The 288,358-nt window shown below is 42.1% G+C and overlaps 4 protein-coding genes across 10 annotated transcripts in view; 3 read left to right on the plus strand and 1 right to left on the minus strand.

The window, feature by feature from the left end:
- Positions 1–34,868: 34,868 nt before the first annotated feature.
- On the plus strand, positions 34,869–82,308 carry LOC128686973 (microtubule-associated proteins 1A/1B light chain 3C). 3 transcript variants are annotated; one of them, XM_053774301.2, is made up of 5 exons: positions 34,888–35,145; positions 57,385–57,440; positions 73,471–73,577; positions 77,813–77,968; positions 78,773–78,912. In XM_053774301.2, the coding sequence occupies exons 1-5, from the start codon at positions 35,007–35,009 to the stop codon at positions 78,774–78,776; spliced, it is 462 nt and encodes a 153-aa protein (XP_053630276.1). In that variant the 5' UTR covers positions 34,888–35,006; the 3' UTR covers positions 78,777–78,912. The 3 variants fall into 3 exon arrangements, with proteins under 3 accessions (XP_053630277.2, XP_053630276.1, XP_053630278.1); XM_053774303.2 differs by lacking the exon at positions 34,888–35,145 and adding an exon at positions 39,363–39,999 and having other exon boundaries at positions 78,773–82,308; XM_053774302.2 differs by lacking the exon at positions 78,773–78,912 and having other exon boundaries at positions 34,869–35,145; positions 77,797–77,933.
- Positions 82,309–109,098: 26,790 nt separating this feature from the next.
- On the minus strand, positions 109,099–174,734 carry LOC128687071 (protein MEMO1). Its single transcript, XM_070082652.1, has 8 exons — positions 174,575–174,734; positions 163,122–163,203; positions 160,293–160,361; positions 128,332–128,444; positions 124,223–124,334; positions 122,755–122,860; positions 118,233–118,451; positions 109,099–109,379 (listed from the first exon to the last, which is right to left on the minus strand). The coding sequence occupies exons 1-8, from the start codon at positions 174,621–174,623 to the stop codon at positions 109,242–109,244; spliced, it is 888 nt and encodes a 295-aa protein (XP_069938753.1). The 5' UTR covers positions 174,624–174,734; the 3' UTR covers positions 109,099–109,241.
- A 23,664-nt stretch (positions 174,735–198,398) lies between these two features.
- Positions 198,399–230,753, plus strand: LOC128686974 (uncharacterized). The gene is made up of 8 exons (XM_053774304.2): positions 198,399–198,427; positions 198,599–198,685; positions 201,358–201,382; positions 204,438–204,531; positions 206,560–206,648; positions 213,978–214,116; positions 217,540–217,715; positions 230,138–230,753. The coding sequence occupies exons 2-8, from the start codon at positions 198,618–198,620 to the stop codon at positions 230,183–230,185; spliced, it is 639 nt and encodes a 212-aa protein (XP_053630279.1). The 5' UTR covers positions 198,399–198,427; positions 198,599–198,617; the 3' UTR covers positions 230,186–230,753.
- A 39,996-nt stretch (positions 230,754–270,749) lies between these two features.
- Positions 270,750–288,358, plus strand: part of Med (Smad/Smad4 homolog Medea) — a gene marked incomplete at its 3' end in the record, with an annotated part of 37,959 nt that continues 20,350 nt past the window's right edge. Inside the window, 6 exon segments of one of the 5 annotated variants that reach the window (XM_070082654.1) lie at positions 270,750–271,001; positions 276,844–276,972; positions 277,478–277,582; positions 280,707–280,881; positions 283,006–283,202; positions 284,221–284,256. In XM_070082654.1, coding sequence (XP_069938755.1) covers positions 276,844–276,972; positions 277,478–277,582; positions 280,707–280,881; positions 283,006–283,202; positions 284,221–284,256 — 642 coding nt within the window. In that variant the 5' untranslated portion in view covers positions 270,750–271,001. 5 annotated transcript variants of the gene reach the window in all.

The raw sequence follows: 288,358 nt of genomic DNA on the forward strand, positions 1-288,358 counted from the left end.
GTTGTTGTTCCCCTGAGGTAGTTCACTTGTTGTTGTTCCCCTGATGTAGTTCACTTGTTGTTGTTCCCCTGAGGTAGTTCACTTGTTGTTCCCCTGAGGTAGTTCACTTGTTGTTGTTGTTCCCCTGAGGTAGTTCACTTGTTGTTGTTGTTCCCCTGAGGTAGTTCACTTGTCGTTGTTCCCCTGAGGTAGTTCACTTGTTGTTGTTCCCCTGAGGTAGTTCACTTGTTGTTGTTCCCCTGAGGTAGTTCACTTGTTGTTGTTCCCCTGATGTAGTTCACTTGTTGTTGTTCCCCTGAGGTAGTTCACTTGTTGTTGTTGTTGTTCCCCTGAGGTAGTTCACTTGTTGTTGTTCCCCTGAGGTAGTTCACTTGTTGTTGTTCCCCTGAGGTAGTTCACTTGTTGTTGTTCCCCTGAGGTAGTTCATTTGTCGTTGTTCCCCTGAGGTAGTTCACTTGTTGTTGTTCCCCTGAGGTAGTTCACTTGTTGTTGTTCCCCTGAGGTAGTTCACTTGTTGTTGTTCCCCTGAGGTAGTTCACTTGTTGTTGTTCCCCTGAGGTAGTTCACTTGTTGTTGTTCCCCTGAGGTAGTTCACTTGTTGTTGTTCCCCTGAGGTAGTTCATTTGTCGTTGTTCCCCTGAGGTACTTCATTTGTTGTTGTTGTTGTTGTTCCCCTGAGGTAGTTCATTTGTTGTTGTTGTTGTTCCCCTGAGGTAGTTCATTTGTTGTTTTTGTTCCCCTGAGGTAGTTCACTTGTCGTTGTTCCCCTGAGGTAGTTCACATGTTGTTGTTCCCCTGAGGTAGTTCACTTGTCGTTGTTCCCCTGAGGTAGTTCACATGTTGTTGTTCCCCTGAGGTACTTCATTTGTTGTTGTTGTTGTTGTTGCTCTCCTGAGGTAGTTCATTTGTTGTTGTTGTCGTTGTTCCCCTGAGGTAGTTCACATGTTGTTGTTCCCCTGAGGTAGTTCATTTGTCGTTGTTCCGCTGAGGTACTTCATTTGTTGTTGTTCTCCTGAGGTAGTTCATTTGTTGTTGTTGTTGTTCCCCTTAGGTAGTTCATTTGTTGTTGTTTTTGTTCCCCTGAGGTAGTTCACTTGTACGTAGTTGCTGTTGTTCCTCTTAGGTAGTTCACCTGTTGTTATTGTTCCCCTGAGGTAGTTCACTTGTTATTGTTCCCCTGAGGTAGTTCACTTGTTGCTGTTGTTCCCCTGAGGTAGTTCACCTGTTGTTATTGTTCCCCTGAGGTAGTTCACTTGTTGTTGTTCCCCTGAGGTAGTTCACTTGTTGTTCTCCTGAGGCAGCTCAGTTGTTGTTGTTCCCCTGGGATAGTTCACTTGTTGCTGTTGTTCCCCTGGGGTAGTTCACTTGTTGTTCTTCCCGAGGTAGTTCACTTGTTGTTCTTCCCCTGAGGTAGTTCACTTGTTGTTCTTCCCCTGAGGTAGTTCACTTGTTGTTCTTCCCCTGAGGTAGTTCAAGTGCTGTTCTTAACCTGAGGTAGTTCACGTGTTTCTCTTCCCCTGAGGTAGTTCACGTGTTTCTCTTCCCCTGAGGTAGTTCACGTGTTTCTCTTCCCCTGAGGTAGTTCACGTGTTGCTCTTCCCCTGAGGTAGTTCACGTGTTGCTCTTCCCCTGAGGTAGTTCACGTGTTGCTCTTCCCCTGAGGCAGTTCACGTGTTGCTCTTCCCCTGAGGTAGTTCACGTGTTTCTCTTCCCCTGAGGTAGTTCACATGTTGCTCTTCCCCTGAGGTAGTTCACGTGTTGCTCTTCCCCTGAGGTAGTTCACGTGTTGCTCTTCCCCTGAGGCAGTTCACGTGTTGCTCCTCCCCTGAGGTAGTTCACGTGTTTCTCTTCCCCTGAGGTAGTTCACATGTTGCTCTTCCCCTGAGGTAGTTCACGTGTTTCTCTTCCCCTGAGGTAGTTCAGGTGTTTCTCTTCCCCTGAGATAGTTCACGTGTTGCTCTTCCCCTGAGGTAGTTCACGTGTTGCTCCTCTCCTGAGGCAGTTCACGTGTTTCTCTTCCCTGAGGTAGTTCACGTGTTTCTCTTCCCCTGAGGTAGTTCACGTGTTTCTCTTCCCCTGAGGTAGTTCACGTGTTGCTCTTCCCCTGAGGTAGTTCACGTGTTGCTCTTCCCCTGAGGCAGTTCACGTGTTTCTCATCCCCTGAGGTAGTTCACGTGTTGCTCTTCCCCTGAGGTAGTTCACGTGTTTCTCTTCCCCTGAGGTAGTTCAAGTGTTGCTCTTCCCCTGAGGTAGTTCAAGTGTTGCTCCTCCCCTGAGGTAGTTCAAGTGTTGCTCCTCCCCTGAGGTAGTACACGTGTTGCTCTTCCCCTGAGGTAGTGTGTATATATATGTGTGTATGTGTGCTGTCATGTGCGTTCTGTTGCACGTGTGTGTACAGAAGGTTCTATTTCTGGTAAGTTTAAAGCCGGCTCCAGCATAACCACTCTCTCTCTCTGTCTGTCTGTCTCTCTCTCTGTCTCTCTCTCTCTGTCTTTCTCTCGCTCTCTCTCTCTCTCTCTCTCTCTCTGTCTCTCTCTCTCTGTCTCTCTCTCTGTCTGTCTGTGTCTGTCTCTCTCTCTCTCTCTCTGTCTCTCTCTATCTCTCTCTTTGTCTGTCTCTCTCTCCCTCTCTCTCTGTCTGTCTGTCTCTCTCTCTGTCTCTCTCTCTCTGTCTTTCTCTCGCTCTCTCTCTCTCTCTCTCTGTCTCTCTCTCTCTCTGTCTCTCTCTCTGTCTGTCTGTGTCTGTCTCTCTCTCTCTCTCTGTCTCTCTCTATCTCTCTCTTTGTCTGTCTCTCTCTCCCTCTCTCTCTGTCTGTCTGTCTCTCTCTCTCTCCAGCTTTTTATTCCATATTAAAAATCACGTCATTACACCCACTCTCTACACACACGACAAAAACAATAAATTATATATATATATATATATATATATATATATATATATATATATATATATATATATATATATATATATATATATATATATATATATATGAGTGAGAGAGACATATGTATTACTAGGTAAGAGAAAATACCAACACTTCGACCAGACGGTCTCCACAAACTTGACTCCGTCTCAGAGTGGTCTTCCAGACCAATAACCAGACTAAACGCGCATTATTGATTCCCGAAGAAGGATATTTCCCTGGGATTATTAAATCCCGTGGGTTAATAACCCAGGATAAGGTAAGAAAGCCAAGCCACTAGTGTGGCTTATTTACAATGAGGGGGCTTACATCCTTTCCCCAGGATGCTGCCCACGGAAGTTTACTGACGCTCAGGTACCTACTTACTGCTAGGTGAATGGGAACATCAGGCGCAAGGTGACTAACACGCAGGTATTTACTGCTAGGTGAACAGTGACAGCAGGTGTAATGTGACTAACACCCAGGTACCTACTTACTGCTAGGTGAACAGTGACAGTAAGCGCCCCCTCTCCCCACCCAGCCATCGAACCTGGGTCCTCTCGATTGTGAGCTGAACAAACTTCAACATGAGGCAGGAGAGATGAACAGACATGAACTTTCGTGTATTGATTGACGAAGACAGAACAGATATGTACATGGTGTTATACGTTATGTATAACCAAGCTTCAGAGTTCTGCCTCTCATACATTATATATATATATATATATATATATATATATATATATATATATATATATATATATATATATATATATATATATATATATATATATATATATATATATATATATATATATATATATATATTATATATATATATATATATATATATATATACATTACACTCAGTATGTATACTCTGAGAAATACACCACTGGATGTATATATTCTGTAGTAATATAAATTACTATATACACATTAACAAGGCCACGAATATATCTCAACCTACAGTTCTGTAATGCTTAGTGAGTTGAATTTGGAATGTTACACCAGTCCAGGATATTATCATTACTTGAGTCAATTATAATAATTAATGACCAGAGTAAACTACAATAATAATAATAATAATAATAATAATAATAATAATAATAATAATAATAATAATAATAATTTCTATTGTATAAGTTAATTAAAGCCTAATGAACATGAGGCTGTATCTAGGAGTATTATTATTATTATTATAATTATTATTATTATTATTATTATTATTATTATTATTATTATTATTATAATTATTATTATTATTATTATTATTATAATTATTATTATTATTATTATTATTATTATTATTATCATTATTATTATTATTATTATTATTATTATTATCATTATTATTATTATTATTATTATTATTATTATTATTATTATTATTATTATTATTATTATTATTATTATTACCATTATAATTAGTGCAAAGGGTTCACAGCTCTTGATAAATGTAAGGTAATCAGGCTTGCTTCACTGAAGGTAACTGTAACTCCTACTTCTGGGATCAAGATCCCTTCATCATCATCAAGGCACTGTCCTGGAAGCCTCACATGATCAGGAAAATCTTCCCGGCTGAATATCCAGGGAAAATGTTAATAAATCCATTAATCCGTCGTTATGTATGGGATTACCGTCTTTAAAGGCAGTAAGCTTGGGGGATTTGGGTTTATTCTTGCCCCAGCTCTGTGTGTGTGTGTGTGTGTGTGTGTGTGTGTGTGTGTGTGTGTGTGTGTGTGTGTGTGTGTGTGTGTGTGTGTGTGTGTGTACTCACCTAGTTGAGGTTGCAGGGGTCGAGTCCAAGCTCCTGGCCCCGCCTCTTCACTGGTCTCTACTAGGTCACTCTCCCTGAACCATGAGCTTTATCATACCTCTGCTTAAAGCTATGTATGGATCCTGCCTCCACTACATCGCTTCCCAAACTATTCCACTTCCTGACTACTCTGTGGCTGAAGAAATACTTCCTAACATCCCTTTGATTCATCTGTGTCTTTAGCTTCCAACTGTGTCCCCGTGTTGCTGTATCCAGTCTCTGGAACATCCTGTCTTTGTCCACCTTGTCAATTCCTCTCAGTATTTTGAATGTCGTTATCATGTCTCCCCTATCTCCTGTCCTCCAGTGTCGTCAGGTCGATTTCCCTTAACCTCTCCTCGTAGGACATATCCCTTAGCTCTGGGACTAGTCTTGTTGCAAACCTTTGCACTTTCTCTAGTTTCTTTACGTGCTTGGCTAGGTGTGGGTTCCAAACTGGTGCCGCATACTCCAATATGGGCCTAACGTACACGGTGTACAGGGTCCTGAATGATTCCTTATTAAGATGTCGGAATGCTGTTCTGAGGTTTGCTAAGCGCCCATATGCTGCAGCAGTTATTTGGTTTATGTGCGCTTCAGGAGATGTGCCTGGTGTTATACTCACCCCAAGATCTTTTTTCCTTGAGTGAGGTTTGTAGTTTCTGGCCCCCTAGACTGTACTCCGTCTGCGGTCTTCTTTGCCCTTCCCCAATCTTCATGACTTTGCACTTGGTGGGGTTGAACTCCAGGAGCCAATTGCTGGACCAGGTCTGCAGCCTGTCCAGATCCCTTTGTAGTTCTGCCTGGTCTTCGATCGAATGAAGTCTTCTCAACAACTTCACGTCATCTGCATACAGAGACACTTCGAAGTCTATTCATTCCGTCATGTCGTTCACAAATACCAGAAACAGCACTTGTCCTAGGACTGACCCCTGTGGGACCCCGCTGGTCACAGGCGCCCACTCTGACACCTCGCCAAGTACCGTGACTCGCTGCTGTCTTCCTGACAAGTATTCACTGATCCATTGTAGTGCCTTCCCTGTTATCCCTGCTTGGTCCTCCAGTTTTTGCACTAATCTCTTGTGTGGAACTGTGTCAAACGCCTCCTCGCAGTCCAAGAAAATGCAATCCACCCACCCCTCTCTCTCTTGTCTTACTGCTGTCACCTTGTCATAGAACTCCAGTAGGTTTGTGACACAGGATTTTCCGCCCCTGAAACCATGTTGGCTGCTGTTGATGAGATCATTCCTTTCTAGGTGTTCCACCACTCTTCTCCTGATAATCTTCTCCATGACTTTGCATATTATACATGTCAGTGACACTGGTCTGTAGTTTAGTGCTTCATGTCTGCCTCCTTTTTTAAAGATTGGGACTACATTTGCTGTCTTCCATGCCTCAGGCAATCTCCCTGTTTCGATAGATGTATTCAATATTGTTGTTAGGGGTACACATAGCGCCACTGCTCCCTCTCTCAGGACCCATGGAGAGATGTTATCCTGCCCTATTGCCTTTGAGGTATTTAGCTCACTCAGAAGCCTCTTCCCTTCTTCCTCGGTTGTGTGTACTGTGTCCAGCACTTGGTGGTGTACCTTACCTCTCCGTCTTTCTGGAGCCCCTTCTGTCTTCTGTGTGAACACTTCTTTGAATCTCTTGTTGAGTTCCTCACATACTTCACGGTCATTTCTTGTTGTCTCCTCCTTCCTTCCTTAGCCTGATTACCTGGTCCTTGACTGTTGTTTTCCTCCGGATGTGGCTGTATAACAGCTTCGGGTCAGATTTGGCTTTCGCTGCTATGTTGTTTTCATACTGTCGTTGGGCCTCCCTTCTTACCTGCGCATATTCATTTCTGGCTCTACGACTGCTCTCCGTATTCTTCTATATTTCTTCCATTCCCTAGCACACTTGGTTTTTGCCTCCCTGCACCTTTGTGTGAACCATGGGCTCATCCTGGCTTTTTCATTATTCATGTTACCCATGGGTACAAACCTCTCCTCAGCCTCCTCGCACATTGTTGTTACATGTGTGTGTGTATGTGTGTGTGTTGTTGTTTCCAGCGCCCTGAAAACCCCTTAGCTCCCCAGAAACTCTTCTTCAGCACCCTGGAAATCCTTCTTCAGAACCCTGGTGGCCTGGTGGTTAACGCTCTCGCTTCACACGGTGAGGGCCTGGGTTCGATTCCCAGCCAGAGTAGAAACATTGGACGTGTTTCTTTCCACCTGTTGTCTATGTTCCCCAGCAGTAAAATGGGTACCTGGGTGTTAGTCGACTGGTGTGGGTCGCATCCTGGGACACTGACCTAAGGAGGCCTGGTCACAGACCGGGCCGCGGGGGCGTTGACCCCCGGAACTCTCTCCAGATAAACTCCAGATAAACTCCTTTTCAGCACCCTGGAAATCCCTTAGCACCTTGTAAACCCCTCGGCACCCTGGAAACCCCTCTTCAGCATCCTGGAAACCCCTTAGCACCCTGGAAACCCCTCAGCACCCTGTAAACCCCTCTTCAGCACCCTGGAAACCCCTCAGCACCTTGGAAACCCCTCAGCACCCTGTAAACCTCTCTTCAGCACCCTGGAAACCTCTCAGCACCATAACCACAAAGCATTGCATAGAAGTGAATACACAGGCGCTGGAAATCTGCATAAAATATGTCTCTGAGGAAGAAGATAAGAGAAGCAAGGATAATAACTGTACCCAAACACACCAAGAAGAAGAAGATGAAGAAGATGATGAAGATGAAGGTGAAGATGAAGAAGATCGACCTGCATCACCGTCTCTAACACAACCTACCCATCATTCTCCACCTGACTCTCCACACTATATATACTCACGTACTCTTTGCTCAGATAGATCTATTTGTGACTTGATAAAGCCCACTGTGTGGGCGAAACGTAGTCAATAAAGGATCGCACTATATTGTATTTGTGTCTATTTTTCCACAGAGCTGATAGGCTTCTTTCATGTGTAGAGATTTCTGATTGCCAAGACTCACAAGGCTTTGGTCACACGCAGGAGCAGGATCAGGCGCTGCATCACCCAGAGGAAACAGAAACACAAATACAACGTAATGATATCCATTATTGACAATGTTTTACCCACGCAATGGAGTTCTTTTTCAAGTCACTCTGTCAATAATGATCTCAATACACTCTATTTATTCCTCTCTTCTCATCATGTAATTGTTGTGCTGTGGTTACCTACAGTATAATGAACACTTGTCAGTGCTCAGTAATAGCCCACAGGGAGACAAAAACACAGGAGAATGATTGATCTATATATACTTCGACCCCCTTCTGGGATCCTCTTCAGCTGAAGAGGATTCCAGAAGGGAATCGAAGTATACATGTGGATTATTACTAAGCATGTTATGTTATTTTTCTCCGCTTACACCACATACTTGATAAGTACAAGGATCATTTTCACTACCCAAATATTAAGTCAACACTTTTGTATATCGAACTGCCTCTGTCCTTTTTCGGACCATGATACTGCCTTTTCCAAATATTCCTAAAGTTAATAATGGTACGTATCTTCCTCCGAATTCGTCAGTAGGCCTATTTTTTTGCGTCGTCAGCGAATTTATCCATGCATCATTTTGATTCCCACGTCAACGTTATTAATGTAAACGAAGAAGAACAAGGAGGCCAGAAACTTACCCTTGTGGGCGCCACTTGTAACTTTTAAGCTACGAAAAAAGTTAATGGTTGAGAAAATGGATTTTGGTTCACCAAGAACCTTATGAGGAGGTTTCGAGCCGTTCTAATAGACCAAAACATCGTCATAAGGTTGCTGTCCTAAGTGCTGGTTTTTGGTGAGTTTCAACCACGATGTTGCGGTAGTGCTGACACAGCCAGTACAAATTATCTAGACCTTAGTATCATAAATGTAAGAAACAAGAGTTATCAAGAGATCAGAGTAAAACTGTTACTTAATGTCCAGCAAGAAGCGGGGAAAATAAATCCATATACTCTAGACACTGATTAGCAATAATAATACTGGTAATTATAATAGTGGTAATAATAATAAAAACAATAATAATAACAGTAGAGAATCAAAGATGAACATAGAGATCCATATGCAGAAGAAAAACTTAGAACTTACGACACAAAGTCGTAGCTCCAGAAACAAGGTTAAAGAGCAGAGATGGCAGCATGTGCGGGGAGCCTTGATGTATTGTTGTAATAACTGAGACGTGGGTTAATTCGAAGAGTCGGGACGTGCGTGCCGAATACCTCCTCCAGGGGTGTAAGTTGACAGAAATAACAAGAAAGAATAGTTTTGGTGGGGAGTGTTGCGACGCTGAAAGTCCACGCTAATTCATTCATTACTCTCTAGTTATCCTATTCTCTTCTTCAGGAACCTCAGAGCATGCTGCTTCTAGATTCCTTCTCACCAGGGACTTCATCAAGCTTCCTGGCGGGCGAAACTTAGCATAGATAAAATATCCAAAGCTCTGTATATGTCCATTTAGATAAAAATCTTATTTTTTTTCTCTTGGTTCACCTCAAATCAGTAAATTTGTTAGGCAATAAGAGCCTCATGTCAAACCGTACCGCGACTCATTAAATTTGTTAGGTAAGACCAGCCTCATGTTGAACAGTATTGCGACTCATTCTGTGGTCATCAAGACCGATTCTATACACAAATAACCCGCATATAGAAGAGAGAAGCTTAGGACGACGTTTCGGTCCGACTTGGACTATTTACATGTCACACTGGTCCAAGCCAGACCGAAACGTCGTCCTAAGCTTTTCTCTATGTGCGGGTTATTTGTGTTTCGTTCCAGTCACGGTATTGTGCCTCGTTCTTCTTTAAGGGACATTCTACTTGTATCTATTATAGTTAATAACTTGCTTTTTCGTAGATAGTAATCACATTAGATACTTTTCCTGTAACAGATACGATATTCAGTCCCTCAATCTTGATTGATGGATTGAATACATTGACTCCAGGCTGAGGGACTGATTACCTCAGACTCCTTCTCATCTTCCACCTTTCTCTGCATTAGACTGAAGAAGCCACTGGCTGGAGAAACGTTTCCAGAATAAAGATACCTAAATGTTACACAAGTGTCTCATTTGTCACATTATCCAATGTTATGTACCTGATTGAAACTTGTCGGCTTTATCTTTGATTCCTATACACATTTAATTTCATAACCTATTTAGCTTTTACTATCCCCTTTTGACCTCTTAAAATGAATATATTGGATCATTGATTGACCTCCTCTCTATTGATGCACTCAAATTCTTTTCTTCTCCACGAAAGTTTTTTTTTTAGCCTCCTATTCATTCATTTAAATTTTTTTTAGTTGGGGGGAGGAACTAATATCTCTGTGGGGAATGTATGTTTTCTGTGGCAGCTTGTATAATATTTAGAAATATGTCACGGTGGCAGTTCTCTTCGTTAATATTAAGATACAGTCATTGGTACCTTATTGTACACTGGCCAAGCGTTCCCCGAGTATAGTGACTCATCAGCAGAGCGAAAATCTGGGAACTCAACTATATTATCCCTATTGCTTAAAATTATGAATTTATTATCACTTCTGTCAAGCTTTTCTATGATCTATAGATTATTTACGAGGGTTTCCTTGTTTGCAAGATCAGGGACCTTCACTACATTATTACTTTTATAAAAATTATTAATTTATGATCACTTCTGTCAAGCTTTCCTATAATCTACGTACTGATTATTTACGAAGGTCTCCTTGTCTGCCTGAAGCAGGTCCCGCAGGCTATTACCTCTACTGGTTTCTTGCGTAAACTGATTTAGAACACAATCCTGCACACCATCTAGGAAGTCTCTGAACTCTACATTCCCAGAGTTCCAATCAACTTGGCTGAAATTAAAATCTAAACAGGATTACCACATTTTCTCCAGCCTTGAAGCCTCAACGATGTCGACTCAGGGTGGTCAGCCTTGAAAAAAAACAAGGAACGGATGAGGCTTGAAACCAGTCGAGTGAGTCACAGTGGTAGCCCATACAAACCACCTTATAGTGTATAGAAATATACCCGGTAGGATGACTCTTATTGTAGCCAGCTGGACCAGTGGCTTACGCACTGGCTTGGAGTTTTACGACTCACTCGCCGTGGGCTCAAACCCCACCAGTTCGTGTTTTGCTTGCAATAGTGTTATTACGATTTCGTGAGTCATGGTGGTCAGCCTTGGCTAGTTTCTAGTACCATGTTCCATTCTTTTCCAACGAACACCCATGCCTCTTATGCTTCTCCCCGTTGGCCAAAATAAATGGGATTCAATCCCAAGGACTGGGCCGCGGGGACGTTGACCAAGGGAACTTACGCCAGGTATACCCCAGGTATGCATATCATTTCTACCATAGATAAGGCCCGGGTTGTCAACAGATGCTGCTGCAATATAATTTATTCGTCGGGAGTTTGCAATATAACATATAACATAATTTTTTTTTATATCCTAGAATTCCATCCGGTCAGATTCTGTCTCTTGTGCAACATTTGGGAATCTTTACTGGGGAAACGTTTCGCCAGCCAGTGGCCTCTTCAGTCTAATATAGAGAAGAACTGTGGAAAATGAGGAGGAACCACTGGTTGGCAAAACATTCCCTCGATAAAGATTCCCAAACGTTACACAAGGGCCTCATTCATCAACTTGTCGGTTTTCTAAACCCTTTACATCACATTCTTCAGTCTAATACAGAGGTGACAAACTGGAGGCAGCTGAAGCAGTGAAGAGAGAAAAGATAGGGTGATCAGTCAGTCTTGAAGAAGTAGGGCTTATGAGAGGAGGGGAGGGGAGTTCAGCCGGTACATTGGTCCGGGGCCCGGCTGTGAATCCTGCATGATGGAATAACCTCATCCTGCATGATGCAATACAACAGGGAAACATAGCGTTTGTTTCCACTGCATACCTGTCATATAGAATAAGGTAACAGCACACTGCTGACGTATCCAAATTTGATGAATTAAAAAAAATAAAGTTATTTCTGTCAATGTGCAACAATTTCAACCCCCGAATGTGGCACACTAGGCGTCCCGACCTTTCAAATTAAAGCACTTCACTGGTATCGTAACATCATCGACGTTAGTGAGAAAGACTTAATTGCAGTAAGGAACTTGACTGAGACGTTTCACCTGTGAACAAGCTTCCTCAGTCAACAAGTTCACACAGAACATGACTCGGGCATTTACAAGGGATGTACACAAGCCTAGCCAGGCGGGTTAGGTCAATGTGTGAGGTGACTCGCGAGATGGTAGCAATGAAGGAAGCCTAGTCATCCTTCCCATGGCCTTTCTGTAAGATAAATTGGGCTGCAACACTGAAAGCTCCTTGATCTTGTTGGGTTATAATTTGTGACAGGATGGGTATGGGGTGCATAATAAACATATTAAACTAACTTAAACTAACAGACATCAGAGTTGTTTTGTCTATTTTATCATGACCAGCTGAGCGTTTTTTCAGGGCATTGAGTGTGCTGTCTGGTCCCCTGTGAACCTACTAAGCACGCTGAAGTGTATCTTCGAAGGATACATAGTGTATTATGGAAGGACATTAGTGTGTTTTGGAAGGACATCTAGTGTATATTGGAAGGGCATCTAGTGTATTTTGGAAGGACATCTAGTGTATATTGGATGGACACTGATGTATTTGGAAGGACATCTAGTGTATATTGGATGGACATTGGTGTATTTTGAAAGGATGCCTAGTGTATTTTGGAAGATCATCTAGTGTATTTTGGAAGGACATCTAATGTATACTGGATGGACACCTAGTGTATCTTGAAAGGACACACAGTGTATCTTGGAAGGACATCCAGTGAATCTTGGAGGGACACCCAGTATATCTTGGAAGGACGTCCACCTGGTCACACAGGATATACACACCGAGAGGTGTATTTCTCTCAGTATACACATGCTGAGTTTATTTTCACCACCATTCATGGGATTAAAATATTCTTGCCTAGTGGTAGAAAATTTACAAGTAGCCTTAATGACCCTAGTGTAGTCGATAGGCTTCAAACTCCAGCAGCCAACCGGACATAACAGAAGTGAACAGAACACAACGCAGATGCCTGGACGCTGCACCATTCCATACATAATACACTTTTCAGTGCTCACACCTAACAGACCTGACTACTTCCCTGACTGGTTTGTGTACATCTGTCTACCGAGTCTGTCCAAGGGCGAAACGTGCCCATGATTGATGTTTCGTGCGCATGCTACCACTTTTCAACCATTTCTAAGATTACGTATCTGTAAAATTTGGCAAGTTTCTATATTATCGTAGCTCCACTACAGTAAAGTGTAAATTCTTACCTTTAGTGACTATGTGCTTGCTGGAGGACTCACACCTGGTGTCCAGACCTGGAGGTGCTCACACCTAGTGTTTAGATCTGGAGGTGCTCAGACCTGAAGGTGCTTACACCTGGCGCTCAGATCTAAAGTGCTCACACCTGGTGTTCAGATCTAAAGGTGATCACACCTGGTATTGACCTGAAGGTGCTTACACCTGGTTAGACCAAGAGGTCCTCACCTATTGTTCAGACCTAGAAGTGCTCATATCTGGTGTTCAGACCTGGGGGTACTTACACCTGGTGTTTAGACCTGGAGGTGTTCACACCTGGTGTTCAGACCTGGAAGTGCTCACACCTGGAAGTGCTCACACCTGGTGTTCAGACCTGGAGGTGCTCACACCTGGTGTTCAGACCTGTAAATGCTCACACCTGGTGTTCAGACCTGGAAGTGCTCACACCTGGAGGTGCTTACACCTGGTGTTCAGACCTGGAAGTGCTCACACCTGGAGGTGCTTACACCTGGTGTTCAGACCTGGAAGTGCTCACACCTGATGTTCAGACCTGAAAGTGCTCACACCTGGTGTTCAGACCTGGAGGTGCTTACACCTGGTGTTCAGACCTGGAAGTGCTCACACCTGGTGTTGACCTGGAGGTGCTTACACCTGGTGTTCAGACTTGGAAGTGCTCACACCTGGTGTTGACCTGGAGGTGCTTACACCTGGTGTTCAAACCTGGAAGTGCTCACACCTGGTGTTGACCAGGTGCTTACACCTGGTGTTCAGACCTGAAGGTGCTTACACCTGGTGCTCAGTTCGTACACCTGGAGGCACTCACAGTATTCAGTTCGTACGCGTGGAAGTGCTCACGCCTAGTGCTCAGTTTTTAGTGTATAACTTAATGATCCAGGTGGACTCAACACTTCGGTCTGAGTGTCACAACGTTTCGCTCATTAAGTCTTAAACATTTTCAACGTTGTTATATCCTATTTAGAAGTTTCTACATTGGTTAAATTTTAGGATTAATTACAAAATAGGCCTTTTATAGCACAAATTGTCAACTGGGCGTTAGTTACAAAGGTGTGAGATGTAGTTATTATTGCCGATGCTTGAGTTAATGGTGAGCAAGCCAGTAGAAGTTGTCAAGTTGGGGGGGGGTCGGGGTGCGGGCGCCAGCGAGACAGCTTCCCTCTACCACGTCTGGAGTCACTCTGTCTTCTCAGCTGATGCTGCCCGCTGCTACATCCCCCTGCCTTCCAGTACAACACTTTATCCCCTCGGGGAGGACCCGACAGGTAGCCCCCCACCCGCTGCCACCCGCACGAACATTTATTGATAAATTGACCACCCGTATAATCACACACTTCCCGACATGATGTAATTTACACTAATTACACACCAGACCACATGTAATACAGAAATGGTATTCCACATCAGAATAAAGGAATAATAAGAGGATTATCAGATTTAATCAACTCCCGCCAACACCGTCGCTTCACCTGTTGCACGCTGCCGGCAGAGAATTCAAAATTTTACCTCAAAAATATCCTAAATATATCCTGAATGGTGGTCGGGGAGCAGGATGGTAAGTATACACTTGTTTATCATGTGTGTGATGCCAGGGAGGCGCAAGCCAGGGTAAATACTAGGATACTGGAAAGGTAAACCCGGAGGGAGGGTCTCCTGTGATGTAACCTATTTTAGTGTGGTGATGGAGAAGGAGAAAGGTTGGTCTGCCTGATGGACTGTGGCACTGGGAAGGAGGGAGGGAGGTATGAAAGGAGAGAGGAACGTATGAAAGGAGAGAGGAACGTATGAAAGGAGGAGGTGTGTAAGGAAGGAGTGAGGAACCAGAACCTACAACATATACAGTCTATCAAGAGTAGAGCATTATTTCATTGGTGAGCACTAAACTCACAAGGGCCACACAGTGCTAAGTTAAATCATCCCTTATCATATTATAATAACATGTATTAATGCGCCCATAACATCTTTCATTTTTTAAATCACATTACAATACTTCATTATTTTAGGTGAATTGAGTATATAAAATTTGACTTTCATGGACTTAGCGTAGAACACAACCTATTTTTCCCCCAAGTTATTCACTCCATCTGTCGCATTTTCATTTATAACTTTTTTTTTCTGGAACGTATCTCTAGTGAAATGTGGTTGTCAACTATCTACTTATCTACCTACCTATCTACCTAGCACTGACACCTGCCTTGCCTCAGAGAATCCAGCTTCAAATCTCGATCAAAATCTTTATTAAAACTGACTTTACGTCAGACTTCAAATCCGCATTGAATCCAACTTCAAATCCGTCTTCAAATCCGTCTACAAATACGTCTACAAATCCGTCTACAAATCCGTCTTCAAATCTATCTTCAAATCCGTCTACAAATCCATCTCATGAACGAATTTACACACAACATTAAATCTATCTAACCTAACTTTAAATCCGTCTTTAAATCCGTCTACAAATCCAGATAGAACTTGACACACAAGGTTCCTTGATCCTCCTGTGTATTGTGTCGTGAAATAAGTTTAGCTCTCACGAGAGTGTAAACTTTGTATCCCTGAGATGTGTCAGCACAGCTGTGTCAGCAGTGAGGATACACAGCTGTGTCAGCAGTGAGGATACACAGCTGTGTCAGCAGTGAGGATACACAGCTGTGTCAGCAGTGAGGATACACAGCTGTGTCAGCAGTGAGGATACACAGCTGTGTCAGCAGTGAGGATACACAGCTGTGGCAGCAGTGAGGATACACAGCTGTGTCAGCAGTGAGGATACACAGCTGTGTCAGCAGTGAGGATACACAGCTGTGTCAGCAGTGAGGATACACAGCTGTGTCAGCAGTGAGGATACACAGTTGTGTCAGCAGTGAGGATACACAGCTGTGTCAGCAGTGAGGATACACAGCTGTGTCAGCAGTGAGGATACACAGCTGTGTCAGCAGTGAGGATACACAGCTGTGTCAGCAGTGAGGATACATAGCTGTGTCAGCAGTGAGGATACACAGCTGTGTCAGCAGTGAGGATACACAGTTGTGTCAGCAGTGAGGATACACAGCTGAGATGTGTCAGCAGTGAGGATACACAGTTGTGTCAGCAGTGAGGATACACAGCTGAGATGTGTCAGCAGTGAGTATACACAGCTGAGATATGTCAGCAGTGAGGATACACAGCTGAGATGTGTCACCATTAGGACTCACAACTGAGATGTGTCACAATTAGGACTCACAACTGAGATGTGTCCCCATTAGGACTCACAAATGAGACGTGTCACCACTGGGACTCACAACTGAGATGTCACCATTTGGACTCACAACTGAGATGTGTCACCACTGATATTCACAACTGAGATGTGTCGCCACTAGGACTCACAACTGAAATGTGTCGCCACTGGGACTCACAACTGAGATGTGTCGCCACTAGGACTCACAACTGAAATGTGTCGCCACTGGGACTCACAACTGAGATGTGTCACCATTGGGACTCACAACAGAGATGTGTCACCACTGGGACTCACAACTGAGATGTGTCACCATTGGGACTCACAACTGAGATGTGTCACCATTGGGACTCACAACTGAGATGTGTCACCATTGGGACTCACAACAGAGATGTGTCACCATTGGAACTCACAACTGAGATGTGTCACCATTGGGACTCAAAACTGAGATGTGTCACCATTGGGACTCACAACAGAGATGTGTCACCATTGGAACTCACAACTGAGATGTGTCACCATTGGGACTCACAACTGAGATGTGTCACCATTGGGACTCACAACTGAGATGTGTCACCATTGGGACTCAAAACTGAGATGTGTCACCATTGGGACTCACAACAGAGATGTGTCACCATTGGAACTCAAAACTGAGATGTGTCACCATTGGGACTCACAACTGAGATGTGTCACCATTGGGACTCACAACTGAGATGTGTCACCATTGGGACTCAAAACTGAGATGTGTCACCATTGGGACTCACAACTGAGATGTGTCACCATTGGAACTCACAACTGAGATGTGTCACCATTGGGACTCACAACTGAGATGTGTCACCATTGGGACTCAAAACTGAGATGTGTCAAGATTGGGACTCAAAACTGAGATGTGTCACCATTGGGACTCACAACAGAGATGTGTCACCATTGGAACTCACAACTGAGATGTGTCACCATTGGGACTCACAACTGAGATGTGTCACCATTGGGACTCACAACTGAGATGTGTCACCATTGGGACTCAAAACTGAGATGTGTCACCATTGGGACTCACAACTGAGACTCACATTACTCAGTGTTTGTTTTAATCTCGGGAAAATCTCATATGGATTACGCCTACAATTTTTTCTAATATAAACGTGTATGTGTGTGTACTCACCTAGTTGAGGTTGCGGGGGTCGAGTCCGAGCTCCTGGCCCCGCCTCTTCACCGATCGCTACTAGGTCACTCTCCCTGAGCCGTGAGCTTTATCATACCTCTGCTTAAAGCTATGTATGGATCCTGCCTCCACTACATCGCTTCCCAAACTATTCCACTTACTGACTACTCTGCGGCTGAAGAAATACTTCCTAACATCCCTGTGATTCATCTGCGTCTTCAACTTCCAACTGTGTCCCCTTGTTACTGTGTCCAATCTCTGGAACATCCTGTCTTTGTACACCTTGTCAATTCCTCTCAGTATTTTGTATGTCGTTATCATGTCCCCCCTATCTCTCCTGTCCTCCAGTGTCGTCAGGTTGATTTCCCTTAACCTCTCCTCGTAGGACATACCTCTTAGCTCTGGGACTAGTCTTGTGGCAAACCTTTGCACTTTCTCTAGTTTCTTTACGTGCTTGGCTAGGTGTGGGTTCCAAACTGGTGCCACATACTCCAATATGGGCCTAACGTACACGGTGTACAGGGTCCTGAATGATTCCTTATTAAGATGTCGGAATGCTGTTCTGAGGTTTGTTAGGCGCCCATATGCTGCAGCAGTTATTTGGTTGATGTGCGCTTCAGGAGATGTGCCTGGTGTTATACTCACCCAAAGATCTTTTTCCTTGAGTGAGGTTTGTAGTCTCTGGCCCTCTAGACTGTACTCCGTCTGCGGTCTTCTTTGCCCTTTCCCAATCTTCATGACTTTGCACTTGGTGGGATTGAACTCCAGGAGCCAATTGCTGGACCAGGTCTGCAGCCTGTCCAGATCCCTTTGTAGTTCTGCCTGGTCTTCGATCGAGTGAATTCTTCTAATCAACTTCACGTCATCTGCAAACAGGGACACCTCAGAGTCTATTCCTTCCGTCATGTCGTTCACAAATACCAGAAACAGCACTGGTCCTAGGACTGACCCCTGTGGGACCCCGCTGGTCACAGGTGCCCACTCTGACACCTCGCCACGTACCATGACTCGCTGCTGTCTTCCTGACAAGTATTCCCTGATCCACTGTAGTGCTTTCCCTGTTATCCCTGCTTGGTCCTCCAGTTTTTGCATCAATCTCTTGTGTGAAACTCTGTCAAACGCCTTCTTGCAGTCCAAGAATATGCAATCCACCCACCCCTCTCTCTCTTGTCTTACTGCTGTCACCATGTCATAGAACTCCAGTAGGTTTGTGACACAGGATTTCCCGTCCCTGAAACCATGTTGGCTGCTGTTGATGAGATCGTTCCTTTCTAGGTGTTCCACCACTCTTCTCCTGTGTGTGTGTGTGTGTGTGTGTGTGTGTGTGTGTGTGTGTGTGTGTGTGTGTGTGTGTGTGTGTGTGTGTGTGTGTGTATGTATGTATGTATGTATGTATGTATGTATGTATGTGTGTGTGTGTGTGTGTGTGTGTGTGTGTGTGTGTGTGTGTGTGTGTGTGTGTGTGTGTGTATGTATGTATGTATGTATGTGTGTGTGTGTACTCACCCCCGGGGATATACACTCCTGTGTGTACTCACCTAATTGTGGTTGCAGGGGTCGAGACTCAGCTCCTGGCCCCGCCTCTTCACTGATCGCTACTGGGTCCTCTCTCTCTCTGCTTCCTGAGCTTTGTCATACCTCTTCTTAAAACTATGTATGGTTCCTGCCTCCACTACTTCACTTGCTAGGCTATTCCACTTGCTGACAACTCTATGACTGAAGAAATACTTCCTAACGTCCCTGTGATTCGTCTGAGTCTTCAGCTTCCAGTTGTGACCCCTTGTCCCTGTGTCCCCTCTCTGGAACATCCTATCTCTGTCCACCTTGTCTATTCCCCGCAGTATCTTGTATGTCGTTATCATGTCTCCCCTGACCCTTCTGTCCTCCAGTGTCGTCAGTCCGATTTCCCTTAACCTTTCCTCGTACGACATTCCCTTGAGCTCTGGGACTAGCCTTGTTGCAAACCTTTGTACTTTCTCTAACTTCTTGACGTGCTTGACCAGGTGTGGGTTCCAGACTGGTGCTGCATACTCCAGTATGGGCCTAACATACACAGTGTACAGTGTCTTGAACGATTCCTTATTAAGGTATCGGAATGCTATTCTCAGGTTTGCCAGGCGCCCGTATGCTGCAGCAGTTATTTGGTTGATGTGTGCCTCCGGTGATGTGCTCGGTGTTATGGTCACCCCAAGGTCTTTCTCCCTGAGTGAGGTCTGTAGTCTTTGTCCACCTAGCCTATACTCTGTCTGCGGTCTTCTTTGCCCCTCCCCAATCTTCATGACTTTGCATTTGGCTGGATTGAATTCGAGAAACCAGTTACTGGACCACATGTCCAGCCTCTCCAAGTCTCTTTGCAGTCCTGCCTCATCCTCGTCCGATTTAATTCTTCTCATCAACTTCACGTCATCTGCGAACAGGGACACTTCAGAGTCTATTCCTTCCATCATGTCGTTCACATATATCAAAAATAGCACTGGTCCTAGAACTGACCCCTGTGGGACCCCGCTCGTAACAGGCGCCCACTCTGATACCTCTTCACGTACCATGACTCGTTGCTGCCTCCCTGTCAGGTATTCCCTTATCCATTGCAGTGCCCTCCCTTTTACATGCGCCTGATCCTCCAGCTTCTGCACTAATCTCTTGTGGGGAACTGTGTCAAAGGCCTTCCTGCAGTCTAGGAAAACGCAATCTACCCACCCATCTCTCTCGTGTCTTACTTCTGTTACCTTGTCATAAAGCTCCAGGAGGTTTGTGATACAGGATTTGCCTTCCATGAACCCATGCTGGTTTTCATTTATAATCTTGTTCCTTTCCAGGTGTTCGACCACTCTCCTCCTGATAATCTTCTACATGACTTTGCACACAATACATGTCAGAGACACAGGTCTGTAGTTTAGTGCCTCGTTTCTGTTTCCTTTCTTAAATATGGGGACTACATTAGCTGTCTTCCATTTCTCAGGTAGTTGCCCAGTTTCAAGGGATGTGTTGAAGATTGTGGTTAGAGGCACGCACAGCATCTCTGCTCCTTCTCTAAGGACCCATGGGGAGATGTTGTCCGGTCCCATCGCCTTTGAGGTGTCAAGGTCACTTAAGAGCTTCTTCACCTCCTCCTCAGTTGTTCGTATGTCATCCAACACTTGTTGGTATATTCCCTCTTGATGTTCCCTTCTGTGCTGTCTTCCCACAGCCCTTCCTGTCTCTACTGTAAAAACTTCCTTAAATCTCCTGTTCAGCTCCTCACATACCTCCTGATCATTGCTTGTGAGTTCTCCACCTTCTGTCCTTAATCTGATCACCTGGTCTTTGACTGTTGTCTTCCTCCTGATGTGGCTATACAACAGTTTCGGGTCAGTCTTGATTCTCGATGCTATGTCATTTTCATACTGTCGCTGGGCCTCCCTCCTTACCTGTGCATACTCATTCCTGGCTCTGCGACTGATCTCCCTATTTTCGTGTGTTCTCTGCCTTCTGTACTTTTTCCATTCTCTATTGCACTTTGTTTTTGCCTCCTTACACCGTCGGGTAAACCAGGGGCTCGTTCTGGTCTTCCCGTTGTTACTGTTGCCCTTGGGAATAAACTTTTCCACTGCCTACTTGCATTTTGTTGTTACATATTCCATCATTTCATTTACTGGCTTTCCTGCCAGTTCTCTGTCCCACTGGACCTCCCGCAGGAAGTTCTTCAACCTTATGTAGTCCCCTCTTTTATAGTCAGGCTTTTCCCATTCAACTCCTGTTACTCTCTCCACTTGCAGCTCTACTATGTATTCAAAGCACAGAACCACGTGGTTGCTAGCTCCTAGGGGACTCTCATACTTGTCCTCAATGTCTGAGCTGCCCAGGGTGAACACAAGGTCCAATCTTGCTGGTTCATCCTCCCCTCTCACTCTGGTAGTGCCCTTAACATGTTGGTGCATGAGATTTTCCAGCACCACGTCCAACATCCTGGCTCTCCATGTTTCGGGACCCCCATGTGGCTCCAGGTTTTCCCAGTCGATCTCCCTGTGGTTGAAATCCCCCATAACCAGCAACTTTGCTCTGCTGGAATGAGCTCTTCTTGCCACCTCAGCAAGTGTGTCCACCATTGCTCTGTTTCTCTCTTCATATTCCTCTCTTGGCCTCCTGCAGTTCTGTGGTGGATTATACATCACTGCAATGACTACTTTGTGTTCCCCAGACTGAAGTGTACCTGCTATGTAGTCTCTTTCTCCCGTCTCATCTATGCCTTCCATTTTCTCGAATTTCCATCTGTTTTTTACGAGCAGAGCAACCCCACCTCCCCCCCTGCCCCTTCTATCTTTCCTCATGATCTGGTATCCTGGTGGGAAGATTGCATCTGTTATTGTCTCCATGAGTTTTGTTTCTGTAACTGCTATGATGTCTGGGGACTTCTCATTGATTCTTTCTTGCCATTCCTCATGTTTGTTCGTTAATCCATCTGCATTTGTGTACCAAACCTTCAACTTCTGTTCTAATACTGTAACTGTGGTGCGGGGGGTGGAAACAGAGGGATCGGTGTGTGATGGTTGGTTTGGATTGTTCAGTTGCCTTGGGGGTGCCGTGGCTGGAGTCCTTCTGCAGGTGTTTCTGGGGGGTGTGCTTGTCCTTACATTTGATTCTGGGTTATTCTGCTGTCCTTTTTCATTTCCTCCCATTTCTCCTTTCATTTTTGAACGCTCTCTTTCATCGTCTTCCTTTCGTCCTGTGTTCTGTCTCGATCGAGGTACACACTCCGGAACTCCTGCTTGCCTCTCAGCCGTGCTTTCTCCTGCAGGATCATGGTTCGGGTTGATTCTGCCTTGAAAATTACTTTGAGAGGCCGATTCCTTTTCTTTGTGAACCACCCAATTCTCCGAAAATTTGCCACCTGGGTCATATCCCCCTCGCCTATCACCTTCATGATATCTTCAATCGCTTTTTTCTCCTCCTGCTTTCTTTCATCATAAGTTTCCCCTTTAGCTTCGTCTAGCCCATAGACAAACACGGATCTCTCCCTTTCCACCTCCCACTGTGACTCCCATTGCATCCTCTGATGTGTTTTAGTTTCTTCCCGTGGAGTGTTCCTTCCTTCAGTCCCTTCCCTAGTTATGGCCCCTATGCTTCTTGATTTGTCCTTCCTGCTCACCTGTTCCTGGCCCCCACAGGTATCTGGTAAGGTCCTTGCACATGTCCTAGTTCCTTCAATGTCTTCCAACCTCTCATTCTGTCCTAGTGTGCTCCCTGCCTTTGTTTTGGCCCCATGTGGGTTTGACAGGACCTCTGCATACAGTTTAGTATATGTGTATATGTGTACTCACCTATTTGTGGTTGCAGGGGTCGAGTCCTAGCTCCTGGCCCCGCCTCTTCACCGGTTGCTACTAGGCCCTCTCTCTCCCCGCTCCATGAGCTTTATCAAACCTCGTCTTAAAACTGTATGGTTCCTGCCTCCACTACGTCATTTTCTAGGCTATTCCACTGCCTTACAACTCTATGACTGAAGAAATACTTCCTACTATCTCTCTGACTCATTTGTGTCTTCAACTTCCAATTGTGGCCTCTTGTTTCTGTGTCCCCTCCCTGGAACATCCTGTCTTTGTCCACCTTGTCTATTCCACGCAGTATTTTATATGTCGTTATCATGTCTCCCCTGACCCTCCTGTCCTCCAGTGTCGTCAGGCCAATTTCCCTTAATCTTTCTTCATAGGACATTCCCCTTAGCTCTGGAACTAACCTTGTCGCAAACCTTTGTACTATCTCTAGTTTCTTGACGTGCTTTATCAAGTGCGGGTTCCAAACAGGTGCTGCATACTCCAGTATGGGCCTGACATACACGGTGTACAGTGTCTTGAATGATTCCTTACTAAGATATCGGAATGCTGTTCTCAGGTTTGCCAGGCGCCCATATGCTGCAGCAGTTATCTGATTGATGTGTGCTTCCGGAGACATGCTCGGTGTTATACTCACCCCAAGATCTTTCTCCTTGAGTGAGGTTTGCAGTCTTTGGCCACCTAGCCTATACTCTGTCTGTGGTCTTCTGTGCCCTTCCCCTATCTTCATGACTTTGCATTTGGCAGGATTAAATTCGAGAAGCCATTTGCTGGACCAGGTGTCCAGTCTGTCCAGGTCTCTTTGAAGTCCTGCCTGGTCCTCATCAGATTTAATTCTCCTCATTAACTTCACATCATCTGCAAACAGGGACACTTCTGAGTCTAACCCTTCCGTCATGTCGTTCACATATACCAAAAATAGCACTGGTCCTAGGACCGACCCCTGTGGGACCCCGCTCGTCACAGGTGCCCACTGTGATACATCATTACGTACCATGACTCGTTGTTGCCTCCCTGTCAGGTATTCTCTGATCCATTGCAGTGCCCTTCCTGTTATATGCGCCTGATGCTCTAGCTTCTGCACTAATCTCTTGTGAGGAACTGTGTCAAAGGCCTTCTTGCAGTCCAAGAAGATGCAATCAACCCACCCCTCTCTCTCGTGTCTTACTTCTGTTATTTTATCATAAAACTCCAGAAGGTTTGTGACACAGGATTTGCCTTCCGTGAATCCGTGCTGGTTGGCATTTATACTCCTGTTCCGTTCCAGGTGCTGCACCACTCTCCTCCTGATAATCTTCTCCATAATTTTGCATACTATACACGTCAATGACGCAGGTCTATAGTTTAGTGCCTCTTTTCTGTCTCCTTTTTTGAAAATGGGAACTACATTTGCCGTCTTCCATACCTCAGGTAGTTGCCCAGTTTCCAGGGATGTGTTGAAGATTGTGTTAAGTGGCATGCACAACATATCTGCTCCCTCTCTAAGGACCCACGGGGAGATGTTGTCCGGTCCCATTGCCTTTGAGGTATCGATGTCCCTTAGCAGTTTCTTCACCTCCTCCTCATCTGTATGTATGTCGTCCAACACTTGTTGGTGTATTCCTTGCTGGTGTCCCCATCTGGTCTGTCCCCCCAGAGTCCTTCCTGTCTCTACTGTAAATACTTCCTTAAATCTCGTGTTGAGCTCCTCACATACCTCTTGATCGTTTCTTGTGAGTTCTCCACCTTCTTTCCTCAGCCTTATCACCTGGTCCTTGACTGTTGTCTTCCTCCTAATGTGGCTATACAGCAGTTTCGGGTCAGATTTGACTTTCGATGCTATGTCGTTTTCATACTGTCGCTGGGCCTCCCTCCTTATCTGTGCATACTCGTTTCTGGCTCTTCTACTAATCTCCTTGTTTTCCTGGGTCCTATGCCTCCTGTACCTTTTCCATTCTCTGTTGCACTTACTTTTTGCCTCCCTACACCTTCGGGTAAACCAAGGACTCGTTTTGGTCTTCCTATTATTTCTGTTTCCCTTGGGAACAAAACTTTCCTCTGCCTCCTTGCACTTTGTTGCCACATATTCCATCATCTCGTTTACTGATTTTCCTACCATTTCTCTGTCCCACTGAACCTCCTGCAGGAAGTTTCTCATACCTGTGTAGTCCCCCCTTTTATAGTTTGGCCTGTCCCCTTCAGTTCCTGTTACCTTCTCCACTTGTAACTCTACTATATAGTCAAAACTCAGAACCACATGATCGCTAGCTCCAAGGGACCTCTCGTAAGTGATGTCCTCAATGTCTGAACTGCTCAGGGTGAACACAAGATCCAGTCTTGCTGGCTCATCCTCCCCTCTCTCTCTGGTTGTGTCCCTGACATGTTGATGCATGAGGTTTTCAAGTACCACATCCATCATCTTGGCTCTCCATGTTTCGGGACCCCCATGTGGCTCCAGGTTTTCCCAGTCGATCTCCCTGTGGTTGAAATCGCCCATTACCAGTAACTTTGCTCTGCTCGAGTGAGCTCTTCTTGCCACCTCAGCCAGTGTGTCCACCATCACCCTGTTGTTTTCTTCGTACTCCTCTCTTGGCCTCCTGCAGTTCTGTGGTGGGTTATACATCACTCCAATGACTACTTTATGTTCTCCGGACTGAATTGTACCTACAATGTAGTCTCTTTCTCCAATCATGTCCATGCCTTCCATTTCCTGTGTGTGTGTGTATGTGTGTGTGTGCGTGTGCGTGTGTACATTCATACATGCATACATGGATACAATGAGGCTATACACAATATTGTTGGTAAGTGTTGAAGTGCATATATTGAGTGTATGTGTCACAGGTGTTAAGACACAGGTATTGAGTGTATGTGTTACAGGTGTCAAGACACAGGTATTGAGTGTATGTGTCACAGGTGTTAAGACAGGTATTGAGTGTATGTGTCACAGGTGTTAAGACACAGGTATTGAGTGTATGTGTTACAGGTGTTAAGACACAGGTATTGAGTGTATGTGTCACAGGTGTTAAGACAGGTATTGAGTGTATGTGTTACAGGTGTTAAGACAGGTATTGAGAGTATGTGTCACAGGTGTTAAGACACAAGTATTGAGACAGAGGTAGAGTACATCTCTCACAGGTATTTAGTGTATGTGTCACAGGTATCATAATCGTACCTGGTATTTTCATCGTGTCAAAGTGTACCTGGTGTATAGCTCAGTCATAACCCCTGATGAAACACTGGCTGTAAGGGTCATTGTGACAGTTATTAACCCGTCATCTTGAACCTTAGTGTAGAAGACAGCAGCTCCAGGCTGATCAGAGATTACTTACCAGTTACGAAATTAATTTTATCGGAATTTTAAAATGATATAACCTGAAGGAGGGAGGAATAAGGAAGGGAGGGAAGGAGGGAGGAATAAGGAAGGGAGGGAAGGAGGGAGGGATAGGGAGAGATGAATAAATGGAGTTACTGCATAAAACCATTGTTTATTCTTTATAAATCCCTCAATTACTACATTAAACCAGTGTTTGGGTTTATAAACCCCGTCGACGGATGTGTCGCGCGGGTGTGTCGTGTGGGTGTATCGTGCAAGTGTGTCGAGCGGGTGTGTGAACACTGGGTGATGGCTGAGGTGGGGGGTATTGATTACCTAAGTTGTGAAAGTGACGAAGTCTCCCGCCTATGTTGCTATCATCAGTGCTTCAGGGCTCCACCATCACCATAACACCAGGTCAGACACTATCATCAGTGCTTCAGGGCTCCACCATCACCATAACACCAGGTCAGACACTATCATCAGTGCTTCAGGGCTCCACCATCACCATAACACCAGGTCAGACACTATCATCAGTGCTTCAGGGCTCCACCATCACCATAACACCAGGTCAGATGCTATCATCAGTGCTTCAGGGCTCCACCATCACCATAACACCAGGTCAGACACTATCATCAGTGCTTCAGGGCTCCACCATCACCATAACACCGGGTCAGACACTATCATCAGTGCTTCAGGGCTCCACCATCACCATAACACCAGGTCAGACACTATCATCAGTGCTTCAGGGCTCCACCATCACCATAACACCAGGTCAGACACTATCATCACTGCTTCAGGGCTCCACCATCACCATAACACTAGGTCAGACACTATCATCACTGCTTCAGGGCTCCACCATCACCATAACACCAGGTCAGACACTACCATCACTGCTTCAGGGCTCCACCATCACCATAACACTAGGTCAGACACTATCATCACTGCTTCAGGGCTCCACCATCACCATAACACCAGGTCAGACACTATCATCACTGCTTCAGGGCTCCACCATCACCATAACACCAGGTCAGACACTATCATCAGTGCTTCAGGGCTCCACCATCACCATAACACCAGGTCAGACACTATCATCAGTGCTTCAAGGCTCCACCATCACCATAACACCAGGTCAGACACTATCATCAGTGCTTCAGGGCTCCACCATCACCATAACACCAGGTCAGACACTATCATCACTGCTTCAGGGCTCCACCATCACCATAACACCAGGCCAGATGCTATCATCAGTGCTTCAGGGCTCCACCATCACCATAACACCAGGTCAGACACTATCATCAGTGCTTCAGGGCTCCACCATCACCATAACACCAGGTCAGACACTATCATCAGTGCTTCAGGGCTCCACCATCACCATAACACCAGGTCAGACACTATCATCAGTGCTTCAGGGCTCCACCATCACCATGACACCAGGTCAGACACTATTATCAGTGCTTCAGGGCTCCACCATCACCATAACACCAGGTCAGACACTATCACCACTGCTTCAGGGTTCCACCATCACCATAACACCAGGTCAGACACTATCATCACTGCTTCAGGGCTCCACCATCACCATAACACCAGGTCAGACACTATCATCAGTGCTTCAGGACTCCACCATCACCATAACACCAGGTCAGGCACTATCATCAGTGCTTCAGGGCTCCACCATCACCATAACACCAGGTCAGACACTATCATCAGTGCTTCAGGGCTCCACCATCACCATAACACCAGGTCAGACACTATCATCACTGCTTCAGGGCTCCACCATCACCATAACACCAGGTCAGACACTATCACTAGTGCTTCAGGGCTCCACCATCACCATAACACCAGATCAGACACTATCATCAGTGCTTCAGGGCTCCACCATCACCATAACACCAGGTCAGACACTATTATCAGTGCTTCATTGTTCCACCATCACCATAACACCAGGTCAGACACTATTATCAGTGCTTCATTGTTCCACCATCACCACAACACCAGGTCAGACACTATCATCAGTGCTTCAAGGCTCCACCATCACCACAACACCAGGTCAGACACTATCATCACTGCTTCAAGGCTCCACCATCACCACAACACCAGGTCAGACACTATCATCAGTGCTTCAAGGCTCCACCATCACCATAACACCAGGTCAGACACTATCATCACTGCTTCAAGGCTCCACCATCACCATAACACCAGGTCAGATGCTATCATCAGTGCTTCAAGGCTCCACCATCACCACAACACCAGGTCAGACACTATCATCACTGCTTCAAGGCTCCACCATCACCATAACACCAGGTCAGACACTATCATCACTGCTTCAAGGCTCCACCATCACCATAACACCAGGTCAGACACTATCATCAGTGCTTCAAGGCTCCACCATCACCATAACACCAGGTCAGACATAGTATTGACCTACACAATGCTCAAAGGACTTGTTAAAGTGGTCACGGAATTACAGTTTAAGTTTATTTAGGTACAGGTACACATAAATACAGTTACACAAATTATCGTACATAGTTACATATGTGTAAATTACCCACCATGATAACCCAAAAAAGTCAAAGTGACTTATTACCACTGTGGTTCTTGTGATATTTTGTTTAAACCTTATGTTAAAACAGGTAGTATTGTATGGTAGTACAGTTTATGGTGGTACAGTGCATGTTGGTACAGCGTATGGTGGTACAGTGTATGGTAGTACAGTGTATGGTGGTACAGTGCATGTTGGTACAATGTACGGTGATACAGTGTACACTGTTACATTGTATGGTAGTGCAGAGTATAGTGGTACAGTGTATGGTTGTACAGTGTACTGTGGTACAGTGTACGGTGGATGCTGTCAGGGTAATCGCTATTAAGTCTACCCATTATCTGTAGTGACGTCATCTTATCTCATTATACTAGGTCCCTCGATCCTCTGTACCACCATACACTGTACCACCATACACTGTAGCTGTACCACCATAAATTGTACTACCATACACTGTACCACGATCCCTTTGTGCAGTAGCCGCTAGATTACGTTCCTTGCATATTTTTTTCAGTGTTAGGAATCAAAATCAATATGGTAAAGTAAGTTCATTTAGGTACAGGTACACATAAGTACAATTATTAAACATAGTGTCTCAGACCGAGTCGCGGGGGCGTTGACCCCCGAAAACCTCTCCAGGTCTCCAGGTCTCCAGGTGTAAATTATTTTGGATAACCCGAAAAAGGTCAAAGTGACTAGGGGAAGTGAAGACAGTTTTATAGTACCTTGAGTAGGTGGTCGGGTGGCCGTGTGAAGCTCTCGTTTCACACTGTGAGGGTCCGGGTTCGATTCCCAGCGAGGGTAGAAACATTGAGCGTGTTTCTTTACATCGGTTGTCTATGTTCACCCATCAGTAAATGGGTACCTGGGTGTTAGTGGACTGGTGTGGGTCGCATCCTGGGACAAAACTGATCTAATTTGCGGGAAATGCTCTGCATAACAAGCGGCTTTCTATATAGTAGTATGTCACTGATGTCAGCTATGGTCTGTATACCTTGTACATGTACTGGTAGTAAATAAAGATATTATTATTATTATTATTATTATTATTATTATTATTATTATTATTATTATTATTATTGTACAGAAGTAGAGGAGTGGACCAGAATACCTGAACATGTCAAGTCCAGTCTTAGTATGAACCAGTACAGGAAGAGAGCTACACAACGGAAGAAGAGGGATTTATAGAATAATTAGTTATTAAGTTTAGTTAGGTACATGTCCGCATAAGCATAATTATCATACATAGTAGCATATGTGTAATAAGATATTACAAGGAATCTCAACGGAATTAAAACACTTAATCTGACTTTACTGGGTTATCCTGGCGGATAATTCACCCATATGTTACTATATAAGACAACTATAATCACTCAAAACTTGTATAAATGCACTTACGTGTTTCTTATCTTACCTTCTGTACCCAAATAAGCTTATAACAGTTACCCCTTATAAAGTTACACGTACTATTTTCTATGATTTTGAGGAATTTACGTTTTCTTTTAAAATTGTGGAGAAACTTTACTTTTCCTGGATGGTTTTCCTGTCACACTCCATCACACAGGATGATTTTCATACATAAGGTGATATAATTACCAACTTAAGCTCAGAAACCAGAATATCCTCAAGCGTTCTTATTATTTTTATTATTATTTGCAGGGAAGCGCTAAAACATAATAATAATAATAATAATAATAATAATAATAATAATAATAATAATAATAATAATAATAATAATAATAATAATAATAATAATAATAATAATAATAATATTTATTTCTAACAGTACATGTACAACGTATACAGACCATAGCTGACATCAATGACATACTATATAGAAAGCCCCTGATTATGCAGAGCATTTCCCTCAACTTAGGTTAATTTTGTCCCCAGGATGCGACCCACAAGACCTAAGCGGACAATAACCAAGTCTTTAAATGGGCCTCAGAAACAACACAAAGTTCATGGAAGATAAATCTCAATTACTCCGCTATGGAAAACTCCAAGAAATAAAAACTGGATCGGAGTATAAAGCAAATTCCAGCCACACAATAGAGCGAAAAACTAATGCGAAGGACCTGGGAGTGATAATGTCAGAGAATCTCACGTTCAAAGATCACAACAATGTATCTACCACATCTGCTAGGAAAATTAGAATGGATAATGAGAACCTTCAAAACTAGGGACGCCAAGCCAGTGATGATTCTCTTCAAATCGCTTGTTCTCTCTACGCTGGAATATTGCTGTACACTAACGGCCCCTTTCAAGGCAGCTGAAATTGATGACCTGGAGAATATACAGAGAACTTTCATTCCACCTGTAAGTACAATAAAGCACCTTTGACCTGTGCTCTTTTGGAATGCAGGCTAGAAAGATACATGATAATATACACCCGGAAAATCTTAGAAGGACTAGTCACAAATCTACACACGGAAATCACTCCCTACGAAAGGAAAAGACTCGGCAAGAGATGAAACATTCCCCAATGAGAAGCCGTGAGTACGCTAAGAGATAGCACAGTAAGTGCCAGAGGCCCAAGACTGTTCAATTGCCTCCCATCATACATAAAGGGAATTACCAACAGACCCCTGGCTATCTTCAAGAAGGCGCTGGACAGGCACCTAAAGTCAGTACCTGTCCAGGCGGGCTGTGGCTCGTACGTCGATTTGCGTGCAGCCAGCAGTAACAGTCTGGTTGATCAGGCCCTGATCTACCACGAGGCCTGGTCGTGAACCGGGTCGCTGGGCCATTGACCCCAGAAACATCCTCCAGGTATACACACCAGTCGACTAACACCCAGGTACCTACTTACTGCTAGGTGAACATGGAGAGCAGGTCTCTTAAGGAAACACGCTCCAGTTTTTCCACCCGTACTGGGGATCGAACCACGGACCTCATTGTGTGAGATGAGTGTGTAGGCCTCACGCTTTGACGGATCACAACAGTGTTACTAACTAGGAGGAAAATGATAGGCCCGGTGGCCTGGTGGCTAAAGCTCCCGCTTCATACACGGAGGGCCCGGGTTCGATTCCCGGCGGGTGGAAACATTTCGACACGTTTCCTTACACCTGTTGTCCTGTTCACCTAGCAGCAAATAGGTACCTGGGTGTTAGTCGACTGGTGTGGGTCGCATCCTGGGGGACAAGATTAAGGACCCCAATGGAAATAAGTTAGACAGTCCTCGATGACGCACTGACTTTCTTGGGTTATCCTGGGTGACTAATCCTCCGGGGTTAAAAATCCGAACGAAATCTTATCTTATCTCTTATCTAGAACCTTCAAAACAAGAGATGCAAAACCAATGGTGGTCCTCTCCACTTGGCTGGAATATTGCTGTACACTAACAGCCCCAGAGGCAGGCGAAACTGCAGATCTAGAGAGTGTACAGTTATTACAACCAAAACTAAATGCTAGACCCACAAGGATTATACAGCACTGTAGAGAATGTACAGAGAACTTTCACTGCATGTGTAAGTTCAGTTCAGCACCTTTATTTCTGGAAACGCTGGAAGTCCCTTGACCTGTACCCCGTGGCGGACCTACATTTTTGTGGCCCTGAAGCTTGAACTGTTATGGGGGCTCCTTCGCAATCCCATCTCATACTGGAGACCCAAACATTTTAAGCAATATAGACTAAAGTTGTTTCTTGATCCGCTCCGGGTTTAGGGGCCCTAAAGTTTAGGCTTCATTAGTTTTATAATAGGTCCTCCCCTGCCTGTACCCCTTGGAACAAAAGCGGGAAAGAGACATCATAATTTATACCTGGACAATCTTAGAGAGACTGGATTCAAATCTGCACATAGAAATCACTTCCTAGGAAAGCAAATTGTTCGGCAGGAGATGCAACGCAGTAAGTATAAGGGACCCAAGACTTCATCAGCCTCCCATCATAAATAAGGGGAATTACCAACAAACTCCTGATCAGCCGGGCTGTGGTTTGTACGTTGGACTGCGAGCGGCTAGCAATAACAGCCTGGTTGATCAGGCCTTGATTCATCTGAGGACTGGTCATGGACAGGGCCGCGGGGGCGTTGACCCCCGTAACACTCCGTAATAGCTTGACAAAGCTCCTGGAGAGTGAAACGTTGCCACAATTAAATGTCACATTAGTTGCATCTGTGGCCATTTACCTAACATTTTGTCAGTAATTCTGTCATTTTTACTAATCATAATCATGTTTGATCCAAGGAAGGGGAGGATAGCTCCAATACCTTGGATTAAGGGCCCACCACCAGCATCAAGGCGAACCCCCCTCCAGGCTTTGAAGGGAGACTATAATGTACACTGGGACCAGTTGCTAGGTGCCTCAGGGCGCCAGGGGTGGACCTGGGGTTGGTTGGGGGAATTGGGGTAGGGGGAAGTTGGCATGGACCACTTGAGTGGGTTAGTGGGGGGATGGGTAGTAGGTGTTGAGATGAGATGGGGGTGCATGACCTGACCCGCCCCGGGGTGTGTCCTGCCCCGTGGTGGGGGGAAGTGTCCTTCCCCGGGGTGCCACCCCCTCTTCATCGCGTTACATATGTTATTACACTCACCGGGAAGACCTGAACCCGTATGGGTCATTCACTCCCAAGGCTGTGTAGAGGCTGCAGCCTCCAGCCTAGTGCCAGTCTCACAGGGCGCTACTCAACATCCACTTATCATTCCCCCTTCCTTAGCACCCCCTTTCCCATGGGTGACCCCCTTAGAATTTAGCGCTCCCCAGTGAATATACCAACAATAACAGCCTCACGGATTATATCAGGAAACCAGCGCCAAACCCGTATGTGTCGCAGAAGCTCTCTCTGATCATGGCGTGCGATTCCCGTAGATTTTTTTCCTTCGCCTTCTCGTGGCTAGGCTTTAACCACATTATTTTTTTTAATAATAATAATAATAATATTTATTTCTACAAGTACATGTACAAGGTATACAGTCTATAGCTGACATCAATGACATACTACTATATAGAAAGTCCCTTGTTATGCAGAGCATTTCCCGCAAATTAGGTCAATTTTGTCCCCAGGATGCGACCCACACCAGTCCACTAACACCCAGGTACCTGTTTTACTGATGGATGAACAGTGACAAGAGGTGTTTTAAGGAAACACGTCCTAATCTTTCCACCCGTACCGGGGATCGACCCCCGGACCTCAGTGTGTGAGCGTTAAGACCGTAGGGTTAATGCAGCTCATGGTGGGAAGGGGAGTTAGTTTAAGTTTAATATGTTTATTATGCACCCCATACCCATCCTGTGGGCGGTAGTCAAAAGATTACAGAGGTACATAATTGGTCCAGGGACTGGGCCTCAAAGTTTTGATAGCTGAGCAAGTTACAGAGGCAATGAATTCACAATTTACAAAGGTAATGAACTCACAATTTACAAAGGTAATGAACTCCAGGTAGGTCTAGTCACAATCATGACAAGTTACAAAGGTATTTACAGATTACAGAGGTACACAATGGGTCCAGGGACCGGGCTCCAAAGTTTTGATGGCTGAACTAGGTACAAGGTAATGAACTCACAAGTGGGGAAGGGGAGGCAATCAGGTTCGTTACAAGGAAACGGAGGCTACTGTCCAATTTTATTGTATCAAGAGCCCGTCATCGGCATCAAGGTCTTAATGAGTATATACTAGGATACTTCTATGTATATAGCTTATAGCTTATGTTTCCTTAAGGCGTCTGCTGCCCCTGTTCACCTATCAATATAACAGGTACCTGAGTGTTAGTCGACTGGTGTGGGTCGCATCCTGGGGATAAACTTGCCCTAGTACAGCATAACAAGGGGCTTTCTATATAGTAGTATATCACTGATGTTAGTTAGGCCTGTATACCTTGTACATGTATTTGTCGAAATAAATATTATTATTAACAAATCTGAGTGTATATACACAGAGCTACACACCACGGGGAGTATATACCATTATCCGATCTGCACACTTTTGGGTGTCTGTGTGCCCAGTGCTTGGCATGGGTGGACACAGCATAGCAACAAGCACAGGGTGGGTGCATGCAGGTGGTGGGTGACGGGGGTGGGTGACGGGGGTGGGTGACAGGGGTGGGTGACGGGGGTGGGTGACAGGGGTGGGTGACGATGGTGGGTCAGCCTTACACAGCCAGTAAGAACACGTGCATATATACACTTCCACCAATGAAGCTTCAGATATTGTGGGCGGAGCTGCTTTACAGTTCACTCCTTGGGGGAGGATAGGGAGGGGTGGGGTCTTTACTGCCAAATGGCATTGGGGGAACAATGTATACTACCAATATTAGCTATTTCTCTCTCCCTCGATCATCCTGAATCCATCAGATGGATTTAATACATCGTTTCTGTGAGTACCATTTACCAGGATAGTTAGCGTGGTAGTGGAACAAGGTCAGTTACCAGCCATGGTAACTACAGTTGGGGGATGGTGCAGTGATGAAAATGAAACGAAGTTCACACCAGATCAAGGCACCTAGGTGCACTGAGTGCTCACAGTAGGTGCTGAGTATACTGGTACAGCTGGTGGGAGACACAGGCATCATGAGGCCACAGACAAACATGACAACGTGTAATTGTGTGTTCTGTTGCAAGACGTCCTCAGTGGGGGACAAGCTAGACAATTGGTCCATAAACACACACACGTCAGACTACAGACCCTTCAAGCAAATTAAAACATTTGGTAAGTCATGTTTGTTACTGTCATGCAGGGCCGGATTAAGGCATAGGCTGTAACCCAGGATCCTCAGCCAGCCGGTTATACTATACCATCTTTTCCCACCATATATACACTGAGAGGTGTATTTCTCTCAGCGTATATACAACTGAGAGTAATTTAAACTCTATTTTAGGTAGTAAAATATTCTTGTCTGATGGTGGAAAGATTACGTAACAACATTACGCTAGTGTAGTCGATAGGCTTTCAACTCAATTAACCAACCAGCCTCTCCATTCATTGTCAGGCTAAGTAAGGAAGTTTATTCAGGCATACACAAATAGTTACATATATGCTATGTATGATAATCTTTGTAGAGCACCTAGGATAACCCAAAAAAGTCAGGCTGGATCCACTGGCATTATATCCCTCTCAAAAAGAGGGGTGTCTTGATGCTTGTTAAAGGCTTTTAATCCAAGGAATCAGAGGTATCCCTTTCCTCTCTTCGAACCTGATTCTTTATCCATTCCCTAGGCCCTGCAAGATTCACTTGCAGTCTTGCAAGATTCACTTGCAGGGAGTCTTGCAAAGTTACAACTCTTACTATTGTCTAATGGTAGGAATTAATTTTTTATCATGGTTTAAACCTTTTGTGATTTAAGTCTCCCGTTCACTGTGCATTTACTTGTTTCTCAGTAGCGCTTTGTGTATCCCTGCTAGTTGTTCGCGTGTATTCCTGTTACTTGCAGGTTGTTTGCGTGTATCCCTGCTAATTACGCTACAGCATCAATACAACAGTTAGTCTTAAGATAGTTTTACTTATGTTCCTACATAGTTACTTTCAACTATTTACTGCAGCTTCTCCCATCTTCAAGATCTCGTGTTTAGAATGTAAATACAAGTATTTGTTCTCAAATTCTACTTTCTAAAATCTATTACCACAAGACACGAGTTATAATATTTATCTCACTACCTCCACACGACGCATCGATTGTTTAAAACTATTAATTTCCTCTCATATTAATATATTACAAAGGATCCCAGTGTAAATAAGTTACACCGTCTCACTTTTTGGGTTATCTTAGTCACCTAGTGGGTACTTTACACACATGTTATTGTAAATACGAACAAGTGGTATTTAATTAATAACACTGCGACTAGCCGAGGATTCGAACCCGTGTTTTAGCCTGCCTTATGGTGAGCGAGAGAGGCGGGCTAAAACATGGGTTCGAATCCTCGGCTAGTCGCAGTGTTGTTGATTAAATACCACTTGTTCGTCGTTACAATAACATGTGTGTAAATTGTCCAGTACGATAATCATGGTGTAAATGACCCAGTGACTTGCTTCCATTTGTGTTCCTCCTACTGTATCGTCTACCTGGAAGGTGTTGGGGGGGGGTCAACGCCCCCTCGACCCAGTCCTTGACCAAGCCAGATAATTTGGTACAGGAACTGTTCAAATATTAACCTATTGCTAGTATTTTTACTAGCAAAATACTTTTTTTAAACACAAGGACACCAATGGAAATAAATCACTTTGACATTTTTGGGTTATCATGGAGGATAATTCACACATGTTAAACTATGCATGATAACTGCACTCATGTACCTAAATAAACTTACTTAGGGGCAAAGTTTCTCCAGTGGTGCCACTGAGACTGCCTCAGCAGCCAGCTGATTCAAGAGTGTCCATCTATACTTTCTGGTGCTTCTATGTAGATATTTGTTTATCTTCAAGCTTCTCATGGTTTTATTGGTCTGTCTCAACAATAACGCTAATACCTCAATTGGTCATGAGATAACATTGTAACTTACACGAGAGGCAATAAATAAATTTATATTAAGAGTGAGCGGCAACTATTTTCTGGGTATTTTTGGGCAGCCGGTGAACGGGGCACTGCTTTCACCCCCACGATGCTCGCCACAAACTTGTCTATATTGGCAGTTTTAAGGCAGGTGAAGCAAACGTCATTAAATCTGCAGGGATTGGTAACATCTCCATATTACGAACGTTCAACTCAGCCTGAAGTACCCAGGTTCTAGGTTAGGGCTGGGTTGTCTACACTGTGTCCTAATTTAGCATGTTCGTTGAAAACATCGTAGCATTAGTTTCCATGTGATAACTTATGAATGCCTTTCCCGACTCCGTATCTTAAACACTAATATTTAACCGCACTATAAACTTATGCCGCACTTGGCACTATCCCTTTCGCATGCGTTGACGTAGAGGGGCAGGGGCACTGGGATCGCACAGCGACACATTAATGTACTTAAAAATATTTGTTAAAATGTAAACAGTTTTTGATGGCTCGGTGATGAATTAGTAATGACGTTATCAGGACCTGTCATCCCTCTATCACTAGTGTACTCTCCTGTGGCTTTACCCGGTCGAATTATGAGACGGGAAATGTACTTAACGACCTGTTTAGAAACTATTTTTCGAATGCACTTGTCGATAAACACATGGCCTGTTTTGTGTGTATTCGCCTATGGAGGAGCTGGGATAGTCCTAGCTCCTGTTCCCGCTTCGCAACTTGCCATTTTTTTTCTCTCCTATCCATGTTGGTTCCACCTCTTCCTCTAGGTTTTTACTTCCTGACCACTCTGAGACTATAAAAATGCTTCCTGACACCATATGATTCGCCTATTTACTTCTCGCCTCTCAAACAGCCTGTCCTGGTCTACACTACTAATTCCTGAATATTTTGTACATCTCTGGTCCTTCTTTCCTCCATTGCCGTCAAATTTAATTCCATTAGCTTATCCTCGTAGCTCGTACCCTAGTTACACTCTGCACTTTCTCATTTCTTGACAAGCTTTCTCGGGCGTGGGTTCCATGCTGGTGATCTATACTTAGGCCTGAGATTCCTGTACGCTACTTCGATTTACCAGACCAGCATTGGCTGTATTGTTGATTAGGTTGATGCAAGCCTCAGGCGATATGCTAGGCACTTAACTTTCTTTGTGTGATGTCTACAGCCTTTCTCCTGGCTCCAGAGTCAATACTCAGCGTCCAGTTTTCTGGCCCCTTCACCAATCTTTAAAACCTTGCATCTGCTGGGGTTCAATTTAAGCAACCGCCTATCTAATCAATCTTGAAGGTTGTCTAGATTCGTTTGTTGACTCCATATCCTTTCCTGTTTGTACTGTCATTAGGCATGTCGTGTGTATGGAGAGGGAGGGCAGAGGGCAGAAGATAGCTTGGACAGTGTGAGAGGCAGGAAGTCCCAGACAGCGTGTGTAGTAAGATGCAGGAAGCACCAGACAGCGTGTGTAGTAAGATGCAGGAAGCACCAGACAGCGTGTGTAGTAAGATGCAGGAAGCACCAGACAGCGTGTGTAGTAAGATGCAGGAAGCCCCAGACAGCGTGTGTAGTAAGATGCAGGAAGCCCCAGACAGCGTGTGTAGTAAGATGCAGGAAGCCCCAGACAGCGTGTGTAGTGAGATGTAGGAAGCCCCCAGACAGCGTGTGTAGTGAGATGCAGGAAGCCCCAGACAGCGTGTGTAGTGAGATGCAGGAAGCCCCAGACAGCGTGTGTAGTGAGATGCAGAAAGCCTCAGACAGCGTGTGTAGTGAGATGCAGGAAGCCCCAGACAGCGTGTGTAGTGAGATGCAGGAAGCCCCAGACAGCGTGTGTAGTGAGATGCAGGAAGCCCCAGACAGCGTGTGTAGTGAGATGCAGGAAGCCCCAGACAGCGTGTGTAGTAAGATGCAGGAAGCCCCAGACAGCGTGTGTAGTGAGATGTAGAAAGCCCCAGACAGCGTGTGTAGTGAGATGCAGGAAGCCCCAGACAGCGTGTGTAGTGTAGTTTGAGAGGCAGAAAGCACCAGACAGCGTGTGTAGTGTAGTGAGAGGCAGGAAGCACCAGACAGCGTGTGTAGTGTAGTTTGAGAGGCAGGAAGCACCAGACAGCGTGTGTAGTGTAGTTTGAGAGGCAGGAAGCACCAGACAGCGTGTGTAGTGTAGTGAGAGGCAGGAAGCACAAGACTGTAGCTACACGACCTTGCTGTGTGGTTTTGGCAAGTACCACATTTCTTCGTCCATTTCCCTTCCTTCGTCTCTTCTCCTCCCCTCCTGTGTGTTCTCAAAGTAACGCTCGTGTTGCTCTCTGCACTACAGCGTCAGTGTGTCGCCACTCTGACCTGCAACACACCACACAACAGCTATTTAATTATTGCTTCCTCAATTCCATGTGTTGCAGTGTCATATTGCTATCGTAAACGGTTGCTTCATGAAGGGTGTGATCACTGGTTAATGGTTCAGTGTGACGTGTGAGTGAGACAAGGTGTTGCATACTGATGCAATGTGTACAGAGTGATATACGTACACGTGTACGACCCCGTCGCCAGGCACAGGGTACGTACACACGCGCACACTCACGTGGCTGTGTAGGCGCCAGAAAACCTCCATCCATTCAGTCATGTACACACACTGGTCTGAGATACACGTCTGTGTTAACTGCAGGAACTGTGGCAGCCAAGGTGGTGCTCCTGTCACCACTCACATCACCTCGTGTTGGTGCTTGATGTGTTGAGTTTTAGCTCCTGGGCCCCACCACCTGTTTTCCACCTCGCCTTGTGAACATCTGTTACTGTTTAACAAACTGTTTACTTGTATATAAAGCTTGTACACCTCTAAAAGTGAGATTCCTTAATTGGTGTACGAGTACTTGGCCAAGCAAGGCGTGTCTACTTGATCGAGTAAGCTGTTGCTGCTTGCTGAAGCAGCTGTGTGTGGGAAATTCAAGAGAATATTCTTGATCAATGGTGTGTAGAGCCTCACATAATTAACACCTCCATACACTGAGGGTGTTGAGGTACACCTGGCCGTCATCTGTGGCAGCATCCAACATGAAACTCTACGAGATGAAGTCTGCAGGTATGTAGTGTATTGGAGTGTTAGCAACCAGGAGGACCTGGGTTCAATCCCCGGGCAAGGTGAGTTGTATCTCCTAACACTTCCTGCACCTGTTCACCTAGTAAATAGGTACTTGGAAAGTACCTGATTTGTGTAATTATGTACCTAAATAAACTTATCATGGGACCTATACTTGAGACTGCAGAATTACAAATATAGCCTAATATACAAGAAAAATACTAGTGTGTTATCGCCAGTTAGTTTTATTCAATAAACTGATACCAAAACTTTAAATTCTTGAATACAACAGCACTGAACTAAAATACAACAGCACTGAACTAAAATACAACACAACCAGAACTCTCCCCCCCCCAAAAAAAAAATCCAGAAATGTGGGTATTCCCTCAAATTCACTATTATCCCCCAAAACATCCCTGCTCCCTTGAACTACCTAACTATCCATCCACCTGTGGTATCCTGCATGGGATAAACAGCTAATCTCCTAAAACCTGTTGTTACTAAGAAAAACAAATCCTCCTAAATACTCATTCAGGCTCCAGACGATACGCCTTATTAGTTAAAATTGATTTCACACTTTCTACTGTACTCGCCTAGATGTGGTTACATGGGTCGAGTCACGGCTCTTGTGCACGATATGTCTAGAGGACTCGACTCCAGTCATTAACCCAAAACTGAAATTATATCTGGCAGCTGCAATACACTGAAGTCTCTGGACATTATCGTGTACACTTCAACCTGTTCCAAAAAATAGGCGATTGAAAGTCCCAAAAATTTGGAACAACCTGAAATATACGAAAAAAAATCTCCATTTAATCAGGCTTTAACACCGTTAAAAAAGGATGATTAAATTTTACGTTATGTTATATCCATAAATTATCTGTAATTTCAATAATTTGGTGTCGCCTCAATCACGTCCAAAAAAAAATACAGATCATCGAACTGATATAAATTCTGTGATATATTTGTACTTCCGAAATTTTTTTCCGCAATCTCTTGTGCCCGAAATAAATTACACAAGTTTATTCAGGTATACACAGTTACAAAAATTATCATACATAGCAGCATATATATATAAATTACAACCCAAAAAAGTCCGTGACTTATTTCCATATGGGTCCTTTTTACCTTGTAAAGCTGTACCGATACTCAAAATATTTTGCATATTATTCTATGCTTAGATTGCTGCAGCGCTGCGACCCTAGTGGGTTTAGCGCTTCATTTTATATATCTAAATTATAATATGTAGGCCTAGTTAATAATTTACCGGAAATACCTTGCATAATTAGTGGCTTTCTTCTGTATCAGCGCTGTATACCCCTTGTGGTTTAGCGCTTCTTTTTGATTATAATAATTCTTCTGTATCAAATTGTGTGTATTGTAACTCCTGTGTAGCCCAAAAGCAATGAAGAATTGTTACTAAGTACCTACTTATTGCCACGTACCTGCAGTATTGTTACTAGGTACCTACTTATTGCCACGTACCTGCAGTATTGTTACTAGGTACCTACTTATTGCCAAGTACCAGCAGTATTGTTACTAGGTACCTACTTATTGCCACGTACCTGCAGTATTGTTACTAGGTACCTACTTATTGCCACGTACCAGCAGTATTGTTACTGGGTACCTACTTATTGCCACGTACCTGCAGTATTGTTACTAGGTACCTACTTATTGCCACGTACCAGCAGTATTGTTACTAGGTACCTACTTATTGCCAAGTACCAGCAGTATTGTTACTAGGTACCTACTTATTGCCACGTACCTGCAGTATTGTTACTAGGTACCTACTTATTGCCACGTACCTGCAGTATTGTTACTAGGTACCTACTTATTGCCACGTACCAGCAGTATTGTTACTAGGTACCTACTTATTGCCACGTACCAGCAGTATTGTTACTAGGTACCTACTTATTGCCACGTACCTGCAGTATTGTTACTAGGTACCTACTTATTGCCACGTACCTGCAGTATTGTTACTAGGTACCTACTTATTGCCACGTACCTGCAGTATTGTTACTAGGTACCTACTTATTGCCACGTACCTGCAGTATTGTTACTAGGTACCTACTTATTGCCACGTACCTGCAGTATTGTTACTAGGTACCTACTTATTGCCACGTACCTGCAGTATTGTTACTAGGTACCTACTTATTGCCACGTACCAGCAGTATTGTTACTAGGTACCTACTTATTGCCACGTACCTGCAGTATTGTTACTAGGTACCTACTTATTGCCAAGTACCTGCAGTATTGTTACTAGGTACCTACTTATTGCCAAGTACCAGCAGTATTGTTACTAGGTACCTACTTACTGCCAAGTACCAGCAGTATTGTTACTAGGTACCTACTTATTGCCAAGTACCAGCAGTATTGTTACTAGGTACCTACTTATTGCCAAGTACCAGCAGTATTGTTACTAGGTACCTACTTATTGCCACGTACCTGCAGTGTTTACTAGGTACCTACTTATTGCCACGTACCAGCAGTATTGTTACTATGTACCTACTTATTGCCAAGTACCAGCAGTATTGTTACTAGGTACGTACTTATTACCACGTACCAGCAGTATTGTTACTAGGTACGTACTTATTGCCACGTACCTGCAGTATTGTTACTAGGTACCTACTTATTGCCAAGTACCAGCAGTATTGTTACTAGGTACCTACTTATTGTCACGTACCTGCAGTATTGTTACTAGGTACCTATTTATTGCCACGTACCTGCAGTATTGTTACTAGGTACCTACTTATTGCCAAGTACCAGCAGTATTGTTACTAGGTACCTACTTATTGTCACGTACCTGCAGTATTGTTACTAGGTACCTATTTATTGCCACGTACCTGCAGTATTGTTACTAGGTACCTACTTATTGCCACGTACCTGCAGTATTTACTAGGTACCTACTTACTGCCACGTACCTGCAGTATTGTTACTAGGTACCTACTTATTGCCAAGTACCAGCAGTATTGTTACTAGGTACCTACTTATTGCCAAGTACCAGCAGTATTGTTACTAGGTACCTACTTATTACCACGTACCAGCAGTATTGTTACTAGGTACGTACTTATTGCCACGTACCTGCAGTATTGTTACTAGGTACCTACTTATTGCCAAGTACCAGCAGTATTGTTACTAGGTACCTACTTATTGCCACGTACCTGCAGTATTGTTACTAGGTACCTACTTATTGCCAAGTACCAGCAGTGTTGTTACTAGGTACCTACTTATTGCCACGTACCAGCAGTGTTACTAGGTACCTACTTATTGCCACGTACCTGCAGTATTGTTACTAGGTACCTACTTATTGCCAAGTACCAGCAGTATTGTTACTAGGTACCTACTTATTGCCACGTACCTCCAGTATTGCTACTAGGTACCTACTTATTGCCACGTACCAGCAGTATTGCTACTAGGTACCTACTTATTGCCAAGTACCAGCAGTATTGTTACTAGGTACCTACTTAATGCCACATACCTGCAGTATTGCTACTAGCCTGGAGTTTACATGGAGAGAGTTTATTGCCACGTACCTGCAGTATTGCTACTAGGTACCTACTTATTGCCAAGTACCAGCAGTATTGTTATTAGGTACCTACTTATTGCCAAGTACCAGCAGTATTGTTACTAGGTACCTACTTATTGCCACGTACCTGCAGTATTATTACTAGGTACCTACTTATTGCCACGTACCAGCAGTATTGTTACTAGGTACCTACTTATTGCCAAGTACCAGCAGTGTTGTTACTAGGTACCTACTTATTGCCACGTACCTGCAGTATTGTTACTAGGTACCTACTTATTGCCAAGTACCAGCAGTATTGTTACTAGGTACCTACTTATTGCCACGTACCTGCAGTATTGTTACTAGGTACCTACTTATTGCCACGTACCTGCAGTATTGTTACTAGGTACCTACTTATTGCCACGTACCTGCAGTATTGTTACTAGGTACCTACTTATTACCACGTACCTGCAGTATTGTTACTAGGTACCTACTTATTGCCACGTACCAGCAGTATTGTTACTAGGTACCTACTTATTGCCACGTACCTGCAGTATTGTTACTAGGTACCTGCTTATTGCCACGTACCTGCAGTATTGTTACTAGGTACCTGCTTATTGCCACGTACCTGCAGTATTGTTACTAGGTACCTACTTATTGCCACGTACCTGCAGTATTGTTACTAGGTACCTACTTATTGCCACGTACCTGCAGTATTGTTACTAGGTACCTACTTATTGCCACGTACCTGCAGTAATGTTACTAGGTACCTACTTATTGCCAAGTACCAGCAGTATTGTTACTAGGTACCTACTTATTGTCACATACCTGCAGTATTGTTACTAGGTACCTACTTATTGCCACGTACCTGCAGTATTGTTACTAGGTACCTACTTATTGCCAAGTACCAGCAGTATTGTTACTAGGTACCTACTTAATGCCACGTACCTGCAGTATTGTTACTAGGTACCTACTTATTGCCAAGTACCAGCATTATTACTAGGTACCTACTTATTGCCACGTACCTGCAGTATTGTTACTAGGTACCTACTTATTGCCAAGTACCAGCAGTATTGTTACTAGGTACCTACTTATTGCCACGTACCCGCAGTATTGTTACTAGGTACCTACTTATTGCCACGTACCTGCAGTATTGTTACTAGGTACCTGCTTATTGCCACGTACCTGCAGTATTGTTACTAGGTACCTGCTTATTGCCACGTACCTGCAGTATTGTTACTAGGTACCTACTTACTGCCACGTACCTGCAGTATTGTTACTAGGTACCTACTTATTGCCACGTACCTGCAGTATTGTTACTAGGTACCTACTTATTGCCACGTACCTGCAGTATTGTTAGTAGGTACCTACTTATTGCCAAGTACCAGCAGTATTGTTACTAGGTACCTACTTATTGTCACGTACCAGCAGTATTGTTACTAGGTACCTACTTATTGCCAAGTACCAGCAGTATTGTTACTAGGTACCTACTTATTGCCAAGTACCAGCAGTATTGTTACTAGGTACCTATTTATTGCCAAGTACCAGCAGTATTGTTACTAGGTACTTATTTATTGGCAAGTACCAGCAGTATTGTTACAAGGTACCTACTTACTGCCAACCTCTTTCTAGGTAACGTAGGTACCGATTTTAATGTCTAGGTTCATGAATATTTTAATAAATATTTGTGGGGTTACAGAAAACGTGACGATCGGAATTTATTCACAAAATATATTAAAATATATTTAGTTTAAGCAATAAAATCTCGTGGTATTAAGCTTTGGTTATTCAACTTGACAACTGAGGCTAAAATATTCCGTTATATTCTTGTGATTTCTTTGTCTTGAACATGTTCCATCGTGTACCTGAGACCTGTCTCAAACTTGTATATACCTCTGGGTATTAATACCCTTCAAGAAGAGTCAATACGAGGAGAGACGTAGCCTGTACTTCTAGGGATTGATAGGATATGTTTACTCTGATAGGATTATCATTACTTTTTCAACAAGGTTACTGGAGAGAATAGAAGGGCAGTGGGGGGGGGGGATGTTGTCTACCAAGTATGCATTTTTACCCCACAGGGAATTCACCCACTTGGGGCTTGTTGGAAAAATTCCGAGTGGGCGACCCGGAATATATTTTCTCAGCTTAATGACCTACATGGAGACAAACTCCAATTAATTAGTCTGCATATTTCGATCCCCTTCTGGGATCCTCTTCAGCATATCTGCTGAAGATCTGTACGTGGTTTTCAGTTACCCGGGAACTGGACGTGGTTTTCAGTTACCCAGGAACTGGACGTGGTTTTCAGTTACCCGGGAACTGGACGTGGTTTTCAGTTACCCGGGAACTGGACGTGGTTTTCAGTTACCCAGGATCTGTACGTGGTTTTCAGTTACCCAGGATCTGTACGTGGTTTTCAGTTACCCAGGATCTGTACGTGGTTTTCAGTTACCCAGGATCTGTACGTGGTTTTCAGTTACCCAGGATCTGTACGTGGTTTTCAGTTACCCAGGAACTGGACGTGGTTTTCAGTTACCCAGGAACTGGACGTGGTTTTCAGTTACCCAGGAACTGGACGTGGTTTTCAGTTACCCAGGAACTGGACGTGGTTTTCAGTTACCCAGGAACTGGACGTGGTTTTCAGTTACCCAGGAACTGGACGTGGTTTTCAGTTACCCAGGAACTGGACGTGGTTTTCAGTTACCCAGGAACTGGACGTGGTTTTCAGTTACCCAGGAACTGGACGTGGTTTTCAGTTACCCAGGAACTGGACGTGGTTTTCAGTTACCCAGGAACTGGACGTGGTTTTCAGTTACCCAGGAACTGGACGTGGTTTTCAGTTACCCAGGAACTGGACGTGGTTTTCAGTTACCCAGGAACTGGACGTGGTTTTCAGTTACCCAGGAACTGGACGTGGTTTTCAGTTACCCAGGAACTGGACGTGGTTTTCAGTTACCCAGGAACTGGACGTGGTTTTCAGTTACCCAGGAACTGGACGTGGTTTTCAGTTACCCAGGAACTGGACGTGGTTTTCAGTTACCCGGGAACTGGACGTGGTTTTCAGTTACCCGGGAACTGGACGTGGTTTTCAGTTACCCGGGAACTGGACGTGGTTTTCAGTTACCCGGGAACTGGACGTGGTTTTCAGTTACCCGGGAACTGGGCGTGGTTTTCAGTTACCCGGGAACTGGGCGTGGTTTTCAGTTACCCGGGAACTGGGCGTGGTTTTCAGTTACCCGGGAACTGGGCGTGGTTTTCAGTTACCCGGGAACTGGGCGTGGTTTTCAGTTACCCGGGAACTGGGCGTGGTTTTCAGTTACCCGGGAACTGGGCGTGGTTTTCAGTTACCCGGGAACTGGGCGTGGTTTTCAGTTACCCGGGAACTGGGCGTGGTTGTCAGTTACCCGGGAACTGGGCGTGGTTGTCAGTTACCCGGGAACTGGGCGTGGTTGTCAGTTACCCGGGAACTGGGCGTGGTTGTCAGTTACCCGGGAACTGGGCGTGGTTGTCAGTTACCCGGGAACTGGGCGTGGTTGTCAGTTACCCGGGAACTGGGCGTGGTTGTCAGTTACCCGGGAACTGGGCGTGGTTGTCAGTTACCCGGGAACTGGGCGTGGTTGTCAGTTACCCGGGAACTGGGCGTGGTTGTCAGTTACCCGGGAACTGGGCGTGGTTGTCAGTTACCCGGGAACTGGGCGTGGTTGTCAGTTGCCCGGGAACTGGGCGTGGTTGTCAGTTGCCCGGGAACTGGGCGTGGTTTTCAGTTGCCCGGGAACTGGGCGTGGTTTTCAGTTGCCCGGGAACTGGGCGTGGTTTTCAGTTGCCCGGGAACTGGGCGTGGTTTTCAGTTGCCCGGGAACTGGGCGTGGTTTTCAGTTGCCCGGGAACTGGGCGTGGTTTTCAGTTGCCCGGGAACTGGGCGTGGTTTTCAGTTGCCCGGGAACTGGGCGTGGTTTTCAGTTGCCCGGGAACTGGGCGTGGTTTTCAGTTGCCCGGGAACTGGGCGTGGTTTTCAGTTGCCCGGGAACTGGGCGTGGTTTTCAGTTGCCCGGGAACTGGGCGTGGTTTTCAGTTGCCCGGGAACTGGGCGTGGTTTTCAGTTGCCCGGGAACTGGGCGTGGTTTTCAGTTGCCCGGGAACTGGGCGTGGTTTTCAGTTGCCCGGGAACTGGGCGTGGTTTTCAGTTGCCCGGGAACTGGGCGTGGTTTTCAGTTGCCCGGGAACTGGGCGTGGTTTTCAGTTGCCCGGGAACTGGGCGTGGTTTTCAGTTGCCCGGGAACTGGGCGTGGTTTTCAGTTGCCCGGGAACTGGGCGTGGTTTTCAGTTGCCCGGGAACTGGGCGTGGTTTTCAGTTGCCCGGGAACTGGGCGTGGTTTTCAGTTGCCCGGGAACTGGGCGTGGTTTTCAGTTGCCCGGGAACTGGGCGTGGTTTTCAGTTGCCCGGGAACTGGGCGTGGTTTTCAGTTGCCCGGGAACTGGGCGTGGTTTTCAGTTGCCCGGGAACTGGGCGTGGTTTTCAGTTGCCCGGGAACTGGGCGTGGTTTTCAGTTGCCCGGGAACTGGGCGTGGTTTTCAGTTGCCCGGGAACTGGGCGTGGTTTTCAGTTGCCCGGGAACTGGGCGTGGTTTTCAGTTGCCCGGGAACTGGGCGTGGTTTTCAGTTGCCCGGGAACTGGGCGTGGTTTTCAGTTGCCCGGGAACTGGGCGTGGTTTTCAGTTGCCCGGGAACTGGGCGTGGTTTTCAGTTGCCCGGGAACTGGGCGTGGTTTTCAGTTGCCCGGGAACTGGGCGTGGTTTTCAGTTGCCCGGGAACTGGACGTGGTTTTCAGTTGCCCGGGAACTGGACGTGGTTTTCAGTTACCCGGGAACTGGACGTGGTTTTCAGTTACCCGGGAACTGGACGTGGTTTTCAGTTACCCGGGAACTGGGCGTGGTTTTCAGTTACCCGGGAACTGGGCGTGGTTTTCAGTTACCCGGGAACTGGACGTGGTTTTCAGTTACCCGGGAACTGGACGTGGTTTTCAGTTACCCGGGAACTGTATGATCTTTGGATTTACCGCATTTCTGTAAAAATAAAAATTTGGACTAAGCTACTTATCTGCCAGACTTATAGGTTAATTTAACTTTAACCTATTTTTATGCATACTTATTGAGATACCAAAAACAAGTAACGTAAATGACTTAAATTGTTAATCAACTAAAAGGTCATAGTTGTGTACGACGCAAATAGCTTGAGCAAAATAAGAGAAGCGTTTGTAAATCCCCACAAGACGACTCTGATAATTGCTCCTGTAAATCCCCACAAGACGACTCTGATAATTGCTCCTGTAAATCCTCACAAGACGACTCTGATAATTGCTCCTGTAAATCCCCACAAGACGACTGATAATTGCTCCTGTAAATCCCCACAAGACGACTCTGATAATTGCTCCTGTAAATCCCCACAAGACGACTCTGATAATTGCTCCTGTAACTACAAATGTACTCTCACTAGTGTTTATATCACATGGCAGCAGAGATCAGTCATGTGTTAGTCACAGCTGACACTTCACCTGGCGACAAGCTTCTTGTATAAGGTTAGGTAATCTTAATGTTTGTACAAGACTAGGAAGACCAGAGCAACGCTGCAGTAGGCCTACTTGACCCATGCTAGGCAAGTCTGGCTTGCCCACCTCATTCTCTACTCGTGTATTTGTCTGGTATTTTTACGGTTACACAGGATGACACTTGGGTTAATGTATTTTTTCTTAAATCTTTTGCTAAACTGGTGTTCTCGTACAGGAGGCCCCCGCTAATACAGCAGGTTAGGTTCCGGGCTACTGTAACACCCCGCTAATGCATCAGGTTAGGTTCCGGGCTACTGTAACACCCCGCTAATGCATCAGGTTAGGTTCCGGGCTACTGTAACACCCCGCTAATGCAGCAGGTTAGGTTCCGGGCTACTGTAACACCCCGCTAATGCATCAGGTTAGGTTCCGGGCTACTGTAACACCCCGCTAATGCATCAGGTTAGGTTCCGGGCTACTGTAACACCCCGCTAATGCAGCAGGTTAGGTTCCGGGCTACTGTAACACCCCGCTAATGCATCAGGTTAGGTTCCGGGCTACTGTAACACCCCGCTAATGCATCAGGTTAGGTTCCGGGCTACTGTAACACCCCGCTAATGCATCAGGTTAGGTTCCGGGCTACTGTAACACCCCGCTAATGCATCAGGTTAGGTTCCGGGCTACTGTAACACCCCGCTAATACAGCAGGTTAGGTTCCGGGCTACTGTAACACCCCGCTAATACAGCAGGTTAGGTTCCGGGCTACTGTAACACCCCGCTAATACAGCAGGTTAGGTTCCGGGCTACTGTAACACCCCGCTAATACAGCAGGTTAGGTTCCGGGCTACTGTAACACCCCGCTAATACAGCAGGTTAGGTTCCGGGCTACTGTAACACCCCGCTAATACAGCAGGTTAGGTTCCGGGCTACTGTAACACCCCGCTAATACAGCAGGCTAGGTTCCGGGCTACTGTAACACCCCGCTAATACAGCAGGTTAGGTTCCGGGCTACTGTAACACCCCGCTAATACAGCAGGCTAGGTTCCGGGCTACTGTAACACCCCGCTAATACAGCAGGTTAGGTTCCGGGCTACTGTAACACCCCGCTAATACAGCAGGCTAGGTTCCGGGCTACTGTAACACCCCGCTAATACAGCAGGTTAGGTTCCGGGCTACTGTAACACCCCGCTAATACAGCAGGTTAGGTTCCGGGCTACTGTATATAGTTTCTAACCAGCTAATGATCTATTGTTCAGTGGTAATTAATCATGATAACTATATTAGTAAGTGTAACTGTACGCTCATGAACTGGCAGTATAACAGGGGAAAGATTAGTTGACTGAGAGCATTTCAAGTGGGTGTACACGGATAACACTGATATGATAGTCTAGAGGTGTGTGTGTGTGTGTGTGTGTGTGTGTGTGTGTGTGTGTGTGTGTGTGTGTGTGTGTGTGTGTGTGTGTGTACTCACCTATTTGTGGTTGCAGGGGTCGAGTCCTAGCTCCTGGCCCCGCCTCTTCACCGGTTGCTACTAGGCCCTCTCTCTCCCCGCTCCATGAGCTTTATCAAACCTCGTCTTAAAACTGTGTATGGTTCCTGCCTCCACTACGTCATTTTCTAGGCTATTCCACTGCCTTACAACTCTATGACTGAAGAAATACTTCCTACTATCTCTCTGACTCATTTGTGTCTTCAACTTCCAATTGTGGCCTCTTGTTTCTGTGTCCCCTCCCTGGAACATCCTGTCTTTGTCCACCTTGTCTATTCCACGCAGTATTTTATATGTCGTTATCATGTCTCCCCTGACCCTCCTGTCCTCCAGTGTCGTCAGGCCGATTTCCCTTAATCTTTCTTCATAGGACATTCCCCTTAGCTCTGGAACTAACCTTGTGTGTGTGTGTGTGTGTGTGTGTGTGTGTGTGTGTGTGTGTGTATACACGCCTAATTGTGGTTGCAGGGGTCGATTCATAGCTCCTGGCCCCGCATCTTTACTAATCGCTACTTATCTACATTTATAGTTATAGGAGCAGTAGGTACTAAGGGGTGTCATGTCTTCAGTGTTTATAAATCAAAACTGGTGGAGTTCAAACCCATGGCAAGAGTCCTAACACTCACCGGCCTGAAAGTTTTGAGACTTCCTGCTGTGATTCGAGTCTCGCCCGTTCTGTGATTGATTTCCAAACTTGTTAAAATAATATCATGTTTTGTTTGTAACTACACGAACACGGTTATGCTGGGGCACTACAGCAAGCCTACTGGCCCATGCTAGAAATATTTATTTTCGAAGGGTTATGCTGGTAGTGTCCTGTCTTCAGTCTAGTTGACTTAATATAGAGGTCACTTTAGCACATGCTAACTAGAGTGAACCAGGGTTAGATTCCCGGACAGAGAGAGACTTACAGGCATGCGATGGGCAGAAATCATAGTTTAGTAGATCAGCCAATATATACTATGTCAAATTGTCCCAGAGGAACAGTGCTTCAAGAAAGAACATAGGATTCCGCAAGGTGTATCTCTGTCACCCACACTTGTCAGAATGTGTGCCACAAGCCGCAACAGGCTGACTGACCACTGTCAACCAGGAAGGAGGCCTGGCATGAGACCGGGCCGCGGGAGTGATGATTCCAGGAATCAACACGACCACTGAATAAAACTAAAGTGACACTTTTCCTCGTTGTACGACAATAATCATTGTTACAACACCTACTATGTCCCTTGTTAAAAATAAGTGTTAAGTATATCACAATATAAGCAGGTCATGGCTTATGCAGCTTCCACTCTGTACTTTATCTCTCTCTCATCCACACGTAGACAAAGTGCGCAGTAAACCCGTCAATTATCTTATAATTTAAAATCCTGTGGTTGTAATCTTATCACATTTCAGTTTCAGGAGTCGTACCTTGCATCGAGTGATTGTTGAATCACTAATATATCATCAATATTAGTAACCTCATCAATAAGTCCCCACCAGGTTCACTCTGCTAGAAACCAAAATACAACAGGTCCACAATCTTGTTTATTTGTTGAAAGATAATTCTGTGCTAGAGTGCTTCCCATTTTTCAAATACTAATTTAGTTTTGAAACCACAAACTATTAATAATTCTTTCTGGGAACGCCTGGAAGCACTTGTATTCACTGGAGCGCAGGCGACAGAGATGCATCATAATCTACACCTGGAAGATCCTGGAGGGACTAGTTCCTAACCTGCACACAGAAATCACTCCCTACGAAAGCAAAAGACTTGGCAGGCGATGCAACATACCCCCAGTGAAAAGTAGGGGCGCCATTAGTACACTTAAGAGAAAACACAGCAAGTGTCCGGGGCCCAGGACTGTTCAACAGCCTCCCATCAGCCATAAGGGGAATTACCAGTAGACCCCTGGTTGCCTTCAAGAGTGAGCTGGACAGATACCTAAAGTCAGTGCCGGATCAGCCGGGCTATGGTTCGTATCTTGGACTGCGCGCGCCCAGCAGTAACAGCCTCGCTGATCAGGCCCTGATCCACTGGGAGGCCTGGTCATGGACCGGGCCACGGGGGCATTGATTCCCGGAATACCCACCAGGTAGACTCCAGGTAGGGTACATGGTATAACTTATACAGACCATAGCTGACATCAGTGACGTACTATATAGGAAGCCCCTTGTTATGCAGAGCATTTCGGTCAAAATAGGTTAATTTTGTCCCCAGGATGCGACCCACACCAGTCGACTACATCCAGGTCCCTACTTACTGCTAGGTGAACAGGGACATCAGGTGTCTTAAACACGCCCCCAAGTGTTTGCACCACGAACCTCAGTGTGTGGGCCGAGGGGTCGCCAACCGAAGCACAGTTTAAAGAGTAGATATGATTTGGCCCGTGAAGCTACTTCTAGGAGAGCAAAATTCCTAGTTTCAGAATTTTCTTAAATTTAATAAGCTTTGGAATACGTTCATCAATGTCTCTCCTCTTCCACCCTTTTCTTCCCTTTCCCGTTGTTCCTCCTCGTCCCTCCCTTCTCCTTTACCCCTCTCTCTTGCCATAATTTTTCATCCTCTAACCTTGCTACGCAGTGTGATTAGGTTCACTGCCTCAGCTCTCTCTCTCTCTCTCTCTCTCTCTCTCTCTCTCTCTCTCTCTCTCTCTCTCTCTCTCTCTCTCTCTCTCTCTCTCTCTCTCTCTCTCTCTCCATCCTCTGTACCCTGTTCCCTTTCTCCATCCACACATCTCCCCTTCCTCTCCTCTCCATCCACCCTTCCCCTACCACTAATCCCTCCCTCCACCCCCTACCATCACTGGTGAGTCGTAGTGTTGTGTGAGGCTGGTCACGTTGTACCTTGATGGTAGACAGATGCACTGCAGCCCAACTTTTATTTACAAAGTTTCGCCCACTAGGAGCTCTGCCATGCTTGATAAAGCTCCTGGTGAGTGAAACATAGCTGTAGTGAATATCAGTTACACGGTTCCCATTTACCTTACCTATTGCCACATGTTTACATGCAGGGATTCGAACCTGCACTATAGAGAGAACACCATAAGTGTCCGGGGCCCAAAACTGTTCAACAGCCTCCCATCAAGCATTAGGGGAATTGCCAATAAACCCCTGGCTGCCTTCAAGAGAGAGCTGGACAGATACCTAAAGTCAGTGCCGGATCAGCCGGGCTGTGGCTCGTACGTCGGACTGCGTGCGGCCAGCAGTAACAGCCTAGTTGATCAGGCCCTGATCCATCGGGAGGCCTGGTCATGGACCGGGCCGCGGGGGCGTTGATCCCCGGAATAACCTCCAGGTAACCTCCAGGTATATCAAAGTACACAGTGTACCGGTTCGAATCCTGATGGGGTGTGTGTACACACAGTGTATGTATTGTGTGTACAGGTGACTTGCAACTTTAATGACCCTCGTCCAGTCGAGTCTTTTTAATCTAGCAAACCAATCACAATCACACCGGTGGCCTGGTGGCTAAAGCTCCCGCTTCACACACGGAGGGCCCGGGTTCGATTCCCGGCGGGTGGAAACATTCGACACGTTTCCTTACACCTGTTGTCCTGTTCACCTAGCAGCAAATAGGTACCTGGGTGTTAGTCGACTGGTGTGGGTCGCATCCTGGGGGACAAGATTAAGGACCCCAATGGAAATAAGTTAGACAGTCCTCGATGACGCACTGACTTTCTTGGGTTATCCTGGGTGGCTAACCCTCCGGGGTTAAAAATCCGAACAAAATCTTATCTTATCTTATTGCCCAGTTGACCTACTGGAACACAGAAAACACAGGGTGGATAATGAGATCTTTCAAAACGAGAGAATAACCACGCTATGGTACCACTTAAATAAATCTGGCTCTGTCTGCTCTACTCAGAGCTCTACTTTAGGCAGGAGAAATATTAGAGCTGGAAAAATGTAGAGATAATTTAGTGTTCTCATAGTCAAAGCTGGTCAGAGCACTTGGTGGAATGTACTTTCTGGGGCAGAGATACACCTGATAATAAATACCTGGAAAGTGTTGGGGGGGGGCTAGTCCTGGATTGCTGGAAGTGTAAAATAAACTTAGTGAAAAGCAGGGAAATCCATGAACATTATTAGAACGGCTGAGCATGCTTGATCCAATACTATTCAACCTAGTACTAACGCACTCACTCACACACTCACAATCTCTCTCTCTCTCTCTCTGTCTCTCTCTCTCTGTCTCTCTCTCTCTGTCTCTCTCTCTGTCTGTCTGTCTGTTGAAGTCTGGATCACTACCTCCCAAGAGTGCCTGATGAAACAGCCTGAGATGGTTGTGGGCCGCTAATTCCAACAACTTGACTAAATAGGCACTTAACAGGTAAGCTTAGCCACAGGCTGAGTTGGTAGTTCCCTTTGTATCACCCGTTTTGTTTGCAAAAACCGCACGTTGCTGCTCTCGTATAGTTAGTTTGTCCGGTTGCACGAAGTATGAAAAAAAAATATGCTGGTAAAGTAATGGAGTTGTATATTTTACTATTAAATCATTGCTCGCCTTGAGAGCTTTGCCTACGTCCACTAGTGCCCCTATCCACATGTTACATATTCTTCTGCATCGCTTTGCTTCTTTCCCACTGGAAACAGGCCACGGGCTTACTGAGATCAGAAAATGCCGTCCCCATAAACAGGACGAAGGAAGTGGCACTCCCAGAGACAAACAGTAGATTGGAGACGATCCATATCTCACAACTGGCTCCACTATGTTTTTTTAGGTAAGGTTTGTCAGGAAACATGAGTGTTTTTTGATGTGGGTCTGTCAGGAAGACCCACAGCTGGAGCTTTTGGTCATCTGAACGAGGCCTTCCTCTGGCTTACGTCTCCACCCCTTTAAAAGTTATGGTCAAGATTTTTATCAGATTGACATATCCCAGGTGGGTGAAACTTCTATAAAAGATAGTGTACCTTGAAGGAACGAGTGTCAGTTAAGTCTTGGAAGACATGTTTAATTTCTCGGTGTAAAAATTTACCCAGTGACCTGTGAAATATTTTACATACACATACATACACACACACACACACACACACACACACACACACACACACACACACACACACACACACACACACACACACACACACACACACACACACAAATATGGGGCAATAAACTATATCTTGGGTGACCAGTAAGACTTTTATTCGCGTTATTAACGCCGTAGGAGTTGATAATTGCTACAGGTGTAGGAATCAACCCAAATATTAACCCCCCTTCAAGCCTTTTCGAACTGGCCTTTACTGTGGCTATATTGGGTTAAGTGTGAATTGTATATAATTCAGCCTAATGCAATGCCAGTCTGTTACATTGTGCAATATGAAGCATGTGGAGGGGGTGCAGGATGCACCTCGATGTTCGTGATTGAAATAAATTGACAAATACCATCCTCTTATGCAACCAGTAAAGTACTACTGTGTACAAGCGCACTTCCTGTACACTCTAAACTCCCTCTCCATTAGACTATCTTGGGGGGGGGGATGGGGGTTAAAAGGAAGGTAAACGTTGGCGTTATGCAATGTGGGAGATTTGTATGGAATGTTAAGTGTACAATGCCTCCTCCCCCTGGTGGAGCAGATCAGCCAGGCAACCTTCAGAAAAGATATTTCCGCAAGCCTTGTTTTGTACGCTACACCTGTCACGTACACGCATTCGTACACGTGCACGCGAACGTGTACACACGCACGAGCACTGCCACATACTAAAGGAGCGATCTTTACGTATACTGTGAATAATACTTTGAAGAATGTTCTGCTCCCGATTCTGAAGGTCGTAAGTTGACATGGCTGGCGTAGCCTGAGTTGCTCATGTTGCTGCTGCTGTTGCTAATGCTGTTTTTTTCTGCTGCTATTTCTGTTGCGTATTTCAAAAGCTAGGAGTGATGCTCTTAACTTGCTTAAACAGAAATATTCCGGGTTCTATTTAAGGCAAGGCCGTAACTTGGGGGAGGGGGAGTCTCCTTACACTTGTGGAGAAAGTTTCACTCTGTAGAGCTTTAGTCATAAATTTGTAAAGTTCTACAGAACCAAACGTTGTTCTGCAACCTGTCTTTCACTCCTGTCTACGGTACTCTAGTTGGATCCAGGTTCTTGATACTTGTTGTACCTGTTTACCTAGGTGTTGGTTGACGTTGTGGGTTGCATCCTGACGGAGGGAGAAAATTGTAAATCAAACGTGACTTTAAAGGGCCGTCTTAATATGAAATTACGTAAGCTAAAAACAAAATTAACCCACAATTTGGGCAGGAAAATAAAAGATCCCGGGTACGGGTGAACACGTTGGGCATGTTTCCTTGTACCTGCTGCCCCTGTTTACTTAGCAGCAAGTAGGTACTTGGGTATTAGTCCACTGTTGTGGGTGGCATCCTGTGGAATAGTAGTATACCTTAGACAGGGCTGGACTTGGAAATGAGCTGAGGTAGGATAACAGCTCTTAGCCATGAAAAATCGGTGTGGAAAAAAAAAAACCAAATGCTCGTAAATGAAAATGCTTAAAACCTCTAATAATTCCCGTTGCTTGTTTAGATTTGTCGGTTATAAATTTCCATTATTTCTCTGCATATGGTACCATACAAGTCCCCTAGGTAATTTATATATATATCCTTTATACACAAGTGAGGCTATGAAAATCGAGAAGGCAGGCAACCACACCATCCCCCTCACTCTTCCGTCTTATTTTATATAATTTCAAGCGATACGGAAATAATGTAGTTAACATTTAATAAAACATTGCTAGATACCAGAGGAAGCCATTAGTATGCATTGAACATGCCTGCATTAATAGTTACTCTCCACATTTATAATTACTGCAGCAACAAAGCTTAGCCGGGGATGGTATACTAATGCATTTATTTTTCCTTGCAGCGTCGAGGAAGCAGGAAGTGGCCAATATCAGAAGCAAGTTCCCTAACAAGATCCCAGTGAGTACAGAAATACTTTCTTTATTAAAATTATATTGCATGGATACAATTAACATCATTTATTCGCCGGAAGATGATGCAAACGAAATTCAGAAATAATTATACTACTCCAGAGAATTGTAAAGATTAGCTTTTAAATAAATGGATAAAGGAATGATGAAATTATAATGTATTAGAAGATGGAATAGAGTGGTGCCTACATCTTGTAAAGAAGACCTCGTGGAATAAGTTAGAAAAGGTTCAAAGAAATGCTAGAAAATAGCTTAGAGAATTAGTTATTGTAGATGAATGGTTCAAAGAACCGACATGTTGTTAAATTAGACACGTGTGCAACTTTTGGGTATATTTATTGAGGAAACGTTTCGCCACAAAGTGGCTTCATCAGTCCATCAATCTTGAATAGAATCGATTCAAGATTGATGGACTGACCACATCGACTCAAGGTTGAGGGACTGATTACCTCATTCTCCTCCTGTTCTTCAAGTTTATCCTGTGTATGGACTGATAAAGCCACTGTGTGGCGAAACGTTTCCTCAATAAAGATACCCAAGAGTTGCACATGTGTCTAATTTAACAGAATTAGTTATGATGACAGGCTGAAAGCACTGAAGATACCCACGCTGGCTGATAGCAGACGAGATATGATAATTCCAGGCTCATACAAGGATGTGAAAGATTAGAAAGGATTTCTTCGTACCTGCAACAGTGATAAGAGGCAACAGTTGTGAATTGAAAGGTAAAAAAAAAGTGGTCTAAAGGATACTAGGATTTTTATCAGTGATAGATCAGTGGAAAAAAATAAGATGTAACAAGTGCTTCAAATATTGGAAAAAAGTACACTGATCTACGGACAAAATGCTTCGGTAATAAAACCAGTCGGTTTTTTTATTACTTTTGAGTCATTGAGTGCGGAAATAATGCTTAGAATTGTAAATTGACTCAGTGAAGATATTGGGTCATGCTTGTTGCTGTTATTCTTGACCGGGAAAGAAGGTAAATAAATTACACTGGTAAAGGCTCTTGATTTAGACCTTTAATACGTAATTGTTAGACAAAAATCCTATTCATAAACAGTTGGCTATATTATAGTATATATATATGTATATATATATATATGTATGTATATATATATATATATATATATATTTATATATATATATATATATATATATATATATATATATATATATATATATATATATATATATATATATATATATACACACACACACATATACAAGGGGAAGGAATTGGGAGGCTTTTTCTGAATGTACCACCAATTGTTCAACTTTGATTTGGGCACTTTTTAAAGTAAGCAAGAGCGCCGTGGGCACAGTAAGTGAACATTGTATCAACATCCGTTGTCACAAATTATTCAACATTTTACCAGAAAATATCATGAATATTGCTGGGACAGGTGTAGATGTCTTAGAGTAAACTGGAAAAGTAACTCCACCAAGTGCTAGATCAACTAGGCTATGATGAATGTATAAGCCAGTGGGCCGCCAGCAGCAAAATCCTGGTTGCCAGGAAAGCACCAGACAAGCCTGGCCCAGGGCCGGACTCTGGGAATAGAAAGCTTTCGAAACTCATCAAAGGTGTACAAAAAAATTGTTAAGTAAATATGTAGTGTATTTTAATTTTTTTTTAACTCTATACAGAGCGTGAGAAAACATAATATAAAGTAGACAGGTCAGGCGAGGTTAACTAAGAGCAGCTGGAACACAAGTCACCTGAGGGGTAGGGGATATTACCAAGAATACTGGACCATAGTTTATTATAATGGCCGCTTCGAGACGATGCAGCTTCTGTAAATTGTTTCCCTTGATTACTAGTTTGGCCTCATTCCATTCAATCATGTCCTTGAGAGTTATAATGTATTGCATACGCATTATTAAAGTTTGTGTTGTCACACTCACTCGTGCTCCCTTTAAATGGTGCTCGAAACTCGTTAATACTTCTAATATAGTCTGGTGACACACAAATACCTATGGTGGGAAGGTTAGTGTTTGTTTAAATTAGTTGCCTAAAACAGTGTTGCTCCACTAATTTTTTATTTACATTGAAGGGAATACCAGCAGTATGCAACTACATTAGTTACATTGTAGGAATGAAACCTTGCTTACTTCCCAGTCACATTTTATCACAAGATAATACTTCATAAGAGGCAAGGTTATTGTGTGTGTGTGTGTGTGTGTGTGTGTGTGTGTGTGTGTGTGTGTGTGTGTGTGTGTGTGTGTGTGTGTGTGTAACGGCTGTGGGGGGGGGGACAGATAAATAATAGATGAGAGGAAGAGAGGGTAGGAGAGAGGGGGGAGGGTGAGAAAGTACGTGGGAAAGAGAAGATATGACCTTATTCAACATCACTGCGGTTGTCGGGAAGGTTGAACTTTTTCATGGAAATAGATACCCACAAATTGGTCATTCGCACCCCACACTCCGCCTACTTCAACTTGTATGACCAGAGCTGTGGTAAGATGGCGAAAGAAGGATGGGTAAGGATGGACGTATAGGAAAAGGGTGGGATGGTGGAGGGGAGGTGAGGTAAGAAGGTAAGTGGCCCAACCACTTAGGTGTAGAATAATACATATACATGTTTGTGTATAGTGTCGGTAATGAAAGCGAATTTGGATGAATCAGTTCATTGTAAAAAAGAATTACCTTGAATTTTAGATAATCATGGCACCAAACTGTGGTATTTGCTTCCCCTTCTCTCGAAAAATAGGTTAAAGGTTCCGAGAGGGACGGGATGTGAGTAGGCCGTCTATTTAGGATAGGCCTACTAGCCCATGGATTTTCTCTGCTTACCCCTTGGAAGAGAGGAGGGCTGAATTGAAAGGAAAGGAGACCTGTAGCAGGCCTACTGGTCCATGTTAGGCACGTTCATCCACACGCACACCTGCTCCTGCACCTGTCCAACCTATTTTTAGGTGGTAGTAATGGTTCAGGGATGTGGAGGTGGGAAGAACAAATAACAGGTGTTTTCAGATGGCCTTTGTGGAACACCTGTACCACGTCACACGTACAGATCGTATTTTTTTGTGTACGTGTAGTGTTTATGGGGTTAAGGGAGAGGAGCCCCACCATCCAAGGAGAAAAATGCCCGAAAAATCATTGCAGACCTGTGGACTTTTTCCATGTACGGTAGAAAAATGTATAATGTAAATCTGAGGAAAGTTGATTTTCCAGGATATTAAAGAAACTACGAGCAATAATCCTATGTTAATGGTGAGAGACGAGGTGGGGGGGGAGGATAAGTAGGCCATCCCCCACATCACTTTTTTTTTATCCTTCCCCCCTCCTATCCTCCCTCTCCTCTCCCTCCTATCCTCCCTCTCCTCTCCCTCCTATCCTCCCTCTCCTCTCCCTCCTATCCTCCCTCTCCTCTCCCTCCTGTCCTCCCTATCCCCTCCCCTACCTCAACGCTGCCCCACAACCATGTCACGGTGACACGTATATTCCCAGATTAAAACATCCTACCTTGGCTACGCCAGTCTTATGTTTATAGTAAGTTGGCAGACTGAGTGCAACTGCAAACACACGTACACAGGATGGTACACTTGCAACATGATGCTAGCACAGAATACTTTATTGGGAGGAAACAGTGATCGGGAAAAATAACAAGTGGTGTACCACAAGGATGGTATGAGGACCCGTACCGTTTCTGGTTTGTGACAAATACAAATTATGGGAGTGACTGATATATTCTTGTTTGCTAATATAAGAATAAAAACAGGTGAAGACAAGGAGAGGATGTAAATAGATATGGAGCAACTGCAGGACTGATCAGAATTCAACCCTAGCAATTGCATGAAGATTGGGGATAGGGCAAGAAAACCAGGCACGAAGTATAGACTCTGGGCAGAGGTTACAGACTTGACCTAGGTGTGAGTATATCCCGAATAACCTCTGCAACTAGTGCTCGTCTGGTAGATCTTATACGTAGCCTTTAGAATCTGAGCCATTCGGGTCCTTTATACAATGTCAGGTCTATTTTGGAGGCTACAGCATCAGCATAGGAACTGGAGAGTGTAGTAGGCAGCGAGGCTTCTGCCAGAGCTAACGAATATAAGCTAAGATGAGAGGCAAAAATTAATTGGAGAACAGAAGAGCCAGGGAAAACAACATAACAAAATACTAGAGGGCAGACATTGTACAGACAGATTGGAGAATTAGACATATGCAACATCTGGGTATCTATATTTGTAGAGGTTTCGCCATCCAGTGGCTTTATCAGTACAAAGATATGGTGTGAATAATGTAGAACTATACACAAGACTACGGTGCTCTTCACTCCAAGGCAGAGCACCGTAGTCTTGTGTATACGTCACATTATGTCCTTGTGTTGTACTGATAAAAACCACTGGATGGCAAAACGTCTACAAATAATACCCAGATGTTTCAGATATTTGGGAGTGGACGTGTCAGCGGATGGGTCTATGAAAGATGAGGTGAATCATAGAATTGATGAGGGGAAAAGGGTGAGTGGTGCACTTAGGAGTCTGTGGAGACAAAGAACTTTGTCCTTGGAGGCAAAGAGGGGAATGTATGAGAGTATAGTTTTACCAACGCTCTTATACGGGTGTGAAGCATGGGTGATGAATGTTGCAGCGAGGAGAAGGCTGGAGGCAGTGGAGATGTCATGTCTGAGAGCAATGTGTGGTGTGAATATAATGCAGAGAATTCGTAGTTTGGAAGTTAGGAGGAGGTGCGGGATTACCAAAACTGTTGAACATCAAAATGGTATACAATACCGACAGGTTGTTAGGTAAGACACATATGCAACAGTTAGACAAGTTGTCTAACTGTTGCATATGTGTCTTACCTAACAACCAAAACTGTTGTCCAGAGGGCTGAGGAAGGGTTGTTGAGGTGGTTCGGACATGTGGAGAGAATGGAGCGAAACAGAATAACTTCAAGAGTGTATCAGTCTGTAGTGGAAGGAAGGCAGGGTAGGGGTCGGCCTAGGAAAGGTTGGAGGGAGGGGGTAAAGGAGGTTTTGTATGCGAGGGGCTTGGACTTCCAGCAGGCATGCGTGAGCGTGTTTGATAGGAGTGAATGGAGACAAATGGTTTTTAATACTTGACGTGCTGCTGGAGTGTGAGCAAAGTAACATTTATGAAGGGGTTCAGGGAAACCGGCAGGCCGGACTTGAGTTCTGGAGATGGGAAGTACAGTGCCTGCACTCTGAAGGAGGGGTGTTAATGTTGCAGTTTAAAAACTGTAGTGTAAAGCACCCTTCTGGCAAGACAGTGATGGAGTGAATGATGGTGAAAGTTTTTCTTTTTCGGGCCACCCTGCCTTGGTGGGAATCGGCCAGTGTGATAATAAATAATGTTTGACATGTCTAATTCTTAATCTTGTTGGCATTATATACCATTCATGTACAACAAATTGTGAGGCAAGAAACTAAGGCTGACACAGCTGGAGGTTAGACACGGATGAGCCAGAGGGATGTTAGGAAGTATTTCTTCAGTCTTAAGTGGCCAGGAAGTGGAAATAACTTCAGCAAAGTACAGGCAGACACCGTATGTAGTTTGAGTAGGCACGAGAAAGTGGCAAGTTGAGAGATGGGGGGCCAGGAGCTGAGACTAGACCTTGCAACCACAAATAGGTGAACAGATAATATTTTAACAGAAGTGGCTTATTTTAAACAACTAATTTGTTTTACTAATACTCCAGGATCTTTGACAAAGCTCCTGGGTTAATTTTTACGAATTATTTTATATAAAATCCCTGTCAGAAGTTAATCTTTTACTTAGAGACAAACTTATTCAGGCTTTGATGTTCCGTAATAAATAATCATGGTACATTATTATTATTTATTAATATTGGTTCCCTCACTCCTGTGTTAATATGACCGTAAATAGTCCAGGTGGGACCGAAACGTTGTAAGAGCCTCCCCTATGTAAGGGTTATTTTGAACTGGATTACACGGGAAATGTTAGAAATTGATGCGGGGAAGTCTAGTAGGTCAATATTAAAATGTCCCCCCCCCTGGCACTGGCTGTGTTGGCCCTGGCAGCCTGAGCGTGTACATGATACTTGGGTGTACACACGAGGACACCGTGTACGTGCTACTGAACCCGTGCACACTTTAATGTTGGACTTGTTGGGGAAAGGTGGAGGGGGGGGTCACACAGTAGCGACCAGTGAAGAGGCGGGGCCCAGGAGCTGAGTCTCTACCCCTGCAACCACAATTAGGCGAGTGGACACACACGCACACACACGGGGCCAGGAGATGTGACTAGACTCCTGCAACCACAATTAGGCGAGTGTACACACATGGGGCCAGGAGCTGTGACTCGACCCCTGCAACCACAATTAGGCGAGTGTACACACATGGGGCCCAGGAGCTGTGAATCGACCCCTGCAACCACAATTAGGCGAGTACAAGCACACATACACACTTTGTACCTCTTTGTAGATTAATTTTTCTCAAATTGCGAATTGAAAATTGACACATTGATGGAACGACTAAAATAATTTAGATAAATATCCAATCCCAGGTATATTTTCCGGTCTCAAGACTTCCGTCAGAACTACATGGCGTTGATCAACGTTTCGGAACATTTTAATAAAGGCTGAGGGACTGATCTCCTCAAACTACTCCTGTTCTTCCCCATTCTCCTTTGTATGGACTGATGAAGTCACTGTGTGGTGAAATGTTTCCTCAAAGATACTCAAGTGTTGCACATGTCTAATTTATCCAACTTATCGGTTCTATGAACCATTTATCTATATAATCAAGGCATAAACGCATAACCAGAGCACTGTAGGCCTACTGACCCATGGAGTGAAACTGCTATTAGCTGCCCGTCTTGTGGTTTAATAGTCCTGCTGCACATGGAGCTAGCTGGTAAAAAAACGAAATTCAAATTACCCATAAAGCACTTTAATTCAAGGACAGATGTGAGTAATGATTTTATAACACAGGTGTGGTACACCGAATATAAATTTAATATCGACAGCTGTATAATTTAGACATTTGTACACTTTTAAGCAACTTAGGACAAATTTCGCTAACCAGGGGCATGAAAAAATCCTGACGAGCGAAACTTTTTGCAAAAGTTGCTAAATGTAGCGAGTAGTGTGTGTATGTTTGTACTCTCCTAATTGTGGTTGCAGGGGTCGAGACGCAGCTCCTGGCCCCGCAGGCTTATACAGTGCCTAACTCTGACCTTAAAAAAAAAAGCCAAGGATGTTACTTTTTAAATGTAGTGGCAGAGTAAATTTTAATCGCCATCACATACTATGTAATCCACCAACAAAAAAAAAAAAAACACGAAGGGTCCAGGAGCTGATCCTCAGCCGTGTTTTATCTATGAAAATTTCGCTGGTAATGAGTTATTTATATACCGCGACCTCTTCAAGGGGGGCTCCTTGGCGTGGTGAAGAGGCTCTTGGTCTGAGGAATTAGACCTATCGGTCTTCTTCCTCAGACCGAACCTAATTACCCCCCAATCTCCCCTCCCCTATCCCATCCTCCCCATCCTCCCCTTTTTCCTTTCCTCCTCCTCCTCCCCACTCCTCCCTTTTGCCCTTCCTCTTTTTGTCCTTTGGGATTTCTCCCACAGGCGCGCTAGTTCCTGGGTGGGGGAAAGGACACCGGGGTCCATCCCATTCCGTTGAGGTTTCTTGGCGGTGGCGTAGTTTGCCGTGGAATCTGGATTGCCTAGGGATGTCCCGATCCCTCTCCGGTATCCCGGAGTAGCTTTGGGTGTCTTTTGGGCGACGGGTGTATCTCTGGAAGCCACCTTTCGGATTCCGGGGGTGGTGGCTGAAGGAGGTATGCTTTGTGGCGGATATCCGGCCGCCCTCTCTTTTGTCCACCGAGGTAGCTCGGCAGATGTGAGGTTGCTATCCCAGATTGCTGGTTTACTGGCATGAAGGGTAGGGTATGGCACGGGTTCCATGCTGCATCTGCGCTACTAGCGGTGTCGAGTCCTCTTGGGCGCGGAGGGAGATTTCTGGCCCTTTCATTCCTCCTAGGAACTATCCCTCCCCGGTCCCCCCTTTTTTTTTCTTTTTTTTATTTTTATTTTCTTTTCTTCTTTCTTTTTTTTTCTTAAAAACAAAAAGAAAGAAGTAACCTAACCATGGCAGCCCTAGTCCATGAACCTGGTACCCCCGGGCCCCTTCTTGATACCGCACCCCATTCTGACCCCGCCTCGTCTTTGGACCACTCTTCAGACATTCCTCATGCCTCTGTACCTATTGCCGGTGCTGTTTCCTCACCTGCTTCAGGTACTGAGGCCTCGACTGACTCCTTCGATTTATCAGACCTTCGCTCTCCTCTGACTATGCTTCCGGCCTCTCCCTCTACGGTGCGGCAATTTTCAAATCGCCGACCCGTTCCACGTCGGACCAACTCTGGTCCCACGCCTAAACGTCAACGACAATTACCTGCTGATGATACTTCTCCACCTTCACCTTCTCGTTCTTCTCAGAAACGATCGACACGTCCTTCACTACCTTTCCACGCTCAGTTTCAGACTGAACAGTGGACTAAATTCTTCACTTTACGACCAACTTCCTCTACTGCCTATCTTTCTGACCATAGTATTGGCAAGGCACTCCTACGCCATGTTGGTAAAGATATTTCTTTTCATGCTCTTAAGAGCGGTACGCGCATCATTACCGTACAGAATGCTACCCAGGCTCGTGAGCTCTCTCGTCTTTCCCATATAGATACTGTTCCTGTCACCCTTGAAAAACATCATTCCCTCAATTCTTGTAGTGGTACCGTTATTCTGCCCCATACCATAGTTCAACAAAATTTCCAGACATGTGGCACCGACATTCTAGAACAGCTGGAACTCCAAGATCTCCCAATCCTCAAGGTAGACACTTACGTTCTTCCTGCCCGTGGGCGGAGACGATACCCTAGCAATGTGGCTCGTTTAACTTTTGACAGCCGAGAACTCCCATCCTCAGTTTATATAGCAGGACATCGGTTACAAGTTCGAAAGGTGATCCCTACACCACAACAGTGTAGAAATTGCTGGCGATTTGGCCATCCAGCGAAATATTGCAGATCTATCGCCGAATGCCCAGTCTGTGGTGCCGATGACCATTCTAATACGTCTTGCAATCGATCTCCCTCTTGCCTTAACTGTCATGAGGCTTACCCTTCGTACTCTCGCCGTTGTCAGGTCTATTTAAACGAGCGGGAAATCCGTTACCTCAAAGAGACAGAAGGTCTCCCTTATGCCATGGCAGTTTCTCATCTCCGCCTCCAAGGGAGACTCCCACGTGTTTCTTATTCCCGTGTTTCAAAACGTCCCCCCACTTCTGGTATCCCATCTTCTACACCCACCTCTGTGGTTACCTCTCCCATAATCACTCCTGTATCTAATCCTTTTGCTGTCCTCGGCTCAGACGTCCCTACTTCAACGCCTCAGTCTAATCTCGCTTCTTCGAGTTCTCTCTTACAAGCCTCAGTATCGACGAGACCTCGTACGACACCTCTTCCCAATCGTCCCTCTACTTCTCAAAAGTCAAAAAAAGGTCCGGTAACACCTCCTACCCATCTTCCACCTCCTCATTTTACCCTCCCTGTCTCTGTTCCTAGTTCTTCCCCTCTCACTGGCTCAGTTACAAGTGCAGAGGTTCACCCTCCTCCTCGTAATGTACCTTCCTCCCCAGTTCCCTCCCAAGTTTCTTCCTCTTCTGCCACCTCCCAGGTTCCTGTCTCTTCTGTCCCCTGCCACGCTTCTCCAGTTCCCTCCACCCTTTCGCCCCCCCCTACCTTGGTACAGTCCAATACAGTTCCAATCTTTACTCATCCTCCCCCTACCATTCCCAATATTGTCTCCCGTACGACATCTCTGAATTCCGAAACACTTGAAGCAATCTCTGAATATATTGCAGAGACCAAACCATCAATGGACACTGATCCACCTTCCGCTCTTTCTCTCTCCTCTGCTCCATCTGCGCAACTCCTTTCTTCACAGCGCACAGTTCCTTCGCTGCTTGAACATTTTCCACTGCCTCCGCATGTGGACTTTTCCAACCCTTCTAGTCCGTAGGAACCCTTACCTGCGGATTTCAAGTATCTTTATCATTGCCAATCATGGCCTTTTTACAGTGGAATATACGTGGCCTCAGGGGTAATCGGGGTGAGCTTCAGATGTTACTCTCCCAGTTTGCCCCTGTTGGTGTTTGCTTACAGGAACCAAAATTACACTCTGCTGTTATTTCTCACATCTCAGGCTATAATTTATTGTATTCTTCAGATCCTTTTCCTGATGGGACCTTTAATGAAAGTGCCCTTCTTCTCCGCACTGATATTCCGTACCATCAGCTATTTGTTCATACTTCGCTGCATTACACAGCAGCCCGTATCCACTTACATAGGTGGTATACGCTCTGTTCTTTATATCTCTCTCCTTCTCGGGCATTATCTATTCCGGATTTTGCCTTCCTTGTTTCGTCATTACCGCCACCGATTCTGTTACTTGGTGATTTTAATGCCCACCATTTCCTCTGGGAAGGATCTCACTGTGATTCCCGAGGAATTCAGTTAGAGGCTTTTCTTGCCACCCACCCCCTCCATGTTTTAAATACAGGTACTCACACCCATTTTGATCCTCGGACTCATACTCTCTCTTGCATCGATCTCTCAGTTTGCTCTTCCTCCACCGCATTAGACTTTACTTGGTCTGTTCTCCCGGACTTACATGACAGTGATCATTTTCCAATCATTCTTACTTCCCCTTCATATTCGCCACCTCTTCGCACCCCACGCTGGCAATTTAATTGGGCAAATTGGAACCTTTACTCACACCTGACTGTTTTTAAAGAGGTTCCTTCTTCGTCCTCCATCGATGAGCTTTTACACCTCTTCTCGTCCTCCGTTTTCACCGCAGCTTCTCATTCTATACCCCAAACTTCGGGCAGGCATTCTCAGAAATGCGTGCCTTGGTGGTCTCCTGCTTGTGCTCGTGCAGTACGTTTGAAACGCGCTGCATGGGGCAGGTACCGGTACAATAGAACCACAGAGCGACTCCTTGATTTTAAACAGACGCGTGCGATCGCTCGCCGTGTCATCCGTGACGCTAAACGCACTTGCTGGCGAGATTATGTCTCCACCATCACCTCTGCTTCCTCTATGAGTGCAGTCTGGAAAAAAGTACGAAAACTGAGTGGTAAATATTCTCCTGACCCGGCTCCTGTTCTGCGGGTTGCCGGTGTTGATATAGCAAACCCACTAGATGTTGCCAATGAAATTGGCAATCATCTGGTCCGTATTTCTCAGGGACTCCATCTATGCCCCTCATTTCTTTCCTCAAAGTCTGCCAGAGAGTTAGCACCCTTGGACTTTTCTTCTCTCAGAGAAGAACAGTATACAGTGGACCCCCGGTTAACGATTTTAATCCGTGCAAGAGGGCTCATCGTTATGCGAAATAATCGTTATGCGAATTAATTTTCCCCATAAGAAATAATGGAAATAAAATTAATCCGTGCAAGACGCCCAAAAGTATGAAAAAAAATTTTTTTTACCACATGAAATGTTAATTTTAATACACACAAACTGAAAAAGGCATGCACAATTACATGACACTTACTTTTATTGAAGATCTGGTGATGATTGATGGGATGGGAGGAGGGGAGAGCATTATCTTCTTACTGTTTAGAAGGGGAATCCCCTTCCATTAGGACTTGAGGTAGCAAGTCCTTTTCTGGGGTTACTTCCCTTCTTCTTTTAATGCCACTAGGACCAGCTTCAGAGTCACTGGACCTCTGTCGCACAACAAATCTGTCCATAGAGCTCTGTACCTCCCGTTTCTTCAAGACTTTCCTAAAATGGGCCATAACATTGTCATTGAAATAGTCACAAGCACGGCTTGCAACAGCTGTGTCAGGGTGATTTTCATCTATAAAGGTTTGCAGTTCAAACCACTCTGCACACATTTCCTTAATCTTTGAAGTAGGCACAATGGATTCCACAACTGGCATAGGCTTCTCAGGGTTAGCCCCAAACCCTTCAAAATCTTTCTTAATTTCCATACTAATTCTCACCCTTTTTACCACAGGGTTGGCACTAGAAGCTTTCTTGGGGCCCATGGTCACTTATTTTCCAGAAACACCACCGAAAACACTGTAATAATACGAAATATTCCGAGTGTATGCTTGGATGTTACCGCGGAGGCTGGCTGGTAAACAATGGGACGGCCGGCACATGTGAGGGCACATTGGACGCGTCTCGGACGAAAATCGGTATGCGGGTTTTTAATCGGTATGCGGGGCAAAAATTTTGCGATAAAAGTAATCGTTATGCGGAAAAATCGCTATGCGATGCCATCGTTATGCGGGGGTCCACTGTAATGTGCCTTTTACACTTCAAGAACTGGAGGCAACACTCTCAGCTTGTCGATCATCGGCAGCTGGGCCCGACGACATTCATATTCGTATGCTACAACATTTACATCAGTCAGCCCTTGCAGTCCTATTACGCCTTTACAATCTTATTTGGTCACAAGGAGTTCTTCCACAGCTGTGGAAATCCGCCGTTGTTCTCCCTTTCCGCAAACCAGGCACTACGGGACATGAAACCTCCCACTATCGTCCCATTGCTCTTACCAGTGCAGTTTGCAAAGTAATGGAACGTCTAGTAAATAGACGTTTAGTGTGGTATTTAGAGACACACAACAGTCTCTCCACTCGTCAATATGGCTTTCGTAAGGGACGTTCTACCATAGACCCCTTACTGCGCTTGGATACGTATGTTCGTAATGCCTTTGCGAATAACCACTCAGTTATTGCCATATTTTTTGACCTTGAGAAGGCATATGACACAACTTGGAGGTATAATATTTTAGCCCAAGCCCACTCCTTAGGCCTTCGAGGCAATCTACCATCCTTCCTTAAGAACTTTTTAATTGACAGGCATTTCCGTGTTCGGGTTAATAATGTGCTCTCCCCGGACTTTATCCAAGCTGAAGGTGTCCCCCAGGGATGTGTTCTGAGCACAACACTTTTTCTCCTTGCTATTAATGATTTGGCCTCTAGTCTTCCATCAAATATTTGGTCATCACTCTATGTTGATGACTTCGCTATTGCCTGTGCAGGTGCTGACTGTCACCTCCTTACAGTTTCTCTCCAGCATGCAGTCGACCGTGTTTCCAATTGGGCCACCACACATGGGTTTAAATTTTCCAGCACTAAAACCCACCAAATCACTTTCACTAGATGCTCTGTCATCTCTGATCATCCTTTGTACCTCTATGGCTCACGTATCCCTGAACGTGATACAGTCAAGTTTCTGGGCCTCCTCTTTGATCGTAGGTTATCCTGGAAACCTCACATTACCTCTCTGAAGGCAACTTGTCACAGCCGGCTGAACCTTCTTAAAACCCTTGCTCATCTTTCGTGGGGAGCTGATCGTCGAACCCTCCTTCACCTACATTCCACCCTTATTTTATCGAAACTTGATTATGGTGACCAGATCTATTCAGCGGCATCTCCTGCTACTCTCTCTAGCCTTAACCCCATTCATCACCAAGGATTACGTTTATGCCTTGGTGCTTTTCGCTCTTCCCCTGTCGAAAGCCTCTATGCAGAAGCGAACGTTCCATCCTTATCCGATCGCCGTGATGCCCATTGCCTGCGCTACTATGTACGCTCTCATGATCTCCGCAATCCTTCCATTTATAGAATGGTCACTGATATTAGTAGACATTCTTTATTTGTTCGCCGCCCCTGCTTACTCCGTCCCTTCTCTCTTCGCCTTCATTCGCTCTTGTCTTCTCTTCAACTACCACCTTTCTATGTACATGTAGCATCTCACTTTTCCCTACCCCCCTGGGAAGTTCCAGCTGTTCGAGTCTGTTCTTTCTCCCTCCCTTGCTCGAAAGCCCAACTGTCTACGGTCGCTTCCCGCTCTCTTTTTCTTGACCACTTTCACTCTCATTCTCATGCCATTGCTGTGTACACAGATGGCTCTAAGTCTTCTGACGGCGTAGAATTCGCAGCAGTGTTTCCGGACAGCGTCGTACAAGGGCATTTACTATCTTCAGCTAGTATTTTTACTGCTGAATTATATGCCATCCTTACAGCACTTATCCGTATTGCATCTATGCCTGTGTCATCATTTGTGGTTGTCTCAGACTCCCTTAGTGCTTTACAGGCTATACAAAAATTTGATACACCTCACCCCTTAGTCCTCCGTATCCAACTTTGGCTACGCCGCATCTTTACTAAGCATAAAGATATTGTTTTTTGTTGGGTCCCTGGTCATGTTGACGTACAGGGCAATGAACAGGCAGACACTGCTGCGCGGTCAGCAGTACATGACCTACCAGTTTCTTATAGAAGTATTCCATGTACGGACTATTTTGCTGTAATATCTTCCCACCTTCACACCCGTTGGCAACAACGTTGGTCTACTATGCTCGGCAACAAACTTCAGTCTATTAAACCGAGTATAGGTTACTGGCCGTCTTCTTATCACCAGTGTCGAGGTTGGGAGACTACTCTCTCCCGTCTTCGCATTGGCCATACTCGTCTTACTCATGGATATCTCATGGAGAGGCGTCTTGCTCCTCTCTGTGAGAATTGCCAAGCTCCATTATCAGTCAGCCACATTCTGTTGGACTGCCCACTTTATCAACGAGCACGCAGAATTTACCTCTGTCGTCGTCTTCGCCCCGCTGCTCTCTCTTTACCTTCCCTTCTCGCTGATGGACCCACCTTTCATCCGGACTCTCTCATTGACTTTTTGACAACGACTGACTGACTTCACAAATTCTGATACTTTCAGCCCTTTCTACTTGAATCTCTTGCTACCCTCTACCCCTGTACTATCCCCTGCCCCGCTGTTTTCTGTAACCTGCTGATCATCCCCCCTCCCTTCTGCCATCCAATTCCCTTGCTTCCTTCCCTACCCTGCAGCGCTGTATAGCCCTTGTGGCTTAGCGCTTCTTTTTGATTATAATAATAATATATACCGCGAAGTTAGGGTACTTGGATTTTTTTTTTCATGGATAAAATCATCCTAATAATCACCATTGTGCGCCTCACAGACTGTACTTTATGTAAATATTTTGAAAATAGTCTGTAAAAGTATCTGGGAATTTAACATGGGATAAAAATGGCTTTAGTATTTGCAAAATATTTGTTCTTAATAAGGCAGTGTTTACAATTGATCCACAAATTGAAGATAGAACTAGACTGTTTCGGTGTCTTCCTGGACCTTTTTAAAGTCTCTTGGTACTTGATAATAGACTGGGACAGTTGTGAACTGTCCCAGTCATGGTATTGACTTTAATTCTTCAAGTATTAATGGTGGTATAAAAGTGACAAACCACTTAATTGAAAAACGTGGAAAAGAAGGCAGGTGACCCGTAGCTGGGTTGGGATGGGAATAGAACCCGCGGTCAGAGTGTCTCAAAACCCCAGACCGTCACGTTTGTGGTCACAGTGGAGCCTATGCTAACCTTCATATGGTGTAGAAATAACCTAGTTGGACGAATCTTATTGTGGCTAGCTGGTCCAGTGGCTAACGCGACTGTCTGGAGTTTTGAGACTCTCTGACCGCGGGTTCTATCCCACCCGTGGTATGGTTTATTTGCAATCTTGTCATTACGATTTCGTGAGTCATGTTAACTCTCACATTGAAGCCTTGGGTTAGGTAAGATTTGTCAGGAAACAGGGCACATGTTCCCTGACGCGGGTTTTGGTCATATGATGACCCACAACTGGTGCTTTTGGTCATCTGACAGAGACCTTCTACTGGCTTACTGATCCACCCCTTTAAAAATTAGGGTTAAGATCATTGAGGTCCATGGTTCGATCCTTGGTATGGGTGGCAACATTGGGACATGTTGTTACTGTTCACCTAGCAGTAAGTAGGTACCTGGGTGTTAGTAGACTGGCATGGGTCGCATCCTGGGGACAAGATTAACCTAAGTTGTCTGAAATAAGCAGTCTTGCTATATAGTATGTCACTGGTGTCAGCTATGGTCTGTATAAGTTGTATCATGTACTTGTAGACATTAAGTATATCTAAAGGAGTTTCGTGTTGCAGGTGATTGTGGAGAGGTACGCCAAGGAGACCAACTTGCCTATCTTAGACAAGACTAAGTTCCTCGTTCCTCAAGAACTTACTATGTCACAGTTCGTCACCATCCTCAGGTAAGTTAACGAATCTATAAAAATTAGCTTCACAGGCTGAAAAAAAACCTAAGTCAATTTTTTCATGTTTCCACCCCCCTCCCTTTTGCAGGTATTATTTCTGCCTCCTAGCCTGTTTTTTTTTATTGGTATTACCAAATTTTGGATTCTATGAGGCTGTAATATGAATTAATTAACAATGGGTAAAGTGAAAATTGTAAGTGTTTTCCAGGGAAGGGCATTTATTTTGTCAGCTGAAGATCCTGAAGTGGTGTTGGTCCAGTAATTAATGTTTAAACATCTATCTTGTAATAATAATAATAGTAGAATTACTGACAAAATGTTAGATAGGTGGACACAGTCTAATATCTTTATTATGCACCCCATACCCATCCTATGGGCGGTAATCAAAAACATTACAGAGGTACATAATGGGTCCAGGAACTGGACCCAAATGCCCACAGATGTCATATTATTGTGGCAATATTTCACTCTCCAGAAGCTTTGTCAAAGTAACAACTTGACAAACAAAAGCGATAAACAACTCATTATTTTAGTATACAAAGTGTAGTTTACACTTAATAAAATATTGTTAAACAGTCACTAGCATGCCTGTGCATTTCAGGCAGTTTAATCTTTATGCTTACAGACTGCTTTTAAGATTAGACATAGGTTGATGAGAGCGCAACGTTGGCACAATAAACTGTTGCATTAGCTGTATCTGTGTCCATTTACCAAGCTATTTTGTGGCCATCAATTAAATGGATGATGAAACTAAATGAAGACATTTTATCTGCCACTCGCATATTCATGGTGGTTTACATTATGTTAGTTTACACTGGTTTATACTAGTCTAATTTTTTAATGACTGTGCACTGGGATTTTTAATTTTGATATACACAAGGTCTTGACACACTTGTATATAGTGACGCATTGTCCTCCAAGGACGTGACCTTAGCGAGTCCGTCACCTTACCCAAGCAAGAGGATACGGAGGTGGATGAGGGGAGAGATTGTGCAGGAGGGGGAGGGGAAGCAAGGGGGAGGGATTGTGCAGGAGGGGAGGGGAAGCAAGGGGAGGGATTGTGCAGGGGGAGGGGAGGAGAGCAGAGCAGGAGATGCACAAATTAACATTAAGATTGACAACACTCTAATTACCAGAAATAATGGGGGAAAATTCCTAGGCTTGTACCTTGACAACAACCTAAATTTCAGCACCCATATCCAGCATATAGCCAAAAAAGTATCCAAAACGGTTGGGATCCTCTCCAAGATACGATACTACGTGCCGCAAAATGCCCTTCTCACACTATACCACTCACTTATTTATCCATACCTCACCTATGCTATTTGTGCTTGGGGATCAACTGCAGCAACACACCTAAAGCCAATAATAACCCAACAAAAAGCTGCAGTAAGAATAATCACTAAATCCCATCCCTGGCAGCACACCCCCCCACTCTTCAAAGATCTAAACTTACTCCCAGTTCAGTACATCCACACTTACTACTGTGCAATCTATATCTACAGGGCCTTAAACTCTAATATCAACCTTGACCTAAAATGCTTTCTTGATAGTTGTGACAGAACCCACAGGCATAACACTAGACACAAACATCTCTACGACATTCCCCGTGTCCGACTAAACCTTTACAAAAATTCAATGTATGTCAAAGGCCCTAAAATCTGGAATACCCTACCTGAGAACTCTAGAACTGCAGACACATTCATCACCTTCAAAACTACCATTAGAAAACATCTTATCTCCCTGATACACCCCGTCAACTAACTACACGAATACCACCTGGTGGTTCACACTTACACTCACTCACTCATTTGACCATAAACAGAAATATTAATCTCAGTCTTAAAATAATGAATCCTGTGATACTCCAATACTGAAACTATGTACTGTGCCAAAACAAAAGCATTCACATTGCTAAACTCATAAACTAGTATTTAGTCACTTAACCATAAGACCAACTTACCTCATAATTTGTAATATTTTACAATTAAGAATAAAACTAAGTATGCCCGAAATGCCTAGCCATGCTAAGCGTTCTAGTGGTACACTCTGTAATCACAATTTTACTACATGTAAACCAAACAATAACCAAATTTCTGTAAACTCAGCATTGTAATCCTTATAGAGAATAAACTTTGAATTTGAAAGTGGAGGGATTGTGCAGGAGGAGGGGAGGGGAAGCAAGTGGAGGGATTGTGCAGGAGGGGGGAGGGGAAGCAAGTGGAGGTATTGTGCAGGAGGGGAGGGGAAGCAAGGGGAGGGATTGTGCAGGAGGGGAGGGGAAGCAAGGGGAGGGATTGTGCAGGAGGGGAGGGGAAGCAAGGGGAGGGATTGTGCAGGAGGGGGGAGGGGAAGCAAGGGGAGGGATTGTGCAGGAGGGGGGAGAGGAAGCAAGGGGAGGGATTGTGCAGGAGGGGGGAGGGGAAGCAAGGGGAGGGATTGTGCAGGAGGGGGGAGGGGAAGCAAGGGGAGGGATTGTGCAAGAGGGAGCGAGCAAAGGGGGAGGAATTGTGCAGGAGGAGGGGAGGGGAAGCAAGGGGAGGGAGTGTGCAGGAGGGATGAGGGGAAGCAAGAGGAGGGATTGTGCAGGAGGGGGGAGGGAAAGCAAGGGGAGGGATTGTGCAGGAGGGGGGAGGGGAAGCAAGGGGAGGGATTGTGCAGGAGGGGGGAGGGGAAGCAAGTGGCGGGTTTGTGCAGGTGGGGGGAGGGTAAGCAAGGGGAGGGATTGTGCAGGAGGGGGGAGGGGAAGCAAGGGGAGGGATTGTGCAGGTGGGGGGAGGGGAAGCAAGGGGAGGGATTGTGCAAGAGGGGGGAGGAGAAGCAAGGGGAGGGATTGTGCAGGAGGGGGGAGGGGAAGCAAGAGGAGGGATTGTGCAGGAGAGGGAGGGGAAGCAATGGGAGGGATTGTGCAGGAGGGGGGAGGGGAAGCAATGGGAGGGATTGTGCAGGAGAGGAGAGGGGAGGGATTGTGCAGGAGGTGGGAGGGGAAGCAAGGGGTGGGTTTGTGCAGGAGGGGGGAGGGGAAGCAAGGGGAGGGATTGTGCAGGAGGGGGGAGGGGAAGCAAAGGGAGGGATTGTGCAAGAGGGGGGAGGAGAAGCAAGAGGAGGGATTGTGCAGGAGGGGGGAGGGGAAGCAAGAGGAGGGATTGTGCAGGAGGGGGGAGGGGAAGCAATGGGAGGGATTGTGCAGGAGGGGGGAGGGGAAGCAAGGGGAGGGATTGTGCAGGAGGGGGGAGGGGAAGCAAGGGGAGGGATTGTGCAGAAGGGGGGAGGGAAAGCAAGGGGAGGGATTGTGCAGGAGGGGGGAGGGGAAGCAAGGGGAGGGATTGTGCAGGAGGGAGCAAGCAATGGGGGAGGAATTGTGCAGGAGGGGGGGGAAGCAAGGGGGTATTGTGCAGGAGGGAACAAGCAAGGGGAGGGATTATGGGAGAGGGGAGCAGACAAGAAGGGGTTGGTTTCTGGGAGAGGTAGGGGGAGGGGAGGGCATACAAGGGAAGAAGGAATCAGTGATGTCAGGGTATTCACTGGTGCCCGGGTAGGGTAGGGTAGGGTAGGGGAAGGGAGGTTAGAAAGCACTAACAAACCAGGTCCTCGAGTACATCTCAGTGCTCTGACAACATTTGCATAATGTTAAGAAAATAAACATTTTGACTTTTAACTAATCATTTTATTTAAATTCATTTTACAACAAAGGCACAATAAACTGAGGGCCAGTAATATGCACTGATAAGACTAGTACAGCCAGGCACTGGCTAGAAGAGGCCTACTTGCCTATAAGTCGGATCCTACCAACAAAAATTTTCATTATCTAACATTTTTAAGAGTATATTCTGTAAACCTCACCATACTTTATTTGTTTTAAGCAAAACTTTTATTATAATGGGGAAGTAGGAGGTAATAGGATTTGATCCAAGGAAAAAAGGAGAGGGTAGTTCAAATTCCATTACTTGAGTTCTTTATGGGCATCAAGGCACCTTTTGGGGGTTGGGGGGGGAGGCAGCATTAAAAACAGGTTCAACATAACGAGTAGGATCCATCTAGCATGCACCAGTAGGCCTACTGTGGTGAATAGGACCTGTCTAGCTTTGGCTAGTAGGCCTACTGGAAAAACCCATTATTCTGATGCTTGACACTTGTGCTTGACACACACAACCCACACACAGAATGAAACTTGTGCATTGTTCCAGTCACGGTATTGTGCCTTTTTATTCTTTAGGTTGTTCTTGCTTCAGGAACCGGATGCAGCTTCAAAGTACAATGACCTTCTACCTGCTGGTGAATAATCGATCCTTGGTGTCACTATCTCGGCCGCTCTCGGAGGTGTACAGGGAATGTCACGATGATGATGGTTTCCTTTATGTAACCTATGCCAGCCAAGAGGTCTTTGGGTGAGTCTCCTAGTATCATTAAATCTAAGATATACAATAAAGTTGAATAATAAGAAATGAGTATCTTTATGGCAGATCTGTCCTGCAGAGTTAGTTTATAAAAAAAAATATCAGTGTATCCTCTATTTAAGGTACAGTACTGTTTTATTATGCAGTCTCCTCAAGAAAGATTCCTTGAGGGATTTTAATCCATTGAAATGTATTTGTTCTCTTCCTTGCATATTACTTGATTACCTCCCATTCCACGTGTGCTGGATGATCTATGGGTTTGGCACATTCCTCATGAATATATATAATCATGCTGTTTTTTGCTTCATTTAGCCATCTTATTAATGCACTTATTTGGCTTGGAGTTTTTGTACCAGATTACCAGAATTTATTTACAAAGTATTTGGGGTAAATTGCCAGTGCATCATCACTCTTCCTTAGTCAGGATATTCCCAGACTTAGTGCTGCCACTCCTACCACCATCTGTTTCTATCTTAGCTGAGGCTACAATCGTATTAACACTTGTGCAATGTAGTATTTTCTAAAGGGTACAAGTTTAAATTACAATAATTTTGTTAAATCACTTCCAGCAGGGCTGAGTTTCCTTAAAGAAAAAAATAAATAAACCTGGGACAGACCACAGCTGCTAAAATACTTGTTCACTACTGTACATTTATCAGCACATTCAGCCTGGAATAAATACTTTGAATATATAAATGTATTTATCTTTTATGAAAGTTATGTGCCTAAGCTTGTTAATTTGTTAGATCATAATATGTGTGTTTATAAAGTTATTTCTATTGTTTTTTTTTTCAGGTAAAGGCTGTCTGACATTGCTCACTTCTTTATACTGTGATAAGACCTCTTGAGACTGCTCAAGCCATGGGAAACTGTACTATACATCGCTGTGGTACGCTACTGGTATTCACTCATCATTAGTTCTAGAAGGAAATGCATCATTTTACCTAGAACATTGATGGTTGTGCTCTGCAGTTCTCTTAATTGCATTGCAAACGAAACTGATAGGTTTATAAAATCAGCAATTTTTAGGCCTGGTGCTCAAAATCTGAAGCTTAAGGTAGTAGGTAAGATTCTGGCATGAGTTTGAAATATTGTCTTATTCATTAGCTTGATTTGACATGGTAAACTGCTAGCTTTGGGCATTTTTCTGGGAAACTGTGAAGTGATCAATCAATAATCAATTATCACCCTATTTCAGTGCTTAGTTAAATTTAAAATGCATTATTAAAGTTCTTTAGATATAACCTTATCCTTAATTGAATTTTTTTTTTTTTTGCATATCCATCTTCTAGACAATAGAAAATAAATGCCTTAAATTTAAGTTCACACAATGTAATTTCTATGTTCAGGGTTTACTTAATAAGTTGCATCTATGACTTGCAAATACAACACTGGTTCAGGATTAATTCCCTAAAGTAGACGTAAAAAAAAAAAGGGGGGTTTAGTTATTCTGTGCTTTAACAGTAAATTGGTGTTGGTTTAAAGACAGGTGTCAAACACTGGGACATTCTTATTATAAAACATTTCAGTCCTGGGGCCTTGGTCACTTCTAACGTTCTGTAGTATTTGCTCAAGTCTCTTATTTTTTTTTTTAAGCAATTTGTCATTATCTATCACCAAGGTTTATACCAAATTGGAGTTTACATCTATCAAGTTTTCAAATTCATTGCCATTCTGACACTCATTTCCAGCTGTAGTCCTGGTTATAAAAATTATCAATTGGCTTCTCCAAAGTTAAACTACATAGTGCTGCTGTGTTTAGGTAACCCTGGAAATAGCGTTTCTGATCTGAGCCTTAGCTTGGAGTTTTCGAGACTTGACTTTTTTGTTCAGAATTGAGGCTCTTCATGGCTCCTTCACATAGACATGAGATGAATTGCAAATTATAATCATTTGTATGTAGAAATGGTTGACAAAATTATTTTTGAAAATTAACACTAAACTCTCCTGTCCCAAAAGGAGTCACCGTCAGGGTAAATGATTTTACAACCCCTTAATTTGCCCAATGTCAGAATTATCAGATGCAATTTAAATTGTTTTGACTAAGGTTTTTCTCTAGCTTGAGACTGTGCTTGATTTGACTCTCTAGTACATGTATATGATATATTTTGCAGAGTAAGATTATAGGTACAGTATGTGGAAATGGGGTAAAATGAAGCTTTGAATATCTCCTGCTCGAACGAATTACTTCCTCCCGAAAGAGGACAAGTGAGTCTCCAATCAAATGACATTTTCCAATGTTAAATTGCCTTGATTTAACAAATAGGAAGGTGTGTATGGCTGATAATGAAGGTTGTGGTGGATACAGACGAGATTTTATGATCACAATAACGGACAGTTCTGGAACAAACTTTGTTCATTTTTTGTTGCAAGTCTTTAGACCTTTTCGAGGTTTCATTAAACGCTTGATCAGGTACTGGCTGCATACAGTGTTGTGGGACCTTTCATGTGTCACGTACATATAGTGTTTTGAATAGAATTGACCCAATGGACTTTGTCCTTTGTTTCTCAAGTCCATTAATTCCAGTGTTTACTCTGTGCATTTGCTTGTGTTGAGCGATGCCACTGCTGTAGCCCATGATTGTCCACAATATTTTATGGAAGAACTAATGGCAAATATTTGGAATGAACGACTTCAATAAAGCCCAAGATTTAAAGATACAAAAGTAATCCAACAATATTTCTTCAGCGCTGCTGAATTCATTTTGTTTTCAAGGGAATTTTTTGATAATTTTTGGGGATAATTAAGTATCTTACTAAGATATGAAATAACCGGCTTGTAAATTATAATGCTGATATTTATGAAAATATCAGAGATGGTGCTGAATCACATGTAGTTTATATACAGTAAACAAGTCATCTGGGTATAACTGCTGTGGTATATAATAATAGTAATCTGGATATGATAACTCTTATATATAACAGTAGCTATACCCAGATGACTGAGGAATTAGTACCAGTGTTAGTTCCATGGCACTGTATGTATGGTGTTCTTATGTATTGAAACTTTTCAAATATAGCTACTGTACTATTTTTCTTATTTAAATTATTACCAACACTATACAAAAAGCATTTAAACTCTCTAATTTTTTTTTTTATAGAAATTGTTGAATTATTTAGAGAGAATAAAACCTTCATAGATTTCGAAATTTAATTGTTTGAAGAGTTTAAGAAATTTAGTATGAATAGTTTTAAGCAAAGATCAATAGTATTATCTCTGATTTAATAGTGAATAATCTGTCGTGCTATTTTCGTGTATGCTCGCTTATTGTGAAAAGTTTCAAATACGGGATGTGTGAAAAGTTTTTGATACTTTATGTAATGTTTGAAGTGTTAAAAGTATTTCTTCTGCTTTCCAGGCAGTCAAGAGTTCAAATATAGTTTGTAAGTGAACTCTAATCTATTACCATAATTTATGTCTAATGCATTTTTAAATTTGCACAGCATAATTGATTGCCATATACTGTACTTGTACAGTATACATTTGATGTAGATTCATTTTGTATGGTCAAATTTTCGTAACAAAATTTTCCGATATAAATTTCGCAATCTTGCCGATTAGAATTTTGTGGTAGTTTTCTAACAGATCAGAATTTTTAGATCTAGATGGTACAGTAGAAATGTATGAGAGACTATTAAAATGTTGGCATTTTACAGATTTGGGGTCTGATTTCATATGGTTGTTTTAAGTGTAGGTTAAGAAACTATAAACTCTGTGATGTTCAGATGTGCCCTAAATTTTATACATTAGTAAAGCACATGGAGTGGGAGGCACTGTAATTGAGTTTGATCTGAGTAAGGGGAGAATACTATCTCCAATTCCTTGAATCAAGAGCCCTTGACCAGCATAAAGGGCTCTTGATTTAAGAGAGAAAGGAGAGGTGTCTTAAATTTACTTTGCAAGGCTTGTGATTTAGTTCTTTTGGCTGATAGGCCATTATGCATAGATCTCAGGGTACATGGGCTGCTGCTTTCAATGTGTTTTTCGTTCTTGTAGCAAATTGTTATAGTTAATGTACTTTGGCCAGATTTACACAGTTGCCCCACAAACTATATTGAATCTTCAGACTTTTATGAAGTTTTTCTCTTGCAGTGTATTTTCATATTTTAAATTTCAATATTCTTTATTGCAGTTATAGCAGTGTATGGTAATCAACTAGAACGTAAATTTTTAAATTAAAAAGTTTATTTTCCAAGGTCATTCATTGTATAGGAGATTGAATAATACAACTCATACGTTGAAATGGTATAAAGTCTTTAAATCTGCACATCACTAAATTTGGATTGGAAAAAGGACACAGCAGTATGCCACAAATCTGAGTTTTCTGGATGATTGCATATTATATTGACTCCTGAAATCATAGTGACATGATTCAAACAAAACATACCGTGGGTGGGGCTTGAACCCGCTGTCAGAGAGTCATAAAACTCCAGACCAATGTGTTATCCCAGGGGTGGGCAAACTTCTATAGCCATCAACTGGGAACTGTACTTGTCTGATAATGCTTGTTTAACAGCTCGTGTTTTCAAGAGGAAAATGAACAAAGTTTTGCTCGTTCAGCCACATATACATGAGTATATGACTTGATCTTGGCAGGCCACATAAAAACCTTTGGTGGGCCACATGCTGGCTGCAGTTTGCCCACCCTTGCATCATCTACTGGGCCAGCTGGCCCAGTAGATAACATGTCAATTCTGGAGTTTTAAGACTCGCTGACTGCGGGTTCAAGCCCCACCCGTGGTATGGTTTGTTCATGATATAATTAGTTAAAACTGAGTGCTAAACCCACAAGGGTCATACAGCACTGCATGATGCTGATCATTACCTTACAACATTAGCAAAAATGGAATATACAGATGGTGCAAATTTGTAATCTTTTGAAATATAAATTTTTGATGCACCATTGTTGTTTAGTCCTGAAAGTGACTTTTTATTAATAATGAAAGCACAACAATCAGCTCTACACATTCTTTGGAAAAGTTGCTCTCTATGACATTTCTTTTGGATTGCAAATGCAAAGTTTCCTATTTCACTAATTATTCACACTTCAGCAGTAGTGACAACTATTCTAAGATGTAATTGTTAAGCTACATTATAGTTGCAAAAATTTGAGATGCCAACTTTTGGATTGTGCAATGTATCATTTTTTTTAATTTCAGCACAATTACCCATCTCCCCCCCCCCTTCCCCCAAAAAGTAAGTACAGTTATCTTTTCACAAATTTTTTATTAATCCATTTTAATCTTTCCGTATGTATGAAGCAGTAGCCAAAATATAGCTGGAGATATTCTATATACGTATTTATAGGCAGTTTATTTGTATGGAATCTGGGTGAAAAATATCCATTGGCTGTATATTTTTAGTAAAAAATAATTTATAATACTGTGCAGTATTGAAAATTAAAAATAAGTCTTAGTGAAAGTATCAGCTATGCAAATGTTTATGAAAGAAAGTATACATACATACCAGCAATACAGATGAAAGGACAAAAGTTTACACATTTGCCGCTTCATTGACTGTTTTGATCCATGGACCTTGATTTTTCAAATCAAGACTGAAAAAGCAGTTGTGTAGCAGAGTGCAAATAGTAAGTGATGGTTAAGTGAAGACACGCAGGTGTCTAATTCTTGTCATGCAAATTCCTTGATGTTTCTGTACATCATCATCCTTAATTGTTACCTGGGACAACTCCTGCACAGGTGATACTGATACATGGTGATACTAATACATACTGCTTCTCAGGCTGCCACATGACACTGTAATTGAGCAACCTTAATAATACAACTAAGCACTAAACCCAGAAGGGCTATATAGTGCTGATGAGCAACCTGAATTTTATTATTATAATCAAGGGGAAGCGCTAAACCCGGAGGATTATACAGCTGAGCAACCTGAAGCTCCACTAAACAGTATACGTGTACTGTGATTTTCTCAGTCGTGTATCATTTGGAGAGACCATACATTAAATATACACCCTTGTCCATTCATCTGTAAATGCTTTATTTGAGCAGTAAAGATTGTTATAAATGTGTATTATATTCTGTATTTTGTCTATACAAATATAGTACAATACTAAAATGTTTAATTTCTAATGTATGAAAATAAAAAAAATTAGATTAATTTTGTTTTGAGCAACAACCAAATAACTCATGCATGCATGAAACTAAAATCAAAGGAAGGGTAGGTCAGGTAAAATTCCTTGGACCAAGAGTCCCTCTACATCAAAGAACCTCCCTTGAAAGTGAGGCTGTGGTATGAAGTGAACTACATTTGGTAATGCAACAACGTGTTATTTTACCGAGACATTAGTCAGGAAATTATTATTATTATAATCAAAAAGAAGCGCTAAGCCACAAGGGCTAATTAGTCAGGAAAACCCTAAATGATTAGTAACCAAAAATAAAAATTATGGGGGTGCTATACCCATAGGGATTATACAGCACCTGGAGGGGAGGAATGGAAGGTATTCAGGCTCAGTTCAGGGAACTGGAATTCAATTACTTAGATCAAGAGCCACTTTCCAGCATCAAGGAACCTCCCTTGAGGGGTATGCATTTCTAGACATTTACGGAAACTGAGAAACCACATTTGGTGCTCTTCACAGATTGCCCTGTTACATTGTGGAACAGATATTATTAATGCTACTAATAAGTATAGGTAAGTGGTTATGGGCTAGTGGATAGTAAACTTGAAGTGGTAAGAGGCATAGTAGTAATTGTAGTGTGGAGCAGTTTTGTATGTACATGTATATTTAGTGGGAAGTGCTAAACCCATAAGGGTCATACAGTGCCTAGAGAAGTGGGATGTAATCAGATATAATCCAAAGAAATAGAGGGCAAGTTCAGTTCTTTATATCAAAAGCTTCACTAGCATCCCGTTTTGTACGTGGTAATGTTAGTCGAGTGTAAGTGGTAAAACATTGACAGGAAGAGGGATTATCTCCAGAATCAGGTGCTGGTGTCAGTATATTAGTTATATGGTGTTTGTGCATTTAGTTAGGGAAAGTAGATGGGATTCTCAGCTATTTGGAATAGGACTTGTCTAGGTACATTTATGATACTCATTGAAATGCTTTTATGGCTTAGTGTCTGGAGGTAGGGAAGTGAAAGTCAGGTGCGAGGAAGGAGTTCGTCACCAAAGAGTTGCTAGAGGGTAGTTGGCTCAAGTGATTAGGGAGCCTGTAAAGGTGGAGCTAACTTTTGTCTAGGTAGTGCTGGGGTATGTGCATTTCCAAGATGGATGTAAAAGTCTGGAGTGGATGGTGAGTGTAGTTTGCAAAAGGAGGGTAATGTTGACTGGAGTCAGGTTTTGGAGTTTTCTTGAAGGGACCACTGAAGATTATATGCAACATTGATAAGACATGGCAACGTGTTGAGAACTGCAGAAGTGGTTGAACATAGGCAAGTGTGTAGGAAGGCACGTAGGGTGTCAGAAGTTTGTACATGGCATCCTTCCTTGTAGGAAGAATTGGGTTATAATTAGCCACCCTCTTATAAATACTGGATTTTGCTTTCCCTTAGAAAACTGGGGATGTCAGGTCTAATTCCTAGGGTCAAGAGCCCTTAAGAAGCCTCAGAACCCTCCTTGAGCATGGCAATCAGAGGTTTATATAGTTAAGCACTAAACCTGAAAGGGGGGGCCAAATGAGGTTATAATAGTACATAAAAGGATAAATGTTTTAAATTTTATTTTCTCATGATCACTGCATATAAAATTGGTGAGGGATATATGTACACTTGGGACATTTACAAATCTAAAAGTTATGGAGTTTCTAAGCAGACCCATAAGATACATTCGAGTTTTTAATGTGAATGATGTTAACTGCTGCTGTTTTCAGTGCCATTGTAATGGCTTACATTATACCATTATATGTATATTTAAGGTACAATACTTTGCTCTGAATGACTATTTTTCAAAAGTGAGAGCATACACTGAAGAGATTTAAATAAGGTAATCACCAATTAGTTGTGTGAGAACAAGTAGCATTTGAAGGCCATAGTGCTTGGTAAATTGTATTATATACATTGGGTGTACTTCTGAGACTGGTGTACACAGTAGCCGATATATATACCTTCATGTGATGGGTATACTCATATGATGTACTGTACTTTAAACCTTGCAGTTTTCTTTTTGGGGAATACTCTTATTATTCAAAGTGCCATACTACAGGTGTCCCTGGATTTATGCAGTATATTAATTCCAGGTCCAGGTGACTGTACTGTACTAAGCTCGATCATAGCATTAACACTTAATTCCACATATTAATCAATACATTTACTGAGCCACATTAATATCAGGCAGCAAATGTACATCGTACATACAGAATTACCATTAGAAATGGGAGCACATGAGTGAATTTATATAAGCCTGCATAAATTAAGAGAATCCTGTATAAAGCTCTTCCATGATACCAGAAATATTTAATGTATATCCCAGTTAATGTGCTTGTATGCAAGCAGTGACATATGTTTTTTTTTTTAATTAGAACAATTTCATTATAGTTCACATCACATTCTAATGCAAATGTTGTATACAGCATTGTTACATTCATTGGGGTGGAGCGCTAAACCCACAGGGTTCAGACAACACCTAGGGAAATTGGGGGGGGGGGCAATCAGGCCTAATCCAAGGAGAGGAAGAATAGGTCCAATACCTTGGATCAAGGCCCTCTCACAGGCATCAAGGCACATCCCTTGAGTACACAGTACAAAAAAAAATTATCATCTGAAAGACACGAGTGATCAGAGAACACAAGATCCATCCTGCACTTCACAGTGAAGGATACAGCTTGCTCAGTACAGCAGGCCCCCAAATTACAAATCAATTGTCACTTTTTTTTTTTTTTTTAGACGAGTCTGTATAGAGAACAATAATATAAAGGATGGCCAAGTTTCATGCATGTTCATACTGCAGCTCAGTTGCAAAACGTTCATCAATTCGTAAGTGTGGATGTGTAGAATGTGGAGCATTTGTAAGTGTGGATGAGTGTAACCTAAAACATTTGTAAATTGGGGGATGTCCTGCATGGATATGCAAGATGAATATTTCCTAAGTCTGCCCATTTACTTTTCAAAATGGGATATTTCACCCAATTAAATTAAAAAGTATTGAGGAGAGTGGTGACCATAGAGATCCACTCTCTGGTATTTATGAGCTTCCTGTTTTAGTTCAGTGAACTATTCAGTGCTAAGGAAACATAGCTTTTAACTCATTATATAACAATATGAAAACTAATCCAAACATAATGAGTGTTATCTGCTACCATCTGAACTCCAAATGACAAATTAAAACTAATAAAAAAAATAATAATATACAATTTTTTTTGTAATGCATCTTTTTTCTCACAAGATGTTTCTCTTTGAGAACAGTTTCATTAATAATCTTCTCTAAACATTTCAACATTTGAAGCAATACACAGACTCGTTCAAAATTTACACACTGCTCTGGCTACCACACATGTAAAGCAGGTCCTCCATGCACTGAGGAACAAGAATGTAGGTTAAAAATGAGGGCTGCCTCAGCAAGCATATGTTAAAGTAGAAGGAATGGAAAAAGAAAGAAAGTAGTGGAACAAAATATTAAAGGAAAGGTTAACGGAGCAGATCACACATGTAGCCATTAAGGCAGAAGAAATTACCTTTTTTAGCATTGTTACTCCTCGAACTAACAAAACCATAATTACTTATACCCCTACTTTTTTTGCTGCATCAGCCATTTTCCATTTTGTACATTATTTTAATAAACATTTAATAAAATAATAATAATAATAATAGTTTCTAAACAGTCCTGCCAATTAAGTTACATCTCCCCCAGGAGTAATTACCCTGGGGTAAATATCACTGCACTAAAGAGGAAAAGATATAGCATTCCAATATCTCCCTTATTATTATTATAATTACGGGGGAGCGCTAAACTCGTAGGACTATACAGTGCATGTGGAGGGGGGAGGATGGAAGGTATTCAGGCTCAATTCAGGGAACCAGTACAGATCCAATTCCCTAGATCAAGAGCCCCTCGCCAGCATCAAGGAACCTCACTTGATGGGAATACCTCCCTTACATCCATACTTTCACAGCAACAAAAGCCAACCTCTCCACTACTTACTGCCCAGTTTTGAATAAGACAAGCCTGTACTGAGAATCCACACGTAACTCAGGGCATGGAGAATAAACTTCAGGCGACATTCCTGGTCCACCTTGGACCATTATCAGGTCACAAATGAGAAAACGATGGAAAAAAACAGAGGACAAGACTGTAACAGGTGGTGTCCTCTCCATGTGTGTGAACTGTTGCAGTTCACACACATTGGATGCTCATCATTTATATTCCTAATATACACCTGCTTGCATATATGATACACAATGCAAAGAACAAAAACAAAGAAAATGGAATGAAGTTAACATGTGTACTTTTTACTAAAAAAAAGAAAAACAAATTATGTAATACATAAAATACCAGTGGAAATAAATTAGATGGCAGATACACAATTACGTATAAGTATTTTTTTAAAACGTGAATAAAAAAAAAAAAGTGACAAAATTTAATTATTCAGTGTTCAGTACTAAATAACCCGGTGTATACACTAATGCTGTAACATGTGCCCTTCAAGAAAGATGCCTTGATGCTGTTGATGTGATCTTGATCCAGGGGACTGAACTGAATCTCCACATCTTGGATGATAAGATCCCACTGCTTCCCTACAAATTTAGTTATTTCCCATACATACAATAATAATACCATAGTGTGCATCACACAAGTGTCCATCACAACTACTGTGTGTTAGCTCTAGTTACCATTCAACAGTAAATGCTATGAACCATGTGTGTGTGCACACATACATGTGTGTGTGTGTTTTGTGTGTACTCATGTAATTGTACTCACTCAATTGTGGTTGCAGGGGTCAAGACTCAGCTCCTGGCCCCACCTCTTCACCAAGCACTGCTAGGTCCTCTCTGTCCCTGTTCCATGAGCTTTATCATACCTTATCTTAAAGCTATGTATGGTTCCTGCCTCCACTACATCACTTGCTAGACTATTCCACTTCCTGACTACTCTGTGACTGAAGAAATACTTCCTAACAACTTCCAATTGTGACCCCTTGTTTCTGTGTCCCCTCCCTGGAACATCCTGTCTCTGTCCACCTTGTCTATTCCACGCAGTATTTTGTATGTTATCATGTTTTTCCCTAACCCTCCTGTCCTCCAGTGTTGTCAGGCTGATTTCCCTTTACCTTTCTTCGCAGGACATTCCCCTCAGGTCTGGAACTAACCCTGCCGCAAACCTTTGCACTTTCTCTAATTCCTTGATGTGCTTGATCAAGTGTGTGTGTTTTGCATTTTTTTTTTTTTTGCTTTTGTTTTGTGTGTGTGTGAACTATATACACCAGTGTATACATACTGGCTTGCAACTTGGAATAAATGTATCATAGCATACAATATTGACAGGTGGATGACTAAGACACACGTCCAACACACTGCCTTCCGTTTAGGTGGACACGGTTCAGCAGTAACAATACTCAGGTGTTCCACACGTGTCTTATTCATCAATTTGGAATGAATGAGCAAATCTGTAATGAATCACACAAGGAACATTAGTAGAGAATTTTCTAATACTGTACTTTAGTGGATGTCTAAGTAACTTCCCACCAAATCTTTAATACTACAATGGATGGAACTGTACTGTAAACATTTTTTTTCAGATATAAATGAAAGAAATAGCAAATTAAAATGCTTATTGTGTAACAAATACCATAATGAGAATTCATAAGAAACAAGTACCTATGAAGGAAAAAAATTGTGCATATACAGAGATAAGACAATATGCAACATAACTAAATGACAATCAGATACTTCATACTCGTCTATGGAGCACAGTGAGCCCTTGACTTCACAGACTTCAGAAATACGGGACAAAATTAGCTGGATCAGGCACATTCGAAAGCAACACAGTCCACTGCTTACAGAACTGCCCATTATTGCTGCAATCACTGCAAAACAATTTCATCTCTATCCACCACAATTAATATTACTGGACACACACTTTCCCCTATTAGTTCATTAAATCAAGATGTCACTGTAAATTAAGAGGCCTCCACAGTATTGCACTTACAAAAGACAGTTATAAAATAAACTTTTTAAAACATCTGATAGAAACTTTTAATAATAAATAAAGACTTTAAGAGTGCAAACAATTTTTCAAGTCGTGCACACTGACCTTACAGTTTAACCCTTAAACTGTCCAAACGTAGATCTATGTTCGCTCGCATAATGCTCCGAACGTAGATCTACGTTACGTTTTTTTCACATAAAGCATGTAAAATCAAATGTAGATCTACATTCGGAGTGCTACGCGAGCGAACGTAGATCTACATTTGGACAGTTTAAGGGTTAATTTTCCCACACTACATACAACAAATGATCACTTCATGTTGTTCTTTCTCTTACAAATTACCCAATATCACTTTCTTATCCTCTGTTTTCAGAGAACATCAAAAGTATTTTATGGTACATTTAGGTCACAAAGACCTATACATATGTATATTTGGTATAAACCTTGATAATTGATACCAACAAATTGGTTTAAAGAGACACACGAGCAAATACTAGGGGATATTTTTTAGAAAAAGTTTCAGTCCTGTGTCATTAACACCACACTCTCCACCTATGTATTTACTGACACTTTAATGTGTATTTTAGAAGTGATCAAGATACCAGGATCGAAACGCTTTCTAATATATACGTCCTAGTGTTTGCTCAGGTGTCTTTTTAAACCAATACATATATTTACCCACAAATAAGCAAATACAGTAAAAGAAATGGGTGCAACAAGTCTGGCAACAAAGTATCTCAGGTAAACTGAACAACTAAAATTTGCATGTGCTTTTCAGGTGTGGCGAGATGGATGGTTTGCTCCAGGGTCTAATTAATAAGATACAAATACAATAACAGTAAATTTCTGAAGTGGATGATTGCCTTTTTTTAGACATTTACTCACATACAATTTTAGTAGTGGCATACATCTTTAAGACTTGACACAGCTGCATACTTCCCAAGGCATCTAACATCTCATTCACAGTTGGTTTAGTATTAGGCAAATTGCATTTTCAGATCTCGCCTGTTTAGAAGCAAGCAACCGTCTCTCCTTATAAGACACCACTCTTGAAGGGTTGTCTTGATATAAAATACTAATGAGAACAATATAATCGTGAACGAGTGATAAAAGAGGCAAAATAACCACAGGGGGAGTTGAATGATAGCTCTAGGCCTTTTGTGTTGTAATCAACACATCAAAAGCTTGCAGTGTTGGAGAAATGAGTAGGCAGTCTGGGCAGATTCGTTCAGGGAAACGACTAATCAAAATTAGCATATTAGGAGCTTTCAACATTGCAAGCTCTTGATGTTGATTGCAACACAAAAGTCCTAGAGTTATTATTCAACTCCCCCTGTGGTTATTTAACATCTTATACCTATAATACTTTAGCAGATTACTGAATAACTGACATTAAATGTTTATCATAACAATGGATGGAACCGTACTGTAAATAGGATTATTTTTATTTTTGACATATAAATGGAAGAAATGGAAAATTAAAAACATATACAGTACTCTATAACTATTAATAAGTAATAGTTGTATAATATTGTATAGGATTTTTAATTTTACATTTCTTTCAATGAGCAGGAAAGAATTTTTGAAAGAATATGATTTGAGCATATACTCACCTACATGTGGTTGCAAGGGTTGAGTTGCAGCTCCTGGCCCTGCCTGTGTGGTGGTGGTGGTGTATGATTACAGCAGCAGTCACACTCATGATAATTACACATTTGAAATTGCAGTGGGAGGGGATGAACTCAAGCTCTTGGTCCCAACTTTTAACTCTTGATGGACCAAGTACAGTCACAGCTATTTCTGAACTTGTGTGCAGAGTTTGCTATACTCATGGTATCCCATCTTCAGTGTTTGTAGCTCAAGAAGCAGAGCAATGCTTATGTTGTCTTCAGTGTTTAATGCTCATAGAATTTTTTAAAGGGGATGAGGTAGATTTAAATAATAGCAGTGTGACCAGAGGTCACAGAAGACTCTTTCCCTCTAATTTACTATACTACTATTATTCTATTCTATTTTCCTGGGGAAGCAGAGAAGATTCCTTCCTCCATAAGCCATGCGTGTTGTAAGAGAAGACTAAAATGGTGGGAGGAAAGGAGTACGAAGTCTTCAGTAGCCATATGTAAAATTCTGTCTGTAATCAAGCGCCAACATTGGGCTCAAGGAATGTGGTGATAAAAGTTGATAATACAAATGAAATTTATTCGTAGGTTACCCATCGGTAAACATGCAGAACTGAATTCTGCGAATTAGGAATAGCTCGAATTTGAGTGTTCGACATTCAACTTGCGAATTATATTTGTAATGATTTAAATGTCAGAAAACTTTCTTTCATGCATGATTTGCCATATATATAAAATGCATTTTATATGGATAAATGAGTAAGTTGTGCTGCTATTTCCTATTTACCAAAATAATAAGCATGATAAACTTATCAGAATTAATTGTATTACAGTGTATTTGTTATTTACCTTGACTAACTTATCTAGAAAAGAAACTTCTGGTTCTCTCCTTCAGCCATAACTTCATACTGGTCAAGGACGGACCCTCTAAACTTTCTTCTCCTAATTGTGGGTTAATAGTGAATCGCTACAATCATGATGTGATCATAGTTGTTCAATATATATTTATACATGGAGTAGTAAGAGAAGTGAATGCTCGGGTGCTGGCAAGAGGTGTGGGGTTAAAAGATAAAGAATCTAACACAAAGTGAGAGTTGTCACAGTTGCTCTTTGCTGATGACACTGTGCTTTTGAGAGATTCAGAAGAGAAGTTACAGAGGTTGGTTGATGAGTTTGGTAGGGCACGTAAAAGAAATAAGTTAAAAGTGAATACAGGAAAGTGTAAGGTGATGAGGATAACAAAAAAATTAGGTAACGAAAGATTGGATATCAGGTTGGAGGGAGAGAGTATTGAGGAGGTGAATGTGTTCAGATATTTGGGAGTGGACATATCAGCAGATGGGTCTATGAAGGATGAGGTGAATCATAGAAGTGACGAGGGGAAAAAGGTGAGTGGTGAACCAAGGAGTCTGTGGAGAGAAAGAACTTTATCCATGAAAGCAAAGAGGGGTATGTATGAGAGTATAGTTATACCAACACTCTTGTATGAGTGTGAGGAATGGGTTGTAAATGTTGCAACATGGAGAAGGCTGGAGGCAGCAGAGATGTCATGTCTGAGGGCAATGTGTGATGTGAATATAAATGTAGAGAATTCGTAGTTTGGAGATTAGGAGGAAGTGTGGGATTACCAAAACTATTATCCAGAGGGCCGAGGAGGGGTTATCAAGATGGTCTGGACATGTAGAGGCTGGAACAAAATAGAATGACTTTGAGAGTATACAAATCTGTAGTGGAGGGAAGGTGGGGTAGAGATCGGCCTAGGAAAGGTTGGAGGGAGAGGGTAAAGGAGGTTTTGTGTGTAAGGGGCTTGGACTTCCAGCAAGCGTGCCTGAGCATTAGACAGGACTGAATGGAGACAAATGGTTTTTAGGACTTGATGTGCTGTTGGAATGTAAGCAAGGTAAGATTTATGAAAGAATTCAGGGAAACCGGCAGGCCGGACTTGAGTCCTGGAGATGGGAAGTACAGTGTCTGCACTCTGAAGGAGGGGTGTTAATGTTGCAGTTTTATAACTGTAGTGTAGGCATGCCTCTGGCAAGACAATGATGGAGTGAATGATAATGAAAATCTTCTTTTTTGGGCCATCCTGCCTTGGTGGGAAATAGCCGATCTGTTAATAAAAAAAAAATAAAGTGTCAGTACTTTTCAGCAAGACCCACCTTTGTTACATAATGACAATAAGTACTTTCAAAATCTAACAAATTTATCTACCTTTTGAGAGCTCTCTGAAGCACAAGAAAGTCCTAGTACACGTTTCAAATTGATGGACCCGATTTCAACATGTTACAATTTCAAATTTGGTTAATAGTTTTAAAACACCCTGTATATAAACATAATTACTGAAGCAAAAAATATGGGAATATTTTTCCCATTTTCTGGAACAAATTTTAGAATCGAAATTTCGGAGAACCTTGAGATTCTTTAATACTGTAAACAAAGAATTTACAACTACTATTTTCTTTACTTTCTAAACAACTAATATGTAAAGCTTCAGATGTTAGACCTTATTTCAACTGTCATTGACATGTACAGTGTATATTAATTTTGACTATTGTGTTTATAAAAAAAAAAAAAAAAAAAAAAAAATAATAATAATTACGTCTCGATGGAAAAAAATAAGTTGAAAGCTATAAAGAATAGTAGTTGACTTGTCTTGGCAAGACTCCGTTTATTGTGAAGCTGTCTGTTATACAGCCTCTCCTCACTTAACGACGGAGTTCCGTTCCTAAGCCCACGTCGGTAAATGAATTTGTCGCTAAGCAAGGATCATACTATAATGGTAGTGGGTTTGTGTCAGCCATCTTTCATATTGTTTTAATGTCACCTCTGCACCATTTATAACATTTTTGGTGTATTTTTAAATGTTTATAGTATAATGTAAATTGTAATAAACAGAACAGAGGAAATCAGCTCAAATATACATTACAGTGGACCCCCGGTTAACAATATTTTTTCATTCCAGAAGTATGTTCAGGTGCCAGTACTGACCGAATTTGTTCCCATAAGAAATATTGTGAAGTAGATTAGTCCATTTCAGACCCCCAAACATACACGTACAAATGCACTTACATAAATACACTTACATAATTGGTCGCATTGGGAGGTGATCGTTAAGCAGGGGTCCACTGTATTTAGGTTTGCATACTGGTCAGAGAGCCCATCATAAGTCCGAGTCATCGGTAAATGAGTACATACGTCGCTAAGTGAGGAGAGGCTGTACTCGTCTTTTCCAATATTTTTCTCTGTTTCCTGTACCATATGTAGCCAATGATAGTTTACTCATATATAGGTTGGTAGACAGCAACCACCCAGGGAAGTACTACCGTCCTGCCAGATGACTGTGAAACAGAAACCTGTAACTGTTTTGCATGATGGTAGGAGTGCTGGTTTCTTTTTCTGTCTCATAAACACGCTAGATAACAGGGATATCTTGCTACTCCTACTTACACTTTGGTCACACTTCACAGACACGCACATGCATATATATATACATACATCTAGGTTTTTCTCCTTTTTCTAAATAGCTCTTGTTCTTCTTTATTTCTTCTATTGTCCATGGGGAAGTGGAAAAGAATCTTTCCTCCGTAAGCCATGCGTGTCATATGAGGCGACTAAAATGCCGGGAGCAATGGGCTAGTAACCCCTTCTCCTGTAGACATTTACTAAAAAAGAGAAGAAGAAAAACTTTATAAAACTAGGACGCTTGAATGTGCGTGGATGTAGTGCGGATGACAAGAAACAGATGATTGCTGATGTTATGAATGAAAAGAAGTTGGATGTCCTGGCCCTAAGCAAAACAAAGCTGAAGGGGGTAGGGGAGTTTCGGTGGGGGGAAATAAATGGAATTAAATCTGGAGTATCTGAGAGAGTTAGAGAAAGGAAGGGGTAGCAGTAATGTTGAAGGATCAGTAATGGAAGGAGAAAAGAGAATATGAATGTGTAAATTCAAGAATTACGTGGATTAAAGTAAAGGTTGGATGCGAAAAGTGGGTCATAATAAGCGTGTATGCACCTGGAGAAGAGAGGAATGTAGAGGAGAGAGAGAGATTTTGGGAGATGTTATGTGAATGTATAGGAGCCTTTGAACCAAGTGAGAGAGTAATTGTGGTAGGGGACCTGAATGCTAAAGTAGGAGAAACTTTTAGAGAGGGTGTGGTAGGTAAGTTTGGGGTGCCAGGTGTAAATGATAATGGGAGCCCTTTGATTGAACTTTGTATAGAAAGGGGTTTAGTTATAGGTAATACATATTTTAAGAAAAAGAGGATAAATAAGTATACAAGATATGATGTAGGGCAAAATGACAGTAGTTTGTTGGATTATGTATTGGTAGATAAAAGACTGTTGAGTAGACTTCAGGATGTACATGTTTATAGAGGGGCCACAGATATATCAGATCACTTTCTAGTTGTAGCTACACTGAGAGTAAAAGGTAGATGGGATACAAGGAGAATAGAAGCATCAGGGAAGAGAGAGGTAAAGGTTTATAAACTAAAAGAGGAGGCAGTTAGGGTAAGATATAAACAGCTATTGGAGGATAGATGGGCTAATGAGAGCATAGACAATGGGGTCGAAGAGGTATGGGGTAGGTTTAAAAATGTAATGTTAGTGTTCAGCAGAAGTTTGTGGTTACAGGAAAGTGGGTGCGGGAGGGAAGAGGAGCGATTGGTGGAATGATGATGTAAAGAGAGTAGTAAGGGAGAAAAAGTTAGCATATGAGAAGTTTTTACAAAGTAGAAGTGATGCAAGGAGAGAAGAGTATATGGAGAAAAAGAGAGAGGTTAAGAGAGTGGTGAAGCAATGTAAAAAGAGAGCAAATGAGAGAGTGGGTGAGATGTTAACAAATTTTGTTGAAAATAAGAAAAAGTTTTGGAGTGAGATTAACAAGGAAGCCTAGAGAACAAATGGATTTGTCAGTTAAAAATAGGAGAGGAGAGTTATTAAATGGAGAGTTAGAGGTATTGGGAAGATGGAGGGAATATTTTGAGGAATTGTTAAATGTTGATGAAGATAGGGAAGCTGTGATTTCGTGTATAGGGCAAGGAGGAATAACATCTTATAGGAGTGAGGAAGAGCCAGTTGCGAGTGTGAGGGAAGTTCGTGAGGCAGTAGGTAAAATGAAAGGGGGTAAGGCAGGCGGGATTGATGGGATGAAGATAGAAATGTTAAAAGCAAGTGGGGATATAGTTTTGGAGTGGTTGGTGCAATTATTTAATAAATGTATGGAAGAGGGTAAGGTACCTAGGGATTGGCAGAGAGCATGCATAGTTCCTTTGTATAAAGGCAAAGGGGACAAAAGAGAGTGCAAAAATTATAGGGGGATAAGTCTGTTGAGTATACCTGGTAAAGTGTATGGTAGAGTTATTATTGAAAGAATTAAGAGTAAGATGGAGAATAGGATAGCAGATGAACAAGGAGGCTTTAGGAAAGGTAGGGGGTGTGTGGACCAGGTGTTTACAGTGAAACATATAAGTGAACAGTATTTAGATAAGGCTAAAGAGGTCTTTGTGGCATTTATGGATTTGGAAAAGGCGTATGACAGGGTGGATAGGGAGGCAATGTGGCAGATGTTGCAGGTGTATGGTATAGGAGGTAGGTTACTGAAAGCAGTGAAGAGTTTTTACGAGGATAGTGAGGCTCAAGTTAGAGTATGTAGGAAAGAGGGAAATTATTTCCCAGTAAAAGTAGGCCTTAGACAAGGATGTGTGATGTCACCGTGGTTGTTTAATATATTTATAGATGGGGTTGTAAGAGAAGTAAATGCAAGGGTCTTAGCAAGAGGGGTGGAGTTAAAAGATAAAGAATCACACAAAGTGGGAGTTGTCACAGTTGCTCTTTGCTGATGACACTGTGCTCTTGGGAGATTCTGAAGAGAAGTTGCAGAGATTGGTGGATGAATTTGGTAGGGTATGCAAAAGAAGAAAATTAAAAGTGAATACAGGAAAGAGTAAGGTTATGAGGATAACAAAAAGATTAGGTGATGAAAGATTGGATATCAGATTGGAAGGAGAGAGTATGGAGGAGGTGAATGTATTCAGATATTTGGGAGTGGACGTGTCAGCGGATGGGTCTATGAAAGATGAGGTGAATCATAGAATTGATGAGGGGAAAAGGGTGAGTGGTGCACTTAGGAGTCTGTGGAGACAAAGAACTTTGTCCTTGGAGGCAAAGAGGGGAATGGATGAGAGTATAGTTTTACCAACGTTCTTATATGGGTGTGAAGCATGGGTGATGAATGTTGCAGCGAGGAGAAGGCTGGAGGCAGTGGAGATGTCATGTCTGAGGGCAATGTGTGGTGTGAATATAATGCAGAGAATTCGTAGTTTGGAAGCTAGGAGGAGGTGCGGGATTACCAAAACTGTTGTCCAGAGGGCTGAGGAAGGGTTGTTGAGGTGGTTCGGACTTGTAGAGAGAATGGAGCAAAACAGAATAACTTCAAGAGTGTATCAGTCTGTAGTGGAAGGAAGGCAGGGTAGGGGTCGGCCTAGGAAAGGTTGGAGGGAGGGGGTAAAGGAGGTTTTGTGTGCGAGGGGCTTGGACTTCCAGCAGGCATGCGTGAGCGTGTTTGATAGGAGTGAATGGAGACAAATGGTTTTTAATACTTGACGTGCTGTTGGAGTGTGAGCAAAGTAACATTTATGAAGGGGTTCAGGGAAACCGGCAGGCCGGACTTGAGTCCTGGAGATGGGAAGTACAGTGCCTGCACTCTGAAGGAGGAGTGTTAATGTTGCAGTTTAAAAACTGTAATGTAAAGCACCCTTCTGGCAAGACAGTGATGGAGTGAATGATGGTGAAAGTTTTTCTTTTTCGGGCCACCCTGCCTTGGTGGGAATCGGCCAGTGTGATAATAAAATAAAATAATATTTTTACCCTTCTAGGTATTTATATAATATTTTTAGCCCTTCTAGGTATTTCAATTATGTTTCCATGTTACTAAGATTTCATGAATCATGTTTTCATGTTTAATATAATGAATACTGAAGGGCAAATTATGAATTACATCCCCCTCCTGCACTCCACAGCATGTACAGTGGAACCTTGGTTTTCATATGCCCTAGTATTATGTAAAATTATAATTATTCTCTATAAAATGTATTTTTTTTTAATATTTCCCGTAAGAAATAATGTAAATCCAATTAATCCGTTCCAGACGCCCAAAAATATTAACAAAAAAATGCATTTTATGGAGAATAAATATAGTTTTACATACAAACTAGAGCATGTGAAAACCGAGGTTCCACTGTATCATATACACTTCTCTCCCACACATACATACACCTGTTTCCCCCCCCCACACACACGTACACACACACCTACACGACACAAGTAAATGATAAAATGAAGTGAAAACAACATTCACCAGGGAAGTTAACAAATACACATTCAGTATTGTGAACACTTGCTGAGGATATGTTGAGAGAAAGACATGAACTTCATAACACACACATAAGAGACAGCCTAAGTGGTAGTATTAAATAACAAAACACCTGCTGAGGATTTTCTGACAGCCTAAGTGGTAGTATTAAATGACAAAACACTTGCTGAGGATATTCTGACAGCCTAAGTGGTAGTATTAAATAACAAAACACCTGCTGAGGATATTCTGACAGCCTAAGTGGTAGTATTAAATAACAAAACACCTGCTGAGGATATTCTGACAGCCTAGGTGGTAGTATTAAATAACAAAACACCTGCTGAGGATATTCTGACAGCCTAGGTGGTAGTATTAAATAACAAAACACCTGCTGAGGATATTCTGACAGCCTAAGTGGTAGTATTAAATAACAAAACACCTGCTGAGGATATTCTGACAGCCTAAGTGGTAGTATTAAATAACAAAACACCTGCTGAGGATATTCTGACATAAGTGGTAGTAGAGAATGACAAAATACTTGCTGAGGATATACTGACAGCCTAAATGGTAGTATTAAATGACAAAACACTTGCTGAGGATATTCTGACAGCCTAAGTGGTGGTAGAGAATAACAAAACACTTGCTGAAGATATTCTGACAGCCTAAGTAGTGGTAGAGAATAACAAAACACTTGCTGAAGATATTCTGACAGCCTAAGTGGTGGTAGAGAATAACAAAACACTTGCTGAAGATATTCTGACAGCCTAAGTGGTGGTAGAGAATAACAAAACACTTGCTGAAGATATTCTGACAGCCTAAGTGTGGAGTGAGCTTGAGTACTAGTAAAGGATGACAGATAAAAAAATAACTCGGAAAAATGAATTATATTACAGGAGATATTTTAAGCAACTTATCATATAAATATGCTACTTTTCTTCGCATACAGTTTTAAACAAATTTATACATTTCCATAAAAATTAATATCAAATTCAGCAATTAGCAATGAAAAAAAATAGTTACCCCAAGTTGCAAATATCAAACTTAAATATCCTTAAAATACCTTAACAGTATCCTCATTCCTTTTAAAGAAAAAGTAAAGTTTGACAAAAAAAAAAATTAAATTGCTAACAAAAAAAAAAAAAAGGAAATTTATAATGGAACAATGAAACAAAATACAGTCTTTTTTATCACTTAAAATCCAGCCAGAAATAAAACTCTCTTCATAATTTCCAGTTCAGATATTCCTATTCACATTAAAATATAGCAATGAAAATCTTGAGTCAAAAACACATTTAATATCCAATTATAGGGATTAACAATTAAACTAGCCCATGTAAATGAGGACTTGTTGACTATAAAGGAAAAACTAATATCTTAAATATGGTAAAGAATTCTTTAAAACAATATAGTAAGATATTTTGAATAAAATTTAGAGAAAAAATTTACGAAAATTTTATTTTCTTACTTTTGGTTGCATGAATAATGTTCTAAAGTATTGTGAAGCAAAGTTCAGACACTGAGTTTGCTCATACTCTTGGCAACACCTCACATGAAGTAATACAGTGGACCCCCGGTTAACGAACTTTTTTCATTCCAGTAGTATGTTCAGGTGCCAGTACTGACCGAATTTTTTCCCATAAGGAATATTGTGAAGTAGATTAGTCCATTTCAGACCCCAAACATACACGTACAAACGCACTTACATAAATACACTTACATAATTGGTCGCATTTGGAGGTGATCGTTAAGCGGGGGTCCACTGTATATTGCATTTCTGTGATATAATCTGGGAAATAGGAGAGTACAAATAGGAAGCTCATCTGGCACTCAGCAGACGGAGGATCAAGCCTCTGCCACACGTTGCACTGAATGACCCAAATGGGTTTAGTGCTTAACATGAATTATATCACCAAATGAGATTAACTGATAACTTATATTCATATCAAGGATAGTTAGGAAATACCAGGACAAAATAACTTCTAATTCTGAGAAGAAATAACTTTTAAAGTGACTGGTCATCTCCCACCAAGGCATGGAGAAATAATATCTTAAAAAAATTGGGATAATATATGACCATGGTGGAAATATACTGTATTTTGTGGCATATAGGACACACCCTAAATTTAGCATGACATATGTTCCTTGTTTATTATTAATTGTTTTCTCTGTTTAATAGAATTATTCGTAGATCCCAACCCTGACCTTCACCATGTAGGACATAGGCTGATTCTGAGGGTCAGATTTTGGAGAGAGAAAAAAGAAGGTGCATCTTATATGCCCCAAAATACAGTACATATATACAGTCAGTCTGTTAACCCGAGTCTAATTAAGCCAAAAATTTGATATCCCACAATAAGTACTGCACTTCAGAATGGCTCAACTAATTTTATCTTGTAGATGAACCCGTAAAAAAATTATTTATATTTTTTCTACGTGATAAATTTGATTCACCACAATTTTCTTGGACCAGATACCCAGGCACTTGCTAATGACGGCAAATGGATACAACAAAAACAAATCCCTTTGTTTTAATGTTGAAATTTATCATTTTTTTAAGACAACTGCCGATGATGATTGTCAAAAATATAAATGATTGCATTACTCAAAATATCAATTCTCCATGCTATGCTTTAAGACTGAGTTTTATAATGAATTAGCACAAAATCTTCTACTTGACATAATATTTAAACTAAATTGACCTATATCCACACAGCTGGAAGAGGAAATACCATATCCAATGATCATTCTATTATATTTACAAAGGACTTCTAACCTTTTGGTTATTCAGCACTTTCAACATATTCCATTTCCATTTCAACATATTCCATTATACATGATAACAAATTTACACTCTCAGTACCAACATGTGAGTCACTGTCATGGCTAACTCACTTTCACATTACACAAATCAAAATCACAATGCAGGGAAAACTATTCAAAATCTTTGCAGGTGGGCAAAACTATCAACATCTTCATACAAGATTTATTAGTAATAATGGTAGAATTACTGACTAAATGTTAGGTAAGTGGACACAGATGCCACTAAAGTGGCATTTTATTGTGGTAACGTTTCTCTTTCCAGGAGCTTTGACAGAACTACTGGAGAGTGAAACATTGCCACAATACATTGTCACATTAGTTGCATCTGTGTCCATTTACCTAACAGAAGATTTATTGTTGAATAATTCCAAGTTTCAGCTATAAATCCATCACAATCTTGAGGAATCATATTCTGGAACATGTCATAATACTGTACATGTACACTACATTACATATTAGAAAATACAATGACATAGTGTGAGAAAAATTAAAAAATAATCAAAGCAGTGAGATGGTATTACATGTGGTGCATCAATCAAGCAATTACTATCCAGTTTATTTTTTTAACATGTTTGCCATCTCCCACCAAGGCAGGGTGACCCAAAAAATAAACACTTTCATCATCATCATCATTCACACAATCACTGTCTTGTCAGAGGTGTGCACATACAACAGTTCTGTTTAATGTATCTCATATGACACCAGCACCTTACTGGTTTGTTTACCTCATTAAATTTGTCTTGTGTTATCCTAATGTGTCACTGTATTTTCTGTTATCTACTATAGGTGTACAATATTATGACATGTACCAGAATATGATTCCTGAAGACTGTGATGGATTAAGCACCAAAATTCCGAATTATCCTACAATAAATAATCTCTTACGATGTTCTTAGTCTTTCCTCAATTGCCAAAATTATAATTATTCAAAATCTGTTTTTCACATTTTACAGTTTGTGTTCATGAAGTGTTCCAAGTCATTGGCCAGGAGTGTGAACAAGTTTAGACAAAATGGAAAATATCCCCACCATTTATGCTGAATGAGATGCTGGACTCTTACATGCAAGAATTCTGTGTAGAGAGTAGAAACAGTTCCAGTAAAGAGAGCTCCTACCTGTAGACACAAACCACAAACCCCCACCATGAGGTTAAGGTAACTCAGCATCTGAGAGGGGGTCCCATATCCATTGTTATCTTAATCTGTTTCACTGTGACACAGTCACAAGTTACATGACACATTACAGTAATTACACATTATTCCTGTGACTTCTACAGTTAAATGTATATCACAGTTATTATTCTATAATAGCTTTCTCAATGATTGATAACAAATATAATAAAGCAAGAATGGGTATTAATAAAAAATAATGCTTTAGAACAAACTGCTAAGTAGCATCACTGAGTGAGTACTTTGGGTAGTTTTGTAATTAAGACATGGATTGTGCATGAATGGGAGTGGTTAACTTGAAGTAGAATCTATGTTCCATCATCCAGGTATTTCTTTTGATCTATGCCCTTTTCAGTGGTTGGGGTAAAGTGGTGTTCACCTTGTTCCAGCTTCTGAGTCAAGTACAAGTGTGATTGATCAGTGTTTTTCTTGCAAATTGCTGACAGAAGCCTGGTCCACCATTGCAATATGGTGTCAAGAGTGTTTCAAAACTCGCTCTGATATTTACAAGTTTCTTACTAACCCTTGAGTTTCTATGTGGTTAATGTTTCGGCTTTCAGTGAATATTTTGAAGTTTCATGGAATTGTGTAGGTGTATTGGTGTATACACCAGTGCTAAGGAGAGATCCATCTTGATCACTGCAATTAGCACAAGTGAACTATACTGTATGATATTAATGATTGACTGTTTATGTACATGTGTAATGTATGTATTTAGTCATTTGGATTATAGGTTTAATTTTACATCCATATATCTAAGTGTACCAGAGTACAGTGGTACAGAAACTTTAATATGAGTGTGAGGCATACGCTTTGAATACTGCTGCAAGAAGGCAGTGGCAATCTCATTTTTTGAGAGCAATATGTGGTGTGAATATCATGCAAAGAACTTGGAATATGAAATTAAAAAGGCAATGTGGGATCAGCAAGGATACAATTCACAGGGCTGAGAAGGGACTGGTGAGGTGGTTTGGAAATGTACAAAAGATGGTGTGAGATAGGATGATGAACAGGGTGTATACATATATCTGGGATAGAGGGTAGGAGGAGGGGCTGTCTCAGAAACAGTTAGAGGGAGGAGGTAAAGGGTGCTTAGAGTTTTAGGGAATGCGCATCCAGCAGGCTTGTATAAGCATGTTAAACCATACCACAAGCAGGGGCTGCACTCATGGTGAGTGAGCAGTAAAACTCCAGGCCAGTGCGTAAACCAATCCACATTCGTGGTATGGTTTGTTTGCAATCGTATCATTACTATTTTGTGTCGTAAACATGTTAAACAGGAGTGAATGGAGACAAGTGGCTTTTAATGGACATGCTGTTAAGAGTGTGAACAAAGTAACTTTTATAAAAAGATTCAGAGAAACCAATTAGCTATACTTGTATCTTGAAAGTGGGAAGAGCAAAACCTACACTCTGAAGGAAGGGTGGAAATGTTGCAGTCGGAGGGTAATCCGAATTGTGATGCCAGCAGACTTCTCACACATCAGCAATTGAATGAATGACAGTGAATGTCTTTTCTTCTCTGGGTCACCTTGCCTTGACAGCCTCTGAGATAAAACAAACAAAAAAAAGTTCAATTGTCCCTTCGCTTGGTTTCCAAAATATTGGTGAATGATAACTGGTCATGTTTGTATAATGGTAGGAAACAGGATGCTTTATCCAGAGCCCAAAAAAGCCATACCAACAGAATGTACTTAAATATAGCTCACAGTGTACTCCACATTATGCCTGGGTTAAAAGATGGGGAGGGAGGTAGGAAGAGAAGACGGGAGGTAGGGAGGGAAGCAGTGAAGGAGGAAGGTGGTGTGCGTCAAGTTAGTCATCTCACCTACTGAACACGTACATGTTCCACACACAAAAGTAGCCAAAAAAACATATGCATTCTTATTCATACAGTTCTTACTAATTTTTCCCAAACAAATGTGAACCCAATACATGTGAATAATGCAAACATACACAAAATATCAATGCATATGGTGAAAAAAGTAACAGCAGAAAAAGCAAATATAGTTGAGTCATACCAAAACTGTTATTAAATCTAGTGTTCTTCATCAATATTTACCAAACACAAACTCTCTAAATATGAATAACTGAACATACACAACATATGAGTGCATTTGGTGAAAAAAAAAAAGCATCAGGAAAATTTTTTTTGAAAATAATCTCTGGTGGGGTTCCCTAGAGTTTTGCTAAATCCTCAAGCCAGAAATTTGTTCATGGAGCACCGCCCTCGACCTCAACTAGTGTGGGTTAATGAGAAGAAACTGCATAAGGGAAACCTCATGCAGTTTCTTAGTCTGCAGGCTTCATAACACAAATAAATTAAAAAGTTAGCATTTCTCTCGTTCTTAAGTGTAAGATTTTTTCCTCAATCCCAGCTGACAATATGCAAAGTTCATGTTAAGCACTAGAAATTACCATGTTCACATTCACATTGTTCAACTATTAAGAGCAATGCTCAAACAATTTCCACAACAAACCCACAATACAGGAGATGAAACTCAGTCCAAGACATATCAAAACATCTAATTTCATATCTAAATTATGACTTTGTTGTGAATTGTTGCAGCCACAATACTGTGACTTTCATTCTTCATATACACTTCCTGGTGAACTATGCCACCTGGGTTTTCCTATCACAGAACTAATGCATTTACTCTATGTTTCAACTAAAATAAAAAAGTGTGAAAAATGAGGATACTGCATGTTAATTAGCTGCATAAACAACGAAAATTCTAATACATTTGTCCTCTTCATGGGAATCACAACTGCAGTACAATAATTGATCAGCACGGAGAATATATCAAGTTTTTTCTTTCATGTTAAAATTATTAGGCACACAATTTCTGATGAACTATCACAGTAAAAAAATTTCTATTCATAATTATACGAGTGGAAAAAAGATATCTTATTAGATTTTGGTCTTAATACTTTGGGTCTCATAAATGAAATAGAGAGAGATATACACATGACAAGTCTTATGGCACAGTCATATCAAGCTATATTATGCTAACAAATTTACAAATCCTAATTGTAGAACTTCTTGCCACACTATTTCATAGTTTGCATAGATAAATGATCAGTAAAATATTTATCACTGATGTTTTTAATATATTGTACATCAGACTGTGCTTATTCTTCATAAATGTTATGTATCAACTGTGAAGCCAATCCACATAACCCATTAATTATATATTTATTATCCTGAGTACATTATTCTGCAAAAAATACCTAACTAAATTCACCCCTGTAGGAAAATGTTTAAATGTAGTTGAACAAATATTTTGATAGGTTAGGTAAATTACTTGTTTGCAGTTATATAAATTTTTAGCAATATTAAGCTAGGTTGCTATGTTACTTTGGGTACAAAATAAAAAAAATGCATACGTATAGTTCCTTGTTTTCCCCATGATAATAAGGGAAGGCAAGCTGTCAGTGTGGTCCAAACCATTTCCTAAGTATTTTTTTTTTTTTTTATGCAATGTGATGTCCCAGCCATGAAAATTAATTTAAAGACTCCTCATCATCCAATCAACACTAGCAGTTACTAAAACTACTATAATCTTTGAAATGGCCGTCGCACTAAAAATAAATACGTTTAACTCATTTCTAACAGAAAATTTTCACCTAAAAAATTGAATGTTTGTAAAATCAAAAACAATATTTGGATAGCAACTGTGATAGAGACAAAATCCCACATACTTAATAATGAAGGACAGTATTCATATGTGAAAATAAAAAACTTTGTAATAAATTATATTTTCTGCAAAAAATGCACTATATGCTGAAAAACCAACTCTGATATACAAAAATACTATACATAATTCTTTTGAAATTTGGAAGAGAAATCTATGCATTATATTGTAAAATGTTTAAGTGGCAAGAGACATGAGAGATCATCATCAGGTTTTTAAAATTAACTGAAGAAAAAGCATGTAAGAGAGACTAACTTATCTCTCTGCTCATAAATTAGCTCGGCACAATTGTACACCTGACCTGCAATGTAATCAAACTGATAGCAACATGCATTTCATATGACCCCCTTGAGTAGATATGTTTGTCAGTCAGTAATATGACACTTATTCTGTGTCAATCTTGTTATTACTTATTTGTAATTACCTATTTGTTGCTACATGAGTAGAGCTAAGTTCACCATGTCACATCTTCATTATTTAATGTCTTAAACAGTTGTAATACTGAATACTGAAGAAGGAGCACCACAAGCTTAGCTCTGCACCTTCAGCTACAAATATGTAAAACTACAGATGCCCAATTTTTACAAAGTGACCATCTAGTATACCCACTGTTCATTTAGCTACAGTTCATGCACTTAAGTTGCAAACATAGCACAAAATGTGTCTCTCACACCTTTTAAGGTACAATTTATTTGCTTAAAAGTGTGCAGCCAAGCCCAGAAGTGAAGTGGATGCTTCAACTGGTTTACAATATTCAACAATGGTATTCTACACTGCACCAAATGTCTTAATTCTTTATATTGTAATATGTTACAACTGAAATGCTGTAGTGTAACCCAAAAGTTAATTAATTTCAGTGTTCAACATCATTCAAAAGCCACCTTCCTCTACAACAGGAAATGCCATACATAATACTCAGGCTTTTTTGGGCAATTTTCCATAAAAGTTGAAATGTTTATTAATAAGGAGCTTAATTGCCAATTTAATTGCAGTCATATATATTAATTCACACTATATATATGTATGTATGCATCTGTATGTGACTGCATGAGCACCATGACTGCATGCACATAAACACATACCTGCAGGAATACATATATACAGGCACCATGCATACATATGCAAACATTCATGTGTACAGAATATATATTTCCAAAGTCTAAAAATTCCTACATGCAAAGTTTAACATAGGGCTGGGCTATACTGTAGTTAGACATGTTGAAAACTAAACTAGGTGTTAAATGTAAATCAGTAATTGCTAAATTGTCCAGTACAATTGATATCTGTTGAGGAAATGTGTAAGACGTAGGCTCGGTACAGCTCCCAAGAAACCAAAGAATGCGTTTGGGGCAGCTCCATCATTACCTTATGAAAGTATTTAAACTGGTTCTGAACTTTACATGCAAAATACACTTTTCTGTAAACTAAGAGTTATCAAAATTATTTCACTTTAAATGTAATGATTAAATATATGCAAAAGATTAAATTTGCCAACACAAGTGAAAATTCAAAACTGAACAGACAAATCCTAAGTTAAATATTTTTTTTTGAATTGTAGCTGCATAAGAAATTTTCATTACCCTAATTTACTGAGAAGCCAGAAGCCAATATTTCATGGATCAGTTATGAGACTCCACGTTGAAACATTTACAAGACCTTAAATCCAAAATGAACATTCTTTTATTCCAAAGCATCACAGGAGACATTGGTGGGGGGCTATTTTACTTGATATTCAAAGAAAAGGTAGTTACTATTTGAAAACAAATAATAACCTACACATACATTAGTATATCATTACAAGCACGTGTTATAAAATGGCCCTGAGTGTCAAATCACCAAAACAAAAATGTGAGGCCCAATCAACAATCTTAGCATATAATGCAATACAGTCGAGCACCGAGGGTTTGGATTAATCGGGACCAGAGGTGTTCTGAACTTATGATTTAGCCTAACCCAATGTAAAAATCTAATGAAAAATTTTAAGGAATATTTTCTAAGGCAAATCTGTAATTACAGTAAATGTCAATGTCCAAATAACAGAACAAACTTTTCGGTTCTAAAGTGCAGGTATCAGACTCCAAACTTTAGGTGCTCAACTGAATCCACAGGGATAAGAGGCCATTTGAATTGCATATTATCTAAGATTGGTCACTGGGCAAATATTCACTATGTCCGAGTGGTTAGATGTCTTGTTCTCTGGACAGATACTGTACACAAGTACTGCCAACCAAGCAACCAGCCCCCCAGCCCTGGTTGAGGGTGCATTTTGGGAGCATGGAGTTTGGCAATAATGATAAAACCTACAGAGGGATGTTTTTACATCATATAAATCCTATAAAACAAATTGCAGATATTATCATTCAAGTTGCAGATATTATCAGTCTTCTAAATTTTTTCAAAGCTGAATACCAACAAATTTAATTTTCATTTTTTTTTTTTTTTGAGATTTTCTAAACCCATACTCCCTGCTCCTTAATGCACCTCATTATGGGCACCTATGGTTTACTCAAATATAAGTGAAGCTGCTGCGTAGGATACAGAAGAGTCTGAAGAAGTGTAGCAGCGTGATGACTGGGCATACTGCAAGAATTTGAGCAACATTCGGTGCCCATTGCTTGTCTTCTGTAGAGTTGCAACTGCCTGCAAGAGATAGTAATATGCAGTTATCCGAAAACATGATTATCTAATATGTGAATGTATTTTGTTTAACAGATACCTTCAATATCTTTCAAAACCATTATTGTAAACAACAATACTGGCAGTTTGGAGGGATGTGTAATAGGATGGTATATATATAATTGGGGCCCTGATATTATATTCTATATGGAGTTATTATATTATTTCAGGTCACTTTTTATACTGTATCTTTTTATGTGCTTCTAAACTGTTGTATCTGGGCGCCTCTGCAAAAACAGTGATTATGTGTGAGTGAGGTGATGATGCAAGTATTTTCATTTTGGGAATTTCCTTTCTTTTTGGGTCACCCTGCCTAGATAGGAGACGGCCGACTTGTTGAAGAAAAGAAAAAAAAAATATTAGGGTCACTATATATATCACAATAAAAATCAATATTGATGTCAATCCTATTGTTGCTTCTCTGCAAGTTAGGAGCATTGTTGAGCAAATGCTTGCTGAGCATATGCTAGCTAAAAACCACTGAGCATATGCTAGCTAAGAACCACTGAGCATATGTTAGCTAAGAACCACTGAGCATATGTTAGCTAAGAACCACTGAGCATATGCTAGCTAAGAACCACTGAGCATATGCTAGCTAAGAACCACTGAGCATATGCTAGCTAAGAACCATTGAGCATATGCTAGATAAGAACCACTGAGCATATGCTAAGAACCACTGAGCATATGCTAGCTAAGAACCACTGAACATATGCTAGCTAAGAACCACTGAACATATGCTAGCTAAGAACCACTTAGCATATGCTAGCTAAGAACCACTGAGCATATGCTAGCTAAGAACCACTGAGCATATGCTAGCTAAGAAAACCACTGAGCATATGCTAGCTAAGAACCATTGAGCATATACTAGCTAAGAACCACAGAACACATGCTAACTAAGAACTACATGTATAAGATAAACAACCAATACCTATTTCATCATATGCAGTTAAATTTTAATAGTCCTGTACTTTTTAAGTTCAACAGTTACTATGAACAAAGTCTAGAGATAAAACAAATATCTAAACAACTGCTGCTACATTATTACATTCCCCTCAATTATTATTCTATTTGTGGAGAACTGCTAAACCTGTAATGGAAGGTATTCGGAGTTGATCCAGAGATGAGGAGGGTAGCTCAAATCCCTTGGATCAAGAGCCCTTCATCAGCATCAAGGCACCCACTTTAAAATGCAAAGTGATATGACAGTTTAGAATGACACACTCGTGCAACATTTGGGAATCTTCAATGCGGAAACATTCTGCCAGCCAGTGGCTTCTTCAGTCTAATACAGAAAAGAATGGGGAAAATGAAGAGTCTGAGATAATCAGTCCCTCAGCCTATTGCATAAGTGTCTCATTTTTAATCCTTTGACTGTTCTGGTCGTATACATATGTCTTACGAGCCAGTGTTTCGGATGTATTAATACACATAAATTCTAGTGACTTCAAATCAAGCAGGAGAAAGCTGGTAGGCCCACATGTCAGAGAATGGGCCTGTGTGGTCAGTGTGCACCACATAAAAAAATCCTGCAGCACACAGTGCATAATGAGAAAAAAAAAAAGACCGTTTTTTGGGGATTAAAACGACGACTTTGAAGTGTATTTTCATATAGTATTTATCGTTGTATTCTCATTTTCATGATCTCACATGATAAAATGGAAAATATGTTACAGAAATAGAGACGATTTTGATTAGTTTCATGATGAAAATGACCTTGAAATTGAGCTCAAAGTAACGGAAATGTTCGATTTTTATCAATGTTCAGGAGTAAGCAAATCACACCACGCGTCCAATACACGTCAACTGGGGAGTCTAATATTCTTTCACTAGTGCACTGATATTATTTATACCATTTTTACAATAATGCAGTAGTCTGCATAACAGTAAATTTTGTATTTTTTGTATGAATAAAAAATCAAAATAGAAAGCAATAGTAATATAAGAGCAGCCTAGAGACGTGACTAATGAACAGAGGATATGTTATTTTAGTGCCAAGAATGTCTACATTGTTTATTCTGGACTCTATTTTGAAATTGACATCTTTTTTAATTTGCGTGAAATTGGCCAAATTGCCAATTTCTGACCACTTTATTGGGTAGTTCAAATTGGTAAATGAGAGGTTTCTTGTACTCAACTGATAGAAAAAATGGAGTTCTAAAGAAATAGCTATGAGTTTGGTCAACTGGAACAACGGAATTGGTCAAAAACAGGGCTCAATGCTGGCGAAATCGCCGATGCATATGTCGCTGAGACCGCTAACTTCGTGGGAGTGTAATTCCATGAGTTTTCGACAGAATTTCATACTCTTGGTGTCATTAGCATCAGGAAAAGATTCTCTATCATTTCATAAGAAAAAAAAAAAATTTTTTCCAAAAAATTTTGCGACATAGAATGACAGCTTCAGAAATGGGCTTGCGACAGTCAAAGGGTTAAAAGGATTGTTACTCTGAAGCTTGAGAAATATAAACAGTAGCTGATTTTCATTTACCTATTTCTTTCCTTCTGCCAAACAGATACTGCAATTGCAAAAAAATATGAGAGATTGCAACACAACAGTCTTATTTAATTATACACCCAATGACTATCAATGAATAAACAGAGCAATGGATGAGGACCATGGACCACAGTTCAATTACCCTTGTATTATTGATTTAATGAATTAGAAGCCCTAATTTCCATAGGTAGTAGGTTGGTAGACAGCAACCACCCAGGGAGGTACTACCGTCCTGCCAAGTGAGTGTAAAACGAAAGCCTGTGATTGTTTTACATGATGGTAGGATTGCTGATGTCTTTTGTCTGTCTCATAAATATGCAAGATTACAGGTATGTCTTGCTACTTCTACTTACACTTAGGTCACACTACACATACATGTACACATTTATTTATACACATTCATCTGAGTTTTCTTTGATTTTATCTTAATAGTTCTTGGTCTTATTACTTTTCCTTTTATATCCATGGGGAAGTGGAATAAGAATCTTTCCTCAGTAAGCCATGCGTGTTGTAAAAGTCAACTAAAATGCCGGGAACAATGGGCTAGTAACCCCTTTTCCTGTAAAGATTACTAAAAAGAATAAGAAGAAGAAAATTGTCAAAGTGGGAAGTCTGAATGTGCGTGGATGTTGTGCAAATGATAAGAAAGAGATGATTGTGGATGTTATGAATGAAAAGAAGCTGGATGTCCTGGCTTTAAGTGAAACAAAGCTGAAGGGGGTGGGAGAGTTTCAGTAGAGAGGAATAAATGGGATTAGGTCAGGGGTTTCAAATAGAGTTAGAGCTAAAGAAGGAGTAGCAATAATGTTGAAGGATAAGCTATGGCAGGAAAAGAGGGACTATAAATGTATTAATTCAAGGATTATGTGGAGTAAAATAAAGATTGGATGTGAAGAGTGGGTTATAATAAGCGTGTATGCACCCGGAGAAAAGAGAAGTGTAGAGGAGAGAGAGAGATTTTGGGAAATGTTGAGTGAATGCGTGGGGAGTTTTGAATCAAGTGTGAGAGTAATGGTGGTTGGGGATTTCAATGCTAAAGTGGGTAAAAATGTTATGGAGGGAGTAGTAGGTAAATTTGGGGTGCCAGGGGTAAATGTAAATGGGGAGCCTTTAATTGAGCTATGTGTAGAAAGAGATTTGGTAATAAGTAATACATATTTTATGAAAAAGAGGATAAATAAATATACAAGGTATGATGTAGCATGTAATGAAAGTAGTTTATTAGATTATGTATTGGTGGATAAAAGGTTGATGGGTAGGCTCCAGGATGTACATGTTTATAGAGGGGCAACTGATATATCGGATCATTATTTAGTTGTAGCTACAGTTAGAGTAAGAGGTAGATGGGAAAAGAGGAAGGTGGCAACAACAAGTAAGAGGGAGATGAAAGTGTATAAACTAAGGGAGGAGGAAGTTCGGGTGAGATATAAGCGACTATTGGCAGAAAGGTGGGCTAGTGCAAAGATGAGTAGTGGGGGGGTTGAAGAGGGTTAGAATAGTTTTAAAAATGCAGTATTAGAATGTGGGGCAGAAGTTTGTGGTTATAGGAGGGTGGGGGCAGGAGGAAAGAGGAGTGATTGGTGGAATGATGAAGTAAAGGGTGTGATAAAAGAGAAAAAGGTAGCTTATGAGAGGTTTTTACAAAGCAGAAGTGTTATAAGAAGAGCAGAGTATATGGAGAGTAAAAGAAAGGTAAAGAGAGTGGTGAGAGAGTGCAAAAGGAGAGCAGATGATAGAGTGGGAGAGGCACTGTCAAGAAATTTTAATGAAAATAAGAAAAAATTTTGGAGTGAGTTAAACAAGTTAAGAAAACCTAGGGAAAGTATGGATTTGTCAGTTAAAAACAGAGTAGGGGAGTTAGTAGATGGGGAGATGGAGGTATTAGGTAGATGGCGAGAAGATTTTGAGGAACTCTTAAATGTTAAGGAAGAAACAGAGGCAGTAATTTCATGCACTGGTCAGGGAGGTATACCATCTTTTAGGAGTGAAGAAGAGCAGAATGTAAGTGTGGGGGAGGTACGTGAGGCATTAAGTAAAATGAAAGGCGGTAAAGCAGCTGGAACTGATGGGATCATGACAGAAATGTTAAAAGCAGGGGGGGATATAGTGTTGGAGTGGTTGGTACTTTTGTTTAATAAATGTATGAAAGAGGGGAAGGTACCTAGGGATTGGCGGAGAGCATGTATAGTCCCTTTATATAAAGGGAAAGGGGACAAAAGAGACTGTAAAAATTATAGAGGAATAAGTTTACTGAGTATACCAGGAAAAGTATACGGTAGGGTTATAATTGAAAGAATTAGAAGTAAGACAGAATGTAGGATTGCGGATGAGCAAGGAGGATTCAGAGTGGGTAGGGGATGTGTAGATCAAGTGTTTACATTGAAGCTTATATGTGAACAGTATTTAGATAAAGGTAGGGAAGTTTTTATTGCATTTATGGATTTAGAAAAGGCATATGATAGAGTGGATAGAGGAGCAATGTGGCAGATGTTGCAAGTACAGTATATGGAATAGGTGGTAAGTTATTAAATGCTGTAAAGAGTTTTTATGAGGATAGTGAGGCTCAGGTTAGGGTGTGTAGAAGAGAGGGAGACTACTTCCCGGTAAAAGTAGGTCTTAGACAGGGATGTGTAATGTCACCATGGTTGTTTAATATATTTATAGATGGGGTTGTAAAGGAAGCAAATGCTAGGGTGTTCGGGAGAGGGGTGGGATTAAATTTTGGGGAATCAAATTCAAAATGGGAATTGACACAGTTACTTTTTGCTGATGATACTGTGCTTATGGGAGATTCTAAAGAAAAATTGCTAAGGTTAGTGGATGAGTTTGGGAATGTGTGTAAAGGTAGAAAGTTGAAAGTGAACATAGAAAAGAGTAAGGTGATGAGGGTGTCAAATGATTTAGATAAAGAAAAATTGGATATCAAATTGGGGAGGAGGAGTATGGAAGAAGTGAATGTTTTCAGATACTTGGGAGTTGACGTGTCGGCGGATGGATTTATGAAGGATGAGGTTAATCATAGAATTGATGAGGGAAAAAAGGTGAGTGGTGCGTTGAGGTATATGTGGAGTCAAAAAACGTTATCTATGGAGGCAAAGAAGGGAATGTATGAAAGTATAGTAGTACCAACACTCTTATATGGGTGTGAAGCTTGGGTGGTAAATGCAGCAGCGAGGAGACGGTTAGAGGCAGTGGAGATGTCCTGTTTAAGGGCAATGTGTGGTGTAAATATTATGCAGAAAATTCGGAGTGTGGAAATTAGGAAAAGGTGTGGAGTTAATAAAAGTATTAGTCAGAGGGCAGAAGAGGGGTTGTTGAGGTGGTTTGGTCATTTAGAGAGAATGGATCAAAGTAGAATGACATGGAAAGCATATAAATCTATAGGGGAAGGAAGGCGGGGTAGGGGTCGTCCTCGAAAGGGTTGGAGAGAGGGGGTAAACGAGGTTTTGTGGGCAAGGGGCTTGGACTTCCAGCAAGCGTGCATGAGCGTGTTAGATAGGAGTGAATGGAGACGAATGGTACTTGGGACCTGACGATCTGTTGGAGTGTGAGCAGGGTAATATTTAGTGAAGGGATTCAGGGAACTGATGGGATCATGACAGAAATGTTAAAAGCAGGGGGGGATATAGTGTTGGAGTGGTTGGTACTTTTGTTTAATAAATGTATGAAAGAGGGGAAGGTACCTAGGGATTGGCGGAGAGCATGTATATCCCTTTATATAAAGGGAAAGGGGACAAAAGAGATTGTAAAAATTATAGAGGAATAAGTTTACTGAGTATACCTGGAAAAGTATACGGTAGGGTTATAATTGAAAGAATTAAAGGTAAGACAGAATGTAGGATTGCGGATGAGCAGGGAGGCTTCAGAGTGGGTAGGGGATGTGTAGATCAAGTGTTTACATTGAAGCATATATGTGAACAGTATTTAGATAAAGGTAGGGAAGTTTTTATTGCATTTATGGATTTAGAAAAGGCATATGATAGAGTGGATAGAGGAGCAATGTGGCAGATGTTGCAAGTATATGGAATAGGTGGTAAGTTACTAAATGCTGTAAAGAGTTTTTATGAGGATAGTGAGGCTCAGGTTAGGGTGTGTAGAAGAGAGGGAGAATACTTCCCGGTAGAAGTAGGTCTTAGACAGGGATGTGTAATGTCACCATGGTTGTTTAATATATTTATAGATGGGGTTGTTCTCCATGGGGAAGTGGATCAGAATTCTTCCTCCGTAAGCCATGCGTGTTGTAAGAGGCGACTAAAATGCCAGGAGCAAGGGGCTAGTAACCCCTTCTCCTGTATATATTACTAAATGTAAAAGGAGAAACTTTCGTTTTTCCTTTTGGGCCACCCCGCCTTGGTGGGATACGGCTGGTGTGTTGAAAGAAAGTAAGAAGATGGGGTTGTAAAAGAAGTAAATGCTAGGGTGTTCGGGAGAGGGGTGGGATTAAATTATGGGGAATCAAATCCAAAATGGGAATTGACACAGTTACTTTTTGCTGATGATACTGTGCTTATGGGAGATTCTAAAGAAAAATTGCAAAGGTTAGTGGATGAGTTTGAGAATGTGTGTAAAGGTAGAAAGTTGAAAGTGAACATAGAAAAGAGTAAGGTGATGAGGGTATCAAATGATTTAGATAAAGAAAAATTGGATATCAAATTGGGGAGGAGGAGTATGGAAGAAGTGAATGTTTTCAGATACTTGGGAGTTGACATGTCGGTGGATGAATTTATGAAGGATGAGGTTAATCATAGAATTGATGAGGGAAAAAAGGTGAGTGGTGCGTTGAGGTATATGTGGAGTCAAAAAACGTTATCTATGGAGGCAAAGAAGGGAATGTATGAAAGTATAGTAGTACCAACACTCTTATATGGATGTGAAGCTTGGGTGGTAAATGCAGCAGCGAGGAGACGGTTGGAGGCAGTGGGGATGTCCTGTCTAAGGGCAATGTGTGGTGTAAATATTATGCAGAAAATTCGGAGTGTGGAAATTAGGAGAAGGTGTGGAGTTAATAAAAGCATTAGTCAGAGGGCAGAAGAGGGGTTGTTGAGGTGGTATGGTCATTTAGAGAGAATGGATCAAAGTAGAATGACATGGAAAGCATATAAATTTATAGGGGAAGGAAGGACGGGTAGGGGTTGTCCTCGAAAGGGTTGGAAAGAGGGGGTAAAGGAGGATTTGTGGGCTAGGGGCTTGGACTTCCAGCAAGCGTGCATGAGCGTATTAGATAGGAGTGAATGGAGGCGAATGATACTTGGGACCTGACGATCTGTTGGAGTGTGAGCAGGGTAATATTTAGTGAAGGGATTCAGGGAAACCGGTTATTTTCATATAGTTGGACTTGAGTCCTGGAAATGGGAAGTACAATGCCTGCACTTTAAAGGAGGGGTTTGGGATATTGGCAGTTTGGAGGGATATGTTGTGTATCTTTATACGTATATGCTTCTGAACTGTTGTATTCTGAGCACCTCTGCAAAAGCAGTGATAATGTGTGAGTGTGGTGAAAGTGTTGAATGATGATGAAAGTATTTTCTTTTTGGGGATTTTCTTTCTTTTTTGGGTCACCCTGCCTCGGTGGGAGACGGCCGACTTGTTGAAAAAAAAAAAAAAAAAATTCAGGGAAACCGGTTATTTTCATATAGTCGGACTTGAGTCCTGGAAATGGGAAGTACAATGCCTGCACTTTAAAGGAGGGGTTTGGGATATTGGCAGTTTGGAGGGATATGTTGTGTATCTTTATATGTGTATGCTTCTAAACTGTTGTATTCTGAGCACCTCTGCAAAAACAGTGATAATGTGCGAGTGTGGTGAAAGTGTTGAATGATAATGAAAGCATTTTCTTTTTGGGGATTTTCTTTCTTGTTTGGGTCACCCTGCCTCGGTGGGAGACGGCAGACTTGTTGAAAAAAAAAAAAAAAAAAAAAAAAATCCATGTACATGTACTGTGCTGTTTGTGTATATATACAGTCTCTCCTCACTTAATGAAAAAGTTCCGTTCCTAAGACCACGTTGGTAAATGAATTTGTTGCTAAGCAAGGAGGATACTATAATGGCAATGGGTTTATGTCAACCATCTTTGATATTTTTTAATGTTACCTTTGCACCATTAATAACATTTTTAGTATATTTTTAAATGTTTATACAGAAGTGTATCGTATATTGTAATAAACAGAACAGAGGAAATCAGCTCTAATACACATTATTTAGGTATGCACACTGGTCAGAGAGCCCATCGTAAGTCCAAGTCATCGGTAAATGAGTACGTCGCTAAGTGAGGAAAGGCTGTACCATAAATGGAAAAAAAATTAGTAATGCAATACTGTACTTACATTGAGCAAGACGCCAATGGGGTGTCGGCCACAAATAGTGTTGCCATACTTTTTCAGGTACTCGGTAAAGGCACTAGGGTTTAACGTCTCAATCAAATTCATTCCTTGCTTGTCAAGCTTTTGTATAGACTGCCAAATCTCACCCACAGAGCGGTCATAATATGTGTATCGGAAGCGCTGTCCCCAGTGGCAGAAGTCCGAAGATATCACAAACAAGCTCTAAGAAAAAAGAAGGTAATAAAATATACCAAATGTCTGCAGGACAAGAACACATTAATTTCTGGTATGGGACTGTAAAAGAAATGAATGCTAGGGTGCTAGGAGAGGTTGTGGGATCAAGAGATGCTGGATCTGATACCAAAGTAGTCATCACAGTTGCTTTTTGCTGATGACAATTCTTTTGGGGGATGCTGAGGACAAGGTGCACAGGTGTGTGGACAAATTTGGGAGGGTATGTAAAAGAAGGAAATTAAAAGTGAATGTAGAAAAGAGCGAGGTGATGAAGGTAACACAAAGTTCAAGTAATGAAAGATTGAAGTGAAGGTGCACCTACACTCTGAAAGAGGGGAGGGAATGTTGTGGTTTGGAAGGTCATATGTATTGTGATGTCAACACGGTTCTGTCAAGACAGAAATTGAACAAAAGATGGTGAATGTGCTTTCTTCTTTGGGCCACTTTGTTCTGGAGGGAGATGGCCATTGAGAAAAGGAGTGACAGGCAGATGATAAAATTTAATGTAGATATATTATTACATTTAGGGGAAAATGCTGAACTCATAGGGGTGACATAATGCCTTGGGAATGGCAGGTAATCAGGTTTGATCTAAGCAAGGGGAGAACAGATTCAATTCTCTGCATCAAGAGCCCCTCACTGGGATGAAGAACCCTTGGTAGATAAAGGTTATGTAATGGAAAGGTGGTAAAAAGAGCTAACAAGCCATGTGATGACTCTGAGATAGAGTGTTTGATATTATCTAACAGAGATAAACTTCCACAAGTCATCATTAGCAAAAGATTGCTACCAAAAGGCCAAATCAATTAAATCATGAGACACTCATGTGCTACATGCCAATCTATAAAATATCCTTCAAATTTACAAATGAGCAAATGCTGAGAATGATGTTCGCAGTGAATGTTTGGCAAAAACTGGATTATGCAGAGGGAATGGTGCCTGCAAATAAAAACCTGTAGACAAGACAAAAAAAGTACAAGGATGGTCTCTAGAACAAAATTATGAGTTACTAAGGCTAAACAACATGATGACTAAGAGAAGAAACATGATAACCACATATGTAATGAAAGTATATACAGAATACAGCCAGAAGATTTCTAAGCACCATCAACTGCAAGACGAGTGATCTTAGTTATAAATTAAGGAAAATACAGTGCCATAGGGACACAAGAAAGTTCTTCCTCAAAGGGGTGTTACTGATGAATGGGATGGAATACAAGATGGAGTAAAATGCTACAACCACAGGAAACTGAAAAGACTTATATGATAATTAAACAGTGATGAAGAGACAGCATGGACATAGCTTTGCTTCTGCAGTTACAAACAAGTAATAACGTACATACAGTATTGTATAATTAACTAGTATGAGTAAACTCCCCCCCCCTTTTTTTTTAGCTACGACATTCATTAACACATATTTTCCACAATCTAAAATAATGTATACTTAATCTCCATTTATCTGGACTCATTAGTGCTTAAGGTGGACTCAATAGCTGGGAAGAACTCTCAAGGTATGGTACAGTATTGCAACCTCTAACAGAACACCGAAACGTTTGGGTTTACACACAAGGGTCACTTTCAACATATATTTTTTTCCACAGAGTTAATAATTTCACAAAAATGTATAGCTACTGCAAGATCGTATTCTTTCATTAGCATTCATTATCTGCTGACTATTATTTTATTCACAGTATACACATATAAAAGACTTGAAAATGGCAATTAATATACATACTGATATCCTTACAGTATTAAGCATCCAGAGTAATCCTGAACATTAAAAATTTTTGCAATTCACCTGTGTGAATTTGGCACAAATAAAACATATTGACTGCAAAAGATGGCTGAACCTATGTAGTCAATTTAAAAATATTTTGTAACTATTGAATGCATATTAACAGGAAAGAAAGTCGTGCATATTGATAGATATCTAAAATCTGAAGTGCATCCAAATTTTTGCAGAGAACCACACACAGCTTGAATTTTGGATAAATGCATGGAAATGCAACCCCTGGACAAACCCGATGCTGTCCAGTTATGGTATTGGCAAATTCAAGTTATCCAAATTGTTGAATAAACAGCATTTTTGTAAAAAATACAGAAATCTTCATTTTGAAATAATTATTTTGAAAAGATGATGAGCAAAGGATATTTATTAAAAAAAAAAAAAAAAGATAAAAAGTTAATACTCAGTATGCAAATTATATACTATATACTATACACACAAAATATTTTCTAAATACATGTATTTGTTTCTAGCTTTAATAAAACAAATGTTACAATGGAATGTGGAGGATGAGAAGAACATATCATTAAGATTCAATAGAGAACATGATTATTTTTTTGTATAGTATTTTGGTCATTGCTAAATTTATCATGGTAACCCACTGCTGCACTTCCTAATCATTCGCACTCACCCTAGCCTTCTGCTCAAATATAAGTCTGTGCTTTTAATCCAATATCTTTAAGGAGCACACTCACTTAGGTGTTCTAGAAAAAATAGACAAACCTAGGAAAGGTGATGAGTTACTTCATTTATCATTCATTTCTGAAAAGTAAAAAATAACTAAATGTGTACAATAACTTACAAAATACTGTGGGTGTTCCCAATTTAAGATAGAACTGCATTAACAACATTCAAACTTACAAATTAATAATTCGTAATGTATAACCTGTGTTCTTTTAGAATGCAGAAGTACAAAGGATGACTATGTTTCAAACATGTTTGTAACTGAGGATCAGTGATCAAGAAACTATTATTAGTTTCCAAGTGCCACATTCTTTATGGCTGCTTGTAACCCTGAGCATCCTCAAGTTGGCAACAGCTGTACATTCCTTCTCTGGGTAGCAGCAACATTCCTAGCTACTATGACATTTGGTAAATATGACTCACAAAATCGTAATGACACGGTTGCAAACAAACCATACCACGGGCAGGGATAGAACCCGTGATCAGTCATAAATGACTCTCTGATCTTGGGTTCTATCCCTGGGGCCCGTGGTATGGTTTTGGTGAATATCATGATGGATGTTCAATAATAACCTTTGTGGAGATAAACTCAGTAGACTGATTGATTTGTATACTGTTCTGACCCCCTTCTGGGATCCTCGTCAGAAGATGTTCAAAATATACAGATCAATTAATGTTCTGTTGCTGTCTTTGTGTGTTCATTACACTTTAGTTATTCATCATTATAGATGTATTGTTATAATGAAGATGAACTATATGTGTTGTATATCTTTTCTATAGCTAAGAATTCAAGGGTTATGAATACTGAAAACAGAAATTTGAAAAAAATAATGATAAAATTGATATCTCCAAAACTAACTACTTTTCAGATCTGAATATAATGTCATTTTCAATTACTTTATAATACTCCATACAATTTTGGGGGACAATCAGTTGGTAATTCATCATTGCAGCCCAGCCTAGGAGCATTAATAACTCAGTCTTGTGATGTAGGTCAACTGAGGTCATAGGTTGACCTAACCAACCAGTGTAAATTGTCACACCCCTTGCCAAAGCAAGGGAGTGTGACAATTTACACTGGTTAGTGAGGTCAGCCTGTGACTTAATTTGACCTACATCACAGTCTGGTTACAGGTGACCAAGCTGCTTGACTTTCATTTCATTACTGTCATATCTATCACTCTATAGTCTACACAGTACAGTACATTAAAAGCTAATATACTGTACTTCTGAGTCCTTCCATCTTTACTATATAAAAACAAGGAGAGGGCAGGATGAGTTGGGAATATATATTAGACTGTCTAAATGTACAGGGATTATAATGATACTAAACTAGGAATACCCTAATAATTAAATATTGAAGAACAAAATAGCTACAACTCCAAAAGCTATCAAACTACTGTTGTACAGTAGCACTACAAAGTTTATAAATTAAAGCCAAATTGGTGGGGTAATTCTGGTAAATTTTCCTATTTATGAATGTGCTCCTTTATCATTCTAATTAAAAATAGTGTTTTGAGAAATCTGTTACACATGCTACATGAGCCAAAATAAGCTGACATTAAAAATAGATTATATGAAGATTAACGTAAGTACAGAAAGCCAGGGTAAGTGAACTTTTATTGTTATACAATATTTAGAATGAGTAGACAAATTTGAAACTCACCGTTATGTTGCCATCTGCCAACCACTAGTTACTTTTGCTTCCAGGTAATACCATCATTGTATTGAGAAATAATGTGTATGTCGGCGTGCAGATTATGGTGAGCCGAAGATACATTCTGATGTAGACTGTGAAGGTGTAATTTGTGAAATACTCACTTGAGGGTCGGCTAAATACGGTGCAAGAAGACGTCCATACAGTATCTCTCGTTCAGGCGTCAGTGATCCCACTAAGATTGGGACAATGGTGAAGTGGTCCCGGAAACTGAGCCACAAAAAAAATCACTGCTCACTCTCAAGTGAAATGGAAGTTAAATCAATCACAAAATTACCTATTAATCATCTTATCAGAATATCTAAGAGAAAAACTGCAAAATGTGGCCCATGAGTGTGCTGCAGTGTGTTCATGGCAAATTCCATAGACTACATAATTAAAATTTAATTCTGTTTCATAGCTCTGATGCAATGGTTATAAACCATGATAAAACAAATGATGTAACTCAAAACACAAATCAAAATGAGAAAAGTGCAAATGAAAATAAATAATATATATACACAGGAAATACCTATGCAACACCAGAAACAAAAAGGATGAAAAGTTGTGAAAGAATGAAAGTCACAATACCGTAGTTACTGAGTTGGAACAATTGACAGAGGACCCACACTCAGGAGATAAAGCCTTCGATAATGTTTGAGTCTAGCGTGGACCATTATAAAGTCACAATTGTGACTTCATTATGGTCCTGGATGGACTGAAACCTCACTGAAAGTTTCCTCTCTGAAGTGCAAGTTATTTGTAAGTTGGGGAAGTTATGAACAGCAGACCTGTCTTTGGTAATGCATGCAAAATAATATAATAGTGAAGGTACCGTGTGTTTTGGTCAAAATTAATAACTCAAGTACAGTATACTGAACAGTTCTGGTCTCCAAGCTACAAACAGGTTGCATTACTGGTACTCTGACTTACAAACAAGTTGTTTGTCTAGAAAACACAATGCACAGGATACTTGTGTATCACACGTTTGTGCAATGATTTAGTGGTTATATAACTTTAATTGGATGTTTGTAAAAGTTAGATCTCCTGTATTGCAATGTGATGCAGTGGAACATATTACTTATGTCTTTTAATACTGAGTCCAAAAGTTTAAGTAGCAGTAGAAACCAACTGTGGCTGTAAATAAAGCAAATAAATGTTTCCAAGGAGAAATCATTGAAGGAAAATGGAACTAGAAAATTAGTTCAGAAAATGTCAGCCCAAAATTTATGAAATAAGAAATATTTTAATATAGAAATAAATTATGTTTCCTTTATTACATGCACTACAGCACACAAGTAGACAACAAAAATAAAGCATCAGGTTGTAACAGAAAAATGCACACAGTTATAACAATAGCATTGCACTCAAAAAAAAATCCTTCCACAAATAAAAAAATTTCTACATAACTTATAGGAAAACATATGACAGCACAATAAAAAAAATAAAAATGAAATGTTTGTACCAATTTCCAGTAAAGCACAACCAATATACTTTAAATGAAAACAGAAAAATTACCAAGTTGAAATACTGTACATGTAGTTTTGAATGCATGTATGTGGTCATGGTAATTTAATTAACGGATCAACTTACTCTTCCATAATTTTCGCTACATAGGGGAGGTGCATTTCAATGCTGTGTTCGTCTTCGTCAGCAGACACAGTCATAGTCTCGAAGTGGCCCGTCTGATACAGCTCATTGTAGACTGCAAAGTAATACTGTATATTAATAGGTAGTTACACACTACAATATACCACATTTGATTCTGCCCATTATAGAAATTAAATTCTATAAATGATGCTAAAAGCAATTACAGTACATATACCTTTAAGAAATTAATATATAAGACACGTAACATATCAAGGAATATTGTTTGTGTTCAACACACTGGCCACATCCCACCAAGGCAGGGTGACCTAAAAAGAAAAAGAAAAGCTTTTCTTTTGAAATTTAGCAATTTATACAGAAGGAGTTACTAGCCCCTTACTCCCGGCATTTTAGTCACCTCTTAGGACACGCATGGCATACAAAGGAAGGATTCTTTTCCGCTTCCCCATGGAGATAATATAATATATACATGTATATTTATTTTATGACACACTGGCCATCGCCCACAGAGACTGAGTGACTCAAAAAAGACGACAAAAGTTTTTCTTCTATTTACATTTAGTAATTTAGACAGAAGGGATTACTAGCTCCTTGCCCTATAAAGGAATATTATCAAAATGCTGCAGTCACATTCTGGGGGAAAACAAATTTTGATAGCTTGATTTCATGATCCTTGAGCACTTAATTTTTATATTATCCTCTCTTCTTTAATGGCATTTAAAAAATCTAGACAGCTTTTCTTTGCATACTTTTTAAAATCAGCTGTGATATTTCATCAGATCATAATTTTCATTAATTTCTCACTATTCACTATACCTACAATTTCTTAATCATTTCCTTTATACTGTGGACCCCCGGTTAACGAACTTTTTTCATTCCAGTAGTATGTTCAGGTGCCAGTACTGACCGAATTTTTTCCCATAAGGAATATTGTGAAGTAGATTAGTCAGTTTCAGACCCCCAAACATACACGTACAAACGCACTTACATAAATACACTTACATAATTGGTCGCATTTGGAGGTGATCGTTATGCGGGGGTCCACTGTATTTCCATATCTGTTTTTAGGAAGTATTTACAAGATATGAAAACTGGTTTATTTTTATAATTTCCCTTATATTCACAGGTACATTTACTTTATGTTTTAAAAAGCCAATGTTATTTATTTATAATAATACAAATAGCCAATAAAAATGCAAATAGCTACTTTATTCCCACTTAATTCCTGGTGGGAAACGGCCAACGTGTTAAAAAAAAAATTCAAAATAAAGCACTAAATCTTTTTCACACACTAATAACTCAGCCTAATTGTCGCAGTGTAGTAAGACATGCAACACTGGTGCTCCATCCCACCACTAGATGTAACATTGGTGCTCCATCCCACCACTAGATGCAACACTGGTGCTCCATCCCACCACTAGATGTAACATTGGTGCTCCATCCCACCACTAGATGTAACATTGGTGCTCCATCCCACCACTAGATGTAACATTGGTGCTCCATCCCACCACTAGATGCAACACTGGTGCTCCATCCCACCACTAGATGTAACATTGGTGCTCCATCCCACCACTAGATGTAACATTGGTGCTCCATCCCACCACTAGATGTAACATTGGTGCTCCATCCCACCACTAGATGCAACACTGGTGCTCCATCCCACCACTAGATGTAACATTGGTGCTCCATCCCACCACTAGATGTAACATTGGTGCTCCATCCCACCACTAGATGTAACATTGGTACTCCATCCCACCACTAGATGTAACATTGGTACTCCATCCCACCACTAGATGTAACATTGGTACTCCATCCCACCACTAGATGTAACATTGGTACTCCATCCCACCACTAGATGTAACATTGGTGCTCCATCCCACCACTAGATGTAACATTGGTGCTCCATCCCACCACTAGATGTAACATTGGTGCTCCATCCCACCACTAGATGTAACATTGGTGCTCCATCCCACCACTAGATGCAACACTGGTGCTCCATCCCACCACTAGATGTAACATTGGTGCTCCATCCCACCACTAGATGTAACATTGGTGCTCCATCCCACCACTAGATGTAACATTGGTACTCCATCCCACCACTAGATGTAACATTGGTACTCCATCCCACCACTAGATGTAACATTGGTACTCCATCCCACCACTAGATGTAACATTGGTACTCCATCCCACCACTAGATGTAACATTGGTACTCCATCCCACCACTAGATGTAACATTGGTGCTCCATCCCACCACTAGATGTAACATTGGTGCTCCATCCCACCACTAGATGTAACATTGGTGCTCCATCCCACCACTAGATGTAACATTGGTGCTCCATCCCACCACTAGATGTAACATTGGTGCTCCATCCCACCACTAGATGTAACATTGGTGCTCCATCCCACCACTAGATGTAACATTGGTGCTCCATCCCACCACTAGATGTAACATTGGTGCTCCATCCCACCACTAGATGTAACATTGGTGCTCCATCCCACCACTAGATGCAACACTGGTGCTCCATCCCACCACTAGATGTAACATTGGTGCTCCATCCCACCACTAGATGTAACATTGGTGCTCCATCCCACCACTAGATGTAACATTGGTACTCCATCCCACCACTAGATGTAACATTGGTACTCCATCCCACCACTAGATGTAACATTGGTACTCCATCCCACCACTAGATGTAACATTGGTACTCCATCCCACCACTAGATGTAACATTGGTGCTCCATCCCACCACTAGATGTAACATTGGTGCTCCATCCCACCACTAGATGTAACATTGGTGCTCCATCCCACCACTAGATGTAACATTGGTGCTCCATCCCACCACTAGATGCAACACTGGTGCTCCATCCCACCACTAGATGTAACATTGGTGCTCCATCCCACCACTAGATGTAACATTGGTGCTCCATCCCACCACTAGATGTAACATTGGTACTCCATCCCACCACTAGATGTAACATTGGTACTCCATCCCACCACTAGATGTAACATTGGTACTCCATCCCACCACTAGATGTAACATTGGTACTCCATCCCACCACTAGATGTAACATTGGTGCTCCATCCCACCACTAGATGTAACATTGGTGCTCCATCCCACCACTAGATGTAACATTGGTGCTCCATCCCACCACTAGATGTAACATTGGTGCTCCATCCCACCACTAGATGTAACATTGGTGCTCCATCCCACCACTAGATGTAACATTGGTGCTCCATCCCACCACTAGATGTAACATTGGTGCTCCATCCCACCACTAGATGTAACATTGGTGCTCCATCCCACCACTAGATGTAACATTGGTGCTCCATCCCACCACTGGATGTAACACTGGTGCTCCATCCCACCACTGGATGCAACATCGGTGCTCCATCCCACCACTGGATGCAACATTGGTGCTCCATCCCACCACTGGATGCAACATTGGTGCTCCATCCCACCACTGGATGCAACATTGGTGCTCCATCCCACCACTGGATGCAACATTGGTGCTCCATCCCACCACTGGATGCAACATTGGTGCTCCATCCCACCACTGGATGCAACATTGGTGCTCCATCCCACCACTGGATGCAACATTGGTGCTCCATCCCACCACTGGATGCAACATTGGTGCTCCATCCCACCACTGGATGCAACATTGGTGCTCCATCCCACCACTGGATGCAACATTGGTGCTCCATCCCACCACTAGATGTAACATTGGTGCTCCATCCCACCACTAGATGTAACATTGGTGCTCCATCCCACCACTAGATGTAACACTGGTGCTCCATCCCACCACTGGATGCAACATCGGTGCTCCATCCCACCACTGGATGCAACATTGGTGCTCCATCCCACCACTGGATGCAACATTGGTGCTCCATCCCACCACTGGATGCAACATTGGTGCTCCATCCCACCACTGGATGCAACATTGGTGCTCCATCCCACCACTGGATGCAACATTGGTGCTCCATCCCACCACTGGATGCAACATTGGTGCTCTATCCCACCAATGGATAATCTTATCACTAACATTTGATAAATTATTTCCTTCTTAAAACACAACTGAGAAAAATAACACTTACCTTGTTGATCAACTATCAGATCATAAAGAGGTGTTCGATACTTGGTTAGAGAAGATAGTGCACAACCAGATAACCGAACATGATGTGACGGACCCAGTATGAAGACACGTTTCCTGTGAAATTGAAGGCACTGAATAACTATAACGTATCACTGCTTGTATCAATTACAGGTGCTCCTCAACTTATGATGGTTTGACTTATGATATTTCGACTTGACAATGGTGCGAGAGAAATTACTTTGGAGATGAAATTTAAGATGATTAAATAACAAAAAAAAGCACAATACAGTGACTGGAACGATACACAAATAACCCGCACATAAAAGAGGGAAGCTTACGACGACGTTTCGGTCCGACTTGGACCATTGATAAAGTCAATGGTATTATATACTATTCTTGTACTACTACTACTACTACTACCACCATCACCTCTTCCTGCCTATATATAGCCGTCCTGCTCCACTTCTGGTTAGTGTGACTTTGTCAATGGTCCAAGTCGGACCGAAACGTCGTCGTAAGCTTCTCTCTTTTATGTGCGGGTTATTTGTGTTAAGATGATTATTCAGCATGAAGGGAGAAAGTCCATAACTTGTATTCATTTATTTACTTCTCAATACTGGTACAGTGGACCCTCGACCAACGATGGCATCGATTAACGATAAATCCGACCAGCGATACATTTTAACGCAAAAATTTTTCCTCGACTAGCTCTAAAAAACTCGACCAACACTATTCGTTCCGTCTGAGACGTGTCCACTTCTGGCCAGTGTTTACAAGCCAGCCAGCCACCGTGGTCGCTTCCAAGCATACAATCGGAACATTTCATATTATCACAGCCTTTTTAGTGATTGCACCTGCAAAATAAGTCACCATGGGCCCCAAGAAAGCTTCTAGTGCCAACCCTACAGCAAAAAGGGTGAGAATTACTATAGACATGAAGAAAGAGATCATTGCTAAGTATGAAAGTGGAGTGCGTGTCTCTGAGCTGGCCAGGTTGTACACAAAACCCCAATCAACCATTGCTACTAATGTGGCCAAGAAAACGACAATCAAGGAAGCTGTTCTTGCCAAAGGTGCAACTGTTTTTTTGAAACTGAGATCGCAAGTGATAGAAGATGTTGAGAGACGTTATTGGTGTGGATAAATGAAAAACAGATAGCAGGAGATAGCATCTCTCAAGCGATCATATGCAACCATATGACCTGTCTTTGTAATACTCACTTGTGCTTTATAGTAATCTGTTTACATTAATGTTTTATCACTGATTTCATCATTGCTTAGTTAATCTTAAGTTAATTTTAAGCCAGCCCGTAATGCTATGCATAGTATAAGTGGCTTTGGCATGCTGCTCTTATCTGTATTTTTTTGTACCTCTGTATGTGTGCTCAAATTGTTAATAAATAAATAAATAAATAAAAAAAAGGCTAGGAAGTTGCATGATGATTTAATTAGAAAAATACCAGCAACTAGTGGTGATGCGAGTGAATTTAAGGCCAGCAAAGGTTGGTTTGAGAGATTTAAGAATTGTAGTGGCATACATAGTGTGATAAGGCATGGTAAAGCTGCCAGTTTGGACCAAAAAGCAGCTGAAAAATATGTGCAGGAATTCAAGGAGTACATAGACAGTGAAGAATTGAAACATAAACAAGTGTTTAATTGTGACAATGACAATGTTGTGAAACACTTTAGGAATGTCATAAAGGAACGGGAGGTACAGGCCTCTATGGACAGATACGTTGTGCGACAGAGGTCCAGTGACTCTCAAGCTGGTCCTAGTGGCATTAAAAGAAGAAGGGAATTGCCCTTCTAAACACTAACACCATCAACACTCTCCCCTCCTCCCATCCCATCAATCATCACCAGATCTTCAATAAAGGTAAGTGTCATGTAACTGTGCATGTCTTCTTCAGTTTGTGTGTATTGAAATTAATATTTCATGTGGTAAAATTTTTTTTTCAATACTTTTGGGTGTCTTGCACGGATTAATTTGATTTCCATTATTTCTTATGGGGAAAATTAACTCGACTAACGATAATTTCGATTAACGATGAGCTCTCAGGAACGGATTAATATCGCTGGTCGAGGGTCCACTGTATTAGTTAGTTATATTAATTATTTGTTTATTTACTTATTCAGTGACAGTAGTTATTTATTTACTAACTTATTCAGAATATCACATTCATATTCGACTTGCAATATTTTCAACTTACAACAGGTTCGCTGGAACATAACCCCATCATAAGTCGAGGACCACCTGTACATCATATAGATCTACATTCACATGTGTAATGCTACAAAAGCAGATCTACGTTTTTTACATATTTTCAAATATAACAAAAACAAAAAAAGGAGATCCAAGTTTTTTTACACATTTTCAAATGTAACAAAACAAAAAGATCTACTTTTTTTACATACTTTCAAATGTTGAAAAAACGTATATATACGTTTGGACCGTTTACGGGTTAAAATGAAATACAGTGGACCCCCGCATAACAATCACCTCCCAATGCGACCAATTATGTAAGTGTATTTATGTAAGTGCGTTTGTACATGTATGTTTGGGGGTCTGAAATGGACTAATCTACTTCTCAATATTTCTTATGGGAACAAATTCGGTCAGTACTGGCACCTGAACATACTTCTGGAATGAAAAAATATCGTTAACCGGGGGTCCACTGTATTAGTGTCTTTATGTATAGTGTATTACAATGTGTGTTATGAATGGTTTAAAAACCCGACAAGTTGAAGATTGAGACACTTATGCAACATATAGGAATCTTTATTCAGGAAGCAGAGAGGTGTAAGGAGAGGAGGATTTTGAGATAATAAGTCCCTCAGCCTGGAGTTGATGTGTTCAGTCCATCAATCTTGTAGAATGTATAGCAAAGGGCTGTAGATGTGGCTTATATACTGTAGTCAGGTGAGGCGAAGCAGAAATAGGTGAGGTCATAGTGGAACCATCCACCAGTCTAAGTAGGTCTTCGTCCAAAGCTTGGACAAGTGTTGAAGAATTCGCTTGATGGACTGAACACACCGACTCCAGGCTGAGGGACTGATTACCTCAAACTCCTCCTCTCCTTACACCTTTCTGCTTTGTATTGGACTGATGAAGCCACTGTGTGGCGAAACATTTCCTGAATAGATTCCCAATTGTTACCTAAGTGTCTCAACATTTTAATCTGAACAGCAATTAAAAACCTGTAAAATTTAGTTCAAGAAATTTCACTAGCTCTTGAGTGCTTTTTATCGAGGAGTCAGACATACAGTGCCACAAGACCCATCTTCACTTTATTTCTGTCACCATGGAACCACTTAAGCTCATGGATACGGCACATGTCCTCACTCTTAAAATGATACCACCAGAGGCGGCTCATCCATAGGAGCTGCAGAGCAGTAATATCCCCAGATGCTCACTCCCATACGTACTACTTCATCAGCCTTACATTAAAATAATTTGCAACTGAAAATTACAGGAAAAATCTGTTGTACATTGTTTTCAATGTAATTAAAAGCAAATTTTTTATTTTTATTTTTTATTGAAAAGAGATAAACAATGATTAAAAACAGAAGTATGATGCTGTACGAGAGAATAGGGGCTGCTAGCACTACAAATTGCCATTGTACACCACGTTTCACTTATTGCCAGAAACTTCAGAGCCTTACACATGCAACTATTCTCAACCATCCACTACACATCAACAACATTATACAACACTCACTACACATTAACACTACATGACAGGCTCTCTACCCAGTATTATTATTTTTTTTTTATTATCACACTGGCCGATTCCCACCAAGGCAGGGTGACCCGAAAAAAAAAACTTTCACCATCATTCACTCCATCACTGTCTTGCCAGAAGGGTGCTTTACATTACAGTTTTTAAACTGCAACATTAACACCCCTCCTTCAGAGTGCAGGCACTGTACTTCCCATCTCCAGGACTCAAGTCTGGCCTGCCGGTTTTCCTGAACCCCTTCATAAATGTTACTTTGCTCACACTCCAACAGCACGTCAAGTATTAAAAACCATTTGTCTCCATTCACTCCTATCAAACACGCTCACGCATGCCTGCTGGAAGTCCAAGCCCCTCGCACACAAAACCTCCTTTACCCCCTCCCTCCAACCTTTCCTAAGCCGACCCCTACCCCGCCTTCCTTCCACTACAGACTGATACACTCTTGAAGTCATTCTGTTTTGCTCCATTCTCTCTACATGTCCGAACCACCTCAACAACCCTTCCTCAGCCCTCTGGACAACCGTTTTGGTAATCCCGCACCTCCTCCTAACTTCCAAACTACGAATTCTCTGCATTATATTCACACCACACATTGCCCTCAGACATGACATCTCCACTGCCTCCAGCCTTCTCCTCGCTGCAACATTCATCACCCATGCTTCACACCCATATAACAGCGTTGGTAAAACTATACTCTCATAAATCCCCTCTTTGCCTCCAAGGACAAAATTCTTTGTCTCCACAGACTCCTAAGTGCACCACTCACCCTTTTCCCCTCATCAATTCTATGATTCACCTCATCTTTCATAGACCCATCCGCTGACACGTCCACTCCCAAATATCTGAATACATTCACCTCCTCCATACTCTCTCCTTCCAATCTGATATCCAATCTTTCATCACCTAATCTTTTTATCCTCATAACCTTACTCTTTCCTGTATTCACTTTTAATTTTCTTCTTTTGCACACCCTACCAAATTCATCCACCAATCTCTGCAACTTCTCTTCAGAATCTCCCAAGAGCACAGTGTCATCAGCAAAGAGCAACTGTGACAACTCCCACTTTATGTGTGATTCTTTATCTTTTAACTCCACGCCTCTTGCCAAGACCCTCGCATTTACTTCTCTTACAACCCCATCTATAAATATATTAAACAACCACGGTGACATCACACATCCTTGTCTAAGGCCTACTTTTACTGGGAAATAATTTCCTTCTTTCCTACATACTCTAACTTGAGCCTCACTATCCTCGTATAAACTCTTCACTGCTTTCAGTAACCTTCCTCCTACACCATACACCTGCAACATCTGCCACATTGCCCCCCTATCCACCCTGTCATACACCTTTTCCAAATCCATAAATGCCACAAAAACCTCTTTAGCCTTATCTAAATACTGTTCACTTATATGTTTCACTGTAAACACCTGGTCCACACACCCCCTACCTTTCCTAAAGCCTCCTTGTTCATCTGCTATCCTATTCTCCGTCTTACTCTTAATTCTTTCAATAATAACTCTACCATACACTTTACCAGGTATACTCAACAGACTTATCCCCCTATAATTTTTGCACTCTCTTTTATCCCCTTTGCCTTTATACAAAGGAACTATGCATGCTCTCTGCCAATCCCTAGGTACCTTACCCTCTTCCATACATTTATTAAATAATTGTACCAACCACTCCAAAACTATATCCCCACCTGCTTTTAACATTTCTATCTTTATCCCATCAATCCTGGCTGCCTTACCCCCTTTCATTTTACCTACTGCCTCACGAACTTCCCCCACACTCACAACTGGCTCTTCCTCACTCCTACAAGATGTTATTCCTCCTTTCCCCTACTTAAACAAGATGAGTCCTACACAGATGACAGCAAGGAAATGAGTGAGCTACTCAAGTCCCAATATGACTCAGTTTTTAGCAAGCCGCTAACCAGACCGAGACTCGAAGATCAAAATGAATTTTTTATGAGAGAGCCACAAAATTTGATTAACACAAGCCTATCCGATGTTATCCTGACGCCAAATGACTTCGAACAGGCGATAAATGACATGCCCATGCACTCTACCCCAGGGCCAGACTCATGGAACTCTGTGTTCATCAAGAACTGCAAGAAGCCCCTATCACGAGCCTTTTCCATCCTATGGAGAGGGAGCATGGACACGGGGGTCGTCCCACAGTTACTAAAAACAACAGACATAGCCCCACTCCACAAAGGGGGCAGTAAAGCAACAGCAAAGAACTACAGACCAATAGCACTAACATCCCATATCATAAAAATCTTTGAAAGGGTCCTAAGAAGCAAGATCACCACCCATCTAGAAACCCATCATTTACACAACCCAGGGCAACATGGGTTTAGAACAGGTCGCTCCTGTCTGTCTCAACTATTGGATCACTACGACAAGGTCCTAAATGCACTAGAAGACAAAAAGAATGCAGATGTAATATATACAGACTTTGCAAAAGCCTTCGACAAGTGTGACCATGGCGTAATAGTGCACAAAGTGCGTGCTAAAGGAATAACAGGAAAAGTCGGTCGATGGATCTATAATTTCCTCACTAACAGAACACAGAGAGTAGTCGTCAACAGAGTAAAGTCCGAGGCAGCTACGGTGAAAAGCTCTGTTCCACAAGGCACAGTACTCGCTCCCATCTTGTTCCTCATCCTCATATCCGACACAGACAAGGATGTCAGCCACAGCACCGTGTCTTCCTTTGCAGATGACACCCGAATCTGCATGACAGTGTCTTCCATTGCAGACACTGCAAGGCTCCAGGCGGACATCAACCAAATCTTTCAGTGGGCTGCAGAAAACAATATGAAGTTCAACGATGAGAAATTTCAATTACTCAGATATGGTAAACATGAGGAAATTAAATCTTCATCAGAGTACAAAACAAATTCTGGCCACAAAATAGAGCGAAACACCAACGTCAAAGACCTGGGAGTGATTATGTCGGAGGATCTCACCTTCAAGGACCATAACATTGTATCAATCGCATCTGCTAGAAAAATGACAAGATGGATAATGAGAACCTTCAAAACTAGGGAGGCCAAGCCCATGATGACACTCTTCAGGTCACTTGTTCTATCTAGGCTGGAATATTGCTGCACATTAACAGCACCTTTCAAGGCAGGTGAAATTGCCGACCTAGAAAATGTACAGAGAACTTTCACGGCGCGCATAACGGAGATAAAACACCTCAATTACTGGGAGCGCTTGAGGTTCCTAAACCTGTATTCCCTGGAACGCAGGAGGGAGAGATACATGATTATATACACCTGGAAAATCCTAGAGGGACTAGTACCGAACTTGCACACGAAAATCACTCACTACGAAAGCAAAAGACTTGGCAGACGATGCACCATCCCCCCAATGAAAAGCAGGGGTGTCACTAGCACGTTAAGAGACCATACAATAAGTGTCAGGGGCCCAAGACTGTTCAACTGCCTCCCAGCACACATAAGGGGGATTACCAACAGACCCCTGGCAGCCTTCAAGCTAGCACTGGACAAGCACCTAAAGTCAGTTCCTGATCAGCTGGGCTGTGGCTCGTACGTTGGTTTGCGTGCAGCCAGCAGCAACAGCCTGGTTGATCAGGCGCTGATCCACCAGGAGGCATGGTCACAGACCGGGCCGCGGGGGCGTTGACCCCCGGAACTCTCTCCAGGTAAACTCCAGGTAAACACGAAATCACAGCTTCCCTATCTTCATCAACATTTAAAATTCCTCAAAATATTCCCTCCATCTTCCCAATACCTCTATCTCTCCATTTAATAACTCTCCTCTCCTATTTTTAACTGACAAATCCATTTGTTCTCTAAGCTTTCTTAACTTGTTAATCTCACTCCAAAACTTTTTCTTATTTTCAACAAAATTTGTTGATAACATCTCACCCACTCTCTCATTTGCTCTCTTTTTACATTGCTTCACCACTCTCTTAACCTCTCTCTTTTTCTCCATATACTCTTCCCTCCTTGCATCACTTCTACTTTGTATAAACTTCTCATATGCTAACTTTTTCTCCCTTACTACTCTCTTTACATCATCATTCCACCAATCGCTCCTCTTCCCTCCCGCACCCACTTTCCTGTAACCACAAACTTCTGCTGAACACTCTAACACTACATTTTTAAACCTACCCCATACCTCTTCGACCCCATTGCCTATGCTCTCATTAGCCCATCTATCCTCCAATAGCTGTTTATATCTTACCCTAACTGCCTCCTCTTTTAGTTTATAAACCTTCATCTCTCTCTTCCCTGATGCTTCTATTCTCCTTGTATCCCATCTACCTTTTACTTTCAGTGTAGCTACGACTAGAAAGTGATCTGATATATCTGTGGCCCCTCTATAAACATGTACATCCTGAAGTCTACTCAACAGTCTTATCTACCAATACATAATCCAACAAACTACTGTCATTTCGCCCTACATCATATCTTGTATACTTATTTATCCTCCTTTTCTTAAAATATGTATTACCTATAACTAAACCCCTTTCTATACAAAGTTCAATCAAAGGGCTCCCATTATCATTTACACCTGGCACCCCAAACTTACGTACCACACCCTCTCTAAAAGTTTCTCCTACTTTAGCATTCAGGTCCCCTACCACAATTACTCTCTCACTTGGTTCAAAGGCTCCTATACATTCACTTAACATCTCCCAAAATCTCTCTCTCTCCTCTGCATTCCTCTCTTCTCCAGGTGCATACACGCTTATTATGACCCACTTCTCACATCCAACCTTTACTTTAATCCACATAATTCTTGAATTTACACATTCATATTCTCTTTTCTCCTTCCATAACTGATCATTCAACATTACTGCTACCCCTTCCTTTGCTCTAACTCTCTCAGATACTCCAGATTTAATCCCATTTATTTCCCCCCACCGAAACTCCCCTACCCCCTTCAGCTTTGTTTTGCTTAGGGCCAGGACATTCAACTTCTTTTCATTCATAACATCAGCAATCATCTGTTTCTTGTCATCCGTACTACATCCACGCACATTCAAGCATCCCAGTTTTATAAAGTTTTTCTTCTCTTTTTTAGTAAATGTCTACAGGAGAAGGGGTTACTAGCCCATTGCTCCCGGCATTTTTGTCGCCTCATACGACACGCATGGCTTATAGAGGAAAGATTCTTTTCCACTTCCCCATGGACAATAGAAGAAATAAAGAACAAGAGCTATTTAGAGAAAGGAGAAAAACCTAGATGTATGAATATATATATGCATGTGTGTGTCTGTGAAGTGTGACCAAAGTGTAAGTAGGAGTAGCAAGATATCCCTGTTATAAAGCGTGTTTATGAGACAGAAAAAGAAACCAGCAATCCTACCATCATGCAAAACAGTTACAGGTTTCTGTTTCACAGTCATCTGGCAGGACGGTAGTACTTCCCTGGGTGGTTGTTGTCTACCAACCTACTTCCAGTATTCATACTTAAATAATACATATTAGAGCTGATTTTCTCCATTCTGCTTTAATGTCACCTTTGCACCTTTCATAATATTTCTGGTATATATTTAAATGTTTATACAGTAGTGCACTGTACAGGTCCGCCATCACAAATCCGGCAATCAGTTATTCGGTTCCTTCAGTTATTTGGCACTAATTTTGGCTAGCATAATTTCAAATTTCCAGGGTCGCCACACCAACCTGCTAGTACTGTTTGGTGGCGCTACTTGCTGCATAAGTCATTCCAATTTCTTTTTCTCCATATATTGTTTTAACCTGCTTACTTTTAGCCCTAGTCATATTTCCAATGAATAAAAGAAATGCTTCTCATTATGTAAAGCACGTACACAGTACAGTATCCATTAAAGATAAGGTGGCTTTGAAGCCACTGTCGGTTGCCATGAGCTCAGTCTCATGAAGCAGGAGAATATGCTGTATTATTACGCTAATATCAACACTACAGCTTATTTGCCTATCACAACTGATCTAATATGACATAAGAAACATTATAAATAACATAAAACATGTTAAATACTCCAGAATGAATAATATTTGGCATAACACCGAGCAGTTCGACAGAGTTATGAAGAGGATATGGTAAACAAATACCATTCTCCTCTCCTTGTATTGGGGGCTTAGAGAAAACGGAGTATAGCACAGAGATAACTATGATATACACTCGTACTCCACCATAAACATGAAACAAAAAAGTTATTTTCTCACTATAGATTATCACACACAGCAGCATATGTGTAGAGAACCTAGGATAACCCAAAAAAAGTCAACGTGGCTTATTTTTAGTACCTGGCACTGATGTCAGCTAGGCCTGTATACCTTGTACATGTACGTGTAGTAAATAAAGATATTATTATTATTATTATTTTCTCAGTTGTTTGTTGGGTTATCTTATTCAAACTTGGGCAATGTACGATGGAAAGATACTTCTTCACGCACACCAAAAATGAAAGGAATCAGACCATAAATAGCGGAGTTCACTTCTCAGCCATTAGCGGCCGCTTAGCGGTATATTTTTGTATGGTTGTTATGGTTATATTCTCATTTTTTCAGTCTCATTTGATAGAGTGAAAGATATATTACAGAAATAGACATGATTTTGATTGCTTTCATGATGAAAAGTACCTTGAAATTGAGCTCACAGTAGCGAAAATGTTCTATCCTTTAGCGAAGCGCAAGAGTAAACAAATGACATCACCGTCCAATACCTGTCCACCTGCCAGTCCAAATTCCAGTACGGAGTCAAGAATGGATTGACATTATTTATACAGTTATTAAAATAATGCAGTAGTCTGCATAACAGTAAATCTTCTATTTTTTTTTTTTTTTTTTTTGTGAATAAAAATTGAAAATGGTAAGCAAGAGTAATATAAGAGTGGCCTGTAGCCGTGACTAATGAACAGGGAAAATGTTATTTTAGTGCCAGGAATGTCTGCATTGTTTATTCTGGACCCTATTTTGAAATTGGCATCTGTTGAAATTTGTGTGAAATTGGCCAAATTGCCAATTTCTGACCACTTTATTGGGTAGTTGAAATAAGTGAATGGGCGGATTCTTGTACTCAGTTGACAGACTAGAAGTAAATAACTTTATTCAGGTATACACAAATACAGTTACATAGATTATCATACATAGCAGTGTATGTATTGAGAACCTAGGATAACCCAGAGTAGTCAGACAAAGTGACTTATTTCCAGTACCTGGCTTGGGCTTGCCATATATGATTTTTGGTAAATATTTTTTTTTCTCAGTTGTTTGTTGGGCTATCTCATTGAAACTTGGGCAATGTATGATGGAAAGATGCTTCTTAACGAACAACAAAAATAAAAAAGACGGACGATAAATAAGGGAGTTCACTTCTCAGCCATTAGCCGCCTCTTTTGCAGTATATTTTCGTATGGTTTTATGGTTGTATTCTCATTTTTTGGACTCATTTGATAGAATGGAAGATATATTACAGAAATAGACATGATTTTGATTGCTTTCATAACGAAAAGTACCTTGAAATTGAGCTCAAAGTAGCGGAAATGTTCGATCTTTGCCGATGTTCAATGAACTGTGTAAGTCAAGTTGGTTAATTTTATTAAGTGTATTCTAACCTAACCACTCTGTAATTCAGCAAACTCAGTAATCCGGCACACTACAGGTCCCAATGATGCCGGATTTGTGATGGAGGACCTGTATATCGTAATAAACAGAATAGAGGAAATCAGCTCTAATATATATTATTATGGTGTGAATACAGGGCAGAGCCCGTCATAAGTCCGAGGCATTGGTAAATGAGAACGTCACTAAATGAGGAGAGGCTGTATTATTTGTTTAAATAAGTCACAAAGGGGCCTAACCAAAAAGATAATTGGTTGGGAAAAATTTGTTCGGTACTTGGCTATTGAGAATATATACCTGGGTGTGTTCTTAGGAAATTTTAATATTCAAGTGCATTCTTGACTATATAAAATAGTTGACTGACTACTGAGAATAAATCTCTGGGTGTTTTCTTAGTAAATTTTAATAATCAACAACTTTCACTTGATTACACATACCATCCGACTTACGACAGAGTTCGGTTCCAAGAAACCGGTCGTAAGTCGAAATGGTCGTAAGTCGAACTTTACTACTGAATATCAACATAACATTTTTGTAATGACTTTATTTTATTGTTTTGTTTTGGTATTTCGTGTTTCACTTTACTTTTTATGCTGTTAGTACTGTATTTTACACTGTAAGGTTTAGCATAAACACTGTGTACAACACAAATAGTTGTTTATTTCCCAGAAATTTGGCATAAAAAACATGGTTGTAAGTCGAGCAGGTTGTAAGTCGGATGGTAGGTGTATTTAAATGTTTATACAGTAGTGCACTGTATATCGTAATAAACAGAATAGAGGAAATCAGCTCTAATATATATTATTATGGTGTGAATACAGGGCAGAGAGTCCGTCATAAGTCCGAGACATCGGTAAATTAGAACATCACTAAGTGAGGAGAGGCTGTATTATTTGTTTAAACAAGTCAACGGGACCTAACCAAAAAGATAATTGGTTGGGAAAAATTTGTTCGGTACTCGGCTATTGAGAATATATCCCTGGGTGTTTTCTTAGGAAATTTTAATATTCAAGTGCATTCTTGACTATATAAAATAGTTGGCTGACTACAGTGGAACCTCTACTTGTGAGCGTGTTCACATGCGAGTTTTTTCAAATACGAGCAGTCGATGGGTTGACTTTTTGCTTCCATACGCGGGCAAAATTTCCACAAGCGAGCAGACCTCAAGGCAGGTTCCTTGACATTGGTGAGGGACTCCTGCTCTTGATCTCGGGAATTGTATCTCATTTGTTTGTTGGACTATCTTATTGAAACTTGGGCAATGTATGATGGAAAGATGCTTCTTAATGTACGCCAAAAATGAAAGAAATCTAAGCATAAATAATAGAGTTCACCTATCAGAAATTAGCCACCCCATGGCGGTATTTTCGTATGGTTTTTATGGTTGTATTCTCGTTTTTATAGTCTCATTTGAACGAATGGAAGATATATTACAGAAATATATATGATTTTGATTGCTTACATGACGAAAAGTACCTTGAAATAAAGCTCAACCTAGGAGAAATGGTCCATTGCTTGGCTGTTTCAGAGTAAACAAATGACGTCACTGTCCATTCCAATATGCAGTCGTGAATGGGTTGACATTATTTATACAATTATTGCAATAAGGAATAACAGTAAATCTTATATTTTTTGTGTGAATAAAAATTACAAATTATTTATATAATAATAATAATAATAATAATAATAATAATATGTATAATAATAATAGTATAATAATATAATACAATAATAATCATAGTAATATGTATAATAATAATACATACATAATAATAATGTACTACATATAATAATTATAATAATAGACGGCTTCAAAAGGCAATCACTAGATGGCAGTGTTTACCACAAAAAAGAGGGAGCGGTTGTGGCTGCCTCCACCTGTTACATAATGACATATTTTATTCATTCTAGAGTATATATCATATTTCTATGTTATTTATATTGTTTGTTATGTCATACTAGATGAACTGTCATAGATAAATTAGCCATATAGATGATGTTAGCGAAATTATTATTAAAAGTATTTTGCCCGGTCTCCAGACAAACTCTAGTCCACCGCCGACACTCCCCATACCACTACATGAATGACATTTTATTCATTTTAGAGTATATATCAGGTTTCTATGTTATTTATATTGTTTATTATGTCATATTAGATGAAGTGAGATAGATAAATAAGCCGAATAGATGATATTACCCAAATTATTCATGAAGTATTTTGCCCGGTCTCCAGACAAACTCTCGGCCACCGCTGACACTGCCCATACCACTATATGAATGACATATTTTATTCATTTTAGAGTATATATCAGGTTTCTATGTTAATTATATTCTTTATTATGCCATATTAGATGAAGTGAGATAGATAAATAAGCCGTAGAGTTGATATTAGCGAAATTATTGAAGTACAGAATTCCACTGGAATGGATTAATTGCATTTCAGTTAATTTAAAAGAGGAAAATTGATTCTGCGAACGAGCAAATCCAGTTGCGAGCAAGGCCATGGAATGGATTATACTCGCAAGTAGAGGTTCCACTGTACTGAGAATAAATCCGTAAATGAGGAGAAACTTTAATGATCAACAACGTTCACTTGATTATATAAAATAGTTGACTGACTATTGAGAGTATATCCCTGGGTGTTTTCTCAGTAAATTTTAATATTCAAGAACTCTACCTTGACTATATAAAATAGTTGACTGGCTATTGAGAATATATCCCTGGGTGTTTTCTCAGCAAATTTTAACGCCGGGTCACCATCTGGAGAAGACCCGGGCCAGAAGTACGGGCGAATCAACAAGAAGTAAATTTTAATCAAGAATTCTAACCTAACTATATAAAATAGTTGGCTGACTATTGAGAATATATCCCAGGGTGTTTTCTCAGTAAATTTTAATATTCAAGAGCTCTAACTTGACTATATAAAATAGTTGGCTGACTATTGAGAATATATCCCTGGGTGTTTTCTCAGTAAATTTTAATATTCAAGAACTTTCCCCTGACTATATAAAATAGCTGATTGACTATTGAGAGTATATCCCTTGGAGCTTTCTTAGCAAATCTATATATAAATCAGTCGGCTGATTGGAAAAGCTTGCGTGCTCTCTTTCATCGCAGCTGCTTCTTCCTCTAAGTCCGTCACCTAGAGAAAAATGGACTGGTTCAAAATACGCTCTCGCCGACTTCGGGAGAAATCTATTGATTCCAGGTGGATTCTGGAAAATGAAAAGCACCTTAAAATTAAGGACCTCGGTTATGGAGGGTGTGGTAAGACCCAACTCTGGAATCTTCCAGGACACGACACACCAGTGGTCCTCAAAAACATCTTCGATCCTAATACCCGAGAAACGGATTGTCTGCGCGAGGCCCAGATCTTGGAGAAACTCAACGGTGCAGGTGGAGCTCCCAGACTTCTGGGTCTGTCTCCTGAGATAGGTTGTTACTTTATGTCTTTTTTGGGATTGGAGGATCTGGAAACACTCAGCCACAACCAGGAGATAGGTAGGGAAAAATTAGATGATTTGTTTTGGCTAAAAGCCATAGAAAGCATCATCAAGAATTTGATTAAAATCCACAAAAAATGCATTGTCCATCTGGACCTTAAACAAAACAATGTAATGGTAGACAGAACCGACCCAAAATGTCCAAAAACCTCTATAATTGATTTCGGACTTTCAACCCGCCCAGGCCAACCTTGGGTTTATGGTGACTATGAAAAGAACCGCATCGACAAGTTTTTGGCGTTCAGCCCCTGGACCTGTTATGAAGCTGCTATGGGCCAGCCTGTCACAACGAAAAGTGATGTGGTGGGAGTCGCCCTGCTCATCAAACAGGTTATTGGAATAATGGATCGTAAGCCCCACCAGCTCATGACCATGGCCCTGAAGGGCCTCAGCCAGGACCCAAAGGAGAGACCTGGCCTGAAGACGTATCTCCGAACAACACAAAAAATCATTAAATTCTTCACTGCCAAGTTTGGTTGAGCTCGGACTTTTTTTGTTTATTTTTTGTTACATATTGCCAAATTTGGTTGACCTCGGATTTCTTTTGTTTATTATTTGTTATATACATTGTAAAAAAAAAAAAAAAAAAAAAAAAAAAAAAAAGGAACTTGAAGAGCAGCCGCCTCCACGTGGCAAGTTCTGGGTACCTTGTGTAACTGAGAGTACTTGGACACTCATGTGTGACTGTTGCTACATGACCAGTCATGTGTGAGTGTGCAGTACACGATCATTTACACAAAGTAGCTGAGAGCTGCTCACACTACAGTAGACCGTCATTTAGCACGAGTTTATTTGGCCCGATTTGGGAATAGCACAACTGAAGAAATGCGCCACAATTTTATGTAACATTAAATTTAACACGGTTCAGTTTGCGGAAAGGAAAAAAAAATTGGCTTTTCCTGAGGTGGCCGCCTTTTTGTGGGTCAACCAGGGAGACTTCCTACCATCTGCTGCCACCCCCACAACACCACCCCACAATTCGTACTTCATGGTGTCCAGTCGAGTCCTTCTCTGCTATAAGGTAGCTGTGTTTGTAAATTGTGTTTTGATCATTTAATTTGTATCTACCAAGCAATCATGACACCCAGTAGGCACACCAGAGTTGCTGAAAGTGCCAAGAAAACCTATAAGCATTTAAGTCTTACAAGTAACAAAGTAAACAAAGATCTTAGACAAGAAATACCCATAATACATAAAAAGAGGTGTGTGACCGACTTGACTGAATGACTTACTGACTTGACTGAATGACTTACTGACTTGGCTGAATGATTTACTGACTTGGCTGAATGACTTACTGACTTGACTGAATGATTTACTGACTTGACTAAATGACTTACTGACTTGACTGAATGACTTACTGACTTGACTGAATGACTTACTGACTTGACTGAATGACTTATTGACTTGGCTGAATGACTTACTAACTTGACTGAATGACATACTGACTTGGCTGAATGACTTACTAACTTGACTGAATGACTTACTGACTTGGCTGAATGACTTGCTGACTAGGCTGAATGAATTACTGACCTAGCTCAATGACATGCTGAATTGACTGAATGATTTACTGACTTGACTGAATGACTTACTGACTTGACTGAAGAACTTACTGACATGACTGACTTACTGACTTGACTGAATGATTTACTGACTTGGCCAAATGACTTACTGACTTGATTGAATGATTTACTGACTTGATTGAATGACTAACTGATTTGACTGAATGACTTACTGAATTTACTGAATATCTTACTGACTTAACTGAATAACTTACTGACTTGATTGAATGATTTACCAACTTGGCTGAATGACTTACTGACTTGAATGAATGACTTACTGACTTGACTGAATGATTTACTGACTTGGCTGAATGACTTATTGACTTCTCTGAATGACTTATTGACTTGACTGAATGACTTACTGACTTGACTGAATGACTAACTGACTTGACTGAATGATTTACTGACTTGGCTGGATGACTTACTGACTTGATTGAATGATTTACTGACTTGATGGAATGACTAACTGATTTGACTGAATGACTTACTGACTTGACTGAGTGACTTATTGACTTGACTGAACGACTTGCTGACTTGACTGAATGACTTACTGACTTGAATGAATGACTTACCGACTTGAATGAATGCTTTACTGACTTGAATGAATGAGTTACTGACTTGACTGCATGAGTCACTGACTTGACTCAATGACTTACTGACTTGGCTGAATGAATTACTGACTTAGCTCAATGACATGCTGAATTGACTGAATGGTTTACTGACTTGACTGAAGAACTTACTCACCTGGCTGAATGACTGACTTGACTGAATGACTTACTGACTTGACTGAATGATTTACTGACTGATTTACTGACTAGACTGAATGACCTGCTGACTTGACTGAATGATTTATTGACTTGACTGAATGACTTGCTGACTTGACTGAATGACTTACTGACTTCAATGAATGACTTACTGACTTGTATGAATGATTCACTGACTTGACTGAGTGACTTACTGACTTGACTGAATGATTTACCGACTTGGCTGAATGACTTACTGACTTGACTCAATGACTTACTGACTTGGCTGAATGATTTACTGACTTGGCCGAATGACTTACTGACTTGACTGAATGATTTACCGACTTGGCTGAATGACTTATTGACTTGACTGAATGACTTACTGACTTGACTGAATGATTTACTGACTTGGCTGGATGACTTACTGACTTGACTGAATGATTTACTGACTTGACTGAATGACTAACTGATTTGACTGAATGACTTACTGACTTGACTGAGTGACTTATTGACTTGACTGAACGACTTGCTGACTTGACTGAATGATGTACTGACTTGAATAACTTACTGACTTGAATGAATCATTTACTGACTTGACTGAATGAGTTACTGACTTGACTGAATGACTTACTGACTTGACTGAATGACTTACTGACTTTACTGAATATCTTACTGACTTGAATGAATGATTTACTGACTTAACTGAATAACTTACTGACTTGACTGAATGATTTACCGACTTGGCCGAATGACTTACTGACTTAAGTGAATGACTTACTGACTTGACTGAATGACTTACTGACTTGACTGAATGATTTACTGACTTGTCTGGATGACTTACTGACTTGACTGAATGATTTACTGACTTGACTGAATGATTTACTGACTTGGCTGGATGACTTACTGACTTGACTGAATGATTTACTGACTTGACTGAATGACTTATTGACGTCTCTAAATGACTTATTGACTTGATTGAATGACTTAATGACTTGACTGAATGACTTACTGACTTGACTGAATGAATAACTGATTTGACTGAATGACTTAATGACTTGACTGAGTGACTTATTGACTTGGCTGAATGACTTACTGACTTGACTGAATGACTTACTGACTTGGCTGAATTACTGACTTAGCTCAATGACATGCTGAATTGACTGAATGGTTTACTGACTTGGCAGAATGACTTACTGACTTGACTGAATGATTTACTGACTTGACTGAATGACTAACTGATTTGACTGAATGACTTACTGACTTGACTGAATGACTTAATGACTTGAATGAATCATTTACTGACTTAACTGAATAACTTACTGACTTGACTGAATGATTTGCCAACTTGGCTGAATGACTTACTGACTTGACTGAATGATTTACTGACTTGACTGAATGACTTATTGACTTCTCTGAATGACTTATTGACTTGACTGAATGACTTACTGGCTTGACTGAATGACTAACTGACTTGACTGAATGATTTACTGACTTGGCTGGATGACTCACTGACTTGACTGAATGACTTACTGACTTGACTGAGTGACTTATTGACTTGAATGAATGACCTACTGACTTGAATGAATGATTTACTGACTTAACTGAATGAGTTACTGACTTGAATGAATGACTTATTGACTTAACTGAATGACTTACTGACTTGACTGAATGACTTACTGACCTGACTGAATGACTTACTGACTTGGCTGAAAGACTTACTGACTTGGCTGAATGACTTACTGACTTGACTGAATGATTTACTGACTTGGGTGGATGACTTACTGACTTGACTGAAGGATTTACTGACTTGACTGAACGACAAACTGATTTGACTGAATGACTTACTGACTTGACTGAGTGTCTTATTGACTTGACTGAACGACTTGCTGACTTGACTGAATGACTTACTGACTTGAATGAATGACTTACTGACTTGAATGAATGATTTACTGACTTGACTGAATGAGTTACTGACTTGACTGAATGACTTACTGACTTGATTGAATGACTTACTGACTTGTCTGAATGACTTACTGACTTGCCTGAATGATTTACTGACTTGGCTGAATGACTTACTGACTTGACTGAATGATTTACTGACTTGACTGAATGACTAACAGACTTGACTGAATGACTTATTGACTTGACTGAACGACTTGCTGACTTGACTGAATTTACTGACTTGACTGAATGACTTACTGACTTGACTGAATGACTTACTGACCTGGCTGAATGACTTACTGACTTGACTGAATGACTTACTGACTTGGCTGAATGACTTACTGACTTGGCTGAATGACTTACTGACTTGACTGAATAACTTACTGACTTGGCTGAATGACTTACTGACTTGGCTAACTGACTTACTGACTTGACTGAATGACTTACTGACTTGACTGAATAACTTACTGACTTGACTGAATGACTTACTGACTTGGCTAAATGACTTACTGACTTATGACTTGATTGAATGACTTACTGATTTGGCTGAATGACTTACTGACTTGGCTGAATGACTGACTTGACTGAATGACTTACTGACTTGACTGAATGACTTACTGAATTGACTGAATGGTTTACTGACTTGACTGAATGATTGACTGAACAACTTACTGACTTACTGGATGACTAGACTGAATGACTTATTGACCTGACTGAACAACTTGACTTACCTAACTTACTGACTTGATTGAGTAACTTACTGACTTGACTGAATGACTTACTGATTTGACTGAATGACTTACTGACTTGGCTGAATGACTTACTAACTTGACTGAATGACTTACTGACTTGGCTGAATGACTTACTAACTTGACTGAATGACTTACTAACTTGGCTGAATGACTTACTAACTTGGCTAAATGACTTACTGACTTGACTGAATGACTTACTGACTTGACTGAATGACTTACTGACTTGACTGAATGACTTACTGACTTGGCTGAATTCTGCTTTAATGTCACCTTTGCACCATTCATAATATTTCTGGTATATATTTAAATGTTTATACAGTAGTGCACTGTACATGTCCACCATCACAAATCCGGCAATCAGTTATTCGGTTCCTTCAGTTATTTGGCACTAATTTTGGCTAGCATAATTTCAAATTTCCAGGGTCGCCACACCAACCTGCTAGTACTGTTTGGTGGCGCTACTTGCTGCATAAGTCATTCCAATTTCTTTTTCTCCATTTATTGTTTTAACCTGCTTACTTTTAGCCCTAGTCATATTTCCAATGAATAAAAGAAATGCTTCTCATTATGTAAAGCACCTACACAGTACAGTATCCATTAAAGATAAGGTGGCTTTGAAGCCACTGTCAGTTGCCATGAGCTCAGTCTCATGAAGCAGGAGAATATGCTGTATTATTACGCTAATATCAACACTACAGCTTATCTGCCTATCACAATTGATCTAATATGACATAAGAAACATTATAAATAACATAAAACATGTTAAATATTCCAGAATGAATAATATTTGGCATAACACCAAGCAGTTCGACAGAGTTATGAGGAGGATATGGTAAACAAATACCATTCTCCTCTCCTTGTATTGGGGGCTTAAAGAAAACGGAGTATAGCACAGAGATAACTATGATATACACTCGTACTCCACCATAAACATGAAACAAAAAAGTTATTTTCTCTCTATAGATTACCACACACAGCAGCATATGTGTAGAGAACCAAGGATAACCCAAAAAAAGTCAACGTGGCTTATTTTTAGTACCTGGCTTGGGTTAGCCATATATGATTTTTTGGTAAATATTCGATTCCCAGCCAGGGTAGAAACATTAGGCATGTTTCTTTACACCTGTTGTCTATGTTTACCCATCAGTAAATGAGTACCAGGGTGTTAGCCGACTAGTGTGGGTGTTATCGTGGGACACTGACCTAATTTTCTTAAAATACTCAGCATAACAAGTGCCTTTCTATACAGTAGTATGTCACTGATGTCAGCTAGGCCTGTATACCTTGTACATGTACGTGTAGTAAATAAAGATATTATTATTATTATTATTTTCTCAGTTGTTTATTAGAACATAAGAACATAAGAAAGGAGGAACACTGCAGCAGGCCTGTTGGCCCATACTAGGCAGGTCCTTTACAATTCATCCCACTAACAAACATTTGACCAACCCAATTTTCAATGCTACCCAAGAAATAAGCTCTGATGTGCAAGTCCCACTCAAACCCAACCCTTCCCACTCATGTATTTATCCAACCTAAATTTGAAACTACCCAAAGTCCTAGCCTCAATAACCCAACTAGGTAGACTGTTCCACTCATCCACTACCCTATTTCCAAACCAATACTTTCCTATGTCCTTTCTAAATCTAAACTTATCTAATTTAAATCCATTACTGCGGGTTCTCTCTTGGAGAGATATCCTCAAGACCTTGTTAATATCCCCTTTATTAATACCTATCTTCCACTTATACACTTCGATCAGGTCTCCCCTCATTCTTCGTCTAACAAGTGAATGTAACTTAAGAGTCTTCAATCTTTCTTCATAAGGAAGATTTCTAATGCTATGTATTAATTTAGTCATCCTACGCTGAATGTTTTCTAACGAATTTATGTCCATTCTGTAATATGGAGACCAGAATTGAGCTGCATAATCTAGGTGAGGCCTTACTAATGATGTATAAAGCTGCAGTATGACCTCTGGACTTCTGTTGCTTACACTTCTTGATATAAATCCCAGTAATCTATTTGCCTTATTACGTACGCTTAGGCATTGCTGTCTTGGTTTAAGGTTACGTACGCTTAGGCATTGCTGTCTTGGTTTAAGGAAAATACTTGTTCAATTATAGTGCATTCTTCCTCAAGGAACTCATTGCTGCAGATTCTGAGTGCACGTAGGAAAAAGCCTATAATTACACCACGTTTAGTTTTGGTGTCGTGGTGAGAGTAGAAGTGGAGAAGATCGTTTTGGTTGGTGGGTTTTCGCAATAAGGAATAACAGTAAATCTTATATTTTTTGTGTGAATAAAAATTACAAATTATTTATATAATAATAATAATAATAATAATAATAATAAAATGTATAACAATAATAGTATAATAATATAATACAATAATAATCATAGTAATATGTATAATAATAATACATACATAATAATAATGTACTACATATAATAATTATAATAATAGACGGCTTCAAAAGGCAATCACTAGATGGCAGTGTTTACCACAAAAAAGAGGGAGCGGTTGTGGCTGCCTCCACCTGTTACATAATGACATATTTTATTCATTCTAGAGTATATATCATATTTCTATGTTATTTATATTGTTTGTTATGTCATACTAGATGAACTGTCATAGATAAATTAGCCATATAGATGATGTTAGCGAAATTATTATTAAAAGTATTTTGCCCGGTCTCCAGACAAACTCTAGTCCACCGCTGACACTGCCCATACCACTACATGAATGACATTTTATTCATTTTAGAGTATATATCAGGTTTCTATGTTAATTATATTGTTTATTATGTCATATTAGATGAAGTGAGATAGATAAATAAGCCGAATAGATGATATTACCGAAATTATTCATGAAGTATTTTGCCCGGTCTCCAGACAAACTCTCGGCCACTGCTGGCACTGCCCATACCACTATATGAATGACATATTTTATTCATTTTAGAGTATATATCAGGTTTCTATGTTAATTATATTGTTTATTATGCCATATTAAATGAAGTGAGATAGATAAATAAGCCGTAGAGTTGATATTAGCGAAATTATTGAAGTACAGAATTCCACTGGAATGGATTAATTGCATTTCAGTTAATTTAAAAGAGGAAAATTGATTCTGCGAACGAGCAAATCCAGTTGCGAGCAAGGCCATGGAATGGATTAAACTCGCAAGTAGAGGTTCCACTGTACTGAGAATAAATCCGTTAATGAGGAGAAACTTTAATGATCAACAACGTTCACTTGATTATATAAAATAGTTGACTGACTATTGAGAGTATATCCCTGGGTGTTTTCTCAGTAAATTTTAATATTCAAGAACTCTACCTTGACTATATAAAATAGTTGACTGGCTATTGAGAATATATCCCTGGGTGTTTTCTCAGCAAATTTTAACGCCGGGTCACCATCTGGAGAAGACCCGGGCCAGAAGTACGGGCGAATCAACAAGAAGTAAATTTTAATCAAGAATTCTAACCTGACTATATAAAATAGTTGGCTGACTATTGAGAATATATCCCAGGGTGTTTTCTCAGTAAATTTTAATATTCAAGAGCTCTAACTTGACTATATAAAATAGTTGGCTGACTATTGAGAATATATCCCTGGGTGTTTTCTCAGTAAATTTTAATATTCAAGAACTTTCCCCTGACTATATAAAATAGCTGATTGACTATTGAGAGTATATCCCTTGGAGCTTTCTTAGCAAATCTATATATAAATCAGTCGGCTGATTGGAAAAGCTTGCGTGCTCTCTTTCATCGCAGCTGCTTCTTCCTCTAAGTCCGTCACCTAGAGAAAAATGGACTGGTTCAAAATACGCTCTCGCCGACTTCGGGAGAAATCTATTGATTCCAGGTGGATTCTGGAAAATGAAAAGCACCTTAAAATTAAGGACCTCGGTTATGGAGGGTGTGGTAAGACCCAACTCTGGAATCTTCCAGGACACGACACACCAGTGGTCCTCAAAAACATCTTCGATCCTAATACCCGAGAAACGGATTGTCTGCGCGAGGCCCAGATCTTGGAGAAACTCAACGGTGCAGGTGGAGCTCCCAGACTTCTGGGTCTGTCTCCTGAGATAGGTTGTTACTTTATGTCTTTTTTGGGATTGGAGGATCTGGAAACACTCAGCCACAACCAGGAGATAGGTAGGGAAAAATTAGACGATTTGTTTTGGCTAAAAGCCATAGAAAGCATCATCAAGAATTTGATTAAAATCCACAAAAAATGCATTGTCCATCTGGACCTTAAACAAAACAATGTAATGGTAGACAGAACCGACCCAAAATGTCCAAAAACCTCTATAATTGATTTCGGACTTTCAACCCGCCCAGGCCAACCTTGGGTTTATGGTGACTATGAAAAGAACTGCATCGACAAGTTTTTGGCGTTCAGCCCCTGGACCTGTTATGAAGCTGCTATGGGCCAGCCTGTCACAACGAAAAGTGATGTGGTGGGAGTCGCCCTGCTCATCAAACAGGTTATTGGAATAATGGATCGTAAGCCCCACCAGCTGATGACCATGGCCCTGAAGGGCCTCAGCCGGGACCCAAAGGAGAGACCTGGCCTGAAGACGTATCTCCGAACAACACAAAAAATCATTAAATTCTTCACTGCCAAGTTTGGTTGAGCTCAGACTTTTTTTGTTTATTTTTTGTTACATATTGCCAAATTTGGTTGACCTCGGATTTCATTTGTTTATTATTTGTTACATATATTGTAAAAAAAAAAAAAAAAAATAAATAAAAATAAAAAAAAAAAGGAACTTGAAGAGCAGCCGCCTCCACGTGGCAAGTTCTGGGTACCTTGTGTAACTAAGAGTACTTGGACACTCATGTGTGACTGTTGCTACATGACCAGTCATGTGTGAGTGTGCAGTACACGATCAGTTACACAAAGTAGCTGAGAGCTGCTCACATTGTGGGCAAGGGCTTGGACTTCCATCATATGTGCATGAGTGTTAGGAGTGAATGGACCTGACAAGCTGTTGGAGTGTGAGCAGGGTAATATTTTGTGAAGGGATTCAGGGAAACTGGTTAGTCAGACTTGAGTCCTGGAAGTGGGAAGTGCAATGCCTACACTTTAAAGGAGGAATTTGGGATATTGGCAGTTTGGAGGGACATCTAAATTGTCGTATCTGAGCACCTCTGCAAAGACAGTGATTATGTATGAATGATGCAGAAAGTGTTGAATGACGATGAAAGTTTTTTCTTTCTTTATTGGGTCACCCTGCCTTGGTGGGAAACAGCCCTGTTAAAAAATATACATATTTATATACACCTACCATCCGACTTACGACCGAGTTCAGTTCCGAGAAACCGGTCGTAAGTCGAAATGGCGTAAGTCGAGCTTTACTACTGAATATCAACAAAACATTTTTGTAATGACTTTATTTTATTGTTTTATTTTGGTATTTCATGTTTCACTTTACTTTTTATGTTGTTAGTACTCTATTTTATACTGTAAGGTTGAGGGTAAACACTGTGTACAACACAAATAGCTGTTTATTTCCGAGAAATTTGGCATAAAAAACACGGCCATAAGTCGAGTGGTCGTAAGTCGAGCAGGTCATAAGTCGGATGGTAGGTGTATATACTCCGTCTCCTCACTTAGCGATATACTCATTTACCAAGGCCTCAGAGTTACGATGGGCTCTGACTAGTATGAATACCTAAATAATGTATATTAGAGTTGACTTCCTCTATTCTGTTTATTAAATACACAGTACACTACTGTATAAACATTTAAAAATATATCAGAAATGTTATAAATGGTGCTAAGGTGACATTAAAACAATATCAAAGATGGTCGACACAAACCCACTACCCTCATAGTATGCTCCTCACTTAACAACGAATTCATTTAACGACGTGGTCTTAGGAACGGAACTCTGTTGTTAAGTGAGGAGAGGCTGTATATGAGTTTATGTGATGAATAACTGACTGACTGACTTGACTGACTTACTGAATGACTTTCTGACTGGAATGACTTACTAACTTAAAAGTTAGACTTTTTGAGTGAAGAGGTTCCTGATAAATCTAGAAGCAGTGCTCTGAAACTGTGTCTAGAGCAGCTGATAAAGTGGTACCTTGAGATACGAACTTATTTCATTCCAGAAGGCCGTTCGAGTGTTGATACTGAATGAATTTGTTCCCAAAACGAATAATGTAAATTAGATTAATCCATTCAGACCCCCAAGAATACACTTACATAACTGTTCGCATTTTGAGCTGCTGGAATCCTGAGGTACCACTGTACTTTACCATCAGCTGTATAATGTACTGCAGGGTAATATAGCCCAGAAATCCATTACAGAATTTATGCACACTCCAGTACTCTAAAGACGCTAATATTTAATTTTAAAGAAAATAAGACGATTTTATTTAACCCGTAAATGGTCCAAGCAGATCTACATTCACATGTGTAATGCTACAAAAACAGATCTATGTTTTTTTTTTACATATTTTCAAATATAACAAAAACAAAATAGGAGATCCAAGTTTTTTTACACATTTTCAAATGTAACAAAACAAAAAGATCTACTTTTTTTACATACAGTGGTCCCTCATTTTTCGTAATTAATCCGTTCCTGGAGCCATTACTATAAACGAAATTTACGATTTACGAATCAATTTTCCCCATAAGAAATAATGTAAATACAATTAATCCATTCCTGACACCCAGAAGTATTAAAACAAAAAAAATTTTAACATGAAATATACATGTAGTACATAAACAATACAATGGGAAATGATGAATGAAACATTAACAGCATAACACTTATCTTTATTGGAGATTCTTCTTAGTGTATGGGAGACTGGAGGAGGAGAGAGAGTGGATTGTTTATAGTTTGGAAGGGGAATCCCCTTCCATCAACACTTCAGGTACCATTTGCTTTTCTGGGGTTGCTTGTCTTCTCTGTTTCTTAATGCCACTAGGACCACCTTGAGTGCCACTGGAGTCCTGTCTCACAAAATAACTGTGGAGACAGCTTTGTTTCTGGTGTCTCTTTAACACTTCCCTAAAATGGCCCAAGACTTTGTCACTGTACATGTTGCCAACCTGGCTTGCAACAACCTTGTTAGGGTGATGTTTCTCCATAAAGCTTTTCATCTTACCCCACATAGTAAAAATCTCTCTAATTTCTGAAGAAGGCACCTTCTTCCATCTCTCTTCCTCCTCCTCTGCAGCAAGATTCTGAGCTGCAATGTGTTGCTCTTCCTGCTGAAGCTGTTGCAGCTCCTCAGTGGTGAGCTCTTCATTGTGGTCTTCCACCAATTCTTCCACATCCTCCAAACTCACATCCAACCCCATGGAACTCCCCAGTGCCACAATTGATTTTACAACAGACATAGGCTCATTAGAGTCAGTCCCAAATCCTTCAAAATCCCTCTTGTCGACACAATCTGGCCACAATTTTCTCCAGGCAGAGTTCAAAGTCCTGGTAGTCACTCCCTCCCAAGCCATACCTATAAGGGCTATGCAGTGGAGGATGCTGAAGTGTTCTCTCCAAAATTCCCTTAGGGTCAAGTGAGTGTCTGTGGTCACAGTCAAGCACCTGTGAAACATTGCTTTTGTGTAGAGTTTTTTAAAGTTTGCAATAACCTGCTGGTCCATGGGTTGGAGGAGAGGAGTTGTATTTGGGGGCAAGAACTTTACTGTGATGAACCCAAACTCCTCGAAAATTAGGTCATCCAAGTTTGGAGGATGAGCAGGTGCATTGTCCATTACTAGCAGGCACTTGAGATCCAATTTCTTTTCCAGGAGATACTCCTTCACACTAGGGCCAAACACTTCATTGAACCACTCTACAAAAATTTCCCTCGTGACCCACGCCTTACTATTAGATTTCTAAAACACACACAATTTACTCTTCATAACATTGTTTTTCCTGAACACTCTGGGATTTTCAGAATGGTACACTAGTAATGGCTTCACTTTGAAATCCCCACTAGCATTAGCACAGAACATTAGCATCAGCCTGTCTTTCATAGGCTTGTGTCCTGGCATTGCCTTTTCCTCTTGTGTAATGAAGGTCCTCTTTGGCATTTTCTTCCAAAAGAGGCCTGTTTCGTCACAATTGAACACTTGTTCAGGTTTCAGTCCTTCACTGTTTATGTACTCCTGGAATTCATGCACATATTTTTTAGCCGCCTTGTGGTCCGAACTGGCAGCCTCACCATGCCTTACCACACTGTGTATGCCAGTACGGTTCTTGAATCTCTCAAACCAGCCTTTGCTCACCTTAAATTCACTCACTTCACCACTATTTGCAGGCAATTTCTTTATCAAATCTTCATGCAACTGCCTAGCCTTTTCACAAATAAACGAAGTCATAAGAGTATCTCCTGCTAATTGTTTCTCATTTATCTACACCAATAATAACTTCTCAATCTCTTCCAGTACTGGTGATCTCATTTTTGTCAGCATAGTTACTCCCTTTGCAACAACAGCATCCTTTATTTCATTTTTCTTGGCCACTATGGAACGTAAGGTTGTGTAGGGTTTCTTATACATCCTGGACAGTTCGGCCACACTTGTGCCACTTTCATATTGTTCAATGATGGTTTTCTTAAATTCAACTGTATTTCTCACCTTCTTTACCACAGGCTTGGCACTAGGAGCTTTCTTTGGAGCCATGGTAGCTTATTTAGTACTTGCAAGCACTAAAATAAATGGAATATTATGAAATATTTCGCTGGAGCACGTGAGGGGACCTTCGCTCACTGGTAAACAATGCCAGACTGGCTGCCGCCCTGGCTCACGCCATGGGTACGCGTCCCGGATGAACTACGACTCGCGAGTCAACCTATGAAAAGCGAGTCCATGTTTATACGAAAATACCCCTATGATTGGCGAATTTTATGATTGCCGGGAACTACGAAAAGCGGGGGACCACTGTAATCTGAATTCGATATTCAACGGCAATTTATAAACCCCATAGTTTCCTGTTCTCCTGCATTAGAAAAGAACCAGTTTCAAATTATAAAACATTTCACAGGTACTGTACCAGCTGACCTCCCACATAAACATTAATCTTAACTTATTATCCATTTAACTTTCAGGTTCAACACTTAATTTTTAGCTTCCTTCTCTATTATGGTAATTGCTTTCCCTTTACACTCCATGAACATTTTGTTTTTGAACACGCTGGCCGTCTCCCACCGAGGTAGGGTGACCCCAAAAATAGAAACACTTTCACCATCATTCACTCTATTATTGTCTTGCCAGAGGCATATAGATACTTCATTTCAGATGCCCTTCCAAAAGTGCAAATACCCCCCACCCCCCCTTTAGGGTCCAGATACTGTATTTCCCGCCTACACTATGGTCTGGCTAACCGGTTTTCCAAGATCCATTATTACATTTATACTGTCATGATCATTTCCTTAATTATGAAAGTGAACAACAGCTGATGGCAGCATCATAGTCAAGTGCATCTGCTGGCAAATAAATACATGGGGAATCTAAGGCTTGTATTTTAGGCAGTAGCAGTTATACCTGCTATAACCTTAATGGTTCCAGGACTCTCCACCCGTTGCCTGGTCTAAGACAGGCCTACTAAACTGGAAAGGAAATATAACAGGAATAGGAACTAACGAAAGACCCAGGAGAGGGAAGCCAAATGTACAGCATACTGAATTAACCCTTTTAGGGTTTCAGCCGTACTAGTATGGTTACGCGCAGGGGTTTTTGACATACTAGTACGCATAAATTCTAGCGCCATCAAATCTAGTGGGAGAAAGCTGGTAGGCCTACATATGAAAGAATGGGTCTATGTGGTCAGTGTGCACAGTATAAAAAAAATCCTGCAGCACACAGTGCGTAATGAGAAAAAAAACTTTGACCGTGTTTTTGGATTAAAACAGAGACTTTGCATTGTATTTTTGTATGGTATTTATTGTTGTATTCTAGTTTTCTAGTTTGACTGGTTTTACAATGAAAAGTACCTTGAAACTGAGCTCAAAGTAGCAGAAATGTTCGATTTTTACCAAAGATCAAAAGTAAACAAATCGTGCCAAGCGTCCAATACACGTCAACTGGTGAGTCTAATATTCTCTCACAAGTGCGCTGATATTATTTATACCATTTCTACACTAATGCAGTTGCCTGCATAACAGTAAATCTTCTATTTTTTTGTGAGAATAAAAATTTGAAGTAGAAAGCAAAAGAATGTAAGAGGGGCGTGGGAACGTGACTAATGAACAGAGGAAATGTTATTTTAGTGCCAGGAATGTCCTCCTTGTTTATTCTGGACTCTATTCGGAAATTGGCATCTTTTGAAATTTGTGTGAAATTGGCAAAATTGCTAAATTCTGACCACTCTATTGGATAGTTGACACCGGTAAATGGGTGATTTCTTGTACTCATTCGATAGAAAAAATGGAGTTCTAGCAAAATAGTTATGATTTTTGTCGACTAGTACATTGGAATTGGCCAAAAATAGGGCTCAAAGTGGGCAAAATCGCCGATGCGTAAACATCATCGAGACCGCTAACTTTGCGAGAGCATATTTCCATAAGTTTTCCATCAAATTTCATACTTTTGGTGTCATTATGATCGGGACAAGATTCTCTATCTTTTCAAAGGTAAAAAAAAATAAAAATTTTTTTGTGTGAAATTTGGCCGACCCTGAGAACAAGTCTCTGCCGCCCCCCCAAAGGGTTAAGAAAGGACCAGTAATCCTTGCAGATGGCAAAACATTTAACAAGTTTAGCTTCACATATACAAGATATTCTTCACATTTTATTTAACATACTGTCACCTCTTCACAAGAATTGCATTATAATACCAACTCCTCTAACTTTTCACATTAAAAAATTACGTATAGTAATAATAAAACACCAGTTTTATCTGGTGCCAATAAAATATAATTAAGTTTTGAAATATAAGTACAGTGGACCCCCGCCTTACGATATTAATCTGTTCCTGAGAGCTCATCGTAAGCCGAAATTATCGTTAGCCGAATTAATTTTCCCTATAAGAAATACATGTAATGGAAATCAAATTAATCCGTTCCTGACACCCCAAAGTATGAAAAAAAAAATTTTTTTACCACGTGAAATATTAATTTTAATACACACAAACTGAAGAAGACATGCACAATTACTACTCTGCTAAGAATAGAATACATGACACTTACCTTTATTGAAGATCAGGTGATGACTGATGGGATGGGAGGAGGGGAGTGTGTGGAAGTTATTGTTTAGAAGGGTAATCACCTTCCATTAGGACTTGAGGTAGCAAGTCCTTTTCCGGGGTTACTTCCCTTCTTCTTTCAATGCCACTAGGACCAGCTTGAGAGTCACTGGACCTCTGTTGCACAACAAATCTGTCCATAGAGCTCTGTACCTCCCATTCCTTTAAGACTTTCCTAAAATGGGCCATAACATTGTCATTGTACAGGTTGCCAACACGGCTTGCAGTAGCTGTGTCAGGGTGATTTTCATCCGTAAAGTTTTGCAGTTCAACCCACTTTGCACACATTTCCTTAATCTCTTTTTTTCAATTCCATACTAATTCTCGCCCTTTTTACCACAGGGATGGCACTAGAAGCTTTCTTGGGGTCCATGGTGACTTATTTTGCAGTTACAAGCACTAAAAACACTGGGATAATGTGAAATGTACCAAATGTATGCGTAGATGCGACCGCACTGGCTGGCTTGTAAACACTGGCGCTGAGGCCACACGTGGGATGCGTCCCGGACGAATCACGTAAGGCGAGTTTTTTATCACGAGGCAAGGCAAAATTTTTGCGTTCAAATGCTTCGTATGGCGGATTTAACGTAACGCGATGCGTTCATAAGGGGTCCACTGAAATTTGTTATAGATTACTCTTCTAGAATTCCATATATAGATCATGTGAAGATACTGGTATAGTTACTGATATGCAAATTCTTAAGACAGGTTAGGTAAATTAAACTATTTTATACTATATTCCCACATATGTAAATTTTAGCAAGGATAGGTTAATTATGAGGCAAGTTTCAGCTAAAACAATTGCATAACTGTTTCACAGCTCTCTCTGGGAGGACAAATCTTCAGGAGATTCAAATAAGAATTGTTTAAGAATGCAGACACCAAGTGATGTCTACATACAAGGACTCAAATACTTACACAACAACTGGGGACACTTGTCGGTAGGCATAGGCACCAACAGCTCCGCTGTACTGATACCCCGCATGTCTGAAATACACCAAAAATTAGTACAAGCTGAAGATTTTTTTTTAATTATTTCACATGAGGGTTAACAATCCAAGATATACCAAAAACTCAAGCAGTGAGGCTTATTTCCAATGGGGGTCCTAGGCTCTCTTTTCTAGGATGCGGCACAAAACAGTTGACTAACTCTTAGGTATCTATTTACTGCTAGGTGATCTGGGACAGCAAGTGCAAGGAGACTTGCCCTGGCAAATAAACACAGGTTCTTCCAAATGCAAGTTTGAGGTAATCCTCAAACTCTTCATCTTCCACTATTCATCGCTGTACCAGACTAAGGAACTCACTTGATGACAAAACATTTCTACAATCAAGATTCCTAAATGTTGCAAAAAGTGTCCATACACAAAAATAACTTGCATGTAAGAGAGAGGAGCTTACAATGATGTTTCAGTCTGATTTGGACCAAGACGGACTGAAACGCCAGGCCTGTGGCCTGGTGGCAGAAGCTCTCACTTCACACAGTGAGGGTCCGAGTTTGATTCCCGGCGAGGGTTGAAACATTGTGCATATTTCCTTACAGTACCTGGGTGTTAGTCAACTGGTGTGGGTTGCATCCCAGGATAAAATTGACCTAATTTGCCCGAAATGCTCTGCATAACAAGCGGCTTTCTATATACAGTAGCAGTATGTCACTGATGTCAGCTATGGTCTGTGTACCTTGTACATGTAGAAATAGATATTATTTATTATTATATTGTTTTAAGCTTCTCTCTCCTATGTGCAGGTTATTATTGTGTATTGTTCCAGTCACAGTAATGAGCCTTCTCTTCTCAGGCTCGGTGGCCTGGTGGCTAAAGCTCCCGCTTCACACACGGAGGACCCGGGTTCGATTCCCGGCGGGTGGAAACATTCGACACGTTTCCTTACACCTGTTGTCCTGTTCACCTAGCAGCAAATAGGTACCTGGGTGTTAGTCGACTGGTGTGGGTCGCATCCTGGGGGACAAGATTAAGGACCCCAATGGAAATAAGTTAGACAGTCCTCGATGACGCACTGACTTTCTTGGGTTATCCTGGGTGGCTAACCCTCCGGGGTTAAAAATCCGAACGAAATCTTATCTTATCTTATCTTAAGTGTCTAATTCTTCAGCCTATTAGTTTTCTAAAAGACTTGCAACACTACCACAGAGCTGCAAGTCATCACATCTGTAAGGTAATGCTAAAAAACAATCAAGATGAGGAAAATGGAAAATAATTTATTAAGGACAAAGTCAAGATGAAAGATAAAAATGGATTATGTTGGAAAGGAATGTAAAAACAGGGTGTTTGTATTATATTTTTTATATTATATTCATTTTTTATTTATTTTCATAAAGCTGAATGTAATATGCAGTTTGTTAAAATATTATTAGTAGTACCATATAGGTATACCACCCCTATGACTGAAATATTTGTTTCATATGGTTTAGATTTTCCTTTAAGGTATCTAAGGTGGCCCTTTTTTTCACTCATTATTTTCTTCTTAGTTCCTCATTTTCTTTGACTAAACATGCATAGTTCTACTCTGTCCAGATTTTGACCAATGCCAGAAAATCTGACTAGAAAGATTCAGTACAATTTCAAATGTACAGTACAAAAATATATAGAACAGCATGGTAAATGTTCCTGAGTAGAGGTGAGGATCTAATATTTACAGTCTGCCCACTTATGAACTGGTTCAGCTCTGATCAGTCACTCATAAGGCCATTTGTTCATAAGTCCAACACATGTATGTATACAGTATATGTGAACACAGGAAAAATACATAATGTACTCTAGTAAACAAAACGTGTTATAAATTAAATAAAGTTTATAATATTTATAATAAAGTTTGTAAATAATATAAATTTAATAAAACAAACAGCAAGATAATATAAATTTAATAAAACAATTTAATAAACCATACTATCGAAACTTAGTTACACGATGTTCATATGTAGGGGTCTCTGTAATTTGCAAAATTAAAAGAGCAGTGGCCCTTAGTGTTGTGTGTTCTGTTGCCTGATGTTTTATGAGCTTATATTAATATACAGTGGAACCCCGAGTTTTGTACAGCTCCCAACTCGAACAATTATGTATGTGTATTATTGTAAGTGTTTTTCTGAGTGTATTTTTGGGGGTCTGAAATGAACTAATCTAATTTACATTATTCCTTATGGGAAGAAATTCGTTCGGTAACAGCACTCGAGCAGACTTCTGGAATGAATTATGGCCAAAACTCAGAGTATTACTGTATGTATAACTGTAATTGATGTGGTTAATAATATACAGTACTTTATTTAACCTGACAACACTATAATACTTATTAGCCACTGTAGATACTGTATACATATTTTCAAAGCTGCAAAGTGAAGCTCATACACAGTACGTGTATTTGAAGAGATTTGCATTTTAGCTTTCAATGGCATCTTTTCTTTATCTTCAGCAAAAAACCATTTCACTACACTCTACCCCAAAAGTACACTATGTACAATGACATTTTTATTATAAAAATTTTAAGAGGAAAAAACCTAACTCCTACTCTAACTACATATCCATAAATTCTAAATTCCAGTGGGGCAAGCACAAGAACCAGCAACAAGAAAACCAGTCACCTGGTTTTCAGTCAAAAATCTACAGTAAGACAATAAATTTGGTTTTCAATCATAAATCTACAGTAAGATAATAAAAGTCACAGGATGGACTGCAGCACGGACATTACCCTTTTGTGGGTTGGTAGCGAATAACATTTACAGTGATAACTTACGGAGCAATTATAGCACGAGCAGGTCCATGTGAGAGGTCTGCTTGTCCTAACCATCCTTCTAGCTGACGTGCCAGATCTGTAGCTGTAGACAAAATATTATAGCACTGAATCAAATCAACATGTCAACCAAACCGTCAGTATTCAGAACATGAAAATGATCTTAAAGTACTAGTTTTTTACAACTACCATATACAGTACCTACTATTCTTATTACACTATTATTATTATTAGTATTAGTATATTAATGATAATTATGGTATTCATTATTATTACGAGCATTCAGTACATAGGGTCATACTGCACTTGCAGAGTTTGAAGCTCTCATTCTTTGGATCAAGAGCCATTCACCATCACCAAGGTGCCCCTTGCCACTTTATATAACTTAGAATTAGAGCACACCATATTTTAAAATAATTTCAATCATAACAATACTTAACTGATCGAAAATTTTGAGTGATGTGCACAAGAGGTCAATAACCTGACTTGTAATGATATTCATATGCCAGCTATTATTCTTGTGTATTTGACTGTATGAAATGAAAAATTAATTTTTGTATACATCTGTTCTCTTACATACTTAAACCATACATGCAACCTAATACAGTGGAACCTTGGTACTCGAAAAGCTCCATACTCGAACAATTCAGTATTCGAACACTTTGTTCGGTAAACAAACACGACCTGCCAGAACTTTGCTGTAAACTACAGTGGACCCCCGGTTCACGATATTAATCCGTTCCTGAGAGCTCATCGTAAACCAAAATTATCGGAAAGCGAATCAATTTTCCCCATAAGAAATAATGGAAATCAAATTAATCCGTGCAAGACACCCAAAAGTATGAAAAAAAAAAAAAATTTACCACAAGAAATATTAATTTTAATACACACAAACTGAAGAAGACATGCACAGTTACATGACACTTACCTTTATTGAAGATCTGGTGATGATTGATGGGATGGGAGGAGGGAAGAGTGTGGATGGTCTTAGTGTTTAGAAGGGGAATCCCCTTCCATTAGGACTTGAGGTAGCAAGTCCTTTTCTGGGGTTACTTCCCTTCTTCTTTTAATACCACTAGGACCAGCTTGAGAGTCACTGGACTTCTGTCGCACAACATATCTGTCCATAGAGGCCTGTACCTCTCGTTCCTTCATGACTTTCCTAAAGTGTTTCACAACATTGTCAGTGTAATAGTCACCAGCATGGCTTGCAATAGCTGTGTGAGGGTGATTTTCATCACCCTTTTCACAAATGATCGCTTGAGAGATGTTATCTCCTGCTATCTGTTTTTCATTTATCCACACCAATAACAGTCTCTCAACATTTTCTAACACTTGCGGTCGCTGTTTCGTAATCACAGTTGCACCTTTTGCAAGAACAGCTTCCTTGATTGCCGTTTTCCTGCTCACTATAGTAGAGATGGTTGATTGGGGTTTACTATACAACCTGACCAGTTCCGACACACACACTCCACTTTCCTACTTTGCAATTATCTCTTTCTTCATTTCAACAGTCATTAGCACCCTTGGTCTCGAAGGGTTGACACTAGGAGCTTTCTTGGGGCCCATGGTGACTTATTTTGCAGAAACAAGCACCAAAAACAGTGATAATATGGATAATATGGAATGTACCGAATGTATCCTTAGATGCGCGCACACTGGCTGGCTTGTAAACACTGGTACACACGGGGGAGTTCAGGCCACAAGTGGACACATCTCGTACGAATCGTATCGCATACCGGGTTTTGTATCGGGAAGCGAGGCAAAATTTTTTCGATCAAATGCATCAGCAACCGAATTTATCGGATACCGGTAACATTGGGAACCGGGGGTCCACTGTATATCATGTTTCTTCGCATTTTTTGTTGTTTTATATTATCTGTATAAATATGTTACCATGGGGCCTAAGAGGGTTTGTGATAACAGCCAACCAAAATCAAAACTGGTTGAGAAAAACTCGTTCAGTACTCAAACAGATCAGCATTCGAATAGCCTTCTGGAACCAATTAAGTTCGAGTACCAAGGTTTCACTGTATTCACACACTGATTTTTAACAAAGACTTGCCTTTATCACACAACAGACAAAACACTTTTACTCATTCAATCATCGTCTTGACAAAAGGCCTCCGACTGATGCGTCTAACCTAAGGGAAATTGCATTAAAAATCCAGGCTATAGATTGCAGAAGTCGACAATTTTCTAACTGTTAAGAATATTTGTAATACTGGCTTCTGTGCATCTTCTGATCAGCTTCAAACTTTCAGGGATGGGGGTTTTGCTCCAAGGAAGGTCTGCACTGATTTTGAGCTGTGTATGCTTTAACATGCCATGTATAATGAACAAACTTAGTTGTACAAAATAGTGCAAGTGAAGGAAGTTTATAATTAGGCCACAAACAACTTTAAAAATTTACAATGGTTTTGGATAATAAATTATGTAGAATTTAACCTAGGATAATCCAATAAAATTCAAGTAGCATTAAATTCATTGGGGTCCTTAATGATGACAAATGAAGATAATTTAGACAAGCAGGAATATTTTTTTACCCCCCCCTAAAAAAAAAGAAAAAACTAAAGTATACATAAGTCATTTAATAATAAAATCACGATACACAAATAACCCGCACATAGAAGACAGAAGCGTATGTCGACGGTTCGGTCCGACTGACTCCACCACTACTATTACTACCTCCACCACTACTACCTACTTCCTCCACTAATACTACTACTACTACCACCTCCACTACTACCTCTCTTGTCCTGTCCCTGTCTGCTGGCCTATATTTACTCCCTCCTTCTCTCCTTTTCACTAGCATGACTTTGTAAATGGTTCAACTCAGACCGAAACATTGCCATAAGCTCCTCTCTTCTATGTGCGGGTTATTGGTGTATTGTTCTAGTCACGGTATTGTGCCTTTTTTTATTTAAAATTACGATAATAATTAGAAAGTTCTGCAAGACAATGGAAAAACAGTTTTGACAGTGGTCAAAAATGGTAGTGGACTGTAGCACCAGATGTTACCCTTTAATAGTCCTGAGGAGTATAAGGTTATTTAAGCACAGGTTACACATAAATACAGCTGCACAAATTATCATACATAGTAACATGTGTAAATTACCTAGGATAACCCCAAATAAAAGTTTTTCCTACAGCTTGGTCCCAGACCAAAGCCTTCCAGGTAGGAATGGAAATCCAGTGGAACTACAGTACTCGAACAGCTCCGTACTCGAGCAATTCGGTATTCGAATGCTTTGTTCGGTAAAAAAAATCGCTCAGAAGTCAACCATTTGCTCAGCACTCGACCAAGCAAACACAACCTGCCAGAACTTCGCTGTAAACCATTTCGCGTTTCTTCGCATTTTTTGGTGTTTTTTATATTATTTGTATGAATAAGTCATCATAGAGCCTAAGAGGGTTAGTGATAACAGCCAACAAAATCGGTTGGGAAAAATTTGTTCGGTACTCGAACAGCCTTCTGAAATAAATAAAGTTTGAGTACCGAAGTTCCACTGTATTACAGGAATAGAAACTACCAAGACCTGTACTTAACCCAGTGGTGACCTGTACTTAACTCAGTGGTGACCTGTACTTAACTCTGTGAAGAAGTGTCTTGTTTGCACCCGTGGACTGAACCAAGATGCCCTCCATCGAGCAACTTTATCAGCAACTTAAGGAAGAATTGAGGGCAACGAAGATGGAGATACAGCGATTGACCGAGGAAAACAAGAGGATTCGTAGTAGTCCTCCTGTTTCGAGTCCTCAGGTCAAGAAGGGATCGTGGTCAGTGGCTGGACAGCAGGGGACGACGAAGTTGACGATCAAGAAGACGAATGGAAAGCCAGAAACGATGAAAAAGAAAGAGACTGCTGTGGAAACTCCTGTGGAAACCTCCAACGCATTTTCAGTGCTACCCGACGAATGTGAGTCGACTACTGGGATCGTCACGACGAACGACAACAAGGAAGGTAAGAATATTGTTGTTGTTGGGGATAGCCAGGTTAGATACATGGATAGGGCATTCTGCTTGAAGGACAGGAGTAGGAGACAAAGGGTATGCTTTCCTGGGGCTGGGATGGAGGACATTGTTAGCCGGCTTGACAACATCATGAACGGTAATGGGATCAATCCTATTATTTGCCTCAGTGCTGGAGGCAATGATGTAGGCAAGCATAGAAGTGAGGATTTAGTTAGAAAGTTCAGGACAGCTATAGACATAATTAGGAAGAAGGGGGGGCACCCTGTTATATGTGGCATTTTGCCAAGAAGAGGTGTTGGTAATGAATGGTTGTCCAGAGCAATTGGTATTAATTGTTGGCTGGATAAACACTGTAAGGATAATGCAGTACCATTCATTGACAACTGGGACAACTTCTATGGCCGAAATGACATGTATGCCAGGGATGGGGTTCACTTATCCAGGGCAGGTGTTGGTTTTCTTGCTAACTCAGTTGAGGGGGTTGTTAGGACTTTAAACTAGGATTAGTTAGAGGTATGGGTTTAGAAATGATAAATAATGAGTATGGATATATTGACTTATGCTCTGATATTAAGAATCTTAATAGTAACTGTCATGGAGTAACTCTGGGTAATGATAATTTCAGAAATTGTGTAAAAACAAAGATGAATAGGAAAAATGTGCAGAAGAAAAAACATATGATGGTATTTTATGCTAACAGTCGAAGTGCAAGAAATAAAATTAATGAACTACGTTTGGTAGCATGTGCTGGGAACTTTGATATCATTGCATTAACTGAAACGTGGCATGATTTAAAGAGTCGGGATATGACTGCTGAGTGCAATATTCAGGGATTTAAGTTGTTCAATGTGGATAGATGTAATGGGAAGGGGGGAGGAGTTGCATTGTATGTTCGAGAAAATATTAATTGTTGCATAAAAACAGGTATAAAAATAGATGGAGCAGTAACAGAGTCTGTTTGGGTAGAGTTCGTGGAGGGTCAAGAAAAACTAATTCTAGGTGTAATATACCGACCTCCAGGCTTGGATCACGATAGAGGGAGACTTCTTTGGGACGAAATTGTTAGGGCTTCTGGACACAGTAACATAGTCATAGTAGGGGACTTAACCCTTTGACTGTTTCAGGGCCCTCTCTGAAACTGTCATTCTATGTCGCCAAATATTCGAAAAAAAAAAATTATTTTTTCTTATGAAAATGTTAGGAATATTTTTACTAGTGTTTTAAGCCTAAAAAAAATTTTTGCCATCAGTACTTACCGAGATATAGAGCCGCAAAGTTTGCAGAAATTGACGTGCGTACGGCAACAGCAGCGACTGCCGCCCACCCGGTATTCTTTTATTTACTCTAATTCAAAGGTTTCTTGCATTTTTCAATATTTTTCTTTTCCAGGTAACTTATGTGGCCTGTGAGACCAATGTAAGGTGCATTGTTCAAATATACACTCATTATTTACAACACAATAACAGAACAAACTTTATCACTATTAGTTTGTGTATACACTTTGTTTACACAAACAAACAATACAAAACAATGTTTATTACTATTGTTCCATAATATATATACATATGTACAGTCACTAAACACGTTCCTAGAACTGCTGCAGCTTGTGGAACTCTTTGAAACATGGGTATATGCAGAGGGGCACTTCACACTCCTCACACATAAAACGAGTGTCTCTGCGTGTTTGTGGGCGTTTTGTGGTATGCATACATACATAACACCTCTTCTGAGCATTTTTCTTGGCAGTAGTAGGAGGCAGTTGTATGGGGTAGTGATCACCAGGCCTCATACGAGATGACGTCTGTGGGCGCTGGTCTATTGCAGGAGTTGCTCCTTGGTACTTCGCAATTATCTGTCTGATTACTGACAGGCAAAATTCACCATATTTTGGTGTTTTGTTGGTCTTCAACTTGTATATGTTATAAGCATTTAGCATAGAGATATCAACAAGATGGAAAAAAAGTTTGATATACCACTTATAACTCTTGCGTACACAGTCTGCAAACCCAATCTGCATGTCACATTTGTCCACTAAGCGCATATTGAGGTTGTAGTCCATGACAGCTGCAGGCTTTAGAATGGGTTCATTGGTCTCTCTGTTGTCCCTGCCATTGGGTACCATTTCGTTTGTGTGAACTGATGTCAACAATGTGACATCACGTTTGTCATGCCACCGAAATGCCATGATGTCATTGGCAGCAAAGGCTTGCACCTCACCTCTGCGAGTGCCAGCGTCGAACCTTGGCATATGTTTGCGATTACCACGCACTGTGCCACACACGTCTGTCAAGTTCACTCGCAAGAAATCACTGAGTAAGGGGCTTGTGTACCAGTTATCAGTAAATAACATATGCCCCTTATGGAACCATCATTGTTCGAACCACATCACCAGAGATACCCAATAACTTCATGGTATCTCTCAAAGTATTACTGCCAGTGTACACAATAATATCTAAAACAAGACCACTTCTGCAATCACACAGTACAAATAGCTTTATACCAAAGCGTTTCCTCTTGCTTGGTATATATTGCTTGAATGAGAGTCTTCCTTTGAATAAAATCATGGACTCATCAATAACAAGCTTCCTGAAGGGATAAAAATACATGCAGCACTTTTGTTTCAGGTACATAAACACATTTCTTATCTTATATAACCTGTCGCTTCTGTCAGGCCTGGTTTTGTCTGAAAAGTGTAACATACGTAACAGTATCAGGAAACGATTGACACCTATAATGTCACTAAAACCTGGAGTTGAAATCAGGCGATCTGTTGTCCAGTATGTGGTGACAGTGTGCTTATACACATGTGGCATAAGCATTATTGTGGCAAAAAACAGGTACATCTCTGCCACAGTTGTCTCCTTCCACTTGTGTAGCCGTGATTTTGGTGTGAGAATTGTATTTGCCATGGTGTAATCACAGTATGTATTTGTTTCCCTGACAATGATGTCCATCAGGGGTTCATCGAAAAATAACTCAAAGCAGTCCAGTTCACTGGCATTGTTCCCAAGTGGACAAGATGGCTTTATTCCACTTTGTGTTTCATCAAAGTCATGGGGACTGGGAACAAACTCGTCACCGTCCTGCCAATCCCAGATGCGGTCTGCTGGTGGGGTCTGGATATTGTACCGTGGTTGTGGCTGTGCAGGTTGTGGTGGTGCAGGTTGTGGCAGTGTGGGGTAGGGTGAGGCTGGTTGTTCTGCTGAGTCAGCCGCGTGGGTAGTAGCGTGGCCCAGTGATGGTGCCACATGGGCCGTGCCACCCTCACTATCACCACCACTGCCTCCTCCCTCACTGTCACCATTCATACCCATCGTTACAATATCGTCATCTTCACTATCAGGTCGTGGTGTAGGGCCACGGGATGTGCTCCCAGAGTTTCTCCTTCCCCTTGGAACAACATATGAAACACTACCAGACCGCATACTACGTCGTACATACTGGCGCTTCACTGGGGAATATTCACTCTCACTGTCACTAGAACTGCTTTCAATGACCTTGAAATCACTATCACTATCACTATCACTATCACTGCTATCATCAGGGTGTTGTACACGACCAAATAGTTTCCTCTTTCGTCCTGGTACAGGCGAACGTGAACGTGAACAAGCCGGCACAGCACCAGAGGTCGAAGGTTGTGGGTCATCTGGGTTTTCGTCACTATTTACGTTATCCTGGGCACTTTTTTCGGTAACACTCACTTGAAAACCCTTGAATTCACTGTCACTGACATTTTCATCGCTGTTAGAGCTATCACTTGGGAACAAAAGACCTCCAATCCGCCGAGGAGTGAGGAACTTCTTACCGAGATGCATGGTGAAAATGGACTGACAACATGGCGTTCCCACAATGCACCGCTGGGTCCCAGATCTTTTTCACAGGGTGCACACCGACCACTGAGACCCATTCTCTCCCGTGTAGGCCTACCAGGCCTTTGGCGCTCGATTTGAAGCCGCTAGAATTTGTGCGTATAAATACGTCAGAAACATTGGCTCATAAGACGTATTTATAAGTCGGAAACAGTCAAATTGACTGGAATTCTTTGACAGGTAATCTAGAGTCCAGTGACTTTATGGAAACAGTTCAGGACTGTTTTCTGAAACAGAGCGTAACTGAGCCTACCAGGGGTAATAATTTGCTAGACCTAGTCTTGTCAAATAAGGAAACACTCGTGAATAATCTGGAGATCACTGAAGAGCTTGGCACAAGTGATCACAAATCCATCACTTTTAGCATTAATTGGGAATGCAAGAATAATGATAATACAGTAAAAATCCCTGATTTTCGTTCTGCCGATTATAATGGACTTAGGGAACATCTGTCTAATCTTGATTGGGGTTATCTAGCTAATGATTTTATTGACAATAATCATACTTATGAATATGAAGGGATCTGCTTTTATGATTGTTTTCTTTATAATGTACACAGTGCCCAGAGTATATACATTCCCCAGAGAGAAATTAGGTCTAATAATAATGATCCCAAATGGGTTAACAGGAGGCTAAAGCATCTATTAGGGGAGAAAAGGGGAATTTATAGGCACATCAGAAGAGGAGAGGTTAACCTTACTGACCAATATGTTCAGCTTAAAAGAGAAGTAAAAAAGGCGATTAGAAAGGCTAAACGTGACTATGAAATTAGAGTTGCTAATGAATCAAAGACTAATCCAAAGGGGTTCTTTCAAGTGTATAGGATGAAGGTGAAGGAAAAAGTAGGACCTCTGAAAACTGGGAATGGACAGCTGATGGATAATGAACTGGAAATGTGTTCCTTATTTAATGACTATTTTTTGTCAGTTTTTACACAGGAAGATGTAAATGAGATTCCAGTAATTAACAATTATTTAGTTCCTGATGAATTTAAGTTAACTAATATTACTGTCACGAGGGACATGGTTATTAAACAGATAGACAAACTGAAACAAAATAAGTCCCCGGGACCCGATGAGTTGTTTTCAAGGGTACTTAAGGAATGCAAGATGGAGATTAGTCAGCCATTAACGAGAGTATTCAATGCGTCCATCCTTACCAGTGTTGTGCCAGAGTTGTGGAAGATGGCTAATGTGGTTCCTATATTCAAATCAGGGGATAAGTCCACTCCTTCAAATTACCGTCCAATAAGCCTGACATCTATAGTGGGCAAGTTATTAGAATCAATTATAGCTGACATTATCAGAAGTCACATTTAAGAGCATAACTTGATAAATGAATCTCAGCATGGATTCACGAGAGGTCGTTCCTGCCTGACAAACTTACTGACGTTCTTCAATAGAACATTTGAGGCAGTTGACAGTGATAAGGAATATGATATTGTTTATTTGGATTTTAGTAAAGCCTTCAACAGAGTACCTCACAAGAGACTCTTAAGAAAAGTGGCAGCTCATGGTATAGGAGGTAAAGTTCTAGCATGGATTGAGGCATGGCTTACCAATAGAAAGCAGAGAGTTACCATTAATGGAGTGAAATCTGAATGGGGATTAGTCACTAGTGGCGTTCCACAAGGATCAGTTTTAGGCCCTCTCCTGTTCATAATTTACATTAATGACCTTGATGAAGGGATTACTAGTGACATGAGTAAGTTTGCTGATGATACAAAGATAGGCCGTATAATTCACTCTGAGGAGGATATCAATGAACTCCAGGACGATTTGAACAAATTAATGTCTTGGTCTGAAAAATGGCAGATGAAGTTTAATGTGGATAAGTGTAAGGTACTTGCCCTTGGTAATGAAAATAACCCTCGAAGCTATAATCTAGGTGAAGTAGAGCTTGGTCATACAGAATGTGAAAAAGACTTGGGAGTCATGGTAAGTAGAAATCTAAAGCCAAGACAGCAGTGCCTTAGTGTGCACAACAAGGCCAACAGATTACTTGGATTTATCTCAAGAAGTATAAGTAACAGAAGTCCAAAAGTTATTTTACAGCTCTATACATCACTAGTGAGGCCTCATTTAGATTATGCTGCTCAGTTTTGGTCCCCTTACTACAGGATGGACATAGACTCATTAGAGAACATACAGAGAAGAATGACTAAAATGATTTACTGTGTAAGGAACCTCCTGTATGAAGATAGACTTAAAGCCTTAAATCTCCACTCTCTGGAGAGGCGTAGAATGAGGGGAGATATCATTGAAGTGTATAAGTGGATGACTGGCATAAACAAGGGAGACATTAATAAAGTACTGAGGGTGTCGAACCAGGTAAGAACCAGGAATAATGGATTTAGTTGGATAAATTTAGATTTAGAAAGGACATAGGTAAGTACTGGTTTTCTAACAGAGTTGTTGATGCGTGGAACAGTCTTCCCAGTGGGGTGATAGAGGCTAGGACCTTGAGTAGCTTTAAGAAGAGACTGGACAAATATATGAGTGGGAGGGGCTGGGTTTGATTGGTGTCATGGGGTACGGGAGTTATTTGTTGAGTAGCTTTAGGTAGATGTCGTTTTGATAAGGACCTGCCTCGTATGGGCCAGTAGGCCTTCTGCAGTGTTCCTACATTCTTATGTTCTTATGTTCTTAAGAAACACAAAGGAGAGTATAGCGAGTGCAAGGTTGTTAGATTTAGGTCATCATACGTATTAATGTACTTAACGTAAGTGCCCATAACACAGAAATGTCACTTTGACTTTTTTGGGTTATCCTGGTGGGTAATTTTCAGTGTGATGATTGTACTTATGTATACCTGTGCCTAAATAAACTAAATAACCATTATAAACAAAATTTGCGGATCCTAAACCTAAATAGACCTACATTTTTCATTTATTTGACAGGAAGGTAGAGTATGTCTACATAGCTAAATTTTTATTTAGGCTGAGTACACTAGCTTAAATTTCTACATTTTTTTGTATAGTAACGCATGGGTTTTAAATTATTATTATAGTTACAGGGAGCACTAAACCTGTATGGGTAATAAACCAGCTGAGGAATGGAAGACAATCATCCCAGAAATGAATACGTTTATTTAGGTAGAAGTACACATAAGTATAATTATCATACATAGTATAAATTACCCACCAGGATAACCCAAAAAAAAAAGTGAAAGTGGCTTATTTTCATTGGGGTCCCATTGGAAAGGGAAGCTCAGTCCAATCCCTTGGATCAAGAGACCACTTCCAGCATTAAGGCACTTCCCATGAAGGCTAAAAGACGAGAAAATTAACTCAGGATAACCAAAAAAAAACCTAAAGTCTGCATAAATTAAAGAAAGATAAGCAAAATAACGTCAACCAGTACGAATCACCTCCAGAAATGCTCCACCAACCCACTACCTCCACAAACCTCATTCCAAAAATAACTTTCCCTACATACACACAACATATACAACATAACACACTTGCAAAAACATCGAGGGTGACCTCACAGTGGTCAACATGACCTCATTTCCCCCGACCCCCGAGTGGTGATACCTGGGTGTCACCTCACTCACCCTTCAACCTCACTTCTCACCTCATATTCACCTATATTAACCCCCACACAGCTTACCAGAGTCAGTATACCAACTGCCAGCGTGGGTGGCGCGACGAGCCGACATTTTGATACCTATTTTGGTCAACTTTGGCTAAAATAAAGAAATGAAAGTAAATGACAACAATGAAGGTTGGTGTGACAGGTCGGTTATTCTCTGATCCACCGACCAACAACTTCCTCATACACTCCATTCTAAACTTTATTATCTTAAGTAAAGTAAGTAAGTAAGTTTACTTAGGTATACACAAATACAGTTATGTAGATTATTATACATAGCAGCATATATGTAGACAACCTGGGATAACCCAAAAAAGTCAGAGTGACTTATTTCCACCGGGGTGAGTGAGTAGAGTAATTAAGTAAGTAAAGTAAGCAAAGTAAGCAAGTAAGTAAAGTGAGCAAGTAAGTAAAATGAGCAAGTAAGTAAAGTGAGCAAGCAAGTAAAGTGAGTAAGTAAGTAAAGTAAGCAAGTAAGTAAAGTAAGTAGAGTAAGTAAAGTAAGTAAAGTAAGCAAGTAAGTAAAGTGAGCAAGTAAGTAAAGTGAGCAAGTAAGTAAAGTGAGCAAGTAAGTAAAATGAGCAAGTAAATAAAGTAAGTAAAGTGAGTAAGTAAAGCAAGCAAGTAAGTAAAGTGAGCAAGCAAGTAAGTAAAGTGAGCAAGCAAGTAAGTAAAGTGAGCAAGCAAGTAAAGTGAGCAAGTAAATAAAGTAAGTAGAGTAAGTAAGTAAAGTAAGTAAAGCAAACAAGTAGGTAAAGTGAGCAAGTAAAGAAAGTAAGCAAAGTAAGCAAGTGAGCAAGTAAGTAAAGTAAGTAAAGTAAGCAAGTAAGTAAAGTGAGCAAGTAAGTAAAGTGAGCAAGTAAGTAAAATGAGCAAGTAAATAAAGTAAGTAAAGTGAGTAAGTAAAGCAAGCAAGTAAGTAAAGTGAGCAAGCAAGTAAAGTGAGCAAGTAAATAAAGTAAGTAGAGTAAGTAAGTAAAGTAAGTAAGGCAAGCAAGTAAGTAAAGTGAGCAAGTAAAGAAAGTAAGCAAAGTAAGCAAGTGAGCAAGTAAGTAAAGTAAGCAAGTAAGTAAAGTGAGCAAGTAAAGTAAGTAAGCAAAGTAAGCAATTAAGTAAAGTAAGTAAAGTGAGCAAGTAAAGTAAGCAAGTAAGTAAAGTGAGCAAGTAAGTAAAGTGAGCAAGCAAGTAAAGTGAGCAAGTAAGTAAAGTAAGTAAAGTGAGCAAGTAAAGTAAGCAAGTAAGTAAAGTGAGCAAGCAAGTAAAGTGAGCAAGTAAGTAAAGTAAGTAAAGTGAGTAAGTAAGTAAAGTAAGTAAAGTATGCAAGTAAGTAAAGTAAGCAAGTAAGTAAAGTAAGTAAAGTGAGCAAGTAAGTAAAGTAAGCAAGTAAGTAAAGTGAGCAAGTAAGCAAAGTAAGCAATTAAGTAAAGTAAGTAAAGGGAGCAAGTAAAGTAAGCAAGTAAGTAATGTGAGCAAGTAAAATAAGTAAGCAAAGTAAGCAAGTAAGTAAAGTAAGCAAGTAAGCAAGTAAATAAAGCAAGTAAAGCGAGCAAGTAAATAAGCAAAGTAAGCAAGTAAGAAAGTAAAGTAAGCAAGCAAGCAAAATAAGCAAGTATGTAAAATAAGTAAAGTAAGCAAGTAAACTAAGCAAGAAAATAAAGTAAGAAAGTAAGTAAAGTAAATAAGTAAAATAAGTAAGTAAGTTTAGTCAGGTATACACAAATACACTTACATAGATTATCATACATCGCACAATATGTGATAACCCAAAAAAGTCAGACAAAGTCACTTATTTCCACTGGTATCCTTCAAAACCTAGTCGTCTATATTCATTAAATGTATATACTCTGAGAGGTGTAGGCCTCTAAGTGTAAATACACTGAGAGGTATAGGCCTTTCGGTACATATACACTGACAGGCGTAGGCCTTTTGGTGTATATACACTGAGATGTACTCACCTAATTGTACTCACCTAATTGTGGTTGCAGGGGTCGATACTCAGCTCCTGGCCCCGCCTCTTCACCGAGTGCTACTAGGTCCTCTCTCCATGCTCCATGAGTTTTATCATACCTCATCTTAAAGCTATGTATGGTTCCTGCCTCCACTACCTCATTTGCTAGGCTATTCCACTTCCTGACTACTCTGAAGAAATACTTCCTAACATCCCTGTGACTCATCTGAGTCTTCAGCTTCCAATTGTGACCCCTTGTTTCTGTGTCCCCTCTATGGAACATCCTGTCTCTGTCCACCTCGTTTATTCCACGCAGTATTTTGTATGTCGTTATCATGTCTCCCCTGACCAGGAGTTTACCAGGAGTTTACCTGGAGAGAGTTCCGGGGGTCAACGCCCCCGCGGCCCGGTCTGTGACCAGGCCTCATGGTGGATCAGAGCCTGATCAATCAGGCTGTTGCTGCTGGCTGCACGCAAACCAACGTACGAGCCACAGCCCGGTTGGTCAGGTACCGACTTTAGGTGCTTGTCCAGTGCCTGCTTGAAGACAGCCAGGGGTCTATTGGTAATCCCCCTAATGTATGCTGGGAGGCAGTTGAACAGTCTCGGGCCCCTGACACTTATTGTGTTGTCTCTTAACGTGCTAGTGAAACCCCTGCTTTTCATTGGGGGGATGTTGCATCGTCTGCCAAGTCTTTTGCTTTCGTAGTGAGTGATTTTCGTGTACAAGTTCGGTACTAGTCCCTCTAGGATTTTCCAGGTGTATATAATCACATATCTCTCCCGCCTGCGTTCCAGGGAGTACAGGTTTAGGAACCTCAAGCGCTCCCAGTAATTGAGGTGTTTTATCTCCGTTATGTGCGCTGTGAAGGTTCTCTGTACATTTTCTAGTTCAATAATTTCACCTGTCATGGAAGGTGCTGTTACTGTGCAGCAATATTCCAGCATAGACAGAACAAGCGACCTGAAGAGTGTCATCATGGGGTTGGCATCCATAGTTTTGAAGGTTCTCATTATCCATCCTGTCATTTTTCTAGCAGATGCGATTGATACAATGTTATGGTCCTTAAAGGTGAGATCCTCGAACATGATCACTTCGAGGTCTTCACATTATCAGGTCTGTCACATTATCAAAATATTAAGTGGGTCATACACCAACACGAGCGCGCACGTAGATTATTCATTACCTTCGTAACTTGCCATGATTGTGACCAGGTCTACCTGGAGTTCATTACCTCTGTAACTAGTTCATCTATCATAACTTTGGGGTCCAGTCCATGGACCCATTATGTATCTCTGTAATCTTTTGACTACCGCCCACAGGATGGGTATGGGGTGCATAATAAACATATTAAACTAAAAACTAAACATCATCAAAATCAATTATTTTTCCCTATATAGGCCTATTTGTACTCTGTAATCATATAAGGATATATAGAAATGAAGGATTCTTCTCTTATGTTGCTGTAGCACTGTTTTGGGCATTAGTGTCACCTTCTTTAGAGGCTCTATGGTGTCACCCCTTTATGGTGTCACCCGGGGCGTCCCCATCCCCCTTACAACATCACTGTCTGTTGTTATTGACAAAATCTTGGATGGTATGAGACTTGTAGGTGACAGATGGACGGCTCCGGTATCACGTCGTGCAGTATTATTCAGGGTTCCCTCAGCAAACTTAAACCTGGGTTTTTATACTTGTCAGTTTTCTATTTTCTGAGGCATCAATTGCATAATTCTCTAAAACCATGTAAATTATATCGTTTTCATTTATATATTATTATAAAAAACTGTTTCCTTTATGTAAAAAACATGTATTACCATATAATGCAGGTTTGATGCAATGCTTATTACATAACAAAATATATATTTTAAAAGTTCAATTAAGTGTTTAATTCTTATGTACAAAACAGCCAAACAATTTGAGAAAACCTTCCTTAATACGTTGTTTAAGAGGAAGTCCTCTGGTATAATCTCTAACTACGTCACCGTAAGAAACATGTCTCTCGGGAGAAATTTTATGCCGTTGTTTTGTAAAATTTATTACCTTCAGTTTCTTTAACACTGGGAGTCCAATGATTATAGGATGCATAAATTTTTTTACAACTTGAAAATCAACATTTATTATCTCTGAATCTATTTTTAATTTAACATTTAGAACTAAATGTGTAACCGGTGACACACCATATACAGTATTTATGGATAATGGACGTCGTAGTTTAGTTAATTTTAGGCCGAATTTGCGGGCCACTTCCTCTGTTATGATTGACATAGGACTTCCAGTGTCCAAATGGCATATTGCAGCTTGGCCCTCGATCTCCAGCTCTTGGAACATGTGCCGAGGAGTAAATGTCTTGAATAATAGTTTACGAGCTACAAGCTGTGGCTCATCATACATAAATTCCAGGGAACACTGATGGCCAACCAAGAAGTCCATGCCTAGAAGACCAAAATTCAAATTACCATCAATTATGGTAACAGGGAGGTCTATTCCATATCCTTGAAAACGTAAAACAAGCCTACAGGTTTCAATTGTCCCGTAACTCTTTTTGTTCTTGATTTCACAGCCATTCAGAAATGATCTTGAGACTAAAGAGTTTGGAGAACCGGTATCGATAATAAAATATACATCTTGGGTACCACTCCTTGCAGTGAAGCCAACATAATTTGCCCACTGGTAATCCAACTTTATGATCCGCATTTTGGTGGATGTCTTCTAAGATCCGATGAATACTTAAATATTATCGCTGGAAGTACAACCTTTGCACATCCAAGATGAGAGATGTGAGGTTCTCGCCAGAGACTGCTTGCTTAAAAATAGTTACCCTAGATCCGACGAATACTTAAGTATTATTGCTGGAAGTTCAACCTTTGTACGTATATCCAAGACGAGAGATGTGAGGTTCTCGCCAGAGACTGCTCACTTAAAAATAGTTACCCTAGATCCGACGAATACTTAAGTATTATTGCTGGAAGTTCAACCTTTGTACGTATATCCAAGACGAGAGATGTGAGGTTCTCGCCAGAGACTGCTCACTTAAAAATAGTTACCCTAGAGTCCTATAAATTGCTGAAGTAATACAGTCTTCTTAGATCCGACGAATACTTAAGTACTATCGCTGGAAGTACAACCTTTGTATATCCTCCAGTGTCGTCAGGCCGATTTCCCTCAACCTTTCTTCATAGGACATTCCCCTTAGCTCTGAAACTAACCTTGTTGCAAACCTTTGTACTTTCTCTAATTTCTCGACGTGCTTGATCAGGTGTGTTTACCTGGAGAGAGTTCCGGGGCTCAACGCCCCGCGGCCCGATCTGTGACCAGGCCTCCTGTGGGTTCCAAACTAGTGCTGCATACTCCAGTATGGGCCTGACGTACACGGTGTACAGTGTCTTGAACGATTCCTTACTAAGGTATCGGAACGTTATTCTCAGGTTTGCCTCTCAGTGTATATACACAGAGAGGTGTAGGCCTCTCTGTGTATATACACTGAGAGGTGTAGGCCTCTCAGTGTACGTATACTGAGAGGTGTAGGCCTCTCAGTGTACGTATACTGAGAGGTGTAGGCCTCTCAGTGCACGTATACTGAGAGGTGTAGGCCTCTCAGTGTATGTACACTGGTATTAATTAAAGTACTCTTGACTGGTGCTGTAGCCACTGTTTTTATGCACTGGACTGAAGAAATCACTGGCTAGCTAAACGTTCACCTAATACAGATTCGCAAATATTACAAAACGCGTCTCATTTATCAAACTGTGGGTTTTATAAGCCATTTATTAAGCCATTTATTAAATACTATCATCTCTACTCTTCTTTCATCAAACTTAAATATCAACTTATAATAAATATATTAACTTAAAATAAAAATAAACTAAAATAAACTTTTCTTTAGTATATTAACTTAAAACAAAAATAATCTTACAAATAAAACTATAATTATTTATAATTCTGCCAGAGTTTTCGTCGTCTCCATAAAACATAATCTATTCCTTATTATATATTTTTTTTCTGCACTTTAACAAGCTTTTCAATTGTCAAAGGTAACTCCGAAAGAGTTCCTAGACAATTTTACTTTTCTTTTTGCTGGAAGTTGATTTTCCCTTGTATCTGAAATGTCCAGTGTCCTTTTCGTAGAAATTTTATTGTTCCAATTTGAAGATGGGGTGACTCTGGTAACAGGTTCATCCCTTGGTGGGGAGATTCTTCTCCTTACATTGATTCTTGCTGGGGAGACTCTGGTAGTAGGTTCATCCCTTGGTGGAGAGATTCTTCTCCTAACGGTGAGTCTTGCTGGGGAGACTCTGGTAGTAGGTTCATCCCTTGGTGGGGAGATTCTTCTCCTTACATTGATTTTTCCTGGGGAGACTCTGGTAGAAGGTTCATCCCTTGGTGGGGAGATTCTTGTCCTTACATTGATTTTTCCTGGGGAGACTCTGGTAGAAGGTTCATCCCTTGGTGGGGAGATTCTTGTCCTAACAGTGGTTCTTGCTGGGGAGACTCTGGTAGTAGGTTCATCCCTTGGTGGGGAGATTCTTCTCCTTACATTGATTTTTCCTGGGGAGACTCTGGTAGAAGGTTCATCCCTTGGTGGGGAGATTCTTGTCCTAACAGTGGTTCTTGCTGGGGAGACTCTGGTAGTAGGTTCATCCCTTGGTGGGGAGATTCTGTTCCAAAAGGAGTTTTTCTTTCTTGGTGAGGAAGATCGTGTATCGCTGGACTCTGGCACAACTAGTGTCCTTTTCAGGGAAATTTTATGGATCAAGTTTGGTGGTGGTGAGGTTTTAGTAGCAGCTGTGATCACTGGTGATGGTGAGACCTTAGTAGCAGCTGTGATCACTGGTGGTGGTGAGGTTTTGGTAGCAGCTGTGATCACTGGTTGTGGTGAGACCTTAGTAGCAGCTGTGATCACTGGTGGTGGTGAGACATTAGTAGCAGCTGTGATCACTGGTGGTGGTGAGGTTTTGGTAGCAGCTGTGATCACTGGTTGTGGTGAGACCTTAGTAGCAGCTGTGATCACTGGTGGTGGTGAGACATTAGTAGCAGCTGTGAACACTGGTGATGGTGAAACCTTAGTAGCAGCTGTGAACACTGGTGATGGTGAGACCTTAGTAGCAGCTGTGATCACTGGTGATGGTGAGACCTTAGTAGCAGCTGTGATCACTGGTGACAGCAAGACCTTAGTAGCAGCTGTGAACACTGGTGATGGTGAGACCTTAGTAGCAGCTGTGATCACTGGTGATAGTGAGACCTTAGTAGCAGCTGTGAACACTGGTGATGGTGAGACCTTAGTAGCAGCTGTGATCACTGGTGATGGTGAGACCTTAGTAGCAGCTGTGATCACTGGTGATGGTGAGACCTTAGTAGCAGCTGTGATCACTGGTGGTGGTGAGACCTTAGTAGCAGCTGTGATCACTGGTGGTGGTGAGACCTTAGTAGCAGCTGTGATCACTGGTGGTGGTGAAGCCTCGATAGTTAGCATACTTTCTTTTGTTCCTGGAAGGGTTTTTTCAGTGACTTTGGCCTTGTTAATATCGACGTCGTACTCAACTCTAAGGTACACCTTTCTTCCTGTCATACTGATCTCTTTGTGGTCCTCTCTTACAACTCTGTGTGTTACAGAATTCCTATTATATTTTACAAGAGCCCAGCCACGGTGACTCTCTGGAGTAATGTAAGACTCCATGGTAAAACTAATGATCTCACCGAACTTCTTAAAATGCTGATAGACCTCGGATTGGGTTCTTTCCAAATCGATATTTGTAGCATGCACTGCCCTGTTGACTTCCATATCTTCTTTTGCCTGTTGGATGACATTATCACGAAGCATCCGGTGATCCTCAACGGAAGGGACAATCACCACAAACTCATCATCGCTGGAGCTGTGAGAATCCATGGTTACTTCTTGCTCTGAGACCTCTTGGAAAAAAAGAACTCTCAGAGGCAGGCGAAGTAAGCTATACAATCAAATTTTTCTTACAAATTACTTTTATTCAAATCTACTGAGATTCACCTCATATACTAGTGTTCAGAATATAGTTACCCTCGAATTATTGTTAAGAATGTTGTGTAGGCGATATACGATAAATTTTGTGTTAAATATGTCCGTCGCTGACTGACTGATGTATACACAAATATTCAGGATAGTTTTTAATAGTGATAATAACTCAGTTTTAACCTGATGACAATTCTCTGACAGGATAATTAATAATATACCCGAGGTTGACCTCATATACTAGTATTCAGATTATAGTGATGAATGTTGAGTAGTGGTGGATGTTGTGTAGTGATAAATGATGAGTAGTGATGGATGTTGTGTAGTGATGAATGTTGTGTAGTGATGGATGTTGTGTAGTGATGGATGGTGTAGTGATGGTTGTGTAGTGATGGATGTTGTGTAGTGATGAATGTTGAGTAGTGATGGTTGTGTAGTGATGAATGTTGTGTAGTGATGGTTGTGTAGTGATGGTTGTGTAGTGATGGTTGTGTAGTGATGGTTGTGTAGTGATGAATGTTGTGTAGTGATGGATGTTGTGTAGTGATGAATGTTGTGTAGTGATGAATGTTGAGTAGTGATAAATGATGAGTAGTGATGGATGTTGTGTAGTGATGAATGTTGTGTAGTGATGAATTTTGTGTAGTTGATGGATGTTGTGTAGTGATGAATTTTGTGTAGTTGATGGATGTTGTGAAGTGATGGATGTTGTGTAGTGATGAATGTTGTGTAGTGATGAATGTTGTGTAGTGATGGTTGTGTAGTGATGGTTGTGTAGTGATGGATGTTGTGTAGTGATGGATGTTGTGTAGTGATGGATGTTGTGTAGTGATGAATGTTGTGTAGTTGATGAATGTTGTGTAGTGATGAATGTTGTGTAGTTGATGAATGTTGTGTAGTGATGGTTGTGTAGTGATGAATGTTGTGTAGTGATGAATGTTGTGTAGTGATGGTTGTGTAGTGATGGTTGTGTAGTGATGGTTGTGTAGTGATGGTTGTGTAGTGATGAATGTTGTGTAGTGATGGTTGTGTAGTGATGAATGTTGTGTAGTGATGGTTGTGTAGTGATGGATGTTGTGTAGTGATGGTTGTGTAGTGATGAATGTTGTGTAGTGATGGTTGTGTAGTGATGGATGTTGTGTAGTGATGGTTGTGTAGTGATGGTTGTGTAGTGATGAATGTTGTGTAGTGATGGTTGTGTAGTGATGAATGTTGTGTAGTGATGGTTGTGTAGTGATGGATGTTGTGTAGTGATGGTTGTGTAGTGATGGTTGTGTAGTGATGAATGTTGTGTAGTGATGGTTGTGTAGTGATGAATGTTGTGTAGTGATGGTTGTGTAGTGATGGATGTTGTGTAGTGATGGTTGTGTAGTGATGGTTGTGTAGTGATGGTTGTGTAGTGATGGTTGTGTAGTGATGAATGTTGTGTAGTGATGGTTGTGTAGTGATGAATGTTGTGTAGTGATGGTTGTGTAGTGATGGATGTTGTGTAGTGATGGATGTTGTGTAGTGATGAATGTTGTGTAGTGATGAATGTTGTGTAGTGATGAATGTTGTGTAGTTGATGAATGTTGTGTAGTGATGGTTGTGTAGTGATGAATGTTGTGTAGTGATGAATGTTGTGTAGTGATGCATCTTGTGTAGTGATGAATGTTGTGTAGTGATATATGTTGTGTAGTTGATGAATGTTGTGTAGTGATGGTTGTGTAGTGATGAATGTTGTGTAGTGATGAATGTTGTGTAGTGATGAATGTTGTGTAGTGATGAATGTTGTGTAGTATTCATTCAATACTATCATCTCTTCTCTCCTTTCCCCAAACTTAAATATTAACTTATAATAAGTATATTAACTTAAAAATGAACATAAAAATATTTATGTTCATTTTTAACTTAAAGTAAAAATAATCTTACAAATAAAACGATAATTATTTATAATTCTGCCAGAGTTTTCGTCGTCTCCATAAAACACAATCTATTTGATATTATATATTTTTTTCTGCACTTTAACAAGCTTTTTCAATTGTCAAAGGTAATTCTGATATTGTTCCTAGACAATTTTACTTTTCTTTTTGCTGGAAGTTGATTTTCCCTTGTATCTGAAATGTCCACTGTCCTTTTTGTAGAAATTTTGTTGTTCCAATTTGAGGATGGGGAGACTCTCGTAACAGGTTCATCCCTTGGTGGGGAAATTCTTCTCCTTACATTGATTCTTGCTGGGGAGACTCTGGTAGTAGGTTCATCCCTTGGTGGGGAGATTCTTCTCCTAACAGTGATTCTTGCTGGGGAGACTCTGGTAGGAGGTTCATCCCTTGGTGGGGAGATTCTTTTCCTAACAGTGATTCTTGCTGGGGAGACTCTGGTAGTAGGTTCATCTCTTGGTGGGGAGATCCTTTTCCTAGCAGTGATTCTTGGTGGGGAAACTCCGGTAGTAGGTTCATCCATTGGTGGGGAGATTCTGTTCCATACAGAGTTTTTCTTTCTTGGTGAGGAAGATCGTTTATCGCTGAACTCTGACACAACTAGTGCCCTTTTCAAGGAAATTTTATGAGTCAGGTTTGGTGGTGGTGAGGTTTTGGTAGCAGCTGTGATCACTGGTGGTGGTGAGACCTTAGTAGCAGCTGTGATCACTGGTGGTGGTGAGACCTTAGTAGCAGCTATGATCACTGGTGGTGGTGAGACCTTAGTAGCAGCTGTGATCACTGGTGGTGGTGAGACATTAGTAGCAGCTGTGATCACTGGTAGTGGTGAGACCTTAGTAGCAGCTATGATCACTGGTGGTGGTGAGACCTTAGTAGCAGCTGTGATCACTGGTGGTGGTGAGACCTTAGTAGGAGCTGTGATCACTGGTAGTGGTGAGACCTTAGTAGCAGCTGTGATCACTGGTGGTGGTGAAGCCTCGACAATTAGCATACTTTCTTTTGTTCCTGGAAGGGTTTTTTCAGTGACTTTGGCCTTATTAATATCGACGTCGTACTCAACTCTAAGGTACACCTTCCTTCCTGCCATACTGATCTCTTCGTGGTCCTCTCTTACAACTCTATGTGTTAGAGAATTCCTATTATATTTTACAAGAGCCCAGCCACGGTGACTCTCTGGAGTAATGTAAGACTCCATGGTAAAACTAATGATCTCACCGAATTTCTTAAAATGCTGATAGACCTCGGATTGGGTTCTTCCGAAATCGATATTTTTAGCATACACTGCCCTGTTGACTTCCATATCTTCTTTTGCCTGTTGGATGACCTTATCCCGGAGCTTCCGGTGATCCTCAACGGAAGGGACAATCACCACAAACTCATCATCGCTGGAGCTGTGAGAATCCATGGTTACTTCTTGCTCTGAGACCTCTTGGAATAAAAGAAGTCTCAGAGGCAGGCGAAGTAAGCTATACAATCAAATTTTTATTACAAATTTCTCTTATTCAGATTTACTGAAGTTCTCCTCATATACTAGTGTTCAGAATATAGTTACCCTCGAATTATTGTTAAGAATGTTGTGTAGGCGATATACGATAAATTTTGTGTTAAATATGTCCGTCGCTGACTGACTGATGTATACACAAATATTCAGGATAGTTTTTAATAGTGATAATAACTCAGTTTTAACCTGATGACAATTCTCTCACAGGATAATTAATAATATACCCGAGGTTGACCTCATGTACTAGTATTCAGATTATAGTGATGAATGTTGAGTAGTGGTGGATGTTGTGTAGTGATAAATGATGAGTAGTGATGGATGTTGTGTAGTGATGAATGTTGTGTAGTGATGGATGTTGTGTAGTGATGGATGGTGTAGTGATGGTTGTGTAGTGATGGATGTTGTGTTTACCTGGAGAGAGTTTCGGGGGTCAACGCCCCCGCGGCCCGGTCTGTGACCAGGCCTCCTGGTGGATCAGCGCCTGATCAACCAGGCTGTTGCTGCTGGCTGCACGCAAACCAACGTACGAGCCACAGCCCGGCTGATCAGGAACTAACTTTAGGTGCTTGTCCAGTGCCAGCTTGAAGACTGCCAGGGGTCTGTTGGTAATCCCCCTTATGTGTGCTGGGAGGCAGTTGAACAGTCTCGGGCCCCTGACACTTATTGTATGGTCTCTTAACGTGCTAGTGACACCCCTGCTTTTCATTGGGGGGATGGTGCATCGTCTGCCAAGTCTTTTGCTTTCGTAGTGAGTGATTTTCGTGTGCAAGTTCGGTACTAGTCCCTCTAGGATTTTCCAGGTGTATATAATCATGTATCTCTCCCTCCTGCGTTCCAGGGAATACAGGTTAAGAAACCTCAAGCGCTCCCAGTAATTGAGGTGTTTTATCTCCGTTATGCGCGCCGTGAAAGTTCTCTGTACATTTTCTAGGTCGGCAATTTCACCTGCCTTGAAAGGTGCTGTTAGAGTGCAGCAATATTCCAGCCTAGATAGAACAAGTGACCTGAAGAGTGTCATCATGGGCTTGGCCTCCCTAGTTTTGAAGGTTCTCATTATCCATCCTGTCATTTTTCTAGCAGATGCGATTGATACAATGTTATGGTCCTTGAAGGTGAGATCCTCCGACATAATCACTCCCAGGTCTTTGACGTTGGTGTTTCGCTCTATTTCGTGGCCAGAATTTGTTTTGTACTCTGATGAAGATTTAATTTCCTCATGTTTACCATATCTGAGTAATTGAAATTTCTCATCGTTGAACTTCATATTGTTTTCTGCAGCCCACTGAAAGATTTGGTTGATGTCCGCCTGGAGCCTTGCAGTGTCTGCAATGGAAGACACTGTCATGCAGATTCGGGTGTCATCTGCAAAGGAAGACACGGTGCTGTGGCTGACATCCTTGTCTATGTCGGATATGAGGATGAGGAACAAGATGGGAGCTAGTACTGTGCCTTGTGGAACAGAGCTTTTCACCGTAGCTGCCTCGGACTTTACTCTGTTGACGACTACTCTCTGTGTTCTGTTAGTGAGGAAATTATAGATCCATCGACCGACTTTTCCTGTTATTCCTTTAGCGCGCATTTTGTGCGCTATTACGCCATGGTCACACTTGTCGAAAGCTTTTGCAAAGTCTGTATATATTACATCTGCATTCTTTTTGTCTTCTAGTGCATTTAGGACCTTGTCGTAGTGATCCAGTAGCTGAGACAGACAGGAGCGACCTGTTCTAAATCCATGTTGCCCTGGGTTGTGTAACTGATGGGTTTCTAGATGGGTGGTGATCTTGCTTCTTAGGACCCTTTCAAAGATTTTTATGATATGGGATGTTAGTGCTATTGGTCTGTAGTTCTTTGCTGTTGCTTTACTGCCCCCTTTGTGGAGTGGGGCTATGTCTGTTGTTTTTAGTAACTGAGGGACGACCCCCGTGTCCATGCTCCCTCTCCATAGGATGGAAAAGGCTCGTGATAGGGGCTTCTTGCAGTTCTTGATGAACACAGAGTTCCATGAGTCTGGCCCTGGGGCAGAGTGCATGGGCATATCATTTATCGCCTGTTCGAAGTCATTTGGCGTCAGGATAACATCGGATAGGCTTGTGTTAATCAAATTTTGTGGCTCTCTCATAAAAAATTCATTTTGATCTTCGACTCTCAGTCTGGTTAGCGGCTTGCTAAAAACTGAGTCATATTGGGACTTGAGTAGCTCACTCATTTCCTTGCTGTCATCTGTGTAGGACCCATCTTGTTTAAGTAGGGGCCCAATACTGGGCGTTGTTCTCGATTTTGATTTGGCATAGGAGAAGAAATACTTTGGGTTTCTTTCGATTTCATTTATAGCTTTTAGTTCTTCCCGCGATTCCTGACTCCTAAAGGATTCTTTTAGCTTAAGTTCGATGCTTGCTATTTCTCTGACCAGTGTCTCCCTGCGCATTTCAGATATATTGACCTCTTTTAGCCGCTCTGTTATTCTTTTCCGTCGCCTGTAAAGGGAGCGCCTGTCTCTTTCTATTTTACATCTACTCCTCCTTTTTCTTAGAGGAATAAGCCTTGTGCATACATCGAGTGCCACCGAGTTAATCTGTTCTAGACATAAGTTTGGGTCTGTGTTGCTTAGTATATCTTCCCAGCTTATATCGGTTAGGACTTGGTTTACTTGGTCCCACTTTATGTTTTTGTTATTGAAGTTGAATTTGGTGAATGCTCCCTCGTGACTAGTCTCATTTTGTCGGTCTGGGGCTCCTCGCATACATGTCTGAACCTCAATTATGTTGTGATCTGAGTATATTGTTTTTGATATGGTGACATTTCTTATCAGATCATCATTGTTAGTGAATATGAGGTCTAGTGTATTCTCCAGTCTAGTAGGCTCTATTATTTGCGCTATGTAGTGATGAATGTTGTGTTTACCTGGAGTTTACCTGGAGAGAGTTCCGGGGGTCAACGCCCCCGCGGCCCGGTCTGTGACCAGGCCTCCTGGTGGATCAGAGCCTGATCAACCAGGCTGTTACTGCTGGCTGCACGCAAACCAACGTACGAGCCACAGCCCGGCTGGTCAGGAACCGACTTTAGGTGCTTGTCCAGTGCCAGCTTGAAGACTGCCAGGGGTCTGTTGGTAATCCCCCTTATGTATGCTGGGAGGCAGTTGAACAGTCTCGGGCCCCTGACACTTATTGTATGGTCTCTTAACGTGCTAGTGACACCCCTGCTTTTCATTGGGGGGATGTTGCATCGTCTTCCAAGTCTTTTGCTTTCGTAGTGAGTTATTTTCGTGTGCAAGTTCGGTACTAGTCCCTCTAGGATTTTCCAGGTGTATATGTGTAGTGATGGATGTTGTGTAGTGATGGATGTTGGGTAGTTGATAGATATTGTGAAGTGATGGATGTTGTGTAGTGATGGTTGTTGTGTAGTGATGGATGTGTAGTGATGCTTGTGTAGTGATGAATGTTGTGTAGTGATGGTTGTTGTGTAGTGATGGATGTTGTGTAGTGATGGATGTTGTGTAGTGATGAATGTGTAGTGATGCTTGTGTAGTGATGAATGTTGTGCAGTGATGGTTGTGTAGTGATGGATGTTGTGTAGTGATGGATGTTGTGTAGTGATGAATGTTGTGTAGCGATGAATGTTGTGTGGTGATGGTTGTGTTTACCTGGAGTTTACCTGGAGAGAGTTCCGGGGGTCAACGCCCCCGGAACTGGTGTGTCTAACACATGTAGTTAGACACACCAGTTCTTAGAAGACTTTTCCAGAGTATTGTCCGGACTTGAAAACAATCGCGAGACAATAATACTGGGCGACTTCAATATCTGTTTTCAGCAGCAAAATAACGGGCTATGCAAAAGGTATAAGCAAATTCTAGGTTTAAATATTTACACTCAACTAATTAATACACCAATCCGGATCACACAGTTCTCAGCCACCCTAATTGACCACATACTTTGTAACCACGCTGAGAACATTAGTCAGTCAGGCGTCATTACCACAGGTCTTAGTGATCATTTCATCATTTACTGCACCAGGAAAATCACTAGGAATATGATAGGCCTACACAGGACAATAAAAATGAGGTCAACTAGAAACTACAGTAAAGAAACACTGGTAAATAGAATACACAATTGTGACTGGACAGAGATAACAAGTTGCACGGACGTAAACGATGCCTGGGAAAAATTCAAAACAATGTTCACTACCATCCTTGATAATATTGCTCCAGTTAAAGAGGTTAGGATTAAACGAAGAACTGAACCCTGGGTGACTACTGAGATATTAGATAATATGAAATTCAGAGACCAACTGCTAAAAAGATTTAAAGCAAACAGACAGGATATTGCAGCACTAAATGAATTCCAAAGGGTGAGGAACAGAGTACAGAGACTTATAAAAGGAGCAAAGGCAAAGCACTATTGCTCAAAAATTAAAGAGTATAAGCAGAACCCCAGAAAGCTCTGGCAACAACTAAAACAGTTGGGGTATAGCCATAAGCCAGTAGATAGGTCTAACATAGTATTCACTATCGATAATGAGGTAGGACACGAAACATCTAAGGTGGCAAATTGCTTTAATTCCTACTACACGTCTGTGCATCATCACTGGTAAGTAAACTACCAGCTGCATCAAATACCTTTAACACAGACTGATAAGTTTCAAACATACTATACAAATAAAGGGGTAACCCCAAACAGTTGTCAACTAGTAAGTGTATCTCATGACTTTATTCAAAAAGAATTAAGCAGGTTAAACCCAACTAAGAGCACTGGCCCGGATAACATCCCGTGTAAGTTCCTAAAAATTGGTGCTTCTGAACTGTCAATCCCTATTGCTCACATAATAAATCTATCAATCACCACTAATACCGTACCGGAGGGGTTCAAGGAGGCCAGAGTTACTCCTATCTTCAAGAAAAATAGTAGGTCTGATGTTAGCAACTATAGGCCTGTTAGTATACTCAGTATAATATCCAAAATTCTAGAGAGGGCGGTGTACTCTCAAGTAGTTAAGTACCTTAATGACAACAACATTCTCCACAGCTATCAATCGGGCTTTAGAAGATCTTACTTAACCGACACCTCCCTAATTAATCTGATGGATTACCTGAGAACTGAAATGTCAAAGGGGAACCTAATAGGTATGGTAACCTTAGACTTGCAAAAGGCCTTCGATACTGTCAACCACAATATATTATGTAAGAAACTTCAAGCTATCGGTATAGGTTCTGTAGACTGGTTTAAGTCCTACCTTAGCAACAGGAGACAAATTGTCAAAATCAACAAAACGGAATCAGAACCCCTGCCGATAGCATGTGGAGTTCCCCAAGGTAGTATTCTGGGTCCCTTATTATTCTTATGTTATGTCAATGACATGCCTATCAGTGTCAAGTGCAAACTCCTACTGTATGCAGATGACAGTGCCCTGTTAGTGTCAGATAAAGACCCACAAGATATAGCTAATGTTTTAACACTGGAACTGGAGTCCTGCAGCAAATGGTTAGGAAACAACAAACTATCATTACACCTCGGGAAAACTGAAGCCATTCTCTTTGGCACGAAACATAAACTGAGAAGGGTAAATAATTTTAATGCCCAGTGTAATGGGGAGCCCATCACTTTGGTTTCATCAGTTAAATATCTGGGAATCCCCTTTGACCCATGCATGTCAGGAGAATTGATAGGGAACAGTGTAGTAAAGAAAGCGAATGCCAGACTGAAGTTCCTGTATAGACAAGCACAGTGTCTACCTACTGAGGCTCGCAGGACCCTATGTCTAGCCCTTATACAATGCCATATGGATTACGCTTGCTCTTCATGGTACTCTGCCTTGACAAAAAAAAAACTGAAAGGTAGACTGCAAATCACCCAGAACAAAATCGTAAGATTCATCCTGGACCTGGGACCAAGAGAACATGTAGGCCAGGATGAATTACAGCAGTTGGATATGCTGAATGTTGAAGACAGAGTAAAACAACTGAAGCTAAATCATGTTTATAAAATTGCTCACAAACAATGTCCAGAATATCTTGCTGCCAATTTTGTCAAGGTTGGGAACCAAAGCAATCATAGTACTAGGGGGAGAGAGCACAACTTTGTACCCAGAGAGTGGCCAGGCTTCAAACACCTTTTATTGTACAGCAATAAAGGAATGGAACAGACTACCCGCACATGTCAAAGCCAGTCATAGCATGAACCAGTTCAAGAAGAGTGCCAAAAGGTGTCTGATGAATGTAGAATTGCAGTAAATCAACCATTCAAATCATTATGAAGCTGTGTGTAGTCTGCAGTCAATCAAACAAACGGGCTTCCACATGGATAAATTGTCATTTTTGTGGAAATTGGTGTCACGCCCCTTGTGCAGATATCCCAGAACTAGCTACAAGCAGTATTAAAACAGAGAAGTGTTTCTGGGTATGCCCAAATGAGGAAAATCTGTGGACTAAAATCACAAGGGTATTAAAAGAGGACAACATCAAAGCTGCTTTCATAGAAAACCTGGAAGCTTTCTACAACAGATGGGAACATAAAAAGTCTGGGCTGAATGGTACTGCCCTTGATACTGGCCATGTAGTCAGAAACTGTAAGGCTGGAGATGATGTCCTGGTAGTCAGTAAATGTGGGGCTGATAGTGCTGTCCTGGGAGACAGTAATGGTGAAGCTGGAGGTGCTGTCCTGGGAGACAGTAATGGTGAAGCTGGAGGTGCTGTCCTGGGAGACAGTAATGGTGAAGCTGGAGGTGCTGTCCTGGGAGACAGTAATGGTGAAGCTGGAGGTGCTGTCCTGGGAGACAGTAATGGTGAAGCTGGAGGTGCTGTCCTGGGAGACAGTAATGGTGAAGCTGGAGGTGCTGTCCTGGGAGACAGTAATGGTGAAGCTGGAGATGCTGTCCTGGGAGACAGTAATGGGGAAGCTGGAGATGCTGTCCTGGGAGACAGTAATGATGAAGCTGGAGATTTTGTCCAGGTAGTCGGGAATTATACGCAGGAAGGAATACATATAAATGACCACATAGGGGATAGGAGCCATAGTAGGGAAACAAGTGTAGTCAAAGATAAGATAAAACCAATATTGCAAACTAGAAATACCGCAGGAAATAGCAAACAAGAGGACTCCAATAGCAATAGTGAGGATAAATTACCAAAAACAACTGGTGGGAGCTCCATTGTTGGTGCTAGGGAGGATAGAAGTAAGACAGGGAAACATGCACCAACAGGGAATACAGTCACAGAAACCCAAGGCAAGCGGAAACCAAGCCTGTGCACATACTATGCACTTGGTATCTGCTGGCATGGGAAATCTGGAAAAACAGATGGGACGTGCAACTATGACCACCCTAGAAAATGCCATGCCCATATGACAACAGGAAAATGCAAACTCCCTTCCTGTAAGCTTTTTCACCCTGAAATGTGTACCTCTTCAGTACAGGAAAGACTGTGCTATAACTTAAATTGCCAGGCATACCATCTAAAGGGGACAAAAAGATACAAAACATCCAGGCCATGGGAAAACCTGGGTAGCCACAGCCACTCAAGAGGGAGAGGTTTTTTAGTGCCAGGAAGGAAAAAAAACTGGCAGGAAATGGCAGAAATCGTACACCAAATCCAGTCATTCCTGGAGTGGAACCACAGTCGATGGCCTCCACTCCAAACCAACAGATACAGATACTAATGCCGGAAAAAAAATCCCCCCCCAGTACCAACAATACCACCAGTCCGATAACATTCTTCTTTGCAAATATACAGGGTCTAAAGCCAGCAACAAACAACAAAATACCTTTCATCCGTGGACTGCTTGCAGAGGCAAAGGCAATGTTCGCGGCTTTCACTGAGACCCACATAAAGGATCACTTGGACAATGAAATATGGCTCCCAGGTTACAACCTATACAGATGTGACAGAGTGAACAGGCAAAAGGGTGGGGTTGGCCTGTACATTGCAGAGTCACTTGTTTGCACAGAACTGCTTAATGCCTCAAATGACGTAGTGGAAGTTTTAGCAGTAAAGGTCGAGAACCAAAACCTAGTCATTGTGGTAGTCTACAAGCCTCCGGATGCAACATCCCAGCAATTCCAGGAACAGCTGTTAAAAATTGACCACTGTCTGGAAAATCTTCCAGCTCCTGCACCCAACATCTTGCTCCTGGGGGATTTCAACTTAAGGCACCTAAAATGGAGGAATATAGCAAATAATATTGTTGCAGTAATAACACCAGGAGGCAGCTCTGATGAAAACTCACACTCACACGAGCTTTTAAATCTCTGCACAAAATTCAATTTAAACCAGCAAATAATAGAGCCTACTAGACTGGAGAATACACTAGACCTCATATTCACTAACAATGATGATCTGATAAGAAATGTCACCATATCAAAAACAATATACTCAGATCACTACATAATTGAGGTTCAGACATGTATGCGAGGAGCCCCAGACCGACAAAATGAGACTAGTCACGAGGGAGCATTCACCAAATTCAACTTCAATAACAAAAACATAAAGTGGGACCAAGTAAACCAAGTCCTAACCGATATAAGCTGGGAAGATATACTAAGCAACACAGACCCAAACTTATGCCTAGAACAGATTAACTCGGTGGCACTCGATGTATGCACAAGGCTTATTCCTCTAAGAAAAAGGAGGAGTAGATGTAAAATAAAAAGAGACAGGCGCTCCCTTTACAGGCGACGGAAAAGAATAACAGAGCGGCTAAAAGAGGTCAATATATCTGAAATGCGCAGGGAGACACTGGTCAGAGAAATAGCAAGCATCGAACTTAAGCTAAAAGAATCCTTTAGGAGTCAGGAATCGCGGGAAGAACTAAAAGCTATAAATGAAATCGAAAGAAACCCAAAGTATTTCTTCTCCTATGCCAAATCAAAATCGAGAACAACGCCCAGTATTGGGCCCCTACTTAAACAAGATGGGTCCTACACAGATGACAGCAAGGAAATGAGTGAGCTACTCAAGTCCCAATATGACTCAGTTTTTAGCAAGCCGCTAACCAGACTGAGAGTCGAAGATCAAAATGAATTTTTTATGAGAGAGCCACAAAATTTGATTAACACAAGCCTATCCGATGTTATCCTGACGCCAAATGACTTCGAACAGGCGATAAATGACATGCCCAAGCACTCTGCCCCAGGGCCAGACTCATGGAACTCTGTGTTCATCAAGAACTGCAAGAAGCCCCTATCACGAGCCTTTTCCATCCTATGGAGAGGGAGCATGAACACGGGGGTCGTCCCTCAGTTACTAAAAACAACAGACATAGCCCCACTCCACAAAGGGGGCAGTAAAGCAACAGCAAAGAACTACAGACCAATAGCACTAACATCCCATATCATAAAAATCTTTGAAAGGGTCCTAAGAAGCAAGATCACCACCCATCTAGAAACCCATCAGTTACACAACCCAGGGCAACATGGGTTTAGAACAGGTCGCTCCTGTCTGTCTCAGCTACTGGATCACTACGACAAGGTCCTAAATGCACTAGAAGACAAAAAGAATGCAGATGTAATATATACAGACTTTGCAAAAGCCTTCGACAAGTGTGACCATGGCGTAATAGCGCACAAAATGCGTGCTAAAGGAATAACAGGAAAAGTCGGTCGATGGATCTATAATTTCCTCACTAACAGAACACAGAGAGTAGTCGTCAACAGAGTAAAGTCCGAGGCAGCTACGGTGAAAAGCTCTGTTCCACAAGGCACAGTACTAGCTCCCATCTTGTTCCTCATCCTCATATCCGACATAGACAAGGATGTCAGCCACAGCACCGTGTCTTCCTTTGCAGATGACACCCGAATCTGCATGACAGTGTCTTCCATTGCAGACACTGCAAGGCTCCAGGCGGACATCAACCAAATCTTTCAGTGGGCTGCAGAAAACAATATGAAGTTCAACGATGAGAAATTTCAATTACTCAGATATGGTAAACATGAGGAAATTAAATCTTCATCAGAGTACAAAACAAATTCTGGCCACGAAATAGAGCGAAACACCAACGTCAAAGACCTGGGAGTGATTATGTCGGAGGATCTCACCTTCAAGGACCATAACATTGTATCAATCGCATCTGCTAGAAAAATGACAGGATGGATAATGAGAACCTTCAAAACTAGGGAGGCCAAGCCCATGATGACACTCTTCAGGTCACTTGTTCTATCTAGGCTGGAATATTGCTGCACTCTAACAGCACCTTTCAAGGCAGGTGAAATTGCCGACCTAGAAAATGTACAGAGAACTTTCACGGCGCGCATAACGGAGATAAAACACCTCAATTACTGGGAGCGCTTGAGGTTTCTAAACCTGTATTCCCTGGAACGCAGGAGGGAGAGATACATGATTATATACACCTGGAAAATCCTAGAGGGACTAGTACCGAACTTGCACACGAAAATCACTCACTACGAAAGCAAAAGACTTGGCAGACGATGCACCATCCCCCCAATGAAAAGCAGGGGTGTCACTAGCACGTTAAGAGACCATACAATAAGTGTCAGGGGCCCGAGACTGTTCAACTGCCTCCCAGCACACATAAGGGGGATTACCAACAGACCCCTGGCAGTCTTCAAGCTGGCACTGGACAAGCACCTAAAGTCAGTTCCTGATCAGCCGGGCTGTGGCTCGTACGTTGGTTTGCGTGCAGCCAGCAGCAACAGCCTGGTTGATCAGGCGCTGATCCACCAGGAGGCCTGGCCACAGACCGGGCCGCGGGGGCGTTGACCCCCGAAACTCTCTCCAGGTAAACTCCAGGTAAACAGAAAGGGAGGGGAATGATTTTCTATTTTTTAGCCAACATACGTGTAATTTTTACCTTATTCCTAGTAATGACCCTCGTATTGTAGATAGTCTTAATGACCTTGGTGTAGTAGATAGTCTTTTTAGTATGATAATAAGATGTTATTTTCATTATAGAATAATAAGAAAATATTATAACCTTTATATTATAATAATAAGGTAAAAGGACCCCAATGGAAATAAGTCACTGTGTCTGACTTTTTTGGGTTATCCCAGGTTCTCTACACATATGCTGCTATGTATGATAATTCTATGTAACTGTATTTGTGTATACCTGAATAAACTTACTTACTAAGTTGATAAATGATAGGAAGGAGCCTTTTCTGTTAAAACCTCTGGAAGGAAAACCGTGGCTAATAACTTGTATGACTGTTGGTAAGTTTATTTATACACGGGAGCCAGGAGCTGTGAATCGACCTCTGCAGCTACAATTAGGTAAGTACAAACATTCATTTTTTTTTTATTTCTCTGCACAGTATACAATGTGTGATTTACATGTTATAAAATATTATTAAGCACAAAGAGAGACACGTACATGCCTGAGCGTTTCCGCCATATATATATATATATATATATATATATATATATATATATATATATATATATATATATATATATATATATATATATATATATATATATACTTACCTAACCTAGCTTACCTACCTACCCTTACCTGAGCTACCACCTAACTTTACCTAAGCTACCTACCTACCCTTACCTAGCCTACCTACCTATCTTTACCTAACCTAGCTACCTACCCTTGCCTAACCTACCTACCTACCCTTGCCTAAGCTACCTACCTACCCTTGCCTAAGCTACCTACCTACCCTTGCCTAAGCTACCTACCTACCCTTGCCTAACCTACCTACCTACCCTTGCCTAAGCTACCTACCTACCCTTGCCTAACCTACCTACCTATCCTTGCCTAACCTACCTACCTACCCTTGCCTAACCTAGCTACCTACCCTTGCCTAACCTACCTACTTACCCTTGCCTAACCTACCTACCCTTGCCTAAGCTACCTACCTACCCTTGTCTAAGCTTCCTACCTACCCTTGCCTAAGCTACCTACCTATCCTTGCCTAACCTACCTACCCTTGCCTAAGCTACCTACCTACCCTTACCTAACCTACCTACCTACCCTTGCCTAAGCTATCTACCTACCCTTGCCTAAGCTACCTACCTATCCTTGCCTAACCTACCTACCTACCCTTGCCTAACCTAGCTACCTACCCTTGCCTAACCTACCTACCTACCCTTGCCTAACCTACCTACCCTTGCCTAAGCTACCTACCTACCCTTGTCTAAGCTTCCTACCTACCCTTGCTTAAGCTACCTACCTACCCTTGCCTAACCTACCTACCTACCCTTGCCTAACCTACCTACCCTTGTCTAACCTACCTACCTACCTACTCTTACCTAACCTACCTACCTACCCTTGCCTAACCTACCTACCTACTCTTACCTAACCTACCTACCTACCATTGCCTAACCTACCTACCTACCCTTGCCTAACCTACTCTTACCTAACCTACCTGCCCTTACCTAACCTAACCTACTCTTACCTAACCTCTCCTACCTTACCTAACATCCTGCCTACGTACGTACCTACCAACCTAGCTACGTACGACCTATCAGCCCACCTACCTACAGTTACGCTACTTTCAGGTACCATCATCGCTACTTAACCTCTCAGTCTTGGATCTGGCAACAGTGGCCGGACTAGACTCCAACAGGTACACGCAACACTTACTCACTTTTAACATGAAAAACCTCCATTGTACGACGTTTCGCCCACAGTGGGCCTTTATCGAGACTTAATGAAGCTCCCACAGTGGGTGAGACGTCATATAATAAAGGTTTTCCCTGGTAAAAGTGTATTTGAAGTCATCTTGACCAAGTTTCAGACACCGAGGAGGAGCAGCCATGTGGTCTAACATCCAGCAAACTGCTTCAATATATGCTAAATATGGTGACCTGATTGACTGGGAGGAGTAAGTATTACTTTATCATGTGTGGGGGAACTCTGGAGATACTTTATCATGTGTGGGGGAACTCTGGGGATACTTTATCATGTGTGGGGGAACTCTGGGGATACTTTATCATGTGTGGGGGAACTGGGGATACTTTATCATGAGTGGGAGAACTCTGGGGATACTTTATCATGTGTGGGGGAACTCTGGGGATACTTTATCATGTGTGGGGAACTGGGGATACTTTATCATGAGTGGGGGAACTCTGGGGATACTTTATCATGTGTGGGGGAACTCTGGGGATACTTTATCATGTGTGGGGGAACTCTGGGGATACTTTATCATGTGTGGGGGAACTCTGGGGATACTTTATCATGTGTGGGGGAACTCTGGAGATACATTATCATGTGTGGGGGAACTCTGGGGATACTTTATCATGTGTGGGGAACTCTGGAGATACTTTATCATGTGTGGGGGAACTCTGGGGATACTTTATCATGTGTGGGGGAACTCTGGGGATACTTTATCATGTGTGGGGGAACTCTGGGGATACTTTATCATGTGTGGGGGAACTCTGGGGATACTTTATCATGTGTGGGGGAACTCTGGGGATACTTTATCATGTGTGGGGGAACTCTGGAGATACATTATCATGTGTGGGGGAACTCTGGGGATACTTTATCATGTGTGGGGAACTCTGGAGATACTTTATCATGTGTGGGGGAACGCTGGGGATACTTTATCATGTGTGGGGAACTCTGGAGATACTTTATCATGTGTGGGGGAACTCTGGAGATACTTTATTATGTGTGGGGGAACTCTGGGGATACTTTATCATGTGTGGGGGAACTCTGGGGATACTTTATCATGTGTGGGGGAACTCTGGGGATACTTTATCATGTGTGGGGGAACTCTGGGGATACTTTATCATGTGTGGGGGAACTCTGGGGATACTTTATCATGTGTTTACCTGGAGAGAGTTCCGGGGGTCAACGCCCCCGCGGCCCGGTCTGTGACCAGGCCTCCTGGTGGATCAGAGCCTGATCAACCAGGCTGTTACTGCTGGCTGCACGCAAACCAATGTACGTGTGGGAGAACTTTGGGGATACTTTATCATGTGTGGGGAACTCTGGGGATACTTTATCATGTGTGGGGGAACTCTGGGGATACTTTATCATGTGTGGGGAACTCTGGGGATACTTTATCATGTGTGAGGGAACTCTGGGGATATTTTATCATGTGTGGGGGAACTCTGGAGATACATTATCATGTGTGGGGGAACTCTGGGGATACTTTATCATGTGTGGGGGAACTCTGGGGATACTTTATCATGTGTTTACCTGGAGAGAGTTCCGGGGGTCAACGCCCCCGCGGCCCGGTCTGTGACCAGGCCTCCTGGTGGATCAGAGCCTGATCAACCAGGCTGTTACTGCTGGCTGCACGCTGGCTGGGGATACTTCATCATGTGTTGGGGAACTCTGGGGATACTTCATGTGTGGGAGAATTCTGGGGATACTTCATGTGTGGGAGAACTCTGGGGATACTTTATCACGTGTGGGAGAACTCTGGGGATACTTCCTGTGTGGGAGAAATCTGGGGATACTTCATGTGTGGGAGAATTCTGGGGATACTTTATCACGTGTGGGAGAATTCTGGGGATACTTTATCACGTGTGGGAGAACTCTGGGGATACTTCCTGTGTGGGAGAAATCTGGGGATACTTCATGTGCGGGAGAACTCTGGGGATACTTCCTGTGTGGGAGAACTCTTTGGATACTTCAACATGTGTGGGAGAACTCTGGGGATACTTTATCATGTGTGGGAGAACTCTTTGGATACTTCAACATGTGTGGGAGAACTCTGGGGATACTTCCTGTGTGGGAGAACTCTGGGGATACTTCATGTGTGGGAGAACTCTGGGGATACTTCCTGTGTGGGAGAACTGGGGATACTTCATGTGTGGGAGAACTCTGGGGATACTTCATGTGTGGGAGAACTCTGGGGATACTTTATCATGTGTGGGAGAACTCTGGGGATACTTTATCATGTGTGGGGGAACTCTGGAGATACTTTATCATGTGTGGGGGAACTCTGGGGATACTTTATCATATGTGGGAGAACTCTGGGGATACTTTATCATGTGTGGGGGAACTCTGGGGATACTTTATCATATGTGGGAGAACTCTGGGGATACTTTATCATGTGTGGGGGAACTCTGGGGATACTTTATCATGTGTGGGGGAACTCTTGGGATACTTTATCATGTGTGGGGGAACTCTGGGGATACTTTATCATATGTGGGAGAACTCTGGGGATACTTTATCATGTGTGGGGGAACTCTGGGGATACTTTATCATGTGTGGGAGAACTCTGGGGATACTTTATCACATGTGGGAGAACTCTGGGGATACTTTATCACATGTGGGAGAACTCTGGGGATACTTTATCACATGTGGGAGAACTCTGGGGATACTTTATCACATGTGGGAGAACTCTGGGGATACTTTATCACATGTGGGAGAACTCTGGGGATACTTTATCACATGTGGGAGAACTCTGGGGATACTTCACAATTACACAGTACATACTGTAAAATATTCACTACTGTTTACTTTACTATAGATACCGTGTATTAATTTTTCTCTTTTGCCCTTGAACAAAATAATAATATATTCATTTATATTTTTTTTCAGTTTTGCCTATCCAAAACTTGATAACGTGAGTATTAACCCTTGTTTTTGGAATTAACATTAGAGTAATTAAAGTTAATTAATAAAAAATTACTAAAAAATGCAGTGAAAATTTTTCTCCATTTATAGATATGTACAGAGTTAGGAACACACATGTAAATATAAATAACTTATTTTACCTTATTCCTACTATGTCTCCTTTATAGTATGATAATAAGATTATCTTCTTTATAGTATAATAATAATAATAATAATATCTTTATTTACTACAAGTACATGTACAAGGTATACAGGCCTAGCTGACATCAATGACATACTACTATACAGAAAGCCGCTTGTTGTGCTGAGCATTTCGTGCAAATTAGGTCAGTTTTGTCCCAGGATGCGACCCACAACAGTCGACTAACACCCAGGTACCCATATTAAACTGGTGGGTGAACGGGGATAGGGTCAGCAGGTGTCTTATGGAAACACGTCCCTAATGTTTTCCAGCCGTAAAGGAGGAGATTCGAACCCCAGACCTCAGTGTGTGAGCTGAGTGCGCTAACGATCAAGCTATGGGACACCTAAGGTATTAAAAAGGACCCCAATGGAAATAAGTCACTCTGACATTTTTGGGTTATCCCAGGTTCTTTACACATATGCTGCTGTGTATGATAATCTGTGTAACTGTATTTGTGTATACCTGAATAAACTTACGTACTTCCATCCTTATTTTACACTGGTTTACTACTTCTACTATTAATAATGATAATAAAATTTATTTTCAAGAAGGTACATAAACTTAACAAGGATGGGTTAACTGTTCTTTTATTCCTTTAATGTTAAGAATAATGCACAGCGTTTTCTACTTGTTATTGGTTGATGGTTATTTTGAGGGAGTGTCCCAGAAAGGAATTCCATAAGGAAAAGATAAAATCAGTTTTATTCAATAAGTTTCTGTATGGCTTTACAGAACAAAAGCTTTCACTTCACATGGCGAGAGTCCGGGTTTGATTCCTGGCAAGAGTAGAAACGTTGGGCGTGTTTCTTTACTGTTGTCTATGTTCCCCATCAGTAAAATGGGTACCTGGGTGTTAGTTGACTGATGTGGGTCGCATCCTGGGACACTGACCTAATTTGCCCGAAATGCTCTGCATAACAAGCGGCTTTCTATATAGAAGTATGTCTTTGACGTCAGCTATGGGCTGTATACCATGTACATGTACTTGTAGAAATAAAGATATATAATTATTATTATTATTACGATGATGATTTACCTATCATAGTCGGTTTGTATGTGGCCAGCAGTAACAGCCTGGTTAATCAGGCCCTGATCCACTGTGAGGCCTGGTCATGGACTTGGCTGCAGGGACATTGACCCCCCAGAACACTCCATGTATACTTCAGGTATCATTTGCCATCGCTCATTTAGTAGGAATGATGATGTTCATCTATGTAAGGTTAGGGTCTTCACACATGGCTCAAAAGTAAGTTATATCTCAATGGTAGAAGAAGATTTTGTTCAGATTATTAATCTGGAAGGTTAGTTACCCTGTAAAGTCATGTCATCAGAATTGTCTCTTATTTCCACTGAGGTCTTTTAATCCTCTTCCCCAGGATGTAGCCTATTTCAATCAGTGAACATCCAGGTACCAACTTACTGCTAGGTGAACAGTGGCAGTAAGTGTAAGAAACTTGCCTATCATTTCCACTCCTCCAAGGATTAAACCCCAGTGCTACAGTGTGAGAGCTGAGTCAGCTAACAAGTGAGCACATGGCTCGCAACTGAAGGGACTCGGCTTAATTTGAGCCTTTCTAGTTTAGAAATTCTGTTGCTGCACATGTGTTGATTCAGTGTGTTATGTATATATTATATAACAATTTTAAAATGGGATAATTTTTGACTGAGCATGTAATCATAGGTATGCAGCCTTGCACCCTACAAATGATTCTCTTGTTAAGTGTAATCTTAATAACCTGGAGTATACCTGGAGGATTTTCCAGGGTCAGCACCCCCATGGCCCAGTGCATGACCTGGCCTTGCAGTGGATCAAGGCAGTTACTACTGGCTGCATGCAAACTAATGTACGAACCACAGCCCAGCTGGTCAGGTACTGACTTTAGGTGCCTGTCCAGCTTCCTCTTGAAGACAGCTAGGGGTCTGTTTAGGTTACAGAAATATTATTAATTTACAACTAATATGAAATATGCTTTTTTTACACATCAACTTTACAAGCTAAGAGCTGTATTTCTACTCCATCTACTTCATTCAAAGCCCTGGCCCTGTCTATAATAATAATAATATAAGATCTTTATTTCTACAAGTACATGTACAAGGTATACAAGCCTTGCTGACATCAGTGACATACTCCTGTATAGAAAGCTGCTTGTTATGCAGAGCATTTTGAGCAAATTAGGTCAATTTTGTCCCAGGATGCGACCCATACCAGTCGACTAACATTCAGGTACCCATTTTTACTGATGGATGAACATGGTGTAAGGAAACACACTCACTTTTTCCACCCTTTGCCAGTAATCAAACCCAGACCCTCATACCACATACCACCTGGAATGTGACTCACAACAGTCAACTAACACCTAGGTACCCACCAACTGCTAGGTAAAGAGGGGCAGGAGGTGTAAGGAAACATGCTCAGGTTTTCCTCTTGTGCTGGGAATCAAACTATGGACACTCAGTATATGAGCCCAGTCTGCTGCCAACTAAGCCATGGGACACCTACTGCTGTTGCATTGAAATTATGTCCTATCATTGACCTTTTTTTTTTTAGACTATCTCAGGTTAACTACATAAGTTACCATCAATGTAGAGAAGCTCAATAAAGATTATCTAGGTTATTTTATATAATTCTTTGCATATAACATTTTTATTCATGCCTGTAACCAGTACAGTATATAGTCTTATCACATCTTACACTGAAATTCAGTGCTTCTCTCCAATCTGAGTATCTGTTGTCATACTTGTCACTAATATGCCATCTCTAATATGTCATCTCATCCTGTAGTTCATTAATAACATCCGTACCAGTAGGATTAAGGAAATAACATAAAAATATTAAAATCATTCATTTATTTCTCTGCAGACAGGGAACCTGGAGGAATATTACCAACGTTGTTTTCATAAACGTGACTTCTGGGAGGATCACTTCAACCTACATATTTTCCAGCAGATACTAGGTACGACTGATAACGTGTTGCACGAGTTATAGTGAAAGTGAACACATTTACATTTTTTTTGGGGGGGAAAGGGGGGGCTTACCATGCAAGATAAGATAAGATAAGATAAGATTTCATTCGGATTTTTAACCCCGGAGGGTTAGCCACCCAGGATAACCCAAGAAAGTCAGTGCGTCATCGAGGACTGTCTAACTTATTTCCATTGGGGTCCTTAATCTTGTCCCCCAGGATGCGACCCACACCAGTCGACTAACACCCAGGTACCTATTTGCAGCTAGGTGAACAGGACACCAGGTGTAAGGAAACGTGTCGAAATGTTTCCACCCGCCGGGAATCGAACCCGGGCCCTCCGTGTGTGAAGCGGGAGCTTTAGCCACCAGGCCACCGGGCCACCTATTATGTAATAGGAAATGGCTGATATGTTAAAAAAAATATAAATGTGTCATATACTGCTTGCTAGTCTGAACATAGTTATACTACTTAACAAATGTAATGTATTGTGAATTATTTAGAGTAAAGCACTGTGCTTTTAATATTTCTGATGTTTTTTTTTTTACCCCCTGCAAACTTCCTTCTCGAGAGGTTGTCTTGTGAAAATTTCCAGCATTCAGTATCCTCTAAATTTATTCAAAGGTTATGTTCTCTTGTATATCAAGAGGTGTGTATATCAGTGCATATCACATGTGCACAAGTATAGGTTGAGGAGTCAAGACCAAATTTTTAAGCATGAGTTCAATAATACAGTGGACCCCCGCATAACGATTACCTCCAAATGTGACCAATTATGTAAGTGTATTTATGTAAGTGCGTTTGTACGTGTATGTTTGGGGGTCTGAAATGGACTAATCTACTTCACAATATTTCTTATGGGAACAAATTCGGTCAGTACTGGCACCTGAACATACTTCTGGAGTGAAAAAATATCGTTAACCGGGGGTCCACTGTACTTTTGAGGGGTTGAATTCCTTACATATTGAGGGCCTAATGTACACTAGATTCCTACTTTTTTGGTACATCAAGGGCAAAATGACACTCATATTCCACCTTCAATATACAAGTAAATTTTATAATAGCTGGTAGTTTCATATGTGCTGGTCTGGCACCAAGGAGCCCCCGTTAGGTTCCTAGTAGACCTGGTTAGGTTCCTTGGAGGTCTAGTCAGTCTTCAAGTAGACCTGGCCAGGCTCCAGGGAGATTTAGTCAGGCTCTAGTTGGACCTGGTCATGCTCAAGGTAGACCTAGCCAAGCTTCAGGAAGACCTGAGCAGGATCCAGGTAGACCTGGGCAAGCTTTAGGAAGACCTGAGCAGGATCCATGTAGACCTGGCCAAGCTTTAGGAAGACCTGAGCAGGATCCAGGTAGACCTGGCCAAGCTGTAGGAAGACCTGAGCAGGTTTCAGGTAGACCTGGCCAAGCTTCAGGAAGACCTGAGCAGGCTCTAGGAAGACCTAACCAAGCTTCAGGAAGCTCTGAGCAGGCTCCAAGAAGACCTAACCAAGCTTCACGAAGACCTGAGCAGGCTCCAGGGAGACCTGGTTACAGTGAGTTCTAATCCTCCCTCCTAACATTAAAATGTTTTATGTTATATTGAAGTTAATTATCATAACTATTACATAATATGCTGTGAAGAACCAGGGTATGTATAAATACACTGAGAAGAGGAGTGTCTTAGTGTATATACACAGTTATTTTTAGTCCCTTTGTTAGGGGTTTAAATTTTAACCCTAGTAAAAGGGCCTAAAACAAGTTTTTTATGTATTGAATGTCAGCATAATAAAAAAAATGCATTTTAATTAATTTTATTTTCATAACTAGTGTATTAATTCATAATTTACCAAATTTCATATTGTAAGTTTGCTCTTATGCTGTTTAAGCCTTTTACAGGAATATATGGTTTGTTTTCTTATTTATCTCAACATTAAAATGACCTTGTCCAATTTTTTTTGTGTGTTGGTAGTAAATATGTCAGGGAAGTTCTGTTTAATTTGTAAAGAAAGTATTTTATACATGTAATTGTTTTATTTATAGATGCTAAATTCAACCTGAAGCCTGAAAGTGAGTACACAGCTCAGAAGGACCATTATCAGCTCAAAATACGTCTTAAAGTGTATTGCAAGGTTAATATTAATCATTGGTTCGTATGTATTAATGTTCACTACACTATTTGTGACTGCAGGGGTTGAGTTTCAGATGCTGGTTCTGCTTCTCAGACTGGCCAGTACTCTGTGAGTTTTATCATACCTATTCTTAAACCTGTGTATGGATCCTGCCTATGCAGCTTCTTGTCCAGTTCATTTCATTTCCTGACCACTCTGTGACAGTAAATATTTTTTTAATTAACACATCGGCTGTTACCCACAGTAGCAGGGTGATTCGAAAAAGAGGGAACACCTTCATCATCATTCACTCCATCACTGTCTTGCCACAGGCATGCTTACACTACAATTAGAGAACTGCAGCATAACACCCTTGCTACTGCACAATAAACTAGCCACCTCGGTGGCAAAATCTAAATCTAATCTACATAGTGCAGGCACTGTACTCTACCCATCCAGGACTCAAGTCCAGCTAACCAGTTTCCCTGAATCCCTTCATAAATGTTACATTGTTCACACTCCAACAGCACATAAAGTCATAAAAACCATTTGTCTCCATATCCATATCTTAATATCCTTTTGACTAGTCTGTGTTATTAATGTATGGGTGTGTCCTGGTGTACCTCTGTTACAGAGGTACACAGGAACTCGAGCAGATTTTTGAGAGAGGATTTAACATTACTTAATCTATGCCAATTGTTTATGAAGCCTTTCCTCTCCAGGTGCTCCACCACTTTTTCTCCTCATTATTCTGAAGGAGGGGTGTTAATGTTGCAGTTTAAAAACTGTAGTGTAAAGCACCCTTCTGGCAAGACAGTGATGGAGTGAATGATGGTGAAAGTTTTTCTTTTTCAGGCCACCCTGCCTTGGTGGGAATCGGCCAGTGTGTTAATAAAAAAAAATAATAATATACAGTGGTACCTCGAGTTTCGAACAGCTCCCAACTCGAACAGTTACGTAAGTGTATTTTCGTAAGTGTATTTTTGGGGGTCTGAAATGGACTAATCTAATTTACAGTATTCCTTATGGGAACAAATTCATTCGGTAACGGCACTCGAACAGCCTCCTGGAATGAATTAAGTTCGTAACTCGAGGTACCACTGTAATTTATACCTATTTCACTTAATATTTAATAGTATGTAAATCAAATGTATATAAATCTGTTTATAAACATTTTAAAAATGATTGCATATGTACTTTTATTTATTTTTTTATTTAAGGTCTGAGTTACGATTTATGAATAGTATTACAACTTAGTGTAGGGCATTGCCACATAGTGTCATGCTCTACCATAAATATATTTCAAGCTAAGCTTCTCACCGGTATATTTAATGGCTGTTAAACACTGAAGCAGATGTGGTTCCTCTGTTGGGTAAGAAAGATGTTTAAAATTTTAGAAATAAGTCTGTTGAGTGCAGCAAGGAAAATGTTGCTTGTGCAACACTTGTTGCACAAGTCTCTAATTCGTCATCCTGTCGGTTCTCTGAACCACTTATCTGCAATAGGGAAAATGTAAGTCAGGATTGAGATTAATAAGGCAACATAAATAAGGAAACCAATAAGGAGTGAGTCTACTTTGAGATGTTACTATGGGAAGTGAACACATTGTTTTAGTACCAACAGTAGGTGATTTTTGAGACTTCATGAGCAGTTGGAATGTGAACAGGGTAATTGTGAAGGGATTCAGGGAAACTGGTTCTATCTAGGCTGGAATATTGCTGCACACTAACAGCACCTTTCAAGGCAGGTGAAATTGCTGACCTAGAAAATGTACAGAGAACCTTCACGGCGTGCATAACGGAGATAAAACACCTCAATTACTGGGAGTGCTTGAGGTTCCTGTATTCGCTGGAATGCAGGCGGGAGAGATACATAATTATATACACCTGGAAAATCCTAGAGGGACTAGTACCGAACTTGCACACGAAAATCACTCACTACGAAAGCAAAAGACTTGGCAGACAATGCAACATCCCCCCAATGAAAAGCAGGGGTGTCACTAGCACGTTAAGAGACCATACAATAAGTGTCAGGGGCCCGAGACTGTTCAACTGCCTCCCAGCATACATAAGGGGGATTACCAACAGACCCCTGGCAGTCTTCAAGCTGGCACTGGACAAGCACCTAAAGTCGGTTCCTGACCAGCCGGGCTGTGGCTCGTACGTTGGTTTGCGTGCAGCCAGCAGTAACAGCCTGGTTGATCAGACTCTGATCCACCAGGAGGTCTGGTCACAGACCGGGCTGCGGGGGCGTTGACCCCCGGAACTCTCTCCAGGTAAACTCCAGGCAGCCAGACTTGAGTCCTGGAGGAGGGAGGGCTTGGGATATTTGCTGTTTGGAGTGACATCTAAACTGTCATATCTGCATGCCTCTGCAAAGACAGTGATAGTGTGAATGATGGGGAAAGTGTTTCTTTTTCTTTTTGGGAGTTGCCCTGCCTCAGTAGATGGCCAGTCTGTTATGTTCATGGAGGGAAGAGCTTTATCTGTAGGAGCTATACAGTGTTTGGGGAATGAAAGGTAATTAGGTTTGATTCAAGGAATGGAAAGGGAATTCCATTTCCTTGGATCATGAGCCCTTCACCAGTATCAAGGTTACCCCGTAGAAGGTTTTTTCAACAAGTCGGCCGTCTCCCACCAAGGCAGGTTATTATCTATAAAAACAAAATGTAACATAGAACCAGGGCAGCTGGTAACAGAGAGACCTGGGTAGTTGGTAATAAAGGTAAAGCGGTAACATAAAGGTAACAGCCTGGCTGATCAGGTCCTGATCCATAAGAACATAAGAACATAAGAAAGGAGGAACGCTGCAGGAGGCCTGCTGGCCCATACTAGGCAGGTCCTTTACAATTCATCCCACTAACAAAACATTTGCCCAACCCAATTTTCAATGCCACCCAAGAAATAAGCTCTGATGTGAAAGTCCCACTCAAATCCAACCCCTCCCACTCATGTACTTATCCAACCTAGATTTGAAACTACCCAAAGTCCCAGCCTCAATAACCCAACTAGGTAGACTGTTCCACTCATCTACTACCCTATTTCCAAACCAATACTTTCCTATGTCCTTTCTAAATCTAAACTTATCTAATTTAAATCCATTACTGCGGGTTCTCTCTTGGAGAGACATCCTCAAGACCTTATTAATATCCCCTTTATTAATACCTATCTTCCACTTATACACTTCGATCAGGTCTCCCCTCATTCTTCGTCTAACAAGTGAATGTAACTTAAGAGTCTTCAATCTTTCTTCATAAGGAAGATTTCTAATGCTATGTATTAATTTAGTCATCCTACGCTGAATGTTTTCTAACGAATTTATGTCCATTTTGTAATACGGAGACCAGAACTGAGCTGCATAATCTAGGTGAGGCCTTACTAATGATGTATAAAGCTGCAGTATGACCTCTGGACTTCTGTTGCTTACACTTCTTGATATAAATCCCAGTAATCTATTTGCCTTATTACGTACGCTTAGGCATTGCTGTCTTGGTTTAAGGTTGCTGCTCACCATAACCCCCAAGTCCTTTTCGCAATCTGTATGGCTAAGTTCTACATCATTTAACTTATAAGTACTAGGGTTATGGGCACTCCCAAGCTTCAGAACCTTGCATTTATCTACATTGAACTGCATCTGCCACTTTTCTGACCAAGAATAGAGTTTGTTTAAATCCTCCTGAAGTTCCATAACATCTACGTTTGAATCAATTATCCTACCTATCTTTGTGTCATCGGCGAATTTACTCATATCACTAGTAATTCCTTCATCAAGATCATTGATATATATTATAAACAACAACGGGCCCAAGACTGATCCCTGTGGAACGCCACTTGTTACAGATCCCCACTCGGATTTAACCCATTTATGGACACTCTCTGCTTCCTGTCAGTGAGCCATGACTCGATCCACGAGAGCACTTTTCCCCCAATGCCATGAGCTGCCACTTTCTTTAACAGTCTATGGTGTGGAACTCTATCAAAAGCCTTACTAAAATCTAAGTAAATAATATCAAATTCTTTATTGTGGTCAACAGCCTCAAAAGCTTTACTGAAGAAAGTTAATAAATTAGTTAGACAAGACCGGCCTCTTGTGAATCCATGCTGAGTATCATTAATCAAGCTATGCTTATCGAGATGGCTTCTTATAATTTCAGCTATAATTGACTCTAGTAATTTGCCTACAATTGAGGTCAGGCTTATTGGGCGGTAATTTGACGGTAACGACTTGTCCCCTGTTTTAAAAATAGGAATTACATTAGCCATCTTCCACATATCAGACACTACACCTGTTTGAAGAGATAAATTAAAAATATTAGTTAATGGTTCACAGAGTTCCATTTTGCATTCCTTAAGAACCCTTGAAAAAACCTCATCAGGACCCGGCGACTTATTTTGCTTCAGTCTGTCTATCTGCTTCACAACCATCTCACTAGTGACTGTGATGTTACATAATTTATCTTCTTCTAGCCCACTGTAAAAATTAATTACTGGAATATTGTTAGTGTCTTCCTGTGTAAAAACTGAGAGAAAATAATTATTTAAAATCAAGCACATTTCATTCTCTTTGTCAGTAAGGTGCTCATAGTTATTTTTAAGGGGACCTATCTTATCTCTAACTTTTGTTCTATAGACCTGGAAAAAACTTTTTGGGTTAGTTTTAGAATCCCTAGCAATTTTAATTTCATAGTCCTTTTTAGCTTCTCTTATCCCCTTTTTAATGTCCCTCTTAATGTCAATATACTGATTCATAAGATGACCCTCACCTCTTTTGATACGCCTATAAATTCCTTTCTTATGCCCTAGTAGATATTTGAGCCTATTATTCATCCATTTTGGGTCATTTCTATTTGATCTAATTTCTTTATATGGGATAAACGCTCTTTGAGCAGCATGTATAGTGTTCAGAAAACTGTCATATTGATAGCTCTCTTCGTTACCCCAGTCAACAGATGATAAGTGTTCTCTAAGCCCATTGTAATCTGCTAAGCGAAAATCTGGGACTGTTACTGAGTTATCGCTACTATCGTACTTCCATTCAATGCTAAATGTAATTGATTTGTGGTCGCTAGCACCCAGTTCCTCTGAAATTTCTAAATTATTAACAAGGGATTCATTGTTTGCCATAACTAAGTCAAGCAGGTTATTTCCCCTTGTAGGTTCTGTCACAAACTGCTTCAAAAAACAATCCTGAAATACTTCTAAGAAGTCGTATGATTCTAAATTCCCAGTCAAGAAATTCCAATCAACATGACTAAAGTTAAAGTCTCCTAGAATTACTACATTATCGTGCCTTGTGGCCTTAACAATTTCCTCCCATAGTAGTTTCCCTTGGTCCCTATCTAAGTTTGGGGGACGGTATATCACTCCTAAAATCAGTTTTTCATGCCCCTCTGAAAATTCTATCCAAACAGACTCTGTATGTGTTACTTCAGACTTAATACCTGTTTTTATGCAACAGTTCAAGCGATCTCGGACATACAATGCCACCCCACCCCCCTTCCCAATACTTCTATCTTCTTGGAACAATTTAAAACCCTGAATATGACATTCCGCAGGCATGTCCCGACTTTTTGAATTAAACCACGTCTCAGTTAAGGCAAATACATCAATGTTACCTGCACTAGCAACTAATCTCAACTTGTCCATCTTATTCCTAGCACTACGGCAATTAGCATAATAAACATTGAAAGACTCTCCTTTCTCTTTACCCTTCCTGCTCATTTCTATTTTTCTACTAAACCTATTACTGTCCTTATCACCCAAGGTCCCTGGCTTTTCAATATCTACCTCGTTCTTATTATTACTAGTTCCCCTAGAACTCGTAATATTACTACACTGGGACTTCACTGTTTTCCTACCAAAACCCATACCACTAACTACTCCTAGTTTAAAGTCCTAACTGCTCCCTCCACTGCAGTTGCCAGTGCTCCCACCCCACACCTAGATAAGTGAACTCCATCCCTGGCATACATGTCATTTCTGCCATAGAAGAGGTCCCAGTTGTCAATGAATGTTACCGCATTTTCCTTACAGTATTTGTCCAGCCAGCAATTGACACCAATTGCCCTGGACAACCATTCATTTCCAACTCCCCTCCTTGGCAAAATACCACATATGAGAGGGTTCCCACCCTTACTCCTAATTATTTCTATTGCTGACCTATACCTGCTAATCAGGTCTTCACTCCTACGTCTGCCAACATCGTTGCCTCCAGCACTGAGACAGATAATAGGATTACTCCCATTACCTCTCATGATGTCATCCAGACAGCTAACAATATCCTCCATCCCAGCCCCAGGAAAGCAAACTCTCTGTCTCCTACTCCTGTCCTTCAAGCAGAACGCCCTATCCATATACCTTACTTGGCTATCCCCAACAACAACAATATTCGTACCTTCCTTGGTGTCGTTCGTCGTGACGTTCCCAGTAGTCGACTCACATTCGTCGGGTAGTACTGAGAATGTATTAGATGTTTCCACAACAGTTTCCACGGCAGTCTCTTTCTTCTTCATCGTTTCTACCTTTCCATTCGTCTTCTTGATCGTCAACTTCTTTCCCTGCTGTCCAGCCACTGACCAGTTTCCCTTCTTGACCTGAGGACTCAAAACAGGAGGACTACTACGAATCTTTTTGTTTTCCTTGGTCAGTCGCCGAATTTCCATATTCGCCAACCTCAATTCTTCCTTAAGCTGTTGGTAAAGTTGCTCGATGGAGGGCATCTTGCTTCAATTCTAGAGAGCGCGCAAACAGGTCTTCACAGAGCCAAGTACATGTCAACACCGTGAGGCCTGGTCATGGACCGGGCTGCAGGGGTGTTGACCCCCGAAACACCCTCCAAGTATACTCCAAGTAAAGTGAGGTCTGACAAAATAGAAACCTGGAAGAGATTACGAAGAGGTTAAACACTTAACAGTTAATGACTACCTCACAACAGTTCACTCAGTGTAGATGCAGTGTTGAAGTTTCTCATATGCTGGGTCTTGCATTTTTCTGTACTCTATTGAATAGCATTTTCTGGTTAATTTATCATTTGGAAATTTTTTTGCAGGACATTTTAAAAGCATGGAAGTAATTTTCCCTTACTCTTTCATAAATTTTATGATTGAGTTTAAGATGTTTCTGTTACTGTCATTTATTTTTTTTTTTACACTGGCTGTTTCCCACCAAGGCAGGGTAATCGAAAAAGAAGAAATGCCTTTATCATCACTCACTCCTTCACTCTTGTCAGAGGCATGCCAGTATTACAGTTCAATAAGTGCGACATAAATCCACCCCTAACAAAATATTTGTTATACTGTATTTAACGTAATTGCATTACAAGATAATTATTTTCAACATTATACTCTTCCAGATGCGGCAAAAGAGTATCATTCTTCAAATGCCCTTGAAAAAGAGCTCCCCCCAGTTGAAAAGCCTTGGAGAACGGAGGAATTTCTTTCAGAATGATACACTCGAGTATTTAATTGACCTTTCAGATTATCCAATAGTTGGTGAGTAATGCATTATGAAAGTAGATTGTGATGTAATTTATCTTATATTTTGAGTTTTAGGGGCTTTAGCATCCAACATTTTTGTGCGATTGTGTTAAATAGGAGTGTGTGGAGAAAGTGGTTTTTAATGAATGTGCTGTTGGAGTGTGAACAGGGTAACTTTTATGAAGGGATTCAGGGAAAGTGGTTAGCCAGACTTGAGTCCTGGAGGTAGGAAGGACAGTATGCACTCTGAAGTAGGGGTGGGAATGTTGCAGTCTGAGGGTAATCTGATTGTGATGCCATCACACTTTTGGAAAGATTACAATTGAGTGAATGTTGCTTAATGTGTTTTCTTCTCTCCTGCCTTGACAGGAGACTGCCATTGAGTTAAAAAAAATTGTTTTCATTAAAACAGTATTAACGCAGAGATGACTGCCACAAAGCCAATGAGAGGTGAATAAGACAGTTGTAGAGAAGAACGTTACAGAGATATTTTGCCTGTTGAACAAGCTTCATCAGTCAGGCTTCATCAGTCAGGCTTCATCAGTCAGGCTTCATCAGTCAGGCTTCATCAGTCAGGTTTCTTCAGTCAGGCTTCATCAGTCAGGTTTCTTCAGTCAGGCTTCATCAGTCAGGTTTCTTCAGTCAGGCTTCATCAGTCAGGTTTCTTCAGTCAGGCTTCATCAGTCAGGTTTCTTCAGTCAGGCTTCATCAGTCAGGCTTCATCAGTCAGGTTTCTTCAGTCAGGCTTCATCAGTCAGGCTTCATCAGTCAGGCTTCATCAGTCAGGCTTCATCAGTCAGGTTTCTTCAGTCAGGCTTCATCAGTCAGGTTTCTTCAGTCAGGCTTCATCAGTCAGGTTTCTTCAGTCAGGCTTCATCAGTCAGGTTTCTTCAGTCAGGCTTCATCAGTCAGGTTTCTTCAGTCAGGCTTCATCAGTCAGGTTTCTTCAGTCAGGCTTCATCAGTCAGGTTTCTTCAGTCAGGCTTCATCAGTCAGGTTTCTTCAGTCAGGCTTCATCAGTCAGGCTTCATCAGTCAGGCTTCATCAGTCAGGCTTCATCAGTCAGGTTTCTTCAGTCAGGCTTCATCAGTCAGGTTTCTTCAGTCAGGCTTCATCAGTCAGGCTTCATCAGTCAGGTTTCTTCAGTCAGGCTTCATCAGTCAGGTTTCTTCAGTCAGGCTTCATCAGTCAGGTTTCTTCAGTCAGGCTTCATCAGTCAGGTTTCTTCAGTCAGGCTTCATCAGTCAGGTTTCTTCAGTCAGGCTTCATCAGTCAGGTTTCTTCAGTCAGGCTTCATCAGTCAGGTTTCTTCAGTCAGGCTTCATCAGTCAGGTTTCTTCAGTCAGGCTTCATCAGTCAGGTTTCTTCAGTCAGGCTTCATCAGTCAGGCTTCATCAGTCAGGTTTCTTCAGTCAGGCTTCATCAGTCAGGTTTCTTCAGTCAGGCTTCATCAGTCAGGTTTCTTCAGTCAGGCTTCATCAATCAGGTTTCTTCAGTCAGGCTTCATCAGTCAGGTTTCTTCAGTCAGGCTTCATCAGTCAGGCTTCATCAGTCAGGTTTCTTCAGTCAGGCTTCATCAGTCAGGTTTCTTCAGTCAGGCTTCATCAGTCAGGTTTCTTCAGTCAGGCTTCATCAGTCAGGTTTCTTCAGTCAGGCTTCATCAGTCAGGTTTCTTCAGTCAGGCTTCATCAGTCAGGCTTCATCAGTCAGGTTTCTTCAGTCAGGCTTCATCAGTCAGGTTTCTTCAGTCAGGCTTCATCAGTCAGGTTTCTTCAGTCAGGCTTCATCAGTCAGGTTTCTTCAGTCAGGCTTCATCAGTCAGGTTTCTTCAGTCAGGCTTCATCAGTCAGGTTTCTTCAGTCAGGCTTCATCAATCAGGTTTCTTCAGTCAGGCTTCATCAGTCAGGTTTCTTCAGTCAGGCTTCATCAGTCAGGCTTCATCAGTCAGGTTTCTTCAGTCAGGCTTCATCAGTCAGGTTTCTTCAGTCAGGCTTCATCAGTCAGGTTTCTTCAGTCAGGCTTCATCAGTCAGGTTTCTTCAGTCAGGCTTCATCAGCCAGGTTTCTTCAGTCAGGCTTCATCAGTCAGGTTTCTTCAGTCAGGCTTCATCAGTCAGGTTTCTTCAGTCAGGCTTCATCAGTCAGGTTTCTTCAGTCAGGCTTCATCAGTCAGGCTTCATCAGTCAGGCTTCATCAGTCAGGCTTCATCAGTCAGGCTTCATCAGTCAGGCTTCATCAGTCAGGCTTCATCAGTCAGGTTTCTTCAGTCAGGCTTCATCAGTCAGGTTTCTTCAGTCAGGCTTCATCAGTCAGGTTTCTTCAGTCAGGCTTCATCAGTCAGGTTTCTTCAGTCAGGCTTCATCAGTCAGGTTTCTTCAGTCAGGCTTCATCAGTCAGGTTTCTTCAGTCAGGCTTCATCAGTCAGGTTTCTTCAGTCAGGCTTCATCAGTCAGGCTTCATCAGTCAGGTTTCTTCAGTCAGGCTTCATCAGTCAGGTTTCTTCAGTCAGGCTTCATCAGTCAGGTTTCTTCAGTCAGGCTTCATCAATCAGGTTTCTTCAGTCAGGCTTCATCAGTCAGGTTTCTTCAGTCAGGCTTCATCAGTCAGGTTTCTTCAGTCAGGCTTCATCAGTCAGGTTTCTTCAGTCAGGCTTCATCAGTCAGGTTTCTTCAGTCAGGCTTCATCAGTCAGGTTTCTTCAGTCAGGCTTCATCAGTCAGGTTTCTTCAGTCAGGCTTCATCAGTCAGGTTTCTTCAGTCAGGCTTCATCAGTCAGGTTTCTTCAGTCAGGCTTCATCAGTCAGGTTTCTTCAGTCAGGCTTCATCAGTCAGGTTTCTTCAGTCAGGCTTCATCAGTCAGGCTTCATCAGTCAGGTTTCTTCTGTCAGGCTTCATCAGTCAGGTTTCTTCAGTCAGGCTTCATCAGTCAGGTTTCTTCAGTCAGGCTTCATCAGTCAGGTTTCTTCAGTCAGGCTTCATCAGTCAGGTTTCTTCAGTCAGGCTTCATCAATCAGGATTCTTCAGTCAGGCTTCATCAATCAGATTTCCTTAGTCAGGCTTCATCAATCAGATTTCCTTAGTCAGGCTTCATCAATCAGATTTCCTTAGTCAGGCATTATCATTGACTGATGAAGTCTTTTCTGCGGATGACATTTCAGTAAAGTTCCCCACTGTAGTTGTTTTCCACTCTTTTGTGGTATCGTGTATCACCTCCAGTATCACTGTCACTTCAGGCATAGTGTGACCCTTATGAGCATTGTTTTCCCTATTAATATAATTAAAATAATCACTCCACTGTCTATAATATTGAGTAAAAAATTGTATATTGCTGTGGAGCTTTATAACTTAACAACATGAAATGGAGATTTGATATACACAGTTAATGGGGTTTTACTTTTTCTTGATTTCTAACTCAGAAAATTTATTTTCCATTATTACAGGAGCTTCTTATCTGTATGTGGATGTCATTCATGGGGAGCACATGATAACATGCACTCTCTGCAAAGTGAATAAACATTGCCCCAAGGAAATGTTGCTACATCTTCAGGAGCCAAGCCATGCTATATACAGTGGACCCCCGGTTAACGATATTTTTTCACTCCAGAAGTATGTTCAGGTGCCAATACTGACCGAATTTGTTCCCATAAGAAATATTGTGATGTAGATTAGTCCATTTCAGACCCCCAAACATACACGTACAAACGCACTTACATAAATACACTTACATAATTGGTCGCATTCGGAGGTAATCGTTATGCGGCGGTCCACTGTATTTCTTTGTATGTAGATTGACTCAATTTTTTTTAATTTATGTATTCACAACTTTTGTATGCTAGGGGGTTTGGACATCTGACAGGTGTGTGTGAGAGTGCTAGATAGGAGTGAGTGGAGGCAAATAGTTTGGGACCTGACGAGCTGTTGGAGTTTAAGCAGGGTAACTTTTTGTGAAGGGATTCGGAGAAACCAGTTAGCTGGACTTGAGTCTTGGAGGTGGGAAGTACAGTGCCTGCACTCTAAAGGAGGGGTTTGGGATATTTTCTATGTGGAGTGACATCTAAACTATCATCTGTGCTACTCTGGCAAGACAGCGATAGTGTGAATGATGGTGAAAGTGTTTCTTTTTCAGGTCACCCTACCTCAGTGGGAGACAACCAGTGTGATTTTTTCCTCAGAAAAAAAAAAAAAATTAATATTTCTGCCACTTTGAGGCCTATTTGAAGTTACTTCCACTCTGAAACTGATAATCTCTTTCACTAATATGTGTTCGATTCTATCAATACAAAGAAACAACCAATGAAACCATAGAAACCACCCTTGAGAACACTTCAGAGTCTCTTTATTTTAAACCAAACACAGGGTCAGAGGCTTGCTTTATGCATCATGCACTGCATGCAGCAAGATTTTTTATGCTGTGCATGCCCATCTCACAGACCTGTTTTCTCACATCTAGACCAAAATTTACCATTCAACATATTTGAGGACACTGTGCCTAAGATGTAGCTCAAGGATCCCAATGGATATAAATCACTTTGGCTTACTTTTTTGAGTTATCCTAGGTTATTTACACATATGTTACTGTTTGCAGATTGTTAACCCTTTCAGGGTTTTCGATGTACTAGTACGGCTTACGCACCAGGGTTATTGACGTACTAGAACGCCTAAATTCTAGCACCTTCAGATCTAGCGAGAGAAAGCTGGTAGGCCTACATATGAAAGAATGGGTCCGTGTGGTCAGTGTGCGCAGTATAAAAAAAATCCTGCAGCACACAGTGTGTAATGAGAAAAAAAAAAAAATTTGACCGTGTTTTTGGATTAAAACAGCAAATTTGCACTGTATTCTCATATGGTATTTATGATTGTATTCTAGTTTTCCTGGTCTCATTTTATAGAATGGAAGACATATTACAGAAATTGAGATGATTTTGATTGGTTTCACAATGAAAAGTACCTTGAAATTGAGCTCAAAGTAGCAGAAATGTTTGATTTTTACCAAAGTTCAAAAGTAAACAAATCATGCCAAGCGTTCAATACACGTCAAGTTGTGAATCTGATATTCTTTCACAAGTGAGCTGATATTATTTATGCCATTTCTACACTAATGCAGTAGTCTGCATAACAAATCTTTTATTTTTTGTGAGAATAAAAATTCAAAGTAGAAAGCAAAAGAAATATAAGAGGGGCCTGGGGACATGATTAACGAACAGAGAACTTGTTATTTTAGTGCCAGGAATGCCTGTCTTGTTTATTCTGGACCCTATTTGGAAATTGGCATCTTCTGAAATTTGTGTGAAATTTTCAAAATTGCCAATTTCTAACCACTTTATTGGATAGTTGAAATTGGTAAATGGGTGGTTTCTTGTACTCATTTGATAGAAAAAATGGAGTTCTAGCAAAATAAATATGGTTTTTGTCGACTAGTATACAGGAATTGGCCAAAAATAGGGCTCAAAGTGGGTGAAATCGCCGATGCGTAAACATCGTCGAGACCACTAACTTTGCGAGAGCATAATTCCTTAAATTTTCCATCAGATTTCATACTTTTGGTGTCATTATGATCGGGAAAAGATTCTCTATCATTTCATAAGATTTTTTTTTTTTTTTTTTCAAAAAAATTTTGACCCTGAGAATGAGTTTAGGAGAGGGCCTCTCGACCCTGAAAGGATTAAGCATATGTTACTCTGTATGATAGTTTGTGTAACTGTACATGTACCGGCATAAACTTACTACAGTGGACCCCCGCATAACGATGGCATCGCATAGCGATTTTTCCGCATAACGATTACTTTTATCGCAAAATTTTTGCCCCGCATACCGATTAAAAACCCGCATACCGATTTTCGTCCGAGACGCGTCCAATGTGCCCTCAGCCAGCCTCACATGTGCCGCTCCGTCCCATTGTTTACCAGCCAGCCTCCGCGGTAACATCCAAGCATACACTCGGAATATTTCGTATTATTACAGTATTTTCGGTGCTGTTTCTGGAAAATAAGTGACCATGGGCCCCAAGAAAGCTTCTAGTGCCAACCCTACACCTCAAAGGGTAAGAATTACTATAGAGATGAAGAAAGAGATAATTGATAAGTATGAAAGTGGAGTGCGTATAGCCGACCTAGTCAAGCTGTACAAGAAACCCCAATCAACCATCGCTACTATTGTGGGCACCAGAAAGACAATCAAGGAAGCTGTTCTTGCCAAAGGTTCAACTGTGTTTTCGAAACAAAGATCGCAATTGATGGAAGATGTTGAGAGACTCTTATTGGTGTGGATAAATGAAAAACAGATAGCAGGAGATAGCGTCTCTCAAGCGATCATATGTGAAAAGGCTAGGAAGTTGCATGACGATTTAATTAAAAAAATGCCTGCAACTAGTGATGATGTGAGTGAATTTAAGGCCAGCAAAGGTTGGTTTGAGAGATTTAAGAAGCGTAGTGGCATCCATAGTGTGATAAGGCATGGTGAGGCTGCCAGTTCGGACCACAAAGCGGCTGAAAAATATGTGCAGGAATTCAAGGAGTACATAGAAACTGAAGGACTGAAACCTGAACAAGTGTTCAATTGTGATGAAACAGGCCTGTTCTGGAAGAAAATGCCAAGCAGGACCTACATTACTCAGGAGGAAAAGGCACTCCCAGGACATAAGCCTATGAAAGACAGGCTTACTTTGTTGATGTGTGCCAATGCTAGTGGTGATTGCAAAGTGAAGCCTTTATTAGTGTATCACTCTGAAACTCCCAGAGCGTTCAGGCAAAAGAATGTCCTCAAGGATAATTTGTGTGTGCTGTGGAGGGCAAACAGTAAGGCATGGGTCACTAGGGAATTTTTCTATAACTGGTTACACCATGCATTTGCCCCCAATGTGAAAAATTACCTAACTGAAAAGAAATTAGAACTTAAGTGCCTCCTGGTGTTAGACAATGCCCCTGGTCATCCTACAGACGTGGCAGAGCGACTTTATGGGGACATGAGCTTCATTAAGGTGAAGTTTTTGCCTCCTAATACCACTCCTCTCCTGCAGCCCATGGACCAGCAGGTTATTTCCAACTTCAAGAAACTGTACACAAAAGCTCTGTTTGAAAGGTGCTTTGTAATGACCTCAGAAACTCAACTGACTCTAAGAGAGTTTTGGAGAGATCACTTTAATATCCTCAATTGTGTAAACCTTATAGGTAAGGCTTGGGAGGAAGTGACAAAGAGGACCTTGAACTCTGCTTGGAAGAAACTGTGGCCAGAATGTGTAGACAAAAGGGATTTTGAAGGGTTTGAGGCTAACCCTGAGAATCCTGTGCCAGTTGAGGAATCCATTGTGGCATTGGGAAAGTCCTTGGGGTTGGAGGTTAGTGGGGAGGATGTGGAAGAGTTGGTGGAGGAGGACAATGAAGAACTAACCACTGATGAGCTGATAGATCAACTTCAACAGCAAGAGGCCACACCTGAGGAAATTGCTTCGGAGGAGGGGAGAGAGAAATTGAAGAAGTTGCCTACTTCAAAGATTAAGGAAATCTGTGCAAAGTGGCTTGAAGTGCAAACCTTCATGGATGAAAATCACCCTCACACAGCTATTGCAAGCCGTGCTGGTGATTATTACACTGACAATGTTGTGAAACACTTTAGGCAAGTCATAAAGGAACGAGAGGTACAGGCCACTATGGACAGATATCTTGTGCGAAAGAAGTCCAGTGACTCTGAAGCTGGCCCTAGTGGCATTAAAAGAAGAAGGGAAGTAACCCCAGAAAAGGACTTACTACCTCAAGTCCTAATGGAAGGGGATTCCCCTTCTAAACACTAACACACTCTCTCCCCTCCTCCCATCCCATCAATCATCACCAGATCTTCAATAAAAGTAAGTGTCATTTAATTGTGCATGCCTTTTTCAGTTTGTGTGTATTAAAATTAACATTTCATGTGGTAAAAAAAATTTTTTTTCATACTTTTGGGCGTCTTGCACGGATTAATTTTATTTCCATTATTTCTTATGGGGAAAATTCATTCGCATAACGATTATTTCGCATAACGATGAGCCCTCTTGCACGGATTAAAATCGTTAACCGGGGGTCCACTGTATATGAGTGACAATAATGTGGACATACAGTGGTATCTCGGGATACGAACTTAATTCATTATAGAAGGCTGTTCGAATGCTGATACAGAACGAATTTGTTCCCATAAGGAATAATGTAAATTATATTAATACATTTCAGACCCCCAAAAATACACTTACAAGTGCACTTACATAAATACACTTACATAATTGTTCGCATTTTGAGCTGTTCGTATCCCGAGGTACCACTGTACGTACTTGGGAGACGGTGAAAGGGTTAAGTCATGCTCTATCTGTTCTTAATACACCGTACACATCTCACCACTGTAAAGTGATATTTTAAGTTTGTGATACTTTAGATACTTTATCAAGTTGACTTTGATAAAGTATCTTAAGATTTTAATATACGTATTTGTTGGCAACAGTGAAACATATAAGTGAACAGTATTTAGATAAGGCTAAAGAGGTCTTTGTGGCATTTATGGATTTGGAAAAGGCATATGACAGGGTGGATAGGGGGGCAATGTGGCAGATGTTGCAGGTGTATGGTGTAGGAGGTAGGTTACTGAAAGCAGTGAAGAGTTTTTACGAGGATAGTGAGGCTCAAGTTAGAGTATGTAGGAAAGAGGGAAATTTTTTCCCAGTAAAAGTAGGCCTTAGACAAGGATGTGTGATGTCACCGTGGTTGTTTAATATATTTATAGATGGGGTTGTAAGAGAAGTAAATGCGAGGGTCTTGGCAAGAGGCGTGGAGTTAAAAGATAAAGAATCACACATAAAGTGGGAGTTGTCACAGTTGCTCTTTGCTGATGACACTGTGCTCTTGGGAGATTCTGAAGAGAAGTTGCAGAGGTTGGTGGATGAATTTGGTAGGGTATGCAAAAGAAGAAAATTAATAGTGAATACAGGAAAGAGTAAGGTTATGAGGATACCAAAAAGATTGGGTGATGAAAGATTGGATATCAGATTGGAGGGAGAGAGTATGGAGAAGGTGAATGTATTCAGATATTTGGGAGTGGACGTGTCAGCGGATGGGTCTATGAAGGATGAGGTGAATCATAGAATTGATGAGGGGAAAAGGGTGAGCGGTACACTTAGGAGTCTGTGGAGACAAAGAACTTTGTCCTTGGAGGCAAAGAGGGGAATGTATGAGAGTATAGTTTTACCAACGCTCTTATATGGGTGTGAAGCATGGGTGATGAATGTTGCAGCCTCACTGTCATATTGATCTGACCATTTAGCCATCCATTTGTTTCTTCTGATCTTATCCATGATTTCCGAGAAGTAAATTTTCTTTAAGAATGTGATTTTTAGGAAATCTGTATTGCAGTCTTCCAAAATCATGTACTGGTATGTATCTAGTTTTGATTAGAATTGCCATATATAGTTTTGGGGCACCTGCAATGTTGTGAAAAAAAAGCCTGTGTTTACCTGGAGTTTACCTGGAGAGAGTTTCGGGGGTCAACGCCCCCGCGGCCCGGTCTGTGACCAGGCCTCCTGGTGGATCAGCGCCTGATCAACCAGGCTGTTGCTGCTGGCTGCACGCAAACCAACGTACGAGCCACAGCCCGGCTGATCAGGAACTGCCTTTAGGTGCTTGTCCAGTGCCAGCTTGAAGACTGCCAGGGGTCTGTTGGTAATCCCCCTTATGTGTGCTGGGAGGCAGTTGAACAGTCTCGGTCCCCTGACACTTATTGTATGGTCTCTTAACGTGCTAGTGACACCCCTGCTTTTCATTGGGGGGATGGTGCATCGTCTGCCAAGTCTTTTGCTTTCGTAGTGAGTGATTTTCGTGTGCAAGTTCGGTACTAGTCCCTCTAGGATTTTCCAGGTGTATATAATCATGTATCTCTCCCTCCTGCGTTCCAGGGAATACAGGTTTAGAAACCTCAAGCGCTCCCAGTAATTGAGGTGTTTTATCTCCGTTATGCGCGCCGTGAAAGTTCTCTGTACATTTTCTAGGTCGGCAATTTCACCTGCCTTGAAAGGTGCTGTTAGAGTGCAGCAATATTCCAGCCTAGATAGAACAAGTGACCTGAAGAGTGTCATCATGGGCTTGGCCTCCCTAGTTTTGAAGGTTCTCATTATCCATCCTGTCATTTTTCTAGCAGATGCGATTGATACAATGTTATGGTCCTTGAAGGTGAGATCCTCCGACATAATCACTCCCAGGTCTTTGACGTTGGTGTTTCGCTCTATTTTGTGGCCAGAATTTGTTTTGTACTCTGATGAAGATTTAATTTCCTCATGTTTACCATATCTGAGTAATTGAAATTTCTCATCGTTGAACTTCATATTGTTTTCTGCAGCCCACTGAAAGATTTGGTTGATGTCCGCCTGGAGCCTTGCAGTGTCTGCAATGGAAGACACTGTCATGCAGATTCGGGTGTCATCTGCAAAGGAAGACACGGTGCTGTGGCTGACATCCTTGTCTATGTCGGATATGAGGATGAGGAACAAGATGGGAGCTAGTACTGTGCCTTGTGGAACAGAGCTTTTCACCGTAGCTGCCTCGGACTTTACTCTGTTGACGACTACTCTCTGTGTTCTGTTAGTGAGGAAATTATAGATCCATCGACCAACTTTTCCTGTTATTCCTTTAGCGCGCATTTTGTGCGCTATTACGCCATGGTCACACTTGTCGAAGGCTTTTGCAAAGTCTGTATATATTACATCTGCATTCTTTTTGTCTTCTAGTGCATTTAGGACCTTGTCGTAGTGATCCAGTAGTTGAGACAGACAGGAGCGACCTGTTCTAAACCCATGTTGCCCTGGGTTGTGTAACTGATGGGTTTCTAGATGGGTGGTGATCTTGCTTCTTAGGACCCTTTCAAAGATTTTTATGATATGGGATGTTAGTGCTATTGGTCTGTAGTTCTTTGCTGTTGCTTTACTGCCCCCTTTGTGGAGTGGGGCTATGTCTGTTGTTTTTAGTAACTGAGGGACGACCCCCGTGTCCATGCTCCCTCTCCATAGGATGGAAAAGGCTCGTGATAGGGGCTTCTTGCAGTTCTTGATGAACACAGAGTTCCATGAGTCTGGCCCTGGGGCAGAGTGCATGGGCATGTCATTTATCGCCTGTTCGAAGTCATTTGGCGTCAGGATAACATCGGATAGGCTTGTGTTAATCAAATTTTGTGGCTCTCTCATAAAAAATTCATTTTGATCTTCGACTCTCAGTCTGGTTAGCGGCTTGCTAAAAACTGAGTCATATTGGGACTTGAGTAGCTCACTCATTTCCTTGCTGTCATCTGTGTAGGACCCATCTTGTTTAAGTAGGGGCCCAATACTGGACGTTGTTCTCGATTTTGATTTGGCATAGGAGAAGAAATACTTTGGGTTTCTTTCGATTTCATTTATGGCTTTTAGTTCTTCCCGCAATTCCTGACTCCTAAAGGATTCTTTTAGCTTAAGTTCGATGCTTGCTATTTCTCTGACCAGTGTCTCCCTGCGCATTTCTGATATATTGACCTCTTTTAGCCGCTCTGTTATTCTTTTCCGTCGCCTGTAAAGGGAGCGCCTGTCTCTTTCTATTTTACATCTACTCCTCCTTTTTCTTAGAGGAATAAGCCTTGTGCATACATCGAGTGCCACCGAGTTAATCTGTTCTAGGCATAAGTTTGGGTCTGTGTTGCTTAGTATATCTTCCCAGCTTATATCGGTTAGGACTTGGTTTACTTGGTCCCACTTTATGTTTTTGTTATTGAAGTTGAATTTGGTGAATGCTCCCTCGTGACTAGTCTCATTTTGTCGGTCTGAGGCTCCACGCATACATGTCTGAACCTCAATTATGTTGTGATCTGAGTATATTGTTTTTGATATGGTGACATTTCTTATCAGATCATCATTGTTAGTGAAGATGAGGTCTAGTGTATTCTCCAGTCTAGTAGGCTCTATTATTTGCTGGTTTAAATTGAATTTTGTGCAGAGATTTAAAAGCTCGTGTGAGTGTGAGTTTTCATCAGAGCTGCCTCCTGGTGTTATTACTGCAACAATATTATTTGCTATATTCCTCCATTTTAGGTGCCTTAAGTTGAAATCCCCCAGGAGCAAGATGTTGGGTGCAGGAGCTGGAAGATTTTCCAGACAGTGGTCAATTTTTAACAGCTGTTCCTGGAATTGCTGGGATGTTGCATCCGGAGGCTTGTAGACTACCACAATGACTAGGTTTTGGTTCTCGACCTTTACTGCTAAAACTTCCACTACGTCATTTGAGGCATTAAGCAGTTCTGTGCAAACAAGTGACTCTGCAATGTACAGGCCAACCCCCCCCTTTTGCCTGTTCACTCTGTCACATCTGTATAGGTTGTAACCTGGGATCCATATTTCGTTGTCCAAGTGATCCTTTATGTGGGTCTCAGTGAAAGCCGCGAACATTGCCTTTGCCTCTGCAAGCAGTCCACGGATGAAAGGTATTTTGTTGTTTATTGCTGGCTTTAGACCCTGTATATTTGCAAAGAAGAATGTTATCGGACTGGTGGTATTGTTGGTACTGGGGGGGGATTTTTTTTCCGGCATTAGTATCTGTATCTGTTGGTTTGGAGTGGAGGCCATCGACTGTGGTTCCACTCCAGGAATGACTGGATTTGGTGTACGATTTCTGCCATTTCCTGCCAGTTTTTTTTCCTTCCTGGCACTAAAAAACCTCTCCCTCTTGAGTGGCTGTGGCTACCCAGGTTTTCCCATGGCCTGGATGTTTTGTATCTTTTTGTCCCCTTTAGATGGTATGCCTGGCAATTTAAGTTATAGCACAGTCTTTCCTGTACTGAAGAGGTACACATTTCAGGGTGAAAAAGCTTACAGGAAGGGAGTTTGCATTTTCCTGTTGCCATATGGGCATGACATTTTCTAGGGTGGTCATAGTTGCATGTCCCATCTGTTTTTCCAGATTTCCCATGCCAGCAGATACCAAGTGCATAGTATGTGCACAGGCTTGGTTTCCGTTTGCCTTGGGTTTCTGTGACTGTATTCCCTGTTGGTGCATGTTTCCCTGTCTTATTCCTATCCTCCTTAGCACCAACAATGGAGCTCCCACCAGTTGTTTTTGGTAATTTATCCTCACTATTGCTATTGGAGTCCTCTTGTTTGCTATTTCCTGCGGTATTTCTGGTTTGCAATATTGGTTTTATCTTATCTTTGACTACACTTGTTTCCCTACTATGGCTCCTGTCCTCTATGAGGTCATTTATATGTATTCCTTCCTGCGTATAATTCCCGACTACCTGGACAAAATCTCCAGCTTCACCATTACTGTCTACCAGGACAGTATCTCCAGCTTCACCATTTCTGTCTCCCAGGACAGCACCTCCAGCTTCACCATTACTGTCTCCCAGGACAGTATCTCCAGCTTCACCATTACTGTCTCCCAGGACAGCACCTCCAGCTTCACCATTACTGTCTCCCAGGACAGCACTATCAGCCCTACATTTACTGACTACCAGGACATCACCTCCAGCCTTACAGTTTGTGACTACATGGCCAGTATCAAGGGCAGTACCATTCAGCCCGGACTTTTTATGTTCCCATCTGTTGTAGAAAGCTTCCAGGTTTTCTATGAAAGCAGCTTTGATGTTATCCTCTTTTAATACCCTTGTGATTTTAGTCCACAGATTTTCCTCATTTGGGCATACCCAAAAACACTTCTCTGTTTTAATACTGCTTGTAGCTAGTTCTGGGATATCTGCACAAGGAGCGTGACACCAATTTCCACAAAAATGACAATTTATCCATGTGGTAGCCCGTTTGTTTGACTGACCACAGACTACACACAGCTTCATAATGATTTGAATGGTTGATTTACTGCAAGTCTACTAGCAACCTCTTGAATATTATATTAATAACCTTAAATGAAGCTCTAGCTATTTGTATTTCTGTTTCTAACTCTTTTTGTATATTGGACAGCTTACCGTCACGTTCCTGATTTTTAATGTTTGTGTTTATAAGGGCGCCTACAAACCCATCCGTTTACAGTCTGCTTTATTGTCCAACGAAACTGTTTGAAACCAGTCCCGGGTTCGGACCAGTCAAGGGTTCGGACCAGTCAAGGGTTCGGACCAGTCGATCTGCTCTGATCAGTGGGTCACTTATTTAAAACATACTGGTCGGTGATTTGAGCTAACACATGAAGGATCTACTGGAAATTATCTACCCGAGTAATATGTGATTTGACTGATACAAAAGTATAACTTGCGTGTTGAAGAGCCGGTGATATCTGGCAGCTCCTACAATGACGTACAGTCGACCTCTTTGTTTATCAATCGCTGTATCTGGCTTTTCTATTTTTGTTTTTCCGTCTCCACCACAATAAATGCTATATTATCACTATAGTTGACTGGTGCAAATTTTGGAGGAAGGACGCTTTTTCTGTAGTAATAATTGCTTCTCGTTGTGTATATTGCGACCGCTGGTAACTACAGGTTATATGAAATTCACAGTAACGTCTCGTATTTCAAGAAAATGAAACTAATGAAAGTCACTCCACTCCACTAAGTACCATTATAATACTGGTTAGTTGCTACTACAACACTGTATTCTGCTATTCACTGGTATCACTAGATTATATGCGAGTACACTAGCAGGCCAGGAAGATTATTAAAAACAGCTGACCTGTGGTAAGTTTCTGGCGACTTCTGGCACCTGCCTCTATAGGCTTATCACTTCATTTACAAATTCACCTGTTTTCAAATGACACTTTAGCCTTTATCATCAATATACTAGGGAGCCACTGTAGTATACACTATACACTATGTATACTCAATGCTTTCAGGGAGACTTTCTTTCCTCTGACACAACGTTCAATTATTATTATTTTTTTCACACGGGAAACAGGCCTATGATTCCCCTCTGGCAGTAAACTCTGCTAGGTAATGCACACTAATTCTCCTTTTTTGACTCAGTATATAATGTTTTCCGCCCAAGATTGGTTCCAGGCGCTAGAGGGATGTATCGTATAGGATTGATGACACAAATTAAAGTTCTAGCACGTAAGAGCGACCGTGAAAACACCAGAAAGCCGGGAGCACAACGAGGCACGCTGACGGTTGGTTAGTTGTGTAGTAAAAGGAGACTAATATTATTTAGTGGCATCTTGGTTACCAGAGGCTTAACCCATCAGGTATAGAAGAGGTGCCATCAGATGCAAAAAGGTCAGGCAAAGGTAAGTTCATGCATAGGTATAGTACTGTATATTGTACTTGAGGTCAGGCGATGGTAGGAGAGGTTTGAAATACAGGGTTATGTCCTTATACTTTGTGCTTTCAGTGTTGATCCAAAAGCATTTGTCTGATAGTTTTAGTCAAAAGGAACTTTCCTCTGTTGTATGTGATGGTATCAGTGATATTGAGAAAAATTCTTGGAACGTATCAAAGGTAAAGGTACATGAATGGTTTGTGATTCTAGACATTGTTAACTGGTCTCTTTCATTCTTGTGGTGTAGTATATGTGCTTGTTTCCAGCTAATAATGTGTTCTGCAATGCAACACACCTGTGATCCTGGTGGTACTAACTCTGCAGGTGTATTTATGGTCCTGTAAATGAGTGCCCAAATTTGGGATGACCCCTACCCCTTCTTTCTACCCCAGATTTATATGCCCTCTTAGTCAACCTATGTCCAAGCCACCTCAACAACAAATACTGTATTTTGTGCTCTACATTGCCAACATGTTGATGTACATGTAGGTGTCTTCACTGGAATACAGAGGTAACTAAAACTGGAGACAGTAGAAGCAGTGACGAGGTAAAGATAATGAACCAATCATATAATCATTACCTTTCAAACAAACAAAAACTAGCAAACAAACTTATGCAAAATGTAGTTTCACATTAAGAAAGCCACTAGCATGCAGAGCATTTAGAGCTCCACAACTTTTTCTGTCACCAGTTTTAGTCGCCTGTAGATCTAAGAAGATGCTTACCATGCAAATGAAACATTTCAGAAACAAAGATGCCGGAGTGTTGCACACGTCTCTTAGTTGCCTTTTTTTTTTTTTTTTTTATTACAGGCTTCTGAGGAAGAAGACATACTCCAGGTGTACCACCTTCAAGAATAATTCCTTAATTACAAAAGAAAACAAAGGAAGTTGGGGTAAACCACAAATCATTTTCTTATGATTCGCTCTTAATTTTGTTTGCATATTAATGATCTGGAATAATACTTTTTTGTTTGCACTGCTGTTCCTTAATATTTTCCAATTAAAAACAAAGGTAATAATATTTTCCTCTTGATTTTTACCATTTCATTTTATTTACAGCTGAAAGTAATTGTTGTGATAGAAACACAGGCCTTATCTCTAGGCTTTATTGAACATAGAATCTTCATAGTACTTCTGCAACAACAAAATATAATGACTAGTACATCTAATAATAGCTTCTACAGGGATGGTGATGTCTTGCATATGTCAAGAGAAAAGTTATAACTACAGGCCACATATTTAAACTCACCATGTAATCTGCATCGCTGATAAATGGATTAAGTAGGAGAGAATCACACACCATGTGTTGGTGCCCATGACACACACCAAACTGTTGTTGTTGTTAAGGGCCCCTAGAGGTGGTGCAGTATTATCCTGCTGCTGCTCCCCACAGGACCAGTATCACTACAATCTCCCCCTTCTAAAATATCAGAGACAGTAATCTCCCAAACTGTTAGGTGGGCGACGTACACGTCCCGACCTTCGTAGCCCTTGAGCCTCTTCACCAGGTTCGATATTTTCCAGCGGGGTTTGATTAACTGCTGGAGCAGAATCCTCTATTTCCATAGGGGTAGTCTCAAGGGGCTTTCCAGGAGAAAACGAAGCATCTTTCACATCTATTGGTGTATCTTGAGATTCCACACTAATAGGGATTTCAACTGGGGCTAAATGTCTTGTAGATACTGTAGTCTCTTCACCATTTTGGTAGCGAATGTGGGCGTAATGTGGATTAGCTTGCAGGAGCTCTACCTCTTCCACTAAAGGATCCGTCTTGTTCATCCTACGGTGACTCTTCAGGAGAACGGGTCCAGGATGACATAACCAAGTGGGCACGGAGGCTCCCGTAGAGGAACGACGTGAATAGTTGAGGAGTCTTTCATGAGGGGTTGCATTAGTAGCTGTGCACAGCAGTGATCTAATAGAGTGAAGAGCATCAGGTAGGACAGTTTGCCAGTGTTGAACAGGTAGATTGCGCGACTTTAATGTCATTGTAACTGCCTTCCATATAGTACCATTGAACCGCTCCACTTGACCATTGCCTTGAGGGTTGTAGCTTGTTGTTCTGCTGCAGGCAATACCTTTGCTAGCCAAAAACTCCTGAAGTTCGTTACTCATGAACGAGGATCCCCTGTCTGAATGGATATAAGCTGGCATACCAAAAATAGAGAACAACTGTGAAAGACAACTAATAACAGTTGAAGCAGCCATATTTGCACAGGGGAATACAAAGGGAAACCTTGAATATTCATCTACTATGTTAAGGAAATACCTATTCTGATTTGTGCTTGGTAGAGGTCCTTTGAAATCTATGTTCAATAAATTGTTGTGATAGAAACACAGGCCTTATCTCTAGGCTTTATTGAACATAGAATCTTCATAGTACTTCTGCAACAACAAAATATAATGACTAGTACATCTAATAATAGCTTCTACAGGGATGGTGATGTCTTGCATATGTCAAGAGAAAAGTTATAACTACAGGCCACATATTTAAACTCACCATGTAATCTGCATCGCTGATAAATGGATTAAGTAGGAGAGAATCACACACCATGTGTTGGTGCCCATGACACACACCAAACTGTTGTTGTTGTTAAGGGCCCCTAGAGGTGGTGCAGTATTATCCTGCTGCTGCTCCCCACAGGACCAGTATCACTACAATAATTCTATATTATCTTTTATACTGGGTTCTTTTATACTTGCTTTTATTTCAAAATGTGACGTGGATATCATAGCTGTAAAGGTGTCTTAAAAATGTAACTGAAATTTTGTTATAATTTTATGGTATTCCTATTGTGTGTATAGTCCAGTATATTGTGTGTATAGTCCAGTATATTGTGTGTATAGTCCAGTATATTGTGTGTATAGTCCAGTATATTGTGTGTATAGTCCAGTATATTGTGTGTATAGTCCAGTATATTGTGTGTATAGTCCAGTATATTGTGTGTATAGTCCAGTATATTGTGTGTATAGTCCAGTATATTGTGTGTATAGTCCAGTATATTGTGTGTATAGTCCAGTATATTGTGTGTATAGTCCAGTATATTGTGTGTATAGTCCAGTATATTGTGTGTAGTCCAGTATATTGTGTGTATAGTCCAGTATATTGTGTGTATAGTCCAGTATATTGTGTGTATAGTCCAGTATATTGTGTGTATAGTCCAGTATATTGTGTGTATAGTCCAGTATATTGTGTGTATAGTCCAGTATATTGTGTGTATAGTCCAGTATTATGTGTGTATAGTCCAGTATATTGTGTGTATAGTCCAGTATTATGTGTGTATAGTCCAGTATATTGTGTGTATAGTCCAGTATATTGTGTGTATAGTCCAGTATATTGTGTGCATAGTCCAGTATATTGTGTGTATAGTCCAGTATTATGTGTGTATAGTCCAGTATATTGTGTGTATAGTCCAGTATTATGTGTGTATAGTCCAGTACAGTGGACCCCCGGTTAACGATTTTAATCCGTGCAAGAGGGCTCATCGTTATGCGAAATAATCGTTATGCGAATGAATTTTCCCCATAAGAAATAATGGAAATAAAATTAATCCGTGCAAGACGCCCAAAAGTATGAAAAAAATTTTTTTTTACCACATGAAATGTTAATTTTAATACACACAAACTGAAAAAGGCATGCACAATTAAATGACACTTACTTTTATTGAAGATCTGGTGATGATTGATGGGATGGGAGGAGGGGAGAGCATTATCTTCTTACTGTTTAGAAGGGGAATCCCCTTCCATTAGGACTTGAGGTAGCAAGTCCTTTTCTGGGGTTACTTCCCTTCTTCTTTTAATGCCACTAGGACCAGCTTGAGAGTCACTGGACCTCTGTCGCACAACAAATCTGTCCATAGAGCTCTGTACCTCCCGTTCCTTCAAGACTTTCCTAAAATGGGCCATAACATTGTCATTGAAATAGTCACCAGCACGGCTTGCAACAGCTGTGTCAGGGTGATTTTCATCTATAAAGGTTTGCAGTTCAACCCACTGTGCACACATTTCCTTAATCTTTGAAGTAGGCACAATGGATTCCACAACTGGCATAGGCTTCTCAGGGTTAGCCCCAAACCCTTCAAAATCTTTCTTAATTTCCATACTAATTCTCACCCTTTTTACCACAGGGTTGGCACTAGAAGCTTTCTTGGGGCCCATGGTCACTTATTTTCCAGAAACAGCACCAAAAACACTGTAATAATACGAAATATTCCGAGTGTATGCTTGGATGTTACCGCGGAGGCTGGCTGGTAAACAATGGGACGGCCGGCACATGTGAGGGCACATTGGACGCGTCTCGGACGAAAATCGGTAAGCGGGTTTTTAATCGGTATGCGCGGCAAAAATTTTGCGATAAAAGTAATCGGTATGCGGAAAAATCGCTATGTGATGCCATCGTTATGCGGGGGTCCACTGTATATTGTGTGTATAGTCCAGTATTATGTGTGTATAGTCCAGTATATTGTGTGTATAGTCCAGTATATTGTGTGTATAGTCCAGTATATTGTGTGTATAGTCCAGTATTATGTGTGTATAGTCCAGTATATTGTGTGTATAGTCCAGTATATTGTGTGTATAGTCCAGTATATTGTGTGTATAGTCCAGTATATTGTGTGTATAGTCCAGTATTATGTGTGTATAGTCCAGTATATTGTGTGTATAGTCCAGTATATTGTGTGTATAGTCCAGTATTATGTGTGTATAGTTCAGTATAAGCTGTCTTACTTTTAATATCATATTATATGTGTTTACATAGAAACAAAGACAGTGAAACCAAGATAAAACATGTAATATAGCACAGATATATTATAAGCTTAAAACATTGAAGAATTAAACATGTAACTTCTGGGTATATTTATTTGTATCAATAAAGCCACTGGTGAGTGAAATGTCTACAAATAATGTTACTCAGATGTTGTACGTGTCTAATTCTTCATTCTGTCAGCATCATGTACCAGTCATGTATCACTTTAGAGTATTGGCTACAGAAAATTTTGAGTTTTTAATTCAGATTTTTTCCTATATTTTTTGTAGAATTTTATTTTTGTAATTCTTGATCAGGGGGAGTGGAATTACCCTTTCATTTTGTATAATATTTTCACTTTCATTCCCCAAGCACTCTATATCTGCCTACATTAGGTGTATGACCATTGTAAACATTATGGTTTTACACCACTTTAAAATTTTTTTAACAAATCAGATGTGATTTGTATTATTTTATACAATGTTCAAAGCATTTAATTTTTTCTGATGAATTAAATGTGATTTGTGGTATTTTATACAATGTTCAGTTCATTTAAAAATGCACATAACATTGTATACTATTGTATACAATGTTCAGTGCATTTTCTACCAAGGATGGTACCATAGTGACTTGTTTATACAATTTATTTCAAAATATGTCATTCATAACTCTAAATGAAAGATGAAAAATTAAATTTATTTGCTTTCAAAGAACAATTTACAGATGTGTATGTGTGTAGGACAAATGTAATTTCTGGCTGCATTGGGCGACTTAAAGTAATGATTCAGTTAAGTATTCTACTGAATTCAGTAAACTAAGGTGGTCATTTAGCTGAGTATTCTACTGAATTCAGTATCTTTGCAAGTTTTCTACTGGAAGATCTGGAGTTACTTTTATATACTGATTACCATTTTGGACACAGCTTTCTTACAGTCCTCCTCTGTAGTTTGATTTTTTGTAAGTGTGTTTGAAAAATATGGTAGTGTGTGTCCAAAATGGAATACTGTATGGAGAAGCCTTCAGGGTACAGGAGGACCCCACTTATACGGCACCCTCTTTTCAGTATTCCATGTTTTTGGCGGAGCTTTTCTGCCATTGTTGCGTAACAGTTGCGTAAAGGTAGGGTGACTGGCGCTGTATTTTAAGGTATGTACTGTATTTACTGTGTATTTACTTTACTTTATAATATTTTTTATGCCTAGCTGTACTGAGCACTTCATATATGATATTGTAAACACATTATCAGGCATTTTAGACATTCACTGATGAAAAAAAATGCTCCTTTTTTTAACCCACTGGTATTTTTCTCTTATCATCAAAGGTCAGGAACTTAACAGCTGTACAGACGGGGCCCTCCCCTACCTTCTGTTCAGTTTTGGATGCATTTTTTCACTCACATTAACAAACATAATCACACTTATATAGAGGTGATTGTGTGAATGATGGTCCGCCCGTGATGCCTAGGCATGATATTGGCTCTCTTTACACTGCAAATCATTATTGTAATGACACAGTATAAACTATCTATGTAAATAGGACTCCCTATAACATGTCAGTCACATTGTAAACTTGCAAAGAAATAAAAATTTTGAATTTGAATGATGAAAGTGCTTGACTCACGAAATCGTAATGACACGATTGCAAACAAACCATACCACGGGCGGGATTGAACCCGCGGTCAGAGAGTTTGTCACGGGCACGCTAGCTGGAGATTCGTTTGTAGAAACTTGCATTTGTGGTCACAGTGGTGCCTATGCTAACCTTCCTATGGTGTAGAAATAACCTAGTTGGACGAATCTTATTGTGGCTAGCTGGTCCAGTGGCTAACGCGACGGTCTGGAGTTTTGAGACTCTGACCGCGGGTTCAGTCCCACCCGTGGTATGGTATGAAAGTGCTTCTTCCTTTTTTGGGTCACCCTGCTCGGTGGGAGATGGCCGACATGTTAAAAATGAATAGAAAAACTTTATAAAAGAGTTTTCTGTACCATATCATAAGACACGAACATGGAAGAGATATTACAGTACATTTGCAACCTAAAAATTACAAATAATACCAGTAATAAAGGAATTACAATATTTATATTATATTAATACAAATAAGTCACCCTGCCTCGGTGGGAGACGGCCGACTTGTTGGAAAAAAAAAAAAAAACAATGCAGTGCAAGGTAGGAAGCAAGAGTTTGTGTGAACCTTGTAGGTTTAGCACTCTCAATATAAGTTGATCATCACGAAGAACGACAATTGTGCAAAAATATCCAAATGTTGCATAAGTATCACAGTCTTGAACTCGTGGGTTTTGTAAAGCATTTACATCACACATCCTACCTAAACATCAGAACTTTTATAAATAACTTGAGTTTAGACCCTCTAAACTGTATTTTACATGTCAGTGTGTCTAGTCTTAATACTTTAATTGTGACACAAACTACCCTTCAAGCAGTGCTCTATGAAACTCTTCCTACACTCTTATTTTACATCTACACTTTGAAGGGAAGGATGCTTTAATACTCTTAAAGTGCTCGTAATCCATTTTGACAAAAATATACAATGCAATAATAATAACAATAATAATCTTTATTTTTACAAGTCTATGGTAAACACGAGGAAATTAAATCTTCATCAGAGTACAAAACAAATTCTGGCCACAAAATAGAGCGAAACACCAACGTCAAAGACCTGGGAGTGATCATGTCGGAGGATCTCACCTTCAAGGACCATAACATTGTATCAATCGCATCTGCTAGAAAAATGACAGGATGGATAATGAGAACCTTCAAAACTAGGGAGGCCAAGCCCATGATGACACTCTTCAGGTCACTTGTTCTGTCTAGGCTGGAATATTGCTGCACACTAACAGCACCTTTCAAGGCAGGTGAAATTGCTGACCTAGAAAATGTACAGAGAACCTTCACGGCGCGCATAACAGAGATAAAACACCTCAATTACTGGGAGCGCTTGAGGTTCCTGAACCTGTATTCCCTGGAACGCAGGCGGGAGAGATACATGATTATATACACCTGGAAAATCCTAGAGGGACTAGTACCGAACTTGCACACGAAAATCACTCACTACGAAAGAAAAAGACTTGGCAGACGATGCAACATCCCCCCAATGAAAAGCAGGGGTGTCACTAGCACGTTAAGAGACCATACAATAAGTGTCAGGGGCCCGAGACTGTTCAACTGCCTCCCAGCATACATAAGGGGGATTACCAACAGACCCCTGGCAGTCTTCAAGCTGGCACTGGACAAGCACCTAAAGTCAGTTCCTGACCAGCCGGGCTGTGGCTCGTACGTTGGTTTGCGTGCAGCCAGCAGCAACAGCCTGGTTGATCAGGCTCTGATCCACCGGGAGGCCTGGTCACAGACCGGGCCGCGGGGGCGTTGACCCCCGGAACTCTCTCCAGGTAAACACCAGTCGGCTAACATCCAGGTACCTATGTTACTGACAGTGAACGTGGGCAGCAGGTGTCTTAAGGAAACACATCCTGTGTTTCCAGCCGTACCGGGAGATCGATCCCCGGACCTCAGTGTGTGAGCTGAGCGAACTAGTGATCAAGCTACAGGACACTAATAAAGGAAAATTGTGGTTTCAGCCTCAGTCAGAGACCATCTTCAGAACCTGGTTCAGCTGATGTATAGATGTCTCTACCTGTGTTTTATATAGCCATTGATGTATTAACAAGTAGGTGCAGTAACCAAGGATGTCACTTAAGTCATGATACAGCCTGCTTTATGTATCATGATACAGCCTGCAATGTGTGTCATGATACAGCCTGCAACATGTGTCATGATAGAGCCTGCTACATGTGTCATGATACAGCCTGCTACATGTCATGATAGAGCCTGCTACATGTGTCATGATACAGCCTGCTACATGTGTCATGATACTGCCTGCTACATGTGTCAGAATACTGCCTGCTGCGATACAGCTTGCTACATATGCCATAACACAGTCAGCCACACACGTGTCCTGACACAGCCAGCCACACATGTGTCCTGACACAGTCAGCCACACACGTGTCCTGACACAGCCAGCCACACATGTGTCCTGACACAGCCAGCCACACACGTGTCCTGACAGCCAGCCACACACGTGTCCTGACACAGCCAGCCACACACGTGTCCTGACACGGCCAGCCACACACGTGTCCTGACACGGCCAGCCACACACGTGTCCTGACACGGCCAGCCACACACGTGTCCTGACACGGCCAGCCACACACGTGTCCTGACACAGCCAGCCACACACGTGTCCTGACACAGCCAGCCACACACGTGTCCTGACACAGCCAGCCACACACGTGTCCTGACACAGCCAGCCACACACGTGTCCTGACACAGCCAGCCACACACGTGTCCTGACACAGCCAGCCACACACGTGTCCTGACACAGCCAGCCACACACGTGTCCTGACACAGCCAGCCACACACGTGTCCTGACACAGCCAGCCACACACGTGTCCTGACACAGTCAGCCACACACGTGTCCTGACACAGCCAGCCACACACGTGTCCTGACACAGCCAGCCACACACGTGTCATTTGAGTCATGGTCTCGCGTAACCTCAGCCTCAAGAATTCCCCACAGTACATTGCCCCATATAAAAAACTCTCTTACTACCCACCGCTTATATGGTATAATATAATCCCTACTTTATTAGTACCGTAATCGTGTGTAGTTAATATATTTTTATATTTAATTTTATTGTAATGTTGCAATAAAGGGAGTAGTATATGCTTTAAATATTACGACAGCCAGACTTGAAATACCGTACGTCTTGTACCCTGTGACCCCTGTGCGTTGGTGGCTTCCCAGTGGGTACTGAAGACTACCTGGGAGTCTTGAAGACAACTTGGGCTGCCTGGGAGTCTTGAAGACAACTTGGGCTGCCTGGGAGTCTTGAAGACAACTTAGGCTGCCTGGGAGTCTTGAAGACAACTTGGGCTGCCTGGGAGTCTTGAAGACAACTTGGGCTGCCTGGGAGTCTTGAAGACAACTTAGGCTGCCTGGGAGTCTTGAAGACAACTTGGGCTGCCTGGGAGTCTTGAAGACAACTTGGGCTGCCTGGGAGTCTTGAAGACAACTTGGGCTGCCTGGGAGTCTTGAAGACAACTTGGGCTGCCTGGGAGTCTTGAAGACAACTTGGGCTGCCTGGGAGTCTTGAAGACAACTTGGGCTGCCTGGGAGTCTTGAAGACAACTTGGGCTGCCTGGGAGTCTTGAAGACAACTTGGGCTGCCTGGGAGTCTTGAAGACAACTTGGGCTGCCTGGGAGTCTTGAAGACAACTTGGGCTGCCTGGGAGTCTTGAAGACAACTTGGGCTGCCTGGGAGTCTTGAAGACAACTTGGGCTGCCTGGGAGTCTTGAAGACAACTTAGGCTGCCTGGGAGTCTTGAAGACAACTTGGGCTGCCTGGGAGTCTTGAAGACAACTTGGGCTGCCTGGGAGTCTTGAAGACAACTTAGGCTGCCTGGGAGTCTTGAAGACAACTTAGGCTGCCTGGGAGTCTTGAAGACAACTTAGGCTGCCTGGGAGTCTTGAAGACAACTTGGGCTGCCTGGGAGTCTTGAAGACAACTTGGGCTGCCTGGGAGTCTTGAAGACAACTTAGGCTGCCTGGGAGTCTTGAAGACAACTTAGGCTGCCTGGGAGTCTTGAAGACAACTTAGGCTGCCTGGGAGTCTTGAAGACAACTTGGGCTGCCTGGGAGTCTTGAAGACAACTTGGGCTGCCTGGGAGTCTTGAAGACAACTTGGGCTGCCTGGGAGTCTTGAAGACAACTTAGGCTGCCTGGGAGTCTTGAAGACAACTTGGGCTGCCTGGGAGTCTTGAAGACAACTTGGGCTGCCTGGGAGTCTTGAAGACAACTTGGGCTGCCTGGGAGTCTTGAAGACAACTTGGGCTGCCTGGGAGTCTTGAAGACAACTTGGGCTGCCTGGGAGTCTTGAAGACAACCTGGAGATCTTAATGACAGCCTGGAGGTCGTAAAGACAAACTGGGGGTCTTAAAGGCAACCAAAAGTCTTCAAGACAGCTAAATGTCTTCAAGACTACTAGGAATCTTAAAGACAGCCGGGGTGGGAGTCTTAAAGACAGCGGGGTGTCTGTTCTTAATTCCCCAAATGTATGAAAGTAGGGTGTTGAAGAGTCTTGGTCCCTTTACACTTATGTTATCTCTTAGTGTATTCATAGCACCGTTGCTTTTAAATGTATATTTCGTGCGGAGATTTGTGTGTGTGTGCAATAATTGACCTGAGAAGCTTGTGGTGGTGATGGTGACACCATCATGGTAGTGGTGATGGTGATACCATCATTGTAGTGGTGATAGTGACACCATCATGGTAGTGGTGATGGTGACACCATCATGGTAGTGGTGATGGTGACACCATCATTGTAGTGGTGATGGTGACACCATCATGGTAGTGGTGATGGTGATACCATCATTGTAGTGGTGATAGTGACACCATCATGGTAGTGGTGATGGTGACACCATCATTGTAGTGGTGATGGTGGTACCATCATGGTAGTGGTGATGGTGGTACCATCATTGTAGTGGTGATGGTGGTTCATCATGGTAGTGGTGATGGTGGTACCATCATGGTAGTGGTGATGGTGACACCATCATTGTAGTGGTGATGGTGGTTCATCATGGTAGTGGTGATGGTGGTACCATCATGGTAGTGGCGATGGTGGTACCATCATGGTAGTGGTGATGGTGACACCATCATTGTAGTGGTGATGGTGGTACCATCATGGTAGTGGTGATGGTGGTACCATCATGGTAGTGGTGATGGTGGTACCATCATGGTAGTGGTGATGGTGACACCATCATTGTAGTGGCGATGGTGGTACCATCATGGTAGTGGTGATGGTGGTACCATCATGGTAGTGGTGCTGGTACCATCATGGTAGTGGTGATGGTGGTACCATCATGGTAGTGGTGATGGTGGTACCATCATGGTAGTGGTGATGGTACCATCATGGTAGTGGCGATGGTACCATCATAGTAGTGGTGATGGTACCATCATAGTAGTGGTGATGGTACCATCATAGTAGTGGTGATGGTACCATCATGGTAGTGGTGATGGTACCATCATGGTAGTGGTGATGGTACCATCATAGTAGTGGTGATGGTACCATCATAGTAGTGGTGATGGTACCATCATAGTAGTGGTGATGGTACCATCATAGTAGTGGTGATGGTGGTACCATCATGGTAGTGGTGATGGTGGTACCATCATGGTAGTGGTGATGGTGGTACCATCATAGTAGTGGTGATGGTACCATCATAGTAGTGGTGATGGTACCATCATAGTAGTGGTGATGGTGGTACCATCATGGTAGTGGTGATGGTGGTACCATCATGGTAGTGGTGATGGTGGTACCATCATGGTAGTGGTGATGGTACCATCATGGTAGTGGTGATGGTACCATCATAGTAGTGGTGATGGTACCATCATGGTGGTGGTGATGGTACCATCATAGTAGTGGTGATGGTACCATCATGGTTGCAATAGAGGAATGCACTTGGGGTCACCCACCGCCTCCGGCTTTATTGTACCCACAACCAGTTTTGTTTCACCTGCTCTATACTCTACACCAGCGGCTCTGCACCTATATACTCTACACCAGCGGCTCTGCACCTATATACTCTACACCAGCGGCTCTGCACCTATATACTCTACACCAGCGGCTCTGCACCTATATACTCTACACCAGCGGCTCTGCACCTATATACTCTACACCAGCGGCTCTACACCTATATACTCTACACCAGCGGCTCTGCACCTATATACTCTACACCAGCGGCTCTACACCTATATACTCTACACCAGTGGCTCTACACCTATATACTCTACACCAGCGGCTCTGCACCTATATACTCTACACCAGCGGCTCTACACCTATATACTCTACACCAGCGGCTCTACACCTATATACTCTACACCAGCGGCTCTGCACCTATATACTCTACACCAGCGGCTCTGCACCTATATACTCTACACCAGCGGCTCTACACCTATATACTCTACACCAGCGGCTCTACACCTATATACTCTACACCAGCGGCTCTGCACCTATATACTCTACACCAGCGGCTCTGCACCTATATACTCTACACCAGCGGCTCTACACCTATATACTCTACACCAGCGGCTCTGCACCTATATACTCTACACCAGCGGCTCTACACCTATATACTCTACACCAGCGGCTCTACACCTATATACTCTACACCAGCGGCTCTGCACCTATATACTCTACACCAGCGGCTCTGCACCTATATACTCTACACCAGCGGCTCTACACCTATATACTCTACACCAGCGGCTCTGCACCTATATACTCTACACCAGCGGCTCTACACCTATATACTCTACACCAGCGGCTCTGCACCTATATACTCTACACCAGCGGCTCTACACCTATATACTCTACACCAGCGGCTCTACACCTATATACTCTACACCAGCGGCTCTGCACCTATATACTCTACACCAGCGGCTCTACACCTATATACTCTACACCAGCGGCTCTACACCTATATACTCTACACCAGCGGCTCTACACCTATATACTCTACACCAGCGGCTCTACACCTATATACTCTACACCAGCGGCTCTGCACCTATATACTCTACACCAGCGGCTCTGCACCTATATACTCTACACCAGCGGCTCTACACCTATATACTCTACACCAGCGGCTCTACACCTATATACTCTACACCAGCGGCTCTACACCTATATACACTACACCAGCGGCTCTGCACCTATATACACTACACCAGCGGCTCTGCACCTATATACTCTACACCAGCGGCTCTACACCTATATACTCTACACCAGCGGCTCTACACCTATATACTCTACACCAGCGGCTCTACACCTATATACACTACACCAGCGGCTCTGCACCTATATACTCTACACCAGCGGCTCTACACCTATATACTCTACACCAGCGGCTCTACACCTATATACTCTACACCAGCGGCTCTACACCTATATACACTACACCAGCGGCTCTGCACCTATATACTCTACACCAGTGGCTCTACACCTATATACTCTACACCAGCGGCTCTGCACCTATATACTCTACACCAGTGGCTCTACACCTATATACTCTACACCAGCGGCTCTGCACCTATATACTCTACACCAGTGGCTCTACACCTATATACTCTACACCAGCGGCTCTGCACCTATATACTCTACACCAGTGGCTCTACACCTATATACTCTACACCAGCGGCTCTGCACCTATATACTCTACACCAGCGGCTCTACACCTATATACACTACACCAGCGGCTCTGCACCTATATACTCTACACCAGCGGCTCTGCACCTATATACTCTACACCAGCGGCTCTACACCTATATACACTACACCAGCGGCTCTACACCTATATACTCTACACCAGCGGCTCTACACCTATATACACTACACCAGCGGCTCTACACCTATATACACTACACCAGCGGCTCTACACCTATATACTCTACACCAGCGGCTCTACACCTATATACACTACACCAGCGGCTCTACACCTATATACACTACACCAGCGGCTCTACACCTATGTACACTACACCAGCGGCTCTACACCTATGTACACTACACCAGCGGCTCTACACCTATATACACTACACCAGCGGCTCTACACCTATGTACACTACACCAGCGGCTCTACACCTATATACACTACACCAGCGGCTCTACACCTATGTACACTACACCAGCGGCTCTACACCTATGTACACTACACCAGCGGCTCTACACCTATATACACTACACCAGCGGCTCTACACCTATATACACTACACCAGCGGCTCTACACCTATATACACTACACCAGCGGCTCTACACCTATATACTCTACACCAGCGGCTCTACACCTATATACACTACACCAGCGGCTCTACACCTATATACTCTACACCAGCGGCTCTACACCTATGTACACTACACCAGCGGCTCTACACCTATATACTCTACACCAGTGGCTCTACACCTATATACACTACACCAGTGGCTCTACACCTATATACACTACACCAGCGGCTCTACACCTATATACACAACACCAGCAGCTCTACACCTATATACACTACACCAGCAGCTCTACACCTATATACACTACACCAGCGGCTCTACACCTATATACACAACACCAGTGGCTCTACACCTATATACACAACACCAGTGGCTCTACACCTATATACACAACACCAGTGGCTCTACACCTATATACACAACACCAGCAGCTCCACAGCTATATACACAACACCAGCAGCTCCACATCTATATAAACAACACCAGCAGCTCTACACCTATATACACTACACCAGCAGCTCCACAGCTATATACACTACACCAGCAGCTCCACAGCTATATACACAACACCAGCAGCTCCACAGCTATATACACAACACCAGCAGCTCTACATCTATATAAACAACACCAGCAGCTCTACATCTATATAAACAACACCAGCAGCTCTACATCTATATAAACAACACCAGCAGCTCTACAGCTATATAAACAACACCAGCAGCTCTACATCTATATAAACAACACCAGCAGCTCCACAGCTATATAAACAACACCAGCAGCTCTACATCTATATAAACAACACCAGCAGCTCTACAGCTATATAAACAACACCAGCAGCTCTACATCTATATAAACAACACCAGCAGCTCTACAGCTATATAAACAACACCAGCAGCTCCACATCTATATAAACAACACCAGCAGCTCTACATCTATATACACAACACCAGCAGCTCTACAGCTATATAAACAACACCAGCAGCTCCACATCTATATAAACAACACCAGCAGCTCTACAGCTATATAAACAACACCAGCAGCTCTACATCTATATAAACAACACCAGCAGCTCTACATCTATATACACAACACCAGCAGCTCTACAGCTATATAAACAACACCAGCAGCTCTACAGCTATATAAACAACACCAGCAGCTCTACAGCTATATAAACAACACCAGCAGCTCTACAGCTATATAAACAACACCAGCAGCTCTACAGCTATATAAACAACACCAGCAGCTCCACATCTATATAAACAACACCAGCAGCTCTACATCTATATAAACAACACCAGCAGCTCTACAGCTATATAAACAACACCAGCAGCTCTACATCTATATACACAACACCAGCAGCTCTACATCTATATACACAACACCAGCAGCTCTACATCTGTATACACAACACCAGCAGCTCTACATCTATATACACAACACCAGCAGCTCTACATCTATATAAACAACACCAGCAGCTCTACAGCTATATAAACAACACCAGCAGCTCTACATCTATATACACAACACCAGCAGCTCTACATCTATATACACAACACCAGCAGCTCTACATCTATATACACAACACCAGCAGCTCTACATCTGTATACACAACACTAGCAGCTCTACATCTATATACACAACACCAGCAGCTCTACATCTATATACACAACACCAGCAGCTCTACATCTGTATACACAACACCAGCAGCTCTACATCTGTATACACAACACCAGCAGCTCTACATCTGTATACACAACACCAGCAGCTCTACATCTGTATACACAACACCAGCAGCTCTACATCTGTATACACAACACCAGCAGCTCTACGCCTGCTCTTTCTATATTAGAGTAATATTTACGGTATAATACAGAGAACAATGATAATGTTAATTCGTATCATTATTTTGGTTTGGTGTACTGATACCTCCCTGTTGTTTTCTGCTCAAAATTGAAAAAATCTTGAACTAAGATTACATTATAATAACGTAAGTTTAACATGAATATAGCAATAGAACTGGACAAGAGATTAATGTTCTATTTATTCATGTGAGAGATTATAACCACCCAAATGATTTTGAAAAGTGCTAGAAGGTTAGGTTAGGTTAGGTTAGGAGCTTTTGGTCATCTGACCGAGGCCTTCCGCTGGCTTACCGGTCCACTCCTCTAAAAATTATGGTCATTTATAACCATTGTTATTATCATATTCCCTGGAACGCAGGCGGGAGATATACATGATTATATACACCTGGAAAATCCTAGAGGGACTAGTACCGAACTTGCACACGAAAATAACTCACAACGAAAGCACAAGACTTGGCAGACGATGCACCATCCCCCCAATGAAAAGCAGGGGTGTCACTAGCACGTTAAGAGACCATACAATAAGTGTCAGGGGCCCGAGACTGTTCAACTGCCTCCCAGCATACATAAGGGGGATTACCAACAGACCCCTGGCAGTCTTCAAGCTGGCACTGGACAAGCACCTAAAGTCGGTTCCTGACCAGCCGGGCTGTGGCTCGTACGTTGGTTTGCGTGCAGCCAGCAGTAACAGCCTGGTTGATCAGGCTCTGATCCACCAGGAGGCCTGGTCACAGACCGGGCCGCGGGGGCGTTGACCCCCGAAACTCTCTACAGGTATAGTTAAGACATATAATTGTGTAATATGAACAGAAGTTCAGGGTTGTATAAGTTGGATTCATTTATAATGAACAGAGTTTGTGACGATTTTACCAATACCTGATATGTCACTCTTAAAAATTATACTAGACATTTGACCCGATTAAATCTTGACTAGACTCCCATGCTCAGCGTGTTGGCTCGTATGTGAGGTTATATAATGATGTGACTAGACTCCCATGCTCAGCGTGTTGGCTCGTATGTGAGGTTATATAATGATGATGTGACTAGACTCCCATGCTCAGCATGTTGGCTCATATGTGAGGTTATATAATGATGTGACTAGACTCCCATGCTCAGCATGTTGGCTCGTATGTGAGGTTATATAATGATGTGACTAGACTCCCATGCTCAGCGTGTTGGCTCGTATGTGAGGTTATATAATGATGTGACTAGACTCCCATGCTCAGCATGTTGGCTCGTATGTGAGGTTATATAATGATGTGACTAGACTCCCATGCTCAGCATGTTGGCTCGTATGTGAGGTTATATAATGATGTGACTAGACTCCCATGCTCAGCGTGTTGGCTCGTATGTGAGGTTATATAATGATGTGACTAGACTCCCATGCTCAGCATGTTGGCTCGTATGTGAGGTTATATAATGATGTGACTAGACTCCCATGCTCAGCGTGTTGGCTCGTATGTGAGGTTATATAATGATGATGTGACTAGACTCCCATGCTCAGCATGTTGGCTCGTATGTGAGGTTATATAATGATGATGTGACTAGACTCCCATGCTCAGCATGTTGGCTCGTATGTGAGGTTATATAATGATGTGACTAGACTCCCATGCTCAGCGTGTTGGCTCGTATGTGAGGTTATATAATGATGTGACTAGACTCCCATGCTCAGCGTGTTGGCTCGTATGTGAGGTTATATAATGATGATGTGACTAGACTCCCATGCTCAGCATGTTGGCTCATATGTGAGGTTATATAATGATGTGACTAGACTCCCATGCTCAGCATGTTGGCTCGTATGTGAGGTTATATAATGATGTGACTAGACTCCCATGCTCAGCGTGTTGGCTCGTATGTGAGGTTATATAATGATGATGTGACTAGACTCCCATGCTCAGCATGTTGGCTCATATGTGAGGTTATATAATGATGTGACTAGACTCCCATGCTCAGCATGTTGGATCGTATGTGAGGTTATATAATGATGATGTGACTAGACTCCCATGCTCAGCGTGTTGGCTCGTATGTGAGGTTATATAATGATGTGACTAGACTCCCATGCTCAGCATGTTGGCTCGTATGTGAGGTTATATAATGATGTGACTAGACTCCCATGCTCAGCATGTTGGCTCGTATGTGAGGTTGTATAATGATGATGTGACTAGACTCCCATGCTCAGCATGTTGGCTCGTATGTGAGGTTGTATAATGATGATGTGACTAGACTCCCATGCTCAGCATGTTGGCTCGTATGTGAGGTTGTATAATGATGATGTGACTAGACTCCCATGCTCAGCATGTTTCCTCGTATGTGAGGTTGTTTAATGATGATGTGACTAGACTCCCATGCTCAGCATGTTGGCTCGTATGTGAGGTTGTATAATGATGATGTGACTAGACTCCCATGCTCAGCGTGTTGGCTCGTATGTGAGGTTATATAATGATGTGACTAGACTCCCATGCTCAGCATGTTGGCTCGTATGTGAGGTTGTATAATGATGATGTGACTAGACTCCCATGCTCAGCGTGTTGGCTCGTATGTGAGGTTGTATAATGATGATGTGACTAGACTCCCATGCTCAGCGTGTTGGCTCGTATGTGAGGTTATATAATGATGTGACTAGACTCCCATGCTCAGCATGTTGGCTCGTATGTGAGGTTATATAATGATGTGACTAGACTCCCATGCTCAGCATGTTGGCTTGTATGTGAGGTTGTATAATGATGATGTGACTAGACTCCCATGCTCAGCATGTTGGCTCGTATGTGAGGTATAATGATGATGTGACTAGACTCCCATGCTCAGCATGTTGGCTCGTATGTGAGGTTGTATAATGATGATGTGACTAGACTCCCATGCTCAGCATGTTGGCTCATATGTGAGGTTGTATAATGATGTGACTAGACTCCCATGCTCAGCATGTTGGCTCGTATGTGAGGTTGTATAATGATGATGTGACTAGACTCCCATGCTCAGCGTGTTGGCTCGTATGTGAGGTTATATAATGATGTGACTAGACTCCCATGCTCAGCGTGTTGGCTCGTATGTGAGGTTATATAATGATGTGACTAGACTCCCATGCTCAGCATGTTGGCTCGTATGTGAGGTTGTATAATGATGTGACTAGACTCCCATGCTCAGCGTGCTGGCTCGTATGTGAGGTTATATAATGATGATGTGACTAGACTCCCATGCTCAGCATGTTGGCTCGTATGTGAGGTTGTATAATGATGATGTGACTAGACTCCCATGCTCAGCATGTTGGCTCGTATGTGAGGTTGTATAATGATGATGTGACTAGACTCCCATGCTCAGCGTGTTGGCTCGTATGTGAGGTTGTATAATGATGATGATAATGATCTTTATATGTACACGTACAAGGTATACAGAGCATAGTTGACGTCAGTGACATACACTCACACTGCTCACCACGCCCACACTGCTCACCACGCCCACACTGCTCACCACGCCCACACTGCTCACCACGCCCACACTGCTCACCACGCCCACACTGCTCACCATGCCCCACGCTGCTCACCACGCCCACACTGCTCACCACGCCCCACACTGCTCACCACGCCCACACTGCTCACCATGCCCCACGCTGCTAACCACGCCCACACTGCCCACCACGCCCCACACTGCTCACCACGCCCACACTGCTCACCACGCCCACACTGCTCACCACGCCCACACTGCTCACCATGCCCCACGCTGCTCACCACGCCCACACTGCTCACCACGCCCCACACTGCTCACCACGCCCACACTGCTCACCACGCCCACACTGCTCACCACGCCCACACTGCTCACCACGCCCACACTGCTCACCACGCCCACACTGCTCACCACGCCCACACTGCTCACCATGCCCCACGCTGCTCACCACGCCCACACTGCTCACCACGCCCCACACTGCTCACCACGCCCCACACTGCTCACCACGCCCACACTGCTCACCACGCCCACACTGCTCACCATGCCCACACTGCTCACCACGCCCCACACTGCTCACCACGCCCCACACTGCTCACCACGCCCACACTGCTCACCACGCCCACACTGCTCACCATGCCCACACTGCTCACCATGCCCCACACTGCTCACCATGCCCCACGCTGCTCACCACGCCCACACTGCTCACCACGCCCACACTGCTCACCACGCCCCACACTGCTCACCACGCCCACACTGCTCACCACGCCCCACACTGCTCACCACGCCCACACTGCTCACCACGCCCACACTGCTAACCACGCCCACACTGCTCACCATGCCCCACGCTGCTCACCACGCCCACACTGCTCACCACGCCCACACTGCTCACCACGCCCCACACTGCTCACCACGCCCACACTGCTCACCACGCCCACACTGCTCACCACGCCCACACTGCTCACCACGCCCTCACTGCTCACCATGCCCACACTGCTCACCATGCCCCACGCTGCTCACCATGCCCCACGCTGCTCATCACGCCCCACACTGCTCACCACGCCCCACACTGCTCACCACGCCCACACTGCTCACCACGCCCACACTGCCCACCACGCCCCACACTGCTCACCACGCCCCACACTGCTAACCACGCCCACACTGCTCACCACGCCCACACTGCTCACCATGCCCCACGCTGCTCACCATGCCCCACGCTGCTCACCATGCCCCACACTGCTCACCACGCCCCACACTGCTCACCACGCCCACACTGCTCACCACGCCCACACTGCTCACCACGCCCACACTGCCCACCACGCCCCACACTGCTCACCACGCCCACACTGCTCTCCACGCCCCACGCTGCTCATCACGCCCACCACACAACTGGATCACGATTGACTATTGCATCTATTCAAATACCTAGCTCCTGTACCCAATACCTTGTTACTGGACCCAATACCTAGCTCCTGTATTCAATACCAAGTTCCTGGACCCAATACCTAGCTCCTGTACTCAATACCAAGTTCCTGGACCCAATACCTAGCTCCTGGACCTATTACTTGGTTCCTAGACCCAATACCTAGCTCCTTGGTCCCAATACCTAGCTCCTTGGTCCCAATACCTAGCTCCTTGGTCCCAATACCTAGCTCCTGGACGCACTAGCTGGCTCCTGAACCAATTCCTAGTTCCTGGTCCCAATACTTAGCTTCTGGACCCACTACCTAGCTCCTGGACCCACTACCTAGCTCCTGGACCACTACCTAGCTCCTATACCAATACTTAGCTCCTGGACTCAATACCTAGCTCCTGGACCTAATACCAAGCTTCTGGACCCAATACTTAGCTCCTGGACCCAATACCTAGCTCCTGGACCAATGCGTTGTCATCAACTACCATACAGTATTGTGGGTATGGGGTGACTACCACACGGTATTGTGGGTATGTAGTTACTACCACACAGTATTGTGGGTATGTAGATACTACCACTCAGTATGGTGGGTATGTAGTTACTACCACACAGTATTGTAGGTATGTAGTTACTACCACTCAGTATTGTGGGTATGTAGTTACTACCATACAGTATTGTAGGTATGTAGTTACTACCACTCAGTATGGTGGGTATGTAGTTACTACCACACAGTATTGTGGGTATGTAGTTACTACCACACAGTATTGTAGGTATGTAGTTACTACCACTCAGTATGGTGGGTATGTAGTTACTACCACACAGTATTGTAGGTATGTAGTTACTACCACTCAGTATTGTGGGTATGTAGTTACTACCACTCAGTATGGTGGGTATGTAGTTACTACCACACAGTATTGTAGGTATGTAGTTACTACCACTCAGTATTGTGGGTATGTAGTTACTACCACTCAGTATGGTGGGTATGTAGTTACTACCACACAGTATTGTAGGTATGTAGTTACTACCACTCAGTATTGTGGGTATGTAGTTACTACCACTCAGTATGGTGGGTATGTAGTTACTACCACACAGTATTGTGGGTATGTAGTTACTACCACTCAGTATGGTGGGTATGTAGTTACTACCACACAGTATTGTAGGTATGTAGTTACTACCACACAGTATTGTAGGTATGTAGTTACTACCACTCAGTATTGTAGGTATGTAGTTACTACCACTCAGTATTGTGGGTATGGGGTGATTACCACTGTGGGTATTGAGGATATAGCAGACACGGGTGGCGGGGCACTGAGTGGCTGCCCAGGCTGAGTTACCTCAACGATATTAACATTCCTAACTCTCGCTCAGCAGCAGCAGCAACAACAACAACAACAACAGCAGCAGCAGCAGCAGCAACAACAACAACAGCAGCGGGGCAGCAGGCAAGCAACAACCCGAAGCAGCGGCAGGCAGCGGCAAGCAAGCAACAAGCAGCAGGCGGCCCAGGCGGAGGCGGCAAGCAGCCGAACGCAAGCGGCGGCGGCAGCAGGCAACAAGCAACAACCAGCAGGCGGCCAGCCGGCAAGCAACAGGCAGGCAGCAGGCAGCGGCAAGCGGCAACAGCAGGCAGGCAGGCGAGGCAGGCAACAGCAACAACAACAACAGCAGCCAGCAGGCGGCAAGCAAGCAACAACAGGCAGCAGGCGGAGGCAACGAGCTTAACAACAACAGGCCAGGCAGGCGGCAACCAGCGGCAACGAAGCAACAACAGCAACAGCGGCAGCGGCAGGCAAGGCAAGCAAGCAACAACGGCAGGCGGCAAGCGGCAAGCAAGCAACAGCAGGCAGCAGCGGCAGCGACGGCAGGCCAACAAGCAACCTTAAGCAGCAACAACAACGAGCAACAGCGGCAGCAAGCGGCAACAGCAGCAACGGAGGCAGGCGGCAGGCGGCAGGCAAGCAACAACAACAAGCGGCGGCGGCAGCAGCGGCAACAGCAACAACGGCAGGCAGGCAGCAACAAGCAACAAACAGCAGCAACAACGGCGGCAGGCGGCAGCAGCAACAACCAGGCAAGCGGCAGGCAGGCGGACGGCGGCAGGCGGCAGCCCAGGCAACAACAACAACAAAACAGCAGGCAAGCCGAGCAAGCAAGCAAGCAAGCAAGCAGCCTTAACGGCAGCAACAACAGCAACAACAGCGGCAGCAGCAACAGGCAAGCAGGCGGCAAGCCCAGCAAGCAAGCAAGCAACAACAGGCGGCAGGCGGCACGGCAGCAGCAACGGCGGCGGCAGCAGCAACAGCAGCGGAGGCGGCAGCGGCAACCAACAACAACAACGGCCAGCAACGGCAAGCGGCAGGCAAACAGCAAGCAGCAGCAGCAGGCAAGCCGAGGCAGCCGGCAGCAAGCAGCAAGCAACCAACAACCCAGCAACAAGCAAGCGGCAGGCAACCAGCAAGCAGCAGGCAGGCAGCGGCAGGCGGCAAAGCAACAACAACCAGCAGCAAGCAAGCCAACCCAGCAAGCAAGCAACCAGCAACGGCAGCAGGCGGCAGGCGGCGGCAACAACAGCAACGGCAACAGCAGCAGCGGCAGGCAGGCAGGCGAGCAACCAACGGCAGGCAGCAGGCAGGCAGCGGCAACAACAGCAACAAGCCAGCAACAACGGCGGCAGCGGCAGCAGCAGCAGGCGGCGGAGGCAAGCGGCAAGCAGCGGCAGCGGCAGCGGCGGCGGCGGCGGCAGGCAACAGCAAGCAACGGCAGCGGCGGCAGGCAGCAACAACGGCAGCGGCAAGCGGCAGCAGCAACGGCAGGCGGCGGCAGGCACAGCAAGCAACAGGCAACAGCAGGCAGGCAGCCGGCAACAACAGCAACAAGCAGGCTGGCATGGCGGACAGCGAGCAGGCAGGCGGCAACAGCGGCGGCAGGCAGGCGGCAACAACAAGCAAGCCAAGCGGCGGCAGCCAGGCAGGCAAGCCAACGGCAGGCGGCAGGCGGCAGCAAGCAACAACAGGCAGGCAGCAGGCAACAGGCAACAACAGGCGGCGGCGGCAGCAGGCAACAAGCAACGGCCCAGGCAGGCAGCAAGCAACCCAACAGCAGGCAGCGGCAGCAACAGCAACAACAGGCGGCAAGCAACGAACAGGCAGGCAGCAGCAACAAGCAATACTTAGCCAAGCAGCAACGGCAGGCGGCAGCAATAACGGCAAGCAGCAACAGCAACCCAACAACAACAAGCAGCGGCAAGCAGCAACCAAGCAGGCAGCAGGCAGGCGGCAGGCAGCAATAACAGCGGCAGCGGCAGCAAGCAACAACGGCAGCAGGCAGCAAGCAACAGGCAGCAGCAAGCAGCAACAGCCAGGCGGCAGGCGGCAGGCGGCAACAGCAAGGCAACAAGCTAGCAGCAACCTTGGCAACGGCAACAGCAGGCAGGCAAGCAAGCAGCCCAGCGGCAACAAGCAACGGCAAGCAACCAAGCAGGCAACGGCAACAGCAACAACAACAGCAGCAACAACAGCCTGGCAAGCAACAGCAAGCAAGCAACGGAAAGGCAAGCCAAGCAGCAACAACAACAGCAGCCCAACAACAGCAGCAACAACGGCAGCAACAAGCAACAGCAGCAGGCAACAACAACAGGCAGCGGAGGCAGCGGCAACGGCAAGCAGCAACAGGCAACAGCGGCAGCGGCGGCAACCTTGGCCAACAGCAGCAGGCAAGCAACAGCAGGCGGCAACGGCAAGCAGCAACCAACCCGTACGGCAACGGCCCAACAAGCGGCAACAGCGGCGGCAGCTTAACAGGCGGCAGGCGGCGGCAGGCGGCAAGCGAAGCAACGGCGGCGAGCAACGGCAAGCGGCGGCAACAGCAACAGCAAGCAGCAGGCGGCCCAAGCAGCGGCAACCAGGCAGCGGCAGGCGGCGGCAGGCCCAGGCGGTAACCAACAACGGCAACGGCAGCAGCAAGCAAGCAGCGAACAACAACAGCAGCTACACGCCAACAACAGCAGCAACGGCGGCAACGAACCAGCGGCAGGCGGCGGCGAGCAAGCAAGCAACCCAACGGCAGCAGGCAGGCAGGCGGCAAGCAGCAGGCAGGCAGGCGGCAGGCGGCAGGCAGCAGGCAACAGCGGCAGGCAGCAAGCCAGCAGGCAGGCAACCCAGGCAGGCAGGCCAGGCAGCAAGCAACGGCAGCAAGGCCCAGGCAGCAAGCAGGCAACAGCAGGCAGCAACAACAACGGCAGGCGGCAGGCAGCAGCAGCGGCGGCCAGGCGGCGAGCAGCAAGCGGCGGCGGCAGGCAGGCAACAACAGGCGGCAACGAGGCAACAGCAGGCGGCAGGCAGGCAGGCAACGGCAGGCGGCGGCAGCAACAACAGGCAGCAGGCAACCAAGCAACGGCGGCGGCAGGCGGCAGCAGCAACAACAAGCAGGCGGTAAGCAACCAGCAGCAACAACAACGGCCAGCAGGCAGCAAGCGGCAACAGCGGCAAGCAACAGGCAACGGCAGCAGGCAAGCAACGGTAACAACAAGCCAGCAGGCAAGCAAGCGGGCGGCAACCTTAGTGACAGGCAAGGCAACGGCAGCAGGCAGCAACAACGGTGGAGCAAGCCAACGCAGCAACAACAGCAGGCAAGCAAGCAGGCAACGGCCAGGCGAAGGCAAGCGAAGGTGGCTTAACGGCCACGCCTTAGGCAAGCAGCTGAGCAACCGCAGCAACAGGCAAGCAACCAAGCAACAACAACCCAGCAAGCAACCCAACGGCAGGCAGGCGGCAGGCAACAACAACGGCAACAGCAAGCAACGGCAGGCGGCAGGCAGGCCAGGCAGCGGAACAACAAGCAGCAGGCAGCAAGCCAAGCAACGCAGGCAAGCAACGGTAACGGCAACGGCCCAGCGGCAAGCAAGCAGCAACAGCAACGGTAACAACAACAGGCGGCAGGCAAGCAAGCGGCAGCAGGCAACAGCAGCAAGCAGCAACAGCAGCCAAGCAGCAGCAACAACCCAGCAGCAGCAGCAACCGGAAGCAGGCGGCAAGGCGTAGCAACCAGCAAGCAACGACGGCAACCCAGCAGCAGCAAGCAGCAAGCAGCAACCCAAGCCAGGCGGCAGGCGGCAGGCAGGCAACAGCAACACAACAACAACAGCATCCAAGCAACAAGCAACAACAAGCGGCAACGAACAAGCAAGCCAGGCAGGCCGGCAAGCAGCAAGCAACAGGCAAGCTTAACAACAGGCAGGCAGGCGGCGGCAGGCAACAAGCAACAGCAACCAGGCAACAACGGCGGCAGCGGCAGGCAGGCAACAACAAGCCAACAAGCAGCAAGCAGGCAGCGGCGGCGGAGGCAGCAAGCAACAGCAACAGCAGCAGCAACAGGCAGGCCAGGCAGGCAGGCGGCAACAGCAAGCAGCAACAGCAACCTTAGCAACCAGCAAGCAACAACAGCAACAACAGCAACAACGAGCAGCGGCAGGCAGGCAGCAAGCAGCAAGCAACAAGCCCAAGCAAGCAACGCGGCAGGCGGCGGCAGCAGGCAACAACAAGCAGCAGCAGCAAGCAGGCAGCGGCAGGCGGCAGGCAACAGCAGCAGCAACAACAACAACAAGCAGCAACCAACGGCAGGCGGCAACAGGCGGCAGCAACAGCAGCAACAGCAGCAGGCAAGCCAACCCAGCAACAGCAACGAGCAACCAGGCAACGGCAGGCAACGCAACAACAAGCGGCAGCAGCGGCAGCAACCTTGGCAAGCGACGGCGGCGGCAACAAGCAAGCAGGCAGCAACAACAGCAACAGCAACAACAACAGCAAGCGGCAGCGGCGGCAAGCAGCGGCAGCGAAGCAACAAGCCCAACCAACAACAGCAACAGCAAGCAAGCAACCAGCAACAACAGCAGCGGCAAGCAAGCCCAGCAAGCAAGGCAAGCAAGCCAGCAAGCAGCAACAGGCGACAGCGGCGGCAACCAACGGCAGGCGGCGGCAGCAAGCCAACAGCAGGCAAGCAACAAGCAAGCTTAATGGCAACAACAGCAGCAGGCAAGGCAAGCAAGCGAAGGCAGCAGGAAGGCAACAACAACGGCGGCAGCAACAGCAACCCAGGCAAGGCGAGACAGCAGCGGCAACGGCGAAAGGCAGCGAGGCGGCAACGAAGCAAGCGGCAACCAATGGCGGAGGCAAGCAATGGCAGGCGGCAGCGGCGAAAGCGACGGCCAGCGGCAGGCAAACAGGCCGGAGGCGGCAAGCGGCAGCAGGCAGCAACAGCAACAGCAACGGCGGCAGGCAGCAACAACAGCGGCAGGCAGGCAGCAACAGGCAGGCAGGCAGCAAGCAACCCAGCGGCGGCGGCGGCGGCAAGCCCAGCAAGCAACGGCAGGTAACAGCAACCCAGGCAACAACAGCAGCGGACAACAAGCGGTAACAGGCAGCAGGCAGCGAAGCAACAGCAGCAGGCAGGCAACAACGGTAACAGCAACAACGGCAAGCAGCAAGCAGGCAAGCAAGCAACGGTAACAACAACAGCAGGCCCAGCAACAAGCCAAGCAAGCAAGCAACAACAACAACAAGCAAGCGGCGGCAGCGGCAATGGCAACAACAAGCGGCAACAGCAGCAGCAGCGGCAGCAACAGCAGGTAACAACAACAGCGGCAGCGAACAGCATTTTGTGGCAACAAGCGGCAACGGCAAGCAACAGCAGCGGCAGGCGAAAACAACGAGCAGGCAACAAGCAAGCCTTAGCAACAAGCAGCCAAGCAACAACGGCAACAACAGCAACCAGGCAACAGCAACAGCAACCAAGCCAGGCAAGGCAACAGGCCAGCCAACAACAGCAACAACGCAGCAGCAACCCAGCAGCAGCGGCAACAGCAGGCAGCAAGCAAGCAGGCAACGAACCAGGCGGAGGCAGCAACAAACAACAGCGGAGGCAACAACGGCAAGGGACTGACCACCTCAAAACGTCTTCAAGGTTGATAGACTGATTACAAAGGTGATGGACTGATTACTTCGTCTTCACATCTCTGCTGTTTCTGCTAAACCTTCTGTACCCGACTGAAGAACCCTATTACATAGGCGAGAAGTTTCGAAATAAAGATACCTAACTGGCGTACCTGTGTCTTATCAAAGCTGCTGCATGACCCTTGTGGGTGTAGCGCTTAGTTGTGATTATAATAATCAGATAACAAGTAAAGAACACGTAAGTTTATTTAGGCACAGGTACAGGTTAAGTACAAGTATCATACATGGTGTAAGGTTATAAACGCGTATAGAACCAGGCACAATAACATAATACACAAATAACCCCCACACAGGACTTGGTAAATGGTCCGAGTCGGACCGAAACATCGTCGTAAGCTCCTCTCTCCTGTCCTGGTTATTTGTGTTATAAACCCGTTTGATAAGCACCCTTAGCATGGATAACAAGGGGCCACAGGTGTCAAGTAAGGAACGTTAGGGTCGTTAAAGTTGCAAGTCACTTGTGTAACACCAGTCAGGTACACTTCAGCACCTAAAACACAGAATAGTATATTATAATATTATCTTTATTTCTACCAGTACATGTACAAGGTATACAGACCATAACTGACATCAATGACATACTACTGTATAGAAAGCCGCTTGTTATGCTGAGCATTTTCGGCAAATTAGGTCAGTTTTGTCCCAGAATGCGACTCACACCAGTCGACTAACACCCAGGTACCCATTTTACTGATGGGGAACATAGACAACCGGTGTAAGGAAACACGCCCAATGTTTCTACCCCTCACCCGGAATCCAGCCCGGACCCTCGCCGTGTGAAGTGAGAGCTTTAGCCACCAGGCCACGGGGGTAAACTCTCAGTGTATATCGAGCAACACCCGCACTTCTTGCTCCATCATATGTACATTGGTCACTGCCGAACACATTCACCATTGTTTATATTATACACACTCTTATCTGCTTCCTATGCTAACTTCAGTAATATGTTGAAGTTCAAATCACGGAGGTGATATGCACGGGTCAGGTGTTTATATACTAGTTTATATATACTGTGAGATGTATAGCTAACTCGAATCAAGATTCGAGTTAGCTATAATTTATAACTTGACTCTAAGATTCCAGTTAGAAATTATTGCTCTGAGCTAATCTGCCTGGACTTCCTACTCATTTCTACAACACTGCAAGTTCCTTTTGTGTTGATTGCAACGCGAAAGGCCTAGAGCTATCATTCAACTCCCCCTGAGAATGTTTTGCATCTTGTAACGCAAGTTCGCGATTATGAATATCTCTAGAGATTAAAATAGTGGATATACACTGTGTTATACACTCCTCAGTGCATATATACTGACCACCTCCCACCTAAGGTGACTGATCATACCGAAGCTACTTGAACTTCTTCCAGTGCTATTTCTCCTGCATTCGAGTGCAGAAGTCTGTTGTGCAGACGAAATATTTAATCAATAACGATACCCAGAAGTTGAAACATATACCTTATTCATCACCCATCTGGAAATTACTTTTCTGGCCACCATAATACCTGGTGAGGAAACTTGAGTTCGCGTCTTGAATTTCTCAAACTCGTGAGGGAGAATTTTTAAGCCTAGAGCTTGTTTCCTGTTGCTGGGTACAACACTGAACGTTCCTCTGCAGAGACCAATATTGATCCTTCCTAGCCACGCTCCTTGTATGATCTTCACTCTCCTGCTCGGCATGTTCGCTTATTTCCACCAGGCTTCCTGTTTCCACCAGGGCCTAGCTGGTTGGTTAATAGGTTTTAAAATCTGTCTAATATACGATGGTCATTAAGGCTGCATGTTACCTATTTCACCACCTGCCAAGAATGCTTTAATACCGAGCTCCTGCCAGACCACTGACACAGTCCTCAGTCACAGTAACCAAGAAGGTCTTCTGATGAAACTACAACTGGAACTCCTGGACATCCTTCACTCAGTGTTCATGAATATGAGAACAGTTTTCTAGTGCCTGTGGTATGGAGGTAAGGGTAAATATTGTTACCTACATTAACATAAAAGTAAGTTTATTTAGGTACAGGTATACATACGCTAACTACACTTATCATACGTACTGTAAATTACCCCAGATAACACCAAAAAATCGGACAAAATTATTAATTTTAATTGGGGTCCTTATTTTCATTGGGGTTCTTATTTTCATTGGGGTTCTTGGCATAATTACATTGGGGTCCTTGACTTATTCTCATTGTGAGTCCTTGACTTATTTCCATTAGGATCCTTGACTTATTTTCATTAGGGTCCTTGTGTACATATAATAGTGGTAGGTAAGTACCTCAGTATAGTTTAACTGCTCATTTACACTTTGCGTTGCTTCTAGTAGTCAACAGTGTCTAGGTGGTGGGCAAGCCATGTCTAGGCAGTGAGCTGGTCTCCAGACACAGTTGAGGTGGTGGCCAAGCCATGTCTAGGCAGTGAGCTGGTCTCCAGACACAGTTGAGGTGGTGGCCAAGCCATGTCTAGGCAGTGAGCTGGTCTCCAGACACAGTTGAGGTGGTGGGCAAGCCATGTCTAGGCAGTGAGCTGGTCTCCAGACACAGTTGAGGTGGTGGGCAAGCCATGTCTAGGCAGTGAGCTGGTCTCCAGACACAGTTGAGGTGGTGGGCAAGCCATGTCTAGGCAGTGAGCTGGTCTCCAGACACAGTTGAGGTGGTGGGCAAGCCATGTCTAGGCAGTGAGCTGGTCTCCAGACACAGTTGAGGTGGTGGGCAAGCCATGTCTAGGCAGTGAGCTGGTCTCCAGACACAGTTGAGGTGGTGGGCAAGCCATGTCTAGGCAGTGAGCTGGTCTCCAGACACAGTTGAGGTGGTGGGCAAGCCATGTCTAGGCAGTGAGCTGGTCTCCAGACACAGTTGAGGTGGTGGGCAAGCCATGTCTAGGCAGTGAGCTGGTCTCCAGACACAGTTGAGGTGGTGGGCAAGCCATGTCTAGGCAGTGAGCTGGTCTCCAGACACAGTTGAGGTGGTGGGCAAGCCATGTCTAGGCAGTGAGCTGGTCTCCAGACACAGTTGAGGTGGTGGGCAAGCCATGTCTAGGCAGTGAGCTGGTCTCCAGACACAGTTGAGGTGGTGGGCAAGCCATGTCTAGGAAGTGAGCTGGTCTCCAGACACAGTTGAGGTGGTGGGCAAGCCATGTCTAGGCAGTGAGCTGGTCTCCAGACACAGTTGAGGTGGTGGGCAAGCCATGTCTAGGCAGAGAGCTGGTCTCCAGACACAGTTGAGGTCTCTGATCTCTCATATAAACATCGACCAGCTCGAACTTGTTTAATTCTCAGAACTTTGTGGTCAAGACCCTGGACCCATTATGTACCTCTTAAATTTGACTGTCGCCCACACCATGGGTACGTAGTGAATAATAAAGATATAAAACTCACACGCACATTGGGTGTTTCATTAAGACTCCTGCTGTCCCTGTTCACCTAGCAGTAAGTAGGTACCTGGGTGTTAGTTGACTGGTGTGTGTGTCGCATCCTGGGGACAAAATTAGCCTAAGATTCAAATTCAAATTCAAATTCAAAGTTTATTCTCTATAAGGATTACAGTGCTGAGTTTACAGAAATTTGGTTATTGTTTGGTTTACATGTAGTAAAATTGTGATTACAGAGTGTACCACTAGAACGCTTAGCATGGCTAGGCATTTCGGGCATACTTAGTTTTATTCTTAATTGTAAAATATTACAAATTATGAGGTAAGTTGGTATTATGGCTAAGTGACTAAGTACTAGTTTGTGAGTTTAGCAATGTGAATGCTTTTGTTTTGGCACAGTACATAGTTTCAGTATTGGAGTATCACAGGATTCATTATTTTAAGACTGAGATTAATATTTCTGTTTATGGTCAAATGAGTGAGTGAGTGTAAGTGTGAACCACCAGGTGGTATTCGTGTAGTTAGTTGACGGGGTGTATCAGGGAGATAAGATGTTTTCTAATGGTAGTTTTGAAGGTGATGAATGTGTCTGCAGTTCTAGAGTTCTCAGGTAGGGTATTCCAGATTTTAGGGCCTTTGACATACATTGAATTTTTGTAAAGGTTTAGTCGGACACGGGGAATGTCGTAGAGATGTTTGTGTCTGGTGTTATGCCTGTGGGTTCTGTCACAACTATCAAGAAAGCGTTTTAGGTCAAGGTTGATATTAGAGTTTAAGGCCCTGTAGATGTAGATTGCACAGTAGTAAGTGTGGATGTACTGAACTGGGAGTAAGTTTAGATCTATGAAGAGTGGGGGTGTGTGTTGCCAGGGATGGGATTTAGTGATTATTCTTACTGCAGCTTTTTGTTGGGTTATTATTGGCTTTAGGTGTGTTGAGGCAGTTGATCCCCAAGCACAAATAGCATAGGTGAGGTATGGATAAATAAGTGAGTGGTATAGTGTGAGAAGGGCATTTTGCGGCACGTAGTATCGTATCTTGGAGAGGATCCCAACCGTTTTGGATACTTTTTTGGCTATATGCTGGATATGGGTGCTGAAATTCAGGTTGTTGTCAAGGTATAAGCCTAGGAATTTTCCCCCATTATTTCTGGTAATTAGAGTGTTGTCAATCTTAATGTTAATTTGTGCATCTCCTGCTCTGCTACCAAACATAATATAGTAGGTTTTGTCAGTGTTAAGCGTAAGTTTATTGGCTATCATCCAAGTCGATATTTTAATCAGCTCCTCATTCACAATGGTGTTGAGGGTGGCAAGATTAGGGTGAGAGATGACATAAGTCGTGTCATCAGCAAAGAGAATGGGTTTCAGGTGTTGGGATACGTTTGGAAGATGGGTGAAATGCTCTTCATAACCAGGTGCTTTCTATATAGTATGTCAATGATGTCAGCTATAATTAGTGGAAAGAGTGATTAGCTTTGTATGGCTGCTGCTGCCTCTCTTTGTTTCTTTCACGGATCTTGTATTTACGGTTTCATTTTTATCTGCAATTGATATCCTCTTCTGTTTACACCGAGGTGTTAGTCCTATTTCCCACAGCTTTGTGTGGAGGTTGTATAAATGGTTTAGAAATCCGGTAAGTTGATAAATGAGACGCTTGTTCAACATTTGGGTATCTTTATTGTGGAAACGTTTTGCCAGCCAGTGGTTTCTTCAGTCCAATATAGAGAAGAACGGCGGAAGATGAGAAGGGGCTTGAGGTAATCAGTCCGTTAGCCTGGAGTCGATGTCTTCGGTCTAAATGTTATACAAGTTTTGTCCTCTACTCCCTCCTTGGTTCACCTAATCATTACTTCACTTTCCAGTTTACAAACAAATCATTAACAAGTCTCCCCTGTAAGGTTAGTAGATGACCTGATATGACAGGGTAAAAACTCTTCCTTAATCTACGCAGTGAGGAATGCATCTCCCAATTTAACCCCATTGAAAATAAGTAATTTTGACTTTTTGGGGTTATTCTAAGTAATTTACGCTGCATGATAATTATACTTATGTGTACCTGTACCTAAATAAACTTAGTCCTCAAGCAAAGTATCTTAGTAGTATACAGGGGAAGAGGACCAGGATAACAGTAGACCAGGATGACAATGGACCGGGATGACAGTGGCCTTAATGACCACTGTGTAGTAGACAGTCCTTACAACTAATATATGAACCCAACTCACAGGTTGGCATCTTAAAAGAATGTGATCCCATTCCACTTTGAAACTTACCTGGACAGACTTTGCAAGATTGTTAAGAACATTTAAGAAAGGTCTGTAAGAGAGTGATGTGGCCAGAGAGGAAAGACATAATTAACACAGCTAAGACGAAAACGAAAACATGTGGCATTTATAGGAAGATGAACTGCTTTGAAATATTCTTACGTAAAACTTAGTAAGTACAGCTGACCCCTGACTATCTTCAAGACCCCTGGCTATCTTCAAGACCCCTGGCTGTCTTCAAGACCCCTGGCTGTCTTCAAGACCCCTGGCTGTCTTCAAGACCCCTGGCTGTCTTCAAGACCCCTGGCTGTCTTCAAGACCCCTGACTGTCTTCAAGACCCCTGACTGTCTTCAAGACCCCTGACTGTCTTCAGGACCCCTGACTTTCTTCAAGAAGGCGCTGGACAGGAACCCAAATTCAGGAGCTGACCAGCCGGGCTGTGGTTCGTACGTCGGTTTACCTGCGACCAGCAGTGACAGCCTGGTTGATTAGGCCCTGATCCACCGCGAGGCCTGGTCACGGACCGGGCCGCAGGAAGCGTTAACCCCCGACTACCTCCCTTCTAGGTATTACAACAGAGGTTTGGGAAATTGTGCTGAGAGAGGAAAAAAGAGCTCTACACAGCATTGTCCCAATTAAGCTCTACTCAGCGTTGTCCCAATTAAGCTCTACACAGCGTTGTCTTGCTTAAAGCCCTAGACAGAGCTCTGTCTTCAATATAAGCTATCTTTATTTCTTCACTGGATGCGAACTGTAGACTGGGAATTGAATAAGTCAATGAAACCAGTGTTCCTGACTCAGTTATTTGAGGAATGTTTGTTGAGAAGGTGGATGGTGGGTGGGGAAGTCTGTGGGTGGGGGAGACAGTGGGTGGGGGAGACAGTGGGTGGGGGAGACAGTGAATGGTGGGAGGGGAGACAGTGGGTGGGGGAGATGCAATAAGGAAGTGTTGGAGGATGTGGGGATGGGGGCAGTAGCAAGACCAAGAATTAGTGACCATAACAGAAGACCAGGATGGCAGTGGACCAGGATAACAGTGGACCAGGATGACAGTGGAAAACCATAATGGCGGTGGACCAGTATGACAGTGTACCAGTATGACAGTGGACCAGTATGACAGTGGACCAGGATGACAGTGGAAAACCATAATGGCGGTGGACCAGTATGACAGTGTACCAGTATGACAGTGGACCAGTATGACAGTGGACCAGGATGACAGTGGAAAACCATAATGGCGGTGGACCAGTATGACAGTGTACCAGTATGACAGTGGACCAGTATGACAGTGGACCAGGATGACAGTGGAAAACCATAATGGCGGTGGACCAGTATGACAGTGTACCAGTATGACAGTGGACCAGTATGACAGTGGACCAGGATGACAGTGGAAAACCATGATGACAGTGGACCAGGATGACAGTGGAAGACCAGGTTTTTATAATCATGGTCTAAGACCATGAGAGGTGTGCAGTTATAACACTGAAGAGCCCTAAACCCGTAAGAAGGAAATACAGAGACGAATACAAATATAGTGTCGATATTATGAATCTACCACTATCACCATCATCATTACTCTACCAGTACACAGTATACCTGGGGTATACCTGGAGAGGGTTTCGGTGGGCCAACGCCCCCGCGGCCCGGTCTGTGACCAGTCCTCAATACAGTTATTACAGACCATAGTTAACATCACTGACACACTATATACAAAGTCGTTTGGCAGCTTAGGTTAACATTATCCCCCAGGATGCCACTCACACCAGACGACTAACACCCAGGCACCTACCTACTGCTACGGGAACAGGGACAGCAGGTGTAAGGAAACATGCCCAACGTTTCACCCGTACCGTGGATTGATCCCGGACCCTTCAGTGTGTGTGTGAGCTGAGGACGCTACCACCCAAGCCACGAGCAACACCACCACTACTACCACCACTGCCACTACTACTACCACCACTACCACCACTACTACCACCACTGCCACCACTACCACCACTACCACCACTGCCACCATTACCACCATTACCACTACTACCACCACCACTACCACCACTACCACCATTACCACTACTACCACCACTGCCACCACTACTACCACCACTGCCACCACTACTACCACCACTACTACCACCACTGCCACCACTACCACCACTAAAACCACTGCCACCATTACCACCATTACCACTACTAAAACCACCACTACCACCATTACCACTACTACCACCACTACTACCACCATTACCACTACTACCACCACCACTACCACCATTACCACTACTACCACCACTACTACCACCACTACCACCACTACTACCACCACTACCACCACTACTACCACCAGTACTACCACCACCACTACCACCATTACCACCACTACCACTACTACCACCACCACTACTACCACCACTGCCAGCACTACTACCACCACTACCACCACTACTACCATCACTACTACCACCACTGCCACCACTACCACCACTACTACCACCACTGCCACCATTACCACCATTACCACCACTACCACTACTACCACCACCACTACCACCACTACCACCACTACCACTACTACCACCACTACTACCACCACCACCACCACTATTACCACCACTACCACCACTACTACCACCACTACCACCACCATTACCACCACTATTACTACCACTACCACCACTGCTACCACCACTACCAACACCACTACCACCACTACCACCACTACTACCACCACTACCACCACTACTACCACCACTACTACCACCACTACTACCACCACTACTACCACCACTACCACCACTATCACTACTACCACCACTACTACCACCACTACTACCACCACTACTACCACCACTACCACCATCACTACTACCACCACTACCACTACTACCACCACTACTACCACCACCACTACCACCACCACTACCACCACTTCTACCACCACTACCACCACCACTACCACCACTACTACCACCTCTACCACCACTTCCACCACTACTACCACTACTACCACCACTACTACCACCACTACTACCACAACTACCACCACTACTATCACAACTACTACCACCACTACCACCACTACTATCACCACTACCGCCAATATCACTACTACTACCACTACCATCACTACTACCACCACTACCACCACTATCACTACTACCACCACTACCACCACTACCACCACCACTTCCACCACTACCATCACCACTACCATCACCACTACCACCACTAATACCACCACTACCACCACTACTACCACCACTACCACCACTATCACTACTACCACCACTTCCACCACTACTACCACCACCACTACCACCACTACCACCACTACTACCACCACTACTACCACCACTACCACCACTACTACCACCACTACCACCACTATCACTATTACCACTACTACCACCACTATCACAACTACTACCACCACCACTACCACCACTACTACCACTATCACTACTACCACCACTTCCACCACTACTACTACCACCACTACCACCACCACTATCACCACCACTACCACCACTACTACCACCACTACCACCACTACCACCACCACCACTACTACCACCACTAATACCACTACCACCACTATCACAACTACTACCACCACTATCACTACTACCACCATTACCACCACTATCACTACTACCACCACTTCCACCACTACTACCACCACTACCACCACCACTACTACCACCACTACCACCACTACTACCACCACTACCACCACTACTACCACCACTATCACCACTACTACCACCACTATCACAACTACTACCAACGCTTCCACCACCACTACCACCACCACTACAACCACTACTACCACCACTACCACCACTTCTACCACCACTACTACCACCACTATCACAACTACTACCACCACTTCCACCACCACTACTACCACTACTACCACCACTACTACCACCACTAGTACCACCACTACTACCACCACTACTACCACCACTTCCACCACCACTGCCACTACCACCACTACTACCACCACTACCACTATCACAACCACTACCACCACTATCACAACTACTACCACCACTTCCACCACCACTACCACCACCACTACCACCACTACTACCACCACTACTACCACCAATACCACCACTATCACTACTACCACTACTACCACCACTATCACTACTACCACCACTACCACCACTACTACCACCACTATCACTACTACCACCACTACTACCACTATCCCCAATACTACCACCACTACCACCATCACTACCACCACTACCACTACTACCACCACTATCACTACTACCACCACTACCACCACTACTACCACCACTACCACCATCACTACCACTACTACCACCACTACCACCACTACTACCATCACTACCATCACTACCACCATCACTACCACCATCACTACCACCACTTTCACTACTACCACCACTACCACCACTACTACCACCATTACCACCACTAGCACCAATACTACTACCACCACTACTACCATCACCACTACCACCACTACCACCACTACTACCACCACTACTACCACTACTACCACCACTACCACCACTACTACCACCACTACCACCACTATCACCACAACCACCTCTACTACCACCACTACCACCACTACCACCACCATCACAACCACTACCACCACTATCACAACTACTACCACCACTACTACCACCATCACAACCACTACCACCACTATCACAACTACTACCACCACTATCACAACCACTATCACAACTTCTTCCACCACTACCACCACTACCACCACTACTACCACCACTACCACCACTACTACCACCACTACCACCACTACCACCACTACCACCACTACTACCACCACTACCACCACTACTACCACCACTACTACCACCACTACCACCACTACTACCACCACTACCACCACTACCACCACTACTACCACCACTATCACAACCACTACCACCACTATCACAACTACTACCACCACTACCACCACTACCACCACTACTACCACCACTACTACCACCACTACCACCACTACTGCCACCACTACCACCACTACTACCACCACTACTACCACCACTACCACCACCACTACCACCACTACTACCACCACTATCACAACCACTACCACCACTATCACAACTACTACCACCACTACCACCACTACCACTACTACCACCACTAATACCACCACTACCACCACTACTACCACCACTACCACCACTACTACAACCACTACTACCACCACTATCACAACCACTACCACCACTATCACAACTACTACCACCACTTCTACCACCACTACTACCACCACTACCACCACTACCACCACTACTACCACCACTACCACCACTACTACCACCACTACCACTACTACCACCACTACCACCACTACTACCACCACTACCACCACTACTACCACCACTACTACCGCCTACTACCACCTACTACCACCCAATACACTACTACCACCTACTACCACCCAATACACTACTACCACCTACTACCACCCAATACACTACTACCACCTACTACCACCCAATACACTACTACCACCTACTACCACCCAATACACTACTACCACCTACTACCACCACTACCACCACTACCACCACTACTACCACCACTACTACCACCACTACCACCACTACTACCACCACTACCACTACTACCACTACTACCACCACTACTACCACCACTACCACCACTACCACCACTACTACCACCACTACCACTACTACTACCACCACTACCACCACTACTACCACTACCACCACTACCACTACTACCACCACTACCACCACTACTACCACCACTACCACCACTACCACCACTACTACCACCACTACCACCACCACTACTACCACCACTACCACCACCACTACTACCACTACTACCACCACTACTACCACCACTACTACCACCACTACCACCACTACTACCACCACTACCACCACCACTACCACCACTACTACCACCACTACCACCACTACCACCACTACTACCACCACTACCACTACTACCACCACTTCCACCACCACTACTACCACTACTACCACCACTACTACCACCACTACTACCACCAATACCACCACTACTACCACCACTACCACCACCACTACCACTACTACTACCACCACTACTACCACCACTACCACTACCACCACTTCCACCACCACTACCACCACTTCCACCACCACTACTACCACTACTACCACCACTACTACCACCACTACTACCACCACTACTACCACCACTACCACCACTACCACCACTACCACTACTACCACCACTACCACCACTACTACCACCACTACCACCACTACCACCACTACTACCACCACTACTACCACCACTACCACCACTACTACTACTACCACCACTACCCCCACTACTACCACCACTACCACCACCACTACCACCACTACTACCACCACTACCACCACCACTACCACCACTATCACCACTACTACCACCACTACCACTACTACTACCACCACTACCACCACTACCACCACTACTATCACCACTACTATCACCACTACCACCACTACTACCACCACTACCACCACTACCACCACTACTACCACCACTACTTCCACCACTACCACCACTACCACTACCATCCCTACCACCACTACCACCACTACCACCACTACTACCACCACTACTACCACCACTACCACCACTACCATCACTACCACCACTACCACCACTACTACCACTACTACCACTACTACCACTACTACCACCACTACCACCACTACTACCACCACTACCATCACTACCACCACTACCACCACTACTACCACCACTACCACCACTACTACCACCACTACCACCACTACTACCACCACTACCACCACTACTACCACCAGTACTACCACCACTACTACCACCACTACTACCACCAGTACTACCACCACTACCACGACTACTACCACCAGTACTACCACCACTACCACGACTACTACCACCAGTACTACCACCACTACTACCACCACTACCACTACTACTACCACCACTACTACCACCAGTACTACCACCACTACTACCACCACTACTACCACCACTACTACCACCACTACTACCACCACTACCACCACTACCACCACTACCACCACTACTACCACAACTACTACCACCACTACTACCACCACTACCACCACTACTACCACCACTACCACCACTACTACCACCAGTACTACCACTAATACTACCACCACTACTACCACCACCACCACTACTACTACCACCACTACTACCACCACTACCACCACCACCACTACTACTATCACCACTACCACCACCACTACCACCACTACCACCACTACTACCACCACTACCACTACTACTACCACCACTCCACAATGTTTGTAAACACGTCAGCGGTAACGAGATGAGTCATTTCAATGTTTTTCAAAACACGTGGAATTGCATCGATCTATCACTGAACATAATGTTACTATGTGTTCAGTGTTTTTATGTGTTCAGTGGCAATGTGTTCGCAAATGTTAACCCAGGATAACCCAATACAGCCAAGGATCACTCAAGATAACCCCAGGATAACCCTATAAAGTCACTGTGGCCTGGTGGCTAAAGCTCTCGCTTCACACGGCGAGGTCTGAGTTTGATTCACTGCGAGGGTAGAAACATCGGGCGTGTTTCCTTACACCGGTTGTCTATGTTCCCCATCAGTAAAATGGGTACCTGGGAGTTAGTGGACTGGTGTGGGTCGCATCCTGGGACAAAACTGACCTAATTTACGGTAAATGCTCAGTATAACAAGGGGCTTTCTATATAGTAGTATATCATTGATGTCAGCTATGGTCTGTATAAGTTATATCATGTACTGGTAGAAATAAAGATATATATTACTGCCGTTACCTCACAGACTGTCCAGTCACTAACCATCTAACAGCAATATCTGGAAGCTAACGGTCTATTGAATAGATTGTTGACCGCTAGATTCTATTGTAATCTGCATTAACAGAGAGAGTAAAGATAGACCTAAATTGTAAGGAATATACAGGAGAATAACAACTTTTAACATGTAAATAAACTGGGGGGATGTAAATAGTGTGCTGAAAATATCTAGCCTAGACAGGACTCGCAGCAATGGTTTTAAGTTGGAAAAATTCAGATTCAGGAGGGATATAGGAAAGTACTGGTTTGGTAATAGAGTTGTGGATGAGTGGAACAAACTCCCAAGTACCGTTATAGAGGCCAGAACGTTGTGTAGCTTTAAAAATAGGTTGGATAAATACATGAGTAGATGTGGGTGGGTGTGAGTTAGACCTGATAGCTTGTGCTAACAGGTCGGTTGCCGTGTTCCTCCCTTAAGTCAATGTGACCTGACCTGACTAGGTTGGGTGCATTGGCTTAAGCCGGTAGGGACTTGGACCTGCCTCGCATGGGCCAGTAGGCCTTCTGCAGTGTTCCTTCGTTCTTATGTTCTTATGTTCTTATGCTTGTGGTGGTGGTAATACTGGTTACCACTCCACGAGCCCTCTTAGGGCGGGGAAGGTGCCAGAGCCAGAGCTTGTTTCCACCTGCGGCTCACAAGACTGCCATTCCCACGAGCCCCCCTGGGGCGGGGAAGATGGCAAACCAGAGGCCTTGCTTCTCCCTACGAGCCCCGTGAGGGCGGGGAATGGGGCTAGGCCTGGGGACAGTTGGTCCCAGAAGATGAGGAGGTACTTGTACCTCCTCCCATGGGAGACATAGGTCTCAGATACTCTTAAGACAGGGAGCCAAGGCCGGGTCACCATCTGGACAAGACCCGGGTCGGGAGAGTACCGGCGGATCAAGGAGAGGAGAGGGTAGTGGTGGTGGTAGCAGTGATGGTGGTGGAGGTGGTAGTAGTAGTAATAGTAATAATGGTGGTAGTGGTAGTAGTGGTGGTGGTATTAGCAGTGGTGGTACTAATGGTGGTAGTGTGGGTAATGGTAGTAGTGGTTGTGGTAATTGCAGTAGTGGTGGTACTAATGGTGGTAGTGTGGGTAATGGTAGTAGTGGTTGTGGTAATTGTAGTAATAGTGGTAGTAGTGGTGGTAATAATGGTAGTAGTGTGGGTAATGGTAGTAGTGCTGGTGGTAATTGTAGTAATGGTGGTAGTGGTTGTAGTGGTGGTATTGGTAATAATAGTGATGGAATTAATGGTGGTAATGGTAGCAGTAGCGGTGGTAGTAATAGTGGTAGTAGTGGTGGTGGTGGTATTAATGGCAGTAGAAATGGTGGTAGTAATGGTGGTAGTGATGGTAGTAATGGTAGTAATGGTGGTAGTAGTTATGGTTGTAATTGTAGTAGTAATGGTGGTAGCAATGATAGTAATGGTGGTAGTAGTTGTAGCAGTGATGGTAGTAATGGTGGTAGTAGTGATGGTAGTAGTAATGGTGGTAGTAATGGTAGTAGTAATGGTAGTAATGTAATAATGGTAGTAGTAATGGTAATAATGGTGGAAGTAATTGTAATAGTGGTGGTAATAATGGTAGTAATGGTGGAACTAATGGTAATAATGGTGGTAGTAATGGTAGTAGTAATGGTGAAAGTAATGGTAATAATGGTGGTAGTAATGGTAATAATGGTGGTAGTAATGGTAGTAGTAATGGTGGAAGTAATGGTAATAATGGTGGTAGTAATGGTAGTAGTAATGGTGGAAGTAATGGTAATAATGGTGGTAGTAATGGTAGTAGTAATGGTGGAAGTAATGGTAATAATGGTGGTAGTAATGGTAGTAGTAATGGTGGAAGTAATGGTGGAAGTAATGGTAATAATGGTGGTAGTAATGGTAGTAGTAATGGTGGCAGTAATGGTAATAATGATGGTAGTAATGGTAGTAGTAATGGTGGAAGTAATGGTAATAATGGTGGTAGTAATGGTAGTAGTAATGGTGGAAGTAATGGTAATAATGGTGGTAGTAATGGTAGTAGTAATGGTGGAAGTAATGGTAATAATGATGGTAGTAATGGTAGTAGTAATGGTGGAAGTAATGGTAATAATGGTGGCACATGTCTCTGCATACAAGATAAAGCTAAATCCTAGACTGGCATTTCCTGTTGCCAATTGATCATTTAAGAAATGTAATGACAACCAAACAACCTACAACCACTCACCAAACAACTACCATAACTACCCACATTCCTAACTATCTTAATTACCCTCCAACAACCATTAACATAGCCAGATATGATGGTAATTATGTACTTAGATAGCTAAATGAGGATGAGTGTATTGTGGTAAGGGGAAAGAAGGGCTAGCTAAGGGGTGGATAGAAGGGTTATAAATGGGTTTATGGGTTGATAGGGGATAGAGTGGAGATGGATGGGGTTAGATAGATAGTGTTATGGTGGGTAGATAGATGTATGTGCGCCTATGTGAGCTTCACTTGTCAAAGCTTTGTTTTGCTGCCCGGGTGCTGCTGCTGCTAAACATTACGAAATACAAACTTTTTTAAGCCATTCTGGCGCTGAGAGGAACTGGTGGCGGTGTTGGCGGTGAGACGGTGTTGCTGGGAGACTGGAGAGATGGTAGACGAGTGAGAGAGATGGTGACAGGGTGAGATAAGAGTGAGAGAGAGAGAGAGAGAGAGAGGAGAGCAGCCAGGCTAGACCCACCTCTAACATCTTACAAGACAATAATGACACTTATCAAGCACTCTGGCCTTATTTAACCCCCAAGATGCACTCTCTCTGCCTCTAGTCTGCTCATGTCCTGAGATTTTCACTTTATATATCATCTTAAGGTTGGTATTAGTCTCCCTCAAACCTTCGTTAAAATCTTCCGTCAACGCTGTATGACCCTGGCGGGTTTAGCGCTTGCTTTTTCATTATAATCAAAAATCTTCATAATTCAGCCTTTAGGCCTATGCAACAGCTAGATATTATCTATAGTTAGGGGAAATAAAATTGTTGGGTGTAAAGTTATAAAAAACTGGTTATTAATGGTAGTTTAGTAAAGTCTGCATTAATTATATAGTTTTAATCTTTTTAGATTAAAAATTAATGAATAAAATTGAGGTTTGTTGGTAAAAATTGTATGTCGCTCCTCGATGAGTTTTGTCGATAAAATATACCAGATTTTGTAGAGTATTAAGTGGGGTTTAAGTTCGACTTGGTATTACGATGTGCAGACTTAACGAAACCCTACGTAACCCAAGCTAAAACAAGGTAATGCAACTTAACCTTACTACGCCATCGACTGTTGTTCACATACGCCCGTCAAGGAAGGTTCCTTGACACTGGTGAGGAGCTCATGATCTAATGAATTGGGTCTGTGCTCCGGTTCCCTGAATCAAGCCAGAATACCTTCCATGCCCCCCCCCCACGTGCACTGTATAATCCTACGGGTTTCGTGCTCTTAGATGGTTATAATAATAATAACGTTCATGTACGCTGAATCTTTGGTTATATTGCTGTGATTGGTTAATCCAAAGTACTTGATGAGAATATAGTAACACTACAGTAGGTCAGTTGGTCCATGCTAGTCAAGTCCAACTCGCTCTGCCACCACTGGTATACCCATCCAACCTCAATGGAAATAAGTCACTGATATTTTTTTTTTCTTTTTGAGTTATCCTGGTGGGTAATTTACACTGTGTAGGATAATTGTATTTAATATGCACCTGTACCTAAATAAACGTACTTAGTTACCCAGAGTTGTAACCCTAATCGTGTTGCCAGGGATTTTCATCAACTTGTCTTATCTACTCAGATTTGGTTTGTATTTATGTGGCGCTCATGACAAAAAAATATGTTGCTTTCACTATTATCTTTCAAAATAACAACTTATGCAAGAAGTAATCTTATTTCTTTGTGTCGATAGCTTGTACATATCACAAATTATAAAATAATGCCAGAGTCCCACTGAGAAACATCCGTTAATTATAGCTGGTCGGTTTACTGCCATGCTTGACGTACGGTACGGACACACTGATTGGTGCGTTCTACTTGATTCTTGCTGCTTATCACCATTGAGGGGCTTTTGATCCAAGGGATTTGAATTATCCTCCCTTGGAAAATAATTCAAAGTCATGAGTACTAACTACAGAGTTCAGTGGTATCTGTAATACAAATACAAAATGTGCGTAATTTATACAAAATTATGGTAATTATTGAGTTCAGGAACACAAGTTTTTATGCAAATTATTCAGTATTAAGTAGGTTATGGAATGGAAACAAGTATGGGAGGAAGCCTCTTTTTTTAATTAACCCCAAAATAAATATAGCTGAACCTAACTTAATCTATACATTACCTTTAAAACTAGGTTAGGTCGGATTTTTTTTTTTTCCTACCATTGGATGGGTCTGTCCCATGTACACAAAATATAATTATCAGTTGCACAATAGGTTATCATTAAGCTCAGAATTGAGCCTTTAAACTCATTATTAACCAAAATATTATAGTGTTATAATAGTATTCTTATTATTCTTGTGTGTATGTCATTGCCTTGTAAGTCACTTAATGACTTTTTTGTGTTATCCTGGTGGGTAATTTATACTATGAATGTTAATTGTACTTAAGTGTGCCTGTACCTAAATAAACTTACTTTGCAGTAACATCAATAAATAATTATTATTAATTATTAGTTATTATTTTTTCTTTATTTGTCTTTTTCCTTTTTTCCATTTTCTTCCACCTTTTTAAACAAAGAAAAGACCACCAAGCCTGCCAGTGAATTTTTTTTTTTTTTATGGTATTTCCTAGATGGTGGCTGACTTGTGTATTCTTATTTGTACACTTGCATTTTGTTATTATCATAAGTTAGTCTCGAGTTTGCTTGAAATGTTGTGCATATTAAGAGGCTTTCTGCATGCTCACCTTAATGTCATCCACCTCTGTACAAACATTGTATCATGCTGAAGTAAAGTATCTTATCTTATGAGCTGTATAAGCAGCAACTTATTTTGGGGTCTCAAATCTACACGTGAGTTTTTGCAGTGGTTGAACAATACACGAGTTATGCCTGTGTCGTGGCTGTGTGTTTAGAATCAAACTTTTGTGTTGTTCATGTGGTTAAAATTCAGATTTCTGTAGCTAGATAGTATATCGCAAGGGGAATATACAAAGAGTTTAAAAAAAAAAAAGGATGTGCGTGTTTTCAGAAATACTACTTTGGCAGCGTTTTAATTTGTTTTTATGTAATACTGTAGTTGGATTACAATAGTTGCTGCTTGTAACTAGGGTGTCTGATAAAGAAATTTTAATGAGAGTAAATTTCAAATAACATAGTGTCTCTAGAATGACTTAATGTCATAGTTGACAGTTGATGTAAAATAGCAGAGGTGGAGTAAATTTAATTTTGACTACTGTGTTTCATAAGAAAATGTGAGGAAATTTAAGCAAAGATATTTTCAGGATTGCTTGATAGTGTGTCAGTTGCCCCAACTTAATCAAACCATATCTGGCTAGATGTATGTATTTTGATGAAGTTTATGAGGTCTTGGTTATTAAGATATTGTTGTACAGTATTCTATTTAATTTTTATGTAGGTAATTTTCAAAGTATTGGGTAAGTTTTTTTTTTTATTTTGAAAGCTAAACATTTTATAAAATTGTGGCAGTTATTGTATTACATGTACCTACAGTAGTAATATAGAATTGTATTTACAGATGACGGCAGCCCCGACCTCTGCGGATGCATGTTTAAGCATCGTCCATTCCCTCATGTGTCATCGACAAGGGGGAGAATCAGAGGGGTTTGCCAAAAGAGCTATTGAAAGTCTTGTAAAAAAGCTAAAGGTATGCAAATGTGTGTCTTTTCAGTGAAAGTCAAAGCTAAACAAATGACTTGTTGTAGGCTGTTTTAAGAGTAAGTTGCTTAGTCTGTTTTTACGAACTTATTTTTGTTAAGGGTCAGTGTAAGCTGAATTTTCATTTAAGTTTTGTTTTGCATTTTTATTTTTTACAAATTAACATTGATGTGTTTTATTAACTATACGCACACCAGTAAATGAAGTGTTGGGGCCTGATTAAATAGGATGACCATTGATGATTTAAAAGCTCATTGCTATCTTTGGCCCAATCCCAAACATTATTCCCTTGGTGATGACTTCATCGATAAAGGTATTGATGTACACAGCATGCAGCTACACACACGTACTGTAGTCAGGTGGATTAGACTAAAGTCTTGTAGGTTAGCTGGTACCACAGTTTCAGATGAACTCCTCACAGCCATCCCAACATATAAAAAATTAGAATAATGAAAATATTTTTAAATACTTTCTTCAGTATTTTTGTTTTTCAGGAAAAGCGAGATGAATTGGATTCATTGATAACTGCAATTACGACAAATGGGTCTCATCCTAGCAAGTGTGTTACCATACAACGCACCCTTGATGGCAGATTACAGGTGAAAATTGTTTAGTAGCACAATGAAAATAAAACTAGAAATAACAGTATTGATGATAATTATGATATTATTATTATTATTATTATTACAATACAGTGGACCCCCGCATCACATAACGTTAAATCCGCATACCGCTACATTTTATCGCCAAGATTTTGCCTCGCATACCGCTAAAAAACCCGCTCAACGCTGTTCGTCCGAGACGCGTCTAATGTGCGCCCTTAGCCAGCCTCACATGTTCCGCCGGTGGCATTGTTTACCAGCCAGCCTCCGCGGTAACATCCAAGCATACAATCGGAACATTTCGTATTATTACAGTGTTTCTGGTGATTTTATCTGCAAAATAAGTGACCATGGGCCCCAAGAAAGCTTCTAGTGCCAACCCTACAGGAATAAGGGTGAGAATTACTATAGAGATGAAGAAAGAGATCATTGATAAGTATGAAAGTGGAGTGCATGTCTCCGAGCTGGCCAGGTTGTATAGTAAACCCCAATCAACCATCGCTACTATTGTGGGCAACAAAAAGGCAATCAAGGAAGCTGTTCTTGCCAAAGGTTTAACTGTGTTTTCGAAACAGAGATCGCAAGTGATGGAAGATGTTGAGAGACTGTTATTGGTGTGGATAAATGAGAAACAGATAGCAGGAGATAGCATCTCTCAAGTGATCATAAGTGAAAAGGCTAGGAAGTTGCATGAGGATTTAATTAAAAAAATGCCTGCAACTAGTGATGATGTGAGTGAATTTAAGGCCAGCAAAGGTTGGTTTGAGAGATTTAAGAGGCGTAGTGGCATACATAGTGTGATAAGGCATGGTGAGGCTGCCAGTTCGGACCACAAAGCAGCTGAAAAATATGTGCAGGAATTCAAGGAGTACATAGAAACTGAAGGACTGAAACCTGAACAAGTGTTTAATTGTGATGAAACAGGCCTGTTTTGGAAGAAAATGCCAAGCAGGACCTACATTACTCAGGAGGAAAAGGCACTCCCAGGACATAAGCCTATGAAAGACAGGCTTACTCTGTTGATGTGTTCCAATGCTACTGGTGATTGCAAAGTGAAGCCTTTATTAGTGTATCACTCTGAAACTCCCAGACCGTTCAGGCAAAAGAATGTCCTCAAGGAAAATTTGTGTGTGCTGTGGAGGGCAAACAGTAAGGCATGGGTCACTAGGGACTTTTTCTATGACTGGTTACACCATGCATTTGCCCCCAATGTGAAAGATTACCTAACTGAAAAGAAATTAGAACTTAAGTGCCTCCTGGTGTTAGACAATGCCCCTGGTCATCCTACAGACGTGGCAGAGCGACTTTATGGGGACATGAAATTCATTAAGGTGAAGTTTTTGCCTCCTAATACTACTCCTCTCCTGCAGCCCATGGACCAGCAGGTTATTGCAAACTTCAAAAAACTGTACACAAAAGCTCTGTTTGAAAGGTGCTTTGTAGTGACCTCAGAAACTCAACTGACTCTAAGAGAGTTTCGGAGAGATCACTTTAATATCCTCAATTGTGTAAACCTTATAGGTAAGGCTTGGGAGGGAGTGACTAAGAGGACCTTGAACTCTGCTTGGAAGAAACTGTGGCCAGAATGTGTAGACCAAAGGGATTTTGAAGGGTTTCAGGCTAACCCTGAGAATCCTATGCCAGTTGAGGAATCCATTATGGCACTGGGAAAGTCCTTGGGTTCGAGGTTAGTGGGGATGATGTGGAAGAGTTGGTGGAGGAGGACAATGAAGAACTAACCACTGATGAGCTGATAGATCAGCTTCAACAGCAGGAGGCCAGACCTGAGGAAACTGGTTCGAAGGAGGGGAGAGAGAAATTGAAGAAATTGCCTACTACAAAGATTAAGGAAATCTGTGCAAAGTGGCTTGAAGTGCAAACCTTCATGGATGAAAATCACCCTCACACAGCTATTGCAAGCCGTGCTGGTGACTATTACACTGACAATGTTGTGAAACACTTTAGGGAAGTCATAAAGGAACGAGAGGTACAGGCCACTATGGACAGATATGTTGTGCGACAAAACTCCAGTGACTCTGAAGCTGGTCCTTGTGGCATTAAAAGAAGAAGGGAAGTAACCCCAGAAAATGACTTGACACCTCAAGTCTTAATGGAAGGGGATTCCCCTTCTAAACACTAACACACTCTCCTCCTCCCATCCCATCAATCATCACCAGATCTTCAATAAAAGTAAGTGTCATGTAATTTTGCATGCCTTTTTCAGTTTGTGTGTATTAAAATTAATATTTCATGTGGTAAAAATTTTTTTTTTTCATACTTTGGGGTGTCTTGCATGGATTAATTTGATTTCCATTATTTCTTATGGGGAAAATTCATTCGCATAACGATAATTTCGCATAACAATGAGCTCTCTTGCACGGATTAATATCGCTATGCGGGGGTCCACTGTATGTCTTACTTTCGACTCATGTCTGTTTTATACAGTAATGATATCTGCATCAGACAAATATATTTCTTATTCCTTTTGTCAAACAAGCTTAATAATATTAACAATTATTTTTACTCATTTTCTTATTTGTTGTTGCTCGATGGATCATATGCATTGTGATGTTCGTTTACTTCTGGAAAGAAAGCTAATGAATGATGTTGAGTGTTTCCCTCTTTGGATCACCATTTCTTAGTGGGTCACGGCTGCTGTGTCAAGCCCAACTTGCATTTAATTGGCACTAGGGTATAAAATAAAATTCTGGATAGGTAAATTCATAAATGCAAAACATGAATATCGAGAGTACCATATTATTGGGTCTTATATGTGTTGACAGTTCTTGTTGCTTTCTTCACTACCCAGGTAGAGAAATGTTGGATTATTAAGGCAATTATTGGCCTTATGTCCATGTTCAGAAAATACTGTGTGTATATGCACAGATGTCAACACCTAGCAGTAAGTAAGTACCTAGGTGTTAGCCAACTGTTGCGGGTTGCATCCTGGGTGGTAGTATACCTTAGATAGGGCTGGGCTTAGAAATGAGCCGAGGCAGTATAATAGCTCTTAGCCTGTAAAATTTATTTGTGTTAAAAAAAAAGAGGTTTGGGGAATGAGTAAAATAAAAAATGTATTAATTTTATTGATTTTGTCTCATGGTAGTATTTTGCTCAACAGGTAGCAGGACGAAAAGGATTTCCCCACGTGATATATGCTCGCATTTGGCGATGGCCAGATCTACACAAAAATGAACTTAAGCATGTTAAATACTGCCAGTTTGCATTTGACCTTAAATGTGACTCGGTGTGTGTTAATCCATACCACTATGAAAGAGTAGTGTCACCGGGAATTGGTAAGTTATTACAAACCCCTTAAATGGCTGTGTTTAAAGATAACAGGAAGAAAATGTAGGTATAATTATTATTCTCAGATTTTGAGATTCATTTTGTGCTTGCGAGACATATAAAATAGAGCTACAGAAGGATCAAGAGCAGCAGGAAGTGTTAATGGCTGAAATGCATGATATCTATGTAATGAGTTAAGATAATAATGGAACAATACTTTTATAGTTTGAATTTTTTGCATATATTCTTGAATATCTCCATAGGGAAGTGGAACAGAATTCTTCCTCCTTAAGCCATGCATCTCATAAGAGGCAACTAAAATGCCAGGAGCAAGGGGCTAGTAACCCTTTCTCCTTATATATTACTAAATTTAAAAGGAGAAAATTTGTTTTTTCTTTTGGGCAACCCTGCCAAGGTGGGATACAGCTGGTTTGTTGAAAGAAGATTCTTGAGTACATCTTTTTTATAGATTTATATGTAATTAATGAGGTTGATAGACTAACACAAATGTTTCATAGATAATGAATAATTAATTTAATTTTTAATTAATATTATACACTATATGTATGTGTTTATTACTCAATTTAGATTCTGAAAACTTCAGAGATGGAAGATGCTGAAAGCTAGGTGATGCTCACTAGTGAATATTACATTCAGTGAATTAAACACTTGTGCAACACTTAGGTATTTTTATTGTTCACAGTAAAGATACTCAAGTGTTACACAAGTGTCTTAATTCATCAAGCTGTCAGTTCTCTGAACCACTTATCATCACAGCCTCTCCTCACTTAACGACAGAGTTCCGTTCCTAATACCGCATTGATAAACAAATTCCTCGCTAAACGAGGAGTATACTATGATGGTAGCAGTTTATCACCCATCTTTGATATTGCTTTAATGTCATCCTTGCACCATTTATAACATTTTTAATATATTTTTTAAATGTTTATACAGTAGTGTACTATGTAGTATTATAATAAACAGAATAGAGGAAATCAGCTCTAATATACATTATTTAGGTATGCATACTGGTCTGAGAGCCCATCATAACTCTGATTCATCGGTAAATGAGTACTGCACGTTGCTAAGTGAGGAAAGGCTGTATTATGTTGTCTGAGCATATGCCACTCTCTTAATTTGCAGTTGCTTCCTTTGATATTTTAATTAATTTTTACACAGTGAGATCCCAAACTTACGAATGCCCAGGTTACTAATATAAATAGCTAAGAATAAGGTTAATAAGAAATAATATTTGAAGACTGTTTCATGAATTCCAATTGGCAGTTATGAACATGTGTCCCAGAAACCTACTTTGTACTAATGTTTTCTGTAGTGAAATATGCTCAAAGTTTGAAATCTATAGGGTTGTTAACCCGTAAACGGTCCAAACGTATGTATACGTTTTTTCAACATTTGAAAGTATGTAAAAAAAGTAGATCTTCTTTTTGTTTTTTTACATTTGAAAATGTGTAAAAAAAACTTTGATCTACCTTTTTTTGTTGTTATATTTGAAAATATGTACAAAAAACGTAGATCTACTTTTGTAGCACTACACATGTGAACGTAGATCTGCTTGGACCGTTTACTGGTTAATAAGTTTTAGCATCAGGCGCTCGACTGGTTCTATGTACCCCAGTACATAATTCCCCTTGTTTTATGCAAATATATGCAGTGCTTTTGTTTCTGCTTGTAATGTGCTATGAGATGTAAATTCACTCTTACTCAATAGCCCATTCTCAGACCCACTTGTTTTTTTCTTACTATGTCATTAAATATTGCCCTAAGCTGGTTTGTATTTACTGTTGCCAGACAATCACTTTTTCTACACAGCAGAGAGGTGCACTGCAGTAGGCCTACTGGCCCATACTCTAGGAAAGTTATAATCTTTTAACCATTTCCTCTCTTATGCAACTTTATTGTGTAGTAAGCTCATAAATCTTAAGAAATATGGAATTTGCAAGGCTTGGAACATATCCCTCTTTTATTTGTTAAATTAGGTTTGCTTTTCTGCATCATGGGTCTGTAACACTATTGCATAAAGCGAAGGAGACCTTTCAGTACAGTACTGTATATGCTTCTTGGATACAGGCATTCCCAATGGCATGCTAGAGTTGACGCTCTTTCCTTCAAAGCAGACTTGACTGGGCTGAGCCTGCAAGGTACATCTACAGGTCAGCTGGTGAAAGATGAGTATGGGATACGTATGGATTGTGAAGTGAGTGGAGGACCTGGCAGTGTTGGCGAACCATCTGTCACTCCAGGTCCCTCAGGACTCTCATCCATATCTCATCAACCCTCTGCTTCACAGCCAGGACCTACAACATCTCAGGTAAGATATGTTGATCACAAGATAAGCTGCTCATTATTATTTTTTTTTTTTTTAAGTTTTAACTTTTAAATGTTCATTGGTTACAAAATTTTGTGAAAGGATTCAGGGAAACTTGTTAGATGGACTTGAGTCCTGGAGGTGGGAAGTACAGTACCTGCACTCTAAAAGATATTTGCTGTTTGGATGGGCATCTGAACTGTCCTCTTCGCGCCTCTGGCAAGAAAGTGATAGGGTGAATGATGGTTAGTGTTTCTTTTTTCGAGTTGCCCTACCTCAGTAAGAGACAGCCAGTGTGATTAAAAAAAAAATATGTTTACAAAATGGAGGAATGAGGAATTTTTTCCAGCTGAGATCATTTCTGACTGCATACCAGTGTACTTGGCACATTGACTTTTGTTATCAAATTTCAAGTGCATTGTATTGATCTCATTTGTTTAATAATTTTACAAATTGGTTTCATGGAATTACCCTGGCAAGGTAGCTATTGAATGAATGTTTTTTTTTTTTGGGGGGGGGGGGGGGGGGGGGGCTCACTCTACCTAGGTAAAAAAAAAAAAAAAAGGAACAAAACCAACAGTGCTCAAGACATTTTTTCAAGTTTTGCTGATTATCTTCGGTATAACTCATGGCTCCATTATACTTAGTAATGTGTGCCATTTGAGTTAGTTTTATCTAATATTAGCTCATTTTGACATATTTTAACCCTTAAACTGTCCAAACAGATCTACGTTCACATGCACAGTGCTCCAAAAGTAGATCTACGTTTTTTTACATATTTTCAAATATAACAAAAAAAAAAAAATGTAGATCAAAGTTTTTTAACACGTTTTCAAATGTAAAAAAAAAAAAGAGAAGGTCTACGTTGTTTTTTACATTCAAATGTTGAAAAAAACGTAGATCTACGTTTGGACAGTTTAAGGGTTAATGGAAGAAGTAATAGTATTAGTGGGTGTATCTCTAATGGATGTGAAGAAATTAGTGTTCTGGTAGTGTATATTAACCATTTATCATTGAACAGCCTGCCGGACCTCAAGCTAGTCCCACATCCTCACAGGTAAGTTATAATTGAACCTTTCCTCGTCGTTTATTTTGATGCCTTATACATATATATGTACATTGTATCACAACTGTATTCTGTTCTTTCATACTTTTATCCAGTCATTGGCTAGCAGTCATCATTATCTTGTTTCTCAGAGCATTTGGTTACATAGTGGCAAGTCATTTGCATTTACAACACTTAAGAAGCCATTTGTTTGCACATGCTTTTGAGCAAGACTTAAACTAAGAAACTTCAGTTTGTGTTTCATACACTCTGCCCCAGGGCCAGACTCATGGAACTCTGTGTTCATCAAGAACTGCAAGAAGCCCCTATCACGAGCCTTTTCCATCCTATGGAGAGGGAGCATGGACACGGGGGTCGTCCCTCAGTTACTAAAAACAACAGACATAGCCCCACTCCACAAAGGGGGCAGTAAAGCAACAGCAAAGAACTACAGACCAATAGCACTAACATCCCATATCATAAAAATCTTTGAAAGGGTCCTAAGAAGCAAGATCACCACCCATCTAGAAACCCATCAGTTACACAACCCAGGGCAACATGGGTTTAGAACAGGTCGCTCCTGTCTGTCTCAACTACTGGATCACTACGACAAGGTCCTAAATGCACTAGAAGACAAAAAGAATGCAGATGTAATATATACAGACTTTGCAAAAGCCTTCGACAAGTGTGACCATGGCGTAATAGCGCACAAAATGCGCGCTAAAGGAATAACAGGAAAAGTCGGTCGATGGATCTATAATTTCCTCACTAACAGAACACAGAGAGTAGTCGTCAACAGAGTAAAGTCCGAGGCAGCTACGGTGAAAAGCTCTGTTCCACAAGGCACAGTACTAGCTCCCATCTTGTTCCTCATCCTCATATCCGACATAGACAAGGATATCAGCCACAGCACCGTGTCTTCCTTTGCAGATGACACCCGAATCTGCATGACAGTGTCTTCCATTGCAGACACTGCAAGGCTCCAGGCGGACATCAACCAAATCTTTCAGTGGGCTGCAGAAAACAATATGAAGTTCAACGATGAGAAATTTCAATTACTCAGATATGGTAAACATGAGGAAATTAAATCTTCATCAGAGTACAAAACAAATTCTGGCCACAAAATAGAGCGAAACACCAACGTCAAAGACCTGGGAGTGATTATGTCGGAGGATCTCACCTTCAAGGACCATAACATTGTATCAATCGCATCTGCTAGAAAAATGACAGGATGGATAATGAGAACCTTCAAAACTAGGGAGGCCAAGCCCATGATGACACTCTTCAGGTCACTTGTTCTATCTAGGCTGGAATATTGCTGCACTCTAACAGCACCTTTCAAGGCAGGTGAAATTGCCGACCTAGAAAATGTACAGAGAACTTTCACGGCGCGCATAACGGAGATAAAACACCTCAATTACTGGGAGCGCTTGAGGTTTCTAAACCTGTATTCCCTGGAACGCAGGAGGGAGAGATACATGATTATATACACCTGGAAAATCCTAGAGGGACTAGTACCGAACTTGCACACGAAAATCACTCACTACGAAAGCAAAAGACTTGGCAGACGATGCACCATCCCCCCAATGAAAAGCAGGGGTGTCACTAGCACGTTAAGAGACCATACAATAAGTGTCAGGGGACCGAGACTGTTCAACTGCCTCCCAGCACACATAAGGGGGATTACCAACAGACCCCTGGCAGTCTTCAAGCTGGCACTGGACAAGTACCTAAAGGCAGTTCCTGATCAGCCGGGCTGTGGCTCGTATGTTGGTTTGCGTGCAGCCAGCAGCAACAGCCTGGTTGATCAGGCGCTGATCCACCAGGAGGCCTGGTCACAGACCGGGCCGCGGGGGCGTTGACCCCCGAAACTCTCTCCAGGTAAACTCCAGGTAAACCCTGTACTCTAATGGTAATATATACTGTAAATAATAATTGAAATGGAAACTTACTAGGACATTACAGATAAAACCAAAGATAAGGAGATTGAGGTATGTAATATCATTCCATTAATTCTTTGGCAACCCTTTTCCATTAGCCCCATTAGCAACTTTGTGCCTGTGTAATTCCATAAGTTTTCCATCAGATTTCATATTTTTGGTGTCATTACCTGCAGAATAAGATTGTCTACCATTTCAGAAGAATTTTTTTTTAATCGCGACACTGTCATCACTTCGGGGGTCATGACAGTGAAAAAGTTAAAAAAAAAAAAAAGGTTCCTTGTAAGGAAATAGGTGCCTTGAAACTGGTAAAAGGCTCTTGATTCAAGGAATTAGAGCTACCCTCCTGTCTTGGTTAAAACCTAATTACTGTACCTCTCAATCGCAAGGCAGTGAATGACCCCTATGGGTTTAGTGCTTTCCTTTCCCATAGCAGTACCCCTCATCTCGCTCTCATAGGTTGGAGATTTACCCAGGGATAATAAAGGACCAGTGTGAGCTAAATAGAATTTAATGTTTATAAATGCCGCATAATACAAATGGGTATAAACTAGAAGTTTACCCCTCGAAGATTATAATTTTGGGTGTCTTTTTCTGTCTCATAAACACGCTAGATAACAGGGATATCTTGCTACTCCAACTTACACTTTGGTCACACTTCACAGACATGCACATGCATATATATATACATCTAGGTTTTTCTCCTTTTTCTACATAGCTCTTGTTCTTCTTTATTTCTTCTATTGTCCATGGGGAAGTGGAAAAGAATCTTTCCTCCGTAAGCCATGTGTGTCGTATGAGGCGACTAAAATGCCGGGAGCAATGGGCTAGTAACCCCTTCTCCTGTAGACATTTACTAAAAAAGAGAAGAAGAAAAACTTTATAAAACTGGGATGCTTGAATGTGCGTGGATGTAGTGCAGATGACAAGAAACAGATGATTGCTGATGTTATGAATGAAAAGAAGTTGGATGTCCTGGCCCTAAGCGAAACAAAGCTGAAGGGGGTAGGGGAGTTTCGGTGGGGGGAAATAAATGGGATTAAATCTGGAGTTTCTGAGAGAGTTAGAGCAAAGCAAGGGGTAGCAGTAATGTTGAATGATCAGTTATGGAAGGAGAAAAGAGAATATGAATGTGTAAATGCAAGAATTATGTGGATTAAAGTAAAGGTTGGATGCGAGAAGTGGGTCATAATAAGCGTGTATGCACCTGGAGAAGAGAGGAATGCAGAGGAGAGAGAGAGATTTTGGGAGATGTTAAGTGAATGTATAGGAGCCTTTGAACCAAGTGAGAGAGGAATTGTGGTAGGGGACCTGAATGCTAAAGTAGGAGAAACTTTTAGAGAGGGTGTGGTAGGTAAGTTTGGGGTGCCAGGTGTAAATGATAATGGGAGCCCTTTAATTGAACTTTGTATAGAAAGGGGTTTAGTTATAGGTAATACATATTTTAAGAAAAAGAGGATAAATAAGTATACAAGATATGATGTAGGGTGAAATGACAGTAGTTTGTTGGATTATATATTGGTAGATAAAAGACAGTTGAGTAGACTTCAGGATGTACATGATTATAGAGGGGCCACAGATATATCAGATCACTTTCTAGTTGTAGCTACACTGAGAGTAAAAGGTAGATGGGATACAAGGAGAATAGAAGCATCAGGGAAGAGAGAGGTGAAGGTTTATAAACTAAAAGAGGAGGCAGTTAGGGAAAGATATAAACAGCTATTGGAGGATAGATGGGCTAATGAGAGCATAGGCAATGAGGTCAAAGAGGTATGGGGTAGGTTTAACAATGTAGTGTTAGAGTGTTCAGCAGAAGTTTGTGGTTACAGGAAAGTGGGTGCAGGAGGAAAGAGGAGTGATTGGTGGAATGATGATGTAAAGAGAGTAGTGAGGGAGAAAAAGTTAGCATATGAGAAGTTTTTACAAAGTAGAAGTGATGCAAGGAGGGAAGAGTATATGGAGAAAAAGAGAGAGGTTAAGAGAATGGTGAAGCAATGTAAAAAGAGAGCAAATGAGAGAGTGGGTGAGATGTTATCAACAAATTTTGTTGAAAATAAGAAAAAGTTTTGGAGTGAGATTAACAAGTTAAGGAAGCCTAGAGAACAAATGGATTTGTCAGTTAAAAATAGGAGAGGAGAGTTATTAAATGGAGAGTTAGAGGTATTGGGAAGATG

This window comes from Cherax quadricarinatus, chromosome 7 (genome assembly GCF_038502225.1).
Source record: "Cherax quadricarinatus isolate ZL_2023a chromosome 7, ASM3850222v1, whole genome shotgun sequence".
In the NCBI taxonomy this organism is placed as follows: domain Eukaryota; kingdom Metazoa; phylum Arthropoda; class Malacostraca; order Decapoda; family Parastacidae; genus Cherax; species Cherax quadricarinatus.

What these genes read in the sequence shown, in the direction of transcription:
- LOC128686973 (XM_053774301.2), top strand. Translation starts at nt 35,007, where the DNA reads ATGAGGCCACAGACAAACATGACAACGTGTAATTGTGTGTTCTGTTGC. An exon ending in AGTTCCCTAACAAGATCCCA is followed by an intron (nt 57,441 to 73,470) that starts GTGAGTACAGAA and finishes TTCGTGTTGCAG; the next exon opens with GTGATTGTGGAGAGGTACGC. An exon ending in CAGTTCGTCACCATCCTCAG is followed by an intron (nt 73,578 to 77,812) that starts GTAAGTTAACGA and finishes TTCTTGCTTCAG; the next exon opens with GAACCGGATGCAGCTTCAAA.
- LOC128687071 (XM_070082652.1), bottom strand. Translation starts at nt 174,623, where the DNA reads ATGTCGGCTCGTCGCGCCACCCACGCTGGCAGTTGGTATACTGACTCT. An exon ending in CAGTTGGTATACTGACTCTG is followed by an intron (nt 163,204 to 174,574) that starts GTAAGCTGTGTG and finishes TTTTGTCTACAG; the next exon opens with CTACAGATCTGGCACGTCAG. An exon ending in TCTGATAGTTGATCAACAAG is followed by an intron (nt 124,335 to 128,331) that starts GTAAGTGTTATT and finishes ATTACTTTGCAG; the next exon opens with TCTACAATGAGCTGTATCAG.
- LOC128686974 (XM_053774304.2), top strand. Translation starts at nt 198,618, where the DNA reads ATGTGGTCTAACATCCAGCAAACTGCTTCAATATATGCTAAATATGGT. An exon ending in GACCTGATTGACTGGGAGGA is followed by an intron (nt 198,686 to 201,357) that starts GTAAGTATTACT and finishes ATTTTTTTTCAG; the next exon opens with TTTTGCCTATCCAAAACTTG. An exon ending in TATTTTCCAGCAGATACTAG is followed by an intron (nt 204,532 to 206,559) that starts GTACGACTGATA and finishes TTTTATTTATAG; the next exon opens with ATGCTAAATTCAACCTGAAG.